This window comes from Aulostomus chinensis, chromosome 11 (genome assembly GCF_037954235.1).
Source record: "Aulostomus chinensis isolate RoL2024-O1b breed Wild chromosome 11, RoL_Achi_v1.0, whole genome shotgun sequence".
Classification (NCBI taxonomy): domain Eukaryota; kingdom Metazoa; phylum Chordata; class Actinopteri; order Syngnathiformes; family Aulostomidae; genus Aulostomus; species Aulostomus chinensis.
Window position 1 is genome coordinate 18,422,703 of NC_141330.1, and position 288,358 is coordinate 18,711,060.

The 288,358-nt window shown below is 43.2% G+C and overlaps 4 protein-coding genes, 2 long non-coding RNA genes and 1 pseudogene across 24 annotated transcripts in view; 3 read left to right on the forward strand and 4 right to left on the reverse strand.

The window, feature by feature from the left end:
• Nucleotides 1-15,259: 15,259 nt before the first annotated feature.
• LOC147253694 (uncharacterized) lies at nucleotides 15,260-16,758 on the reverse strand. Its single transcript, XR_015118441.1, has 4 exons — nucleotides 16,548-16,758; nucleotides 16,079-16,159; nucleotides 15,774-15,857; nucleotides 15,260-15,355 (listed from the first exon to the last, which is right to left on the reverse strand). It is a non-coding gene; the product is annotated as an uncharacterized LOC147253694 (long non-coding RNA).
• Nucleotides 16,759-24,102: 7,344 nt separating this feature from the next.
• LOC147253695 (uncharacterized) lies at nucleotides 24,103-24,883 on the reverse strand. The gene is made up of 3 exons (XR_015118428.1): nucleotides 24,769-24,883; nucleotides 24,587-24,664; nucleotides 24,103-24,124 (listed from the first exon to the last, which is right to left on the reverse strand). It is a non-coding gene; the product is annotated as an uncharacterized LOC147253695 (long non-coding RNA).
• Nucleotides 24,884-27,763: 2,880 nt separating this feature from the next.
• Nucleotides 27,764-28,222, reverse strand: LOC147253696 (hepcidin pseudogene; annotated as a pseudogene). The gene is made up of 3 exons (XR_015118572.1): nucleotides 28,136-28,222; nucleotides 27,954-28,031; nucleotides 27,764-27,850 (listed from the first exon to the last, which is right to left on the reverse strand). The product of XR_015118572.1 is annotated as a hepcidin pseudogene (transcript).
• A 22,100-nt stretch (nucleotides 28,223-50,322) lies between these two features.
• Nucleotides 50,323-179,491, forward strand: LOC147253697 (plectin-like). Of its 10 annotated transcripts, none has more exons than XM_086218941.1 (35): nucleotides 50,323-50,532; nucleotides 56,472-56,664; nucleotides 140,909-140,970; nucleotides 146,040-146,129; nucleotides 147,424-147,501; nucleotides 147,588-147,692; nucleotides 148,642-148,808; nucleotides 151,370-151,485; nucleotides 152,179-152,282; nucleotides 152,965-153,084; nucleotides 153,817-153,912; nucleotides 153,994-154,121; nucleotides 155,738-155,831; nucleotides 155,981-156,135; nucleotides 156,238-156,559; nucleotides 156,687-156,764; nucleotides 156,895-157,056; nucleotides 157,141-157,245; nucleotides 157,344-157,439; nucleotides 157,520-157,645; nucleotides 157,757-157,909; nucleotides 158,004-158,158; nucleotides 158,670-158,796; nucleotides 159,055-159,238; nucleotides 159,845-160,002; nucleotides 160,583-160,761; nucleotides 160,852-160,990; nucleotides 161,114-161,470; nucleotides 161,555-161,638; nucleotides 162,463-162,567; nucleotides 162,654-162,752; nucleotides 164,799-168,152; nucleotides 171,195-178,298; nucleotides 178,470-178,586; nucleotides 178,741-179,491. In XM_086218941.1, exons 2-33 carry the CDS (start codon nucleotides 56,475-56,477, stop codon nucleotides 177,339-177,341), a joined length of 13,635 nt encoding a protein of 4,544 aa, XP_086075067.1. In that variant the 5' UTR covers nucleotides 50,323-50,532; nucleotides 56,472-56,474; the 3' UTR covers nucleotides 177,342-178,298; nucleotides 178,470-178,586; nucleotides 178,741-179,491. The 10 variants fall into 10 exon arrangements, with proteins under 10 accessions (XP_086075067.1, XP_086075068.1, XP_086075071.1 ...); XM_086218942.1 differs by having other exon boundaries at nucleotides 147,588-147,680; XM_086218945.1 differs by lacking the exons at nucleotides 50,323-50,532; nucleotides 56,472-56,664 and adding an exon at nucleotides 68,669-68,900.
• Nucleotides 179,492-180,547: 1,056 nt separating this feature from the next.
• macf1b (microtubule actin crosslinking factor 1b) lies at nucleotides 180,548-220,377 on the forward strand. 5 transcript variants are annotated; one of them, XM_086218950.1, is made up of 41 exons: nucleotides 180,548-180,696; nucleotides 180,780-180,838; nucleotides 181,875-181,980; nucleotides 203,487-203,543; nucleotides 203,655-203,825; nucleotides 204,717-204,883; nucleotides 204,975-205,134; nucleotides 205,238-205,322; nucleotides 206,131-206,375; nucleotides 206,658-206,777; nucleotides 206,910-207,017; nucleotides 207,097-207,315; nucleotides 207,602-207,805; nucleotides 207,910-208,141; nucleotides 208,217-208,443; nucleotides 208,525-208,647; nucleotides 208,725-208,826; nucleotides 209,212-209,313; nucleotides 209,648-209,812; nucleotides 209,933-210,088; nucleotides 210,681-210,878; nucleotides 212,348-212,476; nucleotides 212,580-212,750; nucleotides 212,838-212,993; nucleotides 213,071-213,277; nucleotides 213,377-213,496; nucleotides 213,578-213,747; nucleotides 213,845-214,004; nucleotides 214,640-214,834; nucleotides 215,524-215,649; nucleotides 215,939-216,082; nucleotides 216,220-216,408; nucleotides 216,492-216,606; nucleotides 216,696-216,862; nucleotides 216,961-217,123; nucleotides 217,221-217,375; nucleotides 217,703-217,777; nucleotides 217,906-218,023; nucleotides 218,206-218,351; nucleotides 218,727-218,847; nucleotides 218,927-220,377. In XM_086218950.1, exons 1-41 carry the CDS (start codon nucleotides 180,583-180,585, stop codon nucleotides 218,950-218,952), a joined length of 5,973 nt encoding a protein of 1,990 aa, XP_086075076.1. In that variant the 5' UTR covers nucleotides 180,548-180,582; the 3' UTR covers nucleotides 218,953-220,377. The 5 variants fall into 5 exon arrangements, with proteins under 5 accessions (XP_086075076.1, XP_086075077.1, XP_086075075.1 ...); XM_086218951.1 differs by lacking the exon at nucleotides 203,487-203,543; XM_086218949.1 differs by lacking the exons at nucleotides 180,548-180,696; nucleotides 180,780-180,838; nucleotides 181,875-181,980 and adding exons at nucleotides 199,552-199,899; nucleotides 202,590-203,287.
• A 6,991-nt stretch (nucleotides 220,378-227,368) lies between these two features.
• Nucleotides 227,369-237,231, forward strand: slc52a3-2b (solute carrier family 52 member 3-2b). 3 transcript variants are annotated; one of them, XM_086218955.1, is made up of 5 exons: nucleotides 227,369-228,599; nucleotides 233,419-233,895; nucleotides 234,092-234,502; nucleotides 234,587-234,710; nucleotides 236,495-237,231. In XM_086218955.1, the coding sequence occupies exons 1-5, from the start codon at nucleotides 228,484-228,486 to the stop codon at nucleotides 236,705-236,707; spliced, it is 1,341 nt and encodes a 446-aa protein (XP_086075081.1). In that variant the 5' UTR covers nucleotides 227,369-228,483; the 3' UTR covers nucleotides 236,708-237,231. The 3 variants fall into 3 exon arrangements, with proteins under 3 accessions (XP_086075081.1, XP_086075079.1, XP_086075080.1); XM_086218953.1 differs by having other exon boundaries at nucleotides 233,419-234,502; XM_086218954.1 differs by lacking the exon at nucleotides 227,369-228,599 and adding an exon at nucleotides 230,848-231,123 and having other exon boundaries at nucleotides 233,419-234,502.
• A 10,178-nt stretch (nucleotides 237,232-247,409) lies between these two features.
• Nucleotides 247,410-288,358, reverse strand: part of LOC147253700 (nuclear factor of activated T-cells, cytoplasmic 1-like) — a 62,640-nt gene continuing 21,691 nt past the window's right edge. Inside the window, exons 5-11 of one of the 3 annotated variants that reach the window (XM_086217368.1) lie at nucleotides 288,228-288,358; nucleotides 286,905-287,045; nucleotides 277,427-277,482; nucleotides 275,461-275,593; nucleotides 267,574-267,936; nucleotides 267,271-267,474; nucleotides 247,410-249,174 (exon numbers count right to left, since the gene is read on the reverse strand). The exon at nucleotides 288,228-288,358 is cut by the window's right edge and continues 42 nt beyond it. In XM_086217368.1, the coding sequence (XP_086073494.1) occupies nucleotides 249,119-249,174; nucleotides 267,271-267,474; nucleotides 267,574-267,936; nucleotides 275,461-275,593; nucleotides 277,427-277,482; nucleotides 286,905-287,045; nucleotides 288,228-288,358 (1,084 nt within the window). In that variant the 3' untranslated portion in view covers nucleotides 247,410-249,118. Of the gene's footprint in view, nucleotides 249,175-267,270; nucleotides 267,937-275,460; nucleotides 275,594-277,426; nucleotides 277,483-286,904; nucleotides 287,046-288,227 lie in introns of all 3 variants that reach the window. The other 2 variants (XM_086217367.1, XM_086217369.1) reach the window with 2 other exon arrangements.

Consider the following 288,358-nt stretch of genomic DNA (forward strand, 5'->3'; position numbering starts at 1 on the left):
TCTCATATCCACAAAACTTTCAATAAATGTGTGAAATGGCAACAGTTCATGAAAAATAATCGTAAAAGTCACTGTGTGAAAAGTGGGATTTTAGTCCCTGTAAACGCCCGTGGATCCCACAAATTTACAGCATTTTACGACCTGCAAACATCGTATTCGCTGTGCCAGCAACTGTCTCAACAGTTGCAGTCAAGTTGGTACTCAGTCCAACTGATGAGAGTCCCTTTTAAAGCTTTAAATTTTATTGAAACACTCTTAACTTACACAAATACATAGCAGCTATGATGTCTCATCACAAAGGGAAAGAAACTTAACAAACCCCCATCTCTCTTCCAAAACCAGCACCTGCACCCCTACTGAGGATCCCTTTTTCCTGATCTGGGGACTGTTGATGACTTGTTCATGTTACCAAGCTCATGTGAGCTCTTTCCCTGAACATGTAAAGCTTAATAAGAGACTCCTATCAGTGGGAGTCAAGTTGGTACTCACTCTGGGGCGTGTGGCAGCTAAGTTCGCCTGAAGGCAGATAGAGGTGAGCACCAGGGCCACTGCAACTGCAACACTGAATGACTTCATCTTTGCTTGCTTCAAGGTTTGAATCCTTCAGAGGAAAGCAACCAGATCTCTCCTGATCTGATGATCCTGGCTGATGCTTTAGTGCACTCAGTGAGCTGCTATTTATGCTCACTATCAGGGTAGAAATCTTCAACTCATTTCCATTGAAAGCAAAGAGTGAAACAAGTTCCCCCACTCATGCCCCGGAGTGATTAAACCCATACATTTTGTGTTCCTGGCCTTTAAACTGCATGCTTCTGCTGCCTGTGGCATGTTTAAACTGTGTGAAGACACAATGTTATGCAAGTACTCTCAACATGTTCGAGGTAACACACAGAACAGATGGGCACAAATTGACATATGCAAATTGGGTTGAGAGAAAAGGGCAAGTTCATTCCAGTTAGGGTTCAGAACACAGGTAGTCAGTCCAGTGGTGCAGACAAAGGTATCAGAGGGTCGAGAGGCAAAGAGGCAAGGTCAAAAATATACAAGCAAGCAGGGTCACAAACGAGCAGACTATGCTATGAGAAATGCTGGACTGAGGACAGCGAAGCGCAGTGAACTGGCAACGAGACATTTCGCGGCCTGCAAACATTGTATTCGCTGTGCCAGCATCTGTCGGAAAGGAACTGCGAGAGCCCTTGGAGGTCTGATTTGCACATGAAAAGCGATGAAACCACAGCTGAACTGGCTTGGATTTCCTCACTCACTGTCAGAGGAAAGTGCTAATTTTTAAACATGTAAAAACACTTGTGATTGAGAGATCTGTCCCTGTTGGCTAACCTGTGTTCATGACAAATGTAAACTCCTCCCTTGCGAAAACAAAATATGTTATCATAATGTATGAATAATATTGGAAGATTTGCTCATTCATATACGAGTGACAGGTTATCCATCCATCCATCCATCATCATCTTCCGCTTATTCCTACACAATAAGGGTCGCAGGGGGGCTGGAGCCTATCCCAGCGTCAACGGGCGAGAGGCGGGGTTCACCCTGGACAGGTCGCCAGGTGACAGGCTATTATGTTGTATATTCATGGAATTCTTATCCTGAGGACTACCCTATTATTGCCACGAAGGAATTTATTGAGGAAAGGAACAATGAACAAGAACATGTTTAGGCAAAGAAAAAGGTTTATTGGCACAAACGCACACAACTATGTTCAAACAGCGAACAGGTCATTCACAGTAGTAGCAAACATGAGAAACTCTCTCGTAAAATGACAAGAAAGCCTACTCATAGCATACAGCAGTTTCTTCTCGTCGGTCTGCAGACTTGCTGAAAGAGTTCGATCGCGTCCATGCAAAGGAGTTGACAGTGAGACACTGTCCAGTCATTGTGAACCATGAAACAAAGCAACAAAAACACAAAAAACTGAGGAAAATACAGAGATAAAAACATGCTTATGTGTTCGTCTTGTGAGTACTTCCATATGAGTCGCGTCAACGACCTCCCGCGTGATTGGACGAGGGCTAGGGGCCTCGTTGGCCTCCTCCAATCACATGCGAGGTCATTGCTACACAGGAAGAACTTGTGAGACAGACTCTGCCGAATAGCATTACAGCATAAATGGTATCAGGATGTGGCCTGCCTTTTGTTTTACATATACATATTTTGCAGGAAACCTGAACTTCCACGACAATTTACAGTGCCACATACTGACAAAAATCCCACTTTCCATGCCCGGAGCTCTAGAACACACCCGTTTGATCAGGATGCCAGTACACAACTTCTATGCCACAGGTGGAATGAATATCTTTGGAAGGTGAAGAGCTCAAAACCACGGACTCTTACACATTCGTGAGACATTTTGTAAGAAAGGCAACTTTTGAGTGTGTGCTGCTATAGGCTTAGCCTGCAGGGGGATCGCTATGGTGCGCTGGGCTTCTCTCCTCTTCTCTGTCCTCCTGTATGAGAAATACAGACGTGAAGCGGCTCAAGCTACCACCCTTAGCATCAACTGCTCACGTCCCCGTCTTTCCATGCCTGTCTTCCCATTTCTCGCTCTGTCCCTCTTTCTTTTTGTATATTTGTCTTCCTCCATTATCTGTCTTTGTCTCTGCCCCACTCTCCTGCTTCCTTTCCCCACAACCGGTCAAAGAAGATGGCCGTTCCCATTGAGCCGTGACGTTCCTGTTAAAAGGAAGGTTTTTAACCACCGCCGTTGCAGGATGTGCTCGCTCATGGAGAATTGTTTGGTGTGAATGAATTGAAAGTGTCACATGCTTGACCTGCTCTGCTTGGAAAGTGGCATGAGATAACTTTTGTTGTGATTTGGCCCTAGAGAAATGACACTGACTTGACTTGAGATCTTTACACTCGCATGAAAAATGCAGATTAAAACTTGATCCAAGAGCTGTGTCCTGACATCTTTCACATTTACAGCAGCAGCCAGACTGGGTTTTGTTTGTGTCATTGACCTTTGGTTTGGTTGTTACAGAGGAAACTACAAGTGTGTTTCACTCATCAGCAGGTTCATTGTGGTTTGGACTTGAACACACAGACAGAAAAAACATCAAAATCTGCCTCTAACCCCACAATTTGGTGTTCAGCATCATATGTGAATAAAACAGTCACATCAGGGGCACAACATCAACATAAGAGGACATGGAAATGTTTTTGTTATTGTTATTTGTTTAATATTTTACACGCAATAAACACAAAGTGTTAAAATGCTTTTAAGACCAAAAAATGTATTTTTAAATCATGGTTTTGTTGCACAAATCCTGAGAATTGGTGAAGCACTTTGCAGGCCCCAGAGCGGCTTCATCAAATGGGTCGGTGAAGGAAATGCTGCCCCCCCTGTGTAAAAAACAACAGACATCAGCAATGTGTTCAGCTCCAACATCATAGAACCAGTAGCTCCAGATGATGGAGCCAAACAGGTGAGCCCTCATGAACTTTAGTGGGATTTCATTGTACTTTGGGGTCCATGGCAACGTCCCCTTTCTCTGTTATTAAAAATCACGATTTTTGATCCCAATCAATTTGTTCAGCCGTTGGAACCTCATTGTTGACCCCTCCTTCCTGATCCAGGGTCTATTGATGAATTGTTCATGTTAAAAAGCTCATCTCAACTCATTCATTCAACATTTACAGCTTCGCAAGGACGTCTCAGCAGTTGCAGTCAAGTTGGTACTCAGTCCAACTGATGAGAGTCCCTTTTAAAGCTTTATATTTTATTGAAACACTCTTAACTTACACAAATACATAGCAACTATGATGTCTCATCACAAAGGGAAAGAAACTCTTTGCACAAACCTCCATCTCTCTTCCCAAACCAGCACCAGCACCAGCAGCAGCAGCTTTACTGAAGAACCCTGCTTCCTGATCCGGGGTCTGTTGACGAATTGTTCATGTTAAAAAGTTCATCTCAACTCCTTCATTCAACATTTGCAGCTTCGCAAGGACGTCTCAACAGTTGCAGTCAAGTTGGTACTCAGTCCAACTGATGAGAGTCCCTTTTAAAGCTTTAAATTTTATTGAAACACTCTTAACTTACACAAATACAAAGCAACTATGATGTCTCATCACAAAGGGAAAGAAACTCTTTTCACAAACCTCCATCTCTCTTCCCAAACCAGCACCAGCACCAGCACCAGCACCTGCAGCCCTACTGAAGGACCCTGCTTCCTGATCCAGGGACTGCTGATGAATTGTTCATGTTAAAAAGCTCATCTCAACTCATTCATTCAACATTTGCCGCTTCGCAAGGACGTCTCAACAGTTGCAGTCAAGTTGGTACTCAGTCCAACTGATGAGAGTCACTTTTAAAGCTTTAAATTTTATTGAAACACTCTTAACTTACACAAATACATAGCAACTATGATGTCTCATCACAAAGGGAAAGAAACTTCACAAACCCCCATGTCTCTTCCAAAACCAGCACCAGCACCAGCAGCAGCACCAGCACCAGCACCAGCACCAGCACCAGCACCAAATCCAGCAACAGCACCTCCAGGCAAGAACCCTTCTTCCTGATCCGCGGACTGTTGATGAATTGTTCATGTTAAAAAGTTCATCTCAACTCATTCATTGAAATATTTACAGCTTCGTAAGGACGTCTCAACAGTTACAGTCAAGTTGGTACTCACTCCAACTGATGACACAAATACATAGCAACTATGATGTCTCATCACAAAGGGAAAGGAACTTCACAAACCCCCATGTCTCTTCCAAAACCAGCACCTGCACCCCAACTGAGGATCCCTTTTTCCTGATCTGGGGACTGTTGATGACTTGTTCATGTTACCAAGCTCATGTGAGCTCTTTCCCTGAACATGTAAAGCTTAATAAGAGACTCCTATCAGTGGGAGTCAAGTTGGTACTCACTCTGGGGCGTGCGGCAGCTAAGTTCTCCTGAAGGCAGATAGAGGTGAGCACCAGGGCCACTGCAACTGCAACACTGAATGACTTCATCTTTGCTTGCTTCAAAGTTTGAATCCTTCAGAGGAGAGCAACCAGATCTCTCCTGATCTGATGATCCTGGCTGATGCTTTAGTGCACTCAGTGAGCTGCCATTCATGCTCACTATAAGGGTAGAAATCTTCAACTCATTTCCATTGAAAGCAAAGAGTGAAACAAGTTCCCCCACCCATGCCCCGGAGTGATTAAACCCATACATTTTGTGTTCCTGGCCTTTAAACAGCATGCTTCTGCTGCCTGTGGCATGTTTAAACTGTGTGAAGACACAATGTTATGCAAGTACTCTCAACATGTTCGAGGTAACACACAGAACAGATGGGCACAAATTGACATATGCAAATTGGGTTGACAGGAAAGGGCAAGTTCATTCCAGTTAGGGTTCAGAACACAGGTAGTCAGTCCAGTGGTGCAGACAAAGGTATCAGAGGGTCGAGAGGCAAAGAGGCAAGGTCAAAAATATACAAGCAAGCAGGGTCACAAACGAGCAGACTATGCTATGAGAAATGCTGGACTGAGGACAGTGAAGCGCAGTGAACTGGCAAAGAGACAGATTTAGAGAGTGACAAGATAGAAACAGGTGGGGGGAACAGTCACGAAGCAGGTGCGATGAGACAGGGGAAGGGCGTGCTCGTCGATTCTTTTGCTGTTTCACGCCAACTCGGGAGGTGCCGTAGAGGTTGGCGGAAAGCCGATTCTTGCGTTAACTGCACTTTGGTCCGTAGGCGACACCCTGTGTTGACGTTTGGTGACTAAAATTATTTGATGACCGCACATACATCGGGCACGAAAAAGCCTTCCAGTGGGAGATGGCGGACCGTTCTGGGGTAAGTCAGTCGACCCTCAGCCGGCCATGGCCGCCTCTCCTGCAGGTACATTAAATTCCCTTACGGTGCGGTTGAACAGGTCAATATTAAAGCGCGATTTTCAGCAATAGCCTGATTCTCTAATGTCTAATTCTCTAATGACTGCACTCATGTAGCCATGAAAGCGCCGTCCCATTAGGAATACGCTTACGTTCATCGTAATTGTTTCCACTCCAGTGAATGTGCAGATCATTGATGCGCAGAGGCTGGAGGGATGGACGCTGATCCTGGCCGGGCAGCCGTCCTGGCAAGCGTGAATTTCATGTCCACAGTGTGAATGGGTAAGAAGCGATTACACGATTCATAGAACTAGATGAATTTATTTTGTCCACGAAACATTCCAGAACATTTATCAGGTGGTTCAGGGTCACTGATCCCCGTTATGTCCTCCTGCGACTGCAGGACTGCCTGTGTGAGGACTGGCTGGCCTGAATGCGGCTGGTCAGACGGGCTGGTGCGGGAGCCAGCAGGTGTGCTGCAGATCTGCAGCATGGCTGACGGATCAATCTCTGTTAAACATATTGGTTTATTTCAAGGCGGCATGGCGGTGCAGTGGGAAGCTCTGTCGCCTCACAGCAAGAAGGGTCAGAGTTCGACTCCCGGCTCGGGCAGGGGATCTTTCTGTGTGGAGTTTGCATGTTCTCCTGTGCCTATGTGGGTTCTCCCTGCGTACTCCGGCTTCTTCCCGCCATCCAAAGACTTGAAATTGGGGATTAGGCTGATTGATACTCTAAATTGATCGTAGGTGTGACTGTGAGTGTGAATTGTTGTTTGTCTCTCTATGTTGAATGGCTGATTCTGTGTATTTGTTGCCTGTGGCAAAGCATGTGGAAATGTTGCGTAAGAAATGGAGTTGCCACTTACCCTCCAGGCTCTCGGAGTCAGCGTGGGTGGCAGTGACAATCCCCCCCCCCCGCACACACACACACACACACACACACACAGAGGTGCTGCCCGTGACTGCTGCTCATATTCCTTCAGTTTCCCCTCTCCCTGACCCCCACCTGTCTGTCCCACACCCCTCCGGAGGGCAGCTGTACGCTGCTTGACCTCCACCTTGAGGTCCTGTTAGTGCCATTTTCTATCTTGTTATTTAAATTTAGATTGAAGCCAACTGATTATTGTAGTTGTTGCATTTAGTGATTGCGCAGTGTTGAATTTAGTCATACGTTTAGCTTACATTGTTTAAGTCAAGTCAAGTCAAGTCAAGTCAATTTTATTTCTCTAGCGCCAAATCACAACAAAAGTTATCTCATGCACACTTTACAGGTAGAGCAGGTCCAGTACCACACTCCTTCAATGAATTTACCCCCAACAATTCTCCATCAGCAAGCACATCCTGCAACAGCGGCGACGAAAACCTTCCTTTTAACAGGCAGGAACGTCGAGCAGACCCTGCTCTTAAAGGTCGAGAGGGTGTCTGCATCCCGGACCGAAACTGGGAGACAAGGGTGTGTGAAGGGTTCCAGCTGGATAATAGGGGACTATGAGCTCTGTCAGGTATGAAGGAGCCTGACTAGGAAGTTAGAATTGAAGACATGCATTAGAAATCCAGAGGAAATCTTTCAGAGCACCAGCAGTGGTGCAAGCTGATGACGTAGTGATGCTCGCGCAGGTTTAGTGAGGAAAACTGTGCTTTGTATCACTTTGATCGTTCAGTGAAGGAAAAGTGAACACTTTTCTAACGTCGCCATAAAACTTCCAACACACGTAGCGACTCGTTCTGTCCGTCATTAGAAGAGGTTCAGATGTATGAAGAAGATAAACAAAACTGGTGATTCGAAGGGAACCTAAGCCAATAATAGGTCCCACCACTTTTTTTCATCTCCGCAGAGGTGCGTTGCTCTGAACCCACCATGTTCACCCTCTTGCACACCTTATCCCACTCTCAACGTCCCCCCCCCCCCCACTGACACCACTGGCAGGCTGCCAAACAAAATCTGCCGTCTCTCTTCCACCTTCCCAACCAGCACTTCCAGCTTGCACTCCTTGTACCTCGTTTGCTGTGACATTGTTTTGCGAGTGCGGACAGCAGAGATCCTATTTAAAGAAATTTGCATATTTATAGGTGGGCGTAACGGGGGAAAGTCCGGTCACTCTTTATCGTCTGCGCTTGGGATGTATCAAGGAAACGTGCGTGGACTCCGGCGCTCTCACATATTATTACATCCGGATTTTTTTTTTGTAAGTACGCAACTTTTTAAGGCTTAAGTCATTCCCACCCATTTTTAGTCCAAATATTGTAGAATTGTTGGCTTACCCTGATTTCTATTTTTGACAAAATAACATGGGGTGTTGAAAAATAAAGTCTGACATGCGACATATACAAATGCTTGCCTGATGGATGGATGGATGGATGGGTTTTTTTTTTTTGGTGTGCCAATTCAAGTGTTTTTGTCTTGAGTTAATTTCATTGATAAAAATGTGCATTACATTGTCATTCAAAGCTCAAATTCATTCAGAAGTGGTCATAAAGAAAATTGAGGGAAGACTGAAAAACTCATTTGTTGTTGATTTTTTTCATCTTCTCCACTTTTTTAATGGCTGCAGGCATTGAAGCTTGCAGCCAAGAAAGAATGTAAACTGTTTGCACTGTATTTCATTAAATGTATTGAAGTAATGTCACTGCATGTGTGTGCGTGTGTGTGTGGGGGGGGGGTGTCGTGTCACGTCACAGTAGGTGCATCGTATATTTTCTATTCTTCTTTGCGTCCTATGCCAATCACACCAGTGACATTTATGAGACATTTTGTGAGAACTTTTGAATGAATGTAAGAGGTTTCAGATCTTAACACTGGCGTGAAAAATGTTGGTGAAAACTTGATCCAAAAGCTGTGTCCTGACATCTTTCACATTTACAGCAGCAGCCAGACTGGGTTTTGTTTGTGTCATTGTCCTTTGGTTTGGTTGTTACAGAGGAAACTACAGGTGTGTTTCACTCATCAGCAGGTTCATTGTGGTTTGGACTTGAACACACAGACAGAAAAAAACATCACAAATCTGCCTCTGAAACTCACATTATTAATGGATTATCAATCCATTGTGTTCCGCTTATTCCTGTTAAGGGTTGTGGGGGGGTGGAGCCTCTCCCAACGTCTACGGGCAAGAGGCGGGGTTCACCCTGGACAGGTCACCAGTCCATCACAGGGCCAACACATAGAGACAGACAACCATTCACACTCACAGTCACACCTACAGTCAAGTTAGAGTATCAATCAGCCTCGTCCTCTCTTGATGTCTTTGGACTGTGGGAGGAAGCTGGAGTACCAGAGAGAACCCACACAGGAACAGGGAGAACATGGAGACTCAACACAGAAAGATCCAGTGCTGGAGCTGGGACTTGAACACTGAACCTTCTTGCTGTGAGGCCACAGTGCTGACCACTGCACCACCGTGCAGCCTTATTAATGTACCATATTAAGTTAATTTATTGTTCATTTAACGCTTCAGTGTGGCCACCAACAGACAGACTTCACAGAGGCAGGTTGATGAGGGCACTGCTAAGATGGCAGTGATGGTTAACAGGAGAACTGGAGGAAAAGACAGGGGACGACTGGTCTTTGAGAGCTGCAGGTCATAGAGACAAAGAGGATTCAGGTCCCACCCTCACCCAGAGGAAACTTTGACTGAGCCTGTATTGATTTTCTGCTGTGTGTGAGGTAGCACACAACATGGAAAATGACTGAAAGCTGCTATGTGATGGGTTGAAACACCCACAAGACAAAGAAGCCAGGCTACGTTTTCATAAACAGCTGAACTGAAAAGAAAAGACATGAACAAGAGAATATTGGTGGATGCAGGTGTTAGAATGAGGCAGCAGACTGTTGTTGAGATCCACCAAGTGCTGAAAATGGAGAGCTTTTCCTTTGTGTGTGTGTGTGTCTGTGTGTGTGTGTGTGTGTGTGTTAGTGTGTTTGTGGCTAGCATTTTGTCAGTAAAGATCTATAAATGTAAACAATTTTGAATAAAACTAAAAATAAATTTATCCCACACTTTGGTGTTCAGCATCATTATGTGAATAAAACAGTCCCATTAGGGGCAGAACATCAACATGAGCAGACATGGAAATGCTTTTTTTTTTCATTTATTTTAACTACAATGAACCCAAAGTGTTAAAATGCTTGAATGGTTGTCTGTCTGTATGTGTTGGCCCTGCGATTGACCGGTGATGTGTTCAGGGTGAACCCCGCCTCACATCTGTAGCTGCTGGGACAGGCTCAGGCCCCCTCCGCGACCCTGAATAGGAATAAGCAGAAGAACATGGATGGATTGTTCTATTCTGCTTCCTGGGTTTAATCATTGTTGTTTACCATTTTCTGCCATCCTGAACCATTTCCTAACATTTGGTATTGAGATCAATTAGGTACATTTCCCCCTTCACCTACAGTTTGAAGCAATGCAGGCCAAAGAAAAAAACTCATCAGTGAATGTGTGGATTGAGAGTCTTTAGTGTTAAAATGTCCCACTATTAACTTAATAAACTAACTTAAACTAACTAAATACAGAGGAACTATGATGACTCATCACACAGGGAAAGAAACTCTTTTCACAAACCCTCCCAAATCTCCCAAGCAGCATCCACAATGCAGCAGCTGGAACCTCACTGAGCAACACTTCCTGCTGACCTGGGATCTGTTGATGAGTTGTTCATGTTAACAAGCTCATCTGAGCTGTTTCCCTAAACATTTATAGCTCAATAAGAGACTCTCATCAGTTGGAGTCAAGTTGGTACTCACTCCAGTGAGTGGGACAGCAGAGTTCTCCTGAAGGCAGATAGAGGTGAGCACCAGGGCCACTGCAACTGCAACACTGAATGACTTCATCTTTGCTTGCTTCAAGGTTTGAATCCTTCAGAGGAGAGCAACCAGATCTCTCCTGATGATCCTGGCTGATGCTTTAGTGCGCTCAGTGAGCTGGTATTCATGCTCACACAAGGGTAGAAATCTTAGAATAATTACAATTGAATCAAAGAATGAAACAAGTTCCCCCACCCATGCACCAGAGTGGTTTAACCCATTCTGTTTGTGTTCCTGGCCCAAACAGCATGCTAGTGTTGCCTGTGGTGTGATTAGACTGTGTGGAGACTCAATGTTCAGTAAACATCCTCAACAACAATATCATGGGAAAACTTTTAACATTTAAATCAGGTAAGAGATGAGATCAGGTAAGATGCACTCATTGTTTTCAGTCTTCAGACATTTTGTTAACAAACGGGTGAATTCAGCATTCGTGAGCCCTGCATACCAGCCTGCTGATTCATCAGCTGGATTCATTCACAGGTGAATCTTGGACTGGCCTACATCATGAACGACAAGAACAGAGTCGCCAAACACGTCGCTAGTGGTTTTTTAACAAAGACAAAGTCACTGGGAATCTGTAAAGTCTCTGGATCACTTCAGAAAAACGGAATGAAAAACTTGGAAAATGCTCTGTTGGGTGTTTATTCTTCAAGATGCTGACTCACTCATTATTGTTCAATCAAAAAAGGAGTCCACCTCAGACAGCTCATCCCAATCATCATAAAGCAGCTGAGCATCCGATGGGCGGGACAAAGCCCAGCATTTATCAAATGACTGTCTAGTTTCGCTGCAGTGGAACAACCCGCTCTAGGCTTCCCCATTAAAGTCAGTAGAAGCTTAGTGTCCAACTTTGTAAAGCGCTGTGGCGCTGCGGAGATGAATGAGAAGAAAGTTGCGCTGGTTACCTGTGATAAGAAGCTGATTCTGAACAAAAGATGAAGGCTTACGTCGGCGTATTTAGTCAATGAAATGAACACAGAGCAGTAAATATTTCACCACTTTATTTTTGGTGACATTTTAGGGGAAGCTGAGTTTCCCTTGCAGTCTGAGAGCAATCGCAACTTATACAGACAGAAGCGACAGACAGTGAACACTGGTGAATGATACTGTTGTTGATGTCACCACACGGGGAGCAACACAACAGTGCGAGGAGATCCTGAGGCTCCTTGTCCCGCTGTTCATTCGCCTCCATCACCTCATGTTGCAGCTTCATAAGTCATGGCCCCATGGTGCAAGGACGTGGACACTTCCTGGAAGCTGGACACATCCCAGTTGTTGCATGGCCTTCATCCTCACGAGAGGAAGAGGAACTGAGCATGAATTAAACTGATGATTCCTCAGTTCTCTTTCTCATATCCACAAAACTTTCAATAAATGTGTGAAATGGCAACAGTTCATGAAAAATAATCGTAAAAGTCACTGTGTGAAAAGTGGGATTTTAGTCCCTGTAAACGCCCGTGGATCCCACAAATTTACAGCATTTTACGACCTGCAAACATCGTATTCGCTGTGCCAGCAACTGTCTCAACAGTTGCAGTCAAGTTGGTACTCAGTCCAACTGATGAGAGTCCCTTTTAAAGCTTTAAATTTTATTGAAACACTCTTAACTTACACAAATACATAGCAGCTATGATGTCTCATCACAAAGAGAAAGAAACTTCACAAACCCCCATGTCTCTTCCAAAACCAGCACCTGCAGCCCTACTGAGGATCCCTTTTTCCTGATCTGGGGACTGTTGATGACTTGTTCATGTTACCAAGCTCATGTGAGCTCTTTCCCTGAACATGTAAAGCTTAATAAGAGACTCCTATCAGTGGGAGTCAAGTTGGTACTCACTCTGGGGCGTGTGGCAGCTAAGTTCGCCTGAAGGCAGATAGAGGTGAGCACCAGGGCCACTGCAACTGCAACACTGAATGACTTCATCTTTGCTTGCTTCAAGGTTTGAATCCTTCAGAGGAAAGCAACCAGATCTCTCCTGATCTGATGATCCTGGCTGATGCTTTAGTGCACTCAGTGAGCTGCTATTTATGCTCACTATAAGGGTAGAAATCTTCAACTCATTTCCATTGAAAGCAAAGAGTGAAACAAGTTCCCCCACCCATGCCCCGGAGTGATTAAACCCATACATTTTGTGTTCCTGGCCTTTAAACAGCATGCTTCTGCTGCCTGTGGCATGTTTAAACTGTGTGAAGACACAATGTTATGCAAGTACTCTCAACATGTTCGAGGTAACACACAGAACAGATGGGCACAAATTGACATATGCAAATTGGGTTGAGAGAAAAGGGCAAGTTCATTCCAGTTAGGGTTCAGAACACAGGTAGTCAGTCCAGTGGTGCAGACAAAGGTATCAGAGGGTCGAGAGGCAAAGAGGCAAGGTCAAAAATATACAAGCAAGCAGGGTCACAAACGAGCAGACTATGCTATGAGAAATGCTGGACTGAGGACAGCGAAGCGCAGTGAACTGGCAACGAGACATTTCGCGGCCTGCAAACATCGTATTCGCTGTGCCAGCATCTGTCGGAAAGGAACTGCGAGAGCCCTTGGAGGTCTGATTTGCACATGAAAAGCGATGAAACCACAGCTGAACTGGCTTGGATTTCCTCACTCACTGTCAGAGGAAAGTGCTAATTTTTAAACATGTAAAAACACTTGTGATTGAGAGATCTGTCCCTGTTGGCTAACCTGTGTTCATGACAAATGTAAACTCCTCCCTTGCGAAAACAAAATATGTTATCATAATGTATGAATAATATTGGAAGATTTGCTCATTCATATACGAGTGACAGGTTATCCATCCATCCATCCATCATCATCTTCCGCTTATTCCTACACATTAAGGGTCGCAGGGGGGCTGGAGCCTATCCCAGCGTCAACGGGCGAGAGGCGGGGTTCACCCTGGACAGGTCGCCAGGTGACAGGCTATTATGTTGTATATTCATGGAATTCTTATCCTGAGGACTACCCTATTATTGCCACGAAGGAATTTATTGAGGAAAGGAACAATGAACAAGAACATGTTTAGGCAAAGAAAAAGGTTTATTGGCACAAACGCACACAACTATGTTCAAACAGCGAACAGGTCATTCACAGTAGTAGCAAACATGAGAAACTCTCTCGTAAAATGACAAGAAAGCCTACTCATAGCATACAGCAGTTTCTTCTCGTCGGTCTGCAGACTTGCTGAAAGAGTTCGATCGCGTCCATGCAAAGGAGTTGACAGTGAGACACTGTCCAGTCATTGTGAACCATGAAACAAAGCAACAAAAACACAAAAAACTGAGGAAAATACAGAGATAAAAACATGCTTATGTGTTCGTCTTGTGAGTACTTCCATATGAGTCGCGTCAACGACCTCCCGCGTGATTGGACGAGGGCTAGGGGCCTCGTTGGCCTCCTCCAATCACATGCGAGGTCATTGCTACACAGGAAGAACTTGTGAGACAGACTCTGCCGAATAGCATTACAGCATAAATGGTATCAGGATGTGGCCTACCTTTTGTTTTACATATACATATTTTGCAGGAAACCTGAACTTCCACGACAATTTACAGTGCCACATACTGACAAAAATCCCACTTTCCATGCCCGGAGCTCTAGAACACACCCGTTTGATCAGGATGCCAGTACACAACTTCTATGCCACAGGTGGAATGAATATCTTTGGAAGGTGAAGAGCTCAAAACCACGGACTCTTACACATTCGTGAGACATTTTGTAAGAAAGGCAACTTTTGAGTGTGTGCTGCTATAGGCTTAGCCTGCAGGGGGATCGCTATGGTGCGCTGGGCTTCTCTCCTCTTCTCTGTCCTCCTGTATGAGAAATACAGACGTGAAGCGGCTCAAGCTACCACCCTTAGCATCAACTGCTCACGTCCCCGTCTTTCCATGCCTGTCTTCCCATTTCTCGCTCTGTCCCTCTTTCTTTTTGTATATTTGTCTTCCTCCATTATCTGTCTTTGTCTCTGCCCCACTCTCCTGCTTCCTTTCCCCACAACCGGTCAAAGAAGATGGCGGTTCCCATTGAGCCGTGACGTTCCTGTTAAAAGGAAGGTTTTTAACCACCGCCGTTGCAGGATGTGCTCGCTCATGGAGAATTGTTTGGTGTGAATGAATTGAAAGTGTCACATGCTTGACCTGCTCTGCTTGGAAAGTGGCATGAGATAACTTTTGTTGTGATTTGGCCCTAGAGAAATGACACTGACTTGACTTGAGATCTTTACACTCGCATGAAAAATGCAGATTAAAACTTGATCCAAGAGCTGTGTCCTGACATCTTTCACATTTACAGCAGCAGCCAGACTGGGTTTTGTTTGTGTCATTGACCTTTGGTTTGGTTGGTACAGAGGAAACTACAGGTGTGTTTCACTCATCAGCAGGTTCATTGTGGTTTGGACTTGAACACACAGACAGAAAAAACATCACAAATCTGCCTCTAACCCCACAATTTGGTGTTCAGCATCATATGTGAATAAAACAGTCACATCAGGGGCACAACATCAACATAAGAGGACATGGAAATGTTTTTGTTATTGTTATTTGTTTAATTTTTTACATGCAATAAACACAAAGTGTTAAAATGCTTTTAAGACCAAAAAAATGGATTTTTAAATCATGGTTTTGTTGCACAATTCCTGAGAATTGGTGAAGCACTTTGCAGGCCCCAGAGCGGCTTCATCAAATGGGTCAGTGATGGAAATGCTGCCCCCCCTGTGTAAAAAACAACAGACATCAGCAATGTGTTCAGCTCCAACATCATAGAACCAGTAGCTCCAGATGATGGAGCCAAACAGGTGAGCCCTCATGAACTTTAGTGGGATTTCATTGTACTTTGGGGTCCATGGCAACGTCCCCTTTCTCTGTTATTAAAAATCACGATTTTTGATCCCAATCAATTTGTTCAGCCGTTGGAACCTCATTGTTGACCCCTCCTTCCTGATCCAGGGTCTATTGATGAATTGTTCATGTTAAAAAGCTCATCTCAACTCATTCATTCAACATTTGCAGCTTCGGCAAGAGAGAGAGTCCCTTTTAAAGCTTTAAATTTGATTGAAACACTGTTAACTTACACAAATACAAAGCAACTATGATGTCTCATCACAAAGGGAAAGAAACTCTTTGCACAAACCTCCATCTCTCTTCCCAAACCAGCACCAGCACCAGCACCAGCACCAGCAGCCTTACTGAAGAACCCTGCTTCCTGATCCGGGGTCTGTTGACGAATTGTTCATGTTAAAAAGTTCATCTCAACTCATTCACTCAATATTTGCAGCTTCGCAAGGACGTCTCAGCAGTTGCAGTCAAGTTGGTACTCAGTCCAACTGATGAGAGTCCCTTTTAAAGCTTTACATTTTATTGAAACACTGTTAACTTACACAATACAAAGCAACTATGATGTCTCATCACAAAGGGAAAGAAACTCTTTGCACAAACCTCCATCTCTCTTCCCAAACCAGCAGCAGCAGCAGCAGCAGCAGAAGCCTTACTGAAGAACCCTGCTTCCTGATCCGTGGACTGTTGACGAATTGTTCATGTTAAAAAGTTCATCTCAACTCATTCATTCAACATTTGCAGCTTCGCAAGGACGTCTCAACAGTTGCAGTCAAGTTGGTACTCAGTCCAACTGATGAGAGTCCCTTTTAAAGCTTTATATTTTATTGAAACACTCTTAACTTACACAAATACAAAGCAGCTATGATGTCTCATCACAAAGGGAAAGAAACTTCACAAACCCCCATCTCTCTTCCCAAACCAGCACCAGCAGCCCTACTGAGGATCCCTTTTTCCTGATCTGGGGACTGTTGATGACTTGTTCATGTTACCAAGGTCATGTGAGCTCTTTCCCTGAACATGTAAAGCTTAATAAGAGACTCCTATCAGTGGGAGTCAAGTTGGTACTCACTCCGGGGCGTGCGGCAGCAGAGTTCTCCTGAAGGCAGATAGAGGTGAGCACCAGGGCCACTGCAACTGCAACACTGAATGACTTCATCTTTGCTTGCTTCAAGGTTTGAATCCTTCAGAGGAAAGCAACCAGATCTCTCCTGATCTGATGATCCTGGCTGATGCTTTAGTGCACTCAGTGAGCTGCTATTTATGCTCACTATCAGGGTAGAAATCTTCAACTCATTTCCATTGAAAGCAAAGAGTGAAACAAGTTCCCCCACCCATGCCCCGGAGTGATTAAACCCATACATTTTGTGTTCCTGGCCTTTAAACAGCATGCTTCTGCTGCCTGTGGCATGTTTAAACTGTGTGAAGACACAATGTTATGCAAGTACTCTCAACATGTTCGAGGTAACACACAGAACAGATGGGCACAAATTGACATATGCAAATTGGGTTGACAGGAAAGGGCAAGTTCATTCCAGTTAGGGTTCAGAACACAGGTAGTCAGTCCAGTGGTGCAGACAAAGGTATCAGAGGGTCGAGAGGCAAAGAGGCAAGGTCAAAAATATACAAGCAAGCAGGGTCACAAACGAGCAGACTATGCTATGAGAAATGCTGGACTGAGGACAGTGAAGCGCAGTGAACTGGCAAAGAGACAGATTTAGAGAGTGACAAGATAGAAACAGGTGGGGGGAACAGTCACGAAGCAGGTGCGATGAGACAGGGGAAGGGCGTGCTCGTCGATTCTTTTGCTGCTTCACGCCAACTCGGGAGGTGCCGTAGAGGTTGGCGGAAAGCCGATTCTTGCGTTAACTGCACTTTGGTCCGTAGGCGACACCCTGTGTTGACGTTTGGTGACTAAAATTATTTGATGACCGCACATACATCGGGCACGAAAAAGCCTTCCAGTGGGAGATGGCGGACCGTTCTGGGGTAAGTCAGTCGACCCTCAGCCGGCCATGGCCGCCTCTCCTGCAGGTACATTAAATTCCCTTACGGTGCGGTTGAACAGGTCAATATTAAAGCGCGATTTTCAGCAATAGCCTGATTCTCTAATGTCTAATTCTCTAATGACTGCACTCATGTAGCCATGAAAGCGCCGTCCCATTAGGAATACGCTTACGTTCATCGTAATTGTTTCCACTCCAGTGAATGTGCAGATCATTGATGCGCAGAGGCTGGAGGGATGGACGCTGATCCTGGCCGGGCAGCCGTCCTGGCAAGCGTGAATTTCATGTCCACAGTGTGAATGGGTAAGAAGCGATTACACGATTCATAGAACTAGATGAATTTATTTTGTCCACGAAACATTCCAGAACATTTATCAGGTGGTTCAGGGTCACTGATCCCCGTTATGTCCTCCTGCGACTGCAGGACTGCCTGTGTGAGGACTGGCTGGCCTGAATGCGGCTGGTCAGACGGGCTGGTGCGGGAGCCAGCAGGTGTGCTGCAGATATGCAGCATGGCTGACGGATCAATCTCTGTTAAACATATTGGTTTATTTCAAGGCGGCATGGCGGTGCAGTGGGAAGCACTGTCGCCTCACAGCAAGAAGGGTCAGAGTTCGAGTCCCGGCTCGGGCAGGGGATCTTTCTGTGTGGAGTTTGCATGTTCTCCTGTGCCTATGTGGGTTCTCCCTGCGTACTCCGGCTTCTTCCCGCCATCCAAAGACTTGTAATTGGGGATTAGGCTGATTGATACTCTAAATTGATTGTAGGTGTGACTGTGAGTGTGAATTGTTGTTTGTCTCTCTATGTTGAATGGCTGATTCTGTGTATTTGTTGCCTGTGGCAAAGCATGTGGAAATGTTGCGTAAGAAATGGAGTTGCCACTTACCCTCCAGGCTCTCGGAGTCAGCGTGGGTGGCAGTGACAATCCCCCCCCCCCCCCCGCACACACACACACACACACACACACACACACACACAGAGGTGCTGCCCGTGACTGCTGCTCATATTCCTTCAGTTTCCCCTCTCCCTGACCCCCACCTGTCTGTCCCACACCCCTCCGGAGGGCAGCTGTACGCTGCTTGACCTCCACCTTGAGGTCCTGTTAGTGCCATTTTCTATCTTGTTATTTAAATTTAGATTGAAGCCAACTGATTATTGTAGTTGTTGCATTTAGTGATTGCGCAGTGTTGAATTTAGTCATACGTTTAGCTTACATCGTTTAAGTCAAGTCAAGTCAAGTCAAGTCAAGTCAATTTTATTTCTCTAGCGCCAAATCACAACAAAAGTTATCTCATGCACACTTTACAGGTAGAGCAGGTCCAGTACCACACTCCTTCAATGAATTTACCCCCAACAATTCTCCATCAGCAAGCACATCCTGCAACAGCGGCGACGAAAACCTTCCTTTTAACAGGCAGGAACGTCGAGCAGACCCTGCTCTTAAAGGTCGAGAGGGTGTCTACATCCCGGACCGAAACTGGGAGACAGTTCCACAGGAGCGGAGCCTGATAGCTGAAGGCTCTGGCTCCCATTCTACTTTTAGAAACTCTTGGAACCACCAGTAACCCCGCATCCTGGGAGTGAAGGGTTCCAGCTGGATAATAGGGGACTATGAGCTCTGTCAGGTATGAAGGAGTCTGACTAGGAAGTTAGAATTGAAGACATGCATTAGAAATCGAGAGGAAATCTTTCAGAGCACCAGCAGTGGTGCAAGCTGATGACGTAGTGATGCTCGCGCAGGTTTAGTGAGGAAAACTGTGCTTTGTATCACTTTGATCGTTCAGTGAAGGAAAAGTGAACACTTTTCTAACGTCGCCATAAAACTTCCAACACACGTACCGACTCGTTCTGTCCGTCATTAGAAGAGGTTCAGATGTATGAAGAAGATAAACAAAACTGGTGATTCGAAGGGAACCTAAGCCAATAATAGGTCCCACCACTTTTTTTCATCTCCGCAGAGGTGCGTTGCTCTGAACCCACCATGTTCACCCTCTTGCACACCTTATCCCACTCTCAACGTGTCCCCCCCCCCCCCCCCCACTGACACCACTGGCAGGCTGCCAAACAAAATCTGCCGTCTCCTCTTCCACCTTCCCAACCAGCACTTCCAGCTTGCACTCCTTGTACCTCGTTTGCTGTGAAATTGTTTTGCGAGTGCGGACAGCAGAGATCCTATTTAAAGAAATTTGCATGTTTATAGGTGGGCGTAACGGGGGAAAGTCCGCTCACTCTTTATCGTCTGCGCTTGGGATGTATCAAGGAAACGTGCGTGGACTCCGGCGCTCTCACATATTATTACATCCGGATTTTTTTTTTTGTACGCATGCAACTTTTTAAGGCTTAAGCCATTACCACCCATTTTTAGTCCAAATATTGTAGAATTGTTGGCTTACCCTGATTTCTATTTATGACAAAATAACATGGGGTGTTGAAAAATAAAGTCTGACATGCGACATATACAAATGCTTGCCTGATGGATGGATGGATGGATGGGTTTTTTTTTTTTGGTGTGCCAATTCAAGTGTTTTTGTCTTGAGTTAATTTCATTGATAAAATTGTGCATTACATTGTCATTCAAAGCTCAAATTCATTCAGAAGTGGTAATGCAGAAAATTAAGGGAAGACTGAAAAACTCATTTGTTGTTGATTTTTTTCATCTTCTCCACTTTTTTTAATGGCTGCAGGCATTGAAGCTTGCTGCCAAGAAAGAATGTAAACTGTTTGCACTGTATTTCATTAAATGTATTTAAGTAATGTCACTGCGTGTGTGTGCGTGTGTGTGTGTGGGGGGTGTCGTTTCACGTCACAGTAGGTGCATCGTATATTTTCTATTCTTCTTTGCGTCCTGTGCCAATCACACCAGTGACATTTATGAGACATTTTGTGAGAACTTTTGAATGAATGTAAGAGGTTTCAGATCTTAACACTGGCGTGAAAAATGTTGGTGAAAACTTGATCCAAGAGCTGTGTCCTGACATCTTTCACATTTACAGCAGCAGCCAGACTGGGTTTTGTTTGTGTCATTGTCCTTTGGTTTGGTTGTTACAGAGGAAACTACAGGTGTGTTTCACTCATCAGCAGGTTCATTGTGGTTTGGACTTGAACACACAGACAGAAAAAAACATCACAAATCTGCCTCTGAAACTCTCATTATGAATGGATTATATTAAGTTAATTTATTGTTCATTTAACGCTTCAGTGTGGCCACCAACAGACAGACTTCACAGAGGCAGGTTGATGAGGGCACTGCTAAGATGGCAGTGATGGTTAACAGGAGAACTGGAGGAGAAGACAGGGGACGACTGGTCTTTGAGAGCTGCAGGTCATAGAGACAAAGAGGATTCAGGTCCCACCCTCACCCAGAGGAAACTTTGACTGAGCCTATATTGATTTTCTGCTGTGTGTGAGGTAGCACACAACATGGAAAATGACTGAAAGCTGCTATGTGATGGGTTGAAACACCCACAAGACAAAGAAGCCAGGCTACGTTTTCATAAACAGCTGAACTGAAAAGAAAAGACATGAACAAGAGAATATTGGTGGATGCAGGTGTTAGAATGAGGCAGCAGACTGTTGTTGAGATCCACCAAGTGCTGAAAATGGAGAGCTTTTCCTTTGTGTGTGTGTGTGTGTGTGTGTGTGTGTGTGTGTTAGTGTGTTTGTGGCTAGCATTTTGTCAGTAAAGATCTATAAATGTAAACAATTTTGAATAAAACTAAAAATAAATTTATCCCACACTTTGGTGTTCAGCATCATTATGTGAATAAAACAGTCCCATTAGGGGCAGAACATCAACATGAGCAGACATGGAAATGCTTTTTTTTTTCATTTATTTTAACTACAATGAACCCAAAGTGTTAAAATGCTTGAATGGTTGTCTGTCTGTATGTGTTGGCCCTGCGATTGACCGGTGATGTGTTCAGGGTGAACCCCGCCTCACATCTGTAGCTGCTGGGACAGGCTCAGGCCCCCTCCGCGACCCTGAATAGGAATAAGCAGAAGAACATGGATGGATTGTTCTATTCTGCTTCCTGGGTTTAATCATTGTTGTTTACCATTTTCTGCCATCCTGAACCATTTCCTAACATTTGGTATTGAGATCAATTAGGTACATTTCCCCCTTCACCTACAGTTTGAAGCAATGCAGGCCAAAGAAAAAAACTCATCAGTGAATGTGTGGATTGAGAGTCTTTAGTGTTAAAATGTCCCACTATTAACTTAATAAACTAACTTAAACTAACTAAATACAGAGGAACTATGATGACTCATCACACAGGGAAAGAAACTCTTTTCACAAACCCTCCCAAATCTCCCAAGCAGCATCCACAATGCAGCAGCTGGAACCTCACTGAGCAACACTTCCTGCTGACCTGGGATCTGTTGATGAGTTGTTCATGTTAACAAGCTCATCTGAGCTGTTTCCCTAAACATTTATAGCTCAATAAGAGACTCTCATCAGTTGGAGTCAAGTTGGTACTCACTCCAGTGAGTGGGACAGCAGAGTTCTCCTGAAGGCAGATAGAGGTGAGCACCAGGGCCACTGCAACTGCAACACTGAATGACTTCATCTTTGCTTGCTTCAAGGTTTGAATCCTTCAGACGAGAGCAACCAGATCTCTCCTGATGATCCTGGCTGATGCTTTAGTACACATTTTGTTAACAAACGGGTGAATTCGCCAATCATGAGCCCTGCATACCAGCCAGCTGCATTCATTCACAGGCGAGTCTTGGACTGGTTTCACTAAACCAGCAGACAGCAGACAGACCAGCAGCTTGCTGATGTCTGCGTTCAGCTCAGAGGGCCCACGGTGGCGGTGGAGTGATGACACAGACAGAAGCGACAGACAGTGAACACTGGTGAATGATACTGTTGTTGATGTCACCACACGGGGAGCAACACAACACCGTGAGGAGATCCTGAGGCTCCTTGTCCCGCTGTTCATCCGCCTCCATCACCTCATGTTGAAGCTTGATAAGTCATGGCCCCATGGTGCAAGGACGTGGACACTTCCTGGAAGCTGGACACATCCCAGTTGTTGCATGGCCTTCATCCTCACGAGAGGAAGAGGAACTGAGCATGAATTAAATCTGATGATTCCTCAGTTCTCCTTCTCATATACAAGAAACTTCAAATAAATGTTTGATATGGCAACAGTTCATATTTTATTATTCATAAAATGAATTGAAAAACTTTTAGAACACACCTGGTAGATCAGGATGCTAATATTCTACTTCTATGCCACAGGTGGATGGAATATCTTTGGAAGATGAAGAGCTCACAACCATCGACTCGGACACATTTGTGAGATTTTGTGGGAAAGACAACTTTTGAGTGAGTAGAAGAGGTTCAAGATCATTGCATTCACTTCAAAAGAAAACTTGATCCAAGAGCTGTGTCCTGACATCTTTCACATTTACAGCAGCAGCCAGACTGGGTTTTGTTTGTGTCATTGTCCTTTGGTTTGGTTGTTACAGAGGAAACTACAGGTGTGTTTCACTCATCAGCAGGTTCATTGTGGTTTGGACTTGAACACACAGACAGAAAAAAACATCACAAATCTGCCTCTGAAACTCTCATTATGAATGGATTATATTAAGTTAATTTATTGTTCATTTAACGCTTCAGTGTGGCCACCAACAGACAGACTTCACAGAGGCAGGTTGATGCAGGCACTGCTAAGATGGCAGTGATGGTTAACAGGAGAACTGGAGGAGAAGACAGGGGACGACTGGTCTTTGAGAGCTGCAGATCATCGAGACAAAGAGGATTCAGGTCCCACCCTCACCCAGAGGAAACTTTTGACTTCGACGATGTTGATGAATAAAACTCTGTTCTGAATATGGAAAGCTTTTCCTTTGTGTGTGTGTGTGTGTGTGTGTGTGTGTGTGTTTGTGTGTATGTGTGCATGTTTGTTTGTGGTTAGCATTTTGTCAGTATGGGCAGCACGGTGATGCAGTGGTCAGCACTGTCACCTCACAGCAAGAAGGTCCCAGGTTCGAGTACTAGGTCCAGCACGGGATCTTTCTGTGTTGAGTCTCCATGTTCTCCCTGTTCCTGTGTGGGTTCTCTCTGGTACTCCAGCTTCCTCCCACAGTCCAAAGACATCAAGAGAGGACGAGGCTGATTGATACTCTAAATTGACCATAGGTGTGACTGTGTGTGTGAATGGTTGTCTGTCTCTATGCGTTGGCCCTGTGATGGACTGGTGACCTGTCCAGGGTGAACCCCACCTCTCGCCCGTTGACGCTGGGAGAGGCTCCAGCCACACCCCGTGACCCATAACAGGAATAAGCGGAAGACAATGGATGGATGGATTTCGTCAGTAAAGATCTATTAATGTAAACTATTTTAAATAAATGTAAAAATGAATTTATCCCACAATTTGGTGTTCAGCATCATGTGTGAAGAAAACTGTCACATCAGGGGCAGAACATCAACATGAACAGACATGGAAATGCTTTTATTATTATTTTTTATTATTTTTAACATCCAGTGAACCCAAAGTGTTAAACTGCTTTTCAGACCAAAACATGGATCTTTAAATGATGGCTGTTTGTGCACAAATCCTGAGAATTGGCAAAACACTTCGCAGACCCCCGAGCCGCTTCATCAGTTGGGACGCTGATTGACAGGCTGCCCCCCCTGTGAGAACGACAACAGACATCAGCAATGTGTTCACCTCCAACATCATAAAACCTGTAGCTCCAGATGATGGAGCCTAACAGGTGAGCCCTCATGGACTTTAGTGGGATTTCATAAAATCACAGTTTTGGATCCCACCACCATTAAAGAATAACATCCTTAACTTCTTAAAAATGGTCCTATTCTGTTTCCTGGGTTGAATCATTGTTATTTACCATTTTCTTCCATCCTGAACCATTTCCTAACATTTGGTATTGAGATCAATTAGGTACATTTCCACTTTCACCCACAGTTTGAAGCAATGCAGGCCAAAGAAAAAAAAAAATCTAATTCGTGAATATGATCATTGAGAATCTTTAGTGTAAAAATGTCCCAGTTAACTTTATAAACTAACTTAAACTAACTAAATACAGAACAACCATGATGACTCATCACACAGGGAAAGAAACTCTTTTCACAAACCCTCCAATGACCCTTGAGCCACATCCACAATGCAGCAGGTGGAACCTCACTGATGATCACTTCCTGCTGACCTGGGATCTGTTGATGAATTGTTCATGTTAACAAGCTCATCTGAGGTGTTTCACTAAACAATTATAGCTCAATAAGAGACTCTCATCAGTTGGAGTCAAGTTGGTACTCACTCCAGTGAGTGGGACAGCAGAGTTCTCCTGAAGGCAGATAGAGGTGAGCACCAGGGCCACTGCAACTGCAACACTGAATGACTTCATCTTTGCTTGCTTCAAGGTTTGAATCCTTCAGAGGAGAGCAACCAGATCTCTCCTGATCTGATGATCCTGGCTGATGCTTTAGTGCACTCAGTGAGCTTCTATTTATGCTCACACAAGGGTAGAAATCTTAGAATAATTACAATTGAAAGCAAAGAAAGAAACAAGTTCCCCCACTCATGCACCAGAGTGGTTTAACCCATTCTGTTTGTGTTCCTGGCCCAAACAGCATGCTAGTGTTGCCTGTGGTGTGATTAGACTGTGTGGAGACTCAATGTTCAGTAAAAATCCTCAACAACAATATCACGGGGAAACTTTTAACATTTAAATCAGGAAACAGCTTTAGGCCTTCTTAGATGCACTCATAGTTTTCAGTCTTCAGACATTTTGTTAACAAACAGGTGAATTCAGGATCGTGATATTACTCAACAATTATGCAGCAAAAAAGTATTTTATAAGCAGTTGATAGACATATGGCTATTTAAGTAGAAAAAAAAACTTGATTTTTTTCTGTAAAACCAGAGTCATCTAATTCAGTATTTTTGCAAGAAAAAAAATCCTCAACTTCACTTGACTCAACTTGACAACTTCCCCCATCCACTGGACTCAGATGCAACATGGATGCTTCGGAAACCTGTTTCCTGGCACAATGTTGATGTGCTGTTTAAAGTCAAACGTCTGAACAACCACAAAACAGTGGCGTATCCAGGAGATTTTTAAGGGAAGGCCTGAGCCATTGTACTGAAATTTAATCTGAGCCAAATAAAGAAAGTCTAAGTCCAAGATGGGGCACAGAGCTGGGACGGCCATGCTGGGGGAACTTTTATGAAAGGCATATGATCAAAGTGTGGAAATATTGCATTGCTTTTCACCAACATCTGCACTCATAAACACAAATATACAAAAATGAAGTTCTCAGACTCCTGCAAGCATTCAATGAATTGTCTGTATTTGACGTCAGAATGTTTAACATTTGACAAAATTTCCTGTCCCGCTCCATTTCAATCCACTGCATAACAAGTCTGGGAACCTCCAGTTATTTTAATATGACATCAGTTTTTGTTTAGGAAAAGCCATTAGGCTGTTTTCTTATTGAGCATATTTATTGAATTTACAAAGTCAGACAATAGTAAATAGTAAATAAAAACATCATCAACGCAAGAAACCAAAAGTGAACCTAAAAACAAAAAAAACTGAATGACAAAACATCACGAAAAACACAAAATAATCATAAAAATGGCACTTATCAAAAGCAGTGATAAAGTTATTCTTATTCAAATCAATTTTTAAACTTGTAACTTTTATTAACGTTACATAGCACAGTCACAGCACAACCAATGACAGCATCCCCCCGTGCAACGCTAGGTGCTGCACTTGTAACATTACATAATGTTATTATCTGAACACACGCTGTAAAGCGTTTCAGAAACCTCCGCCATTGAATCATAAGACATGGAGTTTCATTCTTCCAGATCCACTCAGCAGCAGCGAAGAAACGCTAGATGCGGTGCAGGGTCTAGCTCGCTCAAGCTAGCTGCTATTAACATGCTGCAAGGAAGTTTTCAAACTCAGATAGAAATTTGGGACAAATTCAATCTCAGCTGATTTCGCCTCTCAGGTTGTTGTCACTTTCTGGTCACTGTGCATCTTCAACACAAACAACTTCTGCCTCTGAGGTGGGAGTTGAAGATCATTCTGACTGGTTCTTCTGCCAGGCATTCCCACCAAACCCTCACTCCTCGTTTAGGCCTGCCAGGTCTGAACGGCGTCTTCCCCTGCCACCACCAGATGGTGATCAGTTGACAGCTCAGCTCCTCTCTTCACCGAGTGTCCAGAACATGCGGTCGCAGGTCAGATGATACAACTATGAAACTGATCATAGTCCTACGATCTGGGATGTCCTCGTGCCACGTGCACCGGTGGGCATCCTCATGTTCAAACACGGTGTTAGTCATGGACAAACTGCAACTTGCACAGAAGTCCAACAAATACACACCACTCAGATTCAGGTCGGCCATTCCTCCCAATTCCGCCCTTCCAGGTCACACTATCATTGCCCACATCAGCATTGAAGTCCCCCAGCAGGACAATGGAGTCCTTGGGAAGGGCACCATCCAGTACCCTTCCCAAGGACTCCAAAAAGGGTGGCTACTCTGAGCTGGTGGTCAGTGCATAAGCGCAGACCACACTCAGGACTTGTTCCCCAACCCTAAGGCACAGGAAAGCAACACTTAAGTCCACCTGGGTAAACCCCAACGTACAGGCAGAGAGTCTGGGGGCTGTCAAAAAGCTCACCCCAGCCCTCCGCCTCTCGCCCGGAAAACTCCAGCAAAGGAATGCACAACTTACAGTAATGACCTCAAATGAGCTCAACAAAAGGGTTCGCTTGTAAAAACGCGAACGACCGTTCCTGTGAAAAGAAACTCCCGAAATACACTCAAACACACTAAACACATTAAAAAACATCAAACCTTAAAAGGTCAGGAAAACTAGTCAGGGGTGACCTACATGAAATTATACGAATGAAATTAGTTGATGAGAAGAAGAATAAAGACCACGTGTAAATGAGATTGCAATACATTACCTGACATCATCAAACTGGAGTGAGTACAGACCAGAACATCACGAGTGTGAAAATTACAAGTGAGCGAGTGCAGGAGTTTTTCCCTCCATTGCTTTTTTTCAGTCAGGATTCACAAGCACTGACTGTGAAGAGCACCCTTTAGAACACAAAATCAGAGAACCAATTTACTGGTCAAACACTTTGGTATTCATCATATTCAGTCACATCACCCAGCTCACCAGGTCTGATAACATCTTTTTATTTTTTTACATGTAATAAACACAACTTAAAGTGTTAAAATGCTTTCAGACAAAGAAGATAATTGACTCTATTAGGTTGCAGAAGTCCTCAGGATGTGCAGCAGAGTCCACAGGGTGCGGGGACGCAGCAGAAGCGACACCTGACGCCTCGCTTCTCTATGTTGTGATGCTGCATCTGTGTGACAGACGGCAGCCATGGGCGACGTGTTCACCTCCAGCGTTATCAAGCGCTCAGCTCTCGATGATGGAGCTAAACACTTTCAGGTAAGTAAACGAACCTTTGAGGATTCCTCAAACGCCTCCTCGTACCCGGCAGCTGGAACCTCACTGATCATCACTTCCTCCTGATCTGGGGTCTGTTGATGAGTTGTTCATGTTAACAAGCTCATCTGAGCTGTTTCCCTAAACATTTATAGCTCAATAAGAGACTCTCATCAGTTGGAGTCAAGTTGGTACTCACTCCAGTGAGTGGGACAGCAGAGTTCTCCTGAAGGCAGATAGAGGTGAGCACCAGGGCCACTGCAACTGCAACACTGAATGACTTCATCTTTGCTTGCTTCAAGGTTTGAATCCTTCAGAGGAGAGCAACCAGATCTCTCCTGATGATCCTGGCTGATGCTTTAGTGCACTCAGTGAGCTGGTATTTATGCTCACACAAGGGTAGAAATCTTAGAATAATTACAATTGAAAGCAAAGAATGGAACATGTTCCACCACCCATGCACCAGAGTGGTTTAACCATTCTGTTTGTGTTCCTGGCCCAAACAGCATGCTAGTGTTGCCTGTGGTGTGATTAGACTGTGTGGAGACTCAATGTTCAGTAAACATCCTCAACAACAATATCATGGGGAAACTTTTAACATTTAAATCAGGAAACAGCTTTAGGCCTTCTTAGATGCACTCATTGTTTTCAGTCTGACTAAACTATGACTTCTCCTGTACTAACTTTCTCCTTTGTGGTTCATTCTGTCAGGTAGCACACAACATAGAAAATGACTGAAAGCTGCTATGTGATGGGATGAAACACCTACAAGACAAAGAAGCCAGGCTACGTTTTCATAAACAGCTGAACTGAAAAGAAAAGACATGAACAAGAGAATATTGGTGGATGCACTGTCACAATTTGATCCATTTGGAATGTACCATGCGGGAAGTTAAAAGAGATGCACTCTTTCATGATTTATTCACCCTCATTTTTAAGTAGTTGTTCAGGTCGGGGCCTTGTGTGCACCAAAGTGTGTGAAAACAGAGTGAGACCACTGCAGTTTTCACATCAGTGTTGTCCTGCTGGTGTCTCACACTACACGAAGTAGAGCATTGCTGCATGTGGTTGGCTAAAGGTCGTGGTTTGATGGTACTTGGCATTCATGGCAACACATGAAGCGTGTGTGTGTGTGTGTGTGTATTTTTTTGTGGTTTGTATTTTGTCAGTTTTGATCTATAAATGTAGACAATTTTGAAAAAAACTAAAAATGAATTTATCCCACACTTTAGTGTTCAGCATCATGTGTGAATAAAACTGTCACATCAGGGACAGAACATCAACATGAACAGACATGGAAATGCTTTGTTTTTTTTAAATTATTTTTAACATCCAGTGAACCCAAAGTGTTAAACTGCTTTTCAGACCAAAACATGGATCTTTAAATGATGGCTGTTTGTGCACAAATCCTGAGAATTGGCAAAACACTTCGCAGACCCCAGAGCCGCTTCATCAGTTGGGACGCTGACTGACAGGCTGCCCCCCCTGTGAGAACGACAACAGACATCAGCAATGTGTTCACCTCCAACATCATAAAACCTGTAGCTCCAGATGATGGAGCCTAACAGGTGAGCCCTCATGGAATTTAGTGGGATTTCATAAAATCACAGTTTTGGATCCCACCACCATTAAAGAATAACATCCTTAACTTCTTAAAAATGGTCCTATTCTGTTTCCTGGGTTGAATCATTGTTATTTACCATTTTCTTCCATCCTGAACCATTTCCTAACATTTGGTATTGAGATCAATTAGGTACATTTCCACCTTCACCTACAGTTTGAAGCAATGCAGGCCAAAGAAAAAAAAATCTAATTCGTGAATGTGATCATTGAGAATCTTTAGTGTAAAAAAGGCCCAGTTAACTTTATAAACTAACTTAAACTAACTAAATACAGAACAACCATGATGACTCATCACACAGGGAAAGAAACTCTTTTCACAAACCCTCCCATGACCCTTGAGCCACATCCACAATGCAGCAGGTGGAACCTCACTGATCATCACTTCCTGCTGACCTGGGATCTGTTGATGAGTTGTTCATGTTAACAAGCTCATCTGAGCTGTTTCCCTAAACATTTATAGCTCAATAAGAGACTCTCATCAGTTGGAGTCAAGTTGGTACTCACTCCAGTGAGTGGGACAGCAGAGTTCTCCTGAAGGCAGATAGAGGTGAGCACCAGGGCCACTGCAACTGCAACACTGAATGACTTCATCTTTGCTTGCTTCAAGGTTTGAATCCTTCAGACGAGAGCAACCAGATCTCTCCTGATGATCCTGGCTGATGCTTTAGTGCACTCAGTGAGCTGGTATTCATGCTCACACAAGGGTAGAAATCCTAAAATAATTACAGTTGAATCAAAGAATGAAACAAGTTCCCCCACCCATGCACCAGAGTGGTTTAACCCATTCTGTTTGTGTTCCTGGCACACAGCCTGCTACCGTTGCCTGTGGTGTGATTAGACTGTGTGGAGACTCAATGTTCAGTAAACAGCCTCAACAACAATATCATGGGGAAACTTTTAACATTTAAATCAAGTAAAAGCTTTAGGCCTTCTTCGATGCACTCATAGTTTTCTGTCTGACTAAACTATGACTTCTCCTGTCCTGACCTTTTATTGTGTGGAGGTGCCTCCTTGTTAATTCTGTCAGGTAGCACAAAACATGAAAAATGACTGAAAGCTGCTATGTGATGGGATGTAACACCCACAAACCACAGAAGCCAGGCTACGTTTTCATAAACAGCTGAACTGAAAAGAAAAGACATGAACGAGAGAATATTGGTGGATGCAGGTGTTAGAATGAGGCAGCAGACTGTTGTTGACTTCATGTGTTTGGCTGAATGTCTTGGTTTGATATCATTTAACTTTTATGATGTCATCCCAACACGCTCCTATTCGGAAATGCTTTTATTTATTTTTTTATTATTTTTAACATGCAGTGAACCCAAAGTGTTTAAATGCTTTTCAGACCAAAACATGGATCTTTAAATGATGGCTGTTTGTGCACAAATCCTGAGAATTGGCAAAACACTTCGCAGACCCCCGAGCCGCTTCATCAGTTGGGACGCTGATTGACAGGCTGCCCCCCCTGTGAGAACGACAACAGACATCAGCAATGTGTTCACCTCCAACATCATAAAACCTGTAGCTCCAGATGATGGAGCCTAACAGGTGAGCCCCCATGGACTTTAGTGGAATTTCATAAAATCACAGTTTTAGATCCAAGCAGCCGGTGTCCCCAGCCAGCAGAGTCTACATACATCATATTCGTTTACATCCATCTGGGCTGCAGATCTTTGTTTTTTGACTAAAACTGGCAATGAATAAATAAGTTGGTCTGTGCTTTTTCAAACAAAAAAAATCCCCCGATGAAGAGGCTGTGACCTGTTGACTTCCATCTCAAAGAATCAGAATCAAGAATTGCGTAGAACAGGAATCGACGTTGAGAATCGGAATCGACTCAGAACTGGTCAAATCGAAACGATACCCAACCCTTATTTGTGATATATTCTTTAATATCTTGGTTCTCCTGGAAGACTTACCATCATTGAAGTTGCTTTTATGTAAAATAAGAAATAGAGTTCGCGGAAATTCAGCTTTGCTGAACATTTCACACTCATCTGTAAGATCCTGTACATCAGGGCTGCACAGAACAACTTCCAGTTATGGTGAAAGTTTGACAAAGAGAGTGGCTGTTTAGCAACCCAAAGGTTGCTGGTTCAATCCTGACTCCCCTCAACCATATCTAAGTTTCTTTGAGCAAGATAGTGAACCCCTAATTGTGATGGTCCTGCGACAAACTGGTGACCTGTCCAGGGTGAACCCTGCCTCCTGCCCAATGTCAGCTGGGATAGGCTCCAGCCCCCCCCCCCCCCCCCCCCCGCAACCCTTATTGGAAAAGCGATATAGAAAATGGATGGATGGAGCTAAAGTTATGATAAGCTTTCACAACACACTTAAGGGCACATATGAGTCATTGTAAAGTATGTATGACCAACTCATAAGCCATTGTGTACTTAATTAAAAAAATGAATGCAATGAGTGTGTCCCAAATGGCAAACTTCCACACTGCATACTTACAATTTTCAACTCGAGTATCCTAAGCATAATACGTACCCAATCAGGCAGTGCGCAAGTTTTGAGGGTGCAGTGCTGTCCCAAATGCATATACTCGCACTGCGCACTCACCGGAAATGACGACGTGATGTTGTACGCTGATTTGTGACTGCCTTGCCACATCAGTGTCAGCTCATTATTGCCACCGGTTGCCTGCGCTTGTTTGTCGATTTTTGAAGTAAAACAGCAAAATGAACTGTCACTGCGCATTGTTACACTACAATCGCCGGCGGCAACGCGATGTTCTCCTTCTACTAGCTGAAGAACGGTATGTATCGTTTATTTGTGTGGTCTCTTTAGCAAAACATTTTGGTGATAAGTCATTTTATTTATTTCGAACCTGTGTCAAAACAGAATTTCATAATTCATATTTAATTTTTCATTTAATAATTTAGAATATTTAATGTAAAGATGACTCTCTACAAGTCAAACTACTAAACAGTATCAATACGTATTTTATTTTATTGCAACAGTTGGACGACCTTCCCATTGTTACCCCTATTACATCAATATTGATGCCGGAAGGTCGTGGCTCTCCTCCCACTGGTTGTCTCCTTCCCTCGGCGGAGGACCTTCCCACCTTAGTGCTGGTTTCACCATTTTGGCAGAGTCAGCAGCCTTCAATAAGGTGTTTGGCAGCATTGATGGCTGCCATGTGCGGGTGAAGCCACCATCCCAGCATGCACCCTGTTACCTGAACAGAAAACTCCTTCATTCAGTTCAGTTGGCCACCTGTCAAGAGCCAGATGTGTGGTGGAGAGAGCTTTTGGAATTAAAAAAAATAGGAACCTTGAAGAAGATGGACCTTCCTCAAGGCACTGGAGGTCGATGTGACTTTTGTGCCGGAGGTCATCGCCTGCTGTGTAGTCCTCCACAACATTTGCCTCAGCAGTGGGGACTTGCTGGAGCCAGAGGCAGATGACGTGGGACAAGCAGCAGGGGACCTCCCAAAGCCAGGCACAGGATGGCTGTGCAGTGTGACACCAATGGTTAATTGGAAAATGTTAAGTAAATACTTATGTTTGAATGTAAATAGAATCTGTAAATACCCCAAAACAAATGTAATGTAAATAGTTCAGTGTATACGGCACAGAACTCACATTGTTGAATTTCTATCATTGTCTCATATTCAGATGTCCTTTTGTTATGTTCCCGTGCACCGTCGTTATGCGTTCAGTTTTCAATCTGCTTTAAAACTTCACTTACACTTGGTTTTTCATGTCTGGACATTTATTATGCAGAACAGAAAAATTATAAACTATTTACATATTAAACATTTAAAACTAAATACCTAAGATAAACTATTTACATAAAACTACTTTTTAAAAATACTTTGTAAAAGTGTTAAAAAACGTTCCTCCCTTGCAGCCATCTCCGTCCCCCCTCTCATCCCTCTCTCTCATCTCCCTCCACATCCTCTCCTCTCTTCCAGCCGCTTCCCTGTGTCTTCTTTCTTTCCTCTCAAGACCCTCTTTTCTCCTTTCCTCTCTCTCCATGTCCTCTTGCCTCATGTCTCCTCGCCTCCCTCTCTTTGCCTCAAACTCCAGCTGGGCCTCCTTTGCCCGCAGCTCCCTCAAAGCCTCCACAACATCCACCAGCCGCCTCTTCAGGGTGGAGGTTGTGGAGCTGTCCCCCCCTGGCCTGACCACAGAGGGGGTGAGACAACCGCCGCATCCTGGGACAATGAGGCAATGAGGACAGGCGGTGTGATGGACGGCCTGCCTCCGATTGCCTCATCCATCAACGGGTGCCACTTCCAGGATGCGGCAGTGGTCTCAACCCCCTGCGTGCTGACCCCAGTTGTTTGGCACTTGTCAGGTCCAGTGCTGGAAGGACAGATAATTGCAGAAACAATGAGAATTATGTAATAATGACTGTGTACCAAGAGTGCACAGCATGAAGAATCAACTTATTGCCACATTACATTGAACCAACCTTACATTTTGGTTTATGTTCTCCCAGGTTAGGTTTTTTTGTTTTTATAAAGGCTGGGGTCACTGCAATGAATGCCCTGGCAGAAAATTTTACAAAACATTTCATACAATTTGTAACAATAGTTTAATATTATGACTTGAGCATTCACTTACTCGTAACCATTTAGAGTGACATTGTTCTGAATCCGCCAGGCAACAAGGTCCCTGGTTTCCTCGTCTGTCCCGAGAAAGAGCAAAACATATAACGTTACAGAAGAGAAAAAAAAAAGTAAACACAAATAATGACATGATATGCTGCAGACAAACCTCTGTGGTGGGTACTGCCTCTATTCACAGGCTACCTAGCCTAGCTAGCCAATAATAGCCGCCGTATTTTGTGGGTATTTCCGATGAATGGAAGGCTTTGCTGATACTGATGCAGCAGACTGAGTCAACCAAGAAAGCACTGCAGTGCGCCGGCGCAGTTAAAATACACCTTTATGTTAAAATGTCTGAGTCGTTGCTTCTGGCCATATAGTACCTGAGCAGGCTCTGCTGGCTCACTGGTTATTTTAATTTGCCACAGGTAACGCTTAAGAACCTGGCAGCTATTAGCTCACTAGTATTAGCATTTGCGATAGCGATGACAGTAAATGACAAAAAAAAACAGAACAGGTTACACCACAAATATACTCAAAACAACAAGCACCGGCGGTTTCTTTGTTGGAAAGAATATTTGTAATAGACAACTTATTACTTAAATATGTACAAGGCTCACATGTCAGTCGACAGACTCCAGGTACTATTGCATACTCAGTTTTTGCATATGATTCATACTTTTTTCCAATTTGAGTTGCGTGCACTCAAAATTGTAAGAATGTAATGTAGAAGTGCCTAAAGTTTTTCTCCTGTAGCTCCATACTAATGTTCTTATCCCCTTGATTCTCTGGTTACTACTGGACATCTTCATATGAAGATGAAATACTGACTGGTAGATTAGCTACAGATGTTATGTTAAAGTGTTCTTGTTAAATCAAAGAGGATTAAGTGTCTCCCGTGCTGTAAACTAGATAAATGAAGTACTGCACTCAACATACAGACTACTGCTAGCAGACTAAAGAGTGTCATAGCTGCATGATTGTAATGTAAGTCTGTCATTGTCTCGATTTTTTTATTGTCAGGACATAAGACAGACTTAGATGTGAGAACAAATTCTGGACCACTCCTGGAAAACCAGCCAGCCCTCCATTTAAAGATGGACAATGACAGGCTCAGCCATTTTGTTTGTGAGTCGTAAACCCATCCGAATATGTTCCTCATTAACGAGATATCTCCGTTTAACATGTTCAACGAATCTCTCCAAAATGTGGCCAAAAGATGAACTGAAAGATTTTTGCGGTCGAAGCACAAGATCACGGTCAAAGCTCACATGTGTGAAATAGTCACATTCTAGCAATACCTCGCCGATGTTTGGGAAGGAATGTTTTTCAATTCGCATCCACTGGGCCTGAAGGATGAATTACCTCTGTCTTGTTCACCCATGTTGTGTTGTGTTACAACCTCATTTCTACCAGAACCACAACACAAACCATCTGTGTGTGTTGTTCTTTTAACACAGATTTCCAAGTTGATACCATGTGTATTACTCTTCATCCAACATTTTCTCCACCGCTGATACTTGTCCTCCACAATACCTCGTCTCCTGCCTGTGTACATGCTGGTATATAGTAAGTGCCACCCTAGTGAGACGTTTTGACACAGTTCTGGGAACGCTGCCAGAGCATGTGTAACACGGCAAGAAAATGTAACATAATTAGTCCAATAAATGTTTGCAATTGGTTGTATGGGAAACAAAGCGGGGCTTATTATGGCGTGCATGGGTTTTATTGTGAGAGCTTGTAAGGGGATGATGAGTCAAGGAGCATTGCTTTTCTGTGGCAATGAAACCACTTTACAGGAGTTCTTGCTCTGATGAAACCTGTGTTCTGCTACTGCGGATAAAAATCTTACGCTGCTCTTCTACTCTCTAATACGAGGCTGTAATAGGGGCCTGCTTCAAATCACTTTTCCGTGAAACCTGACAAAATATACAAGAGCGGATAGAAAAATAAATGCAGATACAGACGCGCTCGGTTTCATTTGTTTGTTTGAATGATCTGATATGTTCTGTGGGTGGCTATGACTTTCATAAAAGAAACACATCCACTTTTTTATTTAAATACACTGACTGTCCATCATTTTAAAAGCAAAATGAATACATCCCCTTCTTTGCTCTCTGTGTGCACTGTGGAGCGCCAAGCCCCCACACAGGACAGTTAGCTGCCACTTTGCTGGAATATTTTTTTTAATTTTATTATCAATAGGTTTTTTTTCACAGCAAATGTTAAACACAACTCTAGCGTTGTTGATGCAGGTAAAAAAAATGTAAAGGAAAATGAATATCTGATGACTTCTTAGACAATGTGCAACCACGGCCCACTGCTAGCGTCCGCTAAAGACAAGCTCACCAGCACCTAGCCGTCTGGCAGGGGTCTGGCGCTCTGTAATGTACAGAAACAGAACAGAGAAGGATATTTTTCTGCTCATCTGGCTTTAAATATGTTGGATAATAAGCGTTGTTTTATTCCTTTAAAGCTGTGCTGTGCTGTAGCACTCTTAACTGTTTATTTAGATAACATCTATGCCTAGAATTTTATTTTTGGAACCTCCAATTCATAAATGCTCATTCTGTCCTGACAGCCTGGCTTTTAATGGCCTCCGGTCAGAGCCCTGAAGGCTCCCGCGATAGATGTGGCCTTCCAGTGGGTGCAGAGAGGGGGTCAGGTATATTCACTGCCGGGTGTCGGCTGGCCTAAATTGCTGCCACATGAATAGCTTGTGCACTTGTGATTAGGAAAACACAGACACAGGGGAAGAAAAAAAAACAGATGAGTAGGAGCGCTAAGTAGAAGGGTAAACACTGGTATGTGAAGTTGGCTGACTGGGTGTTCAATATGGCGGCATTGAGACATTTGCGTTGCGGCCACTATGAGGTGAAGTTCCACAAAGCCTTTTGCGCTGGTCTGTAATTAGCCCACGACTGGGCCTCGTGTTCATTCATTAAGCGACAAGATAGACGGAGCAGCGTCTTTTTGTTTCGTTTTTTTTTTTTTTTTTTTCATTCTTGGGAGACGATCACAATTAAGGAGGCGATATAATTAGCTGTCTCATGTGGCGAGGTTGTTTTGAGGTGACAGAGCTGTCTGTTGTGGGTCTGCTCGGTCACAGCTTGTCACGCCTGTAAAAATGTTTGTGAAGTGAAAAAAAAAAAAAAAACCTAAAAAAAACGATGGTCTTGTGCCGAGAGAAAAAAAAAAAGAAGGTTGGTCGGTTTCACTCGGTGACAGCGGATATACGTCTACTTTCTACTACTCTTGTAAACAAGCTTCTCATATTACAACACGTGCAGGAAGGCCATCATTTGTGCAATATCCATCTTCGGTCTAGCTCTTGTAAATCTTACCTAGACTACAATGAGCGTGGAGGCTTAATTTGCCTGGAAAGTAAATGAATCCATATAACTTTCAAGACAGGCTTGTAAAGACCAACACTTGTATGGCTGTAATACATTACTGAAGACATTTGCAATGGAAAGGCTTAGTCTCACAGCCACCCAGGAGCATTTAGTAAGCAAAATGGCCTTTTCAACACCGCATCTTGTCCCCTTTTCAAATTCTCAACACCCACCACTTATTCCAAGCCAGCGGTCAAAATGAGGCACACTGGAAATCACTCCTGTTTTATCCATGTTGCTTTACACCCAGTTCTTATAACGTAACGTGGCAAGCATTACACGAAGAGGGACTAATGATATATTTTCTCAACTGGAACTTGGGAATTGCGCTGCGGACCCAAAACAGTGTCAAATCTCAGTAAATTAGTGTGCGCTGCTAAGTGAAAAGTGAGCAGTTTGCCAGGTCTGTGCTGGCTTGGGATGTATGGGGAACCCGCTATACCGCACAGTGGGGGGAGAGCCGCTGGAGATACTGAACCAATGGGGAAAGGAAGCCCACTGTCAGGGAGAGTCTCTGAAAACCCAGACTTCACCCCCTGACAGCTCGGAAATATCCATTTTAATAAGGGGGAAAAGTGGATTTGGCCAGACATCTTCGTTCCTCCCATGGAAACTCATCTGTCCTGGTGTGAGGCGACACCCTCAGTGACTTTTAACCAAAGGGTTGAGCATAGCAGACTGCTGCGGATCAAGAGGCCCCACAGAATGTATCCGCAATTTGGTCCTCTGGTTTCTTTGAAAATGAGTTCACGTTAAATATATGAGCTTCTTCACATTCCTGCACGTCGGTTTGTCCCTCATGATTGTGTTTTTAAAAGTTAGAAATGTGATGGATCACAGCGTAGTAGCAGGTGGTCTCAGCAAATCTCATCCTTCTTACCTTCTCATTGTCTTGGAAGTATCTCTGGATACAGCAAAGTATGGGCGGTGTATTTTTTTTAAAGAAAAGAATGACAGGAATTATGGGAAAAGGGGTTGGAGATAACACATGCAAAAGAGATTGTCAGATTTTGAAGCCAGGACTCATTGCCAAGACCACTAGGCCACCAGGATACCCTGTAATTCTGAATATGTGTGTGTGTTTTGCACACACATACACACACATACAAACACACCGTTTTGAGCCAAAGCCAATTGGACATGACAATCATACGGTACCTCACACACATTTGAGCCTGCTACAGCTGATCAATCAATACCCTCTGTAAACTCTTTCTCACTTCTTGCGTAACCGAGGCTTTTCCCCTCAAAAGGGTAAACAAAATGTTCAGATATGTAACCGCATGTGACCGGCAAAATCCCCTCAATTACATTTTCTTTTTCTTTTAATACTTGAAAAACCCTCATATACGCGTGTTCTCTGATAGTTGCTTACTCCGCCTCATCCAAAGATCCCCACAAATGCTCCTAACAGCTTGAACTCAACAGTAGTTATCTTAAATTTCAATGTTTCAAACTGCTACATTACCCTTTTTTTTATTATTTTGATTATAATGGGGTCTTATTTAAAACACATGTATGTAGTAATATTCAGCAGCTGCGCAGCGCTGCCTTTGGGGCATTCTTTGTTAAGCAAGCAGGAAGGGGAAAAAAAAAAGGGAAAAGGAAAAGAAAAACTTCCACATGCTAACATTTACTCAGTGATTTCTTTTAATTGCACCCTACTTTTTAATTTGCCCTGGACTAATGCTTTTAAAAGTGAGACTGGAGGTATTTTATTGAAGTCATGCCTAGTGCCGGACCAAATTTTCCTGATTACTGTGGCCTTGCAGCCTGGCTCCTTCCTACCTGACAACCTGTGTTACTCCCTTCCTTCTCTATGTCAAACATGCCACACAGCATTTGGACTTGGAAAGGCAATGAAATCGCACTAAATGGGTGAGCTTCCTCCAGGTCCCCCTCTTCAAAGGATGACGATAAATGAACATTCCTCGTGCTGGGTGAGCGGCTGAAAGAATTATGTTCAAAAGTGGAGTTGAACTGAAAATGCTGATGGCCTAATAGATACATGTTGCATGGGGGGGGGGGGGGGGATGTTGAACAGATCCTTATCCAAGCAGCCAGAGGGCGGGCGCAATATTTAGTTAAACACTTCCAGCCATAATAAAGCATCTGTCTGTCATAAGGCTGCTTATGTATTTCAAGCATCTTGATACCACAGAGACGCATTAAAACACACATCTGCTTTTTACACTTGATCCAAACAACTCAGAGTTTCAGAACAACGTGTGATTTTTTTTCTTTTTTTTTTTCCAATCCACTGATCAACGCTGTCCTGGACCAGATGAGGAAAACAACAGCAAACATTTTCCTCCTGATATTTACGATTATTACCCGACTGCTGCTCTGGCTGTATGTCTGACTCCATGCGTTACGGCAGCCCCAGCCAGAGTGTGAGAGAGGCCTGGCAGAGTCGTGATCAGCAGTAAAACAAGCCTGCTGGACTGCTTTGTCCTCTATTATGAGCCTTAATAAAGACACAACCACAGGAGAACGAATGACGTCATATATTCAAGGTTAATTTCAGGAAAAGTGATGAAAAATTGCTGTTAAGGATTGACCCTCTCGTGACCTCCCAGAGCCGCAATTCTACTTTTCTCTGTCTGTGCTGCTCCAGAGAACTCAATTTTAGGATCGCAATTTACCAAAGACACTATATCTTTTTACACCACTATAGCTGTGGTTTGTGTGTGTGTGTGTGTGTGTGTGTGTGTGTGTGTGTGTGTGTGTGTAGGTCTGAAACCAATAAATCCACTTAAACATAGGCTTTTACTCTTATTATTTAGATTTTGTAGTGTTCTTGTCAGTTTTTTCTTCATGTTCCATTCAACACCATCAGAGGTGGTCTACCAGATGCTTTTCTGGCCCGACAACGCCAAACTGAGAAATCTGCGGGCCGATGCCTCAGAAAATCCTTGATGAGAACAAGACCTTTTTAACACAGCATTCACAGCGATGGCACATAACATGATGAAGTTCAGAGGCGGCACCACAAACACACTGCCAGTGTATATCAATGCTTTTTCATGGTGCGAATATAAATTCCCTGCGTGGTACGGCAAAGCAGGTCCAAGGGCGGTGGTTAAATAAGAGAGAGAACTCTTCAGAGGGCAGGTTGGTACCAAGAAACTCTGGACTTTGTGGCTGGATGCAGGTGTTTGAGTCTGTTCAGTTTTATGACGCAGCGTTTCGCAACATTAACCTACTTGATGATGTTTTCCTAACCATAACCAAGAGCTTTTTTTTTTTTTTTTCCTTTTTTGTTCTAAAATCTAACTTTGCTGCTGGAGACTGGTGTTCAAGTCCAAGTCCTGGTCATTGCAAGTGTTTCTATGAGATCAGGTTGGAAAATTTTGTCGCGTTTCATACTTGTTTGAATAAAGGAGGGGACCGGGGAAGCAGGGATTTTGCTGTGACTTGGTTAAAGATTCATATTTTTTTATACACCCCTGCATCTTAATTTGACCTTTAGACAAACAAACTACAACAGAGCAAATGTTGGACCGATTCAACGCAACCTGAAAATGCTTATCACCTGTCTGAGCGTACGATCGGACGAGCTCAGATCCCTCTTGCGTGCTATGATCTACTACAGCTGCACACTACAAGGGCTGGGGACTCGCCGCCTCGGCCAAAACATGACTCAAGAAATCATTTTTCATAGGAGAAGTGGGGTTTGGGGGACTCAGTGTTTCCCAGTATTTATAAAGTTCTGGCCTCATTGCAATGACTCAATTTGAATGACAAGTAGAGGCTTTCCGCGCAGTAACAATGCTTTTCTCCGTGCACCCAAATAATCAAAAGCCTGTTGGTGCTGTATTTGTTGACTCATTTTGCCTGGTGAGTTGGGAAGACTCAGACAGGCTCGGCGTGGATGCTATTTTCTGATGAATCGGCTGCTCAGAATAAACACAAACACTTCATTAGAGGGGTAAATGGAAAAGTGAGTGTTTATGATCCCAATTACCACCTTTGCTTTAGTGCCTGCTTTAATCATAGCCATATCCTTCTGTCTAACTCAACACTACAAAGCCTCCTACAACACCACACACACACACACACACACACACACACACACACACACGCACACACGCAGATTCAAATAAAACTAGATGAAAGCAGTTAATTTGTTTCACTGCCATGGAATGTGAAAACAGCTTTTTTTGTTCAGCCTTTGATTCTGCAGATTAAAAAAAAAAATCAAACATGAGAAAAATGTATTCGTTTGCTCGAAATAGCCGTCATCATGTTTCATCGAAATAAATGCCGGCCTCGCATGCAAGATTTATCAAAAATAAATAAATAAATAACCCAAAGATTTTTAAAGGCTTTCCTTTATAGGCCTATTCTACATAGACAGGCTCACAAAGTCAAATAACCTGTGGCACAAAACCTTTCACCATGATGATCATCATTATAGTTAATCACCGTTCATTTCCAGTTTCACAAGAGCCCGCGAGATCAAACGCGAGGTATTTCGAGCGCTTTCCTACGGCACGGTCAGGAACAACAGTTGGGAGTAATTGAAACAATATGCAGCGTATCAACACTCGCAGTTACTGAACCATCACCATAGTTTGCAGATATTGTGATAATGGCGAGAGCTTGTTTTCTCTTCGTTGCAGCCACAGTAAGCGGCGGCGCTGCCGCTTGGTGCTGTCGCAAGATATATGACGCACTCGTATCGCCATCTTGTGGGCGCAAGGGGTAAACTCACTCACTCAGCAGCAGGGCGGCTGGGACTCACGCGGGATCCATCCGGTTGTGCTTCCCTGAAATAAATCAACGGAAAGTTTCAGTCAGATGGTGAGGATGCATCAGAAATGACATCTTAAGAAAAAAAAAAGAAGTCTCTCCCTTGCTTTTATAATTCATTCCCCGAGACATTCCTTCAGCTACGTCCCGTGTCTGATTTGTGGTCTTTGCTTCGGATGCGACGTTTCTTGGATTTTATACATCTTCGGGATTATTTGAAAAATTTGGCTTTTTTTTTTTCTTCATATTGTTCATGCCAGCGATGGGAGCTGAGCTGCTTTCTGGTGAGATGCGACAGTTCAAACGCACTGCGGTTCATTAAAGACATCCTGTTGGCTTTGAGTAAGAAAAAGATCCCGAGCAGCCCCGCTGTTGCTCCAATCTACCCTCTAAACCCACGCTGGCCAGACCACATCAGCGTCGGAGCTGGAAATCAGAAGATGAACGTGGTCAACCATATGCACAATACCATTTCCATTTTGTCATTTTTTTTGCCCCCACCTAGTGTTTAATCGATGGTACAGTACTAAGTGTTGTTCCAGGATGCCGGTAAGCTCTATAAATGGTGTTCTCTGATGTTTAATGTCACGTTTGTAGTGGCGGGGCTATCCCTCAAGTACAGATGAAGTAAACCCTAACTTTACTGTACTTCACACAATGCCGTATTTCTTTTTAATGAGACAGATTGTGTTTAAAGGGAATGTAATAAGAGGGAGCGACCACTGCCTGCATCTAATGGCATTCAGACAGAGGACACATGCCTCTCAAGCGTTAGAAGGGGAGCTTTGGTTGGATTAAGTCATGTTGTAATGAGCTGACAGAGTCACCACCTCAGATGACTCATACGCTGAGGTTGAAATCGTTCGATTGGCAGAGGGAACACGAAGAAAGACCAACAAACAGCAGTTTAGCAGTTTTGTCTGATGAGACAACAGTGGTCATAATTTTTGAGAAATTAATATAAATTCACAAATGTCCACATAAATGGATACGGTTATGCTTCTTGATTAGATTTGGTTGTCCTCAAATGTCCTGCAGGTGAGAATGTCCTTTCCTTTCAAGCTCCTCCAGAGACGTTGCTGACAACTATCGTCTATCTGCTACTAATGCCTGAACCATCATTGGGTGGACTCACACTCGGCCCAGTTCCCTTGTACCATTTAGGACTACTGTAAGTCCTCAGCCCCACTACCCTACTGGACTAACCTTGCTCCAGGCCTGCCCTGGAGCACAATTACATCAGCACTGAGCTGCACGCACTGAAACAAATTTTTTTAACACACATTGTTACACACACTGTACTGAAAGATAACAAGTCTGCCTCCCTGCAGCATAGCCATCACAATAGTTAGCATCGTGCTTAACGGGGTCTCCAGTCCTCCGTGGCGTTTTCAGATGGAACTGTTGGCATTCTAGATTAAGATCCCAGAACTGTGCTGCAGGTTTGCCCATTGGTTTAAGGCCAAGGCTTTGGTTTTAAGGCTGATGATCATGAGCGTCATACCCCTGGATCCTTGTTGTCTGTTGAGCTGCCAGAGTAAACCATGTCCACATTCACAGTGTCCATTCTTGTGCATATGCATCTGTACTGTGTTGATCCTCTTCCAACTGTGCCAGGGCCAAGAAATCAAGCGATTGTTCTCACTGGACTTTGGGGTATAAACTAGGCATCATTCAGTGACAGTCGGCCCTTGGATTGTTGAATTCGAAATGAAAAAAGTGTTTAAAATACCTTTATTTTAGAGAGCTTGACTCCGATGGGGGAATTTAGCCTACTGGTGTGCGTAAACCTCACATTTGAATGTGATCGACAGTCATATTAAACAAATGAAGTCATTATATTTAATATTTTTGGTTGCAATTACAATCTGGACTGGAACCAGCAAACATTATAAGTCACTTCTTCCCTGCTGATGCTCCACTGGGCCTGAAGCACAGCGCTTTCTGCTTGTTTTGGAGGTTTTCCTTGTCTTTTGTTCAGCAAGTGAAACACAGGCTGATTTGGACCATTCCAGCTTTGGCCTATAAAAGGTTATCTTGGATGGTTCATGCAGTGTTTAATATGGCTGTGAGTGTTCAGAGTCAGCGCTTCAACCTCATAGATATTGTTTCATTTTAAAGGCAATGACTTTGTCTGACGGAAGCCAAAATCCTGTAAGGATCTAAAAAGCATCCTAGAACACACTTTTGTCCATGACCTTTAGATTGTGGGAAATAAACTCTTTCCTCTTTTCATAGATTTTCCTCTCTGCATATTTTGCTTTGTTTTTTTCCTTCAAAAAAGCACTTGCTGTATAAATTACATTTTATAAAACTAGAATTACCGCCTTGTGGTTGTACGCCTCCGCCACCCAGTCAGGTTACATTCGTGTCTTTCCAGTCCGTAATACATGTAGGGAGGAGTTTGAGGGAATTTAATAAAAGGCAGTGTATGTCTTTTGTTACTGGGTTATGTGTTCCATTTAGCCCATTTCCAAGTGTCTCCTCACCCCCGTGTACGTCTGTGGTTGTTTGTGGGCGTGGCTAACTTGAGGTACACTGCTACCTTCTCTCACCTGATCAGCACATCAGCTCACCTCGTTTCTATCAACTCCAAATAACACCGAGCTCTCAGCTGCACATGACCTCAGTAGATTCCTGCCCACCTGCTCAATCTCAGGTGAGTCATGACCTCCCAGCCACCTGTCTGCCTCCCTGCTCATCATACGGATTCAGTCACTTCCTGCCCGCCGACAACAATCTTTTCAAGTACGTTCTATAACTCACCTTAAACCTGCGCTGACTGTTTTGGTGTGTAAATTTGGGTTCCAACCACAACCAAGGTTACAGTGAAGATGACCATCGATCTTTTTGATATAAAGCACAATTTCTATTCTGTTACTTTTTATTTTGATAATCTGCATAAATATTATTGAGTTTAACCACCATTCTCATCAGCCAATTCACCCATGAGTCTAAGTGAACATCTGTACCAAATTTGAGGCATTCCAGAGATTCAAGAGGACAGGATGGAGGATTGTACAGATGGACAGATGAAAACATCGTCCCTCTGGCCACAGTTTTCACTGCTGTAGAGATATAATACAAACCGCATCCTAAAGTCAAGTCTTACTGTAAAAAAGCCTCGATTGAAACATCAGAATTCACTTGATCAAAATTCTGTATAGGCACATTGTTGAAAACGTTTGATTATAAATAAGGAAGTTGTTTTTCCAGTACAAATGACGATAAGTTATTTAATTGTTGACTTCAATTCAATAATTATTTTTAAAAAAAAGCATTAAAAGTGTAAATGCTGTTTGAGAAAACCTTCGATTCACTATAGGCATGGGCTCAGTTAAACAACTTGAATGAGTTTGTGTTTGTGCACGTGTGTGTGTGTGTGTGTGTGTGTGTGTGTGTGTGTGTGTGTGTGTGTGTGTGTGTGTGTGTGTGTGTGTGGTGCAATACAGTAGCTGTGTACCCGGGGCTCTCATCCAAACAGCTGGTACCCATCTGTTTCTTCTTCTACTCATGCGGCCTGCGGCTCAGGGAGTGAGGTGCACTGGCATGCGGTGTCTGGGTCTGGACCAATAGTGGGGAGGTATGTGCTGCAAGAGTGTGTGTGTGAGTGTGTGTGTACGAATGTGGTTCATGGTGAAGGTCTGCTCCTGTGTGTATGTGTGGTTTTGCTCTCGCCTTGTGTCTATGTGTGTGTAGGCGTGTGTGCACTCGTGGACTTGCATGTTTCCAGTGCTGCATCCTGAACGCCTGTTTTGTGTGTGTTTTTGTGGGCGTGTTTGTTTGTGTGGGGGTGTTTGTTTGGAGGTGCATACATCCACTTTAATACTGTTGATACGTAGTCATATATCACAGGAAACATATCTCCAAGCACTGTCTGCTGCCCTCTTATTGTCTGCCCAAACTCTCTCCTTCTGCCGTCTGTTCCAGAAGTGACTCATTGCGGAGAAGTATTCAGTCTTTCCATTTATTGTTTATGTAAATCATATAGACTGAACATAACATTTGCCATAGTTTTCCAGATTTCCATCATTACTTTATGGCTTTATTGCCGTGATTGCTCTCCCAAAGTATGCGCCTTCCATCACACAATTTCATTAAAAAAAACGGGTCTAATGACGCTTTAAACAGAAAAAGGCCCACAGTGGCTGAGGTGGTATTTCCGTTTGGTAAGGAAGTAGATGCCTGGAGAATGTCTAGCGCTTCAGGGAGAAGATGGTCTCTACTGATGTGGTGTGGGATGTCTAGAACTTTGTTTCTCCCAAATTGTATAATTAGACTGCTCTCACAAAGAATATGTCGAGTAATCCATCACCTGCTTTGAAATCCAGCTCATTTATTTGAGGATATATTTAAATATATATATACTGTGTGTGTATATATATATATATATATATATATATATATATATATATATATACATCTATCTATCTATATATATATATATATCACCAGTTGAGGGCAGTGTTGCTCTTCTAATCCTTTCTATTGACTGCACAGTTGATGTTGTAGTTTTATGATGTGACATCTGAATATGCAACCCACACGGCTTGTTAAACTTCAAAATCTTCCACAGAACAACAAAACGTGGGTCAAGGTTGTCAGAAGTGGGGGGGGGGGGTTAAAGATACTGCGTGAAAGTGATGGAGTATCAGGTCAGATCATTCTACGCGGACTCGGCTAGTCTGGTCTGTCTGTAGTTCACACCTGTCTGGAAAATATTTATGTGTTATCTTTATTGTGTGACTGCAGGTCAGTGCGCTGGTACACGCCTCTCTCCTGGCCCAGCACTATTTGGAGGGAAAGGTTTGGTGCATGATGTATCTTTGTGTTAATCAGTCGTGAAGAGTGAATCCAGGACTGATTAATGCAGAAACACAAACAGTAAGAGGAGCCCATTAGACCTGTTTTATGTTGTTATTTGGCGAAAGGCTTACAGACAGAAGAAAGAGAGCAGACTGGGCTGAGAGCAACGTGAAGAGATCTGAAAGGGTAGCTAGGAGACCTCAAACTGTGGCGAGAGAAATGTTAATGGTTGACAGAGAGCCACTAAATCCTTACAGAGGCTCCTGTAAAATGCAAATATCTGTTTTTTGTCACGTAGCGCCTATTATGTATGATTTTACAACAACCAGAAAGAGTATGGTAAACATATAGAGATGTATACAAAATTCTGTCGTTAGTAAAATGGTGAGACAATTTCATGATGGTGAAATATAAGCCTAAGTATTTTTCTGCGGGCAGTGTGGTTCGAGGTAGGATGGGCATCCAGCAACCAAAGGGTTGCTGGTTCGATCCTCGTTTCCCCCAGTGACCGTGTCAAAGTATCCTTGAGCAAGATACTGACCCCTAATTGCTTGTGACAGACTGGCAATCCGTCCAGGAGTTAGGGTTGGTCATGTGGGAGCTGGGAAAGGCTCCAGCCAGCCCCCGCAACCCTTAATGGATGAGCGGTACAGAAAATGGATGGATGGATGGATTTTTCTATGGTTTAACTGGGGAGCAAACAGCACTGCAAAAACGTGTTAAATGAAGTTCTCTTTTATGTGATCAGCTGCATCTGAAAGGAACTCACCAATTTTATGGCAAACAGAAGAAGACCTCATTTATGTGCATGCATTAGGGAGCTAAGACCCAAAGAGACTAACTGGCTAGTTAGCTGAGCACAATGAATAGCAGTGGATGGGAAGTGTTGAAGAGTTGGCATACTTTATATACATATATATATATATATATATATATATATATATATATATATATATATATATATATATATATATATATATATATATATGAAAAGTAGATTTGTCAGGCTGTCGGCCATTTAGCAGTCATTTAGAGTAGAACTACAGCAGAGGGCTTTCGAGTGTCTGTGTCAAGGTCACGTTTGTGAAAGACAGAGACGTTGTTGCAGAACGTAAGCCTTACTCCAGCGACTCTGTCTGCACTAATAATCCCAGTATCATCATAATCTGTTCATGTCTAATTTCAAAGAATAATAACCTTCCATTGTCCTCATACTGTGATAACCCACATATCATCAAGTAGGACAATTCACTCATCTTTTGATTCTGGTAATTCCTCATCTTGCGTGGTACTCAAGGCCATGCCCTTCCCAGGTCTCTCAGTGTCTGGCTGATGTAGTGAGCTGTATAATCAAAGAGCGAATAGTGAGGCATTTGTCACTGACAAGATAATTGAGCTCAGCTAGGGAGGCAGAGGTGACCAGGCAGACCAAAAATGTTTTATAGAGGGTTGGGATCCTTGAAGAAATCCAGTCAGGCCAGGTTCAGTACAAACTCTGTTTCTGTAATGTCATGACTCGGCTCAGGAGCCATGACAAAAAAAGAAAAGGGAAGAGACACAGTAGTTTATAAAGAAATGGATAAGTTTACTTAACAAAAGCAAGGATAAATAAAAATACTCAATACAGGTATGAGGTGTGTCATCAGTGGTGTATGTATGTGACACGGTGTGGAGAGTGTTGTATGGTGTGAACATAAAATGCTAAGATGGCCAAAGCCAACCAAAACAAAAGGTGCCGGGCATGTGGAGGAAGAGAGAAAACGGCCTGACCAGCCAGCCTTGTATACCCCTGGGGCGTTGGACTAATTGCCCCCTCCTCCTGAGGCCTGCAGGGAAACAAACAGAACATCAGACATGGGGAAAAACAACATAAGCAGACCCAGTAAGGCAGGAGGCCGTCACAGTAAGCTGTCTATCTGATAAGTTAAGAGATGCAAAACAGATGTGAATGATTTTTCAAATTCTCTGTCTGTCTCCCTCTGTACATGTGCATCCATATTTCTCTCTAGATGTCGCCCGACCTTAAATGGAAGACTTGCCTGAGCGGAAATACTGCAGCAGGGTGTAATCGGCTGGGTGTATCTACTACAGGATAAACTGTTTGGCGGATGAGAGCTTTCTAACCGACATGTAACCGTATAGGATGGAACAGACATGTAGTATTACAGGACTGTGAGCTTTTTAGAACACAAATAATTCAAGAATCACATGATGTCTTGGAATAGATAAAATACATGCTTTTAGACATTGTTTGAAAGAGTCCCCCTGAACCGACAAACTCATAAAAAACAAAATAAATTTAAAGTCATTTGCATGCGTCTCTATGATGCAAATAATTTCACGTGTGCCACGATATCAGTATTTTGTCTTCTGTCTTCTGATCGTGTCCAGTCTCACAGCACTATAATGTCTACCATGACCAGAAAATTAAACAATATATCTGACAATGCAAAAACAAATGAAAATATCATAAAAATGGGAGAACAAAAGAATGATATATGCTTAAAAAGGCAGAAATAACAAAAATCAAATGACTAAATAAAAGGCCATGTTGACATTTTTACATTTATTCATTCATGCATTTGATCTATTTTCTTTACTATCCATTTCAAGATTTCCAAGTGTTATTACTAAATGTATTATATCGTTTTCACAATTTCATAATGTTATTAACGTATAACAAATTTCACAATATTTCTTTTTTTTATTATTTCTACATTGTTTATATTCTTTTTCTCTGCTTACAGAACAAATGTAGAAATACAGCAATACAGAAATAAAAGTATAAATGTAAACAAACAGGAAGAGCTTTTTATTATCAAAATAAATCTATTTTGAATGTAATTGTGCATATTTATGATGCATTTTAACCATCTACTATTCATGCATTCAATTATTTATTTATGCTTATGCCATTTCTTCTTGTTCTGCACAAAAAAACTGAACTTTCTGACCTCTGTAAAAGCACAGTTTATTGGAAAAGCTGTTGAATTAATCATTGTTGTACAGATCATTGTTGTTTTTATTTATTTTTTAATTTTTTAAAGGTTTTAATCAGGGATGCTTTGCTGGTGACATCAGGGACGCGTGCTGATCCGTACAGGTTCGTACACGTGTATTTCACACGCTCGCTAATACCCCGCGGTAGCGACCAGGCCGGGACAAGCAGGCAAACTAATCGAACAGTGAGTCATGCAGTAATGCACCGCAGCAGCAGCAGAACGTCGATCTGATCAGAGATGAGTCGCTCCTCGGAGGTTCCGCGGTGTGCCCTGTAATACTGAAGACGAGGTGCAGTATGTAACGGCTTCGGTGGTGGCACTTGACGAATGCATGAACGTGTCTCCGGAGCTTGCTGATGGATGACAAGTAGCGAGCGACAACCCCCGCACATGACTGCGGATTGTGCGCGGCGCGGCGGGTCGTCTCTCCAGCCTCGAGCCCTGCCTCCCGGTAAAGGAGTGGCTACTTCAATGTTACAGGCTTGTAACGACTGTGTTTATTTTAGCCGGCGATAACCTGCAGGACACACACATACAGAGACATTCATGGACATTTGACACACACACACACACACGCGCACGCACACACACACACACACCCAGCAGCGCAGCAGTAAGGTAAGCCATCACTGCAGGGCTTTGGTAAACACTTCTAGAGAAAGTAGTCTGGTGTTAATGTGCCATCCTGAGCTGTCTTCATTTTCCTGTGTTGTGGTAGCTTATGCATCGCTGCAGGTGCACCAGGGCAGCTGCAGATGTGGGATCCTGAGAGATTTAGTCTACTTTCACCACCAAACTCTCTGGTGAAGCCAGTTAGATATCAGTTGGATTGTCTTCTATTTACGCTCTTTAATGTCACCAACCTTTGAGACCAAATGATAATCACAGGCTTGTTGACGGCCTTGTACCAGCGTTATTCATGTCTTGTTTCAGTGTGGTCTATAATGCAGCGTTTCTGTCAGGCGAACCCCACAGACATGTCTTCTCAATGAAAAGCCTAAAGGGGATTATAATTTGAAGTTTGTGGATTAAATTCAGCTGTCACAACATAGTGTTTTAGCCATGAGCTGCCAGAACAGCTCGGTTGTGCATTGTCCTGGACTCTACAAGTCTCTAGAGCTGGACTGGAGGAGAGAACATCCTTCTCTGACGATGCCGTCTAACACATCAGTCCAGCATCTGCCATAGTTCTTCATTTAGGTGGCGATCTGCTGCTACATGTGGTTGTATTCATCCGTAGTAACCCTAAAATATTGAGGAGGGCAAGTGGACTCTTCTGCAACACCGCCAACGACTGCAAAGATGTCTTGTCTTGAGCCAGTTATTCATTTTAATTGATATTTTCATGCATGTGCGATTACGCCAGCTGTAGGATGGAACGGAGCGTGTGCTGGTTTAGATTATTGGTAAAGTGACAGTCAGAGGTTCGTGTCTCCATTTTGTCTCCTCAAGCAAAAGGCGATGACATTTTTACATCGGATTTTGGATCATCGCGGAAAAAAAAAGCTTTGTTATAATCCAATTTTCGAGATTTGCATGTTGTTGTTGTTTTTAGTTAAGATAATGAGCATCACTTTATAGAGTAGAATTCATTTATGATTACTTTTCATAAAAAGCAATTATGAGATGTAAAATTCTAACGCTCGGTCTATACCAGCATTCAGTTTAGCTGTAGCTCCTGATAGGACAGCCGGCTTGTCGGACACTTGTCCTAACACCAATGGCTGTTACTACTCGCCAGATGTTCCGCTGAAATTGAGCACAGTGTAATGAAGCAGCTTCTGTGAGGGGTAGGAACAACCCCTGTGTCACATCTGTTACTCCCCCCCAAAAAATCGATGGCATCTTTTCACAGTCCTCCAATCTAAAATAAACCAGTGCTGTCTGTGGAGCCCCACTCCTGATCCATCTCACACCTTAAGGCACCAAATACTAGCCAATCAGAGTCCAGGTAGGGCTACAGACCCCCTGGGGTCCTTTTCCTAGGTGGTCTGTAAAAACCTGAGATGCTCAAATGTAAATGCCTCACACCATCTTGTCTCACATCCATCTGAGCAGCAGCGGATGCAGGACAGCAGCTGAAAACTTCCAAAACCATCTTCCAAAACCTTCTAGTGCCGTGCCGTGACAGCCTGTGGTGCTGCTAGCCAAGCCAGTGGTGCTGCTAGCGCCATCTGTGGTACACAGTCGGAGTTTGACGGCGGGCGGGTAAAAATGACCTTTTGATGATTCTGGTGATACTGCCTCCCTCTGTTGTAGAGGTCAAGCGTTCTCCCAACAGACGCCACACAGGCACTCGCCTACTCGTAGAGAATACGGTGGAGGATGAGTCATCTGACCACATCTATGTAGACGAGCGTTCATGGGGTGCATTCATCTTCAGAATGAGGGCTTTATGTACTGCAGCGCTACTTTAATATCCGTCTGGACGAGTGGCGACAACTGTCCTCACTGATGATCCGATCACATCCTGCACTGACATTCTCAAGAAGACAAGCTCCTCTGTTCCTTCCATATCACGCTTCCGTGTGAGCACCTCACTCCTCAAATGTGCGCGTTCAGACCCGTATTGATCGACGTTAAATACAGATATTCACTGTATGGACTGAAACTGACAGAAGCTTCTGTCTTCAAACAGTGAGCCATCTTTTGGCCTCACTTAAATCTGTTTTTCGTTCTATCTCTCGCCAAAATTGAGACTTTTTTTTCCCCCGCAAACAGCTGGAACTTTATATGTTCATACATTCAGGCCCTACATGTGTGTCAGAGGCTGAAGTGTACCGTGCAGTACGCAGGTGAAAATGTCTGCTTTTTCAGTGTTTTACCTGTACTGTGTCATAGCAACGAGCGTGTGAAATGTGCCAGTTCTTATTGATCCGCTCCAGTGAAACTCCCAAAATGGAGCGTATGTTTCCTAACAGTGTTTGTCATTTGACGAAAGTCCTGCTTTTATATTTGCTGTGTTGGCATTTTGGGGTTTGGAGAGCAGAAATTCATGAATTCATGAGATTAGCGACACCTGTGTGTACCTACTGTTCTACATCATACATAATGGTACGTTCATACCAGAGAATCGGAGGAGTTCCACACTATTGCGTCATGATTTGAAGTCAAATGAGTTTCATTGACTCCAAGAGTGGAACAGTGTGACAGAAGTATGCCAATAGTAGGTAAGAGTCTTCTTTTTCTCACATCAGCTTCCTCCGTATCAGGTCTCCTCTGACGTTTACCTCCATATTCATGTCAGCGGTTATAACACCGAGCTAGCCTCTTGTACCTGAATGCAGCATTACAGGCTAACAGGAGTTTCAGATGTTTGGAGGAATGAAAGCATCACCATTCTCCTCCACTCAAGTCAGTTTACCATCAGAATGTTGGTTTGCTGCAAATTTAAGCAGCTGTCTCATTATAATCTTATAATGTAAAAAAAACACAAGTCTATCGATGATTTACTTCCCCGGGAGAATGACTTTGTCCAGGAGCTGTGGTATCTCGCGGTGATGCAGCTGATTTCTTCTCTGCTCTGTCACTATTTATACAAGCTACAGCTGCACGTTACTGGTGAATATTTAACCCTAAAAGCAAAGGTCAAAGACTGAACAAAATATCCCAGCAATATTCACACTAGCTGGTTTTTAAGGTGTATGTTCCCTTTTTAGAGCGATATTAAGTCTTGCCACCAGTAAGTGGGACAGCCTAGTACTTTTTAGTCACATATTCTTCTCTTTGAATATTAACCATAGTCACCCGACCCCCCATACCTCCCAGCTCGCCGATGAAACTTTAAAATGACATAGCGTACAAAATCCATCAAGGCACGTATGAGACGTTTAATATTTAGTAAAAAGCAGTAATTCAATATGGCAGCCAGAGGAAGTGAATTTTTGGGATCATTGTAAATGTAATGGGAGCTGCAGGGAAATATGTTTTCTCTTTAGAGCATTTACAGAGTTTACTGTCTACTTAATGCTCCCTCTGCTTTCAATGGTTCCTCTCCAGAAGTGCCACTGAAGGAGAGCAAAGTAAATGATGAAGGTGAAGTAACGTCTATTTACGGTAGCTTCTCCTTTCAGCATCTCCACGCGTGTCTGATGACACAGTATGTCATGAAGTGAAAGTATGGGGATCAAGAGGAATAACTGCACACTTATGCAAACTGAAGTCACCTTGCCGTACACCAGCGTAAATATGAACATCTTGGATTCTCATAATCAGATGTGCATTCAAACTTTTTAGTAAGCATTCGATCATTGACAATTTTTGTGAGTAAAGTCTGAATGCAAGATGCGAATCATCTGAATGGAAGAATGCACAGTGCAAAGTTAACATTAGTTAGTGTAATATTACCCAGAATTCATTTTTTTTTCCTGTTAATTGCCATTAATTTGTTTGGAAAGTTTTCAAGTCTTTTGCAAAAACAAAAAACTGAAATTGCCATGAAAATTTCCAAGAAAATCACTGGAAACCCTATTTGCAACATCGCACTTTATGAGGTTATACATATCACACTATATATATATTTTATATTTTCTATATATATATATATATATATATATACACAAAACGTTAATTTTTGGGGCATTTCTCCTAGGGATTAAAACTAACGGCGTCCCGTCGTCCCGGTGCCGTAATTAATTGTCATCGGGAGGATCAATATTCTCCCTCGGGACGAAAAGAATTTTGAAAAGCTAAATGGAAAAATTCAATTGGCTGGTGCGCCCGTGTGTGTGTGTTGTCCAGTGAGAAGCAGACTGCTTGCAGCCACTGTCTGCCTTCTGCTGCTAGACTGACACAACTGTCACCAAAGATCCTTTATTTGCTTTCTGCTGTCACTGTGTGGTGACTCAATGATGTTGCGTTGGCTGAAGCCTAAGGAGGGGCAGTCTGACCCAACCCGGACCCAACCACAGCACACAGCCCAGCCAGGCTCCTCCTGTGACCCAGTAGAGTGCGCTGGAGGTGATGGCGACTCATCTTATCCCACAGAGCCTGAGGTAAGCCGTACAGAATGGCCACTATTTGCGGCAACGATGCAATGCAATGCTAGTTTAGCACAAAGCTAGGAAGCATCAAAAGTGCAATTAAAGAATACACTGACGCAGATTGTGCTGCAGAAATGTTAAGTACAGTCAGACTTTCAACCTATTCTCTCAGGTGCTGTGGCAGCGGCTGATCCAGGGTGCCAGTTCCAGCACATGCAGGTGGTAGCAGAGATCAGCCTTGTCCTCCCCATGAGCAGCTCCTGCTGTGAGCGTGGTTTCTCCTGCATGAAACGGGTGAAGTGGGACTGGAGGTCTCGTCTGGCTAATGACACTCTGAACAGCCTCATTCAAATCTCAATGCATGGCCCTCCTCATGAGGAATACAGCTCAGTGAGAGCAGTCACCAAATGGTGGGGTAGTGGCAGAAGATCACGTAGACCACAGGACTGTGACTGAGGATGTTGTTAATATCTTGGCGCTAATGTAGACAAATACTACAATGTTCAAATGTCTGCTTTTCCCTATTTGTGTGGGCAAGGGTTAGTTAGTTTTATTATTATTTTTTTAATTTAATTGCATTTATTTGGTTTATTTTGTATGTGGTGGTCATTTTGTTCCACTGAGATGTACATGCACTGAGATCCCATTAGAGCTGATGTGGACCAGGCAGTGAAATGAGTCCTTGTTTGAGTTCATGTTTGAAGGGAAATAAACAAACATATGATTGTCTCAGCGTAATATATTGTGATTTTATTAAATTGTCAGCAAGTAACAAATCAAAATGTTGAAAAAAATGTTAAAAAAAATGGGGATGATCCGGGACGGTTCAAAATGTTTTTCGAGACGTTTTCGGGACGATGGTGAAAAAAGTTAGTTTTAACCCCTGATATCTCCCTAAACTTGGGTTCATGGTACTGTTAGCACATTCATTTTTTCAATATTTCAACATTTCCAAGTTACTCAATCGCCTTTACAGGTCCTGAAAATGAAGATGCTCCTGAAAAGCCATGATCACCACGCAGGTATTCATTAGGATGAGCCAATAAAAGTGCAGGATTTGAAGAACTGGGATCTATAGCACTTGAGAGAAGCGGGCTTCTGTGGTAAATGCAGTGGACATCAGGCGCAGCTTCACATCCTTATAGTGGATTGCTGGACTGGCGTTTTGTGTCTGATATGGCGTTGATTGTAACGACTCATAGGTGACACGGTTATACCACCCCTGTCCTAAGGACTGAGAGGCGTAAAGTAGTGCGGGAACCCTGCTGTGCCTCAGATCTTGGTGCATCTGCGGTTCTGGTCTTGTTTGGCTCCTGTGTTGTTCTACTCGATGTGTGTCTTTGATTATGACCATGATGTTGCTCACTCATGCCGGTGACCTCAACCCGTTCCTCCATCACTCCTGTAGGTGATGGCGGCGCGTAAAGACAGACGCAGGGATCGAACCCCGCTGGAGGAAAGCTATGGAGAGAGTGGCAGCGTCCCCACGCCAGGAGACACCCTACCCTGGAACCTGTCCAAACACCAGAGGGTCAAACGCTCCAAGTCCGCCTCAGGGGAGGTCCTGGATCCAGCAGAGAGGGCTGTAATTCGCATTGCAGGTAAGCGGAACATAAAAGCTGCAGTTCAACTTTGACGTGTGTACACACAAGAGCTGCAAAGACTCCACATTCACATGGAAAAATGCAAGTTTAGCATGTGATCGTTTTTTTATCTGGAAGCTATCCAAATCTAGGCTGTAGGTACAGTATCTATGGTGAGACCGCTGTTTATTTGACCCTTACATTAATCATAAATACTGCTCCACGCCCCAGGGCTGTAACCAGGCTTGGGTAACCACTACATCAAAAATGTAGACCTACCATGGATAAAATTCTCTGCAACTGTTGCCAAGTTGTATTCAGGGCGTGTTCACTGTGACAGAGTCGTTAGGTGTGGTGATACGAGAAGTGCAGCATAACTTGGCACAGCGTGGTGAGAGCTGTGAGACTTGGCATGTTGAAAGGAGAAAGCGGCTAAGAACAATGTGGGGAATTTAACAGGAAGAGGGGAACGTCATGGCTTTAAATTTGCATTGTGATCATACAAAATTGTGTGTGAGACTCGCTCTCGATTGTTGCACAGCCATGTTCCAGTGTAGTGTAGAGACGCCACAGAACTGTACATGTACCCCTACCTCTGAACTGAGAGACTTGTGAGCAGGTAGCAAGGTCCAAATCAAACCCAGTGCAGTGGACATCTTACAAGTCAGTCCTTGTGCTATATTTTGCACAAAGAAGCTCACTGGGGCATAATAATAATCACATGTTTGCTAAGATATGCAACACTTCTTGCTCTGCTTGTCCACATTTCTGCGCAAAATGGAAAATGAGGGCGGCACGGTGGTGCAGTGGTTAGCACTGTCGCCTCACAGCAAGAAGGCTCTGGGTTTGAGCCCGGTCTGCATGTACTCTCTGTACCTGCGTGGGTTCTCTCTGGTACTCTGGCTTCCTCCCACAGTCCAAAGACATCAAGAGGGGACGAGGCTGATTGATACTCTAAATTGACTGTAGGTGTGACTGTGAGTGTGAATGGTTGTCTGTCTCTATGTGTTGGCCCTGTGATGGACTGGTGACCTGTCCAGGGTGAACCCCGCCTCTCGCCCGAAGTTAGCTGGGATCGGGTCCAGCCCCCCCGACACTGCAGTTGCTCTGCTACACTGAGTGAGTGAATGAGCGAGCAGATCAGAGTGCTGGGCCTGAAGCTTCAGCAGCTGCTGGGAACAGTAGGATGTGGTTCAGACCCAATGTACATTTTAAGCTTCCTGGTGCTGCTTTAAACACCAAGTAACAAAGGAACAATTAACCTTGTAAGTAATACTGTATAAATAGAAAATATACTAAACACTGTTGTTTATATGTCCATGTTCAAGGATCCTTCCCTGCACACTGGCGGTATGTTTTATCAGCTGAACAGGATATACACTTATCCACGAACACAGAGGCAGTCGTTCTCCAGGCGTGAGGTCCGGTTCTCATTGCAGTGATCAACAGTATACTGGGATCCAAAGCACCTGTAGCTACGCTGGAAACACATTATTTATTTATGCTAAGAGTTAGCTGCACCTTTGCTCAGTGTGATTGCGTGGAGAGTAGTCTTAGATAAATTAACACCATACATGGTCAGAGAGGATGCGTTAAAAGAACTACATACGTACGCACAGTTTTATCTCCAGTTGCAATTTCCATCTTGCCACTGTCTTCCGCCCCAAATTCAAACTATTTCCAAAGTGATGACCTCTTGTTTTCTTAGCATTCCATCATCATAGAGCAAAACTGAGCCGCTCTCCTGTGGCTTGTTTTAATGACTTTCATTGCGCCAGTTATAGCTCAGTGAGTCCGAAACACTTCGCTGCTGCCAGGTCAAGAGGAAGTTTGGATAACTTTTGCACATCCAATAAACCTGCATCCACATCCTGTTCCGCTCTTCCTCTGTCCATCAGAAGGCCAGATCAGGCTGTGTCAGCACCTATGGGTGAGGCTTCAATCATGTTGTTGGCTCTGTTGAATCCACTTAGAACAGCTCAGGCCACAAAGTGTATCTGTTTGTGAACTCTTCTTGCAAATGAAAACCTGCTGACGGAGCACCAAATTGCTGTTTTTTTTGTTTGTTTTGTTTTTTTCCGAGAATTTTAGATTCCTCCATGAAGAGAATAAACCAACCCTAGTTTAGGAAATATTTGTAGAACCAGCTTTCATCAGTGGTGAAACAGAGCAGCAACCGTTAATAGAGTAGGTATCAGCAATTACATCTCTAATCACTTCATCGGTTTCACTTGTATGAAAATGTCAAAATGCTTTAACTCCAGTCTTTTTTCTGTTTGTTTTTCCTCTATAACAGTAGACTGAATATTCTTTGGACGACAGATGGACCGATATGGTTTTTCAGGGCCGATACAGATACCGATTATTAGTGGTCAAGGAGGCCGATAATCGATATTTGGAGCCGATATTCATTTGCAGTAAAAGTGAAAATAATAATGCGTCAAAATTTTGAGCAATACAAACTCAAACACTCATCTTTGTTTAAATGCCTTTGAGCATATGCTTATTAAACATTGTAGAAAAAATAGACATCTTTGTTTTCAAATTATAACAAAAAGTGCAGGAAGCTCCCCGGCTCAGCAGCATGTCTTATAAAGTCAAATGAAAACTTGAAGAAATAAACAGCTGTGTGGTTGAGCACGATGCATGCACAGCCTTCACTGCTGATTGGCTGTTACCCGTGCTGTGGCTCTGTTTAACCAATCAGATGGTGCTGTGGGTGGGGCAATCCTGGAGACGGAGTGGTGACTGCAGACAGAGAGGCGCGGCTGCATCAGAGCCACAATAACCCAGTTTGAAATTGATCTCTTATTGGCCATCGGATTTTTAAAATAGGCCGATGCCGATACGCCTCAAAATGCCGAATATCGGCGCCGATAATCGGTCTGTCCCTACTTTGGACAAAACTCAATATTTAAAAATCTCATCTTGGGCTTTGGGAACTATTGATTGTCATTTACGCCAATTTCTGACATTTTATAGACCAAACAACTGTTTAACAGATTAACTAATAATGAAAATATTTATAGGTTACTGACATTCTAACAGGGCTGCACGGTGGTGCAGTGGTCAGCACTGTGGCCTCACAGCAAGAAGGTTCTGGGTTCGAGTGCCGGCTCGGGCACGGGATCTGGGGTTTGCATGTTCTCCCTGTTCCTGTGTGGGTTCTCTCTGGTACTCCAGCTTCCTCCCACAGTCCAAAGACATCAAGAGGGGACGAGGCTGATTGATACTCTAAATTGACTGTAGGTGTGACTGTGAGTGTGAATGGTTGTTCATCTCTCTGTGTTGGTGAACCCCGCCTCTCGCCTGTAGATGCTGGGATAGGCTCCAGCCCCCCCGCGACCCTTACTAGTAAGGAGTAAGATGACGATGACATTCTAACATACACATTCATCAAAGAAGAGACAAGGCTGTATTTTTATGTACGTTTTCTTTTCAAAACTGACCGAACACAAAAATGACAGTTCACACCCAAAATATAAAAAGTTGTCTAAGTTTCTTTACATCTCCCACCATGATGTGATAATGCCCACTATGAAAAAACAATAAAAAACAAAAAATGGAACCAACAACAACAACAATAATAATCATCATCATCATCATCATCATCATAATTGATCAGAACAGTTACAATGAATCAACAAAAATAACCTGCCAAAACCCAGAATAACCAAGCACTGCCAGGTCGGGCCACAAATGGAGAAACATAATCGCAGCACTGCACATTAGCTGAGACTACCTGAGGCTGCTCTTTCCCAGTTAAACCAATGTGCAAAAATCCCGACTCTTTTATCTTAAATAATAAATTTGATCTAAAGGAATACAGCTTGAGGCTGTAGAATTTAGTAAGTAAGTACAGGATATACATTTGAACTCATTTTTTTTTAGGAAACGCTATTTTCAATGTGAGACGTTAAACGATTTGATGAAATCATAAAAGCATGTAGCATCTGTCATACGTGATGTGTGGGTCTGTGACGTGTAGGACGTCGTGTGTCCTGGAAGCATGACTATTCCCACCTTCTCTGAATTTAGTTTAAAGTTGCATTTGTCTTTTTTAATAAGCTTTTCAGGCAGCATCAACTCTTGAGGGGGTCGACCCTGAGATATTAGACTGAGCATGTTATTAAGACCTGCTGTTAATCGAGGGCTTTGATTAAAAAATCTTTGGATCTTGTTGCCTAGCAATGGCATTAGGGGAGTCGTGGATGAAGTGGAGAGACTCCTTTGGGCTTGAAATGTGACAGTGAGATGAAACCATGTGTAACGTGTCTTCAAACATTTGGTCCGTTGCTGCTGAATGCTGGATTGGTTTGTCATCACTCTGTTTATGAACATAACATCATATACCACACACACACCACACACACTCATTCACACACGAGTGAAAATACTCCCAACAATCAGATGTCACAGAACTGACGGACCATCCACCGAGGTCACTACAGGAGGACAGGAGGAGGTCGAAGGTCATGTAAGAATGTATAAAATCTTTTGCAAATACGTGAGACCGGTAGTCCAGTGCAGCACAACTCCCCTAGGCTCCTCATACCTCACTGACACTCTAGGCTGCCCCCTAGTGGTTGAATGGTTGTACTGGTTGACCTTGATTCGGACCATGATGCAGGTGAGGACAGCAGATTCAGCTGCTTTCTACGAGGTTTTGTTCCTTGTCCAACTCTGGCTTTTTGACTCCAACCCTGCCTTTATTTTATTCCCCTAATTTGAGTCAAACAACCTGTGTTGCCCCCTTGATGTTACTCATTGTCTACAATATGTGTTTATCTTAGTCAAATTATCTGACCCAGCAGGTGCGCACTGATAGGCGCCTCTGACGTGACCTGATGCTGTGGTTTGTGGAGGTAAACATTGGACAGAAAGAAAAATAATCATCCCCCTGTAGCTCATCGCATGAAGAACCTGAGAAATGTTGGTGTAAGAATACTGCCTCTCCAGATAAATCTCCTCCTAAATTACCCCCTATGAAGTTAGATTTTGATTTTTAAATTCTGATAATGCAACCGTTCGATCATTACGACTCGTGAGCGCGTTAGCATGGTACAGCGTGTAGCTTCAGTGTTTTCTCATCATTTAAGACCAAATGATAAAAAGAAGTCAACATGAGGTTACTCGCTCGACATGAATAAAGATGCCCCACCCGTACTCCAAACGAATGAATGTAAAAAAAAAAGCTTTAAAAGTCTGATTTTCCTGTATTAAGATATAGTCACATCGCTGACTTTGACTCGTTCGGTCAATAAATATCAATCAATCACTGTAGTAGTTTCCAGAAGCACAGCCTGATATATTGATTTCCTGTATGTAATATCAGTCAGAGCTAACTGCGAAGTAGCAGGGTCCGGTTCCAAGGTCAATGAGTCACATGGTATTGAATCGTTGTGTCCTCCTCACTGACTCTCAGTATCTGAGGATGCCTCTCCTAGAATACGCACCTTGTGAGTGGTTATGTGAGTCGTGATGTATCACAATATTTCATCTGTAATTGATAAGCACAGGTGTATTGATGATATTGATATGGGCGATGAGATGATACATGACAATGCAACATGCATAATTGACGTCCTCAGAAGAGACAAGGTATTTGTGTTGTTGATCTCAATATATTTTAGGTTTTATGTTTACATCATTATCAGTTATGAGATATGTTATCATATCACATCATCTTTCAGTTGTTAATTAGTGATGATTGTAACTTTTTTTTTTTTTTTTACAGTGATTGGAATTTGGGATTTTATTTGATAAATTATTTTGGCTTCCCCTCACTGGGCGTGTCTCTGTTTTGTTCTTGATGAGTTTCTCCTGACACCCCAGCAGATGTCTCCTCAATTATTCATGATGTGGAGTCTATGATCTGACACGCACACACAATCTTACAATTGTGTGTGTGCGTGTGTGTGTGTGTGTGTGTGAGAGAGTGTCTGTGTCTTGTGATGCTACTGGTAGAAACTGTGAAAAGTGTTAAATTACAGTCGTGACATTGACTGATGGCACAGGCACATCCCAAGATCTTTGCTTTGATGATGCAATAAAGCGGATTTTATAAATGAATAGAAGCTGATTTCATGGGTGTTGTAGCCCCATACAACGTCTTATCACCTCAGGATTTCTACATAATAACCAGGTTTGAACCAGATCAAGCTCAGCGCTGCCCTCCCTGCAGTCAGCAGTAACCTCTTTTCCCAGCAGGGGGCACATTAGCAGGCGAGGCACCACATATTCTTCTGTTCTTCAGAACCATGACCTTTCTGCCCTCCCCCAGTACACGGTCAACTGGCAGAACGAATGGTGAACCACGCTATCAAGCTGAAATTCTGGAAAATGAGCCATAACGGAAAGTGGGGTTTAATTTGAGAAAATTGAAGCAAATAAGAGTATCTTACAAGTGTGTTTCAGCCTGTTTCAGCATCCAGAAGAGGGAGCCAGGCCTGTTTCCTTGAGTCTGCTCTGGTCTATGGAGCTGTGTTACAGCAACATTACTGCACTCTGCTGGAACAATATACACTCCAAGCCTCCTGGCCTAGTAATGATGACACAGAAACAAAGCTAGTGTTTGGTGTGCCTGTCCTGGATGGATCTGGAGTTTTCAAAGCTTCAGCTGGGGGGTTTCCCCTAAGACAAAGCTTGGAATAAGACACCACCTTTACACCCTCCTTACAGCACTATATTAATAGTCTAGTTTCTGGATGCCTTTATGGAGCTCCCAGGCTTCATTCATGAAATATTCTCATGCACAAATTTGTTCATGAATACCTTAATCCATCAATGAGTGATATGCAGTCACAATAGACACATGATGGATCTCAGGAGGAAGGAGCTGCCAATGGCCATCAGTCCTTGCTTCCTGTCAGAAAAACTGGAGTGAAGGCTAAATAAGTCCCATCGTGTCTTAAGAACAAATTTGTGAATGAGACCCATTGTTTCACACATCCATCATGCCAGAGTACACCTAATACATGAAAATAGTCTGTGAGAAGTTTCTGACTCAAAGCACTTATTCCATTGGTTACAGTTTAGGCTGTTCTGCATGATGTCATTTGACAACTGATATTTTTCCACCTCCCTTCACTGAGCCTCCCTGACATTCTCCAGAATCTAGTAGATGATACTTCCTGTTTCAGTTAAGACCTGCCATTACTTATACCAAGGTAACAACTGTCACCCTTTTGTTCTGGGGTTTTTCATCTTCTGCAGCCAGACTATCAGTCTCGCCGTTGGCCAGTGTGTCTCTATTTCTATATTTGTGAGTGTGTGTGTGTTGACACAGTTTTGTCTTTTCCCTCGCGGTTGTCATCCATCAGCAGTGAGCTGTGCTTCAGAATAATCCTCTTGATGCTGGACTGTGAAAGATGTCCTTTGATTTGTGAGGCGGCATCTCGCTCTCAGAACAGAGTGGTGCGGAAAAAGATTTCTGTTAACAAATGGTGGCTGCACTTTTCCCGTCATTCTGCCCCTTTGGACTGTCACACACAAGGAAACCCGACAACAGACTCACTGCTTACCGCCTGCGTTGCCTCTTCTGCAACAGAGCGATGCCATAAATGGGTCGAGTGTAGCACAAGGTGCTTGTACTGTTAATTTCATTTAATATGACATCACCTCGCAATCTGTTAACACAGGTATGAGCAGGTAACTTGTTTCTAATCTCTAAAGTGCATTTGGGATGTAACTTAGTTGTTAAAATGTGTTGCTTTTCACAATATTTATTATTATTATTATTATTTAAAAATTTTTGACAATAGTGATATGCTGTTCTCTTGGAATATATTAACATTATTATATCTATAAATAGTAATACAATTAAATTCATAGTCTCTGGAAATCAAAAAATAATTGATGCGGGTTTTAAATTCAAAATTACGAATAAAATTGTGATGTTGAAAATGAAAAAATGAGAATTCTGAGGGGTGTGATGGATTCATTAGTGGTCATGCTGAAGTCTAACGGTGTATTCGATTATTACAAGGTCTGTGGTGTGGAATGGTGGCGGTTGGCTGACAAAATGACCATGAATCCAATCTTTTTTTTGTTTTGTTTTGCTAAAAAGAGCTATATGTATTATTTATTATGGGAGCTACTATGGTCACATTCATCCACCATTGATAGACAAAAAACATTTTTTTGCAATGAAATTTATTGATCTTGTATATTACAAAACAATAATGCTCAGAACTAAATTTAGGATACGCCCAGACTGTGTAAATCCTTTTTTTACAACTCCAGGGTGCAAAGAGGGTTCGTTAGATGCCAATTTAGATTTAAGAATGTGTAAAATACTTTTGTTTTTTTCTTGTTGTTCTTTCCCCCTACAAATATTCAATGAAAACTGAAACAGGAATGAACACATATGTGTGAAAAAGATTTTTTTCTCTTGTGAACCACTGAATCAAAGCCCATGTAACTTCCTGTATTCAGGTGGTTTACCTTCGTCACGAGAGTGTATCAATGTGCTGGAAGTCAGGTTTTACAATTATAATAAAAAAAAGAGCAGAATTGGCAGAAAGTTATATTGTTAAGAAGTTTGAAGAATTATTCTTTAAAACATGAATTTCTTCAGTTATTTTCGAGGGATTGTACGTGTGATGTTTTCCTCTTTAAATGTACTGTCATTTATGCGGTGGAGGGAAACTTGACGATAAACTGTTGACTGTGGGGTTATATGTAAACATTAGATCAGCAGTTCTTCATGAACTGTGTGTGATGACTGAATGAAGTACTACTTTGATGCTTGTATTTCTGAGCATGGTTGGCCTACAATACACTGGATCCACAGCGGTGCACGAGCGTGCACGTCGAAGAGTTCACTTACTTAAGAGTTGCCTTTACTCAGGCACTCTTAGATCTTCCAATATGGAAGGCTTGTGTTTTTATGTGTAAGCTAACTGATACTGTATGTGTCAGAGTCTTGAAGCCCTGCAAGCACCTGTTACATGTACAGTAGGAGATCTGGGAAACTCTTTGCTCCGTGCACACAAGCAGTCGCTGACATCATGAGCTGAGATCAACATCCAACGCTGTGGCTTGACTAAGTAAACAGATGTCATGAAGTCGGATTTGGTTCTAGAGTTATCTGAGAGTCCTGGAATCATCAAGCTGATAATTTAAAGTTATTCCCAATAGTCATTACTGTGTGTGTGTGTGTGTGTGTGTGTGTGTGTGTGTGTGTGTGTGTGTGTGTGTGTGAGAGAGAGAGAGAGAGAGAGAGAGGGAGAGAGTTTCCAGTGTAAGGGTGTTTATGGTGAACCAGGTGCTAAATTGTTTAGTTTGAAGCTTGTTCACTTCGTTCCCTGCAGTAAAATACTGATGGTGCAGTGATACTATAGCTGCTCAGTGCTACTGCAAGAGTTTGTATTTACTTCATATCTCTGTGCCTTTTCAAAGTGTCCTCTCTCCTTGTTTATAAATGAATGCTTCGAATGCTTCTGCCTTAATTTTTTGGTTGGTTCTCGTGTTCCCATCTTTGGAATAACGATAATAAAAACTGTGTCTGTAGTGAACCTTGCTGGTAAGTAAACACAGTGGACACACAATATGTGCTGAACTTTATCTCTTCCACTAAAGTTTCCTGTTAGATTGTAGCAGTAAACACACGCACACGCGCACACTTGCCTCGGCAGCAGCGGGGAGCAAGCAGCAGCAGCAGCAGCACCGGGTTCTGACTTATCGTGTTTCCTCTCAGGAAAGAGTCTGAGCTGATGTCAGGATGGCCTTGGCCAACAAATGTCTGATAGTCAGCTCGAGCTGCAGGGATTTTCCTTTTCCTAAAACAGACCTCCACTATTTTGCTATAATGTGACGCAAAGCCGTTTGCAGACATAGCAGATTGTTATTGATGAGGCCCGCTATCATAAAAAGCTCTGAACAAGATGCTGTCTTTATATACCAGCAAGCCAGGCAGAAACTTCAATAATTTCTGTGCTTGGTGACACAATCTTATTGCTGTTTTCCAACATCCGTTATAATTACTTTTCATTCAACAACCTGCATGTTATTAATCAAAGCACCTCATGTGAATTTGTCATGCAAAACGTATCAGACATGAAGTCTTGCCATGTATGGATGGCTGTTACCTTTTGTTTTTTCACCATAATTTATTTTGGTCTGAAGTGTCATCAGCTTGGATGGTCAGAGGAGCATCTGTTGAATATTCAGTGGGTGTCAAGGGCAGATCTGCACTGTCTTTGAAGGTAGTCATCCTTTTTATACCGACACTTTCTCACTGACTGGTAGAAACACAACAGCTGTCAGCCTGAGTGTGCTATTGCGGCACAATGAGGACGGACGTTTTCTGCGTTATGAGATTATGTCTTGTGGCTGCTTCCCTCATGAAATGTGATTAAATAAATGCTTCACAAAGACATTGAAAACAGGAGGAACAAGAGAGGACTCAGAGAGCAAATACTTCCCCCAATTGGGTTTCATGGTTTCAGAATATGCTGATCTGAACTTTGATCCAGATGACCCGAAAACAGTTAATCACTTGTTCCTTGTAATATTATCTCTCTTTCCACTGAATTGTTTCAAAATCTGTCTTTTATTTAGTGACATATCCCACAAACATAACATGGGCTGGTGATCATCGTACCACCTTGGTGGTTAAAAAAAAAGGATAATTGAGACAAAAGAACAAACAAAATATATCACAAACAAGTGAAAAGCCAGATTAATAACAGATGAAGATGGCAAATAAATACAAAAGAAAGCAAATTCTGAGAGAGATTTGAAAGAAGAAACTGCAAGCCTCCTCAACCTGGCTTTCTTCTTGATGCAGGTTGATAGTGAACCTAACAATGTGAAGAAATGTGGCCTGGACTTGTGAAGGCTTCCGAATTGTCTGAATTTAACTTAAGAATAAGAGACAATTTCATGCACGTGTAAATTTTGTTCCAACCCATGAAATTGGAATAAAAAAGAAAATATAAATCTGAGTTTCCTCAACATCAAAATAACCATTCTGGCATTTATGAAATGTTTGCCCTACAGGCATGTCAGTGCCGAATAATAAAGGACCAAAGGCGGAGCCTTGAGGCACTCCTTAGGAAAAACAGTGCAGGATTTACAGCCACCTCTAGTAATGCAGAAATACCAGAGACAAAGACCAAAACCAATCTCAAACCATGCCTGATGAGCATCTATTTAGGACAATAAATTAAAATTCCATGTTCATCTGTATCAAAAGCTGCAGTTCCTGCTTGTCAGTCTATGGACTGTACGGATCGTTTACCGTAATGACTTTTATTAGCTTCCTTTAGTGCCACAACAAGGTTGTTCTGATTGGCTCTCAACAGATTTTGATGCATTGCAGTAAGATCTTGTACAAATATTCATGTTCTTCTAGGACAAGCAATAACCACTTTGATGCTCTGCTAACTTCAACATATCAATTACATTTCACAACATTTTATTGGTGAAAATATTTGCATATTAGCATGTTAGGATGTTGATGTTTACGGTTATCTTTAAAGTGATACTTCATCCCGGAAGTTTTTTTTGCCTTTCAAAGAATTGGCAAAATAAATTTATTGGGTGAAGTATCACTTCAAAGCCCAAACTGGTTCTTAAAGAGTTGCTAACATAGCTGTAAATGCTTAATCTTACTGCTAAGCTTATACTGAAGAAAAGATGTTGTAACTAAACAACATGCCCTGAATAATTAATGCAGCATACACAACAGAATTGAATTTCTGTCATTCATCTGACTGTAGGAGAATCGTTCGTGTGCTTAAGTGGTCTTCTACTCGTGGCCCACAATCCATCACAGTCTAATTCAGTTGTGCTACCGGAGACTTGTGCTGTGGTTCTGCTGCTGTGCTCCTGCCTGGCAAGCTGCACACAGCCTGTGTGTCTTTAAGAGGAGGGGCCTGACATTTATATTAGTATTACTCTATGGAGGCAAGGAGGGGTGGGTGGAGGTGGGGGTGGTGTGTGTGTGGGGGGGTGGCGCTGGACTGTGGAATGAAATTGGGAGCTGTGGAGGGTTCACACACACAAACACACACAGCTGAGAGGGAGCAGACTGAGGACAGCACAGACTGCCTCACACATACATCCAAGCACACAGAGACTGGGAGGAAGAAGCTGACCTCAAGGGAAGAGGAACAGCCAGACAGGAGGAGAAGAAGTCGAGGGTGAGAGTGCCGGCATGGCCATGTACGAACCTGCCTACCTGCCTCCGAACGCAGAGGAGCAGGACTTCATCCAAGCTTATGAAAACGTCAGAGAAAAGTACAAAGGTGGGTGCCTGCATTCACATTGGGGTGATGACAGCTAATTTACGATCTCGTGATGATGGAAGAGGTGACTGTAGCAGGGGAGGGTCTTATTAATGTCTCTATTTATGGCACTGACTCTGAACAGGTGCAAACACACCTTTCCATGTTTGCAATTGCTGTGTGTTTGCATCCCTTGACTACTCAGTATCTCATCAGTTGACACACGTTCGCTGTCGCTCTGCCTCTGTGTGTGTGAGAGTCCACTGGATTTACAGAAGTGCTTTACTTTGATATGTGAGCGTCGCGACCGGCCCTGCTCTGCCTGACCTCTGACCTCGATGAAGGCTTTAGTTTAAGCCTGAGCGCTCTGCTGATTGTTATCAGTCAAAACACAAGACATTAACAGGTGCTGCTGGGCAACAGTGAAATTCATTAATACGCTACATGGAGTTTATGCTTTTCTTCTCAGATTTTCATCTCGTTTGATCCCTTTATCTCCTGAAGTGTGCTGCCCTGCGTGCTGCAGGTCGACTACCTCACATAGTTACTGTCTTTCCTGCCTTTTTTTGGAAATCTTCAGGGGCATGGATATGATTGAGAATAGACAAGGATGTGAAAGATGAAATTAAGTTTGTCAAGGCAGGTGAAGAACAATCTCCACCCATCATTTCATGTCCAAGGATGCAAGGGGTTTCCTCCAGTCGTTCTGTATTTGAAAGGGAACTTTCATTTGCATCCATGTTTCACAGTTTCCCATTTCCTCTCCCGATATGTTTCATCCCTTTCGTTCCAAACAGCAGATCAGGAAGAAGGGGAGCTCCTCTATAAATATTGACCCACTTTTCTTTTTTCTTTTTCTTTTTTTCTAGTTGTGAGAATCTGGCAGCTGTGCTTGTGTTGAATCACTGTCATTTTCCCCTCTCTTATCACAGTCGGTCTATTTGTGTAACAGTTCTAACATCTGTAAAGCACTGATTAAAGTAAAACCACTGCAAACAAACATAACTGCAGCCGAATGGGCAGGTTGACCTCCACAGTGTGAATCTCTAGATTGGATTTGGTGGGAAATTTTCAGGAGAGGGGAGGCAAAGAGGGTGATGTTATCCAGTGCTACCCGAGTTAGTGATGCTTGAGCGAGGAATTTGTTTTTCGGAGGGAATGGCTGATAGGATACTGAATTCCAGCATGTTGGATGAGGGCAGAGAGCATGCTGGATCGGGATAGGATAATTACGTATCAGTACAACAGACCGCATGGCTCTATCAACGAGTCAGTGTGTGATAGGTCTCTGTGTCTGCACCGGGAGGTAATGGGAAGCAGGAGCCCGTTCTCTGGCAGGTGTTTATGTTCCAGACGTTCCTCTTGTGTTCTTTCCTCAACAGTGTCTGTGCTCCCTTAAGGTCCCGCTCTCCTTATTAAGGCACAATGCTGACACAGCAAAGGAGAGCTCGTCAGAGTTTGTTTCTGCAATATCAGACAGAGATGCTCACAATTCCTTCTTTTTCTTTCTTTTTTTTTAATAGCTGAAGGACAGATGGTATGAAAATATGCCGCTGCAGTATCTCAGACAGATATTTAAGTTTATGAGTGTCAGGAAGGCGTGACGTTCATCTCATCAGATCGTTCCTTACGGTCACAGAAAGATTCCCGAGTCCTAAAGCCTGAGCTAAGTCTCAAGTCTTGAGGATGAGTCCAAGTCTCAGACTCTGTTGCATACAACACAACTTCAGACATGTACAGTAGTACCTTAGTAAGGTGCTGTTACGCCCATCACTGCTGTGTTTGACTCAGTCTACTTCATACTTGTCAAGGTTGTCTTGCATCTACATCCTGATGTACGATAACAGAAAGTATTTGGTGCATAAACATTCTCAAGGCACCAAGCAGTGGGACTACCTCTGTGTTGCTCAGGTACTCCTCTCCGCTCACGTTGTCCCAAATACCCGTCCTTGTCATACCCTTCACTCACAGTCCCAGTTTTATCTTCATTGAGGCCAAAATATGGAGGGACTCAAAGTGTTGCAAATATGTTTTATATGACTCATAAATGAAGAATGAAATCTATTATTTACGTTGATTTGTGCAATTTTCCAGATACATTTTTTCTGCCTTCTTTCACAAAGCCCCTTGTGCATGAAAATATACACTTTGTGGCACAGATTGTTGACTGTGTGTAGAAATGAGAGAGCCAGATCCTGTTACATTAGTGTGAAGGCTTTTGACTTCCAGACAGCTCCACAAATGCGTTCTGCATTTAAATTCTGGGACAAATTGAACACTTTGGCTTTAGGTGAATTCATGGGTAAAGAGGGAAAGATGTTTCTACAAATGGAAAGAGAAGCTTTTCCACCCAAGGGGGCTGGCATGGCGTCCTGGCGGCACATCCTTCGATGTCGCTGAAGGCAAACCTGCGCTCTTTATAGCAAATCTTATTTTTCATTTGTTGTGAAGACACGTTGTGAGTCTATCTTCTCCCTAATCACTCTTCTATGACTAGACCAAGACTCGTCCAGCACCTATAATTCAAAATGAACACTCTAGTCGTTGGTTCCAGAATGTTTGGTTGGCTTTGGCCTTTAATTTTTATTCATTTATCTATTTTTTTTACTTTTGGGGATGTTCGGGCATTGTCCTGTGTATCTTCAGTTTCTCTGCTGATCATCATTTGTAACCAAAGATGCCCTCTAGAGCCAGCACTCAGCTGATGTTTGGGAAGAAAGTGACTGGTCCTCTTAACTGCATATTTACTGTTTTCTATACTTACTTCAGATCAGTTTTACCGGCACCGAGGGTCCTTTTTTGATGCCTTGAAATTCTACCTTTAGTTGTGTTTGCTGTGCCTTCGTTAACCCTAACGAGCTTCATGTGATACCTGACAGAGTAAAAGTGCATGAAAAGGCTAAAAGTTCATTTCAGTTTGTCAATGGTACTATTTTCACATCTCCAGAATAAGTTGTAATGTTTTTTTTAAATCTGAAACACCAAATATAAACTATGGTACTTTAGTAGTACTTGTACTACTTGAAATAGGTTAGCTATGATGCTATTATTTAAACACGGTTAAATACAATTAGAGTCAGTCTTCTGACTCTAATGTTACTCACTGTTGTCTCATTGACGGTAAAAGCCTGGCCGTCTTCCCATTCTTTACTAATGCAATTGGTGCTAGCAGCTGATGCCGTTACAGGACTGCCTGGGTGGGGGGTTACCCTCTTCATGTTTGGTGGATTGCTGAGGGTGCACAGCCACGGGTGGCATCTATACTTTGCCGAAGCGCATGTCCTGCAAGGCCCTGTCCTATGCCCCGCAGGGCTTAAAATAACCCCCTCATAGCCAAGGACTTGCTCAGCCAGCCAATTAAACAGTTATTTTCAGAACGCTTGATTGTTTGCTGGGGTAATTTACATTCCAGTTACTTCATGGCGAAAAAAAAAAAACCCAGACATTTGTGAATTATTGATGTGCTACTTTGAGGGGCATCGAAGAAATGACAGACAAAAATAGAACAGACGTAATTGATGAAATGTTCTTACATTTAACCCAGCACAGACAAAGGGTGGAGCCACCCTCACGAGTGACAGTAGTGGCGAAGTGTTGTGTGGAGTACTTGTATGTATGTCTGCTCAAGAAACACACATCAGAAAGTAGAGATCAACTTTCAGTGGCCGACTGGGAAGCTGCCTTAAAGTTCTGTATCTGACGCCCATTATTTACACACAAAAAAACCCAAAAAACAACAACACACAAAACCAAAACTTTGATTGCCCTGATTTGTTAGTGTGCCGTGTTCAAAACTGGCAGTTGGCTGTGTGTCTATTTGAAGCTGTGGAGTTGGTTTTCCTATCAGCCATGAGTCACTGGCCAGATCTTGATCTTCATGCCTTCTAGGTTCCTATTTCCTGTACTTGTGCTATGAAAAAACTCATTTTATGATTAAAGAAGTTCTGTCGGCTTCCTTGGTAGTGACGGATACAAAAACGTAGCAATGGCCTTCTTTTCCATGAATTGCAGCGTGTTTTTGGCTGGCGGCCACAAAGGAGACGTGCTAATGTTGAGAACTGAGAGACAGTTGTCAAAATCAGAGTACATTTAAAGACATGTTTCACCATATTCATCTTCCTTTTATTAAGCTGGGCTGTCTGCAGTAGAAAGACACCATTTTTTTGTTCAATTACTGCCACGTGAGCAGAGATTACAGAAGAAGGGTCGTTGTACTCAATTTAGCCCCTAATGTTAGAAAACCTCTAATAGCTGCATGTGTGCTGGTTATGCCCGTCGAATTCTATGCCTGGTTGGTTCTCTGTTAATGTTGTGTGTGTGTGTGTGTGTGTGTGTGTGTGTGTGTGTGTGTGTGTGTGTGAGAGAGAGAGAGAGAGAGAGAGAGAGAGAGACCCCCATAACAGGATGCACCTTGTGAAGCAGACCTCTTTTAGAGTACCTGTCTGTCTTCGGACCGATTTAGTCACCGGTTTACGACTAAAACACCTTGAGGACGCGCACATCGCGTTCATTCAGTTTTTAAAGTTTTTAACCAGCAAGTGTGGCTGTTTGTTGTAGCCAGACGCACGTGTCACTGCTTGTATTGATTACGGTGATTATTGCCCGCAGCCATTGTCACCACACTCACGTGACTGCTCATGAAAGGACCTGGTCTGTTTCAGGCTTTAGCATCACAACAGGTGTGTAGTAAAGACTGAAGTCAAAGGAAGGTGTTGTAGCTGGTTGAAACATCAACTTGTCTGCTGATGTAATTTTTTATCTAAGCCCATCTCTTACTCAGACCCAACATTGTATTGTGGCTTCATTCCGTTGAGGTCCACGAAGAGAAGCGTGATCTCAGGTCCCTGTCCTCTGCTTGAAGAGAAAAGTGTTGTCTGCTTCGTCTGTGGTTATTTTGGCATCTTTTACTTTTTTTCTCTTCTTATATCTCGTAAACAAACTAGAGCCATCTTCTGCTCGTGGGTTTAATAAATATTTATAATACCCAACACTTGACCAGCATATTTTACTTCATTACTTCCTGCTTGTGTGGACTGTCCTGGATCCACCGGGTCTCTGCTACTACCATTTCAAAGTACAGAGTGAGGTGACAAGTCCACAGATATCAGTGCCAGGTTAGATGCTCATGGAAAATAGGCCATTGGTTAAAAAAGAAGGGAAAAAATTGTGTGTGTGTGTGTGTGTGTGTGTGTGTGTGCGCGTATCTATATCGCTACTGCATGACGTTTCAGGGCATTTCCCAAATGGGCCGTTTCTGCTGCCATACATGCAAACTGAAAAGGAAAATCTTCGTCATGGAACTGCATTTCTATCAAATACAGCAACAGAAATAAAGCCTCCCTCTCAGCTCATGCTGGGTGTGTCTCAGTGTGACGTGTGTGTATGTCAGGAGTGTTTAGCTTTGTCTGTTTAGTCATGCTGCTGCAATGAGAGGCATCAGATTCGTTCAGCCAAAAATGATAGTGGGTCGTCCCTTTTTTTTTTTTGTCATATTATTTATTATTATTTATTATTATTTATTTCTTTAATTTTTTTTTCTCCCGTGTGTCTGCATGTTAGTGGCTGGGATGGATCAACAGGGACACAGCTCAGGCCAAAGGTTACTCTAGGGCAGGGCTTGTTAAGCTCAACTCTGCCAGGATTCCTTTAGGGCCTTTTAAGGGAGCAAGAGGAGCTCCGGAGGGATGCTCCCCCGATCTGTCGCGCTTCCTGTCAAACACTCAAGGATTTTACAGAACAGAAGCTGCTGTACTTTTATGCCTGAATCTCAGGTGTTTTATGACTGTTTGTGTGTGTGTGTGTGTGCGCACGTGTGTGTGTGTGTGTGTCAGTGTATGCTTGTGTGAGAGGGGAAAAAATGATTAAGAAGAAAAGAGGAAGGAGGATGCATGTAAGACTGTGATTACGCAGTCCAAGGAACAAAACAAAGTAATGTGATGAATCAAAATCCGATTTGGTTTCACACTGATGAAGATTCCTGGCTCAAAGTTAAAGATGCGGCATGAGCATCAGTCAGTCTATGAGGGCGGTGTGGAGTGGAAGTCAACGGGCAATCAAAGGTAAATTCCAGTTTCATACACAGTCATTAGCACCAACATTGCAGTTGCCATGGTAATGACTGAAGTCTCAAAGAAGCACAGGTGGTTTATTATTACTTATTTTATTACATTGTGTGGGTTGTGCGAACAGACGTTGGATGATGATGACATCACACTGTTTGATGAAAAAAGGTTGATGATCAGAGAATCGACAAAGTCAAATGTAAGAGAAAGCAAAGGCGCAAGCAGTAATATTAAAGTTTACAGATGTCAACTTGAACTTGCTGACCTTGAACCGACCCAACTTGGCGTAGTTGTGAGGCCACAGTTCCTGTGCAGCAGAGGTTGGGAGGCATCCTTCCATCCATTCATTCATTCATCCTTAACTGCTTATCCTGTTTAGGGTCGCGGGGAGGCTGGAGTCCATCCCAGTTGTCATGGTACGAGAGGTGGGGCACATCCAGTACAGCCCATCAGGTCATTCGAGGGCTACCTTGTAGAGACGGACAACCCCTCACACTCTAAACTGACTCCAACTTGAGTGTTTTATGGTGAACCCTTGCAGACACAGGGAGAACATGAACGTTTGAGAACAAATATCAATACTTCCTCCTCCGTACTTTGATAAACAGGGTTGTTGCTTTGGTTTCAGTTCATTTCAGCAGGATTGCTTATTATCTTTTAGGTTTATTTTGCTCATCAAACTGATGGCAACCAAATTGATTGAATCATCACGACACCGACATACCCCAAGTGTATTTTTATATATAAATATATACATATATACTGTGTGTGTGTTTATGTATATATGTATATTTACATACATTTATATATACATATATAGGTGTACACATACATATGTGTTATGATTAAAATAATATAAAACAATATAATATCACATAATATACTGTAGTGTAATATAACCTTGGGTTTAGTTATTATTGCAAAGAAACTGCAAAGTGCTACTATTTTTATTTCCTCAAACATTGTTTGGTTTTGTGGAAACTAATCCAGATGTTGGTTGGGATTCTCACCGGCTGAATCCTTGAACCATGACATGTTCCAGGATGTCTGGGTAAATGAACATGCCAGCTTTTTGGAGAACTCTGCTTACTGTTCATCTTTTTTTTTTTAACAGACAAGCAAATATGCTCCAGTGCTCAGGTGTCCTGTAGGTTCCTGGAGCCCTGTAAACCTGCAGGATGAGAGAAGAGAAGAAATGAGATGTACAGTAGGAGGCGGAACCCCCAGATCCACAGATGTACACCATGAGATATTTCTTTTACATGTATCTCGCAGTTTTTCAAAACATGCGCAATGAAAATTGTACTCTTTGCTTAAATACTCAAGTGTGGGTTTTCACCTTTAAAAGTTAATGGAATACAGATGTAGACATTTAGCTATTATAACCCATTTAGACTCAGTCACCGCCTTTCAAAGTCATGCAGCTCCAGCCTGCTGAGTCAGCCAGATGTGTATCTGCTGTCTCACTCCTTCATGCTGCATAATCCTCGAGAATCTCCATGCCTGCGCTAATATGACATGTTTACTTTCATCCTGCAGGAGATCTGCTCGACAAGCAAAATGAGTGGCAGCTGTCATGTCACCATTCTTTAATATATCAAGAGTAAGGAGTTTATGAAGTAGCTTGCGTGGCCTTCAGCCTTCTCGTCTTACACAAACCAGGGGCAGTGTAATGCTAAAGGTTTCTCCCTGGATTTTACAAGGGCTCAAACATATGGTTTTGTGGCTTGAAAGAGAAGAAAAAGTGTGGAAAACAGATTTGTGTGGAAAATACTGAGGTTTTTAACACCTGGCTTGTGTCTGACACAAAGAGTCTCTGTGCCTTCGCTGCTTTGTACTGCGGGGCAGGGCTGCAGCGCTTTATTAAGGCCAGTATTAGTCTGGGACGTTAGCTTCAAGGCTCCAACGAGCTATGAAGAGAGTTAATGGGGAAAACAAAAACATCCTGATGCAACACACACAGATACACGCACACACACACACACACACACACACACACACACACATACATGGTCAATTTATAGTGGAGATTGTTTGGGAAATGAGGGGGAGGGAGGTTTCACAGTTTTAAGGGACCTCTTCTTGGAATGTTATACTCATGTGGAGTGTGTGTGTGTGTGTGTGTGTGTGTGTGTGTGTGTTTGCATGCATATGCGCGCATGAGTTTGATTTTTATGTGTCCGATTAAGAGCTGCAAAAATTAATTGACTCAGCAATTTGAGATGATTGAGAGACGATTGCAAGCTTTCAAACTGATCAACGAATCGTTTCTGTTTTTCAGTCAAAAATGTCAAAGATTTGTGGGTGCCACCCTCTTTAATTAAATTAATTGAAAATGGTCAGCTGTTTTTTTGTTTTTTTTGTCATTTATGACAGGAAATAAGAGTTTTGGCCTGTTTGGTGGACAAGGGAAGCAATTTGAAGTCACCATTTTAGGTTCTGGTAAATAAAATTTTTTAATATTTCTTGACATTCAGCAAACTAAATAATACTTCAGTTAATCCTGAAAATAATGGCAGATTAATTGGTGATGAAAATAATTGCTCATTACAGCCCTAATGATGCATGAGGGCCCAGAAAGTCAGTAGGCCTCACTAATGAAATGCTCCTATATACACGCACACCACGGGATGTTTTTAGCCCCCATTTTCATCTTCCAGGCAGGAAGCAATGCCTGATGGCTATTTGTAGCTCCGGACACCCATTTTGTACCTTTTGTAACTGGCAATCCCCCAGACTTAAATGTTACCCCGTTCGTTCTGGCTTTGCAAAATGTTGGATATTTTTTGCATCTACCACATTTAGGTGCTACTGACTTAACACAAATTCATTTATAGGCTTTGGTTTCTAAATTTAAGCAGGGAGATGTCTAGAACTCAGCCAGGTGTTATTTTTCACCGCACAATGACAGGTGTTGGGCTTCAACTCCTGAGGCTCACTGCCCTTGAGGAGCAGGAAAGGTGACGGCACGTTCGGCGCTCTACATGTTCTGTTTCCTCATATCGTGGATGTTGTGACGCCGCGACAGTTGAACCCGAGTGCTGCACAGTGAGGATGAACGTCTGTGAAGGCTGACATTGAAGTTGCTGTTTAACACGCAGTGATTGAAGTAGCGTCTTTTCCACGGAGGCTGGAATTAATAGACGCGTCTTTGTAGTAGCACTCTGTTGAGAGCAGACAAGAACTTTTTGATAGCCCGAGTAATGTTTTTCTCATTGAATGCCATCCAAATTCATTCGGGAGCCAAGTGGAAACATTTCTGCTTCACTGCCAATGAGACTTAAATAAGACTTAAAGGTTATTACATTCAGTGAGTAGCACTGGAAATTCCCTGGTGCACATGATCGGATGTGTGTTAATGTGTATTACTAGGTAGTGATGTGCGCTAGTGTGCATGCGCGAGTGTGTCAGTCTATTTCTTAGTCAGCCCTGTCGTTTCCTGTCTCTGAGAGGTGGTGGGTTTATTGCGGGTTAGTGGTATTCAGGGCAACTGGAGCCGGTGTGACAGTCACCACGAAGTCCAGAAATGTCACGGCAGGTCACCCTGCACAGCTGACACTGGGAGGGGGACGGGGGGCGGTGGGGGTTTGCCCCTTCTGCACACTCACATACAAACACACCGACATTCAACATTTACTTCCTCACAAGTCTTTCCACATGCATGCACACAGTCCAAACATACCAGAAGGAATCATTTACATTCTCCTCTGTTAGCAGATCACATAATCTCTCTTGACTCTGAGATACCAAAGATAGAGGCTTGTTAGCTTCCAATACCTTTCACAGTCATCCTCTCTTGTTTTGACAAAAGATTCAGTTTGTGAAAAACTGCCCTAAATGGCCTGGCTGACTCCACAGGTTACACAAACTTCTGTTACATAAAAAGCCTCGATGTTTTATAGATATAAAAAGAATAAAAAAAAAAAATCTTGGGAGATGCTTGAATGCTGCTAACCTAAACAGACCCTCCTGTGGCTTCATGGATCTCTGAAGGGTGTGGACTCTCCCTACGGTCACGGGTCAAACGGCAAACCCTGAAAAACAACGGACTGTTGTTTGTTTTCTTATCACAGAGATTAAATTGACACTAATTCTGTCCTTCCTGTGCGGTAGTTGCACTTTGACACTGTTGAGAAATAAAGAGGCTTCAACAGCAAGCACTGATCTGGTCAAGCTCTTCTTTGATATGGTTGACCGTTGGAATGAGGCCTATGTGGAATATTTTACCTTTCTCTCATGAAGTTGTTACGGCTGTTATCTCAAGACTCCACCTGATGTGTAGCAGAGCCGTGGAAGCTCACACGGCCAGGTGTGGAATGCCTCTGCGGCTCATCATTCATCTCTTACCTTTACATTTGCACCCGAAATTCACAGCTAGCCCTTATTACCCAATGACAGTGCAGCTACAGTGAATACTGTAGATGTAGTGCCGCTAAATATAAGATGTAGGTGTATAGAGGTTTCCAATAACACGCTTTTACAAAGGACTTGAGGGAATCATGTTGCTGTTTTACAAAACCTTTGGTTTGTATATTATTAGTACCACCTTCAGGCCTGTGCTGTTGTTGTCTTTAACCTTTTCTTTTACCATTTTCTGGTGTTGCCATGAATGTGATATGTTCTGTTTTGTGAAATGGGCACATGTGAAATTGTGTATGCTGCCATCTTGAGCAGGATTCCATGGACGGTAAGATCCTGTATCACTGGGATCTTCCAGGGTAAATAAAATCAAAAAGGTAACTTCTATTTATGCAAGTTTATCAGCATTTTTAGAGAATGTTTGGAGTATTTTTTCACAAGGAAGTGCTGTGAACCTGAATTTAATCCTGGCACAATCTCACCTGAGAGAAAGACGTCCCCAACGCGTTGACCGAAGCAGGATTTCATTTCATTTAATCTTACAGCAGGAGGCGGTAGACTGAAGGAGTCAGACTAGTTTAGAGGACGGAGAGATCTCTTAAAGAATCTAAATAAACCCCTTACTGTCTGTCATGTAGCACAAGACCCACAACCCGTTCTGGGAGCGGAGCACGGCAGCCAGTAGCCAGAGCGGCGCCGCCAGCAGAAACTCCCTGTCATGCTGCAGAGTGGAGACAGAAAAAGATGATGAGGCACTGTGAGAGTGGGGGAGAGGAAGCAGGCAGACAGAGCTGAAGTGAAACAGAAAATTAAGAGAATATAAACAGAAATTAAGAGGAAGAAAAAGAAGAACAGTCATAGTTTGATAACCCCAGTTAACCCTAACCCCTGGCTGTGTGATAAGCCCACCTGGGTTGCTTTCCTCACCAGTAGAATCTTGGTTACGTTTATATTTGTTTGTGTTTTTTTTGTTGCCATTTTCTTTGTGCAAACGAGATGAATATAAATACCCCCATTTGAAATGATTTCTGACTTTTTGGAGTGAGGCGTGCTCACATGCCCTTCACAAGCATTTAAATCAAATGAAGTATGACTGATTTTACCGGCAAAAATATGGATTCAAGAGGCTCACTGAAAATTAGCTAGTAATTAACCTAAAATTAGCCAAGAATTCATAAAAATGTTGCAAGAAAAATGACGTGGCGTGTCCAGAGCAGTTGGAACAAAAGGAGGTTGCTGTTGTTTCTTCCAAGTGAATTCTACGATATCAGTGCAGACAAAAATGCTCCGTACAAAGAAATACCGACAGGTTCCTTTGTATTGTTTTTAATCAGGAAAATGTAGCTTTTATTTTACAGAATTTCAACTGATTTAGAAAGATCTTAAATACAGATGGGTGCCTTTTGAACTTCCATCCGTCACAAAAAGCTTGTAGAACTCGCTCAGTTTAGCAAGATTCTTCATTTCACCGTTTTTCTTTTCAGTCATTTTGAAAAATATTCCCACATTTAGTGTTTTGACAATGGTGGTTGTGGAGAGATGGACAGCAGAGGAGCATTAGGGACACAGACTGTGACAACCAGGTCTTAAATACCCTCTGGGAGACTGGCCAGGGAGGAATTAACCCCTCCTACCAGGAGCCTGCAAGGCAACAGAGATAAACAAGGGGGGACACAGAGAGCCAGCCCTGCTGTCACCATGTAGAAACTGGACTCCCGGCATCTTGTTCATTCACATTTGCCTTTTTATTGCACAGTCTTGTTTGGTTGTTTTCTCACATTAAGTTTCTGTCTGTCATCACCCAAGTGTGATATTTTTCTTCTTCACACAACACCAAACTCTCCCGGTGTCATGCACCACCAGTGCGATCTGGCCGGAGTGGTGAGGATGCCCACAAGTATCACTTGTCCTTCCAGCTGTGGCGTTTGTGCACACATGCTGCCAGCTCCGCGTACTTCCCCTGAAGGCTCATGGGAAGCATTGCTTGGCAAAGATGGTGTTTCCACCCCCTCACCCCCACCCCTCCAGGGAGGAACACAGCAGGCTTGAGTCACCATCAAAGGAAGAGCGGTCCATATCTCACCACTGACAAGTTAGATACTTAAATGTATCAGTGCTCCTCAGATCTGACTGATTTGGATCAAATGTTCATAAACTTTTAATCATCGACAAAATCTCTCTTCACTTCTATTCCTGTACTTCTGTCGCTCGTTTTCCTGCCTGAGTTTACTTGAGCTTTAAAGAGAAAGCACAGCCCCTAGTGGATCATTGTCCTTATAACATTAGAGTAGACATGAAAACCCAGAAAGCAGAGTAATTGCCTTTTTAGGAGAAACACAAGGGATAAAAACAGGTAAGCTGACTTCTGAGCAGTCGAGCTGAAGAGATGACGTTTGATAGCAGATACCTCTGAAGTTAGTTAGTGAGGATTATCAGATCATCTTTTAATCAAAGCCTGGATGAGCCTCCACTCTCCCGGTAGCACAGACCAGAGTCTAATAAAGCTGAATGACAGCATCCCCCAGTCTCCGTCCAGCTCCAACCAAGTTAAATCCTGTGAGTCAGGGTGTGGGTGAGGGACCTTTGGGGCCATCTTGCTTTCTGCCCTTCACTTAAATTACGCCCTTTCTTCTAAGATACAGTATGTGAGTCGCTGCTGTAACCTATCCAGTCGTTCCATCTCTAAACGGGAGGCTCTTTAAAGGGGGCGACCTCACACAAGTTGAAAGCTCTCATGGGGCTTGATCTGAAGCCTCCAAAGGGGTGGAGTATGAGAGGAAACATGCGGGGGTCGATCACTCCCTTCCCTTTTCCCTCTGTCGTAACTCCCTAGAATTCCTCCGCAGGCTTTGTGTGCAGCATCATAGAAAAGAAAATCACCTCCCAGTGGAGGTTTTAACAGCTGCATGCTGTTTGCTTGTCTACATGGAACGTCTGTAAACCTTTTTGTCCATCTTTGTTTACACAGACAACGATGAAACCCAGCAGAGAGAAGGTCATATAATAAACTGTATGAGATTGTCTTAAGTAAACACCACAGAGCCGAAAGAAAAATATCCTCTTAGCTTGTTGAGAAAAATAATAAACTAAAGAAGCTGTGAATTCCCCGCCTTGTGAGCGTAATCTTCACAATAATCACTGATGACAAGAGTAGTGCTCTGGCTCCACAATACACACGGCTGCTGTCATCAGTCCACTGGCTTAACCATTTTTTCACGGACTAATACAGACACCCTGTCTCCTGGTTGGCAAACGGGTCTCCTGCTGACTGGTGTCCAGTCTCTAAGCCTGTACATTGGGCCGGAGATTTGAGTGGCTGGGTGACCTCAGACAGATGGAATGTTTTGTCTGGATGTCCGCAGCAGGGCTACCAGCCTGATGGAGAGAGAAGAGAGGGGCTAAACACTCGTAGGTGAAGTGTGTTATTAGAGTGTGAACAATGAACCCTTACAGAGAGAACGATGGAGAAAATCACTTTCTAAAGCCATTCGTTTGCCAATTTGCATCCTTGCACACACTCACTAGTGCTTTTGTTGCTGAGAGGGGAAGTATGCAAACGCTGGGTAGGTGGCGATGTTGCTGCTGTAGAAGTCATGGCTGTGTTCCTAAGTCGTAAACACAGAAGCCACAGCTCCGAGCCTGCTTTATTCATCTGTGGAAGAGGAGACTGCCACCAAAGTTGAAGAATTTATTAAAATTCTGTTAAATGTGGAAAATGTTGCCATCGGATCAAAAAGCCCTCATCACTTGAAATACACCTCCAGCTTGTAAGAATTTCCATTTTACTGGAGTTTTTGGTTGCTCTGAGGCCGGGAGTGAGCGGTAAGGAGCAACTCAAACATTGCTGACGTTTGGAGTCAGTGACATCATGGATCACTGATGCCCACACGTACAGACGAACTTAAATGAACAAATATTAAATAAATGTTGACACAGGCAATAACTAAACACTGTAACCAAACAGATGTGGAAAAATAGGTACGAAACAATTTCCATGTACACAGATGCATTTTTTTTAACTCTTTAATGATGTTTTTCATTTGAACACAAAAATATTTGAAGAAAAAAATGCATTGTCTCAGATTTCATCATGTGATGCCCTCTGCTCTTGACTTGTTATTGGTAACGTAACACAGCACCTGACGTTGTGTGCCTGCAGAATGCTAAATGGAAACGTACTAGGAGGAGCGCTAGTGCTGTTGTGCAGCAGCCACACCAACAGGGTTGCCTGCAGACATTATTTATTTATTCTTTTTATCGGCCATGTGTCTGCAGGCATCGAGTCTTGTCATTTATCCATCCATCCATCCATCCACCCATCCATCCATTGCCTTCCACTTAGCACTGTCGCCTCACAGCAAGAAGGTTCCGGGTTGGAGTCCTGGCTCCAGCACAGGATCTTTCTGTGTGGAGTCTCCATGTTCTCCTATTCCTGCGTGGGTTCTCTCTGGCAAGGCAAGGCAAGGCAATTTTATTTGTATAGCCCGTTTTCACAAACAGTTTGTCTCAAAGGGCTTCGCATGGCTTCACATCTCTGGTACTCCAGCTTCCTCCCACAGTCCAAAGACATCAAGAGGGGACGAGGCTGATTGATACTCTAAATTGACTGTAGGTGTGACTGTGAGTGTGAATGGTTGTCTGTCTCTATGTGTTGGTCCTGTGATGGACTGGAGACCTGTCCAGGGTGAATCCCGCCTCTCACCTGAAGGCTGCTGGGATAGGCTCCAGCCCCCCCGTGACCTCTAACAGGATAAGCGGAAGAAAATGGATGGATGAATGTATCAGGCTTACTTCCCGTGACCACCAGGTGGCACTATGGCTATATCTTAAATTTAAAAAAAAGAAAAGGTAAAATGGAAGCTTCTCTTTCCATCATTCGATGAAGCTGAGTAAATCAAATCATGAAAGAAAAAAAAAACAAAAAAAGCTAATTTCCAGTTGCCACCAAGTGGTGTTATAACCCATCCTGTCCATTTGCTTTATTTGGTAAATTATACAATGATACATTTTGTGTCATCCTGCACACGAGCACGTGCGTGCACGCACACACGCAAAACTTTGTAGCTAAAAAAGGCAAGGCAGTGAAATGTAGCTGGCAAATTCTTCAGTGATCAAGTCAGTGATGGATGGATACAGAGAGAGGCAGCAGCCTTCTGTTAGTAAGGAGCTGAGAGAAGATTCCTTAAACAGGCCCCAACAAATAAACTCTGCCAGTAAATTCTTGTGGAGAGTGGCAGGATCCTGCTATAAGTCTGGACTGGACTTGCAAACTGCACAGGAGCAATGGACGGCAGGTCATCCTGGGCTTGCATGACAATAGCTCTGCCCATCATTCTCCCAACCCCCTGCAATGGAACTCTTTAAATCTTGTCCCCATAACCTAACCTGTGTGTAACCTTCAGCTGTAGGCCTGTGATTATGATATACTGTATATTATTGCCTTTCCAGTACTGTCAAATGTGTCATGAGCTCAAAGATACATGAATCCTCTCCTACACTACTGTATGTGACTCTTGCAGAAATAGCCAGCAAGGTACTTTAGCTTGAAGCTAATGGCGATTTACAGCTAACGACAACAAAATGATCCCAAATTTTCTGTTTGAAAACTCTCAAGTGCATCATCCAGTGTTATCGACGATGTTTTTATTCAGCCGTGAGCTGAGTCATCCACAAACACCTTGATTTGAGCTGCAAACAAACTCCAGCACTGCCAGTTCGATGCTGTGTGGGATTCTGTTGTGTAACTCGACTAAGAACAATGTCTCAAGCACTCAGAGAAGGCTGCTACAAGCCCCTCCCAGGTTTGTGCACGCTTCGAAGCACGGGTGGATAAACACATGACTGAAATCTCCTTGACAGTGCTGACCAGTAAGTCTCCCATCTTGCCAAAAATGTGCCAGTCGTTTCCTCCTTTATTATGTTCAAGAGGCCATGGTGGAGCTGGATCAAATAATAGCTGAGCAACAAGGCGGCCTGCTGTCCAAGTGCAGACGGAGACCCACTGATTGTTTGCGGATGGACTGATCTTCCATTATTTGTTTTCCTGGACTTTAATTTGGCGCAATTTATGGCATTTCCTGTAGCGTTGACTGCAGGCTGTGTTACTGGGTACATGCAGGGCGGATGAGGCTCGATGAGAAGTTGATACAAATGCTTGCAATGTACTGTAAATCAGATCAGCAAAGGAAGTATTCCAGATATGCTTGACACGACAATGATAACATCAATAATAACTAATGTAGCCCACCACTGTTTGATCACAGCTAAAGTGCTAAAATGTTATTGTCGCTTTGAGCAGATTATTATTGTCTGATGTCTTCCAGAGTTCGTGGCTGGAGATGAAAGATGGCACATTTAAAAAAAAAAAAACACGCCGCCTTATTTGGTGTTTAGTGTTCCTGAACCATTGAGTGAGCCTTGGACACCCCTGGACATTTTCAGCATGCCTGCAAAGATTGTACAATAAGATGTCATGACTCCGCTTGGGGTTTGGATACAACAGGAAATAGCCACATAGTTTTTGTAGTGCTTTCATTCGGTCTTTATTAAAAAAGCATGTCTGTAATGTCTGCAGAGGTACTACGAAGTTGCTACTGGGTGACACTCAAAGATATATCCAGTTCACTTTTTGTCTACCAGTCAAGGTGAGTCACTTGCTCAGGTGATAATACAGGGAATGAAATGCTGGGGGGTCATTTAGACATGTCCTCACATGATGTGTTCAGACTTTGCTTCCATAGTCAGACCAAATCAGTTTCAGTTTCAGTCAATCCACTAGGCTTTTCTATGTATTTCAGTTATAAACATATATTAATTTTTTTAATCTGTTTATTTTTTGTCAGGCCAGAAAATCTCTTTTCAGAAAAACAAACACTCTATGATCCCCATCATGGGTGAACCTTCACTCAATCCTCATGCTGCCAAAGAGAGAAAATAACAAAACAATCAGCTTTAAATAATGATAAAGTATTTTTTTTATCAATGCCTTTATTATTATTTAACAGTTGTGGAGTACACAGGAAAGGAGGAGGAAGAGTGAGGGGGAGACAGACAGCACAGGAATTGAACCGACGACTGATGCAAAGGACTGACTGCCTCAGTTTCCTTACGACTACATATAAATACAGGACACATTGGCTCTACAAATTATGACTCAATAAATATTTACAATGACAAAATTGATTAGTTTTTCCTTTTATTGTAATAAGTTGTTTTTAACCAATACACGGGTTCTGGGCTTTTCAATTAATGCTGTGATAAAATTGTATTTTATGTACAGCACTGGAGCTAACATGCCAAAATGAGGTATTTTCTCAGCAAAAATAACAGTATCTGTGTCATGGTTTGCTAGCGGCTGGTAAATCTGTAATTAATACAAAGCTTGTTTGGTTTCAGAGAGATTTAGAGAGAATTGTCCAGGCGCGTGTTCTGTGTGAGAAGTAGGCTCATCCTGGGAATTCCTCCACAGATCCGGGTGTGTTCCTCTACATCAACACACACTCACACACAGTTACTGTATATGTGTTTTGGGTTCTTCTCTCTCTTCTGATCCCTGAGTTGAAATAAACTGTTCCAATGGAACATGGCGTGCAAACACACTTCCTATTGAATTGGATCCCCGACAGACACTTCTCCTGTCAACCTGAGTGAGACACCACTTTAAGGTGAAAGAGGAGGTGCAGGAAGGGGACGGGGGAGGAGTTTGCACCGTGACTGTAAATGAGTTTCTGTATGTATGTGTGTGTGTGTGTGTGTGCGCACATGGTGTAGCAAAACAGAAGGGAGTCCCACTCAGCAGACCTGCAGTGGCCAATAGAGTGACCAAGACTTCAGACATAGGAATCTTTTCAGGCGAGGCATCACTCTCATCATTCTTCCAGGGGACGACACACACACACTCTGACAATGGACAACTGCAGGTCCATCCAGAACGAGATCACTTCTCTGAAAGGTATTTCTTCGCTTTGATTCACAGTGATAAAGCAAGTTTGGGAAATAGACTTGACACAGCAGCAACAGGCAGGACAGCAAAGAATGAGGGGGACATTGTATCATTGTGTCTCCATAGGAAGACAAACAGGGAGGGGTGTACGACACCGGCATTGTTTGAGAGGCAGCGGAAGCCGGGTAGCGCCCTGCTCAGACACTTTTAACTCACTTTGCTCTCTCTATGACTTTTGACAACAAAGAGACACATTTTAGGCACGGAGGGATTAAACTGTAGACCGATCTCTTGATCGCTGTCTCCTACTGTAGATTGGGGCTGCCGACACAGAAAAGTAGACACAGGAAGGTATTTGAGTGATGAGCACTCAGACCACTTTTTTGACTTGCAAAGCCACCATGCAAACCTGGACAGCATCTAGTCTCACTAAAGATTAGTGGCTACATTTGTGCTGAAGAATGGAGCTTGGCAGTGTGTCTGTTTGTGTATGTGTTCATGGCAGCACCTTCCTTATCGCCTCAGCAAAAATGAACTCAAAATGTTCAGTTAGCATCATTTCGTGCTTTATTTTCTTTCCTTTTTTTTTTTGTCTTTGAGCTCGCCTGAGGGTGCTTGTTTTCAACACGTCACCTGTCAGGTTTAACCTCTCAGAACCACTTGTGTTCGCGTGCTCCTCGGACGTCCATCCAGTAATGGTGCGTGGCGTGTCTGAAACAGGAGAATGTAGAGGATTGCATCACTGCTGTCATCTGTGACAGGTCTTTTTCCTCTATAATAACAAGGTAGAGGAGAACGATGGCGAGTCAACAGATCGTAAACACGCCGTTGAGTATCAGGGGTGTGATTCTCTCTGTCTCACTGTGAAGATGTAAGAATATTCTTAAAAAAACAAAAAAACAAAAACAAAACCAACACAAAGGAACATTAGAAGAAGTTTCAAATAGACTTATTAGACGATCAAATGGGACTGGATGATATCATGATGCCATAGCCAGGACTGTCAAAGGAGGGGAGAGAGAGAGAGAGGGCGCCATATTCATTTTCTGTTGATAATGAAGCACCCACCAGCATGTTGTCTCTAAGGTTGATCAATCATCGTTTTGATATTGATTCACTTATTTCATAATCACACGACACCGCGGGGGATAAGCAGTGACATACCAGAGGTGATTGCTTCTGCTTCATCGGTGTGTCTCTGAATAAATGTGGATTACAGCTGTGTCACTGTATCACACTTGAGTTCGAAGTGTGTGCGAGTCTTCACACTGCCACACTAATAGGAAACAGTTGATTGGATCGCAGCAAAGTGCAGACGCCAGACAAAGAGTTCAGTAACTCAGAGCATCTTGTTGTTCGACGCTGGTTTGACTTTACACCGTTCTTCTGTTCTGAAATCAGTCCAGGACTCTTAGGCTGGAGGCACACGAGGGGATCATTTTTTTTAGATTTTGGGCTCGATTCCCCTCTCCTGACAATCATGGGAGTGGTTCATGATTTAAAGCTGATCTGAGCAGATGATCTGGGAGCGTGGGAGGTTTCAGAGTGTCCCAATCTCAAATTGATATTTACGACTTGAAATTATGCGGAACTCCACAGTAGCCGATGAGCAGGAGCTGACTGAAGCATCACAAAGTGGATGTTGCATACTTGTAGCGGTACTTTGCTCCGTTTGAGACCGATGATAAAACTTTATAATACTTAAAATATACCAGCTATGCTCATTATTTTGTCAGCCATGTCTTCTTCTCTTCACGCACAAAACGTTACTCATACAACTGGTTTATTGGAGCGCTGCTCAGAAATAGTTTCAGATGAATGCTTGAGAACTATGATCAAATTATGTGTCTGTGTGTGTGTGTTCTTGTGATTAAATGGTAGAAATCAGTTTGAATCTGCTGTTACCTCTGTGGGTTCCTACATGTTTTAAATCATTTAGCATTTCAAAATCCTCCAGTGTGCACCCACAAGGCATTCGTAGTAGAGAGTGACGACATCGCTGCTGCACTTGTTCATGTCCAGCCATCAGCAGTCATATCGTCGATTTTAAACTAGGGATGCAAAATAGTAAAAAAACAATAATAATAATAATAACAAATCATTCAGTGCAAACCCCTGTGATCAGTTTATATGTGAATCGAGTCTCTGGTTCTTCAAAGAAAAGAATTTACGTCAGGTTGTGTTTATCTGCTTTTTCTTCATTTCAGTGTGTCTGTGTTTTGCTGTCATTTCCCAGGAATCTTTCTTCCCCTGTAAAACACAAAAGACGCTGTGTAACTGAGACGTAACACAGCAGTGCAAACCGAACTGTGTGCTTGCCGAGCCGTTGTATCCCTATTATTAACAGAGTTGAGCAGAAATAGAAGGTTTGATTCTGGGAAGCTGCTGGGTGTTCAGCATATGTCTTTGATGGGGTTTCTACAGCGCTTTCTCTGCGATCAAATCAATTTCTGCCTTAGTCGCCCTTCCTAGGTGGAGACCTGTCGCCATAAACAAATCCCTGAAGCCTTTCGCTGTTTTACCTCATGACTTATAGTCACAGACAGCTATAGTGCATTAGCATGAGAGCTATAGCCTCATGCTGTAACCTAGCAACCCTTCGACAGCTAATCCCGTTTACAGCTGATGTATGTGGACGGGAGAGTGCGATCATCTCTGCTCTGTCGGGGGTTTGGTTGTTGATTACAGAGCTTCAGACGGGAGGTGATTGATTGAAATCCACAATAGCAAGCGAAAGTTTTGTCTGACATTATTCTACTAATGACTCACTCATGAATGTGGCCATGTCTAATTAGTTGTCAATGCATTTGCTGTTCAGCTCTGCTCCTCTCTCTCCAGAAAGGATTCTCAGCCTTTTTGAGTTGTAACCCCCCCCCCCCCCCCCCAATTAGTTGGTGACCCCAGCCCCTGCCAACTCCCGGCACTTTTAACCCAACAAACAGATCAGCAAATTCTCTCTTGGCTTCACGTGAATAACTGTACAATCAGAGTCAACATGTGTACTTCAGGCCTAAAGAAAAGTAAAGGAAAGAAAAAAAATTGGCGACCCCCAGAAATTAACTTGTGAACCCTGTGGGGGGCCCGACCCCCTGGTTTAGAACCACTGCTCTTAAGGAGAGTTTGCATGTTGCTCTCTTGTAGGTTTTCCTGTTTTCGCTTCTGCACCAACTCTCGCTAGTAACGGATGTGCGTGCCAGTCTTTGACTTCAGTTGACTACCAGCCATCGGTCCCTCTGATAGGCAGGATATGGTTCAGCCACTTTGAGCTAAACTGTGACATTCTGTCTTATAGACGGCGAAGTCAGGAACAAGAAGTCAGTATGTGCATAAAACATTTTGCCTGAGGAAATAACTTTTCCATATTAATATGCAAGAATGTTGTATTATTGTGCAGGATTTATATAATCTCAGTTTTTCTTTGCTTCCTGACTCCCATGAGGCTGAGCAATATAACGTCTACAGAACTGATATCAAGCCAGTACCGTGTACTGCTTCTTGAAATGAAAATCAGTATTGCAACATATTGTGATATTTTTTTTCAACAATCCACATTGCACTTGACTTTTCAATATGCTGTCGTAGCAAATAGGGCTGTGTGATATTACGGTAAATATTCTACATCATACACAAAACAATTTAAAAGTCTTTAGTTTAGATCATAATTGTCACAAATGAGCCGCAGAACTGCTTTACTGCAGTACTTTATATTGTTGATGAAACAGATGTTGACAGTGTGTTGCATCGTGTTACTGTGCATCCTCCTAATCTGAGTGAAAGGGAATTCCCTGACCAATTCTTTTCCAGGGAAATACTCTACCTCTGCCCGTCTTCCTTCCTCCTCTTCCCTGTTTCTGCTCCAAAGAATTTCTGACCTGACGGACGGGCCGAATTCCCACCGCTGAATTACACAGCACTGTTATATCAACTCTGTTTCCCTCTGTCCAACTTTTCTGTACTTCTGTTTCCTGACCAGGACAGCCAGCGAGGGTGGTGACTTTAACGTCTGCTGCCATGAAGGTTAATAGCAGCAGGGAGCAAAGGTGTGAGGACAAAAGCATCCCAGTGTGATGAGGAAGTGTTAGATATGTTGGTGGTTTCCAGCATTCCAGCATTCTTCTGCTCATCTGTTTCATCATACTGGAATTGCTCATGGGGGGGTCCAATCTGTTCTTCACAACCTGTGAAGAGAGATTTTTGGTAGGGGACATCATACACACAAGGTTTCCTCAGTGGTCTTTTATTCCCCCGTAATCACATGTTGCCGTGTCAGCATTTACAGGTGTGGGCGGAAACTTTGAAGTGTCTCTCTGTGCCGCGGTCATGGTGCATTCATGTGAGAGGACGGTGAGCATCGGCTGTAACAAAGTAGCCGCTCACATTATCACCAGTTTGCTGATTACAGAGAACAATGTTTGTGTTCAGGCCAGTGTTTTGCTGCCAGACATGAGGAGGCGCCACCACTCGGGCTAATGATGAATATGTGCTCATTTGACAACAGAGTGAGAAGTAGTACGTCTTGTGTGCGAGTCTGCCTTTGCACTGTGGTACTTTATAGCATACATGCTGTCCAGTACATGTGAGGGAGAGTCAGAGGGAGAGATGCCTGGACTCACCTGCCTATTAGTGTGAATAATGGTAAAGATGTCTGGTGGACTTTCTAACCCCACGGTGCTATTTTCCATCCTGTCATTCTTAACTCCTTCCATGTGTACGTGCCTCTTGTGGAGGTGGTGAAAGAGGTTAGCGGGGTCTGAGTTAGTGGTGGAGACATTTCAAAACATCTACATCCATACGATGGAAGAAGAACCGCTTTTAGGAACCATCTTGTCATTTTGTTCAGCTCCCAGATCACCGAAAATACTGCTGTAAATCGGTCAGTGCGTTTACACGGACTAACATGTCCCGATTATGAGCCACAGCTCAGGTGTGGTCGTATCCAGGATGTGGTGCTTACATGCATGCAGAAGTACCTGAATACTGAAATCCCTGCATACTTGACAAATAGGACTGCATCATTACTGCATCTTATTTGTGCAGGTGCTGAAATGTTTATATTTTTACAGCAAAAGCTGCAGTTTTTATATCAGATAAAATGAGACCACTGTGGTCATTTCAGGCTTAGCACTATCAAATGTCAACATGGTGTTGCAGATATGGGTTATTCACTTCATTTCCATTAACAGAGGGGAGCTACAGATATGAAACATGGCCTCACCCTTGACTGGTATCCGGCTGGCAACGCGTAAAACAAGGGAGCAACTGATGGGATAGGGTTGTCGTCATGGAGCAAAATAGTTTCTTTGTGGCTCCAGAAGTAACGCACTGTTGTTGCTGCCTTGCTGCACCTGCGCAGGCGCTTTTTCTAATGTAGAGATTATAGCTGTCATTGTACTGCACAGCCCCGCGTAAAACCAGAAACTGAAAGTTAAAACTGCAGTACGAATTTGCTTTCATTCAGCTACATGATGTTGTTTAGGTGCAGTGATAAGTGCAGGGTCTTTGGCTGTAGAGTATCTGTGGTTGTACTTAGTGTTAAGTGGATGCTAACATGCTAAATTAAGATAGGGAATGCAGTCAATGTTTAGCTGCTTAGCATCAGCAGGTGTAAACTGACAGTAGTAAGCTGACGTTTAAGCATCATGCCGAAGCGCAGCCTTGCAGCACTGCTGCGAGCATCCCTGAGGAGTTTCAGCTCTGCTTATAAATAAATTGCGTACGTTTTGGTGACACGGTGAGAGATACGGACAAATAATGTTACAGACCTTGAGTCAAATTATCCAAGCAACACTTTTAGATTTGTGATGGATATTTGCCAGGTCAATTAAACCTGTTCATGCAGGCCTTACATAGTCACCTGCTACATTTTGACACCTCCAGGGTGGAGACGCATAGACAAGATGAAATACAAATATCAGCAAAAAAATATACCAATCATACCTAACAAATTTAGAAATAAGAAATTACTTGCTATTAAGGCTTTGATGTGTGAGTTCTACTTTCAGGTTATAGTCCCGACACCCAAGGACTTAAGGTCTTGAAATGTCTTCAGTTCACATCAACTGAGCTTGACATCTGGACAGATGTTTATTCAGATGATCTCAATTTAAGGGCACTGTTGCCAAAGAAGAGACGGAAATTGATATGAAATGCAATGTAGTCAGGTTCCCATTCCATACCAGTCATGTCACTTGTGTCATAGCCTTATCACGTCTGTGGTCATAACAAGAACAAAGCAGGAAACATCTGATCATTTATTTTATAATCTCACAGAGTTCTCTTGAGAGAAAGGGATATTTAATTTCAAAGATTATAGTATTTCTGCGGGGTTTAAAAACTAACTGTTAATCAATGATTTTTTTTGCCGAAATAACCGTGATCGTGGGTTTAGTTTAGAAAACGCAATGTTGAGGACGAAGATTTGGCACACCTTGTCCGAAATTTTAATCTTTCTTTGCCACCGTCGGCAGAAAAAAATGAAAGCCAGTTGGAGCTCGGGATGATGGCATTTGCTGCATCTGACTCAGGACCTCTGGTTCTTCTGACATGCAAACCAGGGACTCAATCCCATAATCCCAGATGAAATCACACTACAAAGAGAGAAAACAAAGGCATGCGTCTTGGTCACCGAGTTGCAGTGTCATTCAATGTATTTTGTCTTTTTTCGGTAATTATTTAATAGCTGAAGAACTGCATTGTACGCTTGATGTGGTTGTTAAGAGTTTTTAAATCTGAGGGAATGTGGTGAGTCGCACACTTTATCTGTGCAGCTTTCTCTTAAACATGACTGTTGTGCTCTTTGGTTTCACTTTCACGATGATAATATCTGGAAAAATTGAACGGCAGAAGTGGATCCATGTTTCATGTCTCAGATCCTGCTGATTATAGTGAGAGCACAAAGACGGGAAGGAAACGTTGCATAAGAAGCTGCAATAATGGAGACTGTTGAAATGAGATAAGATATGAGACGTACCCTAAAATACTGTGCAGTCAGACTTCTTTGATTCATAAATACAAACAAATGCGTTAGTTCAGTATCACAGTCGCCTGGATCAAAAAGCGAAATAAACAAACTTGCCTTCAGTTTTAAAGGAACACACCGATTGTTTTGCATTTTTTTTCATCCTTCCTAGAGTCAAGTAAGAAGTTCGCTTCCCTTCTCTCCTCTGTGTGTGCATTAGGGAGCCGGGGCCCCTTTAAAGCCTAGCTGACTGCTAGGTAGCATAGCACAATGAATGGTTGTGAATGGGCAGGTTAACATACCTCTATCTTGCCCATACACCTGACAAAACCTACAGCTCCTCCCTATTCAGGTTCACAAAGGTAGCAGTTGCCCTTCTCATATATTATATATGAATAAAAAATGTAGAACTTCTTTATAACATGGTTTAACAAACATTCATGTTAATTTGCCCCTACAGTTGCGCTAAGCTAACTAGCAATTTGGAGGATGGAAAATGATGCTGTTGCCTAGAAGGTTGGAGTGCTCCTTTAAGTATAACATGATTACAGTAGCCACACACATTTAGTGTTATGAAACGAGGTGGTGGAAGGTAGACCCAATAGCAGACGGAGAATGGGAGGGTGCACAAAAGAGGTTTATTGAAGAGACAGGTGGCTTGAGACGGGGAGACTTGAGATGGGGAGGCTGGTGACTTGAGGCTGATGACTTCAGACCGGAGACGTGTGACTGGCGGCTTGAGACTTGAGACCGGAGACTTGAGACCAGAAACTGGCGACCAGAAACTGGAGACCAGAGACTTGAGACCGGAGACTTGAGACCAGAGACTTGAGACAGAAGACCAAAGACCGGAGACTGGGGACTTGAGACTCATGATAACACAACAGCACATTGTGAACTACTACATACAATAACATACAACAATGACCCAACCCCGAACAAGAGAAACACAGAGGTTAAATACAGGAGGGAAACAAGGCACAGGTGTGGTAATCAACCAGGTGAGACAGAAGGTAATCACAGGAGGGAGGACAGGAAGACCGGACAAGACTCCAAAATAAGACAGGAAATGACCAAACTAAAACCAGAGACACAAGACAGGGATCGTGACATTTAGTCTTTCGGTCAAAGACAACCACACATGAAAACGCAAAGGTATGCTAACAAGTCTACACGTACGGGGCATGGCTTATCAGAATAATTAAAGCTTGTATGAAAACACAATAAGCATTCAGGAGGAACGTTTTATGTTGTTTATTTTTTCCAGTTTGGGCACTGAATCAGGTTTTGAGTGTGACGTGTTTGAAGAAGTTATTACATCTAAATTTAAATTCCCATAGATGGGAAAAATGAGTCGAACTGGTGCTTGATTCTCTCTCAGTGGGCTGGGAGCAGAGACGGAGGACCGGAGAGCAGCTTCGTAACCAAGATGACAGTTGAGACAGGATGTGACTCACTCCAGTCCTCCAGGGCAGAGACTGGCTTGTCTTTCTTTCAATTATTTTATCAAAAGGACTGCAAAGTCAAGGAATGACGATCAACACAAACAAATGACTCACGCGTTTTGACTGCACACTGGTTTTCACATCAGAGAATGGAAAAATAAATGTATGAAAACAAATAATTTACCATTACAGCAGCTTCAAAGTCATTTTATCAGACATGCAGGAAATGGCCACATGGAGGCAGCAGACATTTTACCAGATTATTGAAGCTGATTAAACATAAATATTAGCATCCGACTCTGCAATGCTTGTATTTGAAGTTCAACTCTGGTCAGCTGGTGAATGTTTATCCAATGTTGACTATTTTTCTAACTTTTAGTTTAATTTGGGTTTCTGCAAATGCTTCTTCCCTTAATTGCATAACAGACTTGTCCAGAGACAAGAAGTTGGAATGTTTAGATATCATCCAAAAGTAACTGAGGGAGTCGAAGTAGCATCTGCTCTTGGAGGTCAGTTAGCGTCTCTGTGGTCTGTTTGAGATGGAGCTTGTTTTTGTTGGATGCAACAGTTCATCCAGCCTTTCCTCCTATTTTTCCTTGTACTCCTTGTACTATATATAGCATGTCATACTTACACAGAGTCACCCTGGACAGGTCACCAGTCCATCACAGGGCCAACACATAGAGACAAACAACCATTCACACTCACAGTCACACCTACAGTCAATTTAGAGTATCAATCAGCCTCGTCCCCTCTTGATGTCTTTGGACTGTGGGAGGAAGCTGGAGTACCAGAGAGAACCCACACAGGTACAGGAGAACTTACAGACTCCACACAGAAAGATCCTGTGCTGGAGCAGGGACTCAAACCTGGAACCTTCTTGCTGTGAGGCCACAGTGCTGACCACTGCACCACCGTGCCGCCCTGCACAGATTCGATGTATGATAAATTGATGTTGTCACCTCTGTTACCTGACACCTATCAGCCCCTCTGGCAGCCTCACATCTGGTTTCACACTCTGGCCCTTTATCCCTGAGGCAGTTTGTACACAATTCAGGACATTCCTGTGCCACGGTTATCCCTGATTCCATCCATCCATCCATCGTCATCTTCCGCTTATTCCTACATATTAAGGGTCGCGGGGGGGCTGGAGCCTATCCCAGCGTCAACGGGCGAGAGGCGGGGTTCACCCTGGACAGGTCGCCAGTCCATCGCAGGGCCAACATAGAGAGACTAACAACCATTCACACTCACATTCATACCTATGGTCAATTTAGAGTATCAATCAGCCTAGTCCCCAATTGCATGTTTTTGGACTGTGGGAGGAAGCCGGAGTACCCGGAGAGAACCCACGCAGACACGGGGAGAACATGGAGACTCACACAGAAAGATCCCGTGCCCGAGCCGGGACTCGAACCCGGAACCTTCTTGCTGTGAGGCCACAGTGCTAACCACTGCACCACCGTGCCGCCCTGCACAGATTCGATGTATGATAAATTGATGTTGTCACCTCTGTTACCTGACACCTATCAGCCCCTCTGGCAGCCTCACATCTGGTTTCACACTCTGGCCCTTTATCCCTGAGGCAGTTTGTACACAATTCAGGACATTCCTGTGCCACGGTTATCCCTGATTCCCTTCGAGGAAATGCATCATGGGTAGTTTCCCCTCTGTGTTGTTATGATATTTTTGGACATGGAAAGAGGGAAACACCTCCCAGTTGGGTTGACTCACAGCTGTGACTCGAGTCAGTGTCTCCCTCTTGAGAGTCGGTCATCGCAGAAATGAAAACCCATTAAAAACTCGTTCGGCTTTGGGACGAGGGAGCTGACAGTTTTAGGACTCATTCCTGCAGCTGATTGGAGAAACAACAATAAAGGAATCAAACAAATAATTAAAAAAACCCAAATATTTAATCAAGAATATTCAAAGAGGAAGAAGCGGGAAGTAGAGAAATAAAGATGTTACTGTTCAGTTGACTTTACCTGAATGAATACAATTCTTCACTTTCAAAAGTAGTTAGCGTATTTATTATATTTAGTATTTATATCAGTCTTCTGGTATATGAGACCTTCCTAACTAAGAACCCTAGCCTACTGAAGTTTCTACTGCTTATTTAATATAATACGGCCATTATTGTGGAGCTCTGAAAAGGTATCAGCTGAAATGATGCCAGACAAGTGACATAAGCTGGCATAAAACCTAATATGTTGAACCCTCAGTGTAGTTGTTGTGTACTTTTATTTCTTTTAAGATGCACAAAGAAATGTTAAAGAGCCCATGGCTTTTCCTGTGTGACGTATCTTGCTTTGAGTGCAGAATGGATCTACTCTTATTTTGGCAGGAGCATTAATGGGCTCCAAAGTGTAAAAGAGGACCTCGGGAATGAGGAAAGACTTCATTTTAGGACCACACATTCATGTACAACCACTGGAGTGATAGATTTTAACCAGAGAGTGAGCCATTGGTCATTTGAAATGAAGCATTCATGGTTGTCAGTGGTAACTCGGGCTTTATCCTCGGTGTCTGCTTGATATCTACAGACTGGGTTAATGTGTGCGGTGCTGTGCTGCTATTTAGGAATCATTGTTAATCATTAACCTTCTGCACAGGCAGCACTCAGTTTAACACCTGCTCTACAGTTCAGCTCACACAGCACAGAGTCTCTCAGCTATTAGTCATTCAGGGTATCACTCCTTTGGTGCAACAGGCTTCAACAGTAGAAGCCTTTATTAAGAGAGGTTGATGGCCTAAATGTGTGAATATTGTTAACCCAACCGACATGCAGACACTCAGTATACAACACAATAAACAAAGCCATATGGCATGTGGCGGTGGTCCAGTGCATTTAAATGCAGCAGCCGCCTTCCTCTGGAAACTGCTGTTGTGCCTTTGAACAGAAAAGACTCTTGTTTCCTCCTTTTTGTCACCCAGCCTTTGCACGTCTGCAGCACAAGGGAATTTTGACACGCTATATCACAGTGCTTCCCATACAAAGCTGCAGGAAAACCTTACACTCGTCCTCGAGAATATTCCAACACGTCTGTAATTTTTTGCGTGGATCATTTCAGCTTCTATGACTGAGATTGGGTTCTTACATCAGATGTAATGGGTACTTTTATTCATTCTTTGCTTTTCTTTGCCTTTGTTGCTGCTGTCAATATGCAGCTCTTTTTCAAACACTTGAACACTACACACACACGCACCCAGATACACACACACACACGCGCACACACAAACAGAGGTATTATTATGGAGGGCGGCTCTGACCTGTGAAGGAGGGTGGGTGAGAGACTCCCATTCTGTCGATCTACTCAGCGTGACGTGTTTGAGAGAGAAAGCGGAGAACATAGATAGTGAGCAAAAAGTCAGAGATCCAGCGTGACGCTGAGATCAAAAAGGAAAGTTGCAGGCTCTCTGGGGAACATTGTTGTAGCTGCTGCTCCTAAGTGCTTTGGACAAATGTTCTGCATGGAGTCCTTCTGCTCGAGCAAAGGTAAGGAGGCACTCTGTTGTGTATAATTGAAGAGAATTGCAGCTGAAAGGAGACACGTAGCAGAGCAGAGAGGTAAAGTGATACAGGTGGAGAGCAGACGGGGAGAGAATTTCTTGGCTGTGGGTGGGTCCGCACATGGGTGAGACTGGAACACCGCAGAAAACACTTAACAGGTGTTTGACGGTTTCTCTAGAGGCTGCGTTCCCATGCTGGGAGTTCAGGATCTCAGGGTGGGAAAACACAAACTTTCCCTGGGAACAATTCAAAGTTTAATGTAAATGAAATTGATTTCTTTCGAAACCCAAATCAGTTAATATGCGGTTGAGATTTTCCCTTATGTACTTTAAATTTTAAAGTATGTCAGTGATTGTAATCCAGTACACATATTAACATTCGTATGACATGTTAAGCAAAGTTATGCACAAGTTTTTGTGCACGATCCCAACGATGTGCAGCAACATCAGTGTTGGCTGTGCAAACCCCTGCAACAAGAACCTCACGCTAAATGTTGTACATCTCTCTAAAATCTGACATTTATGAGAGTAATTGTCAAATTCATGAGAAATACTGAAGTATAATAATAAATAACATAAGAAATGTTCATCATCCCACATTTAAGATGGACTGCAATGTCTTTTAGTACTGTAGTAATCGTGTCTTGAGCTCCCACTTTGGTAAAATGACATAGTTGATCACATACTGTATTAGTCAACAATATTAATTTAAGACCTATAGGTCATTATAATGTCATTTACGTTAGTTTTAAAACTGTGACGTGCAGAATTACAAATCCTGTCCTGCTTGGGTTCCAAGCACCTGTAGCACTGCTGCTGCAAGAGCATAAACAGACACGCCTCAGAATATACGCGGCCGCTGGTTCCACCAACAACAAGTCACTGATAACTGGCAAAGGGCAAAGGATAGCATTGCGGTTCCTTGATGAAAATCTACAGGTTTCGTCTAGGGGAATATCAGAGGTTGTTTTTTTTCCCTCATAAATCTCATTTTTCTCTCTGATTTTATCATTTCACAGAATATCCAACCTTTGTTTTTGTATATTTACCTTCTATTAACATCTTGCGCAGCTCCGTATTTGCACTTTTTTCCCCCAAACCTACAGTAACCCTTATTCACTGCCGTAGGAAAGATCCTGGTTGTGGTTAAAACCCAAAAGCTTGATTAAAAACATCAGTAAATGTCCTGACCTCTTGCTCCTGTCCCATGATGAACAAAACATAGCGCAATTCTTTTTGTATGAGCACAAGTGAGGAGGAACAGCCTGAATCATCATCTCCTCACTGTTTCTATTCTGGGTGTAAGAATAATGTGGTGTCTGTACTAAGGCCTGGCTTTGTAAACAAGTGCCTTCGACCTGTTCATGCAAAACTACTCCCCCAAACCAGCAGCAGGGGGCGTTCATGCTCGTGTACCACTCCTGACAAGACAGAAATGATACCAAATAATGTCAACTTGGCATAGAAATGCTCAGATAGAGCTCACATTCTTTCCATTGAAAGCCCATGTGTTTGTCTGTGTAATGTGTTACAGATTACACACACACACACACACACACACACACACACACACACACACACACACACACACACACACACACACACATCAATAAGCCCTCTCTAACACGAGACTGCCTCTTCCTCTGAATGGCGTTGGAAGTTCAGTGGTCCCGGTAAACTAAAGAAGGTGATGATGCCAATGTGCCGAGCTGGGACAGGGATCCTGCCTCCAAATGTCTTCACCATAATTTGTAGGCTGTTTGCTTTTCTTGCCTGTGCTTGCAGGGATGACAGGACAACATGCTCGAATACTGGTAATGATTGTTGTGTAGGAGAGCAACAAAGACTCCAGCTTTATTGTCCTCATACCAGTGAACAATAATATGTTCTTACAAGGATCCTGGTTTTGTCTGCTTGTATTATTGTCAAAAAGTGCTAACATTTCATGGGGATTAGGATTTAAAAGATAATCCAAGCCTCTGTGGAATCATTTTAGACATGATGCTGCAGTACTTAGACTTTTAAGTGTAGACTTAACCGCTTGTGAATGATTCATCACACACTTTTAATGTCCAGTCACAGAACCTTTCCATCTTATCTCATACGTCTGCTTTAAAAATGGATGAAACAGTTGGAGGTGTAACAGATGCTGAGTGTAGCTGTTGGCTCCTGCAGAGATTTACTGTTTTGTCATTAGCTGCTCCCTCATTTGCCAGTTTATGTTCCTGTCTCAGCAGCTCGGACTCTACATTAGCCTGCATGGCGGCTCTCTGCTGAGAGTGCCATTGCTGTGCTGCCGACTCTCACTCCAGAGCTGACAGAGGAGGGATTTTTCTCTCACTCAAAGGCCTTTTACTTTCAAACTGTGTGGGATTAGAGGGGGACAAGTCCTCACTGAGCTCCCATCAGGCTGCAACACGATTAACAGACCTCCCACACAGCGAGATGAAGAAGTGCACTGTACGTGGTGGGGTGAGGCGAGGTTTGCCTGTTTGCCAGTGACCAACGCTGCAGAAAGAGAGAGAGAGAGAGAGAGAGAGAGAGAGAGAGAGAAATTGGAGGAAGCTTGTCTGACATTCAGTTCATGATGATGTTGTTGTTGGCCATAGAATGATAAGACTCATCACCCCCTAGTGGGCCTGGAGTGAAGTGGCACCGACGCCTGGGCCACCAGACACCCAAAGGTCCTGCTCACTGTATAACTTGAAGTATTCCCCTCAGTGCTTCCCCTCTCTCGCTATTAGTGTGCTTATTAAAAGCACAAGTTGTTGTTTTTTTAAACAAGATTTTGTAGTTTCACTTGCGTCCCAGACCTTTAATCTGTCAGTTTTGTCTGATAGAGATCCCTCAGTCAGCCCTTGGAAGCACCCACACACTAAGAACCCTCCATCTGCTCATAAAGGCTGTTAAGAAAGTTCCTGTCATGTCGAAAGCTCCAGAAACAAAAAGATCCATTTGTCAAACTATTTTTCCACAGTCAAGAATGTGCTTTCATACCAAACACTCCTGTTTTGGGTAATAACACTAAATCAAGTACTGTGATCAGAAACACACTGAGATTCCAGTGCCGAGTATTTTTATCCTCACACTGAGGGGCCTCCAAACTTCTCAGGCCCTGTAAAGGTGTCAGAGACCCGCATCTATCCACAGAGGTGGTTAAATCATATCTACATTAACATTTGGTTTTGATTCAGGCACTTAATATCTTTAATCATTTCTTGGCCTGCTGTGTCCCGGCCCCAACTTTGTAAACGTCTCCTCTTTTCAAGTTTGATGTTTGGGTTGAGAAATTTCAAAATGTTCAGTCATTTTTCTTCTTCTATTTTCACTATTTTAGTATTTTTTTGGACTCTTAAGGAAACTTAATTCTACTTTTTTTTGGGGCGGGGGGGGCGGGGGGAGCCCTGACATCATGAATCCCGTGAGTGGTTTGGCGTTTTGCATTTTCACCGGAAATTGGATTTGTGAATCAAACTGTAGAGTCTTGAATCACTAATTTACTGTTAACTTCTGTGATACTGGCAAGTTTGAGTGGGTTTGGAACAAACTGCAGTGGATAGGAAGAAGACGGGATTTTAACTGCACTAATTAATTAACAGCGGATAAAATAAAACACAAACTAAAACACCTTAAAATACCAGAACTGCAAAAAAATACTTAGGATAATACACATATGCAGAACACATAAATATTTGATCATGAACAATCTATATATCCAAAAACAACCATCTCTATTTATTGGTGAAAATTCAGTTTGATAAAAATGAAAAAGCTCTCAATACAGCAAAATATGACTTGACCCCCCCCCCCCCCCCCCCCAAAAAAAATAGGATGGGTGCTGGATCAGAAGATACTTGGAAAGGCAGAACGAGATCTGCACACCAAATAGTTCCCATCAAAATAGTTTTATTTTTCTCACCGGTGTGATGCTTGGAGCAAACTGTCCCTGGTTACAAAATAAAATGCAGAAATCCTTTTTTATTAGAGCTTTTTACCGTGAGGATGTGTCTCTTCAGCCACGCTTTAAAATGCTCGCTGCCCACCTCCGGGCTAGAAGAAGAAGAAGAGGGATTTCCTGGTCCATCATGTCAACCTTCTGAACAACTAATCCTTTTACCCCTGACACAAAGCAACAATAACAACAACAAATCAAACCAGTAAACTCAGTATGCAGCAGCTGACTCTCCATCCAGGAAATTGAAGAGCAGGATGTGCCAGAGGATCTGGTCGCTGATTCAGGATGCTGTTCTCATTTCCTGTCGATCTGTGTTCAGTATTTATCCAATAAATTCATGAGATTCAAACATATCTCTTCTCATTAGAGCTGCGCCCATCAACTTTACTGCAACATGTGTATGACTAAATTACACATATACTACTGAGAGTAATGGTGAAGAATGGAAAGAGCCTTTTGTCAGTATCCATTTTATCCCTTTTTTTCCCAACTCCAAAACAATATTTCTTCTTCTCTGAGTCAGCGTGTCTTCATAAATAAAGCGGGAACAAAGTCATAGCGTTGCTTCTGAGGCTGCCAAGCTCTGAAGAGACAGCATAAACGTCTAAATGTGTCAGAATGTGAGATTATCGCCAGTCAGGCAAAACCCATAAATTCCTGCCGTGACAGTGAGCTGTTAAAACCATTTCATGACACCATGAATGAACGAAGTCTTGGTGACACTGGAGAAGCTCTAGCTGACGTTAGCGCGCTGCTATCTTAGATGCTCTTGAACTGTACTCGTATGTCTAACAGTAGCAGAGCGACGTGGGTGGTCAGCGTGGGGGAAGTGGGGCTGGGGGTCAGAGAGGAATGAATGCTTTAAAGCTCAAATGATTTCATCTGAAATAGTCTCTGAAGAGGCCTGGGGGGCCTTTCTTTCTTGAGCTTAACCGTCCTGTTTACTGTATTTGAATTGAAGTTCATTTCAGCATAAATGATTAAGGAAAGATGGAATTTAACAGGACATATTTAGATAATGAACATTTGATTATAGTAGTTTACAGGAAACTATTCTTTCTATTTCACTTTTTCGATCCCTGAGCTGATTTCTTTTGCATGGGTGGCTGGTGGTGGGGGTCTTTATTTTTAAATGTAAAGGGACATTGAATACCACAACAGAAACTGCTTCCAAATTAAATGCAGTAGGTTGTTGTTGAAGCTCTACGTCTAACTCCTGATTCTAAGGATGTCGGTAGGACCAGAAACTCTGGTAGTAATGTGCGTTTGTATTGTCAAGCCTGCTTCTGTCCCTTACGTCCAGCAGGTGGAGATGTTAACCAGTTAACCTTGTTTCCACATGAACTGCACCCATCTTTACATGTTACTGCTGGTATTCTTGTCATGTATTTTATTACATTTGTATTTGCCATAAATCCAATCATGCTAACAGTCTCCCTCTCTGTCTGTCTGTCTTTTCCCAGGTGAGTCCCTTGTCTTGTCTGGTTTGAAGATGGCCGAGAACATCTGAAGCCCTTAAAGTCAATAAGTACTCTGATAAAATTACTCTAACAGTTATCACGGGATTGCAGTTACACACCAAACACACGCACAGATTCATGTTTGATGTGTGTTTATTTGGCACGGCGGCGGGACTTTTTCTCCCGTGTTTTCCCGATGCACAGGGTCAATCACTTCAAATAAACGTTCGTGTTTATGTGCCTCTTTTGTGTTAATGACTGCTTCTAGTTGGGTGACACACACACACACACGAGCAGCTGCTTCAGAACAGGTTTGATCTCCATGCTCACGAGTTGTCATGACTCTGAAGGGGGCGGGTCAGTACTCACCTATCCAGTCAACATTTCTTTTTAAAGTACATCTGGAATGTTTTAGATCCAGCGTGATAAATGTGCGGAGGGGCCGTAACACCTGGGTGTAGCCAAGCCCCCAAACAGAGGAGGGTCACTATGGAAAAGATGACCTGCAGAAAAGCTCTCATTCATTGAAAGTCCTCAAAATGATGTTTTTAAGGACTCGTGTTGATGTGGATATTGGTGAATGCATGTTGGTAGTCTTTAATTAAATGTTGACAGTGCTCTCGCTTACATCACCCGAGTGTGACTTATTAATCTTGCAGAGATCCTGACACACCTTACTTTACGGCAATGATTGTTTACCTTTCTCCCCCAGGGACTCGTCACTCCTTTTTTGTGTTTTTCTTTCTCCGGCAGTGGCAGTTCACACCTCAGCCCATCACAGTAATGCAGAACAAGACAATAATGTAGGTGATCGATTGCGCTAAACTGTTTACACACTGATGGTGTAAGTTTACAAGAAGAAAAGGCTGCAAAAACCTGGTGGATTTTTCCGAGAGGGAGCAGAGGGAGTAACCTGATAGGCTGTCAGCTGTGTTGTGTCCCCGTGCGGGCCACACCCCCTCAAGGACAAACTGTTAGCATATTCTTTAAATGGCCTCTCTGTGCCTCATAAAGCTGAAGGTGTCATAGTGGAAACAGGATATGAACCCAAACCTGCCACACAGATAAGGAGCGAGTCAAGAGGAAAGCAAAATGCCGCCTCCTGTCCTTCAGCAGGCAGAGGGTCTATTGTGGACCTTTTACATCAGTAGTGTTTATTATTTTACAATGACTCTGGGTGGGGTGTATTATTCCCCAGCACGTCCTGGACTCTTGCCAGCCTCACAACAATGCTGTTGGAAAAAAAACTACTGTGTGGGCAGAAGTAATATAAACTTAAATAAAGAGAGTAATTAATTTTCTTATCTCACACCACCACCGGGTCGTTTTAGTTATCTTTATTTTCTGCACACATTCATACTAATGAGACATTCCTGAAGCCCGTGTAGTAATACAAGTAGTGCGATGGTGTGTGTTGTTTCTGTCGTTGGAGGTTGTCTGGATCTGGTTGGCTTCATACCTGTGTGTCATGCCACATGTGGGAGGAGCACTTTCTCCGCCCCGCAGGGCTGGAATGACAGGATTTCACGATGTGAAAACTTTGCCAAAAAATAAGAAAGAAAGACAGTAAGCAGAAGCCTGAGTTTAATTGTCCACTGAATCTTCCTCACATGACGATGAAGATACAGGAGCCCTCTGGTGGGTGTTTCAGTGTAGTAAAAGTCAGTTTATGAAAGTTACGGTGTTGCTAATGATTGTGAGTCATCGCTGTCTGTAACTGGACTCTAAGGCTGCAGGAGAACAGACCTTTTCTTTCCGCAGCCACAAAGTCACTGAGCAGTTTTACTGCAGCTCTTTCTTTTGTGAAAGGAGCTGCTCATGGAGTCCCTTTTTTCTCTCTGCTCCGGGGAAAGAAAGAATGCAACTGGTTCATTCCCTCCAGATGGAGGGGTTTTATGGGTTGGAGGACAATAAATCACCACTCTGTGTGTGTGTGTGTGTGTGTGTGTGTGTGTGTGTGTGTGTAACATGTTGTACGTGCACTCGCTGGAGGAGGCACCTGTATTGTGTTTATCTGATCCTCAGGATGCCTCTCTAAAAATAAAACTAGCTCTTCAGGTTACAATACGAATCCGCACATTGTGACAGTCAGTCAGGAGGAAGGCCAAAGTCAGGATCCTATGACAAGTTTGTTGTTTGATATCTGGTTCCCCATGGCAACAGCATTGCCCAGTTCCCCCTGACCTCAAACCCTGAATGGCACATGGTATTTCCCTAACCTGTGGGTGCTGTTGCTACAGCAACCACAGCCTGTTCTAACCACACCCAAATACTGACTCACCCTGAAAATATTCAAATGATTTTTTTTTCTTTAGTGTGTAGGGGTTTTTTTGTTTGTTGTTGTTTTTTTTCACACACCCCATCTGTGACTGTGTGGTGCAAACAGGCTGGTGGCTGTTGGCTGGCACTTCCTACAGCCATTTTATACTCCTCACAACCTGAGTGGAGCTCCATTTTGTGAGAGTCTGCTTCTACCTGCTTCAGACGACTGAGTATAAAGTTGTAAGAAAAGTTCTTGCTGAATTATTCCATCGTGCGTGGCGATTCTCATCTCAACTGTCTTTGTCGTTCCCTTCAGGCAACACAGCATAGTAGGAGAGTAAGCTGTTATCTGGGATCTCTTCTTGGAGATCTGCCCACATCAGATTATTTGCACAATGATAGGATGTTTTGCATGTAATTGTTGGGTTGATCCTCTCTGGCTCGCTAGGACTGGAGGTCTGGGTGATACAGCAGGAAAAGCTGTCACAATAGCATGTTTCATCTCAGTCAGTGTGTGGAATTATTGCTGAGGGTTAATCCATCCATCCATCCATCCATCCATCCATTGTCTTCCTCTTATTCCTGTTAAGGGTCGTGGGGGGGCTGGAGCCTATCCCAGCGGCTTTCTGGTGAGAGGTGGGTTTCACCCTGGACAGGTCACCGGTCCATTGCAGGACCAACACATAGAGACAGACAACCATTCACACTCACAGTCACACCTACAGTCAGTTTAGAGTATCAATCAGCCTCGTCGTGAGGGTTAATGATTTATTTTAATAAAGATCATGAGGGAAATAATAAAGCTAAACCAATTTCTCAGTCAGATTTTTTCAAATGCCATATTGCAGGGTTTATGGTGCTTTTACTATCAATAATCATCACTGATATCGATTTATTATACGATGAATATTTCACACGCATAATATACTCAACCTGTGATGGACTGGCGACCCGTCCAGGGGGAACCCTGCCTCTCGCCCGAAAGCCACGAGGATAGGCTCCAGCCCCCCCGCAACCCTTAAGAGGATAAGCTGTAGAAAATGGATGGATGGATGAATGGATGGATGAATACTTTTGATATTATACATTTAATTAACAAATCATTTTGATGACCTTAATATGAGACCTGTTGCATTTGAATGAGTATTTCACACAGGAAAGCCACCTTCATTTTTTTTGTGGAAACTTCATTCAAATTTTCCTCATTTAGGATATATGATGTTGAAAAGTTCTGACATTATTCTGCTTTTTCAATAATATTGCTTTCTGGACCACCAACAACAAGAGTTGTCACGACAGTCTTACGAACGATCACTCTGCCGCCTTGGTTGTGGGAGTGAACATCACACCCTCGATCGGTCGTCCCCTGTAGCACTTTGCATATTTGCTATATGCGCATTCATGGCGGTTATTTGTGTTCAACTTAATTAATACATAAAACTGCCGATGCTCTATTGCACCCGTTTCTCATCACTGCTGCTGACACACATGCTGTTTGACTGACCAGGCCTAATTGACTCGCCGCTATTTACTAATGACGGAGTTGTTGAGTGTATTTTTGCCGCTGGCTTTACCAGACTGGGTCTCTGTGTAGTTCCTTTTGTCCGCCTCTATCTTTTATTCTGTCCTTGTTTTTTTGGCTTCCATCTGAATCTCCGAGGCTATAATTTGTGAAATCTCTCAAACAAGGCAACCAGTGTCTCCAACAGCTGCTGTGGGTGCCAGTAGATGTATGGAACATGTCACCGTGTATCCGGGGCAGCAGAGAGGAGGTGTCCAGCCTGGCAAGACCTCAAATTTATAGTGTAGATGTTCATCTGCATTCAGAAGACAGAGATGAAAAGATTCCCTTGTTCTTTTCTCACACCCCCCCCTCCTCCCGACTCTGAATTTACCCCTCCACTCCCATTCCTTCTTTCTCTCAGCCCCATATTGTCAGCCATGGTGATCCGCTGGGTGGGCAGAGGGTCTCACATGGGTGACAAGAAGGAGTAGCACTGTGGTTGTCCCTCAGTGGGCCAGCAGAGAGAATATCGTTTCTGAGGCCTTTTGTATAACATGTCCCATCAGAGCACTGCAGACGGAGGCGATCCACTTGGAGATCGGTTCTGGCTCAGTCCAAGAAAAGGTAAGCGGCAACCCTGATCAGCTATGACACAAGACTGGAAACTGAGGATGGATGCTGCAAGTAGTGATTCTCTGCATTGGTCAGATGAAGGTTTATGTCATGAGGGGGTGTGGCCTGTACATCCGATTTCCTCTATTTGAAATACAGTTGTTGTTTTTTGAAAGAGTTCTTTTTTTAACCTGATGAATATCAGACAGACCAACATGTTGTAATAACAGCAATCAAGCAAGGCCGTGTGCAGGAGCGTACTTCGACTTTAATGGAACACAGGAGGTTAAATCGAGATGTAGGCTTGTCATGGATCCGTCTTGCACAACCTGCATACTGATTTTTTTTTTTTTTTCCTTGGCTGCTGGTTTTGCTGAGCCGGCATATACAGCGCTCACACGGGAAAGAGAATGGAAGCTGGTTTAAATTTTCTGTCCAGAGCTCACTGCTGGAACTTATTTGCAGCACAAAACATCTTTGTAGTTGCTGGCTTTTTGCAGAAAATATCAAGAAAAGCTCGTATACTCGACATCAAAAGAATACAGTTTGATCGTCGCAACATACGCTGGAAGAGGACAGTACTGCAGTAGTATTTGGCGTTTGCTGTGTTGAATACTTCACTGTCGTCTCCATCAATCATAAGGAATGTTACCCACGGATGATGCTGTTGGCAGCGTCACACGGGGCTAATATGTCACATTACTGTTGTACTACTTTCAGTTGGGACCAATCTGAGCTCCCGTCCAAGTCTCAGGCTGTTTGGGGCATAGGTCGGTGACATAAAGACCCTCCCTCCACCAAAGCTTGTTAAAGAGAGAGCCGGGGGGGGGGGGGGGCAGGAGAATGAAAGGGATCTTTTTGGGTGCTCCTGCATATTTTTGGTGAAGTGTGACTTCATGTCTTTTCCACTCTGGAAAAGGTAAAGTCAGTGTGATCGGTGACTCATGAATTAGAGAACACAAGCAGAGGCTGTCATTTTCAGCTCGAGCACCCATCAGTTTATAGATTTTCCATGGCATGCATGCATTGGCGAGACAAAAGCCAAAAAGCGGTATTTTCTCCCTCTGCTCACAAAGTAGGCTATTGTACTTGTGACGCCAGCGCAGTTTTATGTTGCTCAGCCGAAGCCAATTGCCCATTAAAAATGCTTGTTTTGAGTTTTTATAAGGTACACAGGATGACACACAAAGTTGATTTTTTTAAAGCAAAGGTTGTTTCTCAACAAGCTTTATAGAACTCCGGAGATATTTATGAGGCAAGAATAGTTGAGGGTAGCAACGCAACAAGAGCAGTTCCCACACATTCTTGATTCATTTCAGAACATCACTCGTTCTATTGTTCTTGCTCAACAGCTCTGAAAAATTCCCCCTTTAATTTTTTTAGTTTTTATTTCGGTTATCCAAGAAGAGATGCTTATTGATTTCTGGTGCAGAGTGGGGAATGCCAAAGACACCTCTCTCTCTCTCTCTCTCTCTCTCTCTCTCTCTCTCTCTCCCAGCTCCCGACACACAGAGCTCCTTTGTCTGCAGCCTCTCTACGATTTAACACACGTCTGTGGGTTTGTGGTTCGTGGTTGAGTATGTGTTTCTCCTCTGCTCACCTCAAGTCTTCTTTATTAAGCTTCAATCTATCTTCAGAGTTCCCTTCAAGTCACCGAGTGTTAAGCCTACCAGATCTTCCCAATTAGAGCCAGAGTGGTCGGGAACCAGGCAGTGCCAGAGGTCCATCCCTGCCACTTTGACCTTCTTGCATTTCAAAGGCGACTCTCTCTTCCCATCGGCGCTGTTGTTCACGCAGACAGATATCATTCAAAGGTGTCACAGAGGTTGTAGTAGGGGTGGGACCGATGTCATCAAAGTCAGGTTAGGTTTACTAGGCCCCAATCTTTCTGAGAGGTAGAAAATAATAATAAGAAAACAGACCTGCCAACCTGTGCGCATGTTGCATCGCAGACATGAATTTTGAGATCAACGTGCGTTGGGAAAACTCCCTGGTGATGCTGTTGGGTGTGTTCATGAATGCACCTGCAGTAATCAGCTCTGACAGCAAGAGGCAGCAGCGTCTAACCTGCCAGAAAGCAAAAGAAGAATTCGACCAATCACTGTGCTGGATTGATTCTCTCTGTCTTCATCCGGATACCAACTGAAACAAAATGTACTTGCTAAAGTAAAGGAAAAATTTGAAAAATCTGACTTGTGTTACCTTAAATTAAATTTGTGTTCACCTTGGGCCCTCGTTAGCGAAAATTTTTAAGTCCGAAGTTTAGGTTGACATTGTATGAGGTTTGCTATGACAAAAAGACGATTGCTATGCATATTAAAGAAAAACAATCCTTTCTTCAGATGGGAATTTAGCAACTACTGAAAATAAGAAAACCTAATTTAGGATGTAATGTACTAAATTCACAGTTTGAAACAGGAAAAAAAGGCTTGCACACGGCAGTGGCTCCCATCAGGTGATTTATCAGACCGTGTTGAAAACGGTTAATGTTTCAAAATACGCGTCGCTGTGCTTTAACCGACTGACGAAGAGAGTTCGTGTTACCAGTTTTCTCTGTGCTGCAATAAATCACCCAATAGGAGCCACTGCTGCGTGCAGGCTGTTTTTTTTCTGTTTTCATGTTCACTTTTTCAACTCAGCAACTGCCTGAATTTCAGTTTGTGGACGGGCGCGTCCCAGTCCTTTTTGGATAAATTCACGATTTGAATGTCAAAAATGGCAGCACCCTTGTTCGGATCGTCTGACAGTGATGGGGAACAACATTTATATTGAAACACGATGAGCGCAAGGCTTGACAAGATAAGTGCAGAGTAAAGAGTTTGCAGCTGTCGTTAGGGTTTATTAAGATAAGATACAAGAGCCGCGCTCAGAAGGTAGGACAAGTCGTTAGGAGGCCCTGCGCATTTAAACATGAAGTTACGTTGGCGAGTCCTGAAGTCTCTCACAAAATAATCAGGAGCTATGTCGTGGTCTCCGTTCTTTAAAATAACCAAATAATTTTGCATATTGTGCAGCTCATGCCTGACGGATGTAATTTCACAAGATTGCTTATCAGGAATGCGAGCAACAGGAAGTTGAATTCATCTCTCGCCTTCTTCAGTCTGTAAGACTGACTTGATGTTGATGCTCTTCACCAGCCGCGGTAGACTGGGCTTGATTTGGAAAGTTAAAAAACTGTGAATTAACTCAATGTTTTTTTTCATTTTTTCATTGTGATGCGTGAACACACGAGTTGATTTGATTTAGTTCTTAAATAAAATGGCAATCCTGAGGACATGTTCACACGTGTCACCAGACAGCTGTTACGATATTGTTAACACGTACATCCTCTCATTACAAGAGTATTTTTTCTTTCAGAAATACATTTTTTTTAAACTTTTGGGTTGTTTTCATCCTCATAGATTTCTTTTATTGAATTCATTGACGATACAGTGGTGAATAGAATGGAATGAAGTTGTGAAAGCGCGTGAAATAATCACGCTGCAGTGACCTGTGTTGTGTAGTGGTGTTAGTATTTTAGGTTGGCAGGTTTGATGTTGTACAGTAAATTGCAGTTAACATTTTGCGCTCACTTTATTTGATTTCCTGGCCTAGCTGAGTTCGGGCTTTTCCAAAATAGTAGCATAAATAACGATTCTTTAACCACAACTTAACAATATCAACGGTGTCATGACACTGTATTGTGAATTATTGTAGGAAGTTCTAGAGTTCTGTGAAGCCTTTCCAAAAGTATTGACTGGTTTAATCCATTGATGCTTTTGTTCTAAATACTTCAAATGTTATTTGCGTGAGAAAAAAATCATTGCACAACAAATGCGCAAAGAAATAAAAGCATTGAGCAATGAGTTCAAAACGCTATGACTGGGAGTCAATGAGTGAGACATGAATAAAATGTAAATCTGTACCAACGCGTGACGTATTTACACGTTCCTTTTTGAAAAAACATGTCCATAGTTGTCCTGCATGTGACATCAGTATGAGCTTCTGACACGTCCATGTTACATTGTTGTTTGACCAAAAGGGTTTGTGTAGCATCGTGATTGCCGCCTGACAACATCGATTTGTGACGGCTGTGAAAAAAATGCAGACATCACTTAAATCAGTTCCTCTGTTGACCACCGTGTGGGTCCTAGTTGCAGCGCCCTAGTTTTAACTCAGAAAAAGAAGATGGAGGCCGAACCATTGTTTTACTTATTCTGGAATTCCAAAATTAATTAATAATGTTGACTACTGGACCAAGTCACGCTCTGTAAATGACAATTATTTGATTCATACGGGTTCGACCACGCGGCGAGGAGATAAGTGGCCTCAGATGTGGATTTCTTCATTTTTCAGGAAGATGATCATTTCATTAAATGACAAGCCCTTTTCTCAGCAGCCATTTTGACCTGTGGCAACAGGCTAAACACATGTGTAATTAATTAAATTAATGATGGTCCTGTTTTGTCTGGTGTCACAGCCGCTTCGGTGAGTTAGCATGCACAATAGCAGCCCCACCCCCTCTCCAACCCCTCAAATGAGCCATGATTGAAGTTACTGATGTCGCCTGTGAGTGCAGGGAACGCTTGGCTGCTGTGAAAGGGCTTATTACACTTGACTACGCTATTACTGACTATACAGTCATTTCTGTTTTACGGGTAAAAGCTCCTCCTCTTAACTACAATCTCTAACTTTAGAGGGTTTCTTAGTCGGAGGTGTAACGTGCATCAGCTGTGTCGGGGGGCGGGGGGGGGGGGGGGGCACAGCTGTGCCTGACTGGAGGGTCAAACTCCTAACTATACCCTGTCAGGAGTTAAGCTCCCCTCATAAAAATAGGCTGAACATCCAGATAAAAAAGGAACTCTTTTGCTTTGCAGAATCATTTTATTGCACCTGGAAAAATTGCAAGTCGTCATTTGAAATAGAATGAAGGCCTTCCTCCTTATTTACCTTGTAAATTGAGTGTATTCTAATGTAGTTCAACGGGATCAGAGGAACGCGTCAGTGCTCTTTCTGGCTTAGAGAATGTGTAAAAGGTATTTATTCTGTGCCACATACATCTCACAAATGTAACTTTACATTGAATATTAATAGCCTGAAAGGCATTTATCACTCATCATGTTATATAAGGGTTACACGTGGCATTCATTAGGGAGACCCCATTATTGTACCATGTTTAGACATTTGACATAGCTGTGATTTCACACTGACTTCCTGTAACAGAAGCATGCTGAAGTGGGGTAAAAAAAGCCCTGCTGACCTTTACTTTCCCTGGAAGTTGCTTGCATCTCATATCAGAATAGAGGCCATGTGTGCAGCACCGGTAGACCTCCACAGCAGCACCCTTTTACAGTGGGCTGGTGGCCAGCCTCCATCAGCTGGTGCTGTCAAGTCTATTCTTGGACTTGTGGAAGTCTGAAACATAACAAATGGTTCACTTTTAACCAGGAAACTATTCTGACACCTAGAAATCTTCTCTGCTTCAGTCAATCAGAGACACTAAAAATGGGATAGCATGAGCTCTGTATCAATCGCAGTCCCCCTCTGAGAGACTTCTACTGCTCCTCTGTCAGCCTGCTGTATCAATGTGTTAATGGGTCATTTGGGGGGTCCAGTGATACCTGATATATCTTTTGAAGCAGGCGTATTCGATGTTTGGTGGCTGGGCTGGACCTGAAGCCAGAACGAGGGTCACTGATGGGAATTTGAGGTCCACTGAGCGCTTTGTGCATAAACAGTGCATGAAATTAGAATGATATGCAGGCTGCTGTGCTGTTAGCAATTATTACCACCACAAGGTGTTTTCAGCTTTTTCTTCCGTCTTTTAGCAGGATTATGGAGTGTTGCATAGTCCTAAAGAGAGCTCATTACAGGGGGAGGCTCTGCCCCCTGTGGGCGCTGCAGTTTGTTTTTATTTAGTTTGACTACATTCATACATGCTCCTTTTCTACATGCAGTAACTCTTCAAACTACAAACTAACCCACACTTTGGGCAAACCTGCAGCCACCTTTTACCTCCTACCACCTCCATTACTTCTGCTTCAGTGTCAGGCAAATAGCAGCATGTTGATGACAGAACGTTTGTTTCGTAACGTTGAAGTATGTACCTGAGGATTGCTTTGTTCCCTCAGAGCTTCTCGCAGTCTGCGAACTTAATCACTTGCTTGGCATGCACTGACAGAGACAATCAGATATCATTTTGAGACATATCTGTCATAGGTGGAGTACACATTGTACCCACAAGGTCTGGAGAGTAAATGCTGTGACTGCAGATGTATTTAAATGCTGTCATGCTGAAGGAATTGTTTTGTTGTGGCATTCATAAAGGAGAATTATCTCCTCTTGGTGTGGTTCACTGAAGGAAGCTTTCTTTTTATTTAACATTGTTGCAAAATTTTGCAACGCAAGGAAAAATGGAAATACAAGACAAGACAGAAAAAGCCGTCTGCAATTACAGGCAGACTTTTGAAAAGTGTCCCCCAGATGGTACCTCAGAAGTACAATATTGTTCTTCAAGAGGCCAGAACAGAGAAAAATGAACAAGCATTCATACTCTTTAGGTGCGCATGATTACTGTGTTGGTGTGTGTGCACATCCTTGTAAAAACAATGGATCATTTTTATTTTTCCTAATTGCAGCTGAAAGCTCGACAATGTGCTAACGATATATTTGAGATCGTGGTGTCATTGCTAAAGGTCTCCTGGTAAATGACAGTTTAGTCCAGCTGTCCAGGACCAGAGATTTATGACCCGCTGCTCCACTGCAGCCCTGAGAACAGATATGGGACCTTCTCGGAGCTGACTCACTCTGCCTGACTGTTGCCATGGAAAATATAATAAAAACAGTGTTCTTCCAGTGTTCAAATGTGTAATAGTGTGTGGTTCCAAAGTGCGGGGGGAATGCAACATGTCATTGCTGCCCACTATAATTTCGCAACTCGTGTTTCGGCACACTGTCTCTACTCTTCACTGTCTCTTTTTTTCTCAATGAAATGAGTGAAACATGTGCTCCACTGCTCTACCGGCTGACAGTCACTTTACCTCTGGTCTTAAGTGGACGCCGGCCAAGCAAAGACACTCTCACTGACACAGAGAGACGAACAGAAGACAGATGTAGGGACCGGAGAAGTCATCTAGGGATAGACATCTGATATCATGTGTCTGGGAGTGCTGGAAAGGTTAGCTATAATGCACAGCTCTTTATATAGTTGTGGGAGAGGGTATCTTGGTTCTCAGTTAAATTGCGGCATGAAGCACTAAAGTTAGCTGTTTGCAGAAACACACTTTTAGGCTGGCTTACTGCATCTTGCGTCACTTTAATAGACTGCAGTGGTGGCTTGGTGACCCTTCAAACAAACACTGATATGAATAGATGTGCACTTTGCATGGGTTCCTGTTACATTACTTTGACATGCATGATATTAGACTTCTCCATATGAGTTTGTCTTTGTCTCCTGACTATTAAGAAGAAAACAAAAGTAAAAGTTGAAGGTGAGCTAGCGTCTGGTTTTACACATTCAAAGATGGTGCGAAATGAGATCTGAAAAACCACACCTTGTGTCAAGTATAAGCCACCCGATCTGTAAGTGTGTAAAACTAGACACAGTATTCTTGATAACCTACATGACTGCAAAGCGAGTGTCTCCAGGGCAGGAGAGATGTATGCCAAACAGCCATCTTCTGTTTCGTATAACTTATATCTGTTTAGAAAAGCTCATTCATTGGGCTGGTGTGTGTGACACACACAAGGGTGTGTGTCAGCCAGTGTGTGTACATTACATAGGAGGCGTGCCCTCTCATCTGTGAGTGGGCGTCTCCGTAAAAGTCACAGAGCTACAGGACATGTGCTCTATCTCACACACTTCATAGGTGTGTTGCTTCATTCATTTGGCTTTACTCAGTTTTTGTTAATCTATTTCTGGCGGACGCATTTTTTTCCCCCACTTGCCTCCTACTTCCTGATGCTGTATTTACTTTGGTGAAAAGTTTTTTCCATGCCAGTTTTTTCAAAAGGAATAGAAAGAGAAGGTAGGAGGAGCTGTTCTAAGCAGTGTGCCTTACTCTCTTTCTCTCACACACTCTTGCACACGCGCTCCCTCGCTTCCATTCTGTCACTGCCATCCCAGCAGAAAGAGGACTCTTCATTTCCAGCCACGCTGAATGTGGAGGGGGCAGACTTTTGACGTTGTCTGACTCATACTTTACAGAGGAACAATCTTTTTCTTCACTTAAACAGAAGGACCAGCAAGAACACGAGGGGACAAAGTAAGAAGAGATATTACAAGGAGTTTTGTTCTGTCATTTTTTTTCTAATTGACTTGAAACACATGACAGCAAGTTTAACCACTGGATTCTTTCACACAACAAGACGTAAGGGTGTCTGATTGATCTTACTTTGATGTTGTGTAACTTTTTTTGAGTTTGAGAGATTATACTGACATAAAGCAAAATGGTTGCTGGAATGTTGATGCCCCTGCGGGACCTGCAGGCCATCTATGAGGTCCTGTTTCGAGATGGTGTCATGGTGGCCAAGAAGGATAAGAGACCTCAGACCAAGCATCCTGAGGTACAAGGTGTGAGCAACCTGCAAGTAATCCGTGCCATGGGATCACTTAAATCAAGGGGTCATGTGAAGGAGACGTTTGCCTGGAGGCATTTCTACTGGTACCTTACCAATGAGGGCATTGCTTACCTGCGTGACTACCTCCGCCTGCCCCCCGAGATTGTCCCTGCCTCCTTGCAGAGAGTTAGGAAGCCAGCTGCCACCCTGGCCATTGTCCATCGAGCTTCACGGGTCCAATCTGTTGATGGTCCAACATCATATGTTCCTAAACCAGGACGAAGAGGTGAAGTAGAGAGCCAAGACGCTCTCGCTGAGCGTCAAGGCTACCGTCATAGGATGATGGGTCCTGGAGAAAGAGAGAACTACTCTGATAGGACCCCCAGGTTCGGGGGGCGTCCACCTGCTGCAGAAAATGTCAGACCAAAAGCATCATGGGAAGTGGATGACCAGTTTCAATTTAAAAATGGAAACAGCTTCAGAAGTGAAGCAAGGATGATAGAGGAGAGCAGGATCTCTCGTCAGTGGCCTGATGCGAGCAGTGAGAAGGTAGTGATGACATCACAGGAGAGGAGAGGAGCTGAAGACCAAAAGGAGAAGGTGCCCCATTCTGTCCCTGCTCCAAAAGCAGCTTTAAAACAGGATGTGTCACAGACCGCTCTGACATCAGTGTCCTCAAAACCAGCCCCGCCTGTAACTATGGCTACCGTTGCTGAGGTGACAGGTGGTGCAACATCATCTACCCTGAAAACAAATAAAGGGAGGCCAAAGATTGTTGAGGTTTCCATGAAGGCTAGTGAAATATCCGTGAGCAATTCAGTCCTTTCAGTGCCTCCTGGTGCAGGAATCAAGGAAGAGGAGATGAAAAATGTGATTGGGGCTCCAATTAAATCTGCACAGCTCAAAGCATCAACTGAAAGAGAAACTGACAAAGTGAAGACCCAAGTTGCTACTACAAAGGCTCAAGAAACCATCACGGCAACCTGTGTCATAAAACCTGTCAATAAAGATGTTAAGGATGAGGTGTTTAGAGGAGCACAGGTTAACGAAGACCTGATTAAACCTGCAGTTGTGAAGAGCTCAGTTGAATCTAAATTAGATCATGAAAAAAACGCCAAAGTTACAATCATTCAAGAGAACACCGAACCCCAACCAGACAGTATCATGACCAAACCAGCGTGGTCCACTTACACAGCAGAGGTGACCTCCAAAGTAACTCAGGAACCCTTCGTTACCAAAGTCAACTCAGTGAATCTCTCAGCAAAATCTAAAGCTGAAGAAGAACCTCAGACAAAAGCTACAGTGACTGAAATATCAATGCACAAAGTTAAAACTACCATCAGTACAACCACTCTCTCAGCGCTTACTCCCAACACGGAGGTTGGAAAACCAGTCGAAGTGGAACCTGTAGTAGCAGAGATGAAGGAGAAATCTGATGCTAAGACACCACCTCATGTCAATAAAGATGAAAAAATAGCACCCGAAGAGGCTGGTAAACTCTCGCTTCAAAAAGATGCCTCTTCACCTGAGGTCTGTCCACCTGCTGTTTCCACTGAAGTGGTCACGGAGACTAAACAAGTGATTGAGCCAAGCTCTAAATCAAAACGAAAGAAAAAGAAATCTCCAGGTGAGAAAACCAAGAGTTCTGTTCCTGAGGGAACACCTGAAACAGAGGCAGAAGAGGAGAAAGCCTTAAAAGAGAAGACTCCTGAGGAGGAGGCAGTATCTACACTCCAACCTGCACCAGCAATTACCTCAGTAACAAAAATAAATATGGAGAGGGAGCTATCAAAGAATGTCCCTGATGGGAAGACAGTGGAGAAAGAAAAGGCATCCCTTCCATCAGCTCAGAGCGTAACAGTGCCCCCGGTGGATCTCCGGGAAGATGCACATGTTAAAGTTGAGGAAAGCAGCGATAGCACAATCACACAGGGACCCAACATGGAGATGCTGAAATCTGAAGAAATGACTCGAACTAAAGTGGAAACAGTGACGGTGGAGACAGTAACTACAGTGCAGATGGTACATGAGAGCCCCAAACATGAGGAGAAATCCCCTGCGCCACCACAGAAGCACACAATAGAGAGTAAATCCCTAGTGAGCACCAGCAACACTGCAGAGGGATCTTCAAAGGTGAAGAAGAAAGGCAAAAAGCAGGCTCAAGCATCAGTGTCAGCAGCCGTAAACATAACGCCCGTCACTTTGCCTGCAGCAGACGCATTACCATCGACTGACATTACATCTTTGCCCCAGGATACAGTGAAAGCCACCCCTGTCATGGCCTCTGAACTGCCTGAAATGAATGTTTCTCCTAAGATGACTCTTGAAAGAATGTGCAGTGAGGAAACCGGGCAGGCAGCAGCTGTGCTCTGTGAGGCCCCGGCAGACAAAGGGGAGGTGGAGCCAGCACCATTCTTTCCAGAAAAAATCAAGCGGGAGGTTCCGAAACCAAAAACATCCTCCACAGCGAGGGAAGCACCCGCAGCCGGAGAATTAGTGTCAGCAGCACCAGCGCTAACAGCAGAGGCAGCTGTAGCTCAGGCACAGGCCAGCCCCCTCGCCAAGCAAGAGGAGCCTCCCAGAGTTGCACAACATTTGGCCACTCAGGCAGCAGAGCGCAGCTCAGAGAAAAGGCTCTCTGTTCCCGAGGCCTTAAAGCAGGAGGAAGAGAAGAAGAAGAGGGACTTGGAGGAGGACACACCCTCTGCCACTGACACACCCGCAACAGCCCAGCCTCACCTGGGGGACACCTGTGAATCTGTAAGCCCTGAATTAGACGAGGCCAACATGAGGAAGAAAATTGTGGTGGTTGAAGAGATAGTTGAGGTGAAGCAGATTGTTAGTCCTCAGTCAGATGGGGGGCAATCACCTCCTCCACAACCTGTGCATCCGGAGACTGAGGAAGAGGAGCTGGACCTGGATGTTCTGGAGGCCATTGCCATTGAGAGGGCACTTTTGTCAGGGGCAGCAGGGGCAAAAGTACTTGGAGCCTCACCTGAGGCGGACTGGGACCACTCACTGGGGGAGCCAGAGGAGAAGACGTGGCCCAACTTTGTAGAAGGTTGGTTTGACAGCGTGACAGTTTACCTACTTCCTGCCCTGTCCTTTCCCTTTGCATGTGATGTAATTGCTCTTGCATTGCGGTTAGCACCTTTCTCTGAAGTAGGGGAGGTCTTAGGTAGGCTTTCTGATGACAGCTCTGTTGTCGCTCTGCCCACATGTACTGTAACTCACACTACTAAGAACAAACCATACTGTAATTGTCTGACTGTCTGGGCTGGTGTGATTATGGCTTGAAGCCTCTATTTTGTGATGTGGGTTAGAAAAATAGTTTCAGTAAGATAGTGAGTCCATTGAGATGCGGCCGTGATTTAATTATGGCTGCATTAAAATAGATCAAATGTCAGTATCACCCCATGCAGTGTGTACAAGAGACTGTCAGTTTTGACACATTTATGACAAGGATTCTACTTCCACACATAAAGACAGGTTGAAGTCACGGAGGAACTTTTTAGGTTTCATGCATTATTGAAGAGAATTATTTCCCCTGAACAAAACCCAAAAATCATATTATTTTTGGGTGGGGATTTCCACTCCTTTTGGTGATGAATTGCACACTGTTGAAGGGAAAACAGTAATGTCTGGAGACATCTCGTAGTACTTGCCAGATGAGATTAAGCAGACCTGCAGTTAGCCCAACAAGGTGGGGCTGTTTGTTGAGATTCAGCCTCGCCTGTTCCCTGCAGAGACAGTCGTACGTAAGTTAAAGCCAGCCGAAGGAGGTGTGGTGCTTTTGGGAGCATTTCTCATCTTTGCTCCAGTAAAACTGTGTTCTTGGCAGAGTTTCGTGTACTGTGGTTTTGGTCTCCTTTCAGCCTGTCTTGCGTGAGAGAAAAGCATGCTTACATACCATTTTATTATGGTATGCGTGGGATTTGGGAGTTATGCAAGGTGATAAGAGAGTTGTGAGTCTTTCACTGGATTAGAGGAATTCTAGAAAAAGTGCCATCAGATGTTGTTGTCGACTCTGCTTGAGTGAAACCTCACTTGATGCCAGATTTGTGTCTAGCAGCATTCAAAGGGGAAATAAGAAGTCATTTTGACTGTCACGTGAGCAATGAGGGTATAGAGTAAGGACCTCACATAGGCGTTGCCTGTTGTGGGTGTGAGCAGTGGACAAAAAGCTAGGAAGTTGGAATAGCTTGCTCACAGTTCTATGGGTGTGTTCATCTGGTTCCACACATGACAAAAATCTGGATCTAATTAGTAGCCGGAATTCTTGATTCAATTTGTGGTACTCATCATGAAAATAAGGCCCTTTTGCAGTTTGCTGAAAGCAATCAAATAGTCAAGTGGCTTCAAGCAGAGCTGAATCTATGTCAGGTTCTGATCCAACATCTCTAAAGACTCTGCGTGTGGTGTTGGGTGTGGGACGGTATCAGATGTGGACTGGTGCTGCACTGACATCTGCTGTTCATCTACTACCATTGTCATGTGTGCCACAGACCAAATGCCACTCACGAGTGACCGTTGTGCTCTGGTTCTCATTTCCTTCAGATTCAACCAGAGATGATTCCTGGGAGTGTTCTAGTTTTCAGAACACAGTTTGATGTATTCTTGGAATGTTTGCCTATCAGAAAGCTGTCAGTTACTGGCAGGGGTGGAAGGAGTACACAGCTCCTTCACTGAAGATGAGAGTGGAAGGGTTAAGTAGTACTCTGTGGAAAGTCTCCATTCAGAATTTTACTGGCGAAAAAACTAGCACCACATTAAGTTTTCTTTAGTATCAAAAGGTAAAAGTACACATTGTACATGGTGATTGTGTATTCTAGAGATGGGTGGGGCATTCAATAATAGAACAATGACCTCAAAAGATCATGTTAAAGTGGTGTGTGTGTGTCAGTTGTGCTGATCTAATTGTGGCCTCTTGAGTACTTAAGTACATCATTTAATCAAGCTATTTTCATTCATCATCAACAGCTCCATTAAAGTCACTGATAAATTATCAGATAAATGAAGTCAAATAAAATGTACAAAGTCCCCTAAAATGTAACCTTGACATTGCACTGAGGTAGAACTTGATCAGAAGTAGTTACTTTCCACCTGTGTTTACAAGTACTTTTTGTCCACTTTTCAATTCGCTATTACATTGCATCACAAATGTGGAAAGCAGGAAGAGGAAAAGTACTTGACAAAGTACCACAAAAATGTTGCTTTCAAAACAAGGGCCCCTTAATGTGGTAGAAATGTCAGGGACACAGTTTGTGATTGTGTGTGTGGCACTTAGTTTTGTGATATCTCTGAATGGAGGCTGCTGTACAAGTTGGAAAAAAAAAAAAAAAGCTGGGCTGCGTGCTCTCCAGAGATTCTTCAAGCTCGGCCCACGCATGGCACCAGGGACAATTAGAGTAAATCACATCCCAGACATGCCACCGAGGTCCCCGCCGTTTTCATCTCTGAAATCATGGCCCATGCATTTTTGTGTGATTGGGCAGATGAAGAGCTACAGTATTCTGCTGCAGCTCTGCAGTGCCTCTCATTATTGTAGCAAGCCATTTTGGTGCCGTGACTCACTCTCAAATCTGTTGGCCTGATTTAGGAACCTGACCTTTTTGAGTTGAAAAAAAGAAAAGAATGAGGGGCATAATGATCTATCAATAGCCCGTGTTGTGAGGTGACAGCTTAAACAGAATCTGCTGCTGAGCTGGCCTGTGCTGTCTTACTTAGCTTAGCGACTCTGCTCCTATACTGCTGACTCCACCTGTGAAATCACTTGTAATATTTTATTTGACTCATCCTGAGTGTCAGTACACACCGTCTCCCTCTACATTCTAATAAATGAGGGCGCCAGCTCGTCAGATTTTAACTACAAGTCGATGTTTACATAGTCTGAAAACGAGACGCCCGCGTCTCTAAATCTGAAATCTTTAATTTTTAGAGCTTTTTTTTAAACAATAATCACATATAAAACTGATTCATACTCATTTTGAGCTCTGTAGAATCCTTAATTGGCAGGAAGAAGAGAACCTAAAACAGAATCCTCTCGTATGTGCCAGCCCGGTGGTCCTCCAACTGGGGTGCTACTTTGAACTACTGCGTTGGCGACTACTGAGAGTTTGATATCAAGTTTAATGGCGGTCATCATGAAAGGAGATCGGACAGTGTTAGAGAGAGAGACAGACAGAGAGAAGTCCGTTCAAACACTATAACTCAACACAAGCCAAAACCCCGGAAACCCAGATTGATAACATGTGGAACAAATTGAGGGTTTGGTCAAAATACTTATGACTTTAGTCATTTCCCAGGATACACTGTGATTCCTATGACAGGGGCGGACTAACATGACTTCACTGATGGACTTCTATATTTGAGAGTCAGGGTTCCATGTGTTCATTACTCTGTAGGGTGCGATTATCCTCTCACCTCAGTGTTTTAACCTCCACTTCACATGCTATTTTCCCATGAGACACCTCGCCACCTGTTTAGACGACATAGGTGTAGATTGAGAGTTACCCTCTGCTCCGAATACCTTTCAGCTATGAGTCCCAACATGAATGATACGTGTGGGAGGCTCAGGCGCCTGTTAGAAGTTCGTAAAGGCACAAGTGGATGTTCATGGAAGAATGTACTGGGATCCTTCATAGATCCCCTACATGGTTTCCCAGTATTCCTTTCACTCAGGACATCCATCTATAGCGTCCATGTTTGATGAGAGATAATCCCAACTCTATCCTTCAGACTCTGAGTGGAACTGCTCTCAGCATTACAGAGAAATGACGCCACTTGTCAACGCTGCAGTTAACAATGCCGTATGCATTTATTAAAACCTGCTATATTTAGAGAATGTTGTGCATTGCTGTCATCCCAACAGCAATAGGGGATGATACTGAGAGCTCCAGGCATGTTAACTTCTCTCGCAATCTGCCCTTTGCCAAACTTTGAGTCAGACTATTTGATGGAGTAAATATTCAATCAGTGCTAGAGTTCAGTCGTCGTTATTTTTGTCCTCTTAATGCAACTATTGAGCCTATCCAGTTTACCACACGCCATTTACAGTTTCAGTATCAAGCGCTTAGGAAGATAAATGATGTCACCCCAGGCAATTTGTCGGAGAGTAAAGTCAGAATTCATCCAAAGCATTTCACTTCCCTATGGCAGCAGCGATCCACACGCCAAGTTTGATGTTGAACTGATGAACACTGGTTGAGTTTATCAAGTTAAAGCCAGACAGACAGATTCATTGCTTTATTAGAAAAAACAAGAAATGATGGTTGATGCGAGGAGCTGGATATAAACTGAAATTTCCACATCACTATAAATAACAGAAATTAGCAAAGATATGGAGCTGCAGAGTTGGTTTCAGTGACTGTGGGCACGAGGTTTGATATGTCAGCAACACCTCTTGCAGTAAAATCAACTCGTGTGTCAGCAGTGTTGTGAAATACTGGCTGTAACAAATATTATGAGGCCTTGGAGTGCCCATAGAGGCCACAAATAAAACATTTGTCGGCCAAGAGATTTAACTTGTTGTCTTGAGGACACAAGATAACTAGATGGAATGAATCTGTGGCCGTCATATTTAACCCGATAAATAACTAACTTGAGGGAACAAGTTATATCTCATAGCCCGATGATGAATATTTTTCTCTCTATGGCTGCGGTTCTCTAATTAATGAGTCATTTTGTAAGTCAGAGGATTCTCACGTGAGAAATGTTCTGATTGTTACTTAAAAAAATCTGCTATCATCTCCATCAAAAGGGGGGGGGGGGGTGTTGTTTGTCTGTGTGGGGGTGTCTCTAGGGGGCGAGTGTAGCCAAATGTCCCGCCAGAGTGCTTCCATCAGTTTCTAACTGTGACACGGTGTGATCATCTGGCTCTGCTGGGTATTTATAACCCTCATTCAGCTGCAAACCTTTGCGCTTCAACACCCACCCCTCTGAGCCCTCGCAGCCCCTCACCCCTGCCCCCTTCCCCAGACTTGGCGTGTTGTCCCACCTCCCCTGGCCACAGGAGTAGTAGGCTGACGGATCCAAGCAGCAGGCGCAGCCTGTCAAAATTCAACACAAGGAGAGAAACAAGGCACTTGTGAGCAAACAGGATCTTATCCTGTCCTAGTCATTCCCCTCTCCTTCTGCTTCTTCATCTTCTTCATCTTCACCCTCGTCTTCCTCCTCCCCTCTGTGCCATCCCTTAGATGAAGATCATACCTGGTAGGTCACCGGAGTTGGCTTGCTTTGGCGTGTCTGTGTCTATAACTGTGTTGGTGTTGGTCTGGCTGCCGGATGTTTTTGGCAAACACACAGCGTGAAGTGTTGTTGTGTTTGTACGCACACGCACACACGCACAGAAACGCACAAGCCTCATGTGCAAGGATCCACATTAACACCTGTTAGCTACTGATTTTGCCCCACCTGTCCTCAATGTGACTGAATCGCTTTGTATAATTTCTTTTATTTGATGGCATGTCAATGAAAGTGGGTTAGGACATTGGGACGATGCCCCTCCCCTCATGTTGCTGTTGTTACTGTTGTTGTTCACGGACGGATGGACGTCAACCAGCAGGGATAACTTTAAAGTAGGACTTTAGGAATTGGAACCTTTTTAGTTTGTCTTTTAGAAACACGTGTGTCTGTCAGGGCTATTTTAGAGAGCTGTAAAACCAAGACCACTCTGAGTGCAGTGGCTGCACAGCGAACTGTGCACTGGTGGGCTCTCATGGCCCTTTACATGTATGTAAAACAATGCAATCAAGTCACATGAGTGTATTTGATATATTCTCATACATCTCAGGGGTGTGTATCAGTCCCAAGATAGAGTGGAGCAAACAAGGTCAACACGCTGGAGTCATCTAAGGTTGTTAAGGCATATCATTGTTGCTTGGTTGGCTGTTTTCTTCAGAAGTGGCCACCAGCCAAGAATGCATCGTGGTGATGAGTCACGGCGAGCTACCAGACCAGATTAAGACACAATATTGTTCTTCCTCTGCTAATCTGCTGTAGCTGAATCAGAGACATGTAACGAACAAGTGGAACAGTTAAAGTTGAAGTTACTGCCCTTCAAGTCAGAGAGAGAACCTATTCAGTGTGACATCTAACCATGCAGAGCCTGAGTGGAGTCAGACAAGTGTTGCGGAGCAGCTGAACCATCAGGAGAACGAGACCAGGATTTCAGAGATAACTTCAGGGCGGGAACAGCAGGAATTCCTTCACAAGGCGTCCCCTTTTTTAAAATGTCCTCAACATGCCTAAGACCCCCCCATTAACGCCCCACCTGTTGCCACAGCCTAGGTTAGTCCCCTCACCCACTCTACCTTTTCTATTTGTCCCAAAAAATGGCTGCAAGACCCCTAGGACCCTCTCTCCCCGCCCTGGTGGTTTTTGCCCATGTAGTTACAGTGATTGTATTCTGGTGCTTGAGAAAACAGCAGAAGCAAGGTAAGAGAGCCGGACACTGATAGAAGTTTGTGAGGGTAAGCAGAGAGAGTCTAGGCAAAGTAGCCAGGAGTGTTCACCTCAAGACTTCCTCTCACTGCAAATGTATCAAGTCTCTCGTGTTTTGTTTCTTCTATTTGTTTTATGTCTATTTTCTCCCTTCAAGTCTGACTTGAGAAGGCACCATTAGCAGCTGCAGGAACAGCTTCTTGTGTCGTGTTTACACTGGGCATTAGTAACCTTGAAGCTTGGCGGCCCCGTTCTCCAGTAAAAGGCTTCCATAGGACCCTTTCACGCAGCCCAGCAATGCCATGTTGCCACTTTCTTTCTTGCAGCTGCAAAGGGATTAGCCTTCATCATGCCCAGACAGCCTGTGTGTGTGTGTGTGTGTGTGTGTGTGTGTGTGTGTGTGTGTGTGTGTGTGTGTGTGTGTAGGCTCCATTTTGGCTAATGTTGCAGAGGCCCTTGTGCCCCCCAGACTCAAAGTGTGAAATGAGTGAAGACACAAACCATCCAGGTTCCAGCCACCTGAATGCTCTTTTATAGGCTTTTGTTGTACAGAGGCAGCTGCTACAATACCTGAGTAACGAGGTGCCTCCCAAACCTGTCTAGTCATGTTTGCTTATGGATCAAAGGTCTGTGTGTGTGTGTGTGTGTGTGTGTGTGTGTGTGTGTGTTCCTGCTGGAGGGAGTTGTAGAGTGCTTATTTAGCACAATTAATCTCTGTCTGTTGTTGCTGCTGCTTTTGTAGCTCCACCTGCCAGGTTGGTGGCACTGCCAGTTCCCAAACCACAGCAGCCTGTTTCTGCTCGAGTGTGTGTGTGTGTGTGTGTGTGTGTGTGTGTGTCTGTGTGTGCTACCCCTGGAGAGAAATTACATCTGTGTGCACAACACACTCTATTAATGATTCAACTATACAATTAACTGGTTGATACTATCACTACCATCCAGAAGGTCTCTGTTTTATCAGAGATAGCTGTGTTTTTACAAGAGTTTACATGTGGTAAAATTTCCTTCATCAAACGCTAAATTCTTTGAGGATCAACATAAAACAGAAGTAGTAGTAATTGCTCACTTTTAAATTATGTAGAAAAAAGGGCTGAAAGGAGTGAATTGAGTAACTGTTTTTTTTCAGGTTTTCTTTACTATATTTATTAGATATTTTAAGGCTTTCTGTATTTGTGTTGTGGGTTTTTGTTTTTGTTTTACTTTACTTGATTGTCATCACATAGAACAAAGCAGATCTGGAAGCATGTAACCATGGTCTATGGAAAGTTTTATGGTCATTATTGTCTTCAAAACTTGAAAAATTAACATTTTTTTGTATTCTATATACTAGATAATAAATATATTAAAAAAAGAAGTAAAGATGGAAAATAAATCCCTTTGTTGGTGGAAACTTTACCAACCTTGATAGAATACTGTAGTTAACTGGTTAACAGGTGTGTTACTTCATCCTTACTAGACAAAATCACTATAACTTGCATGCAGTATGACCCTTTTCTCAAAAAATAAATAATATTCCATATGTTGTTTACCTTAAGCTGACATTCTAAATTTCCCCTTGTTTTATTATGTGAGACGTTCTGGAGTTCAATGCAGCTGCTGCTGATGGGGATCTGTCCTCTCCAAGCCAGGCTCGTCATGGGACCTTCTGGTCTTAACTGTCCCCCTTTTCACTGGCATCCGTTCTCCACGATGACAGCTCACCAGCTCGCCAGCTCCTCGGTTTCATTTGTCAGTTATTACAGCAGTCAGGGCAGACACGGGACCGCTGAGATTCGGTCTGCTTCTGAGCATTGCTCCCTCACCTCCGAGTAAGATTTAGCCCACTGTGTTTCTGCATGCAGAGGTGGGAACAAGGATATTAACATTCTTCTCCGGCCATGTTGGAAGTGGGTCATCGGAAAGGGCACGAGGAAGGGGGTGTGGTTGAGTTAGGTTGTGAATATTGTGTGTCACACACAAGGTGCATCAGTCGGCATTCTCTTGCTGAACTTTGTCCTTTCATCTGTGTCTGTTTCCTTGTCGTCAAGCTGCCAAAATCAGCAAGTCACCCACAGGGGCCTTACTGTTATATCCTGTTAGACCACTGGCAGGTCTGTGGCAGATTTTCTTGAACTCACTCCAGAGAACCCATCAAGACATTGATGTTTCAAAAGTCACACTGACTGAGACTTTTGCTTTGCATACATAAGAATTGCCATAGCTGGTGTTCTCAGGTGTCTACCTCAGCTAGAGTTGAGGAGTCATGTTTTAGCACCAGTCACATCCTGTTAGAGCTGAACGTCAGAGCCTGGCTGGGCTGTGTGGGCTGTGGTGGTTGAGTTCTGGCTCTGGCTTTGGCCTGGTTTGTGGAAAAGCCAGCATTTTTCCTGGAAACTCTCCTACTCTGGACCAATCACATTGTCTGACTGACTCACCTCCACCACAGAGGCTAATGCTAGTGAACCAGTGAGTCATAACAGACCCACCACCTTGGGGGGCTCATAGAAAGCTTTGAATGATTGTGGGAAGAGGGAACAAACCCCAATGAGAGAAAGAGCTTCACAGAGGACATAGGGTTCATTCATGTTGAGCTGATTTTATTTATGAACCACATTGTAACCATGGAAACACATCCGGTTCAGTGCCGACAGTTCATTTATACCCCCTGTGACTCCCCCATTAGGGATTTCTCATCACTCATCACTCTGCATATACAGTGACATCAGCCGTTTACTTATATATTTAAGTAACGTGCAGCGTGTCACTCCATGACTGCAGTCTCTGTATGCAGTTGTAGTAACTCATGTACTGCAAAAACATCTGGCCTGACTCATATAAACAACACGTGATATCAGTTACGTTCAAGTTATTTCTCATGAGCATTGAAACTTCCTGGCTGAGTCTTTAGCGGGCATTTTGATCAGCCAGTGTCACGAAAGCAACATCTAAGATGAAGAAGTAGTTATCTGAAGTAATACTTGCTTAGTGTGGAAGAGAGGAACAATAGAGGGTGGAAGATTGAGGCCAAAGACCTGCTAGTTAGTTGGCATTGCTGAATGTGTGGTTCTCTTGTCTCAAAGTCAGCGGAAATTCGAATGGGTTACAGTTTAACGCCTGAAATAAGATCACTGGTTTAAAGTAGCCGGATATATTTTAATGTTTTGTTGCACAACATCAAAAAACACCAGGAAATACCACTCATCATTTTCAGAGCGTTTTTATGTCTTAAAAACAGCAGTTCTGAAAGGAAACTTCGAACAACATCAAACTGAGAGCAGTTTGTCGTGGTGATGTTGAGGTCGTGTGTCTATGCGTAGCTTAATGTTAGCTTTGTGCTTCTTTATAACATTCGCATTTGTTCAGACTTGTAAGTCTATTAACTTTATTTCTATTTTTCATAAGCCAACTCAAAAGTTAGCATTTTTGATCAAAAACTAACAAGATCTTTACATTGGATTTTGGATTATGGTAGAAACTAGCATGTAGCATGTATAAGTATTTAAGACTTTGTTATTTTGTTTCTCAAGATAACCTTAACCACTGTGCGCCATTTTCATGATTTTTGAAGTGTAAATGTAGTCATTGGAAGTATAAAGCTAACATTACGCTATGAACGATTTACACGGACGGCACACGACCTCATCGTCACCACGGCTACCCCCGCCTTTGATTGCAATCAGGATGCCGGTTATTTCAGCTTGTTATCTCCAACCTCTGATCAAAAAGGGTCCCATGCATCTTAAGACACACAAAACCTTAAAGGTGTAGTATTTTGTTGTGTATTTAAACCACAGACCTTATTTCAAGAATTTAACCAAAAGCTTGTTCAAAAATCAATGATGGCGCCGGACCTTTAACCACGCTGACTTATTTCTGGGTTTTATGTCTCGTTCCTGTGCGCCTCTATATCTCGCTGTCTTGCCAGTTAAATACGATGTGAACGATGGCACAGACTTTAGTTCATGGTCACATATCTCTTGGAAATGAATGAATTCTTTATGGCCTTCTATGTGATTTCTATCAGGTTTTGTTATGATTTGAAAAGCTATGACTAGAGAGCGGACGATGCTGTACTGGTTTCTCCTTTTAAGAAGTTGTTGTCAGAATAACCGCTGCTCCTGTCAGAATGATTTGAAAATCTGAATAGATTCTTCCAGATTTTTTTTTTTTTTAAATTTGTGGAGTTAAATCTCAATCATTATTATATTCTTCATATTTAGCCACAAGTCAAATATCTGAACCGCAGCTCTGTCTTCTCTGATGATGGAGGGTATGATGCTGGTTAATGCAATCAAAATCCAGGTATCATCAGTGCAGTCTTCCAAAATCTGAAAAGTAAAATGTGACACGTATTGCAGAGGGATATTCTGTGTAAAAAGACACCACACAGGTCAAACAAAACTGATGCTCTCTGATTTATCGCGGTCAGCGTGGCATGTGTGAGGAGATCAGAGAGCTTCCTACAGGGTCTCGGGTCAGGGGTCACCGACCTGTAAGAAGAGAACTTGGCATAATAAGGTCACTTTCCCTTTCCAATATGACCCAGGAAGAGCTCAGCTGTGCCTGCTCATAAATCCCCCCATCTTGACAGTGACTTGCCGGGTCTGTGCCTCCTTGCTCAGGCGCACATTTAAACAAAACATTCCTCCTGTATGTTGTGATTCTAAGGAGTACCTGTGCAGCAGTGGTGAAGTAGATTGTAGTGCAATGTTAAGATTCCAGCTCAGAGAAAAGAAAAGTAACAAACAACTTATAAAAGAAGCATCAGGCTCATCTACGTCGCTCTGGGGCAGAGGTTTGACTCGCAGGCAAGAACCACAACAACCTGAGACCCTCCAACACCTCCCCCTTATACTGTAGGCAAATACCAAGTGTTGTATGATCAACATTTGATAATAACTCATATTGACTATGTCTCCAGCTTGATAGCTAATGTTTAATCCACAATGTGGCTGTAAAACCAATCGGATTGCCTCACTTGTTGCTCTGCGATTGACCCAAAGTACAAAGATCATCATAGCAGTTTAATACAGTGTTAAAGTAGCAAATGAGGGGGGCAGGGCAGACTATCCCGCTCTCATCTTTTAGAAAGAGCTCCCTGTTTCTTAGTGTCCTCTGACCACCACCTGCCCCGGTGCGTCTGACACCCAGAGGGCTGCTGTGTGGACTATAATGGATGCCATGTGGAGGAAGACTTACCTGCAAGTGAGGAGCTCCTATGGAGGAAGGAGCAGAGATCTGTACAGTAAAATGTGTTGTGTAGGTGAGTGGAGACATCTGATGATGAGTCGGCCGGTCAGAGAGGAGTTGGCGTGTCTGCTTTCAGCACAGGAGGAGAGTTAGACTTTTAGCTGTTTCAGTGTAAGGTTGTAGAGATGTGCAGTGTGTTCCTGTTGTATCTTTTCATGCATCATCTGAGCCCTACCTCCATATTTCTAACACGTAATGCTTTTGTTTCTAATTTAATCTTTTAATAGCAACATATTTGGGTTGTAACTCAGAGCAATACTATACTACTATTCAGAAACGAACTACCACTGCTGAAGTGACTGTTCTGGCGTGCATCGTAAAACGGTTGAAGAACATGTTTTTTTACCGTCAAGGGATGCACATTTGCCTACAGCTGCTGTGGCAATAAATGCCTCGATAAACTATCTCACCGTATACGTTACAACCATCCACCGGTCCGCCACTGCTCTGTTATATGATGTGACTTGTGGTAACATTTTAAGATGATAAAAAAAAAAAATGGTCCGGCTGTCAAATGAAGGATTTATAGATGCATGATTTGTATTCACCGTCGATGGGCTGGTGGAAAGATTGATGTGTTGTTGTAAATGAGTGACAACTACAGGAGGTGTTATCTTTGATATCAGCCTGTTGACAGTGAAAGAAGCAGGTTTTGTAACACGGGAAACCACAGTGAGCCATTTACATGAAGGGCTTTAACATCTTCTGTTTTGTGTGTAAAATTCTGCTGTTGAATTGCATTTGTGATGTGATGATGAGAGTTTTAATTTCTTTCACTTTTTTTAGAAATACGTTTGACTTGAGCAGTAGATTTAATTAAATATCCAGTGACAGTAAAAGAAACATAATACTGTAAATAGAATAAGATTGATATAAAAAAATAACATTGTAGATTATATCATATTTCTTCTTTACTTTAGTGAGCTGTATAGGTCTTATTGTGAGACCTGTTTTCAATCCCTTCGATGTGGGCGGGTGTGGTTGTCGTCTGGCGGCCTCTAGTGGCCAATATTGATCAGCGTTTTCCCTTTTCGCTTGAATGAAGTGGGGGCGTGATGGTGTTTTCGTTTCTATGGTAAATCTATCGGTTCCTGGTGCTTCCGCCAGCTCTGCAGCTAAAAATACAGCGATGACTAAGAACTACCAGACCACATGGTGCGGTGTGTTTATGGACGTTGCCATAGAAACACTCCTCAAGTTCCCTTTTTTCCACACATGGCGGCATATGGAAACACCAGATGGATTCAGAGAGGTCAGGGGAAACAGAGAAGCTGTAGAATATACGGGAGGATTAATGAGAGAGATTTAATGTAACAATCAGTCAAAAATGGTCCTGTAGAAAAAAAACAAAACCTGTAGCTTTTTGAGGTGTTTTTGGGTGCGTATTTTTCACCTTAATATAGTTCGATAAATGTAACCAAAAATCAGTCAGTTTCAACTTCTAATTCCATTTCCCGTCGTTCTGTTTGAGGTATTTTTCAGAAAGTGAATTTTTTCCCCAAAAAATTATATAAAAAAATGGAATCATATTAATCTATAAATGAAATATTAAATTGCCGTTTTCGGTCATCGTATGTGATTGTGTTTTGGTGCACACAGAGCATAATCAAGACTATTAAAAATTCAAAAGTGGAAGTGTGAGCATGACACATCAGTTTTTTGCTCGTATATAACAAAAAAAATCCACTGTACTATTAAGGTTTTGCTGATATCCATGTTTTTGTCTCACTTTAATGTAGAAATCGATAACAAAACAGCTTTGACACAATTTTATGCGTAGAATTCGAGTTGGTCCGAACCCTGCCGCACATTCCCTGCCCTGTCACATCCTCCATATTTCACTCGTCTCACCTGCAGAGGGAGACACATGCCTCTGTAAAGCCACCTCACCTCTCAGCTCTCCTCACCACCAAACCTCACCGGACTTCATACTAGACCGTACTATCGGCGACTCACACTCTGGGTAAAGCCCACAAGGCTTCGGAAGCTCAGCGGCGAGCTATTTTCAAACTCAGCTGCCGCTGCTAATCCGCAGCCTTGTAGCGTCTGAGTTAAATCGGGTTTGCAGCTCCATCTCTAGATGGAACAACTTCATTCTAAAAATGCAGTGACTGGACAGTTAGAAACCATCAGCTGGTCGCTTTGGTGCAGAAATCCTTTGTTTTCACTCTGCTTGTCAAACTTGGTTGAGTGAGCGTCACAGCTTGCATCATACTGCTTTTGATTTCCCAACCTCCAGAAGGTGGGACTCAACATGACCTGTTTTTTCTTTCTCAACTGGCTTTGTATGCAAACGCCCGCAGAAATCCGACCCGAGCAAGCAGCGTGATTCAGGTGGCGGCTCCCCTCCCTCTAGTTGTCCCTCCTCCTCCTCCTTTTTACTGACGAATAGGGATGATAATCCGAAGGCGTGTTTAGGTCACTACTGCTTTTATTGGCATTCCTTTCCTGTGGGGTGTGGTGGCCAAATATGGTCATAATAATTACAACTTTACCTGGATTGTGCAAGGGATATCCGAAGTTAAAGGAAGAAATAAAATATATATATTTGCAAAACAGAAAGCTCCCTGCAGCGTCTTCATCCTTCACAACGTTGCCATCCTCCCCCTCGCTAAACCATTCAGGATGCTCAAAAACCATAATGAGACATTCTTTGCATTCTTTTGTCCTCTAATTTGTTTGGGAATCGAGTCTTCCATTGTGCTTGAAAACAGGTTTTTCTAGACCATAAGTGGCAACAAGCTGAGTGTCCATGAGACATGGATATAAAAGGGGTAAATGGCTCAGGACCTGGTCGATGCAGCGGATGGGTTCTAATGGACTGGTTCTTATTGAGCGTCTACAGCAGTGGGCAACTTGGTGGCAGAAATGACGAAGTGGAATGGAAACATTTAGCCCATCACTGAAAAATCGAATGACCCTTATAATTGGTAAAACAAAAGAATGAATCAGACACTGGTCCAAGATCAGCCCTGGCAAGGATGACGGCGTCACCTTTCTTCATGGTAATAATACTGAGTGATTTACTAAATAACGGCATTTGCATCCAGCTGTTTTGAATGCTCATTTTCAAATTGCACTTAAAAAGTTGAGAGATCTTCCGTTGATGCGGTTGATGGGAACGCCTTTTGGTAAAAGAAAGCGTTCACATCACTTCATGAAATCAAGACAACTCACTTTGGCGAGAGTGTGAGCTTATCTGAGGGTGAGAAAAGAAAACAATGCAAAAAAAAAATACCGATGTCATTTGCATTTCTGCGTTTTCTATTGCCAATTTTCTGACAATTCAGTAAAAAAATTTTAGGTACAATTGGATGGAAGCCCAACCATCGGTGATGTGTCTTGTTAGCAATCTCTACTTTTATTATGCCAGTCACCTCATGACACTGCACTTTGATACGCCAACGTTTTGAGTGCATGAGTAACGCTAACATGTTGACGTTCACGGGTGCGAACGTTTGACAATGAGCTCATCACCCAGTGGAGTTGAGACCGATGGGAATGACACTGGTGTTTCTGGTGTTTAATCACAAACCTGGACAGAGAGAGAGTGCCAGATGAGCACTGAGAGGCACATGAAGGTCAGAACCGGATTCAAAAGTCACCCAGCTGCAGTTATGTGACAAAACCAGTGAAGCTCAGTCACTTTGTTGCATGCCACAGATGTGACCAGCGCTGACTGGGCAGTCAAATATTTCACTGAACCAAAATTACAGTGGAGCTCGCGCAAGCCAGTAGGATTCCTCCGCTGCAGGCGAAGAATGCGAACCGTAACGACATTAACATTTGCTCGCATCGGTCCGGATCATGACAGTCACTGGTCACATGACTAAGCAAAATGCAATTAGAAACCCATTGAAACTGAAAATGTTAATTCACTGGAATGGGGAAGAGCCAGTCAAGCTAACGACAGGGTGAACCAAGGACTAATGCTGGTGCCGTCCACTGTGTAAGAAGCTCTTTCAGGTTTACTGGTCAGAGAAGAAGCCCAGTGCCCCTTTCACTTCCATCACAAACAAACGATCCAACCAAACATGTCATTTGGAGAGAAAATGCTTTCTCCTCATATTTTCACCGGGCTCCCTCTGCTCGTATAAAAAGCCCATCTGGTTTTGATGAAGCCAGATGAGGGAGTAGTGTAATAAGCATGTTCAGTCTTTAATGACACGTCTCCTCTCTGGAGGAAAGATCTCATGACTTAGATGTTCCACAGTTTCTGTGTCCATTCTGGTTCCCATGTGGGTCCCCTGCTAGTGAGTCCCGTGAGGTTTAGAGCTCCAGCTCCAGTGGGTGTTGGTGTTTGTTCCACTGCCAAAGCATCCCAGCGCTCTGAGGTAGCATCTATTGTTGCTGCTGTGTATCAAATGACCTGCAAAACCGATTGTATTCTGCAGGGTGATAGTCTCTGCACTACCTATGCCAACTCAGCCTGTTAGCGGGATTACACAAAAACTAGCTGGCCAAATTTCATCAAACTAGTTGGTTAGTTAGTGTTGCACGGGCCAAGCAAGAACCCTTTTAGTTTGGGGGCGGATCTGTTCAACGCAGTGAAAAAGTGCGCTCTCTGGGGTGCCCTCTAGTTTATGTTTTGCAGTTTTTTTTGATTTATTAAAGCCAGGTATATGACAATCGTTACGACCTACATGGTATCAGATGAACATTTTACAATCGCTGTCTCTGATTTTTCTGCTTCAAATTCTTTTCACTCCCCTTTTCTTGGAATCTAATTGCCCAGTCACCTACCACTCCCTAATTCCTCAGCTTGCCCAGACATTCTGCGGAACTACACAGGTGTGTCTCCGAATTTGCGAACGTGGCTTGAAATGAGCCAACATCACGGACACACACACACTCACACACATTCACACACTTTCACTCTGACACACTCACACCAATACAAGCTCCTTCATGTCCATGCAAGCTGCATTTAATATCCTTCACCCTGGATGAAAAAGTGCTTTTAGATGCCTGATAAAGTGATGTCAGTCAGGGTGGAGAAATGGGATATATATCCACCTTGGGGCTACATAGGCAGGGTTGAGTGGTGTGAGGACACACCCTGCCCTCCAGTTTAGCTGTCAGCACATATAGGAGACATTTACGGAGGGACTTAATGGATAAGTTTGTCGTTTTGTTGCTAAATGCACTACATGTCCATTTGTGAAACTTTGATATAGAAGATATAAGACTAAAGATAAGAACCACCGTCTCACGTAGTTGTTTGGGAGCCTTAATTGAGTTGAGACCCATGATTTACTAGCTAGGAACTACATTCTTCATTACACTACATTTTTAGCAAGGTACTTCTCAATTTACTGACTTGTGCATCACTCAACTTATCGAATCAAATCAAAGGCTGAAGCGCGATGTTACCCTGCCTGTCTGTCTGCCGCCGAGGGGAAAATCCTCTGCTTTACAGGAAGCGATGCCTTTCGCATTCTCTTACTTGTCAGGATTTGAAAAAATAAATAAATAAATCAGGAAACGTGTCGTTAGGCAGGGGAACTATGGTGATTATAACCACTGCAAGTCAACCATCATCATGAGAGAGAGTTCCGATGAACAGGATGGTTCGATGATGCGACACCGACCTTTAACAACACAGACGGCAGCAAAAACATTCAGGTTGATGAGTTGAAAATTGTGCTCAGATTAGTGATGAAAACACACCCTCAGTTTTTGCCGGTGATGTTTAGGGTGTGGTCTAAGCATAGCAACCCTTCCCCAAACTATCTCACCCCCATCTCTTGTCATCACAGTGAGTAAGTGAGGAATGCTGGGAAAAGAAATGATTAACCACGAGATGTGTGTGTGCATGTGAGCCTGAGTCGATCCAAACTTGGTTGCCAGTTGACGGGTGTGTTTTACTTCCTGCAATAAATAATTGATCCTCAATCAATTCAGTCCAATATAACACATAAAGAATATCAGCGTTAACTTTTATGATTTTTTTTTTACACTCCTTTCTAACTCAGCATGAATGAGTGTATGTGTGTGTGTGTCTTTATGTGTGTGTGTTATCTTGCGCAAACAGAGCCATGAAGTGAGAGTACATGCTGGTTACCACACCTTCCCCGCCTCCTCCTCCTCTTCTTCTTCTTACTCCCAAAATACGGCACCCTGCAAGAGGAAGGGGTGTGTTCAGAGCCCTACCCACCATGTCCTCCACACAGATGACTACCACTAAATACACACTCGCACATCACACAGGGGACAGGCCCCGGACTTCATAGCCCACAGGCACCATTTACTATGAAAGGAATAGAGTGAGCGGGAGAAAAAGGAAAGGAAAAAGAAACCTAAGGAGGAAAAGAAGGGAGTGAGGAGGCAAGAGGGGAAAGAAATCATAGCTTTGGGAATTGCTAAGTGGACTGGTGCGGCGGACAACGATCGCTTACTGTGGGACGAATCGAGGGCCAGTTAGTGGAAAAGAAAAGTTCTTATCAAGGGGAAACGACCAAGGATACTTTGTCATTAGGATTATTATTATTGTGTGTGTGTGAAGCAGCAGTGACACACAGCAACCATGGCCTCTCCACAGCAGAGGTACAGGAACTTCTCCTCTGACAGCATGGGCAGAGACAGGATGCCCTCAGACGAAGGCTATTACCAGGGGATGTTGAAGGCTATGGACGGCAGGAAAGGTACCAGTATGGTGGCATTAAATGGAAAAATCCACAGCTTTAATCTTGAGATGTTTGTTCTGATTTGTGTAAGACGTTACAGTCATGGTCTTTCTCAGTTTTAAAAAAAAAACCAACTCCTCAGGTCTGTCTCTCCGCGAGAGGTATTTGTTGATTGGTAGCGTAAAATAGGAAATGGAAATGGTGGCATTTTAAGCTACCAGCACTTCACTTCTTATCCTCGGCTTTCACAGCTTCATAGGCAGCGGTGTTTTATTTCATTACAAAAACTGGAAACGTGAGCCATTTAAGACTGAACTGTCCCAGTTACTCCCCCTCTTTAATCATCAGCATCTCCCTCACTTGGTATTGGTCAACAGGACCCATTCATAGTTTTTTTTGCTGTTTGTGTGTGTGTTTGTGATGGATGAATCCCTACCGGCCAGCTCGCATTAATAACTCACATTTACTTACTTTGTTTTCCAATCACATTTTTTTTCTTGCCTCCTGACATTTTATCTACAGCGGTGATGAGCATATCAGCAACTGATGGGATTATTCTGTAATCAAACATGCAGTGACACTGTTCTCTAATAGCCCTGATGGCAGCTTTAAGGATTTACTGTTTGGGTCGTAAAGTCTTCCTGAAACCTGTTTCTGTCTGGTGACATTTAATACGTGGATGTTCGTTCACCCCTATCAACAAGCATACCCTTCAACTATAAAGACAAATGTCCTCAAAGAGCTGTCACGAGCTCCAGTTGGAGCAGGATTAGGTAACACAATGTGAGCAGCGACCTGCAGGTTAAAGAACAACTCCTATGGGAACATGTTAGCCTGCAGCAGCCTTTGGTACACATGTTGCTGTGTTTTTGTCACCACTCGTCATGCGTCAGCTCTGAGAGCGACGTGTTACCCTCCTGACCGGAAGCAGAGATACAGACATATCAGTTTAATCATTTCGATCTGATGCAACACCTGGGTTGTGTCTGTGTAAGAGCTGAGGCAACATCCATGTCTTTGTTATTGATTTTTAAAAGAAATGTTTGATGAATAATAGGGTGAATGCGTGTCATTTGACACGCCAAAGGTCTGAGCTTTTTTTTTTTTAATTTCATTCTTCTATCTGCCACAGAGGCTGAGAGGTTTCAGTGGATGAAGTTTGCCAGGTTTTAGTAAACGATTTATAAAAAACACTGTAGAATTTTCTAGTTTTTAGATCTAAATGGGTGAAAACTGTGGCTCAAGTTCAAGTCAATGACAAGTGAGCTCTGTATGTATATGGGGTTTCCATGGAAACCCAGTTCCACAACACATTTACGGAAGTTGTTGCAGACGCCCTCCTGAGAATACAACTGGGGCCTCTGGGCACCTATTTGAAGAGAAGGCCTGCCCTTTGTTTTACTGTGCATAGTTACATCACCTCCTTTAAACTGATAAGAGCCAATTTGATGTCCATGGGTCACTGCAGCGTGATGTGAATCGAACTAATAACCATGTGAGTCAACAAAGGCGGGTCCTGCCATAAAAGGATAAGAAGTAGCACAGGATGAAGGAATTCCCAATCCACCCTCCACCTCTGATTCCTTTTGGAGATGAAAACATTCGGACCCATTGATTCCGTCCCTAGCAAATACTGCCGTGACACACCTTGTGGTTTCTGTCTGTAGCCTGACCTCCAATGGAGACGGTGCAGGATTGGGGTGTATGCGGCTTTTGTTGTCTTAGTGGGTGTGTTCCTCGCCACTATCTTGTTGTTTCTTGTCGGGAAATTGCTCTAATAGTTATGCCGTGTCTTGTGGCGAGCATGCCGTGTGTGCTGAATGGCTTTCAGGAGCTGCATTAGGGTCATAGAGTGAGAGAAATGGAGCATCCCTGAGACAATGAATGTACTCTGATGTGCTGTGACTCAGATGCAGACGTGCAGAGTCATGTTTTTCCACCCAGTGATGACTTCACCCTCCTGAAGTCAAACAAAGCTGATTTGTTTAAACCACCTTCATGTAAAAAGAATTAATCTCTCCTCATTTCAGACAAGGAATTCCCCACTCTCGTGTCATTTACTTTGACAGAAAGGGCCTCTGACCTCTGACCTCTCTGAAGTTTGTCTCCATTTCTGTCTTCTGCAGATGAACGAGATCGTGTACAGAAAAAGACCTTCACAAAATGGGTGAACAAGCACTTGATAAAGGTAAGAGTCGGTGAAACTCAGTTTTCATTTACATGCAACCAAAGCGCGCTTGTGCAGAATGAATGAGACTTTTCTAAACAAATTTCACTTTCATTGAAAATTGCTCCTCCATAACAACCACAGTGGATATCAAAGAAGTCCCAGACTTGAATAATACTGCAGGTGTTTGCTCAGTGAATCATCATTCAACCACAGAATGATATGTGAAGCCTGTAATGCGTGTTGAAATTCAGAAGTGGAGAAGTCATTGATCTCCACCTTCAATAAGAGCTCGGATACGTCACTGAGCTCGATGTGCATTAGTGTTGGCAGTAATTCTGCGATCAAAACTTAAACAGCGTAGGAGAATGTCACTTCTGGTTCGTACTTAAGGTAGTTTATGTCTTTTTAAGGGAACACGCTAACATTTTCACAAACAACGCCTATTTGCCATCCTCCTCAGAGACAGAGAAGAAGATAGATACACTTCTGTCTCTCTCTCTCTCTCTCTCGCTCTCTCTCTCTCTCTCTCTCTCTCTCTCTCTCTCTGCGTCCAGTAGGGAGCTCGACTGGCTGTTTAGTTTACTGTATTTATTATTCTTATCTTTTGATTTAGTTGAATGCTAATTAGCGTACCACAATGAATTGTAGTGGAGGAGGTGTTGGCACACCTTCCATCTGACTTGATGAAGGTACTGGATCTTGGCTTGTCTGGAGGTAATCCTCCCCATCCAATCAAATTTTAGCAAAATATCCCACGAGCGATGCGTCAAATCACTGTTTTTCAGCCAGCAAAGTCTCTGATCCTAAGATGATAACATCTGGCAATTTTGAATTGTTTTATAATTGATACAATACGCAACCCTTGTTCTCTTAATTCAGGCAAAGACCTGTTAGGACTAAAGTGCATTTGACCTTTGACAGAGAGAAGGGCATCTATCTTCTTGTGTGGCTCAGGAGAGGACAATAGAAGAGCATATCTTCCAAAAGTTCCCCTCACAATGAAAAGATTCCTAGAGTTTAATAGTTTCTTGTGGCTTGTTTTGACTGACAGGCTGCCATTATCTAGATTATTCATCCCTCCCCTGTACACTGCAAGGACCACGACCCTCACTCATTAAAGCACACATAAAGATATTGTTTCTCCGTAATGGGGAGGCTTACCAGAAGGCTGATCTGTCATCAGCTCAGGAACTGTGTAAACCATCTCTCAGGAGCCCTCTACTCTCACCCACCGCCCGTCCTCCAACTGTAATACCCAATTTATCCCTTATGCATCGCTCATTCAGGGAGGTAAACAGGCCATGAAGGGTCCTCACTCTGAAGTTTCTCATTAGGAGTGAAAAATTAGCCGGTAACAAAATACTCCTCCTCCCAGTGCAGTAAAAATACTCCTACTTGTGCCACTTTTCCTCCAAAAAACTACCATGGGCAGGAATACATTTACAGCCTGGTGACATTAAGTGCTTCCACACTGTTTGTATATTCATTCCACACACATAGAGCCATTCATTTCTTTTAGTGGTGGAACAAGAGGGGGAAACATAAGCACAAAGAGAATTTTCCTTTCATCGAATGTGCACTCTGTTACCACCCTGCGCCATCCACGCTAGTTCCTTTTGCGTGTTCACTACTACATTTTAGAGTGAGTCATATACATCTGGACTCACTTTACTCTGTGAAAAGTCAGATTCTGGTGTCAACCCAAATCCTGCAGTAGTTGAAGCCAACAGTAGCACATGTGCTGTGCAGGTCTGAACGGCTGGTACTGGAAGACCGTTGATGCGTGCACAGTTGCATAAGTACTGTTATGGCAGTAGCTGTACCTTCACGCATTTTAAGAGTTATACAGGAAACCACATGTTAGCTATAAGAGGACGCAGACTTTCTAAATGGTGGAATGACCCTGTTACCCATCTAACAATTACCGTGAAGTTGTTACTGAAATGTCTTTTAATCTGTTCATTTGTGCTGCGAGGGCTTCCCGCCAGTGACCGGACATAACTCCTATGTGAGTTTCAACACCCCCTCTTGCAGTGGTTCTTTCAATGCATTTATCTTTAGCATTCATCTTCGAGGTCCCTTTGTTGAGCTGTGCCGGCACAGGAGCCGCGACTGGCTCGACTGGTGCCCCGGTTTGTTTGTATTTTTGGAAGCCAGTTATAATCAGGATCAGTGTGATTTGTGTACAGTTTATGTAGCTGCTGCAGAGGTCTGCGTCACCGAGTAAGTCAAAATGCAATAATATCCCTCAGGATAGTTAGCTTACGATAACGTTGGCGTCACGATGCAGAGATTCTGAGATGAATTCTCTACAATATAATAAACTATCGGTGTAATTGAGTGAAAACAGCAGAATCTGTTTAACAACAGCCGCTTTGATTACAAAACCTTGATATTTGGTGTGTGTGTATCATCATTATTATTTTGCGTGAGGAAGCAATGTATACAGTACCAATATTTTGCCTCAGCCCTGATATATTGCAACTACTCCCTCCCTGAAAGTGCTGACCAGGCCTGCTTCGTTGCATGATCCGAAATTCTATCACAGCGTTTTCAGCATGTGTGTTTACTGATAGCTCGCCAGCTCGGAGGTTCTGGTTGTTTCAAGTAGCGACGGAGGTTTTGACTGCAGCTACCCACAGAAAATGGAAGGGGCGGAGAATACCGACTAAAATAATTATCATCCGGCAGGGTTATAGCCGCAATATTATTCCAGTGAACTAGACTAGCCACCATTAAATCCAGGAGAAAAACTCTGATGAGGGACCATCTAACATGTCCTAATCCAAATTGGATGTATCATGAAAAGCTGCTGAAAAGACATTTGGGAGGGAAAGTGTTAACTCTGTGGTTGCATGTGTAAGAATGCTCTGCTAAGGTAACCTTGCAAGGCAGCTGGATCGCTGCAGAGGTTAAACTGACGTTAAACTGATTTAATGGTTTAATGGTGTGCGTGACAGGGGCAGACTACAGGCTTGCTGGGGTCACAAGGGCCCCTCCCCCCCATCACTAAATCTTTGTTTCACATTCTGTAAGATGAAGCAGCAGGAAAATTACAAATTCATCTGAGAGGTGCATGTGGCTCTACCCTTACATAAGGTGACTTGAACATGATGCAGAAGGCGCGGCATGTTAAGTACTTTGTTCCGAGACAAGAGATCATTGAGGAGCTCAGAGTTGTGGGATCAGGGTGAGGGGCTGTCAGCCATGTCTGCTAATGATTTTCTACCTGCAGTGTTGACAAAGTGTCTCTTTTCGGCTCTGAGAAGGTGATTTGTCTCTTAACACTAGAAGTGTAGTCGTGCACCCTGCAGCCCACAGCTAAAAACGGGGTGAGAACTACTTGCAAATCATACAATTCCTCACTTGAACAATGGAAATCAAAGTGTGTGAGGACCTTTTGTCAGCTGTGTGAATGCATGTCAATCTGAAAAACTAACCCAAGTGTCCTGGGGTGTGTCGCTGGTTTGTTAACTACCGCGGTGCACGCTTGAAGGTTTCTCCACGTGTAGACAGTGAACCCTGGTGGCCGCTGTGTTGCCCGCCTCCACAACACTTGAGGTCCTTTTGTATCGTCGTGAACATTCAGGCCGAAAAAGGGGTGGATATTCTTGCCAAAATAAATCCGCCACTGTTGTAACTTGCACTGGAAATTTTCTTTCATTCCATTCGAGGGTTGAGGCCTCATTTTTTTCCCACATGATCAAACACACCCCAAAACACACCCAGAGCTGCGTTTACAGAAATTTGTTGTGCCACGAAAGAGTGATTAGTTTAATTAGGATGTTCCATCTCTTCTAGCTAACATTCATCATCCAAATGAACATTCTAAATATCGTCCTTGCCATCGCTCATTTCATAACCATTACTTTCTCTTATCCTCTCCTTTCCCTTCCTTGTTTCCCTCCTTTCTTTTTCTGCTTTACTGATCCGTTCGTTTTAATTCCTCCATCTTATTTTCCTCTTCACCCAGCATTGGAGTGTACAGGTAGGTTCTGGCATGTTCCTGCAGGCCTCTAACTGAGTAAATAGAGTGAATATCAAGTTGCATGGTGATTGTTTCCCGTCTTTCTCTCTACATCTGCTGTTTTCTTGCACCGTCACAACACCCTCTCTAACCTTTATTATTTCCAGACCATCTGAATGCATCCAACCCTCACGTCTGTTACGAAAACAATCAACTTGGTTTGGACTGCAAGTGCAACCACAAGAACTATCATAAAATAGGCACTTTGTGTGTTTCTAACAGATTTTTTTGGACTCACCCCAGCCCCTTTTATAACTCACCGCGCTGGTTTTTATTCCTCGGCCCATCTATCACTTGTCAGGGATGACAGCTGCCACTTGGCTTTTGGAGGAGGACTCCGGCTTGGCTGCTCACGGCTACACATTCCTGACCTGTGCAGAATTGTACTGGCGGAGAGCGCTAAACTTATATAACACAGCTGGGTTACACTTGTACAACCCAATTCTGCCTGAAATAAAAATGTTATACTTTTGAGCACAAATTTTTGAAATGATGACTTTAAGTTTCAAGAGTCTTCAGAGTTCTGAATCATACTGAAGATCAGATGAACTCAAACACCACCCGACATGCTAAATCCTTCATTTTACCCGAGGGATTTTCTAGCCTTTAGCAGAGACTTTAGAGAACCATCCAGAATAAAAGTGGGAGGGGAGCCAACCCTGGATGTGGATCCTTCAGTGTTTTAGACTATTAAATTTGGGATCCTCTTCCCAATACTACAGACAGGGGTTTTAGCTTTGTCCACTTTTTGAGAACCTTGTAACAGAGGACCGTGAGTCCATCTGTTGCAGTAAATTGAACCTTTTAGAACCTTTGCCATGTTATTTTAGTAGCTAACAAGTAAACAGATCAAAAATAGGATTTCATAGGTATTGATATATCTATAAGCTCCATGTTGATTAAACATGAAAGGTTATACAATATTACAATAATAATGTATTAAAAAAAAGACCCCCCCCCCCCCCCAGCTTTGACTACACATGCTGCTTGTGTTTGATTTCTCACCAAAATGTTCTCATCTTGAATCCTCTCTCATGTTTGTTTGTCATGTTCCCGGCAGGCACAGCGTCATGTGACAGACCTGTATGAAGACCTTCGAGATGGACATAACCTGATCTCTTTGTTGGAGGTCCTCTCCGGCGAAACCCTGGTAAGCGATCCATGAATGTTTACCTCAGCCATCAGCCGGCCTCCATCTTCTAATCCTGACTCATGTCTACCTGGAATCCCTTCCCCGTGGCAACAAATCATCAGTTGCAGCCAAGTTGTCAGTCAGCAGACATCTTGTTTTCATTTCAGATCTTTCTTTTATTCTAATGGGACTTTTCTCACACCTCCACTCTTTTTTTTAACTACATCAGGCATTCATTTTGAAGCCAGCAGTAGGAGGTTGCGGTTTGCTTTGCTGCCGTAGTTCATCGCTCTCTCCACCGGCTCCTGCTGCGCTCATCTTTTAACACCTCTGTATCCGCGACACATGATCTCAATTTGTGCGTTTGTTGTATGAACTCCTATCTGATGCGTCAATCTCCTTCTCTGCTCCTCTTCCTCCTCTTCCTCCTCTCACTCCTCTCCCTTTAACCTTCCTCTGTGTGTGCTGACCTTTTCGGCCCCCTCTCTTTGCATTGCTCCTGCTGGGGCTAGCCGAGGGAGAGAGACGCGGTCAGGAGCGTTCGGTTGGTGAGTGGGTTTATAGTTGCCACTATTTCTTTTTGTGTTGTTTCCCCCATCGTTCACCCGCGCCGCTTCCCCCGTTGAGCCGGCCGTGCACGGTCTCGACTCCTCTATGATGTTTTATTGTGTTGCTTTTTACATCCCTGGTTTGTTTCATCAACATGCTTGCTTTAACCATTTAGCTGCTGGAAAAGTTTTCCGGGTGCTCTAGGACCCATTGATTCACTTCGCATAGCAGTAATGATGGATAACATATATGTTCTTTCTTTCAGATTTGCACTATGTTTTAAGATGTATATTTAAAAATAAACCCTAAACGAAGCTGCAGGCATCAAGGGTTAATCAGCTTGCTGTTAGATTACTTCAAAAATGATTTAAAAAGCAAGATACCGATGCAAATTTCTCACTTTAATTTGTGCTCTCAAGGGTGTATTATTTCTGTCACTTTATTTGTTTATTTTTTACTTTGGTTGCTTCTCTTTTCCTACCCTCCGCCCTCAAGAGGCTTACCCTTATGCCAGGCTGCCATTGTAGATAAGAATTAACTCTTAATGACTTCCCTGGTGAAATAAGAGGATAATCAAGAAATCATGACATTTTAGAACCAGGAATTACACGTACATGGATGAAGTCATAGTTGAAATAACCATCTCTCGTTTCCACATCTATTTTTTTTCTATGAAAATCCCTCCATCTGTTTTTCAGTTTCCCATTCGGTTCATTTCCTCCATTTTGGCTCTCCGGTTAAATATTCTCTCTTCCCTCCTCAGCCCAGAGAGAAAGGCCGTATGCGATTCCACAAGCTGCAGAATGTACAGATAGCACTGGATTTCCTCAAACACCGGCAGGTACGATACATCCAGTCCTGCTGGGAGGTTTCGCCATGCAACTATGATCCCTCGTGTTACTTTTTCACACTGTTTTGTGTTTCCAGGTCAAGCTGGTCAACATCAGAAATGACGACATCGCGGATGGGAACCCGAAGCTCACCCTTGGGTTAATATGGACTATCATCCTCCACTTCCAGGTCTCCTCCGCTGTCAGTGTTGTGTTCCGTTATTTTATCGCTCCCTACTTCTGTCTCTGGGGTCTGCACCTGTCAGCTGCTCCTTCCCATGGGACCAATCAACTCCTGGAGAAACTCTTTACTAATCTGAGTCTGTTCATAATCCCATCTACTAACACTGCAAAAGACATGAAACACTATGGAGGGTGTGTAAGTATGAGTCAGTCCTGACTCCCAGGGGGGAGGGAGTGACAGGCCAAGTGTACAACTTGTTGACATGCTACACTCCCAACCACATCCCATATGCCCAGGCCTTTCCCTGCTGCTCGCGGCTGTGGCTGCCAAAACCCCTTGGCATCAGAACAATAGGACGGGCTCCACCCTTTGATATCAAATTGTTCAGGTTCAAATAGCAAAAACCTGATGCTTCACACGAGAGTTTTGGAGAGAGTAGATTCTGTTTTTATTGAATAGAAGAAAAGAATACTGCTGGGTCGCTGGTGAGTCATAGAGGCTCGCCCTCAAAGGGGACGGTAACATTACCCTCCAGTTCTTGTTGGATCTGACGACACACAATAATCCAAAGTACTGGGGGAAATATTTTCACACTCTGAACTTTAAGAAATTATGAAACAACTCCATTTATATTTTGCATATTTAAAAGTTAGATTTAAGAGACAAGGACAATTTAGATAATCACAGTCATTCACACCCCAAATGAAACACTGTCTGGATGCCACACCCTCAGTTGCGTTTTTTCAGACTGAGGCAGACAGCGTCCTGTGAGCCAAGTCTTCCTGCAACAACACTTATTGATGAACACCTCCTTCATGATGCTAATTATGTCATTGAAGATTAACACAGGTTCCGCTGTCATCTTTGGGTTTCCACTAATACTGTATTACTCCTTTCCCTCACTTCATTTACTCGGATTCTCCATCTTTCCTGTCTCTTAACACGCTGTCCATCTTTACCCCCGCAGATCTCAGATATTCAAGTCAACGGCCAGTCAGAAGACATGACGGCCAAGGAGAAGCTGCTGCTCTGGTCCCAGAGGATGACGGACGGCTACCAAGGCATCCGCTGTGACAACTTCAGCACCAGCTGGAGGGACGGCAAGCTTTTCAACGCCGTCATACACAAACACTAGTGAGTGCTTTCAGTTTATTGATGAGAAAAGGCAGTGAAATACAGAGAGGGAAAAAAAAACTGCTGCGCGCAAACAGTCAAATAAAACGAGCAGAAAGCACAAACACAGCCACACCCTGCTGAAATAAGAGGGATCCAGATAAATCCTCTCAGTCCCAACCATGTCACAGAGGGAGAACAGAGGCAGGGCTCTGCTCATGGTTCTTTAAAGCAGAAGTAATGTTCAAGCTCGTCTCCACACATCACCATCCATTCATCTGACGTAACATGAGCTTCTCAGAAGCACTCACGAATTAAAGGCAACCTTTAGCTTTTAATAACTTCATATATTCTTAAATAATTTCGACATTTGGCTTTTATACGGCATTTAAACGGAGGTATTTTAATGGAAATGTAATTAAAACTTATCTTTTTGATTTCATCTGTTTAATTTGGTTTCTCTACCCATTAAAAGGCCATTTTTGGTTGAATTTTAATAACTAAACCTGGCAGGTCTTAATCAAAGCAGTATTAATGTCTCCTCATAAAAACTTCATGTAATTAAGAAGGCGACTGGCAGGCGTTGGCCATGACTAAGACAATGTCAGCTTTGGCTCTGGGTCGAGACTGTAATTCTTCTATTAAATATGATTAGAGGTGAGGTGGGGCTCCCCAGGGGGGCTCCAGACAGATCCATGGGAGGCTCTTTGAATAGAGGTGGTGGAATAAAATACATGTAGAACAGTTTAAATGTATGTGATTTAGTTAAAGATAGTTAAGATACAGCCTTTTTGTTGTTGTTGTTTTCCCTCTTTCTAAGAGTCCAAGACTGATAAAGGACCCAGGACTGTCTATGTGATCAAAAAGAAGAACAGTGATCCTGTATGGCTTCCAGAAACAAAACTATTCTAAGTTATTTGTCAAAGGGGGGGCCCACCACCCCAGACCCATGAAAAAGCCTTGGATTATTGAGTAGTTAGGAACCTAGAATTAAAATTAAGATTATACATCCTTGCTGTCAAAACAAAATTCCTCCAAGCCGTTGTCTTTTTAAAGAGAATTAGTGGTTGAAGCTGCTTTGTGTGTTCTCTTCCTGGGAGATGAGTGGGTTTCTCAGGAAGGTTTCCCAGCAGAAACTCATCTTCACTGTTAGAGAAGCTACATAAGATGAGAGAAAGTTCAATCCATGCAAGATGTTGTATTTTACAGCCATTATGGAGAGAAAGAAAGAGATGCCTGCAGGGGCATGTTTCCTCTAACCTGAGCTTGCAGTTTTTTCCTCCTTTTTTCTCATTTGGAGACACCTGAGGCTGGATTAGTTGCTGCCTTTCATAAGGTCAGGGGTGTGGTGTGTGGGGCGTTACTGCAGTACGACAGGGCTGCTGCTTGAAAACCTCATGCCGACACAACCCAGTGCAGTACAGTTATTCATTCTGATTGGTGTGTGAAGGTCCAGTTTGGATTTATAGAGCTGCTGCTGAGTTTAGGTGGAGAGCAGTGACTCTGCTGCACCACTAGGGGGCTGTTTTCTCATCACAACAGTGATGCATGACAATTTAGATGATGATGGAGACCTGAAACAGAGCAAATGATGGATTTACACACTATTATAATTCATCTGCAACTTGGACAGCATGAATCGATGCCACCATGATACCAGGAACTAAATGTTTTTACATGCTTGGACAAGGACCTGCTGGCTAAAAGGAGGATGCTCAGTCTGAGGAAGAAGAAGTCAAAGCTGAGGAAGAGGAGCCTCGGCTTTGGCGGGGTGTCAGGATCTGCCAGTAGTATAGAGGACCGTGTTGTTATGGTGTGTGAGGATATACCTTCAGAAGAAACCTCCTGTGATTCAGGTCGGGGTTCTCAGAGTTCAGGGGCCCACTCGTGCAGCGATGAACATGCACAGAGGTGTCGAAGCTTTGATGCGAGAGACGGGGAGCAAACGAGGCCAGCAAAGCAGTACTCTCTTCTGGAAATTCACCATGTGGGGCCTGTTTATGGACAAAGTGCAGGCTATTCCTCTCTTTGCATCAGAGAGCTGTAAGAACCTTCTGTTGCTTCGTGCACGCTGTTTGTTCGCTGTCATTATGGCTGCTGTAGCGATAGGAAGTGTGGAATGTATCATGGATGATGTTTTCATTCATCCCTCTCCCTTTGAAGATGTGAAATTTGTCTTTTCTGAGAGTCAAGTTGCGGCTAGCTGCAGACTTTAAACGTGGTACTAAATTAAATTGCAACTGAAGATGCTCTGACATTTGCCAGAGGACAAAAATGCAGGTGCTCTTCAGGGCTTATCGCAAAAATCAACAGGTGGGCTCCTCAACAGCATTTAGCCTCAGGCCAACACCAGAAACACAACACACACATATACAGTATGTGAGGGTTATTCTGCAGTGGTGATAATGTTTTGGCAGGTAGCCCTCCATATTTGTCATGTCAAGTGTGGTAGTTTAAAATACATTCATGTGTGGACAGAGCATCCTCTGATGGTACTCTCCTTTCCTATGAAGCATTAAAATGTGTTCAAAGACGTCGCTTTGCACTGCTGTTGATTAATCATCCACATCTGTATTCCCTAGTCCCAGACTTATCGACATGGGCAGAGTGTATCGTCAGACCAACCTGGAGAACCTGGAACAGGCCTTCAACGTGGCTGAGAGAGACCTGGGAGTGACTCGTCTGCTGGACCCTGAGGGTATGACTCTTCTGATTTATTATTTTCTGTCACTTGTGGTGGATTTGGCTCTGCTAAGAGTTATTGAGTTAATTGCGGACAGTAAAGTCCGAGTCAGTCCCTGAGTATGACCCTAATAAACAGTCAAGACCCACAAGTGGGTTGCAACGGATTTTGGTTGCGAAATAAATTTTATTTCTGGTCATTTTGAATTCAAATGTAATTTGGAGCCATGTGAGGGAGTTTAGTCTTCTACCAGATTCGGTAACCGGCCACAAGAAATGGATGGTTGGCTGAAAGAATAAAACCCAGACTACATCTGGTGTGATTTGGTTCGTCTCATTTGATTTTTAACATATGATATTTTTCAGTAACATGCAACACAGTCTTATCTTAACTTATCAAGATAATATAAAGGTATGTAGAACTTTTTTCAGTCAGGAATGACCATTTAGTTTAATGCTTAAAGATGTTTTTTTTGAAACTATGTGTTTGGTCACAATTGGTTGTGATTTTGAAAAAGTAGGTCCCCCTAAAAATAGTTTTTAAGAAACACTGATCGTGTGCTGGACTGGGATTAGTGTGGATAGACAGTTTGAACTTGTGGTTTCATCCGTATTTGTGCTCCAAATCTGTCCTTTTCTCTTCCAGTGTTGTGAGTGCTAACTGAAATGATGAACTGCAGTATAACACAGTTTCCCCCCGTCTTTACAGATGTCGATGTTCCACACCCGGACGAAAAATCCATCATCACTTACGTGTCGTCCTTGTATGATGTCATGCCTCGGGCTGAAGCCCATGACGGCCACAGAGCTAGTGTGAGTGAATGTATTCGTCAAGCGTGTTTGTTTAAAGGTTATGCTTAAATTTGCCTCAAAGTAACCTGTTTGCTGTGATTTGATCAGATTGACATTCAATCGAAATTCAACGGGCTTGTGACTGTGTAAAGCTCCTGTTTGTGAGCACAGCTTCAATTAAAGTCTTGTGAAACCAAGTCTTGGAGGAAATTAGCAACATGCGGTGTTTACACTGTCTCAGGGGAAAGACTCAAATGTGTATTGTGTGTGTATTATCCTACGTCCTCCGTTCAAGAAGTAACTAATGACGTGAATAGATTCAAATTTGATAAACGCACACATATCCAGGCTTGAAAGAGGAAGTAACAGGCAAACTTCGTCGTGAAACAAGTTGGTGTGAAAGTCAAACTGCTGAACAATTTTTGTCATGAAGCATGGGTACAAAAGAACTCCCTAATCTGAAATACAAAAACTTCGGTCTGTCTCACTCCCACCATTGTCTCCCACTTTCGTCCTCCATTGTTGCCCACTTCATCAACCCCCTTTCCAAACTCCTCCTCATTCACACGCACACAAGACCTGGATTGTTGGCACCTAATTGAGTTTATGTGTGTTGATCGAAAATGGAGACTGGGAGGAAGAAAAGCCCTCCTGTGTGCTGCTGTTTAACTCCCTGCTTTCTCTTTTGCTGCGTTGGCTGCAGGAGCTGGAGCTGCGCTGGCAGGAGTACTACGAGCTGGTGACTATCCTGCTCCAGTGGATCCGCCACCATGTCATGATCTTCGAGGAGAGGAAGTTCCCTGGCAGTTACGAGGAGATAGAGGTAAGACGGTGCTCCACGCTGACGGTGTACTGTCATCACGCTGCGAGCCGAGGATTTTTCTTTGCTGTGTGAACGTTCAGAGTCAAGAGGCAGCAAAGCACAATAATGAAATGTTGGATGTTTTCCTTAATACCTTTTTTTTTTCCTAATTGAGACAATAATGATGGAGCTCAAAATTATTTTGGCAGCTATCAGTAAACACTTGTCTGGACATATGAAGGAAACTGTATTCTCACACGTTTGTCCTGTAGGTAGGGCGGTGAAAACACAGCCAGAAGGCGGATACATTTAAAGTTAATCCTCAAGAGAACCACCATTGTGCCCCTCCCTGTCAGCACTAGAGAACCAAAATAATGACTTTGGTATTATTGTCAATTCACTTTGAGGTGTTTAGGTTGTGCTTCAACAGAGTTCAGTTGATTAGTGATCGAATAACATAGTTTCTCAGGTGATGTGACTCATAAATGGTTCAGCAGTCATGAAGCTACTGAAAAGAACCTGTGAGCCAATAATGCTCATGTACTCCTATTTAGGGATGTTCTTCTGACTGGATAATCCAGTTAGAGAACATTTACCTACAATAGCCCCACAATAATGGGACATTTAGACAAGTCAAGGTTTCAGTATTTGGACAAAAAAGGCTGATGGTGAATTTTCTAGACATTTCAACAACAAAAAAAGAAAACACACGTGTGGTATAATTGTTCTCTTTGTGCATATCTTTCTCTTTAGCTTCTTTGGCGCCAGTTCTTGAAGTTCAAGGAGACCGAGCTGCCAGTGAAAGAGTCTGACAAGAACCGCTCCAAACACATCTACCAGTCCTTTGAGGTGAGCTCACTCCAGTCCCTTCGTATTCCTCTCTGTTGAGTCCACTGAGTCTTATGCATTGTGCTCCTTTTGGGTCTGCAGAGTGCTGTGCAGGCAGGTCAGGTGAAGGTCCCACCCGGTTACCATCCGATCGATGTGGAGAAAGAATGGGGTCGACTCCATGTGGCCATTCTGGAGAGAGAGCGACTCTTAAGAATAGAGTTTGAAAGGTGAGCAGACGTGCAGATGGGAAATAAGTGCATTTTCACCAGGCCTGAGTATCGTTCAGACATTTTTGGAACCAGAAACTCTCCCCTACTGATGTCTTTGCTTCGCTACTCAATCCTGAACAATTTTCTATGCCAGGGAGAGGTTTATGTTTTCAGGGTTATTCATCCATAGTTCATAGGAACGCCGCAAGGGAATTTCTTTAAATTTGGCTCAAACTTTTACATTAAGCATCTTGCCATTTTTCCACTCAAAGCAGTTCCACAACGTAAAATAATAAAGCGGAACTTATTGACTGATCTGACATCTTTTTATACTCGCACTGATCAACTCAGGTGGTGCATAACGGAATGTAGGTTCCATACCAGAGACCCCACATTCACATTCACCAAAATTCAGTTCTGTTAACAAAGTTAGCAGCAAAATTGAACAAACAAGCACAATTCTGTCTATACTTATTATGTCAATACACATGGATATATTGTTAGAACTCCAACAGTATATCAAGTCAAAATTAGCCACAGTGTATGTTGGGAGCTTAAATTCCAATTTCATTATGGCACTTTGAAGGAGTAATATAGTAACAAATTTAATCCGATCAAAAAATGATACATAAAACACGCTATCCAAGTCAGCTTTAAAGGTGAGGTCAGACGTGCATGACTGTGGAGGACAAAGCCGTGCTGACTCCATTAGGAGCTAAAATTCCTCTGCCGTCATGGTTTTTGATTCTGCAGCAGTAATGCGATAATAAATGACATCAAGCAGAAAGCTGGAGTGGCATGAAGCCGTATCTAACATCTGCGGTCACTTTGGGGTTCAAAGTGTTCCTCCTCATCAGACATGCATTATTAACCACAACTGAAATAGACTGAAACATTGTACTTGTGAATGAAGAGTCCTGTTGCATCATGCTTGTAAAGAGAGATGTCATGAGGTTGTTGGGTCATATTCAAGTCTGATAGTTGTTTATGCTTCTGAGATGGAGAATGACGGACGTCTTTGTCTCCACTGCTATGCAGCACTAGCACTATTTTCCCCAGACACAAGGAGCAGAGGGTGGCACGGTGGTGCAGTGGTCAGCACTGTCGCCTCACAGCAAGAAGGTTCTGGGTTTGACCCCCGGCTCCAGCACAGGATCTTTCTGTGTGGAGTCTGCATGTTCTCCCTGTTCCTGTGTGGGTTCTCGCTGGTACTCCAGCTTCCTCCCACAGTCCAAAGACATCAAGAGAGGACGAGGCTGATTGATACTCTAAATTGACCGTAGGTGTGACTGTGAGTGTGAATGGTTGTCTGTCTCTATGTGTTGGATGGACTGGTGACCCGGAACCCTGCCTTTCGCCCAAAAGCTGCTGGGATAGGCTCCAGCCCCCCCACAACCCTGAACAGGATAAGCGGTAGAAAATTGGTGGATGGACAAAGAGCAGATCCAGCAGTCTCGTAGCTGAAATACCAGACTAGAGCCACCATGGCATTTGTGACTGAGCCTCATAAACTGGAGTATTTGCTGCTACGCTGGCGTTTGTAAGTGGTTCATTGTTAGCGTTAAACAGGGCTTCGATGTGTAGTCCTTCATGTTGCTGGTGTGATTGTATTGCTTTCATCATTTCCTCTTCAGACTTGAGAAGATTCAGAGGATCGTCAGTAAAGTCCAGATGGAGTCTGGGTTGTATGACGAGAAGCTCAACCACCTGGAGACGCTGTTGCAGACGGTGAGTGCTGCACCAGTCTGACAGGAAGATTATGCAAAGCTAAATGCGTGACTGTTAACCATGTGATCTTCATTATATTTTGACTAAGCTCGCAAGGTTTGTATTTCAAGACATTTTTCGTTTTGCCATTTGACTTTGTGTTGTTTTAGGACATGCGCCTGCTGAACGCAGGAAAACCAGCTCAGCACACAGCAGAAATCGACAGGGAGCTGAACAAGGCAGACAACGTGGTTCGCCTCCTCTTCAATGATGTCCAGATACTCAAGGATGGGCGCCACCCTCAGGCTGACCAGATGTACCGCAGGTGGGTGCCATGTGACATTTGAGCTCAACACATTTGATCACAGAGCATTTCTAAGACATCTCAACACCTTGCTATTTAAAAAAAAAAAAATGATATCCACAGGGTATACTGCCTCCACGAGCGCCTGGTCAACCTGCGCAGCGATTACAACCTCCGCCTGAAGTCTGTAGTGACCACCTCCCAGGTTTCCCTCACCCAGTCCTCTCAGAAGACGACCATGAAAGCGCGGCCTGAGTTGGATGACGTGACCCTGCGCTATATCCAAGATCTGCTGGCATGGGTGGAGGAGAACCAGCGGCGTCTTGATGAAGCAGAGTGGGGCTCTGATCTGCCCTCTGTGGAGTCTCAGCTGGGCAGCCATAGAGGGCTGCACCAGACTGTGGAGGACTTCCGGTCCAAGATAGAACGAGCCAAGGCTGATGAGGTATCATGACTTTCTCTAGCTTAGGGAGACTTTTAAATTCTCACTCTCGGATGAAGATTTTCTATGGTAGTGACACGCTGCTTTTAAATATATTCTAATGTATTTTTGCATGCTGGCTGTGTTGTAGAGCCAACTATCGCCTGTCAGCAAGAACACCTATAGAGAGTACCTGGGTAAACTGGACCTTCAGTATGGCAAACTACTGGTAAATATGCACAAAAAAATGCCACATTTAAAGAGTGCATTCATTCATTCATTCATTCATTCATTTACATTAAAGGCAATGAATCTTGTAGTTTTGTGTATCTAATTTGTTTTCATTCTTTTGCACTCAGACATCGTCCAAGTCCCGCTTAAGGAACTTGGAGTCACTCCATGCATTTGTGAGCTCTGCCACAAAGGAACTGATGTGGTTAAATGATAAAGAAGAAGAGGAGGTCAACTACGACTGGAGCGACAGGAACACCAACATGACGGCTAAGAAAGACAACTACTCGGTACATTTCAGCAGCATCTCAGTTTGCCTGTTAAAATGTTTTAGATGTTGGTTGCCAATAACTGATGAGACTGCGACCCTCCAGGGTCTCATGCGTGAGCTGGAGCTGAAGGAGAAGAAGGTCAATAATATCCAGGCTACCGGGGACAGACTCGTCAAGGATGGACATCCTGGCAAGAAGACAGTTGAGGTGAGCAATCGCAGTTCAAACCGAAGAAGCTCTCAAATGTTCCGACTGAGACCCGAGCTAAGCCGCTGCCCCCATGTCCTCCCACCCTCCCCCACCAGGCCTTCACAGCTGCCCTGCAGACCCAGTGGAGCTGGCTCCTCCAGCTGTGCTGCTGCATCGAGGCTCACCTAAAAGAAAACACAGCCTACTACCAGGTATGGAACGATGTTATTCCTGACCCTTTCCTGTCCGAGTCCGTCTTTAAGTCTCTCATTGTGACATCCTCGCCTCGCAGTTCTTTGCTGATGTAAAAGAAGCTCAGGACAAGATGAAGAAAATGCAAGAGAACATGAAAAAGAAATACAGCTGCGATCGCTCCACCACCGCCACACGCCTGGAGGACCTGCTGCAGGACACCGTGGTGAGTGATCAGAGCGTGCTCACTAACACGTTCATGGGATGTTTAATGCTGAGGAACAATTAATGGTGCCTAGAGTGGGAAGATTTGATTCTATATATTTGCCATCAACAGGACGAAAGGGAGCAGTTGAACGAATACAAGACTCTGGTGACCAGCCTGAATAAGAGAGCTCGCTCTATCATCCAGCTGAAACCACGCAACCCCACCACATCCATCAAAGGCAAACTCCCCATACAGGCTGTCTGTGACTTCAAGCAGCAAGAGGTGAGAGACATGCAGTTTGTGATTCCAGTGGTTGAAGCATCCAGTTTACAGCTGGTAAAGGGCACCCCGTTTATGCCTGTCAATCCTGTTGCAGATCACCGTCCATAAAGGAGACGAGTGTGCACTCCTCAACAACTCTCAGCCGTTCAAGTGGAAGGTCCTGAACCACTCTGGAAACGAGGCAGTGGTGCCCTCTGTCTGCTTTATTGTACCGCCGGTCAATAAGGAGGCCATGGACAGTGTGTCCAGGTGAGACACACATCGAGGATTCAACCATGTACCTGCTGAACCTTGCTGTCGGCGCACTTGAAGAGTTTCTGATGAACATAAGTTTGTTTCTCCCACCAAATCCAGTGCCTGACACTGAGGGCCTCATGACCTTCTAAAGTCATCCTCCTCAAAATCCAAACTTTGAGCAAATTAGACTTTTCATATGTATTAATTGTGTAAGTCTTTACTGCCAACAAGAAACACTTGATCATCCTTTTTTCATCAAAATCTAGCTAAAAATGTAACGCCCCCAAAAGATCCTGGGATGCAATAAAAAAAGAAAGGAAAAAAGTTTGAAATTTGGAAAAAAAAAAAATTGTAATTGCCTCAGTTTTACAAAGAGAAAGTATAAAAAAAAAAATTCCTGACTCTTTTGTTTTCGAATATCCTGTTGATGTGGCTGTAGGATTGGTATACTGATGCATCGCTGTGCTTGGATCCTTGTGTTTCATTCTCTCTAACGCTCTCGACCTCCCCGCCTGTCCTCCAGCCTGGATATGTCACATCAGCAGATGGTCATCATGTGGCAGAAGGTGCACATAGACATGAAGAGTCTTCTGTCGTGGCAGTACCTGATGAGAGACTTCACACAGATTCGCTCCTGGAACATCACCATGGTGCGTGTTCATACAACCTTTACTACCTACACTTCCTAGGAGTTCTGTGGAGTAGTAATTGTCATTTTCGTTAATAAACCCAGAAATAAGGAGGGGAAGGGGGTGTTTCTTAAGAATAGGTCAATGCAGGAGAAGTGGTTGGCGTCAAATTCAGTTACTGTAGGCTTATATGACTTCATACCAAAAATACCCTGTTAATCAAATTTTAGCAATGTAGGTTCCACTGAATACACCCCGCCTCCTCATCCCTCCCCACAGTTAAAGACCATGAAACCAGAGGAATATAGACTCATGATGAGGAACCTGGAGCTTCACTACCAGGACTTTATGCGTGACAGCCAGGACTCACAGCTCTTCGGCCCCGACGACCGCATGCAGATCGAGGACGACTACAACCAGTCCACCCAGCACTTTGACGGCCTTCTTCGCTCCATGGAGAAAGGTGAAACCCTTTCAAAAACGACAGAATAGCACTATGACTTCTAGATACATCACGGGAATGTAGCCTATAGCAACTTTACATTGTCAATTCACCTTTCAGGGCTAAAGGTTGTTAGGCCCAAAGGTGAGTGATGTGAAGCTAGTCAAAGCACATCAGCTCGCGTGTGACTTTAAGCTTTGGACAAAATATTTAGAAGTGTTTATAGTTCAAGTTCTGAGTGGCAGCATGCTGTTTTCCCTCCCGAGCTGCTTTTTGCAAGTCTGCACAAAGTAGATTCCATATTTTCCGGGTGACGAGTTTTTGCATTTTGCCCGTCAGCCATGTCAGCTACTGGTGTGATTGCTGAGGTAGACCATGTAGAGTATTAATGTACATGGGCTGTGTCTGTGCATCCTATTGTGCTGACGTATACATTAATGCCGACATAAAAGTTTCTTTATGACATATCTCAATTCCAAATCACACGTGACATATTGACATATGTATTTCTACATCCTTGGCCGCTGAGTTTTTAAACCCCCCCCCCCCCCCCTCACTGAACACTAAATACTGTAAACTTGTGTTCATTCTCATGTTTCTAAATCAAAGTCATTTTCCACATCGTAGGTCAACAGGACGAGACTCTGTGTAAGAACTACATCTCGGAGCTCAAGGATCTGCGTCTGCGTATCGAGGACTGCGAGGCCGGGACTGTGGCTCGCATACGCAAACCCATGGACAAGGAACCTCTGAGAGAGTGTGTTCAGAAGACAGCTGACCAGAAGGTACCGTAAAGTTCATTCAAAGGCTTTAACATGTGACACTTGGATGGACTGCTCCCAGTGGCTTGAGAAGAGCTCAGATTTGGTCAGAAATGATTCACGAAGTTGGTAGTGGGTGACTGTAAAGTTCAGTTGTGAAAGAGTGTTACCAAGGAGGGCAATTTGGATAATACCCTCAGAAAAGGAAACTGATGTAACTGGACTTCACATGGCCAGATCTTTGGTGACTACAGGTTTCAGGAAGTAAGCCTGGAGTAAGAACCTCATTTGCGTTGCATCACATTACACTGTGGTCTTCACATGATGTGCTCCAGTGCCACCTTCATACAACTGATATAACTGAAATTGTTTAAGATTGCCCATATTCATATTTTCATGAAGATGCAGAACTTGCAGGCCTGCTCACAGCTACTCTGATCCACACTGACCTCGGGACAGTCTTTGCAGGAAAAAAAACCTTGATCATCTTGTTGCTTATTGAGGTTTCTTTATCAGTTAAAAGCTTTTTTTTCTTTTTCTTTTTCTTTTTTTTTTCAGTTTTGACATATGCATGTGAACTTTTGCTGCCTCTCTGTTTTCGTAGAAAGTTCAAGTGGAGCTTGACAGCCTCAAGAAGGACCTTGACAAGGTTTCTGTAAAGACCCAAACCATCCTGAACTCCCAGCAGCTGTCTGCCTCTGCTCCGGTGCTGCGCTCAGAACTCGACCTCACTGTGCAAAAGATGGATCATGCCCACATGCTCTCCTCAGTGTATCTGGACAAGTGAGTTCCTATTCCCCTCAACCAGCCAGTCCAAAGGGAGAAGGGTCGGCTCTCATAACGGGACTGTGTTATGTTCCTCCTCCTCTCCAGGTTAAAGACTGTCGAAATGGTCATCCGGAACACACAGGGTGCCGAGGGTGTTCTCAAGCAGTATGAGGACTGTCTGCGTGAGGTTCATACTGTACCTAGTGACACAAAGGAGGTCGAGACCTATCGTACAAAGCTTAAGGTAAACAGTGACTCTGTAAATGAGCTCCTGAAGTGATGTCTAAATTACAAATGTACAAATACAGCAAGACTCAATTTTGAGTTCACTCATGATGCCTTGCCTCCTGTTCCATTGAACCGACAGAAAATGCGAGGGGAAGCTGAGGGTGAACAGCCAGTGTTTGATTCCCTGGAAGAAGAACTAAAGAAAGCTTCTGCTGTGAGCGACAAGATGAGTCGTGTTCACAGTGAACGTGACGCTGAGCTGGACCACTACCGCCAGCATCTGACTGGTCTCCAGGACCGCTGGAAGGCTGTATTCACCCAGATTGACCTCCGCCAGAGGGAGCTGGAGCAGCTCGGCCGCCAGCTGGGCTACTACCGTGAAAGTTATGACTGGCTGATCCGTTGGATTGCAGATGCCAAGCAGAGACAGGAGAAGATCCAGGCGGTGCCCATCACAGACAGCAAGACTCTGAAGGAGCAGCTGGCCCAGGAGAAGGTTGGTTCTGTGGCTCTCAGTATCTCCAGCGGCTTTAAAACTGTTCTGCTTGCACACTAACTTTAAATCTGTTTGTCTGAACAGAAATTGCTGGAGGAGATCGAGAAGAACAAAGATAAAGTTGACGAGTGTCAGAAATATGCTAAAGCATATATTGATACTATCAAGGTGAGGATCACTTAGCATTAGCTTGCATGATTGTGGACATGCTGTGATTGAGGCCAGTGTTTCTCTTGCACCGTGGTCACCCCAAGGGTGAGTCGTGTGCACCCTCTAATAAGCCATGACATGAGTTCAAACCTTTTTTAAACAATTCATTAGTAAAATAAATCTAAAAATTCGATGTAAATATGGATTCTGAATATGACATTTTAAAATGATAAATTAAAAATTCTATAAAATCCATCGTCAAACGACATCATCGAAGCGATTCCTCACCCAGTTTGTATTTCAAGTGATCAGACATACGTGTCTCGAGCTCCTGAAATCGTTTTCACAACAGCACCACTTCTTTGTGACTCCAGAATGCAGAGAGAGCCAGTCACGTATATTTAGATGGAAACTGTAGCAACAACAACTGACAACAGGGAACAGGAAGGGTGACAGTTCGTTTCGTTTAATCTTAAATCAAAGTGTTAATTGATTACTGGTGAATTATTCCAGACGACGCACTTGATAGATTGTAAACAGAGATTCTCAACAACAGTTTTGCTGTTAAAGCTAAATATATGTTGCTAGCGCTTTGCAAATTCTGGAGTCACAAAGAAGCAACGTAGGAGCTCAAGTCCCCAATTTGTGAATACTTGAAATGTAAAGTTTACATTTTGGGTGAACTAGAATTTTGATAACATTAGATTAGATGAGATGAGAAACATTTGAATGTTTTTTTTTAATTTGTTTTGTTACACGTATGCATAGAGATGGGCCTTGAAGTAGAAAATATTGAGAACCCCTGATTTATTGTTGTATAACTCTATAAATGTTTTAAACAGGACTATGAGCTCCAGTTGGTGGCCTACAAAGCTCAGGTGGAGCCTCTCACTTCTCCTTTGAAGAAAACCAAATTGGATTCTGCATCTGACAACATCATTCAGGAGGTGTGTTTCTTAAAATCCATATTTGGCACAGCCATATATATGATGTGGAAAACACTAACATATCTCTTTGTTACTCTCCACGTCAGTATGTAACACTGAGGACCCGCTACAGTGAGCTGATGACACTGACTAGTCAGTACATCAAGTTCATCACCGACACGCAGCGCCGCCTGGAGGACGAGGAGGTGCGTGGCTACTGGCTGAGGATTCCAAACAAACTAAATTCTAACATGATCCTAACCAACCACGTAATCAACCAACAAACGAATTTAACCACTGATCACCACCTCCTTGCACACACTTCTCCCTATGTGTGCACACGGAAACACACACACACACGCACACGCACAAACATATTCAAGGTGGTAACTTGTTTCTTTGCAGTGATAAAGCATGAAACATTGGCATGCCGTAGCTGATCTCTAGCTGACAGAGCGGCACATTTTGTGAGCCGTCAGCAGGGATCAAAGGTTAGGTTCTGTAAAACAGCTATAATAAAATCAAGTTTACATTTAATTAGAATTATAGCAAACAAATGCGAGGTCAAATGTATTAATGAATTCATCTTTAAATAGGTCAGTCCTTTGAGACCATGGCTGTAAATGTCTAAGCTGCTCCATCTTCATTCATCATGTGTATTGTTCCATTGTACAGTGAGGGGTTCTTTGTTTCGCTACGGGTAGTTTCCTTTTTCTTTTCCCACTGGTCACTTTATTTCCTGAGGTGGAAATTCAAATGAAGGCAAAGGTTCAGTCTTTTTATCAGAGTCTGCACAAGTCGAAGGGTCTACGTTCTTTTCTAACCCTAATGTTTTGTTTGTTTCTTTGCTTTTCTTAACTGCTTGCCAGTGCTTTGCCATGATGAATGCTTGAAGTTGTTTGAGCGTTACAGAGGTAAATTACTCAAGCGTTTTAGGTTCCTTGGTGGTGTCTATTCCCTCTGCCATCCTTACCAGTGTGTGCCTCTCAAGGGGCATTTTTGTTTTTCCATGGCACATTTATTTTTCTGCTTTCTTCACGCTAGCCTTGTACAGGAAACAGCTTCATTTGTCTGTTGTCCCTAAAGAGACCGTACATGATCATCATTTTGAGCCTATTTCACAAAGCATTCCTTAAAGTTCCCCTCCAGATATGTTTCTAGCAGTACCATTTAAAGAATACCGATTTGACCTAATCCAGTATAATTTAAAGTATTTGTTAAGACCAATCACTGATACAGTTATTGAAAATAAACATCTCTCATATTGATAATCTATACATAGATTTGCAAGTTGTACATTTTTGAGTAGAACTGCTTGACATAAAATGTCTCCTGAGCAGTGTGTTCCCAGCGTTTAAACGCAGTGGAGGCAGCAGGCGTCATTCTCACAAGTGTACAAGACCATGCTCGGTCCTGAACTAGTTATGATGTCACAAATCCTTGTATGTCTTCAAGTCAGATGTCATAACGGCCTCTTCAAGTCAAACTCTACACTCATAATTCTGAAGAGTGAAGGTCATACATCCTAACCCAAAAGGGACACATTGTGAGTGGAGGTGGACTTTAACCTTCAGTTGGTTTTGTGGTGGGATCGTCTGTTATCTTTGACTTTACCTTTCCTTTCCATTCCATTTTGTGGCAAACAGTGATTTAAAGAACCCCCATTGCATGGGATAAGATAAACTACTTTGATTTTCAGTGTAAGATGTGGATAACACTAATCTAAAAGATTTTACATGTATTTTAAACAAGAAACATGTCAGTGTTGAAGTAGATCTGTTTGGCAGATGAGTAAGAGACTTAGAATTTGCACGTAATGCAGAAACAGAGAGCAGTAGACCTACTCTGCATTCGTGTAGCAGCTACAGTTGCATGCCATATGATTTTGTTGCTGTGAAGTGATATTTTGATTGCATACATCAACTCATCCAACATCCTCAACGTCCATTCGATTTTCCTGCGTTGCCTTGTCATTAATGATTTGAATTGCATCGTGAATTTAACATCACTTGAATGTGCATCTAATTTGCATTGATCTTTGACTTGATCTTTAGCCAACTTTTAACATTAACATTTCGTGGGTAATACGATACATTTGGTTGCTCTTATTCCAGTGTGATTAGGCTGTGATTACCATGTAGTAATTACAATTTGAATCAACACTGTTTTGAGTGCGCTAATGTAAAGTGTTACCTTTAACGTGTCATGCTTAATTATAATCCTTTCTTTACCATTTGCTTCCACTAATGCAGAAAGCTGCAGAGAAACTCAAAGCTGAAGAGCAGAAAAAAATGGCCGAGATGCAGGCCGAGTTAGACAAACAGAAGCAGTTAGCTGAAGCTCATGCAAAGGCCATTGAAAAAGCTGAAAAAGAGGCTCAAGAACTGAAGCTCAGAATGCAGGAAGAAGTCAGCAAGAGAGAAATCGCCGCTGTCGATGCTGAAAAACAAAAACACAACATCCAACTGCAGCTGCATGAGCTCAAGAACCTTTCAGAGCAGCAAATCAAGGACAAAAGCCAACAGGTAGATGATGCTTGTCAAAGTCGGTTGAAGATTGAAGAAGAAATCCGTCTCATCAGGCTACAGCTTGAGACAACAGTGAAACAAAAGTCCACTGCAGAAGCTGAGCTTCAGCAACTTCGGGACAGAGCAGCTGAAGCTGAGAAAGTCAGGAAGGCAGCCCAGGAGGAAGCTGAGAAGCTCCGCAAACAAGTCAGTGAAGAGACACAGAAAAAGCGGATGGCAGAAGAGGAGCTCAAGCTCAAATCTGAGGCAGAAAAAGAAGCTGCTAGGCATAAGCAAAAAGCTCTGGATGACCTTCACAAACTCCAGTTGCAGGCAGAGGAGGCTGAACGGCAAGTGAAGCAAGCAGAGATTGAAAAGGAAAGACAAATCAAGGTTGCTCAACAGGCAGCCCAAAAGAGTGCTGCAGCTGAACTCCAGAGCAAACACTTGTCCTTTGCAGAAAAGACCTCCAAGTTGGAAGAATCCCTCAAACAAGAGCATGGCACAGTCCTTCAGCTGCAACAAGAGGCTGAACGTCTCAAGAAACAGCAGGAAGAAGCAGAGCTGGCTAGAGAGGATGCAGAAAAAGAGCTCGAGAAATGGAGGCAAAAAGCAAACGAGGCCCTCCTTCAGAGACTCCAGGCTGAGGAAGAAGCTCACAAAAAGAGCCTTGCTCAGGAAGAAGCTGAGAGACAAAAAGAGGAGGCAGATCGTGAGGCTAAAAAGAGAGCCAAAGCCGAAGACTCAGCTTTGAAGCAGAAAGAGATGGCTGAAAAAGAACTAGAGAGGCAAAGGAAGGTAGCGGAGAGCACCGCTCAGCAGAAACTCACCGCCGAACAAGAGCTGATTCGTCTCCGGGCTGATTTTGACAATGCAGAACAGCAGAGATCTCTCCTGGAAGATGAACTTTATCGCCTGAAGAATGAAGTGGTTGCAGCTGAACAACAAAGGAAACAGCTGGAGGATGAACTTGCCAAAGTGAGGAGCGAAATGGATGTACTCATTCAGCTGAGGACCAAGGCAGAAAAGGAGACAATGTCAAACACAGAGAAGAGTAAACAGCTTCTTGAGGCTGAAGCCGCCAAGATGAGGGATCTTGCTGAGGAAGCAAGCAAGCTAAGAACCATCGCGGAGGAGGCCAAGCACCAGAGGCAAGTAGCTGAGGAGGAGGCGGCTCGTCAGAGAGCAGAAGCTGAGAGGATTCTCAAAGAGAAGCTGACCGCCATCAGTGATGCGACACGACTAAAAACAGAGGCTGAAATCGCACTGAAAGAGAAGGAAGCAGAAAACGAGAGACTCCGCCGACAAGCTGAGGATGAGGCTTACCAGAGGAAAGCTCTTGAGGACCAAGCCAACCAACACAAGCAAGAGATCGAAGAAAAGATAGTGCTCCTGAAAAAATCCTCTGACGCCGAAATGGAAAGGCAAAAGGCAATAGTGGATGACACGCTCAAACAGAGGCGTGTCGTTGAAGAAGAAATCAGGATCCTCAAGCTGAATTTTGAGAAAGCTTCAACTGGAAAATTGGATCTAGAACTTGAGCTGAACAAGCTGAAAAACATTGCAGAGGAAACTCAACAAAGCAAACTCAGAGCAGAAGAGGAGGCAGAAAAAATGAGGAAGCTCGCCCTGGAGGAGGAGAATAGGAGAAGGGAGGCAGAGGAGAAGGTCAAGAAGATCGCCGCTGCAGAGGAGGAGGCAGCTAGACAACGCAAGGCAGCCCAGGAAGAGCTTGAGCGTCTGAAGAAGAAAGCAGAAGAAGCCAGAAAGCAGAAAGAAGAAGCTGACAAAGAGGCCGAGAGACAAATTGTAGTAGCCCAACAAGCAGCCCTGAAATGCAATGCAGCCGAGCAGCAAGCCCAGAATGTTCTCGCTCAACAGAAGGAAGACAGTCTCATGCAGAAGAAGCTCAAAGAAGAGTATGAAAAAGCCAAAAAGCTCGCCAAAGAGGCAGAGGCTGCTAAAGAGAAGGCCGAAAAGGAGGCAGCACTCCTTCGTCAACAAGCAGAAGAAGCAGAGCGTCAGAAATCAGCTGCTGAGTTAGAAGCTGCTAACCAAGCCAAAGCTCAAGAGGATGCTGAGCGGTTAAGGAAGGAAGCCGAATTTGAAGCCGCTAAACTTGCACAAGCCGAGGCTGCAGCACTCAAGCAGAAGCAACAAGCTGATGCTGATATGGCAAAGCATAAAAAACTGGCAGAGCAAACACTCAAGCAGAAGTTTCAGGTGGAGCAAGAACTCACCAAGGTTAAACTGAAGCTCGATGAAACGGATAAACAGAAATCCCTGCTGGATGACGAGCTGCAGCGTTTGAAGGATGAGGTCGACGACGCGGTCAAACAAAGGGCCCAGGTGGAAGAGGAGCTGTTTAAAGTCAAAGTCCAAATGGAAGAGCTGCTCAAGCTTAAACTCAGAATTGAGGAGGAGAATCAACGCCTCATCAAGAAAGATAAAGACAACACTCAGAAATTCCTTGCGGAAGAAGCTGAAAATATGAAAAAGCTCGCCGAGGATGCTGCACGACTCAGTGTGGAAGCCCAAGAAGCAGCACGCATGAGAATGATCGCAGAAGATGACCTTAATCAGCAACGAGCTCTTGCAGAGAAAATGCTCAAAGAGAAAATGCAAGCTATACAGGAGGCCTCTAAATTTAGAGCTGAGGCCGAGATGCTCCAGAGGCAGAAGGACTTGGCCCAGGAGCAGGCCCAGAAGCTGCTGGAGGATAAACAGCTAATGCAACAGCGTCTGGAAGAGGAAACGGAGGAATACCAGAGGTCCCTTGAAGCAGAGAGGAGGAGGCAGTTGGAGATCATCGCCGAAGCTGAAAAACTTAAACTTCAAGTCTCTCAGCTCAGCGAAGCCCAGGCCAAAGCTGAAGAAGAGGCGAAAAAGTTCAAGAAACAAGCTGATCAAATTGCTTCTCGTCTTCATGACACTGAAATTGCTACCAAAGAGAAAATGACAGTGGTGGAAAAATTGGAAGTTGAAAGGCTAAATACCAACAGAGAAGCCGATGATTTACGCAGTGCTATTGCAGACCTCGAGAAGGAGAAGGCTAGGCTGAAAAAGGAGGCGGAAGAACTTCAAAATAAGTCTAAAGAGGTATTGTGTCAAAAATGGCATAGCAAAGCAGCTTATGTCATTGTTAACTCTTTCTGACAACTAACGTAATTCTTTCTTAAATTTTCCTCTATCCCTTTCTTTTGATTGTACTAACCATGAAACCGAATAAGTACGAGTTTAATTTCTATTTTTTTACAGTGCACTGTGCTCATGCTGATCACATCCTGAATGCTGCCTCATATCCTGGAATGTTTTCTTGAAAGACATGCTTCATTTTTCATGTTTCACATTTAAACGCAGCAGCTCAGCTCCAAAATAATCGGAAATGACATTATTTGAAGTCTAATTGAATTAATAATATTTCCATCAGCTATTTTCAGTGAGAGTCAACAACTGCAGAGAGTATGCATTACCTACACCAACAGGAAGGCTTTTATAGGAATACTACACTGCATATATCACGGATTGTAGCCTTATCCTGGATGCTATTTTTTAAAAAAAGAAAAGAAATCATTTTAGCTCCTACTTGTAATAATATCTAGTTTTCTTGGTGATTCAGAGGAGAAAACGTGCGCATGACTTGATGAGATATCAACATTGGATCATACACTCATTTGGGGATATGTTGGTGGGTTTTTAGGAGTGTTAAAGTTTATCTGTTTCAATTTGTATCCTGTAAGGGTCCATTTCCTTCCAGATCTGAGGGCTGAATTATGCTGAATTTTTAAGATCTGCCTTTCTAAATGCTGTCTTTTTAGAGTGAAATGGTGCAAAATGGTAAACTGTATCAGGTCTCATATTCACAAAACAGCTTAAAGCTAAAAACTGCTCCTGCTGATTTCAGAGAAGCACTTAAAATGCTGTGCTAGTGCTGAAAAAAAGTTAGACATGATGAAGACGACTCCTAAAGGCCCACTTATGCTCAACATACGTACGAAAATGTACGCGTCCATGTCAAACAATGTTACTGTCACTGCTCATGTACATTAGTGTTAGCATGTATAGTAACCAATACGTCCACCAGGGGGCAGCCCGCAGTCAAAAGTTTATGACAACAACAAACTCAAAAACAAACATGGCAACTGTGGAGGAGGTTTTGATAATGTATATCTTGCATCAAAAACATACACGGTGACAATAATAAGACATAAACTCGCACAATCTTTCCTCAAAAAGTTCCAGCATTTCTTTTTCGTCTTTGTGTCTCACGAGAGCAACCTATCGGACAGTGACGGCAACACTGCCCCACGATTCACGGTGGTTCCACAAGCCTCATGGAAATGTGCAGAATTACGGACGAAATAAATGCGTAGTAGGGACAAAAGGCTCCATCCGTATCTGTAAGCATATTTAACGTTGAGCGTTCATGGGCCTTTAGTCACAAAGACCAACATGTATTCATACTTTTTTTTAAAAGGCATTGCCTTATTTTCAGTCCTTTTGATTTATTCCTGTTCCAAATATTCCTTTAATGATGTTCTACATTTTATCCAAAATAAGTGAAAGAACAAAAACCTGTTCTAGTATACTTTTTTTTTTCTTCCTTTTCCTTATTTGGAGGCCATATCATCACACTTCTTATCAGCCATGGTTAGAATAAAGATCAGCATGAAAGGCTGCTAATATGGATAGCCACTAAATGTTTTGTCAGATACTGCTGTGTAACTGGCTGCAACCAAAGAGGCTACTTGACTGGTCAAAATGGTTGCTTCCTTCATCAGTAACAGTTCATTTTAAAACCCTGTCTTGAATATAGTAGCGTGACACCTCTTTCTGCAGTACTTCCATGTTGATACTGACACCCCTCTCCTTTCAGCCAATCTACGTAAGGATATTACTAAGCTAAGCTTCTTCCTGAAACACGACATTGTCCGTAGCAACGGGCTCAACTCCGCCCCTTTCCCTCATCTTAGGATCTCACCCAGTGCCTCTATAAATGTTGTTCTCAGCAGCTTTGTGAATTCGGTCCTAAGAGGAAACTTAGCACAGCAGTTTAAGTGTCATATACAAAATGTTTTGTGAATATGAGTCCTGGTGTGTTTACATAAAGTAATTGAGTAAAACAAGCAAACAGACTGGAAATACTGATATTAGAAAACTATGATAAAATTCCCATGCAGCAAAATACATCGACTTCTTTTCCTGTGCAACGACACACAAAAGATATCCACTCTAGTGAAAGGAAACAGAATAGCATTGTGGCAACTGAACCTCCTTTAGAGAAGATTCCAAAAACCAAAGTCAGGTGTAGGTTGTCAGGTGTAAGGGGTAGATCATCATCATCAACGAGTCATTGTTGTGTTGTACTTACACCCAGCATTGCGATGTTTACAATGACCTTAGTAACATTTTTAAGCTCAAAACGGTCCCTCAGCCAACTTCTTCTCACTGTTATCATCTTACATTTAGATTTCTACGGCAGAGTGTTTGATTTCTGTGTCTTCTTCAAAGTCTTAAACTGCACCTCAGGCTGAGTGCTGCCACGTGAAATTCATCGCATTGCTTCAAGACGCATGCTATACAAGACAACCAGATCAAAATGAAAGTCAGATTGATCTGATTCCACACAACAAAATGCAAATCGACTCAACAAATAATGACTCTAAACAGTAAAATATCAATTAAATTATCAATTAACAATGCCCAGTCCTAATAGAAACACTTACTACAGTGCTTCAAAATCTTTTTTAAATATAACAGTTGGATAGGCTCTAATGGCATCACTGGTTTCTTATTCCAGTTAATTTGATAAATTTACCTTATATGTAATCAAAGCTATTTTCAATTTTGACATTGAAATTATTCAAGATGGGAATACATTTACACAATACACAGAAAAGACCTAGATGAGAGTTCCATGGTGTTAATACACATCCTTCCTATTAAATTATTTTAGACAGGAAAGTACAGAAAAGCACATACAGTATAAGTTCCCATAGGCATTATTCTGATCTCCATATGCATAAGCAGAGTGCATTGTAGAAACTGTCTCCATTACAAATGAAATCAGTGTAAGTTTTATGTGACGTATGTCTCACCTGTAAACTTGTTGTGACTATATTTTCTATTTTTTTCTGCCAGATGGCTGATGCACAGCAGAAACAAATCGAACATGAGAAGACAGTTCTCCAACAGACATTCCTTACAGAAAAAGAGATGCTTTTGAAGAAGGAGAAGCTCATTGAAGATGAGAAAAAGCGACTAGAGAGCCAGTTTGAAGAAGAAGTCAGAAAGGCCAAGGCTCTCCAAGATGAACAGGAACGCCAGAGACGGGAGATGGAAGAGGAGAAGAAGAAACTCAAGGCAAATATGGATGCTGCCCTTAATAAGCAGAAAGAGGCTGAGAAAGAGATGCTCAACAAGCAAAAAGAAATGCAGGAGCTGGAAAGGATGAGACTAGAGCAGGAAAAAATTCTTGCAGAGGAGAACCAGAAATTGCGTGACAAATTGCAGCAAATGGAGACAGAGAAAGATCGTATCCAAGTAACCACAGTTGAAACTACAAGGACTGTTTTCAATGGCCAAAATGCAACCGATGCACTAGACAGTATGGAGAAGAAACCAGATCCATTGTCTTTTGATGGTATTCGTGATAAGGTCCCTGCAAGAAGACTTCATGACATTGGCCTTTTGCCAAAGAAAGACTTTGATAAGCTGAAAAATGGCAAAACGACTGTGCAGGAACTTGGTGAGACAGAAAATCTGAAGAGAATTCTGAAGGGGAAGGACTGCATTGCTGGTGTTTTGACACCATCAAATCAAAAAATGTCCATCTATCAAGCATCCAAAGAGAAGAAGATTACACCGGGCACGGCCTTAATCCTTCTTGAAGCTCAGGCAGCCACTGGTAATATTCTCGATCCAGTTAAGAATGCCAAACTTTCTGTTAATGAGGCTGTCAAGGAAGGAGTAATTGGCCCTGAACTGCACAACAAAATGCTTTCAGCTGAGAGGGCTGTTATTGGCTACAAAGATCCATACACTGGCGGGAAGATCTCCGTCTTTGAAGCTATGAAGAAGGGTCTGATTGAACATGATCATGCTATCAGAGTCCTCGAGGCTCAGCTTGCCACAGGGGGCATCGTTGACCCCATCAACAGTCACCGTGTACCAAATGAAACAGCCTATAAACAGGGACAGTATGATGCAGAAATGAACAAAATTATGGAGAAATCTTCTGATGACACAAAGGGTTACTTTGACCCAAGCACTCAGGAACCTTTGACATACTCTGAACTGATGGGAAGATGTACCTCTGACCCCGACACTGGTCTGCTTCTCCTGCCAATCACAGATAAAGCTGCTCAGTGCTCAAGTATATACACGGAAGAGGAGACCAAGGATGTGTTCAGCAAGACAACTGTGTCTGTTCCATTTGGAAGATTCAAGGGAAAGACTGTAACCATTTGGGAAATCATCAATTCTGAGTACTTCACTGAGGACCAGAAGAAGGACCTTCTCCGTCAGTACAGGACAGGCAAAATAACCATTGAGAAAATCATCAAGATAGTGATTACTGTGGCAGAAGAGAAAGAGAAGAAGAATGAAATCACCTTTGATGGTCTGAGAGCACCTGTCCCTGCCACTGAGCTCCTGGAATCCAAAATCATTGATAAAGACCTCTACAACAAATTGCACAAGGGCAATAAGACAGTCAAAGAAGTATCTGAAATGGAGCCTGTCCACAAAGCCCTGAAGGGTACAGATTGCATTGCGGGTGTAGTTATTGACTCATCCAAGGAAACAATGTCCTTCTACAAAGCCATGAAGATGGACATGATGAGGCCTGGGCCTGCCTTGAATATGCTTGAAGCCCAAGCAGGAACAGGCTACATGGTCGACCCTGTCAACAATCAAAAATATACCGTGGATGAAGCTGTCAAAGCAGGTGTTGTTGGTCCTGAACTGCATGAAAAGCTCCTGTCTGCAGAGAGAGCTGTTACAGGTTACAGAGATCCTTATACTGGAAAGACAGTTTCACTCTTCCAAGCAATGAAAAAAGATCTCATACCTAAAGAACAAGGAGTCAGACTACTGGATGCCCAAATGACCACTGGTGGCATTATTGATCCAGTAAAGAGCCATCACATTCCTCATGACGTGGCCTGCAAGAGAAATTATTTCGATGATGAAATGAAACAGGCTCTGAGCAGCCCCACAGATAAAACTAAATGTTTCTTTGACCCCAACACAAAAGAAAATGTCACATACTCAGAGCTCTTCAAGAGATGTGTCACTGACAAGAAAACAGGCCTCAAGCTTCTGCCTCTCTCTGATGAAGCAATCAGTGCTAAGGAGGAGCCAGCATATACCGAAGCCCAGACTAAGGAAGCCATGACTCAGGCAACTGTGGAGCTTGATTCAGGGCCGTTTAAGGGCAGGAAGATGACAATTTGGGAGATTATCAATTCCGAATATCTCACTGAGGAGCAACGGCTTGACTTGCTCCGACAGTTCAGATCAGGAAAGGTCACAATTGAAAAGCTTATCAAGATCATTATCACAATTGTAGATGAGAAAGAGGCTAAGAAACGAGAGCAGTCCAGCTTCAAGGGACTCAGATCACCCGTCCCAGCGAGCTCTCTGTATGATTCCAAAATCATTGACAAGAAAACCTTTGATCTCCTTCAGAAAGGCAAAACAACACCTAAACAAGTCAGTGAGAATCCCAGTGTCAAGAAATATCTCCGTGGCTCTGATAGCATTGCCGGCATCTTCCTGGAGCCAACAAAAGAGAATATGAGTGTTTATCAGGCCATGAAGAAAAAGCTTCTCAGGCACAACACAGGCCTCTCACTTCTGGAGGCTCAAGCAGCCACTGGGTTCCTTGTAGATCCAGTGAAGAATGAGTGTCTGTCAGTAGATGAGGCAGTGAAATCAGGCCTTGTTGGACCCGAGCTCCATGAAAAACTCCTCTCTGCAGAGAAAGCTGTCACTGGCTACAAAGATCCATTCACAGGCAAGACTATTTCCTTATTTGAAGCCATGCACAAAGATCTAATCCTGAAAGAGCATGCCATGCCACTGTTAGAAGCACAGATGGTTACAGGAGGAATCATTGACCCTGTAAACAGTCATCGTATCCCAACTGATGTTGCATATCAGAAGAACATTTTCAACAAGGAAACTGCCAGCACCCTCTCTGAACCCACTGATGATAACAAGGTCTTCTCAGATCCAGAAACCGATGAGAATGTAACATACAAACAGCTTAAAGACAAGTGCAAAAAAGATCCGGAGACAGGCCTGAACATGCTCCCACTCTCCAAACCGCAGTCTCCAACTGTGGTTGAGAAGACGTACCTCTACACAGAGGAACAAACACAGAGCGACCTAAGTAACACCCAAATTGACATTCCCATTGAGGGTCTTGCAGACAAATCAATGAATCTCTGGGATATTATGAACTCAAATTTGCTTCCGGAACAGGAGAGGCAGAAGCTCATGGATGAATATCGCTCTGGTAACATTACTAAAGAGCGGATGATCATCATTATTATTGAGATCATGGAGCAGAGAGAGATCATCAGAAAGGAGGGTCCCCTTTCCTGTCAGACAATAAGAAGAAGGATAACTATTGAGGAGCTGTACAATGCCCGCATCATTGACTTGGAGACATACAACCTTCTTAAACAAGGCAAAAGAGATATTCGTGACATCATGGAGATGACCAGTGTGAAACAGTATCTATATGGTACGGGCTGTGTTGCTGGTGTCACAACTGACTCAAGCTCCAAGTTAACCATATACCAAGCAATGAAGAGAGGTTTTCTGAAACCTGAAGTAGCCCTTTGTCTCCTAGAAGCACAAGCAGCAACAGGATTCATTGTGGATCCACTGAAGAATGAAACGCTCACCGTTGATGAGGCTGTTCGCAAGGGGGTTGTTGGCCCCGAGATCCATGATAGGCTCCTTTCAGCTGAGAGGGCTGTCACAGGGTATAAAGATCCATACAGTGGCAAAATTATATCTCTTTTCCAGGCAATGAAAAAGGATCTTGTTCCAGAGGATTATGCGCTTAAAATGTTAGAGGCACAAACTGCCACTGGAGGTATTATTGATCCTGAATTCCAGTTCCACCTGCCAGGAGACATTGCCATGCAAAGGGGTTATATCAACAAAGAAACCAACGAGAAACTGACAGAGGATGTTAAAGGCTTCACTGACCCTGTCACTGATGAGGCTGTTTCATATGAGCAGCTGCTAAAGAGATGCAAGTTAGATGGTGGGCTGCGCCTTCTGTCCTTGGGAGACAAGAGGCTGATGTTCAAGGGTCTGAGGAAGCAAATAACAATGGAGGAGCTGCTCCGCTCACAAATTATTGACCAGCAGACAGTCACTGAACTCAACGAGGGTCTTGTTTCAGTGGAGGAGGTTAGCAATAGGTTATCAAGGTACCTTGAGGGCACAAGCTGTATTTCTGGTGTATTTCTGGAATCTTCAAAGGACCGTCTATCAATTTACCAGGCCATGAAGAAGAACATGATTCGGCCAGGCACTGCATTTGAACTTCTTGAAGCACAGGCCGCCACGGGTTATGTAATTGATCCAATCAAAAACCTCAAACTGACTGTTAATGATGCTGTGAAAATGGGAATTGTTGGGCCAGAATTCAAAGACAAGCTTCTCTCAGCTGAGCGTGCAGTGACAGGATATAGAGATCCATACTCAGGCAAGACAATCTCTCTCTTCCAGGCTATGAAAAAGGGGCTTATCCTGAAAGATCATGGCATACGTCTCCTGGAGGCTCAGATTGCAACTGGTGGAATCATTGACCCTGAGGAAAGTCACCGTCTGCCTGTTGAGGTGGCATACAAACGTGGCTTCTTTGATGAGGAAATGAATGAAATCCTGACAGATCCATCTGATGACACTAAAGGCTTCTTTGACCCCAACACTGAGGAGAACCTAACGTACCTCCAGCTCATGGAGAGGTGTATCACTGATCCTGACACTGGACTGGTCCTCCTGCTACTCAAAGATAAGAAGCGGGAAAGGAAGACCTCTTCCAAATCCTCTGTTCGCAAACGCAGAGTTGTCATTGTAGACCCAGAGACTGGCAAAGAAATGACTGTGTATGAGGCCTATAGGAAGGGGCTCATTGATCACCAAACCTACCTGGAGCTCGCTGAACAGGAATGTGAATGGGAAGAAATAACAATGACGTCCTCTGATGGCACTGTCAAATCTGTTATCATTGACAGGAGGTCAGGGAGACAGTATGATGTTGATGATGCTCTGTCACGTGGCCTCATTGACCAGAATTCTCTTGAAACATACCGAAGTGGAAACCTGTCCATCACAGAATTTGCTGACATGCTTTCTGGTAACATGGGAGGCTTCCGCTCTCGCTCGTCCTCCTTTGGATCCACCACTGGGTCCACCTACTCCTCTCCCATGAGCCCGATACCCTCCATTAAAGCACCTGCAGTAATATGGAATGACCCAGCAGAGGAAACTGGCCCCATAGCTGGAATATTGGATATAGACACTTTGGAGAAGGTGTCCATCACTGAGGCCATGCACAGAAACCTGGTAGACAACATCACAGGCCAAAGATTGTTGGAGGCCCAAGCCTGCAGTGGAGGAATAATTGACCCTTCAACTGGCGAGAAATTCTCTGTCACTGACGCTACAGAAAAAGGCCTTGTGGATAAAGTTATGGTTGACCGCCTCAATCTGGCTCAAAAAGCATTCAATGGTTTTGAAGACCCCAGAACTAAAGTTAAGATGTCTGCTTCCCAGGCTCTAAAGAAGGGCTGGCTGTATTACGAAGCTGGGCAGCGTTTCCTTGAAGTCCAGTATCTGACAGGTGGACTTATTGAGCCTGATGTGGAGGGAAGAGTCTCTCTAGATGAATCCATCAAGAAGGGTACAATCGATGCCCGTACAGCACAGAAACTGAGAGACGTCAACGCTTATTCTAAATATATAACGTGCCCAAAAACGAAACTGAAAATCTCCTTCAAAGATGCCATGGACAGAAGCATGGTTGAGGAAGGCACTGGTCTGAGACTTCTGGAGGCCTCTTCTCAGTCCAGCAAAGGCCTCTACAGTCCCTACAATGTCAGTGGCTCTGGATCAGCTTATGGCTCCCGGACAGGCTCAAGAACAGGTTCCCGATCAGGATCCAGGAGAGGCAGCTTTGATGCTGGATCCGGCTTCACCATGAACTTCTCATCCTCCTCCTACACATCTTCCTCATCTGGCTACAGCCGCAGATTTTGATTAACTAATTCTCGCAATAACAGCTTTGAATTGCTTATGTGACTTAGTACCAACAATACTAATGCACTTTACAGTTGCATTTCTAACAGGAAAATAGTTACAAAGAAATTATAATTTATTTATTCTGCTCTGCATGTGGTCACATAAAGCCTTGCCAGGCTGTTTTTTTTTTTTTTCATATATAAACAGATCTCTAAATTGTGCCTCATACATCGAGACATAAACAGGTGTTGCTAGATATATAACATTAGTTTTCTTTAGTACTGATTTATACATCAGTATACTGTTTTAAAGCAAAGCATGACATTTCTGCTGTTTTTTTAAGTGACTAGTTTTCATTTTACACATCTGTTAAAAAGTTGTATACTTATGGTTTCTGAAACTAATATATATTTTACGTAGGTCAGAAAACAATATTTTTCCAATATTCCTTATTTCCTTTGAAACTCAAGAAAATGTCTATTTTGTTATATTTTTTGGCAATACTACATGAGATGCTGAATGTCAAGATATTTCTAATTTTTTAATGGATTCTATATCTGTATCTAATACTTAGATACCTTCAAAATTTCTGATTGTTTATATTGAGTATGAAAAGACTTTTTTGGGGGGGTTATTTGTTGCCTGGGTGACTAAATAATAAACCCAGTTTCTTGCAGCATTGAACACACATGTGAGACATTACAAAAATAAGGCACTACAAGACAATGACACTGAAACTGATTGCCAGAATTAAAACTATGCAGACATTTCATATCTGTCTTTGTATTATTTTGCAAATATGCCCATTTATATTCAGTAAACTTGAATTCTTTTAGTTCATTTTTGTTTTACACACTCCAAAGTTTTGGATTCTTCATATTCACCTTCAAACAAGTGTTCCCAGCAAATCCCAAGATGATGTCAGACTTGATCCCGCTTATCCATGCAGACCTGCCTCTTCATAATTTGGTTCTTGTAAGTTGCGTTTTCACCACATTTGTTATGTTTGCCTTGTTCACTTCTTTACTTTTGTTCACATTAGTCTAGCTTTTTATTGCTTTATTCAGAGCATCAGAGTGACATCATTGGTAAATTATGTCTATTCAAAATTTCAATAATGTTTCTTATTGTCTGATTTTTTAACAGCAGCCTCAGCCCCTCACACTCCCATCTATGAACCCAGATTCTCAGTTGGCTGAAACCCATCATTCCTTCAGCCTGGATGGATTTGGGAGTCCCTGTCATACCTTCATACCCACACAGGTAAATAGTTCTTGAAAAATGTTGTCATTTTTATTTCATTTTCAAAAAAATGAATCTTAATTTTATTGAGTTTGCTTTTTCAGTCTCCATTCAATTTCTTTTTTTTTTTAAATCACTGCATGGTTTTGTTTAATTTGCTTTCTTTTGTTTCTAGATTTGCCTTTGAATATGTCCTTCCTTCCATTGCACTTCACATTCGAAGAAAGCTGAGGCTGAGTCCACCTGACACCATCTTGGGATGCCTTTCTAGGAACACTCATGACATCTTTCCATATATACTTTACTATAAATATTATTTTTATGTTGCCAACCCTTTTTGGTGAAGAACACTCCCACAGTAGTCGATAGCATGTCTTCATCTAGGTAGTCTTAAATTCTCTGAATATATTTTTCATGTCTATTGCTGTAAAGTTAGTCCAACCAAAGAGCTAACTAAGGAAAATTCAAGAATTGGCACATCTGATACCAGCATATTGCAAAAATGTATGTATTATATAAAACTGACTCATTTCAGTTAACATTTTGCTTTATGCTTTCTTTGCGAGCTGAAAACCAGCTGGAAGATTTTTGTTTATAATTTTTTTTTTCCCAGTATTTCTGTCATGCATCATTAAAGTGTGTACATCTTTTTATTTCATTTTCATTATGTTTTTGATATGTCATAAATTTGCCTTGCATGTTCTACTAACTACAAGGATATTTTGGGAAAACCAGTCATGTACAATAAAGACTGCATATTCAAAAAACTGCAGATGAAACTGCTGAGTGTGATTTTAGCAACAATTCACAAACTAACTGGCTGATGTTGCATATATACAAATTTTTCTTTGAATTATGTGGTGAGTGGACTGATGTATGTTCCAAAAATAACATGATGTTGTAAATAAATACACTCTGAACAGACACTCCTGTCATTTATGTATAAATATCATATATATATATATATATATATATATATATATATGTATGCGTCTTAAGTTTTTTTAAATTTTTGTAGACAATTTGCAATGCTGCCATGCATTTACATAAAAAATCATATCGTAGTAGACTGAGCAGCTTATGTGAAGCATGTCAAAAAGAGAAACAAAGGAACATGCTGAGTTTTCAGAAATACTGTTATTTGCCATTCTCCCCAAAGTAAGACAAGAAGATGGATACCCTTCTCTCCTCTGTGCTTCATTAGGGAGCAGAGACCCCCAGGGACCAGCTGACTGCTAGTTCGCTCAACATAATGAACAGTTATGGATGGGCTGTTTTGCATGGCCATAAAAATGACCAAATAGTCTCAGACACCGTTTTTGCCAACATAATGAAACTAGGGTTGTGCTTAACATTCATTGTGAAATCATTTAAAATTGCAAGAAAACAAAATTTAACATTTGCGACAGCTGAAAGAGTGGTTAATTCTGCTGTCATACCAACTTTGTAAGAGAGGATGAGGAGTATATCATGTGGCCAAACCAAGATCCTAAACCTGATTCATTTGAACAAGAATATGTAGGAGGAGGAACTGCATGTTTCAGAACCAAGAAGGAACTATGCTACCCTGCTCATCCATTACCACTCATTCTGCAAAGCTAACTAGTAATCATCTGGTCTCTGTGGGTCTCAACTCTAAATCTTTTTTCCAATCTCCCAATTGATTGTCTTTATCGATGAATAAAGCGTATTTAAATTATTAAACTGTCCCACTTAACCACGTGAGGTCAGTATTAAACCGGCCTTCACCCTTCCAGAAGGGGGCAGCAGTGAAACAAATGTAACAGCCACTGCTTTGTGTCTGCCTGATAGATGATTGATCATTGCTCGTCTGCATTTACCAATGTAGACAGCATTTCATCAGTTAAATATCTGTGTTTGTCTCCCTTTATATTAGAATTGTGTGAACAGTTTACTTCCAGCTCTTAAGTGTATAAAACATTTCACTGATTGGTTTTCTTGTGTATTTTGCACACACATATTTGACTCTGTATGCCAACATCAGCCCCTGGGTTCAATGGAGGAGGCTGCCAGCAAGAGCAACGGGGTACTAACCTCCCAGAATTCTTCACTCAGCTCCCTTGACTCAGATCCGACCCTCTCCCTCCCAGCTCTCCCTGCACCAGAGACAGTAAGAGCACAGAAAATTAAACTGAGCAGCAGTGAGAAATTGGTGCAGGGATTTGTTTGTTTATTTCTAAAATTCTCTTCCAGGACAAGGGAAGTGATTGGTTTGGATCACCGACACCTTCATCACATGATCAGAGATCTGGGTATGCTTCAAACATCTCATTTAGCTGAATTACTGTAAGTGCCGCAAGTACGAGAAAATAATGGAGTCCTTGACAAACGGGCAAACAATAAAATTTGTATAAATACAAACTATAAAGGGTGGCACTGTTGCCTCACAGCAAGAAGGTTCCGGGTTTGAGTCCTGCATGTTCTCCCTGTTCCGGCATGGGTTCTCTCTGGTACTCCAGCTTCCTCCCACAGTCCAAAGACATCAAGAGGGGACGAGGCTGATTGATACTCTAAATTGACCGTAGGTGTGACTGTGAGTGTGAATGGTTGTCTGTCTCTATGTGTTGATCCTGAGATGAACTGGTGACCTGTCCAGGGTGAACCCCGCCTCTCACCTGAAGGCTGCTGGGATAGGCTCCAGCCTCCCTGCAACCCTTAACAGGATAAGCAGTAGAAAATGGATGGATGGACAAAAAAAAGTTCCAGATAAATTTGTATCCAATGTCATGATATAGAGAAAGACGTCATAATCAAACCAAGTGGCCATCAACAGTCAGATCAGATCAAACAAACAGCTCGTGAGGACCGTTTGTCAATTATATCAAATTTTTAGACCGTTGCACCTCCATTTTCCAACAAAACAATAGCAGAGCTGTGATTTGTGAAGAGATTTGTGAAACACCTGATTGAAACATAGTGAAGCAAGAGGGTTAAAGTTCCAGCCCAGCAGACAGAGAAGAGCCTCACTAATGAGACATGTCAGTATTTAGTTTCCTATTTAAGAGCCTTGCAACTGTTAAAAAGAGTAATTATTATGAAGCAGATTAGTTCTTCCCACTGAAGCACAAGTGATGGTTTAATTTCCTAACATTCCCTCTGAAGTTTTCCACAAATTTGTAAAACTGTGGTGTCTCGCAGACATGACGAAAACTGTAATAACTGTAGAATGATACTCACAATGCAGTTCATTTAGGTTTGACTCTGAAACATATACTGACTGCTGTCATGACCGTGTGTGTGAGTACCTTGTGTATAGCCAACATAGCAAACTCTTTCTCTTTGTTTTAGGGTGGAGGACTTGAGCCAGTGGCAGTGTGAGTTCAGGGGTCAAATCAGAGCACTGAGAGAGTGGCTGAGGAGCATGGAGATGAGGCTCCCCCCCCTGGACCCCAGGGTCAGTGACTGTTCCTTTGCACTCTATGTCCCCTCACTCCATGTTCCTCACATGAATTTCAATGTATTTCAGCCATCACAGGCTGAAGCTACATTATTGTGACATTTCTCCATCTCATCGTGTATGTCAGCATGTCTACAGCACTTCTAAGCAGCTCAAAACAACATATTTGTGCGTTTTAGCTGGAGAGATTTTGAGGTTCGAGAGTTTCACTGGGACCAGGAGATGTTGGCCCAATCCCATTTCTTTATTTTCACCCCTACCGTTGAAACAAAGTTACAAGGGGGTAGGGGTTGAAATATTATCCTATGAAATGGGACAACCCTTCATAACTGGAGACGTCATCACTAGTTTTCAGTGACATCCGGCCAGGAAATATCAAAATGACATCTTCAGCTTCGGTGATTTCTCTTCCGATGGTTATCATTGTTTTTTTTTTTTTATCTTTATTTACAAAAAAACTTTAAATTTAAGGATGTCTTTCATCGCTTGTGAATCATTCCCCACCATCTTACTGGTTATTCGCAAGGCATTCTGGGAGATTTCTCGTAACATTTCTCGCTTTGGAGTGGGCCTCCGAAAAAAGGGAGGGAGGGCCATATAGCCCTGGCACTCCGCCCTTCCCCTCTGCCTCAACAAGAATCGGGACATTCCTACACCTATGCCTGAACGCACAAAACAGAGGGGTAGGGGCAAGTGGTAGGGTTAACGTTTGAACTGGGATTGGCCCAAATGCTTGGAGAAGGAAGTAGCTTTGTTCAGCAGGAAAAGGAGCGCTGCTACACTAGAAATGACTCGGGAATAGTTTGAGGAACACAACGAGTTCAAGGTGTGGATTTCTCCACATTTCCTAACTCTTAACCCAGATGAGCATCTGTGGGATGTGATGGAAAAGCAAATCTGATGAGTGGAAGATCACAGCTCCTCATTAACAGGAATTAAAGGAATTCCTGTGAATGTCTCGGTGCAGAAACCACAGCACACCTTCGACGGTCTTATGTCGTCTGTGCCTCATGGAGTCTAAGCTGTTTTGACAGCAAAAGGGGGACATACACAATATATGGCAGGTGGTCGTAACGTTATGTCTGATGGGTGTAAATTGACAAGAGTTCAACTTTGCTACTGCAGGCGACAAACATACTCCAGGGGCCGTCATAACCCTGGGAAACAATGCAACAACTTTAACACAGAGCAAATACCCTAAAGGATTAGTCACCCTGGCAACAAGTAATATTCTTCAAGGGGATTAGAAAGTGAGCAAACATCAAAGTATATTGCTGTCAAGGTTTCTTTTCTAAAAAAAGGCTTGGAGAAAGCTTTTACTGATGGAAACAATGTATCATTATAGATCCTGACCAATGCACTATGATTTGTTGGTCCAAGTACTTGGGTTATGAATCTCAAGTTGAATCCAACCCCACTTCATGCCATGAGTTAGACCTCAGGTCCTCTGAGAAAAATACGTGGATACACAGTGGAATTCTGAAACTTCTTCAGCACTTTTTGGATTGTATATGCATCTTCACCAAATCCTTTTTCTTAGAGTTAAATACAGGTGTTCTTCTTTTGCTTCTTCTCTACATGCAGCAGTCCTGCTTTTACACTGTCACATTACAGCTGACATGAACATACGAGTGAGTCTCACTGACACGCTGGTTTAAGTAAGAGTTTGTTAAAAGCCTACTTTACACTGGTGTGTCAGTGTAAGTCACACACTGCATAAGAACGTTTTGAGGAGTTACGAACGACATTATTTGGTTGTCGAAGGAGCAGTGAGCTGGGCTAGATGCTGGGGTGGAGGTGCTACAGTAGAACCCTATAATTTTAACTGTTACTAGCATCCAGGCAGTCACACGTGTGAGGGACCACAACACGCACAGGATTTTTGAGCAGTTCTTACTATGGGAAGAACTTGAGTAAGACGGATTCTGCAAGTTAACCTGAGGAACGTATCTGAAGTTCAAATATTACAATGAGCATGAAAAAAAAAAAAAACAACCAACGTTGAACTTCTAGTTAACCTGCTTTTGTAAGTGTGGATTAGATTTATTGATGCGCTGAACCCATTACAGGTAACAGAAAAGGAACCTGCTGTCAAGCTTGACAGTGAACTGGACCCAAGCGTAACAAAAGTATTTATTGAAAAGGCTACACATCACAGGGATTTCACAGTCCTTCGGAAGAAAAAACAAAGTAGCAACAAAAGGGTCTACAGGCCCACGTCCTGGACGAGCTCAAAGGAGAAACAAAAAGAAGTTCAACGCAAGACTGAAAACCAAGGATTCACGGGAAACACGGAGGAGCAGGGAACACGACATGGAGAATAACAATGAACCGGCGCGAGACAATGGGAAACGCAGAGGCTTAATACATGAGGAAATGAGACACAGATGATTCAATAATACATACGTGAGACACATGAGGTAATCATGGCAGGGAGCACACAGGAGGACAAGACCTGAACTTCATCATAAAACCAGAGCTAAATCCTAACATAAGAAGCACACGGGAAGACAAAACAGGAAGTCGTGTCAAACACCACGACACTTGTCAATCGCAGGGAATTTGATCCATGTAACATTCCTTATAATGATGGTGAGAACTGGCAGCTGCCACATCTGGAGGAGGTTCTGCTTCCTCTGCCCAGAGATTGACATCAAATGTTTGTATTTGCCTGAGTGACCCAATATTTGTGCATTTTTTATTGTTCGTGTTGCGTGTGTGTGTGTTTTCCATAATGTAGAATGTGTCACAGAGAGGTACAGATTATTTACTGTTCACTACTAATAGGAGTCTAAGACGGGCTGCCATGGTACAAGAGTTTTTTTTTGTTTTTTACAATACGGTAACTGTTGCTTTGTCTTCTTCCACTCCCAACTGCCCTACAGAACATGGACTACTGTTACAACAGTGTCATCAGTTTAAATATTTTGAAGTAATAACTTCTTCAAACTGTGTTCTATTTAGCACAAAGTGTTCTGCTGTTTTCACTTTGGTTTTGGTGTTTTTCACAGCAGGTCTGAGGGCATCTCCCTTGACTAAGACATTAAGGGCCATTAGTTGAATATTCATCAGCATGTCAGTAATTGCACATTTTAGGAAACATCACCAAGGCTCCAGACTACAATCAAATGGTCATTTATTTTGAGACAGCATGCCTAATCTTTAAAACCACCTGCAAATTTGCAGAACTTTGAATGAAGAATGACGATGGAAGGAATCTGTCGGTGCAGGCCCTCATGTGTGATGGGCGAGGATCCACTGTTGTCAGCAAAGTAGGTTGACAGGGAAGCACGAGTGCCAGTTGCTTTTCAAGCAGCACAGCCGAACTGTCTTGAGCATGTGCTCCTGTTAATGGTAGCAGGTTATGGCAGTAATATATCTAGAATGAGGGAGGCTAGTCGTTACAGTGTTAGAGGAAGAGTGGTCAGCAGTATCTTGGGAGTATTGGGTGAAGTTTTGAGTGAGATGTTCAAGACTCTTTGTGTTGGAGTGTTGAGGTCACGTCAGGTCCAGAAAGAGACAAAGTTACAAATGAAACCATGAACAAAGCAGAAACATAGATATCATCCACGCAGACTGTAGAGACAGCTGAGATGCTCAGGGTTCTTTAAACTTCATTTTTATTTAATAAATCATTTGTGTCACCAAGCAAATGAAGACATTGACCATTCAGATTCCGACCATGAAGGTGGTCACAGACACAGGTTTCAAATCAACCTTGCTTCTGTTCATCGTCCTGCATCCTCAATCAGTCTTGGAAGCTGTAATCTTTTGGTGCCTCTTTACTGTTGAAAACATTCTCTCTCAGTTGGAGTCTGGCTGATTTGTTTTTCCATCAAATGAACATTTTCCAACCCTGCCCTCCATTGTTCAACAGTTGGTGGCTTTACATTCCTCCATAACATTTTGAAGGTCTTCATAAAGATGTGGGTACGTCTCCCATCTTCTCAGTCTCTCATCTTCGGTCTGTGTTGTTACTTTATCTCCCCAAAACAAGAGAAGTCTCAGATATTCTCATTATATTTTGTTCCCTGCAACACAAATTACTTAGGGGCTGAAGTCCTGCCACGTTTTGCCCGTGTGGATCTTCGAAGAGTCATTTCTGCTTTATTTGGAAGACGCTTGGCTCCTGCAGCAGGTTTGATTTTGTGCATGGAGCACTGCATAGGCCCCTGAGCTGCTACAGCCACATCATTCACTGGTGGGGGACTCTCTTCTTCCGGGGTTGTACACACCTTCAGGGAATTTCTGTGTACAGTGTGTGCTCTGCCCCCTTTCTCTGGCTTCACCCTGTACATCAAACCAGTGTTTCCCACTTGCCTCAAAATCACGAATGGTTCAGAGTCCCAGCAAGTGCCTAGTGTGTCCTCTCCTTGGCTTTTGCGCACCCACACTCTGTCTCCCACTACCAAAGGGAGAGCACTAGCTCTTTGGTGTCTGTGTTCAGAGGCTGCATTATCTCTATTCTTGCAAGCCTCATTGAATTTCGACGTCATTTCCTCCAGCCTCTTCAGATCACGCCGATGCTGGATTTTCAGATCTGAAATGATCCTGCCAGCAACACATTTCCCTTCTTCAAATCTTTTCAGCTTTTGCTGGAGCTTCCTAATCTCTGCAGAGAGCTTCAGGTTCTCCTTCCTCAGATCAGCACTATCTCTGTCTTGTCCCAGTATCTTTCCCTGGAGACGTTCCATGACTGCACTCTGGACCAGAGCTTGTCTTTTGTACTCAGCCCTCTCAGCTGGAGTACAGAGGTGCAGCAGCATCATTCGGGCCTTCTCTAACTTTTCAGCCTCGGCTATGGCCATGTACTTAAGGATGGCTTCTGCCTCGGCCTCCACGGCTGGTGGGTATGTGAGTGACATGGTTGTTGGTTAGCTGTGCTGCACTCGGTTTGTCTCAGTGATAATTCCTCAACAAGGTTCTTCAACAGTTCTTCAAGGACCTTAATACTGATGCTGGTGCTCTTATATACTGCTCCCTGTCACAATGATGTCATTATGTTGCCTGTGATCTTGATATTCAGTGATGTTCCCTGTCAACTTGATGTTCCTGTGATGTTCCTCAAAGAAGATGTCGTTCCTACACACGATCTCCCCTCACTGGAGGATCCTATAGAATTTACAATGACAAATGATTGTCGTAGCTCCCACAGTGACACCACAGTCTCAGTGAGATCAAATTCAAAAAGTATTTTGGCGTTTCATTACATCTACTGTCAGATGGGGAGGGTCATGTTAATCAGAGGAGGAACTGGAGGTGGAGCAATGATCTGGACAACTTAGTAGAGTGAACTGACGATGTAACATTAATGAGAAAACAAGTGGGGGGAAATAAAACTCACACAGAAAATCAGTTTTATAGAAGACAAAAAATAAATAAATTGTAGTTTGCTGTAAAAATACAGATTTGTTGACATACTGAATTTGAAATCAAAATAAAGTGAACATTGAGGTTTCATGTCATGATTTCTTGCAAATGTATGGATTTGATAAAGCAGGGACATACATGCACAGTTATTTTGTGGGGCTGTTGTTATAAATGCACCCCCAACCCTGATAATTAGGCATCAGTCCCAACCTGTCTCATTTTACTACCCTCAAATTAATTTGAAACTTACGAATTGCTTTAGATTCTAAGGATTAATGACATAAAAAAAAAACATCATTACTCATATAGTTTCTTGAAACAAGTTTAAGCAGGACTCTGACTTTGTGTCTTGAGGTGAATGCTGTCATTTATCGTCTGATTATGACAGATGTGGTTCTGTATGGTGATCACACCGTTTCACCAGGGCTCGGTGGTCCTTCATCCAATTCCTTTAATCAGTAGCGGAAGCTTTGTTAAGCCCTCAACTTTTTTGAAACCAATAATGAAAAAAACACAATATTCAAACTTTAAACATAAAACTATTTAAAAAAAAAAAAAGATGACTATGAGCTGATTTTGTTTTTGTCCTGTAAAATACAACTGTGAAAGTGCATCTGGCAAATTTGAGTTATTGGGCCTTTAATATAAAGTGTCTGATCGTTATAAGTCAATAAATGAGTACCACAGAGAGTCTGAATTACAGTAATAAAAACTGTCCATCTGTCTATAGAATTTTCAGAGACAGGAATTTAATCTAAAATAAGTAACCTGAAAAAAGCAAGTTTCTACCTCTCAAGTTCCTGCCTAAAGGTACCTAATAGTTTGGGTTATTTGAATTGGCGTTTGTTTTTTGGCCTTATTTCAGCAGCTTCTTGTAGTTTATGCACCAACAACAGCTCAAATACAAAGTTATTTTTCATTTACTTTTGTTCCTCCAGATGGGCAGTTAGCCTACCCAGGCATCGATAGCTAGTACCCATGCACGTCCTTGTGATGAGGTCATTATGGTATGTGAAACCAGTAAATACTCTGTGACCACACATAAACTGAATTGTAATTAACAGTAAGTTTCTGTAAAATGTTTTGTGTCAAACTTTACGTGGTCACGTTGATTCCCATCGCACGCACCGCGTCATTCAAAGCTAAACCAGGTGAAACCAACGAAGCTACTGATGAATCAGATCGTGAATGAAGGCTAAACCAAAGGTTCAAATCCTCCCCAAATGTGACGACAAACAGGAACTATCAGGCAAAAAAGTACAAAGTGGGAAGATTAAATATCTCAACCAGCACCTTTGAAAGTTGGTGGAAGTTGGTGACAGGGAGCCAAGCAGGAGTCATAGTTGCTGTTCAAGCAGCACAGCCGGACCGTCCGAAACACCTGCTCCTGCTAATGCTAGCAACTAATATATCTAGAATGAGGGAGGCTAGTCGTTACAGTGTTAGAGGAAGAGTGGTCAGCAGTATCTTGGGAGTATTGGGTGAAGTTTTGAGTGAGATGTTCAAGACTCTTTGTGCTGGAGTGTTGAGGTCACGTCAGGTCCAGAAAGAGACAAAGTTACAAATGAAACCATGTACAAAGCAGAAACATAGATATCATCCACGCAGACTGTAGAGACAGCTGAGATGCTCAGGGTTCTTTAAACTTCATTTTTATTTAATAAATCATTTGTGTCACCAAGCAAATGAAGACATTGACCATTCAGATTCCGACCATGAAGGTGGTCACAGACACAGGTTTCAAATCAACCTTGCTTCTGTTCATCGTCCTGCATCCTCAATCAGTCTTGGAAGCTGTAATCTTTTGGTGCCTCTTTACTGTTGAAAACATTCTCTCTCAGTTGGAGTCTGGCTGATTTGTTTTTCCATCAAATGAACATTTTCCAACCCTGCCCTCCATTGTTCAACAATTGTTGGCTTTACATTCCTCCATAACATTTTAAAGGTCTTCATAAAGATGTGGGTACGTCTCCCATCTTCTCAGTCTCTCATCTTCGGTCTGTGTTGTTACTTTATCTCCCCAAAACAAGAGAAGTCTCAGATATTCTCATTATATTTTGTTCCCTGCAACACAAATTACTTAGGGGCTGAAGTCCTGCCACGTTTTGCCCGTGTGGATCTTCGAAGAGTCATTTCTGCTTTATTTGGAAGACGCTTGGCTCCTGCAGCAGGTTTGATTGTGTGAATGGAGCACTGCATAGGCCCCTGAGCCGCTACAGCCACATCATTCACTGGTGGGGGACTCTCTTCTTCCGGGGTTGTACACACCTTCAGGGAATTTCTGTGTACAGTGTGTGCTCTGCCCCCTTTCTCTGGCTTCACCCTGTACATCAAGCCAGTGTTTCCCACTTGCCTCAAAATCACGAATGGTTCAGAGTCCCAGCAAGTGCCTAGTGTGTCCTCTCCTTGGCTTTTGCGCACCCACACTCTGTCTCCCACTACTAAAGGGAGAGCACTAGCGCTTTGGTGTCTGTGTTCAGAGGCTGCATTATCTCTATTCTTGCAAGCCTCATTGAATTTCGACGTCATTTCCTCCAGCCTCTTCAGATCACGCCGATGCTGGATTTTCAGATCTGAAATGATCCTGCCAGCAACACATTTCCCTTCCTCAAATCCTTTCAGCTTTTGCTGGAGCTTCCTAATCTCTGCAGAGAGCTTCAGGTTCTCCTTCCTCAGATCAGCACTATCTGTGTCTTGTCCCAGTATCTTTCTCTGGAGACGTTCAATGACTGCACTCTGGACCAAAGCTTGTCTTTTGTACTCAGCCCTCTCAGCTGGAGTACAGAGGTGCAGCAGCATCATTCGGGCTTTCTCTAACTTTTCAGCGTCAGCTATGGCCAGGTCCTTAAGGATGGCTTCTGCCTTGGCCTTGAAGGTGGTTACAGAAGAAGAACATCTGATTGAGGAGGGTAAGGTGTTCCACAGCTTTGGGGCTGCTACAGTAAAGTCACGATCACCCTTTCCTCGTAGCCTACACCGGGAAACCGTCAGGAGCAGCTGATTTGAGGAGCATACCCATTTGCACTGGGTATCACGTGCTGCCTTCAATTCTATCACAAGGGCCTCATGGAACTCCTTCTGGCTGAGGGGAGTCAGTACAACTGCCTGGTCTTGTGCGGGGTTTTGTAATACCCGATCATAGCATCTGAGAGGTCCATTCCACGAATGTACTTATTGTAGTTGCTGACTACAGGTGGAGCAGGAATGGCCTGCTCCGACCATTGACCATTGGCTCCCCTCACCTGCCACTGCAATGCATGGTTGTCCTGTGCTGTGTGAATGGTGGACCATCAACCACGCCCCAGCACTGCAGTATTCACGAGGGCCATGACAGTTTCATAACTCAGTCCCCTGCCGACTGGAGCACTCTTGCCTTGATGTATGAAGAAATCCTGCAAATAGCCATTGGATGAGTCCACCAGCACAGCAGGTGGGCTTGTCCCTCATGTACAGACGGAGGGCTATATCGTCCTTAGTCTTTATCATCCTTTCATTCATGACGATGTTCTGCCGAGGATGATTTTGAGCTTCGCAGCTTTGCAGAGGCTTGACCTTGAAGAGCCGGTCATACTCTGCTGTGCCCCTCAGCCAGTCGTTGGCTTCATCGTTGTCAGGGGAGCTGAGGTGGAGGGTGAGGGACACTGCCATGAACTTTCATCATGACATCAGAGAGGGAGGGAAGGGCATGCAGTGGAGGTCAGCCCTCCAATAGTCCTTGATGGTCTCCACCAGCCCCATGTAACTTACTGGCAACAATTATCCAGTAGTTGTTGTATTTCAGATCACAGTCACATTACTGTAAAACCAACTACAGTAGTTTTTAACATACTGTAAAATAAACGATAGTATTGTACTGTTACAGTATGCTAAGAAGGGTAACAGTACAATTCTGCAATTTATTTTATACTGTTTTTTTTACAACATACTGTAAAATGAAGTACAGTATTATACCGCTATGGAAATGTTACTGAAATTTATTTTACAGTGCAGCTGTAAGCTAACGCAAACCGTTAGCATCAGACTGAAGGGGTTGTAATTTCTTCTTGCATTGTATTATCATCATTGGTGGAAGTCCTAGAAACATTACAAAAATATGATAATTCTTTCTGTGTTCATAACATAATGCCTTGGTGTTCAAAATGATGTTGTAGGAGCTCAGAGCTTTCACTAAAATTCCTGTTGTGACTGCCATATCTGTATGGTAGTGACGTTGGGGGAATATCAAGATTGATTGGCTGTTGTAACGCAGCTTCATGCAAATTCCCCTGATGAGTTTAGTGGTAAAACACAGATTTGTTGACATACTATATTTGGAATCAAAGTAAAGTGAACATTGAGGTTTCATTTCATGATTTTGACAAATGTATGGATTTGATAAAGCAGGGACATTCAAAAATATTTTGAGAGGATGTTGCTAGAAACTGAAATGAATGCACCCCCAACCCTGACATCAGGAACTCCTGACCTGTCTTATTTAACCAACCTCAAATTAATTTTAAACTCAAGAATTGCTTTAAATTCTAAGGATTAATGAAATAAAAGAAACAAATTATTACTTTTTTTTAACTGGTTTTAACAGCAGTGTGATTTTGGGTGTGGTGCTTAATTCTGCCATTCATCATTTGATCATAACAGATGTGTGTCTGTGGTGATGAGTCCGTTTCACCAGGGATCCATGGTGGTCCTTCATCTGATTTCTTAACCCTTTATCGGGCACTCATTGAAATGCTTGGAAATTATAATTCAATAAATGAGTACCACAGAATGTCTGAAATAAAACAGTAAAAAACATCCGTTTGTGAATAAAATTTCCAAAACCAATTTTATTGAAAACTCATAAAAAAAACGAGCAAAGCAAGTCTCTACCTTGCAAGTTCATACATAAAATGTGTCAGAAGCTTTACACATCACAAGTAGTGACATCTATTATTATCTAGTCTGATTCAGCAGAGCTTGAGAATCGTCATGCATGCAGCCTCCTGTGTTATCCAAAGCTGGTTATGCTCCGTTCACATAATAGCATAACGTAAGGCAGTGTGGCGCGACAGTGACGTGATGCATATGTGACCAGCCAGTACTTCATGTTGTTAAGAAGTTTATGCTGATATATTTATTCACAGAGCATCAGCCCCCTCACCCACAGTGCCCTCACAACAGCAACAAGTGACACCGCGATGGGGGTTGGGGGCTCGGCTCTGGGCCCCCGGCTTTAAACCAGATTATACAGTGTCTGCATAAAGGTGCCTAACACAAGTTTGGGGTATTTTTGAATTGCTCATTTATTTTAACCTAATCCAGCAATCATGTTCTAGTTGTATTTATGCTAGATTTTATTAAAGTAAGAAGTTATAATTTTTTCTATATGTTTTGTTCCTCCAGAGGGGCAGTTTAGACAGAGGGGGAACGGGCTTGTAACCGGGTAACAATAGCCCGTACCTGTGCATGTCCTTGTGTTTAGGTCATATGACATCATCACTGCTGCTGACCACATGCCAAGAATGAAGCCACGGAACTTTGTTTGAGTCACCTACTATCGTATCGTCAGCCTCTGAGAGGAGCGCGATATTGGTGAGAGTTACAGGGAAGCAAACAGAAGAGGAACCACATGAGTCAGTTTTAAGTTAATTGAGCACCATGAAAAAAAAAGGATTGTGGATGTTTTTCAAAGACAGCCATACTCAGACGGATACTAAGGTGGTCCTACTCCTCAGCTCCTGCAGGGAGACTTCTTTAGGCCACAGGGGGACGGAGGGGCTGGGGATCGGGCTCCATTGTGCGAGGCCTGGACGGCCAGGCTGGAGAAGTGCTTGGCACTGGAGGCCCTCTGCACACATGAGCGGGCACACTGAAAAGATTTTAGACTCCGATGGGATGAGGAGGCAAGGGGGCAGAAAAAAGCAAAGAAAAGAAAAACAGGATCTTTATGGTAAGGGCGCTCAGATCAGACTGCTGAGGCATTTATTGATCACAACTGTCGTGCGACTATTCATGAGCATTATTTATACGAGGACAAGTCGAAGCTGCTCGGGAAAGTGTTTGAACCCATGTGACCCTCAAGAAAATCATGTCCTCACAAGGAGCTAAGTTTAAAATACGATTTAAATGTTTGAAAGAATCCTCCTTTAGAAGACTGTCAGAGGTGTAACAGGCTGATCACGTTGTTGGAGCCCAAACACTTAAGGCAGTTAGTTGTGTGAAACATGGGGGTGTGCTTTTATCTCTACCGTGCCTTTATCACGCTGCATCCGACCACAGACCTTTGTCATGGTAATGCTGTTAGTCTGCAGCACTGCTGGTTTGAGTCTGGGCCTGAGGGACTCGTTAGTTAGCTGCATGAATGAGGACATCCCTGAGCCCCCCGTGTACAGACCCTTCTACAATGCTCAGGAGAGAGGCACACACACCTGCTCCTTAACACACGGCCTGAACAGACACATCTTAAGCTGTTTTTCCCACAAAATCACTGACTGGAGCTTGCAGTGCTTGCATGTGGGAATAAGGTGAATGTAAACAATGTGAATACAAAACACTAAATACATTAAAAATCAAGAACAAAGAGTCATTTTCCTAATGCTCCATGCTCCTAGCTTATACTGCTATATATTAATACATTTGCAACAAAAACCCCATTTGATTTATCCTGGCAAATCATACGCATATCATTAAGGTCTTTTTTTTTTTGAAGAATGATTATTTGTGTCTTCTGCTTTCCCCTGACGTGTCTCACATTTCTCCTGCTGCTGTAAGGGACTAATTTGGAAACTCCAAGGAACCCAAGGGCCCTATTTTATATCATATTTCTCTTGATTTTCTGTGTGTTTCTTTTGAGTTGCCCAATTAATGACACCTAATTATATTTTTCAAGGTTTGTGTTTGAGGAAAACATAACACAAAGTGTTGAAAATGTAAATCAACTGGTAAATCAAGAGTTTTGGCCTCAAATAAGTTAGAATTTCCTTGTTACATGAGAGGAGGAAATCCCACCTTGCTGCTAATATGCTGCCCCCTAGTGATGCGGAGTGTGAAAGAGGAATTGCTCGCTTTTTCAGATTGGCTACAGTTTTTACCCCATGACTTTCACATGTTTTTTGCATATGTAGCATTCTCTGTTCTCCATTTTTTCATAAAATCTATGGAGTGCCAACCTTCAATAGCTCTTACTGAAACTGACAAATTGCAAATTCACCTAACGAATCAAAAACTCAATTCCACCATCATGTTAATGTTCTTGTCTGCACCTCCTCCACTGATGAGGAGGTGCTGGATAATGGTGCTCTGTCTTAAAGGTCTCTGGTTTCCCTGAGCCTGCAGCAGATGCTGCATCCCAACTAAGCCTTGTACTCACAACTTACAAACAGGCCTGACGGGGCCCAGAGAGAGGGGTCACAGATCACCGCCTATTATCTAATCCTCTCTGTTTCTGACAGCCAGCAAATAACATCCTGACTTTCTGATGTTGTCATAGCCTTGAGAGAAGAGGGGGTTTGTTTTCAGTGCTATGAATCACCTACAACGCAAATAAATCATAAAATAAGCTTAAATCAAATTAAGTAAACTGAAAGTAAGGTTAAATCTTACTTCACGCCGATTTTTTTCCTCTTGTCCAGCGTGTCAAATTGATTTTCTTCCTGTGGCACTTAAAGTAATCTGTCCCAGAAGAGATGTTTCGATTCACACACTCCTCCAGGATTAATAGCAACATGCGGCCTCTTCTTTTATGGCCTGTGTCTTCTCTTGCTCAGAGGGAAATGTGGACTGTGTACCTCTTCTTGTGAACAGTTGAAAGAAAGATGGAGCTGATGTGGCTGAACTCTTACTATCTCCAAGCAGCTAAATCGTCCTCTCACCCACGGCTGTGATTTCCAGTATCCAAGCAGCCCAGCAGGGCCCAGAGAACCCACTGGGGAAACCCATCAGCCTTTCATCCACTATTCTTGGAAGCAAACTCTTTCGGTGATAAATGACAGTGAGCAAAATGACCCTTAGAAGGAACTCTCCTTTTTTTTCGTGGCTCTTGAAGAGGGCTAATTACCATCTTCTGTGGAGACGCCATTGAGCTCTTATTTAATTTGAAGGCAGCAGAGAGGTTGAGATAGTGGAGGAGGGGGAAAACAAGCCCACAAAATGTATCTTTTTGTCTTGGGTCCTCTGGCACATGGGAACTGTGATCCAATTTTGGCTCCCATTGGCTGTTTATTTGAAAATACATTAATTTGGGGGATGGATTCATTCCATCTCCCAACCTGAGTCCTGTTCATTATCACATCAGATTATCATGCTGAAGGGAGAAGGGGTGATTAAAGATCTCACCAGCTACCAAATTTGCCAGCACACAAACGTCCCGTACACAGTGTAAGAAAACAGAGACAACTTGTTTTTCCGGGGGGGGGGGGGGGGGGGGGTAAAAATTTTTGAATTTTATTCATTTTTTTAATTGCACTTATGTCTAATAGTAAAAAAAAATCTGAATATGTTTCTCAAATGTTCCGTCGTTTTTCTTTGAGTCTCGAATCAGTCGTCACATTTCTGATGTGTCGTGAATTTCACCCTTAATGCAGCACCTTTCAAATAGATGAAAAGTTCCTGTCTGCAAAATTTAAGGGTGCATCCAAAAATTAGCCCTCACACTTGCAAAATAAGAGTGTTTGGTGGTTCACTTGATTTGCTAGGAACCGCAATGGAGAATCGTGAAAGCCATTTCAGAATTTGACACACACAATAACAGACAGTACAGCGGCTCAAGACTTCCCTGCTGGCCACCAGTTTTGCCCTAATTGCATCAGCGAATTACTCAGACCCATGCAACGTGCCGCTTCTTCAACCACATCGGCTCTTGCCTTTTGAAGGACTGCCCATTTTCTCCATGTGCATCTACAGTGAAATGGAGAGGAGAGATTTTTGGCAAAATCATTTAATTACTACCGAGCGGGCTGGACGATGCTGAAAGCTGGGATCAGGTGTCATGGTTTTACAACAGTGTCTTCCTGGCAAAGTGGTTCCTCATCATTGCCAGTTCCTTTCAGTGGGAGAGAGAGATTTAGAGAGAGGGGTGGGGGCTTACTTGCTCATTAAACAGGTGAAGACATCGGCTTCCAAAGAAAAGGCTATCCAGGATTTTCTGCATCATTTACAGCTTAATTGTCCTTGCTGTCGAATACACGATTCTCTTTTTTTTGTTTGAAGCCGCAGCAGGAATGTGAGATAAGTACAGAATATCTTTAGTGCTGTAATTAAATACAGGCAGAGAACTCTCGCATCAGCTCTTGAGTACTCGGGGGTTAAATAACTTGACCCCACGGAGGTCATTCTATTCAATTCACTCTCCCTCTCTCTCTCACCGGCCACTGTGACAGGCATTTTCAGTCCCCCTTTTTCCCTCTGCTTTTGTATTTTTCATCTCTATTTGCATAAACGAAAGCTAGACGAGGGTGTAGGGTCAGAAATGGGTCCGAAAGGCAGAATCGGATAACTGTGAAAACCAGAGGAAGCTTCGAAGCAGATTTAATAGTCTATTTAGGCAGCATGGAATGAAGATAGGCATGGAGGGAGGTTTTGAATACTGTTGAGTGAAATATTAATTTACAGTAATGACACATATCTTTACACAGGAATATCGCCAGGATTACTCAAATCAGATTTCCAATATTTTCTCAAATGATGTATTGGGGCGATCCGACGGATTCATTCAAACCTTCCGCTGGAGCTTCATCACATTTGCCCACACACAAACTACGACTTGTATCTTTATGGAATGTTGTACGTGAGCTGTTTTTGAACACAGTGGGATAAAGTTGATTATGTATTGATTCAATACATAATCCAAGGTTCAAGTTGCCTCCACAAGTAATAGTAATGTAAGATTGTGTGTAAGGGTTGAGTCTCTCTCTCTCTCACACACACACACACACACACACACACACACACAAAAACACACATCCTGTATGGCTTGAGGAGCATAGGCGCTAACACGACCATAACCATTTTGCTGGGGAAGTTGTGTTCTTCTTAATGTACAAAACAAAACCGTGACTTAAGAAAACACAAAACACACTGAACGTTGGGCTACTTGAACCGCTGTACTCTAACTAGAACCTAACTTGACCATGAAGTGATAAAAGTTGAAACTTTTAATACACTGAAAGACACACTGTAGGCATTTCCTGCAGAATACGCTGGATGAAGCTACATCATAGTAAACCAGATACTCCAGGACTCTGAATGTTTCATGTTGAATAAACTACTTTTGTAAGTGACAGTTCCACTCACACGTATCACAGAAGACGCTTAGAGGAATGAGTGACTCTGATTGTATGATATTTTGTGAAATGAATAAAGTGCAGTGGTCAGCACTGTGGTCTCACAACAAGAAGGTTCCAGGTTCAAGTCCCAGCTCCAGCACAGGATCTTTCTGTGTGAGTCTCCATGTTCTCCCTGTTCCTGTGTGGGTTCTCTCTGGTACTCCAGCTTCCTCCCACAGTCCAAAGACATCAAGAGGGGACGAGGCTGATTGATACTCTAAATTGACCGTAGGTGTGACTGTGAGTGTGAATGGTTGTCTGTCTATATGTGTTGGCACTGTGATGGACTGGCGACCTGTCCAGGGTGAACCCCACCTCTCGCCCGTAGCTGCTGGGATAGGCTCCAGCCCCCCACGACCCTTAAGAGGAATAAGAGGAAGAAAATGGATGGATGGAATGATGGATTTAGCAATGTGTGGATAAAGGATAAAGGGACATGAACATTCCTCCCACTTAGAACTGTTTTCGTCTGATTAAATTTGCTGTGATTTTGCAAAGGAAACGAGACGTCTATGTTCAAAGATCCTTATGAACAAGATGCTGATTGAAAAAGACAGGCAGTCAGACGCTTTCTCTCAAATGACCTTGTGGGTTAGGTAGGCGTGTGTGTATGTGTGTGTATATTAATTGGCAAGACGGAGTGAGAAAATGTGTGGGTGTGTGCACTGTACAAGCATGCATGCACTTGGTGGATCTGTTGACTGGTTCATTGTTTGGCTGGCTGGAGAAATACAGAAGGGACGGGATGAAAAGGGTGAGATTTGGGGCGTAAACAGTGTTTGGAAGTCACCTGTACACACGCTCCCGTTGGGTTTTTGGTACAACTGCACAACAATGCCCATCAAGATTAGTCCATTTTGAGTCTTTTCTGATTTATGAATAGACGGCTTAAAAAATTTTGCACAGCATTCATATTTTGGGGTTAAAACACCAGGGAATGCGATGCAGTCTTGCTCTAATGATGTTTGCCGACACTAATCTTGGTTCACTGCAATTCCAAGATAAATATTGTGACTTTTTGAAATGGGGCATGATAGAGTTTCACCATAGGGGTCCTTCCTTTGCTTTCTCGGGCCAAAAGTGGAGAAAAGACTTGTGTTATCTCCTTTTTGCTGTCCATTTTGTGTTTCCTCTCAGGCTCTTTGTTTATGGGCCGGAGCTGCGATTGCTGGAAGTGAGTTGAAAAGTAATCGGAGATGTTTTACAGTAATTAGTCGTCTTTGTTGCTGCTTTGGAGACTGCTGCACCAACTCTGAATGGTGAAGGGGGTACTCTGAGGGGGTTGGGGTGGATGTATGGGTGGGTAGCAGGGTGGGTGTGGGTCTCTTCTTTTGTAGCCTGCACTTCTCTCCCTCACCACCAAGAGAGGGAGAAACAGAGAGAGAGCGAGGAATGGGCTAAGGCAGCTGTCACTTAACATGTGAATGTTTCGAGGGCGGCCCAGGGATCTTTAGAAAACTCTTTTTTTGCCCCCTATACCCACCCCATTTTTCAAGCAGGAACAGCATGGAGTTTTAGAGCTGCAGTCAGACCCAGAGGAGGGGCTTTGTTGGATGAGAAGGGGGTGAGAGTGAGAGAAAAATCCTGGGGAAGGTAAAGGGGGCACTTTGCCGCCTCACTGCCTGGTACAGGAGCAACCTGAGCAGCAGCAGCAGCAGCAGCAGCAGCAGCACTGGTGAGAACGCCACCGCCTTGTCGTTCAATGGAACTGGCAGAATCTGACCTCCATGTATAAGCTCCTCTTGGCAGGGAACTGTGGGAGTTCAACTGAGCCGTTGGAATACATTGTCTCCATCTGGGTGCACTATCCCATCGGCGGCGTTAACAAGGAAGGAATTCCTCTATCACAGCTCCCACAACAAAGAAGAAAGGGAGAGGAGCAGAGCTGGTGGGAGGAGAAGAGAAGTGAAGTGAGGGGAGGGGAGGGGAGGGGTGTGCTGTGAGGGGAGAGGAGGACATTGTTTGCCTGTGACTGTGGGCAACGGAAAAGCATGAGTTATCAGGGCATGTGTGATTGTGTTTAGAAAGTGTGTTTGTATGTGAGCATGTGTGAGTGAGTGGACATGATTGAGTGTGCGTTGGAGGGAGCGTACATGTGTATGAGTGTGTGAGGAGCCCTTATTTTGGGATGTTGGAGCCAGGAGGCCATTCAAAGGATGCTCAAACAAAGCTTTTTTTTTTTTTCTTTCTCTCCTATTTGAATGGTGATTGAGGACTGGCTGGATTCCTTTACTCATGCTGCTGCAGGGTAAGTGTCGTAAACTCAAACCGCCAAAACTGCCACTAATAGAGGACCGGCTCAGGGAGAGTTTGTTTTTGGACTTTGGTGGCGAGGAAATGAACCAGGGAGCCATGTGACAGGGAAGCAGTAGTGGATGAGGGATTCAGAATAAGTCAATAAAATACAAATGCAACAAAATAATTCCTGTGGAAACACACCTGGGTGAATGGATTATATGAATGTAAGTATGTGTTGTTGTTGTTGTTGTTTTTTGTTTTTTTCAATTTAGCTTGACTGACCAATCCTGATTTAATGAATTTAAGTTCCCATGAACCTTTTCAGTAGCTACACTTAGTTGTGCTGCCTGTGTGGAAGTCTTTCTCAGAGATGGGTGACCTTGTACTACATCCACCCTAACATATTACTGGTCTCATGGGTGAACATGCAGCTGCCGACCTTGATTAGGGACCACTAACATGATTGCTACTTCAAGACTCCACTGAAGCGCAGTAGTGAAAACTATAATGGGGCTCTACTGTTGTGATTTATGATTATTGTCTTGCTACTAATTACAAAGGCACCCATGAGGGCTTTCTGGAATCATGTAAATGGGGCCATCATTTCAAAACCTAAGATCTTATTTTTATATATTATTCAGCTGTTGCTCAAAACAAATACAGATTTTAAAATTCTGTATTAATTCTTCCATATCACAGAGAAGCGTCGAAACTGCGATTGTACTCAAATTCATTAGCGAATGGACACGGCTCAAGTACCATAAATCACTTCGAGAGCAAGGAAGGGACTGGATTGGATTAAGTCAGACTTCTAAACAGGTTAAGTGATGGGATGGTTGGGTCATCCACATTATGACCTCAAAGGATGAGTGATTCTCTGGCTGCCTGCTTCTCTCTCTAGTACTGTATGAAGCTACTACAGAGACAGGGGTGTGTATCAGACTTAGGCTCCAGGGGTTTTTGGATTTGCTTTGATTGCAGAATAATGTAGGTCATAACAAAATGTTTCCCCAAGCAGGGGCCAAAGATATAGCATATTAGAATTGCCTCAAACTGTATGTTTAACATTATCACCTGAACGGTTCGGTTAAGAGGACATAAAAATTCATGATTTTCTTTTTGAAAGCATTTTCTCGTTAATGCAGCATGTGCTTTCTAATAACTCCGCTTATTACCCTGAGTGCTGGGAGATTACTGTCTAATTTAGCAAATGACCACACATGCAGTGCGGTAACCAGACCCGGCACACCCTCGCCCCTGAATTGTTAACCCATGTGGACACAGCCACAGACACTCTCTGTGGCCTCCTCGGGAGACCGCTGGGCAGTGATCTGAGCTAACTGGGTAATCATCGATCCAGGGGCTGGGGGCTTTGTCTGGGTACCACTCTCTGATCTGAGTTTGTACTCCCCTGTGGATTCCTTGACTGCATCATCTGCTCTACAGACACATGCATGATGTAGGTAATTACCAGCCCTAATGCACATGGAGGCATCGTATCAAACTAGGTCATTTTAGTCTCATTTAGTTAAAAGCTCAGCCATCTTGCCTGCAATTGGTTTCACATTTGCGAGACACAAACAAGATTTGATTCAAATGACATGTGGATAATGGCGATTTCAAAACAGTTCTATTTAGCTAAACGCTGTCTTTGCATCCAACCTCTGGCAAGATAAGGATATTGTAATTTAAAGGAAGATATAAAATGTAAATATGTCTCTTTTTACTGCATATACAGGTCAGAATCTTGTTTAAACACCCAGTCTCCCAATTTTCCTTTTATTGACCCATATTGTGCCCCCCACGAATATTTAGTCAGCAGGCACGACCTCAGGTGAACTCTAGAAGCCTGAAAAGACCTGCCTGAGAGGGAGGATCCGGCTTCAGCAGGGAGCTCCTGGTGGGCTCACCTTGGCTTCCCTCAACCAAGATAATTACATTCACCTTTAAACCTTCTGTCAAAACAATGAAGGCACAGAGCTGAGGGGGAAGCAGACAGACTGAAACGTTCGCTCTCCACGCTTCTTATGACACTTGTTTTGACATTGGTCATACATGATGTTGATGAAACAACCGTTGGATTAAAAATGAGCCTTCAGAAAAAAAAACTGTTATCCTGTAAGTTCCATTTTCGAGAAGTGTTTGTTTTAGCTTTATTTAGTACTACATCCTGTAGTACCCTCTCCCCAGTCCCCTTGCAACTCTTTATTGTCACCCCAGAGAAATGAGGCGATGTCTGCAATTTTATGGCTGTCATATTTGATCAGATCCTTAATGGGTTTCCCAGGACTGGTCCGGGCCGAGTAAGAGATAGAGCTGGCTTGGTGCCATCAGTTCTTCATGCCAGGAGCAACAGTGGGATCCTGGACAAGCTTGTCACATTGATTTCTAAGCCCTGTATATTTCTGTTGGTGATGCGAGATGGAGGGGAGCATGTGGGTATGTGGTCTAAGGGAAGACAAAGGAACAGGGTATATCGAGGCCAACTATCTCTGATGGAGTTCCCCATGGTTAAGAAAAAGGACGATGTTGGCACAGAAATTTTGCGGATTAAGAATGTGAGAGACTGGTTTCATTTGAACTCAGAGCAGTTCTCTTATGAGCAGTTACAATAATTTGCAACTTTAAGAACTGCTCAATTGCTGATTTGCTGTTTACACACTGATAAAACTGCATGATAACCTATTTGTCTTATTTTAGGTAGCTGAAGGAGAATCTGCATGCATGGCCGAGGGCTCTTACTTCACTTATTACCTCACTAGCCTCTGGGCTGAAGGATTATGGGTAACCTCATAAGCCGGCCCAGCTGCCTGGGCCAGAAGTCCAAGCATGTCAGGTCAGATGAGAATTTCCTGAAGGAGTGTTACCAGCGGAGAAGAGAGTGGCAGCCTCAGGACCAACATGGGGAGCCAACAAACAAGGACAGGGAGGTGGAGAAAGACAAAGAGGCACAGGAGACTGATTCTAGGAGAGAGGACAGAGCTCATACACCCATTTCAGAAAAACCCCTCCGAAGCTCCCCTGCCTCCACTATCAGGAGCACCAGTACTTTGGATAATGCCTGGCACAGCACACCTTCTCCAATAAAAACCTCCCATAATGGGACGCTAACAAGGAGAGCGATGCCTCCGGAGTATGCCAGATCACCCCTGGCTCACCCTGACGTGAGCACTGCCGAAAGAAGGGCCAGCTTTCAGAAGAGAGACTCAAGAGAAGGTAGTCCCTGGTCCTGGAAGACTGTGGCATCACGTGAGGTGACGGAGGTCACAGAGGTCACAGAAACAATAGTGACAGAAATTGTGGAAGTAACAGAGTATCCAGCGGGAGAGAAGGGAGGGGAGCCCATTGTCACAAGAACAGTACGAGTCCTGAATGGGGTTGCAGAGGAACTTGCTGAGGTTGAGACAAACACAAAGTTTCACTCATTTCAAACCTCATCTGTCCTTCCATTCCATTACTTCCTTTTCTCACCTTAACTAACAATTTCTTTGTCTTTAAAAGCACTATTTGTTTATCTAAAACCAGTTGCGCATCTCAGGATCTAAAAGCTGCAATTGTTTCAACTGATGCAACATGAGGATGTTCTGTACTTTGCAGCTTCAAAGTGATGGACACTCAAGCTCAGATCAGGATTCCTGCTTGGATAAATGGAGGGTATCCTTAACTCTGTTATCCTTTTGTGTTACAACGATAAAACTGGTCATTCCTGTCTAAACTTTCTGGCTTATTTTATTGAATCCCACTTTCGATATGGTCTTTCTTAAGGGAACAAGATCTACTTTGGCGCTGCGGGATGTGTCAACAGATTCTGAAACATTTCTCCAAGGCCTGGAAGCGCTGCTCACATGGGTGTGTGAGATAGAGGAGCTCACAGCAAATCAGAAGCCACCATCTTCAGAGGTCAAAGTGGTGAAAGCGCAGCTTCAAGAGCAAAAGGTTTGTTTGTTATCGGCACTATCATGTCCCATTTCGAAAACATCTGTGAATGGAGGAGTGCACCTACAGAGCGATGCTGAGGCAAGGCAAGGCAAGGCAATTTTATTTGTATAGCCTGTTTTCACAAACAGTTTGTCTCAAAGGGCTTCACATGGCATCATAACAACATCCTCTGCCCTTAGACCCTCACATCGACTGAGGAAAAACTCCATAGAAAACCCTTTTAACAGGGAAAAATCTGAGAAACCTCAGGGTGAGCAACAGAGGAGGGATCCCTCACCCAGGACGGACAGACGTGCAGTAGATGTTGTTACAGACAAGAAAACAGTTTACAATACAAGGTCATCCATACTGAGGTCATGGATGACAGTCAACTGTTCCTTTTTTGAGATAAATTCTCTTTTATTCTTGGGGGAGTGGGTGTGGGTGGTGTTCAGAGCCACAATAAGCTTCAGTGTGTTTTTTTGTTTACTTTTCCTGAGGGTATAGAAAGTCTCTCACCTTTCAGCTGAGATCCCAGCCATTGTGAGCTTGTTGAATGAGCTTTAACCTACCTGGCTCTAAACAATGTAAGCTTGACACACGAGAAGGAGCTTCCTCCACACTGACACAAAATCCAAAAAGAAAGAAGAGAGCTTTGATAAATGTTAAATCCTACAGCAGGGAATGATTCTGCTCTGGAGTTATACCTTCACCTGTTCTATGGGAATGTTTAGAGCTTTGTGAAATGTCTATTAATGACGATGCAAAGATGTTAAAGCACATGCAAGCTTGCTCCATTTTAGAAGTCAGGATGCATTGACTCACTTTATCAGGGACCCTTTTTGAGATGAATCATTTTTTGTAAAAACCACTGTATGGTTTTAATTGAGCATGTTTTTTGTTTCATAGCTCTTGCAACGCCTCCTAACAGACCGAAGGCGCAGTATGGACACTATGATGCTGGAGGGTCCTCGGCTTGTGGAGGCCCACCCAGGAGAGGAGGGGGAGCAGGCAAAGGTCAAGCTGTCCACGCTCAAACAGAAGTGGGAGTCCTTGCAGCGGGAGGCAGAGCACAGGTCCTTAATTTCGACGACCAATGCCATACTACACTTAGTACATGAAACAAATTGCATCAACTGACCACTGAATATTTGTTGCTATTGTTAGGAGGGGAAATCTGGAGCTTATTCTACCCAGGGCCCAACTGTTCCAAGAAGGAGTAGACGGTCTGCAGCAGTGGCTCATGTCCGTGGAACAGACCCTGGCTGAATTACGTAATGCAGAAAGAGTGATGCTGCATCTCTCAGAGGCCACAGACAGGGCCAAGGTTGGAAATCTACCATGTATGGCTCCGTTGCATGTGTATAGTATGTGCATTGCGTATTGGAAGTAGAGAAATAAATTTGACATTTTTTTTAACTTTCTCTCAGGCTGTTGTTGAAGAGATACAAGTCAAAACCTCAGAGCTTGGAAAAATACAGAACGCAGGTCATGATCTAATGGAAGCCATCTCAGGTAATGAAACACATTTATAAATATCCACTAATGTGTATATTTTATTCATTAAGGTAAGACCATTTAGTTAAAACAGCGAAATCACCCAGTACCAATAGAAAGATAATAAAAAAATAAATAAATAAAATAAGCCTCAACAAATGGCTCAGTAGGTTTGGAAACCAGTTCTATTGTAACACTAGTAGTGGTTGGGACTCCCTACTGGTATTGTTTGTGGTTCTTAGTATTATTTAAGTTGTATAAAAGTGTCAGCGGGTTTATGCTTGAATACTCTTGGTCATTGTCTGCCATCTTTTGTGATACCGTTGTCATGTTTGGTCACTATAAATTGGTGAGGAAAGAATTATAATGCAGCCAGGAACTCTGCATTGACTCATGTTAAAAAACAAACAAACAAACTCTAAGCTAATGTCAACAACACATAAAAAACAAGTCTAATGTACTCTAAAAGCCTATCCAGTTAGCTACTTAATAACCCCAGGAAGTCACTAGGAAGCTTTCAATGGTTTACTTAAAGGTTTTATTGTTCATGAAAGGTACAGATTTGTCAGTGCTAGCTGCAGGTGTGCTGCTAAAGTTAGCCATCAATTTAGCATGAATAGGATCCTAATGACACCCCTGAGATTACGAAAGTACCCAACACCATTTGTCAAAACACCAGTCCAAATGTTACAAACATCTTGTGTGAATTCACTGATATTGAAAAACAGTGTTTGTCTCAAACACATTTTAAATACTATCAATTTCTATCTAAACAAATGCAGTGTCTTACCCAGTGATTTCTGATGTTGCTGTTGCACTGTTTCAGAGGAAGAGGCCCAGCAGGTACAGGAGAAGATGGATGTTCTGCGTATCCGTTGCTCAGTCTTGAGTCTGAGCAGTCTGGATGTGCTGCAGAGGCTGGAGCAGGCCCTCGAGGCCTCCAGTCGCTGCACCTCCAGCCAGGAGGACCTCCACCTGTGGCTGGGCCGCATTGAGAGGGAGCTCCTGGGGCTGGCAGGAGCGCAGACACACACTGGAGATGCAGTACTGTGTGCAGCTGAGAGACAAAGGGTAACAGTCCCATACAGTACTGACAGAGGTTTTCAGGTTGAATACACAGAAACACACAATCTGGCAAATGTAAAATCAGTGATGAAAGAGTGTATAAGTACATTTTTTTATGACCAGCCTTACAATAATAATAATCATCATAATACCTTTGAATATTTTAATAATGTATTGTATTCCACAAATATTGCTAAAATTTCAAATGCTATATAAGTGATTGGATGTTAGATTTCAGTTCACAGATGTTTAATAACTCATGCTATGCTGTGATACCTTATATTTTAGCTGGAGCAGGCGGTGGTGAAAGAGATGGCTTGGTTCAGAGATACAGCGCTAAGTCTTGAAAAGCTGAAAAGCATTCAACTGAATCCAGAGGTCATATCAGAACAACTTTACGAGCAAAAGGTCTGGACACTTTGCAATAAATATATATATATTCTCACTTTATATTCAAAAAAACATTGTGTTTGAACTGAATTTGAAATGTGACTTTTACGCAATGTTAATTTCTGGGTTTATATATGATCTCGTGGTTAGATCTTGGCTGTAGAGATCCTCCAACACAGGTTCAACATTGAGAAGATGGTGAAGATTGCTGAAATCTTGCTAACGTACAGCGATGAAGGAGAAACAGGCAATCTGCAGGCAGGTTCTTTCTTTGTTCCATTTTGCTGATAAACAAGTAGATCCTGTTCTGAATGTTCGCTCTCACCTCTCCGTGCAGACCCCAATCGAGGCCTTACAGGAACAATGCAACACCACCTCAGCCACTAATTCCCATGTGGTGCTGCAGCTTGAGCATGCTCAGTCTCTTCTACTCCAGTTCTCAGAGGGCTTTACCGAGGTTTCACCCTGGCTGGAGGAAACTCAAGCCCTTATTGGCCAGCTCTCCCTCAGCACCATTAGTTATGAAGCCTTTCGGGAACAACAGGACCTCTTACAGGTAGAAAAAACCTGTTCTTTCACATTAAAATGCCAGCTTTTCTCTTTTTGTTCACCATCCTTTTTTGTTCCGTTCAACAAAGCAGTCTTTTTATACATATTCCTTGGGGTGAAAGCTGTTCATGTTATCTACTTCCTGACTTGGTTAGCGTCAATCAGTGTACTACAAAGCCTTTTCTGTTTTCAGGTATGGTTCGTCACATTTGAGGACCCAGTTTAGAGATTAAACTCAAATCAGGTTCCTTCTGGTAAACCTCCACAAACATTTTTCTTTCTCTGATGTTAAGGGTCTGAGGGAGTCGATAGCAGAACACAGACCCTTGATAGCGCGCTTATGCTCCCTGGCAAAACGCTTGTCAGAGCTCAATCCCATTCAAGGTGATGAGTTTTGTCAGAAGGCTACAGAGGCGGAAGAGCAACATCGATCCATCAGAGACCGCGTCAGAGAGACTGCCAGTCTACTGGAAGAGTCCTTACCTCGATTCACACAGGTAGGAATAATGCCCAAAATGGTGTTTACTGTGGCTCTCTGTCAACATCAGGTTCAAGCTGCAGATGCACACAAGTATAGAAGTGAATCTTCTTACTCCTGTAGCTGAACGAGAGGATGATTCTCATCAGAGAGAGTCTGGACCGCCTCCGCAGTCGCATCCAGGCTCCCACCTCCCTTCAAGGTCTCACACCGAGGATCCAGGAGCAGCTGCAGGACAACAAGCACACCCTGGCTGAGCTGTCCAAGTTGGAACTAGGCCTTAGCAGTGTCAAGACTCAGGCGGACGAGCTGCTGGCTAACACGCAGGCAGCTGGGGATGGATCCATCGGCACAGGTGATTTACAATCAGTTACAAGAAGCTATGCTAGTAGCAGTTAACAGATTCTCAACAATATCGTTGTGATTCTAGCAATCCAGGAGCAGGTGTCCAGCCTGTCCCAGCTGTGGGATGAGACACATACTCAGGCCCAAGAGAGAGAAAGCTGGCTGCTCAAACTCTTGGATCTAGCCATGAAATTTTGGAGTGATGTCAGTGACGTCACAGCTGCTCTCAATGATGCTCAGCAAGCAGTCCTGGATCTCAACGCCAGTCGGACGGACTCTGAAACAATCCGGCAGAGTCTGGAAACCATGCAGGTTCGTCTGGAGGCTGAAACCCACATTGCTGCAAATATTTGCTGTGACACCTTTAACCTTTTTCATTCCTTCGCCTTCTAGACTCTCAGGGAGGACATTGACTGTTTACAGGGAGATCTGGACACTCTTGGCGTTTTGGGAATGGACCTGATGTCTGCGTGTGGGGACACAGACAAACCAGATGTCACAAAGAGCCTAGATGAAGTGAGCAAAGAAAACTGAAATAAACTCAAATGTTGTGCTGCCTGAATCAAATGATAACATCTTTTGTCTTATTGCAGCTCTACTGTACATGGAACAACTTGAGCAAACTGTGGAACGAATGTCACAAAAAGCTGGAGGAGTCCTTGCTGATGGCCTTACACTATCAAGACACTATGCAGGTGTGCTGGCACGTATTTGTGCATTCACTCACAAATGTTACGAGTTCATGTTTCAAATATGTTTCATATTTATACTTTTTTAAATTCTCTGGCAAACACACAACGGTTTAATGAGGTAACAGGGTTCCACAAGAGAAAACTAGACACAAAATTGAATGGGTTTGTCCTCGGCCCATGCTAGACCCTGCCATCGTTCCCTTGAAACTTGGCCTCACAGTTTTTGTGTAAACCTGCTAAAAGACAAACGGCTCCAATCACATGACCTCCAGCAGAGTTACACAAGTAGTTTGTGAGAGAATACTGTCCTCAGTGTAGCATTGACATGAACAAATCCTGCCTGAGTGAAGTGACTTTTATTTTTCGTCTTCTTTCCTTTCTCTAATAGGGCCTATTTGAGTGGTTGAAGTCCGCTGAATTGAGGTCTACGGAAGAGTTCATGGTTGGAACTGACCTGGAATCAGTTAAAGAGCAGCTACGGGATCTCAAGGTTTTACTCTGCCATGCATAATACTGCCACTGACATTTGACTTTGTGTCGTCATTTGAAACAAAGACAATCTACTTCGATAAATGTATTGTTTTTGTGTTATAAGATAGGCCAGTAACTCCAGTAATGAAGCGAATTGTATGGAACAAGGCATGTTTGCAGTTCTGTTTCATTTCATCTTATCTCGAGATAACAAGTTAATGTACCCGTTATCTAATTCATCTCATGAAAACAGCTTTTCTTGTCTCGACATAACAGAATGAACTAACATTTGATGGCCTTTCTCAGCTTCTGTGACACATCAGATATCTGTTCTTCATTTCCTTCTCTTTCAGGAGTTCAAGCGAGAACTTTATCAGAAGAAGATAGAGATAGAAAGCCAGAACCATCGCTTTGTGTGTCGTCTGTCTCCGGGATCAGAACGTCCATGCTCAGTCTCGCCGCTGTGTGACTTCAGACAGCGCTGGGACAACCTGGAGTCAGAGACAGTCAGCAGACAGGTGCGAATGTGGCGGCAGATACAATCGTGGAACATTAATGTCGAGGGAAGGATCTGTTCATTGATGCCCCCACTGATGCGATGTCACCTGACGGCTCTGTTGTGATTCCTCTGCTTGCAGCATCAGCTTGAGTGTGCTCTGCTGGGTCTGGGTCAGTTCCAAAACACACTGGATGAGCTGCAAACATGGCTCGCTCGGACTGCTGAACAACTGCAGAGAGGTCAGCCAATCAGCATTGACCTGCAGGCCTGTGAAATAGAGCTGGCCAAACACAAGGTGGGTTGTGGCAGAATAATAGAATCAGACAGTGATTAAACTGGAGTGGGCCGGGAGCTCCCTGTTGCTGCGAAATCCTTTTTAGTTAAAGCTCCTTTTTTGTGAGGAAAATGTTTTATGTTGTATTTTTTTTTTTTTTTTGACTGGAATATTATTCTAACTGTATGATGGAATTTATCTACACCAAATTTATTTGAGGAAATTAGCTTGACGCTCAAATGAGGGGTTAAACCCTTACCAAATGAAGCAGAGCCTTTGGACATACACTAATGTCTTGCTGGATGTCATTCATTCTCTTCAAGTTGATTATTAGACGATAGGAGATGAGTATAATGGATTCTTTTTTGAAGTAGAGAGGGTTGTGAATACGTGTTCTAAATTAAAGAGCCTGTTCAGACTCTGAGGGTATTAGAAAACAGTAAATCTTTAAACCATTGACTCTCTGCAGGACACTTAACCTTGAACTATTAGCGGGCTTCCATCTTCTGAAGGGGAATTATTTCTGTTGCGATGAACCTTAATGGTATAAATAGTACGCACTGTTGGAATTAAATGCCTTGAACAACCTTCCACTGCTTCTCTCCTCTCAAAGGTCTTGCGAAATGATGTCATGTCCCATGTTCGCACGATGGAATCCCTGAACCGGGCAGGCAGGGGGCTGCTGGAGGTTGGGTCCGGGGACAGCCCGCATGGTCTGCAATCTAGACTTGAGCAGCTCAATGAAAGCTGGGAGTTTGTCCGCTGTGAGACGGAACGTAGTCAACTGGAATTAGAGAACAGACTTAGTCAGGTACCTTTTTTCAAAACTCTTCTTCCATTTTTTTCTTAATTAATTCAAACTGAAGTGGAGAAAACTCCATCAAGACCTTAGACTGTTCACACACCTCTTGATATGTTTACACTGAGTCAGTTTCATGTCATTCGTAGCATCAACTCATTTCCCCGAGGCATTTATGAAAATAGCACTAAGGACTGTGATTAAGGTGTTGGTCCATGTCTGACATCCCAAAAGTGTTCCAGTCAGGTCAAGGGTTGGACTTCATAGCTCAGGCGTTTCAGGCAGTGACCAAAGAGCCAGGTGGTTTTGGAGTGGTTGGATGCTACTTTGAAATCCATGCTGAGCATACTCTCATGAGGTTCAGGGAGACTGGGGGGGTTACATCTAATGAGGAAGGGTATTTTGGATTCAGTCAAAATGAGCATGTCTTTGGATGTCAGGCTCAACCCCATCTTTTTGCTGGAAGGAACTCTATTGGTTGAAGATACTGGCTTTCCAGTAAAACAAGATCCAGCGCACATGTGGAGTTGCTGGTGTTAACTTATAAAGAACTAAAATAAAGGTTTGTGAGCACCAAAAGGCCTGATGTCACTGGTTTGATTCAGAAGATCAACTATTAATTTTGTTGCTTGTCACTGGGTCTCTCTACATGGTTTGGGGTCCTGTTCATTTTGAACTGTTTGCTATGAGTACCATTTGTTCTTAATGTGTATTTTAGCGGGAGCTTTTATAATGAGTCAACAAATGGATTAAACTGTGGTTTTCAAGATGGAAGGTGTTAGGATCTGAGAGAGTTTCACTTGTGGCTTAACAGCCTGCAGACAAAGGACCTTTAGTTATTTCTTTTATTTGAGGCAGTTTTCCTCTTTGTTTCCCCACCTGATTTTCATTTGCGTTCTGAGTTTGCATTTATCTGAATGTATTATTTGTTCAGCTGTGCTGTAGTTTCTGTTCCTATCTGCGTAATATGGCACCCCCTTGTGGCATTTGTAAAGATGACAGTGCAGTTGTGGGGACCTCTCCACTCTCGTAGAGTGAAAGCAAACTGATGGATTAAAAATGGACAATAACATTTTGGTGTTCACAACATGTTGTTTTAAATGCCTTTTGTCTGCGTTCCACTGTCTCTGTCTTTTTGTTGTTGTTTTCTTACTTTGCTCCTCCAAAGTTTGCCTGCACATGTGCCATTTGTGAAAAGTACTCAGAATTGTGCATGTTTCTCCTCACCCTGACGGAGGATCTAACGACAGAGGTTGTCGCATTATGTACAGATTGCAAGGCTCCTTCAGGCAAACATGGATGAACATGATTTAAAATCTATTAAATAATGGCCTCAAGAGTGGGATAATATTTTTGCAAAATAATCTAAATACAGCTAAAAAATGATGACTTACAGTAATAACTTTTTACCATGAAGTTTGACAGTGGTCCTAACTGGCGCCATCACCATAACACATTCATTCTATTCTTTTTTCCTGCAGGTGCAAGATGTAACAATGGAGATCCAGGATCTTCTGCAGTGGCTGGAGAACACAGACATCAGATTGTCCTCCTCTAAAACCATGTGGGGGATGCCAGACTCTGCTGCAGAGAGGCTAAGTGCACATTTGGTAAGACAGAGCAGAATTTTAATTTGTGCATTTCAAATAAGAAATGTAACTTTGATGGCAAGACCTCCTCTTGATCAGCTGGTTTTCCTCTGCCCCTCAACAGGAATTGTGCAATGAGATGGAGTCAAAGCTGCATGCATTCACAGATGTGAAGAACGCCATCCACAGGATGCTGGAGAGCAGCAATGTTCTGCGGGGATCCAGCACTGAGCATAGTCTGTCTATCCTGGAGCAGAGATGGGCCTCCGTCTACAGCAAAGTCCAGGAGCGAAAGGTGGTTTAACCCCTTAACGCCATCAAGTAATTCTCTGAGGTTGTCAAGAGTTCATAACTAAAGCAATATGTCATGACGTTCCTGTAGGCAAAGCTTATCAAAGGCTTGGGTCTGGCTAAGGAATTCCACAGTAACGTCCAGGAACTCCTCACCAAGATGGCCAAGTGTGAGGAGACAATCAGGCTCCTCCCTGCTCCCAGCTTCGCTATGGACACAGTTTGTACCCAGCTGCAGGATCACCGAGTAGGTCTTGTTCTATTGTGTTTATCTGCACACATTGGGTTTGTATTTTTGCATCATGAAAACCTCTATTTGCTCAGACACTGGTGACTGAGGTGAATGGTTATGGGGAGAAGAAGACCACAGTGGAGAACGCAGGCTGTCGACTTACAGAACTGAGCAGGAAAGAAGACTGTGATGTCATTCATAACCTAATCATGACCGTGCAGGATCGCTACAAAAAACTACAGCAGTTCACCTCAGAGAGAGGCCGCATGCTGGAGGAGGTGAAAAAGAATGTCAGACAGGTAGATGATTATATCTTCTCCAATCTCTGTGAATGATCCTCTCGTATTTGAACCCTGAGTGTGTGATTCACTCACTTGTCTTTACTTCTCCTATTTCAGTTTAATGAATCTTGGCGCCTCCTAGTGGACTGGATGACTGAGGTTGAACACACATTAGACACACATAAAGAGATTGCGCTCACCCACGAGGAGATTAAACAACAACTAACTGAACAGAAGGTGCAGTGGACACCACACGAAGTACAACTTGGTTTTGAGTGTGTGAACTTGTGTTTGCTGACCAATTCTTTTTGTAATCAGGAGTTCCAGAAACTGTTGAGATCCAAGAGACCCATGTATGAGGCCACGTTGAAGAGTGGTCGCAGCCTCCATGAAAGAGCAAAAACCAGTCATGACAGGCAACATTTGGAAAACCTCCTGGCTGAACTCAAAGACACATGGGACACCATCAGCGGCAAGTCTGTGGAGAGGTAGGGAGCTGTTAGCGGGGCAACGTTTACACTTTCATTTTAAAGAAAAGTTGCTGATTTGTTTTTATCCGTTTTTTTTTTCTTTTTCTTCTCGTAGGCAACATAAACTGGAGGAAGCGTTGTTGTTCTCAGGCAGATTCACGGATGCTCTTCAGGCACTGAATGACTGGCTGTATAGAGCAGAACCCCAGCTGGCTGAGGACGTTCCTGTCAGTGGAGACAAAGACATGGTCAACAATCTGACAGACAAACACAAGGTATGACATTGTGGGTCATCTCTTTGTGGGTTTTGCTGCACTTTTCTTCTCTGATGAATGACTTTTTACTTTGAATCACTTCACTTTACTTTAATTCGTGAAATGCTCTCGTGTGGAGAGTTTTGTCTTGGGTGTGGAACAGATGTCAAGAGCAAAGAGTTTGGAGATTAGATGACATAGAGGGATTTAAAAAAAAATTTGTGCCTAAGAAGACTTCACGAATGAGTCCCAACGTGTAACCAGCTCTGGATTTACTGTTTTAGAGGTTTAGGGTGAAAATGATGGTCTCATTTGCGTACAGTGATAATGCTACAGTTCCTGAAATGGCAAAAAAAAAAAAAACTGGGGCTGCACAATTAATCTGAATTTATTTGAAAAAAGAAAAATATGTAATTTTAGTTGGGAGCTAATTGTGCAGTAAAACATCATTTAAATTTTATATTGTGGTGCAGAGATGTCCTGCCTACAGCTCATATTCTACTGATTTAAGAACATCTGTTTGATACAGATACCTTTTCACATTTACGAATGGTAAATATCCTGTTTGTCTTGATTTGTCTGGGAATGTCTTCTCAGTGCTCTCCTCCGTATTAAGTTGCATTCAAGTTCCCAGCTTCTTTTACATTTCCTCTTAGGCATTCCAAAAGGAGTTGGGGAAGAGAGCCGGGTGCATTAGGACCCTGAAGCGCTCTGTGAGGGATCTGACCCGGAGCAGCACAGCTGATGCTCACTGGCTGCAGGAGCAGATGGATGAACTGGAGAGTCGCTGGGAAGCCGTGTGCAAGCTGTCAGTCAGTAAACAGGACAGACTGGAGGCTGCACTCCAGCAGGTAGAGCATTGTGGTCCTGAGAAAATGAGAAAAAAAGAACATGCACTTTATGAATTTAGATTCTGATATTTTTGGATTAAAAGTGTCTTCAAATGGTGCTGGCAGTCTTTCAATTTTAAGTCCATCCATTTTCTACATCTTATCCTGTTAAGAGTGGCGGGGGGGCTGGAGCCTATCCCAGCAGCCTTCAGGAGAGAGGCAGGGTTCACCCTGGAAAGGTCACCAGTCCATCACAGAGCCAACACATAGAGACAGACAACCATCCACACTCACAGTCACACCTACGGTCAATTTAGAGTATCAATCAGCCTCGTCCCCTCTTGATGTCTTTGGACTGTGGGAGGAAGCTGGAGTACCAGAGAGAACCCACACAGGAACAGGGAGAACATGGAGACTCAACACAGAAAGATCCTGTGCTGGAGTTGGGGCTTGAACCCAGAACTTTCTTGCTGTGAGGCGACAGTGCTGACCACTGCACCACCGTGCAGCCTCAACTTTAAGTCTCCTTTTTTAAAAACAGGATGTTAGTCTGGCTAATCAGCCTATCATGGTAAACAAGTGTCGTTGCGTGAAAAGATGACCAAACATGAAAAATCCAGGTCATAATCAGGACTGGATAACAGTCTGCTGTCTTGTTGCCAATAACAGCAGCTGACTCTGACTCCTGTCTGCTCCTTTGGTGTCATCAGGCTGAGAAGTTTGATGACCTTGTCCACTCTTTCATGGAGCGCCTCACTGAGGCTGAGAGGATACTGAAGTATGGAGTCGTACCAGAGGAGGAGGAAGGTCTAACTGCTTTCCGTAAACAACACGAGGTGAGTATGACTTGATGTTTTCTCATTCCTCGTAGGGAACGCCCAGAGGAGGGTCAGAGGTCAGGTCAGGGCTACAGAGCCACATCCTTGTGCTAAGTAGGATTCAGTATGTAGCTCAAGGCTAGTTAAAGAGAGTGAACACACACATATGAACCTATTCAACCTGTTGACCCGGAGGCCACATTGTTGTCTAACCATAAGTGAAGCCCATAAAGGATAAATAACATGTTGAGATTCCCAGCATTAATGATTCAAGAATGGACTAAATCATTTCCTTGCCTCTCCACAGGAGTCGATGGTGGCCTTGCAGGCTCAGGCAGTGGAGCTGGACAACATCCAGTCCCTGGGAGAAGAGATCTTGGCGTCCTGTCACCCCGATTCCATAATCACCCTCAAATCCTGGATGAGTGTCACCAAGACCCGCTATGAGGAAGTGAGTCCTTTTGTGAATGCAGAAGTACTAACAAGTATTATTGTCCATAGGGACTGAACATTTATTCGTGAGATGAAATTCTAACAATGGTTTGGTACATGAAAAAAAACAATACACCTCTGCCTTTTCTGAGTCAGGTTCTGACATGGGCCCAGCAGCAGGGCCTTAAGATCCAGACCAGCTTGGCAGCACTGGAGGCAGAGAGAGAGGAAGTCCAGAGGCTGTTGGACTGGATCTCTTCAGCCGAGGAAGCTCTCAACCTCAGAGACCAAGAACCACTGCCTGACACCACCGAGCAGAACCAAGAGCTCATTGTGCAGCACACGGTACGATTCCTGGACAGAACAGTCAGACTGGTTACCACGCCAGTGATCAATGACATGCTAACAGTGGTCAATCACATCTGCAGGTATTCATGGAGGAGCTGAATAAAAAGTTCCCAGAGGTTGAACAAGCTACCAAGTCATGCAAACACAAAAGTATTTCTAAACAGCAAGTTTCTCCCAGCAAACGACCTCTCACAAGTAAACCGTAACTACATCTATTAAAACATGCTCAAAAACACGACATCATCAATGATCTTACACCACCATGTTGCTAATTCTTCTTCCAGAGAGGAGGAGCACTCTGAAGCTGCAACCTGTTGTGGTGCTTCCCCTGGAGCACCTCGACCCCCAGACCCCTCAGCTCAGTCAGCTGGTCAGTCACTGGCAGAAACTTTGGCTTCTGGCTCTGGCAAGACAGAAACGACTGGAACAACACCAGCAAACCCTTAAAGAGGTCACTGCGCCTTTCAAATGTTATTCTGAAACAAGCTATGGCACCCTCGAGCTCCGATGACTCACACAGATGTTTTGATATTTTGTAATCCTGGACAGATGGAGGAATTCTCCAACTTTGACTTCAACGTTTGGCGAAAGCGCTACATTCAGTGGATCAGTCATTTAAAGTCTCGAATCTTGGACGTGTTCCGCAGCATCGACAGGGACCAGGATGGACGCATCAGCCAGAAGGAGTTCATCGACTTTGTCCTTGCTTCTAGTAAACACCCTAATGCTGAAACTCTGCACCATTTGAAATGAGGAGCTGATTATGCTCCACCTGAAATACGTCATTTTATGTCACTTATTGCCTGCAGAATTTCCCACCAACTCTCTGGAGATGAACGCGGTGGCGAACATCTTTGACTTGAACAGCGACGGCTTCATCGATTACTACGAATTTGTGAGCGCGCTTCACCCGAGCAGAGACCCCTACAGGAAGACCCTGGATGCAGATCAAATCAATGAGGAGGTCTGTGAGGAAGCTGTCTGGTTATTGTGTCAAATCAAGATAACTAAGCTTGTTTTCTGTGGTTAAATTATCTCACTAAAAAAGAAACGGCTTCTTTTTTTTATTTAAATACCCCCTGATATTTTCAAATTCTTCCTAAATAAATTATAGATTAAAAGAAAAGTTTTCCTGTGATAAATGAAATCCAAAAGAAACCTAAGCTGTTGTAGTAATGAATGTGTGGTCACAGGATAACACTAAAAAAGTCATTCCTGTCTATATCACAGTTCATGAATTTACTGTTGAATACCTGTGACATGGAGGGACTGTGGGTGCTTCCTTCCTCAGGTGAGTCGACAGGTATCACAGTGCAACTGTCCCAGGAGGTTTCAGGTGGAGCAAATCAGTGCCAACAGATACAGGGTGAGTCAGTATTCACGTCGGGGAAGTTAACTAGCTCCTGTATTTGCCACTGCAGTATAAATGATGGCTGTTTCTTCTCATAATGATATCTCATACAGGTTTGACTCTATAATTGAAATTTTCTGCAGTTTGGAGATTCCCAACAGTTGCGGATGGTTCGGATTTTGCGTAGCACCCTGATGGTCAGGGTGGGAGGAGGGTGGACCGCTCTGGATGAGTTCCTGGTGAAGAATGATCCCTGCAGAGGTGACTACACGGCTCCTAACGTCTAAGACCTATATTTTCTGTACTTAAAATTTTGGGAGTCATTATTCTGTGAAGAAGAGCCAAGTTTGGGAAGTGCTAACGTTTCCTGGCTGCTATGAGCTGCTACTGTACTTTCCAGCTGTTACAGTATTCTCTTTATTCCCTCGCTGCCTCACCAACAGTAAAAGGCCGTACCAACCTGAAGATCAAGGAGAAGTACTTGTCTCCTGCAGGAAGTACTTCAAAAGGTTTGACTGTCAGCAGGTCCAACTCCAGCCTCAGTCTCTACAGCAGTGCCTCGGCCCCCACCAGCCCCATGACGCGTAAGGTAAGCTAGTAACATCCTGTAACAATTGTTTTCTTCGTGAAGGACTGGAGCTTTAGAGGAGTTCAACTATACAGTACTGTATGTCAAGATGTACATCCTCCAGCTGAGGAATGTCTCACTTTGCTACTTTGATTTAAATTCTTACATTCTGTAATTCCTCTGACTGCAAGAATTCATCTCCGTAATAACTTTACTGCTCTAAAAGTGGAAGACTATTCAGTAGAAAAATGACACACTAAACATACTGAAACTTGTTTGTTGTTGTTGTTGTTGTTGTTGTTGTTGTTGAGGAAACGTGCAGAGGATGCATGTGGCGGCTCCAGCGTGTTTTAATCGACCGTGCAGAGTCATCATGTCTCTGGCTTGTCCCCGCAGGCGTTGCTCCGCAGGAGTTTCTCAGGTGACCGCTGCATTCGTCCCAGGAGCTCCATAGCTGCTCTGGGATCTGATCTACAGTTTGTCACAACAGGAGTGGACAATTCTCCCTCACCATCAGGTCAGTGAAGGGTTTCTAAAGTCAGTTCATCCGAGTGAAGTAACATCACACCGTGTTTGAATTCTCTTGCACCTTCTAGACGAAACTGAGAGATTTCCCACATGATCACACGATGCCTTGGAGCACCACGTGTACGCTGCTGCGCTGAACCCAAACACAGGCTCGGGGCCCCAAAACACACAGATAAAGAGCGTCAGTCATATGTGATGCTGAAGGAAAAGAAGAGCGAAGGTCATCAGAGGTGATGTGAGTGCTTAGAGAAATCTGTGTGAAGGTAATGTGGTTGCAACATCTGGTTGCACAGCGACTAGGAAGTAAGAAGTTCTGCATGGCTGTTTTCTTGCATGATAGCCGGAGCCTCGCTTCAATCTGTTTTTTTTTTTTTTTCTTCCAAGCTTTTTATTCTCTCCTGCTTTCAAAGACAAACTATTTCAGATATACTACAAAATACTCCTTACTTCCAGTAGACGGGAATACTCTGTCATGGGCTGTGAGCTACTTGATGTGATATGACGGATTTGGAGACACACATTTGAGTGTGCAGACAACTGAGCATCCCCCAAAAAACCCACATATACCAAAAGCATATTAGCATGTTAGGCTACAGTTTGATGTTATACGTGTGTGTGTGTGTGTGTGTGTGTGTGTGTGTGTGTGTGTGTGTTTATGTGTGTGTTGTTTTTTTTTTAAATGCTTTCCATGACGAGAATAACATTGTCGGCAGGGCCACACTGTTTCACCATGTTTGACACCATGTTGTGACGTATTTGTGTTTTTCTTATTGTCCTCCATTGTAAGGATGTTTTCAACACTGAAGATTGTGTCATGAACAATGCACTGATGTAATACAGGTCATTGTTGATTTGTAGAGATTATTTTCTCAGGATTGCTTTCGCCTTTTGGATGTACGTCTTTGTATGGAACGTTACTGTGAAGAGAAAGAATAGATGATTTTGTTTCATAACACTGTTGCTTAGAAAAAGTTATGCCTAGCACATTTTTTTTTTTTCTCCATTCAACGATGCACTTTCTGTGTCCTAATACTGTAGAGTAGCTTTGTCGGTGGGACTTTGGCAGTTGTCATAAGAAGGAATTTCGAAATGCAAATTTGTTTGCGTCTCATGAAGATCGAACAGTGCAGATCTTGAATTTACATTTGATTCAGCCTTTTATACCAAAAGCAGAATATGTTTGTTCCAATAATGTCACAATTATTTCCAGGACACTCAGAAACTCTCCCAACTCTCTTAGCTTTATTACTCTCCTTTCAAATGTTTTTAACATGTAAGACACCGCATCACTTTACTCTGAGGTATACTCATATTCCCGAAGGTACCAATGCATGATTCTACTTTGAAAAAAAACACAAGACGAGTACAGAAGCATACTGCAGTCACCTGAGGCAAAAAAAACTCTCTCTGATTTAAAGACCTAGTTATCTCGTTTTTTGTTTTTAAGTTTATCTGAATTGAGATTGTTTTTAATGGGAAAAGTCTGCTCTCCTGAAAAAAAAAAAAAAAAAAAGCTCAGTCAGTATCCAGTGAGAACTTCTGTTCTATTTAAGTATATTTGTTGTCAATTCAGAAAAAGAGCGGAATTTTGGAATTCGAGGGAAAAAATATGCTGTTTTTCTGATTTATGTTTTCATGAATTCATAACACACACCCTTATTAAAAAAAAAAAAATCTGCTTGGTCGGGTTCCTTTGCTTCTAGGTTGTTTATGCTTTGTTTTATTTTTTTTATGAAAATGAAATGTTGTAAATTTAGGGAAAAAAATGCCTTTTTAAAAAAAAAATGAAAACATATCTAATTAATTCAGAATCATTTGGAGAATGCAATAAACTTCTGTCAAAAAGAACCCGCGGGGATAGATTTCCCTTTGAGAGAAGCAAACGCTACTGCTGTGCTAACTGTGCCTGGCTTCTGATTGTTTTCCCTGTCAACCAGTTAAAACTTGAAACAACGTCCTGAACAGTGTAAAGTTCCTGTATTTGTACGTGTCGGTTTACAGTCGACCCAGCAGAGCTTGACGACACGAGCTTACCTACTTAATTGCTTTTGGTCTATGCAGTTATGAAAGGGATTTTTAAAATGTTTTTCAATGATAAAATACATTTTCCTGTTGGCCTCGATGTGTTAATATTTGGAGGAGGTTGACATTTTACTGTACTGTAAAACTATGGTAACCAGATGTCACCACTACTGCTATGCACCCTACTCTTTCTGTACTGTAAATGTTTCTATACCCAGCATATCCGGATGTCTGATGAAGAGGAACCCTCGGTAAATGTCACTCGTGATTTTATGTCCACTTGTACAAAAATAAATCTTTTGTAATGAAACTGAATTGTTTGCAGTGGTCGTGTTTGTTTCCTGTTTTCGTAAACTCATTAGGCAACATCATGAATTAATTGTACATGACTCGTCGAACCGGGCAGCACGGTGGTGCAGTGGTCAGCACTGTGGCCTCACAGGAGAAGGTTCCAGGTTCAAGCCCCGGCTCCATCACAGGATCTTTCTGTGTGGAGTCTCCATGTTCTCCCTGTTCCTGTGTGGGTTCTCTCTGGTACTCCAGCTTCCTCCCACAGTCCAAAGACATCAAGAGGGGATGAGGCTGATTGATACTCTAAATTGACCGTAGGTGTGACTGTGAGTGTCTGTCTCAATGTGTTGGCCCTGAGATGGACTGGCGACCTGTCCAGAGATAACCCCGCCTCTCGCCCGTTGACGCTGGGATAGGCTCCAGCCCCCCCCCCCCCCCCGCGACCCTTAATATGAGGAATAAGCGGAATAAAATGGATGGATGGGATGGACTCATCGAACCACCGCAACACAGTTTCAATTAGTTATTAGGGGAAAGTTCTGTAGGTGCAGAGCTGACAGTGTCATGTGATCAACTGACACTCTCTCCTGCGTGTTCAGCTCTGTTTATCGAAGGCTAAAAATATTCCGCTCTTTCTTGTTAAGCAATAAAAGCAAGACTCAGACCATTAAGGAGGTAATGGTATAAATGTCATGAATGATTAATGATCCTCATTCCTAACACGAGGGTCAGAGGTTATGACGGATCATTATTGTGGTTATTATCGATGAATGATGCCTTAGATACCCACACCTGGAATCAAGAGGGAAGGTTAAGCACCAGCCGTCTTCTTGGTTTGTCCTCAGATGTTTTTAACAACGTCTCACGGTGTCTTGTTATCTAAGATGTAACCTGACTGTTAACTCAACAGCCGGCCCTCCTCAACACTCACACCTCTGTGATTCAACAATGGTCGGTAAGTCACAAGCCCCTAACGCACTCCCAGGCCGACCTGCTCCGATTCCTGCAAAAACAAAGAACGATCACCATCCAAACCATCAAATGAGGCTCACAGATCACATAACTTCTCTTCTGAATGTCAGCGATGGAACTGGTGATTATGTTAATGATGTCTAACCATGGTGCATTCTTGTTTTGGAACAAGAAAATGTTTTTCTGAACACGCCCCAAATGCACAGTGCACACGTAGCGTTATCCACTAACCGTCTGGCGCCATAGATGGCTTAAATATGGCCATTCGTTCCTACGCATTGACAGACTGGGGGTCTCCAACCTGCGCAGTGCTCTTTAAATATCAGCACTGGCAGATGGTAGCGTGACATATTCACAGAGACGCTTGGAGGTCCATGCTAACATCATGCTAACATCAGCGTACAGCATTATCAAAATACTAACCTACGATTACAGCTAGGCTACTGCATGTCACTGTAAGGAGGTTTTCCCTACGCATCTGCCTTGAGTGTCCCAGAATGTTGAAGGATGTCGACCATGATTTACTACAGCAGCATGTCACATGAAACATGATAAAGTGATAGTTCATGTTACAAAATGAAAAGTTTATTTTTCAACAATATCATATTTGTCATGTTTGAACATGAAACGCAACTATGAGCTGCAACCCCATTTTTATTAACTCCAGACGTCCTCCATTCCGTGTGAACTACATTAGCGTCTTTATGCAGCACAGGGATCGTCTAGAAAGTGAACTAATGACAGTTAATTCGAAAAAACTATTCATCAACTTTTCTTTAATACTGTGTACACAGCAGTGCTGTCCAAATCGTATACAAACTACACAGTATTTTGAAAGTCAGTATCGGTTGTTCCAATTACTGGAGAGGAAATTGTGGACTTTCATGTAAAAATCCAGTCAGTACGACACTGCAGGGAATCAAACCGACGCCGTCCCAGTCCACCAGGAGCACCGATACCAGTGTCTGAAGCTGCTTGACTCGACATGGAAGGTAAAGCAAAACCTGCGGTAGCAAATATCTTCTTTCTTCTTCAGATCCTAATTTGGTGCTTACATTTAATCACCTGCTAAATTCACCTGTGCAATTTATGCACACTAATAAAAGAGAGATGCATTTTGAAGAAGCCCATTCCGTATTATCGACTTAATTATATCATTACTTTGGAAAAACATAGCAGATTTTTTTTTGATTGTCTCATAAATTCAGAGGCTGTTTTTCAGAATGAACGAGACAATTATCTTGTTAATTTGTTTGATTCGTTCTTTTCTCAAGTGAACACTTCCATAAAACGACAAAAAAAACTTCCTCCGAGCGTTTACCTTATTGGCACGTTACCGCCACCTTCAGCCCCAGAGTAAATCAAGGAAGAAAAAAACTAAAACAAAAAAAAAAAACGTAATATTGAACATGATACGTGTCCAAATAGCAACAAAAAGTCCACAGTGGACAATGGACATCCTCATGTTATCAGCAGGAAGTGGATCTGATGAACAGTGCTCACGCTATGCCAGGCATACACGCACACAGAGAGTCCTTGCTTTAACATAAGGATAAACATCAAAATTACTTTGTGGCAAACCAGACTCTTGTTGGTATCGTTGTTGATACACGGACCCGCATGCCCTATACGTCTGGTAGAGCAGCCAGAAACACGTGGCTATGACATGCAGAGGGAAAACCTTTTCCTTTTTTTGGATGAGGCTTTTATTTTGCAAAATAATGCATGACACTGGAGTAATACTTTGGCTGGTAATTGATCAGATATGTGGCTTTCAATATGTAAATGTAACTGCTTCCAGTCGCGGGAAGCTGGAAGCGGCTCACAACATGTTAGCATTCATTGCTGCTGAGTAGAATCCTGCAGATTTTTTTGCATTCTGTCGTGTTTCAAGTTAGCTGGTGGTGACTATCGGGGCGATTCTCCAAAGGGGGGGGGGGGGTAAAGTTAGCTAGCATACTCGGTACTCACTGGACAAGCCAGCAGCTTCGTGTTTGGTGAGCACGCGTGAGTGGCATCTACTGTAGAAAACAACATTCATACTTGTCTTAACAAAGAGGCCATCACTTTCCAGAAAGAAAGAAGCTTATTGTACTTTGATACCAATATTCTCCTTGACTCCAGGTCACTATTTATCAGAACAACTGTGTGTCTGTCTTTCATTTGAAGCGTTGTGTAGCAGAGCAAAGAAGCCTTCGTCCCGGCAGTCCGAGGTGACTTACAGAAAAAAAAAATTGCATTTCAATTAATGGTTGTATATGGAAGTTAAAACAGGCTGCATTTGTAATGATTTCATTTTTTAAATTTAAATTCAGTTTTGTGTTGAATTGGTGCGTAGCTCAGAGCATTCAAAAACATGGAAGCGAAGAAAGGATGTGTTTGTTATTACTTTTTAAATGCCTTTTATTTGTATATCCATTAATGACTGGAGAAACAACAGCCCAGGTGTAACAACTGTAGACTCACAATTGTCAAAAAAATTGAGGACTGTATTAAAGAGACAGCGAGAGCCGTTTTTAGGGCCTGAGCCTGAAAGAACTTCCCATTGTTCCATTTGTTTCTTTTTTCCGCCGCCACTTTAAACTTTGATTTGAACCTCCAAAACACACTCAAAAACTCACCAAATTTATAAAATGTAAAAATGAACCCCCCAAGTGCCAAAATGTGCTCCACAGCACCACCTACAGCTCTAAAAAAGCACTCTACAGCCCGTCCCGGCTCCTAGGAATGTTGCAGTAACATGGAACCAAAACTCAATTATTCGTCTCATCAAGACTTACAAATGATATGGAGACACTAAATCCAATAGGAAGTCCACAATATGGACACGAAAGGACAATTTTGTTCCTATTTGGACCCCAAACAAACGCTATCTCCCCCCAGGGCGTTTATGGTGTCACCTTCAAAATTGAATACATGACTCTTGACACTATGCTGAACAAAAAAGTTGGCTGACACATTTCACCTACAACGGAAACCAACGAGCAGCTCTCACCACTTTCGTACCGACATCGCTGGATTCAGGACAACTTCTCATTCGCCCCGGCGGACACGAGGAGGCGAAGGCTCGCATCTCTGCTGTGTGTCAAACTATTTTACTTAACATTTCACAGACCAGTACGGACCGACATGAGTTTATCCATGCAGGGTTTTCCTCCTGTCCACTAGTGGGCAGTGTAGTATCTATCAGCTCTGTTTTAACGTGAAGTCCAAGTGGGTGTCGGCCATTTTGGGGAATGTCTGTTCACATTTCATACCCGCTTGTCTGAGTTCAATCATTCAGTATGTGGTTACTTCACTCATGTTTGTAGACTTGTCCTACTATGTTCATGTAGAGTTAGGGATATTGACTTTATATTCGTTTAAACAGTAACCGTTTCTGTTGTTGTGCCTGCAGGGCTTCTCCATTGCTGTCATTAAAGCAAGCAAAGTGACATCAAGGAGTCTTTAGGGTTTGAGGGAGACTTACAGTCGCTGTTCGGGTTTTTCAAAAAACAAGGGAGGGCGTGGGTTCAAACTGGATTCTCAGAGACGACCTCCCCAACCTATACACTGTCATCTACACTGTCATCTACACTGTCATCTACAGGTTTCAGTCATCTGACTGGACGCCTTCAGTCTCCTGTCATGTCAGTGATGTCACTTGGCATGACTGTGTCATTGTGTCACATCAAATAAAAGAATCCAGACTCTTTATATATTGGTGAGTTTTGATCTTTCAACAATTGACAGTTCCAAGAGTTTAAGTATGGCTCAAGATCCTCAAATTAACCCTGAACAGAACGCTGGGACTCCAATGGATTTTATATTTGGAGCATTCAGAGATCTGGTGCATCTAAGCACGAGCTGTATTTTTCCAACGATTGATCCTGTCGAAAGTGATTCTGCTCCTCCATCTCTAACGCCAACAGAGCAGGAGGAACTGGCAGAGAATAGAGCTGCACTTGAGCACCTTCAGTCTCTGCGTGACAACACAGAGGCGGAAAACCAAAACTTGAGGGAGCAAGTTTCGACCCTGGAGCACGTGAATAAAAGTGTTATCCAGGAGATACAAAAGCTCACTGCTGTGGTGGCCAACCTCCAAAAAGCACAGGACACAAGCCAGAGTCAGATGGAAGATCTGACGGCAACTGTCCACAGTCTCCTGCGTGAGGGGAGGATGCTTCAGGACGAAAACAATGAGCTCAAAAATGAGCTGACCCACATTCAGTCTCTGAGGGAAAGCGAACAGGTGAAGATGAGACGCATTGAGGACGAGCTGAATCAGAAGAAAAGCAAACTGGAAGAACTGAATTTGTCGGGACAAGCGAGTCTTGGACAAGAGGTAAGTGCATCTCAGGCGTTACAGAACCTGTCTGTCACAGTGGCCAGCCTTGAATCTGTGAGGGAGGAGAACAACATTCAGATTTCAAACCTGACCACACGAGTCCACAGTCTTCAGAATGAGGTGAAGATGGTTTACAAAGAGAGGCGTGACCTCAAGCATCAGCTCAACTTCATCCAGGAAGAAATGGACAAAATGAAAGAAGAGCTGAGTGAAAAGAACAGGACTCTCAAACAGCTGAAATGCCAGAATGAGGAGAGAGAGGCAGAAAATGAGTGTTTGAGGAGACGAGTTTCAACAGCTCAGCCTGAATCGATGAAGGACAAGGACTCCACAAAAACTCAACAAGACGCTCCCATACATTTAGCCAAAGAAGAGCGAGTGGATGCTCCCGTGTGTCCTTCCACAGAGGAGCGACGGGATTCTGCCAAATGTCCTGCACCTGTAAAGCAGACTGGACCTGCTATGGGTCAAGGAAGGTCAAGGTCTGCTATGCTCAGCTTCATTTGTTTGATTTTTGTAATGTTTTATTTTCTATTTTTCATTGGTTTTATTTAACTTGTGGTGACCCCGATCACAACAGCAGTTGATCCCAGCCTGATTAGCAGTGTGCTTGGAACTTCAGAGCACTTCGACTCCTAGACTCTGGAACGCTCTGCTGTAGTTGTGCTTAACCCTTGGAGGCAGGGCAGGGAGAAACATGACACCCTGATGGCATTATGTGTGATTCCTGCAGCAACCTATCAATAAAACTGGATGGTGACCTGTTCATGTGACTCTTGTGTTGACGATTACTGGGTCTCCTCAATGCTCATTGATCATGAAATGAATCCAATGAATTTTCTTCCTCTTATCCTGTTATGTTAAGGGGTCGGGGGGGGGGGGGGCTTTCAGGCAAGCTGGGGGTTCGCCCTGGATGAGGGCCAGCACGCATAGGTGCCTCTTCGGACTGTGGGAGGAAGCTGGAGTACCTGGAGAGAACCCACAGCTACCGTTCCATCTGTTCAAATATAACTCAAACAGTTTGGATTTTATAAGCCCTCAAAGTCGGGGTGACACATTTCACCTACAGTGGAAGCCAATGGGGAGGCTGTCTCCTCAAAAACTACATAGTCTCAAACAGACGCTTCTCAAGTCTAAACTATAACTCCCACAACTTCACAAATCACATCACTGGATTCCTGACAAAAATACCTACTAAAATAAGATCGTCTTTTGACCAAAATCTGGGGATTTATGAGAATTTTTCATACGACAAACCCTCAGAAATTCCTCCTCTCCTCTCCAGTCAGGCACAAATGGAGGGGGTGCGGGGGAGGGGTTCTTCAGCTCTCAGCTCTGCACTCACACGTCAGTCAGACTGAGGCTTCCATTTCCAAAACTGAAACTCTCACCTCTTTCATACCTCCATTCAGGACAACTTCTGGGGCGAGAGGAGGCGAAGGCCCCTAACAACGCTGCTCGCTGCTTTAATTCCTACACTATTTCCTGTAAGATTTTTCTTCAGTTTTCGAAAAGGATCACATTTCACTGCAAGAAAAAAAATTCACAGTTGACAGGCATCTGTCTCGATTCCACAACAAGGAAATTTCACGTAATTCTACACTGAAAGCAATATGGTTTCATAAGAGATATAAAAAAAACAAAACACTCGAGCTGTTATTTTCTGGGAACGTGGAGACATCTTGTACAGACGTGGGTGCAGGGTCACTCAGCAGGGGTCATTTATTTGAGCTGGTATTTGTACTGAACAAAAGCCAGAGTGACCCGACCAAACACCCACTTGGAAAGTGCAGGACGCCGTCCAAAGTCATCTTCTGGTTGGATAAACTGCCCCCCCCTTTACCCCTTCACCCACATGGAGCCTAGTACCTCTACTCTCAGGTAGCAGAGCTGATCCTGTCTGTTCTCTTCCCTGAAGTACTTTATTTCACTCTGTCCTTGTTCCCTTCATTCCACCCACTCCTGCTGCCAAGGGCTTTGGTTCCCACCCCTGGTTCAACCCCTGGAAGTCACATGACCCTCGAGGTCCAGACTAGTAAAATCCCACAGCTCATGCATGCACACCACATTAGCTCCATCAGAGCAGAGGAACCCTCGGCGCTGTTTGAACCTTTCATTCCCACAGGCAGGTAGGTGGTATTCACTGCAGTTAAGAATGATTCATGGAAGTAATTTAAAATGTTGAGTGCATTTCAGCCAATGAACACACGCTGAGTAGTGTGATCTTGTGTTACATGAGCAAATTTGTCACATGGGAACGTGTCCAGTTTGGTTAGGGAAAGGAAAAAAAAAAAAAATTCAAACCACCATTGTAAGGTCTGGAGCGCTGCACTGTGGCGTGTCCTCATCTGACCCTCCAGTTGCTTTAATGTGTGTTGGAAGCACACTATGTAAAATGCACTTTCAATACATCAGATAATTCAAAAAGCCACAACTGAATACCAATGTGCAGTTTTTATACCACAACCTTTGAAATTAAAGTTAAATGTTGTTTTAAGTAGCTGCACAGAATTGCAGTGTCCCCACAAGTCGTAACGCTATCCTACATCTGTATCGTAAAGGAATATTTGACCCTAAATAACCCTCTGACACACAGCGCTGCAGTCTGGCCCTAAAACCTGCTTCAACGCTGAGTAACAGCCTTGACGAGAGCACTGCTCCGACTCTCTGGGCAACAGTTACACGAGAGCTTACGGAGGGGCGTCCTCATTTACATTGTCTGGATATTTCTTTTTTTTTTTTTTTTTTTTAAATACTGTGAGGAATGTTTTTGCTCAAATAAAAATGTTTCCCTGGTGATAAACGACAATCCAGCCACTACTTTTTGGAGATATTTCAGCAGAAGTGAATGTTGCCACCCAGCAGGTAACTGGTGATTGAGAGAGCTCCCACCTTGGCTTAAGTCCGGGTGGTGGGAAAGGCAGTGAAGGCTTTCTGATCCCAGACCTCTTCCTGAGCGACTGGGAGGCCATATTCAAGGCTGACTTATGGGGTAAGAGGCTCTGCAGGACTTTAAGAAAACATCTCCATCTCTTTCACCTGCCGGCCTCCCGCTGCTCGGATACTGTTGATAATAAGTGACCAACTGTGCAATCTCAGGACATTGGAATAATTTCAGGGGTGAAGGCTGGAAGACAGGCCAAGACTTCCTTTTCTGTTTGACATTCATTGTTTACTGTTCAATCATCAACTTCAGATATGAGAATGTGGTTGGGAATGTACCAAACGTATAAATGCAGAGAAACTATCAGTGTAAACCATCATTAAATGATTCAGCAATGTTTCCACCTCGGGGGTGGCACGGCTCAGAGGTAGAGCGATAAGCGGTACAGAAAACAGACGGATGGATGTTCCACCTTTCCTATTTTCCACACAGCAGGTTTTGCTGAATGCTCAAACGTGATTCGTCAACGACTTCGACTAAAAAGGGAAAATGAAAACTTCTGTTCCTAAAAACCCGTGCAGGTGTGAAACATTCTGGTGAGCATCGCTGCGCCCCCCCCCCCCAACTGTCTCAGTGCATTTTTCCTTCGATGGCGAGGTGTAACAGTGGTGAATGTCCTGACTTACTGCAAGCAGAAACGGTTCTGCGTTTTCCTTCCTGCTGATTCAAATCTGCAGACTTGTGCGCGATGAAGTTGAACATGACAAATCAGGTTTCTGCTGTGTATTAAAGTGTTGCTTCACCCAAAAAGAGTTAGTTTTTGTCTTTCAGGCACTCGGTTAGCATGCATTATCTCTTTGTGCATCCAGAAGTCAGACAACACAAGCCGTTTATTATTAGCATGATGCTAATGGAGATCAACTATAAACCACATCAAAACTGTTCAAAATGTTCATTTACACAACATCCAATACAGTACAAGTCCTTGCTATCCAGCCATTTACTCAGGACACATTAAAACACTTTGATTTGAGCTAAAAATAAATATAAAATATATAAAACACATAAAGCTACTATTTTTTTGTTTTTTTGTTTCCTGTGATAAAGATTTAATGCAGGAGGGAAAAAACTATCTTTGACTTCAAGACACCTAAACATGACTAGTACTACTACTACTACTACTACTACTACTACTACTGCTTTATTATTTCTATGTATCCTGTTAAATCCCAAAAAATTGTGACTGGTCCACCATTAGGAGTCAATGGAAATTCAGGAAGAGAACATGAGATGAAGCCATTAGCAACTTCACTTCTGGCACACTTGAGCCTGTGTGTTTAAAAGAGGGCAGACCACAAGGTCGTCTGCTGGTTGGGGGAGGGATGAGGGTGGGGAGGAGCTGCTTTTTGTCAGACCTCCTCCTTCACTCCCTCTCCTATGGCTGATCTCCCCCGCCCCCCGAGAGCACATGGCTGTGGGATTTTGAAACCAGCCTCCAATAGAAAGAGGATCAGTGTGTCATGGCGGTGAAGGACGTGTGCGCTTGCTCAGTCCCGCCTCTCTCACAGAGACACGGAAGCAGAATGTAATGCTGTGCGTGCGTGTGTGTGTGTGTGTGTGTGAGAAGAGGGGGAGGGAATACAGCATACACACCCACACACGCACGTACACACTCTTGCGACTGATGTAACTAAAAAAAATGTGATCACAATGGAGTGAAGGTTTCTGGAGAGGGGGAGAGAACAGACTCTCACTAAGGGCTGAACAAGGTAAGATGAGACATGTTGACAGTTAAGAGAAGAAGGAGATCTAGGGAAGTAGGAGTTATCAGATTAGAGATTATTAGACCTGCTACTTCCTGCTCTGGTCCATCTGCTCCATTTCTCATGTGCAGGGTGAAAGGGGACAACGATGACTGTACAGGTCTAGAGTTTAGATCAAGAACCAGGAGAGCAGGAAGTTGGATCCATGTGGACCTCACGTTACTGTCAGCATTTCTTCCTTGTTCTTATTCCACGACTTGTATTTGATACAAGATTGAGTTCATTTTAAACTGAGAAATTAAAAGAAAAAAATGTTCCATTAACCACTCGTGCTCAGTGTTTGGTCGCAGATGTTTGATGAGTTTTATTCCACAGCTTCGTGTGTTTGTTTAGGTCACAGCCACATGGTGGTCTTTATGGAGCAGTGTGTCAGTGTGTGAAAGGTCAGGTCTCCTTCGCCTGATGGAGCATGAGAGACGGATGGAAGGAGAGTTTAATAAGAGGGAAGGTAGCGCCTGGAAGGTCACACGCTGGTGTGCTCAATGACAGCTACGTGACATTTGATGATGTCACTTCCACTGTGTTTTAGCTGGTTTTAAAACGCCATTCAGTTGAAAAATGAAACTTAAAAGTCAGTTTGAGTCACTAATAATATCGTATCCCTCGCCTCAAAGCACTGTACTCATCATTAAGCCTGGAAATCGCCCCCGGCAACTCGTGATATTCTCTGATTATCTGAATCGGTGGTTATTGATATTGTGAGACAACACAATGTGTCACAACCTGTAAATGGAGGGGGAAAAAACAACCCCCCAAAAAGGCAAACACAGGAATTTAAGTATAGGAAGTCACTTTCAGAGAATTGACTTAGATGTGTTTAACAAAGTGCACCATTTTAGCTTTGTGCTTCTCTTACACCAACACACGCACACACACACACACACACACTGAAACCAATTAATTAAAACGGTAAGTCGAACAGTAACATCATGTGATAAAAGAGGAATTATTATTGAAGGACTGATGTTTTGGTTACATGATTATTGGCAATCGTTTGCAGCTGAGCCTGTTAGCAGAATAACTCCATCAATTAAGGATGGATGATTCTGACAGAATTTAGGTTGAGGAACACGATGACACTGACATGGTATCACCTTGGTACCTGTATGTTCTGGTCACTGTGAGCTCTAGTTTCTCAATTTAAATATATTCAATCTGTATGCTGGTGAATTTAACCATTAATAAAAGAATGAGGGATGCACCGATATGTAAATTTTGGCCGATACCGATATTAATATTGCTGTCATGGCCGATAACAGATATTTACCGATATTTTGTACTGAAGAACATGTAAACACTGTGAATAGGAAAGTTTCCAAAACTTGCAAATACATTGTTCTTTCAAGTTGCAGGTCCTCCATAACACACACAACGAACAGTATTAGTTTAAGGCTAAATCTATAATATCTCGATTAACACGACACTCCTGTGCTGCGGGTGCTGCGTCACTACACCATCACATGATCAATGCAGGTACACACACACACACACACACACAACCCTGCAGCCACACAGAGACAACACGGAAGTACATTTTGGTTGTTAACATTGGTGCAGTTTTACTCATCGGGCAGATACCGATATGTTAAAAAATGACTAACATCGGCCAATACCGATGTCACGGCCGATATATCGCGCATCCCTAAAAAGAGTCAAAATCCATCTTTTCTTATGAACAAAATGACCTCTTATACTAGTTTGAACCACTCTGTGTGTCGTTAGCAACACAAAAGCAGCATTGTTTGTATTTTATATTCATCAAACAAGTTGACAAATCCTACTAGGGGTTATTCATTTTTAACAATCTATCATTTTAAAATTTTACGTAAAAAAGGAACTCAGAGGGAATAAATTGTGAAAATAAATAAAAACACTTAAGAATGAATAAATGACCCCTTTATTAACCATTCAAGAGTCTGATACTTGATGGGCCTCGAGACCAGGTTCAGGAGAACCTCAAGTACGGATCACATTCTGGAGAATTTACTGGTCGCCGAAATAATTCATTCTGTGTAATTTTTCTTTTTAAATATGGGGCAGATGGTTGCCAAGGTAGGCAAAACTTCCTGTTTTAACTGCAACCTACAAGAACTTGATCCTTTATAACTTCCTAATTTTTTTGCCAAATAAATTCTGTGGACTTAAAAGTGACTCAGCATTTATTCTCCTGTTCTTAGACTGAGATAAGAATACTCAGTTTAACAGGAGAACGTTAAACCAACCTCTGTTTATGTATTTCAGATCGTGTACGTTTTCATTTCCTGGCGCACCTTGTTCAGACCTCCATCATGTCGCTGCTGACGCATGTGCTGGCATGCCTCTTTGGCATGGGCTCCTGGGTCGCCATCAACGGCATGTGGGTGGAGCTCCCTCTGATAGTACCGGAGATCCCAGAGGGCTGGTATCTACCATCCTACCTCACTGTCCTCATCCAGATGGCCAATATAGGTCCACTCTTCATCACCCTGATGCATCGCTTTCGTCCAGGCTTGCTGAACGAGCGGCCGGTAATCTACTGCATCGTGGCGTTGGGGGTCGTTGCAACATTCCTGCTGGCTTTCTTCTGGAATCACACAGTGACAATCGGGGGGTCCCTGCACAGTGTGCCCCTCCTGGTGTTGTGCTTCTTGCTCTCTGTGGTGGACTGCACATCCTCGGTGACATTCCTGCCTTTCATGATGCAGCTGCGTCCCCAGTACCTCACCACATACTTTGCAGGTGAGGGTCTCAGTGGTCTGGTGCCGGCGCTGGTGGCTCTGATTCAAGGTGTTGGTGTCGTCCACTGCCAGAACGCCACGTTGACTGATTCATTTAACAAAACAGCTGACAGTTCCACTATGGGTGACAGTGGGGAGCTACAGGCCATCTATCAGCCGGCTAAATTCTCCGCTCAGATCTTCTTCCTCTTCCTCAGTGCCATGATGGTCGTGTGTCTGCTCGCCTTCGTCCTTCTCAACCATCACCCATCTGTGGCCCGAGAGAAGAAGAACCACCTATATTTCAGTGGTGATCTGGCTCCAGGGGGTTCGGAGCAAGGCTTCTCTTTGCATGCCCAAAAACCAGAGCAGAAGCCAATGATCAGTCCCTTAGAGGCCGTTAGGTTCGAACCTCGCAGCTCTTTTGGGAGGGGGACATACAGCAACATGGAGGTGGTCTTCATCTTTGTTGTCCTGGCCTGGGTGAATGCTCTGACCAATGCTGTGCTGCCATCAGTCCAGTCCTATTCCTGTCTGCCTTATGGGAACCAAGCCTACCATCTAGCTGCCACCATGGCTGCTGTCGCTAACCCAGTGGCCTGCTTCATCGCCATGTTCATGCCAATCAGGTGAGAATCAGAACTGGAGCTTCTCTTTACTGATCGGCTGACTGTTTTTCAGCGGAAGTGAACATGTTTGGATTTTGTTTCCAGGTCTCTCATCTTCATGTGTCTCTTGACCGTGTTTGGAAGTGGTTTCGGAGCCTACATCATGGCCATGGCTGCTCTGAGTCCCTGCCCTTTGCTTGTCCACAGTACCTACGGAACCGCTGTTATTGTAAGACCTCTCACCTTCTGATTTGATTCACACTCAACAATACACATTCTCATAACTTTCACCTTCACTTTCCAGAGTTAAAAAAAAGGTTTCTTATTTGCACTAAAGGGTTCTGTCTCAAATTTTGTTCACAAATGTAATGACTCCTCCTTTTCCAAGACACCCCCCCACACACACACACACCTCGCAGGTGTGGCAGGACCGTCACAGCCGTCTCTTGGTCTTGTCTCAGTAACAGGATGCTCTAAACTGTGCACAGGTTTGAGGGAGCGCGCGCTTGGTGACTGCAGGAAAGTTTATTTCACTACCATTAAACCGTTTCCAACAATTTGGCAGGGCATCTAACCGCCCTCGTAGATCAAACAGCTGATGCAACAGTGAGCACAATCAAAGAGATCCTGCAACCGTCAGAAACCGAATCAGGGAACCTGATCTGAGAACGAGTCGTCCTGGCTGAGGGTTTGACCTGACTGCAGTTTGCCATCATAATCGTCTTGAGCGGGCAAATGATCACCATGGATGGCATCTAGCCCCTCTGGAGAGGTGTTGTCGTCATGGATGAAGCCCAGTTTACTCTGTACAGGGCAGGTGGCTGACTGCATGCTGACAGGTTGAGGGATTTTCTTGGCAGATTAAAAACAAAAGAGAGAAAGTCACCTTTTGTGCGCATATAAGAAGTTTTAGACCTTTTACTCGAGCTCGTGGGAAAAAAAAACAGAATTTCATAGCTCACGTTTTTTTCTCATCAGTAGAGTCATCAAGCACAAAAGAGAAATAAAATAAAAGTACTGCCCCATGATATTGAAGAGATTTCTCAGGAACTGGGTTGTGGTGTGGTTGACAGGCATTTCCACTGACGTATTTCACCATCACGCTTGTCGCTTCAAGTTTCTCTTTAGAGAGATATTGCAATAGTGTCCCACCCTCTGAGGCTGAGTGCAAAAGAACCAGAGAAAGAACACACGACTCTGTGGTATTAACCAGCTTAAAGAGAGATTTAGACTGTTGTCCCTTCACAGGAACTGGGGAACACCTCCTTCCTGTGCGATAATTCACTTGAACAGCCTCGTTCCTCGCTCTGGAGCCACCGTTTATGCTGTTGTAGAGCAGAAGTGTGCTTCTGTGGATTTCTGTGGTGTCACAACATTAGCATGTAATTGCGGTTATCACTCACTTTCATATATTTCACGTTTCCCGTGCTGCTTCACAATATTTTATACCCAAAGATATTGAATGCTTTCCCCTGCTGCCTGCTGATTGGATCCATACATTGATTTTGTTAATCTTATGAAAGCAGGACATTCACTTTTACCCTGCTAGATGAGGTCAAAGCAGGATTGTACTCTTAAGACAACACTCCCTTTAACTTTGTGTCTTTCTTGAATTGTTATTTTATACAAAAATAAAAACAAAATAATTAAATTATAAAAGCTAAAGCAGGTTTAGGATACCCATGTATCGTCTCACCTGGTTCACGGGAATTTAAATTTTCTTTTGTGGAATTTTTCAAAGATAATTAAATGTATTTATCAGGTGACACTGATACAAAAATACAACAGCACATCTTCACACAACAGCAGCAATTTAAATTTTTTTTTTAACGGATATTACAATGAATATAATGCACAAAGTAAGAAAAAAACTAAAAAGGACATCTGCAAAACAAGTGTGCAGTTGTCCAGAGAAAGAGCAGCTGCCACTGATGTCCTCTCTTATTTTTAGAACATGATGGTTTGTTAGTGATAAAATACCTCAATGATCTTGTAACTCTGTGTGTGCTGCAGGTGCTGGCCTGGATCCTGTTTGTACTGTCCTTGTCCTATGTGAAGGTCATAATCGGGGTGATACTGCGGGATGAGGGCCACAGCGCCCTCGTGTGGTGCGGGGCGGTAGTACAGCTGGGGTCCATGCTCGGTGCGGTGTCGATGTTCCCGTTAGTCAGCGTCTACAGACTTTTTAAATCAGGAGACGCCTGCAACACTAAGTGTCCGGTATAGTTGTTAAATAACTGCTGGATTAAGATGTAAATTGCACTTATGTCAGTAGCACTGAATTCCCTGCAGTCCTGAAAGTTACATGTGTATATTAGGTTTACACCAACTACTGCTGTTACTCCATGATGTATTTAAACATGCCTGCTCACAGTCAGGTCACTGATGTGGTGTGTATTTGACTCACTGATTGACGACATTCTACGTGCTTGCCTTCAGACAACACTAGACCGGATCCACGGAATGTTTTACTGCAGAGCACAATACAATTCCTTGTCTTTTTAGATGTCAAAGCCATTTGATTGAATGGTTTCCGTTAATGTGAAAGTATTAACATCGTCTTTGGTTTTGCTTTTTAAAATGACTTTTGGCTTTAGGATGTGCCTTAATATGTGTACTGCGTTTTTTTTTTTCCCTTTTTCCTTTTTTTTTTGCATATGTGATCTTTAAACATCATAACTTTGTCTGTAAATGTTACCGGAGTGGATAAACTTGACAATAATTCCAAAATAAACTTGCTGGAAATCTTCCATCCATCCGTTTCCTATACTACTTATCCATTAAGGGTGGCGGGGGTGCTGGAGCCTATCCCAGCTGACACTGGGTGAGAGGCGGGGTTCACCCTGGACAAGTCGCCAGCCGGCCATCACAGGGCCATCAGGAGCAAGTAGGGGTTCAGTATCTTGCTCAAGGATACTTGGACATGGTCACCGGGGGAAGAGAGGATTAAACCAGGGACCCTTTGGTTGCTCGATGGCCGCTCTACCTCCGAGCCATGCCGCCCTCTTGCTGGATTCTTCTCAAACATATTTCTAACATTAGAAGCAGTCATGCACCGTGTTCCTCTCATGTGTTGTGGTTTAAATCACTGAGCGATTAAAAGCGTGATGTGCAACTATACATCTACTGATAATCACAGTCATTAATAAAGAGAAAGCATCAGTAGAAAGGAAACAGATTGTCCAACCCTCCACTTCAACCCTTCACTCTTCACCCTTCCTACTTGGCTGTTTATGGCGTGCGATGAGTGTTGGCTTCTAATTTCCATGACAACAGAAGTCATCCGAACCCACATCAAACCAGATTGTGCTAACCCTGCACCTGACTGCTCCTCTCTAACGCTCAGGTGTTTTGCACATGAAAAATAATTGTGTTCTATAGGACTTGATTCCATCCTCGGCAGGGACCGTCGAATTAAGAATAATTCCAAAGTATGAGAATGAATTTGAAACAAAAGCTGGAGGGTTTGCAGGGGTTTACATCTTATAATCCGGCATTGATTGTCACAAATGAAGTGAACTCATCATTCAGTAGCCCTCTCCTAAAAGTCTCCCCTTATGAAGCATCAGCAACTGTTATTAATTGCACTTTTAAAACATCATTTACCATTTATGAGCAGTTGTAAATGTCAGAACTATTTTCTCATACATCAATGAGGGTGATAATGAAGCTGTGTTACTTTATTTTCAAGTGGCAAGAGACGTATCCAGCAGTGGTCGTACAGCCCAGCTTCCCCCTGACAAATACGGTAATGTGAACATGATGGACTTAATGGGAAAGTTAGTCTCTCTTGCGATGTATTGACTTCCTAAATATGTCCTCTTTAAATGTGAAGAGGGATATGGAAGAAGAAATTTAAACCTGGAATCCAATCGAACTGAAAACCCAACTTTTACTTCATTGTTGCAATTATATCTCGGTTCGTCTACATTCAAGCAGAAAATACACATGCAAGAGCCTTCTGACAGACATGTTCCTCATAACTAGTCATTATTTATTTTTCATTGGAGTAATCTAATCCAGCCTTGGTTGAATTAGAAATTCTTTTGAGCTTTTCAGCAGTCTTGATCGCCTATGTTTAAAATCACCACTAGATGTCGCTGTTTGATTTCAAGTGGAACAGTTGAACTGAAGCTGTTTGTATCAGTCAGGCTTCAAGATTCAGATGGTGCTCCAGGTTTGATGTGAGGAAGAAACGTCATGTATGATAAATGCAACTTTATCTGATTAAAGGGTCGCTGTTGAATAAAAATACTGAAGATAGATCCTGGCTGTCCTTTGAACTGTGGAAGTACTTAACATCGGCGGAGGAGTGGAGGTGTCGTGGTTGGTGATGGTGCCCAGGTCACCACAGTCATGTCTGCATCATATCCTCACACTAAATCAGAGAGAGCATGCCCCGGTATGCAGGGGTGGGGGGTGTGGGGGGGTGGGGGGGAGTTTATGTGTAAGTGTGTCTTTATGCTTCTTTTATTCCACAGAGACACATGGGAATGAGGAACTCCTGGCCAGTCAGCGTGTGATTCAGACCCCAGCGCTTCCTCCGTCAACAGCTGGGGTCACCGTCTCTGTGTGGCTCATACTTCACCTATTCTCCTTATCGCCACCTCCGGTGCCTCTGACTTATGGCGTGCTGAGTTTAAACGCCGCAGACTTGTTTGGAAGGGTTTTCGCAATAACTGATTGGAACTGAAGTGGTTTTAATAAGATAGTTTGAAAATGATAAAAGGTTATCTGTAGTGTGCCAAGACAACACACACACACACACACACACACACACACACACACACACACACACACACATACACACACACACACACACACATACAGGTGGATGATGTGCCCATTCGAGAGTGGGTGGCAGGACAAGTAGAGCCCTGTCCTCCATATCTGTGTGTTTGTCTTTCTCTCCTTCAGTCCAAATATTTTGACATCAAACTATCTCCTTTCCCCCAGGCTCCTTGTCTTCCTTGATTCATGCATATTGCAGACTTTGCGAGCATAATTTCAATTTAAAACACATGAGGGGAAATCCTAGCCTGTGCTGCTCTTTAATGGGCCGTCGTGGGATTGGAGTATGCAGGGAATGATTGAATTTTGTGAGAAGGCCAGGAACGATCCAGTCTCGCCTGCCGTTATGCAATCGACCATTCCCCCTCTCACAATGCAACGTCTGGTAAAACTTTGAGGGGAAGAAGGGGGAGGGGGGGGGGCTAAGAGCTGGAAACCTCAGCGTCTGGACCAAAAGAGAGAAAAAATATTTTTTCTTCGAAATGACTCAAGACGATATAAAAGTGAAACTAGGTTATATATATATATATATATATATATATATGTATATATATGTATATATATATATATATATGTATATATATGTATATATATATATATATATATATATATATATATATATATATATATATATATATATATATATATACACACACACACACATATATACATATAAAGAGACAAATGAGATGTGAGTGACCACATCAAAAGCTGAGATGTGTAATCGGAGCACTTTAATGGTTGTAAATGAGTCTTTTCCCACCGAGATGCCTGACATCCTATATTTCCTCCTGTAGAAACCTTCTCATATTGCTTTATTTATATGATTGTGTCATGTCTGTTTTCTGACTCCTTCCACCTGCTCAGCCCACACTGATGATATCAAGATGAAACTCTGCTTCCTCCCAAACTTTTTTTCACACCCACTACGTTGGATTACACCTCCGCCACACATCCGTTCAATGCAAGAGAGACTACCTTTCCCGTTAAGTCCATTATATTCACGTAGCCCAGGCCCTTTTTTCTTTTTTCTTCTTTGCAACAAGACATAAAGTAATCAAAAGTTGAAAGCAAACACTCAAGGAGGCACTTAGCAAAAAAGAAAAGCTTTTATGATAAAACATTCATATACAGTGCAGGAGACAGGTAATCTTTGAGCATGATAGGGTTGTCTTGTGGTCAGTTTCAATATAGTATGGCTTGGGGAGCCTTCTAGATGAACGCTGCTAATAACATCCCCGCCCACCCATCATCCACCGGACCATCTAGGCAGAGCAGCTAATACCTGAGTGTGTGTCTTCAGTGGTGTGAATTATGCCTAAAAGAGCTGTTGGAGGCTGCACTAAAGTAGCGTTCATTACCTTGACAGACTGATGACAGCTAAGCCTGGCTGAGGTACGCGCGCGAACACACACTCACTAGTCCTGCTCTAGTTTACAAATACTTGGTAGCAGAGAAAAAGAAATATGTGGGTGTGAAATTTTATGGAATGGTTCAACATTTTTGTCATGTGATACAATAGCAATCATAGCTGGCTAATATGTTGCCTATTTTCTTGCCGCTGTAACTTGTCAAGGGATTCTGGGTACCTGAGGAGCTGTGAGTCAGGTTTCCTTGTGTTTTTCAGACTGTCCTCCTCAGAAGAACCAGCTGGTCATGAGTACAAGTAGTCGACCTCTATTCATGTTCAAATGACTGATGTCATCGAGTGACTGTGGTAAATTATGACAGCACAAGAGTATGAAAGCAATAAAAAGTGATACAAATCAGGACAAGGAGATGGAGGCGACAGATGGGTAGGGAGAAAGGTTGCTCTAAAGCTTTCATATTTTCTAGGAGACTTGAAAAGCTTCCTTTACTTGGCTGTTTATCACATTTGGTGAGGTCAAGCCCAAATCCAAGTTAAGACCAAGTCAGGCTGAGACTGAAACAAGACCGAGACTATGGTAGGACGACCACAGACTTTCTTTTTCATGTGTAGAATATTTATGGATTGTGTTGCTCAGTTGAATGCAGTTTGCTGATGTCTTCCTCTGAGCTTCTTTTTGCAACAATTGAAGGTCATGTAAAGGGGGTGTTTCTTGCTGTGTTGAAAAAATAACCAGGCAAGTTCCATCCATCCATTGTCTCCCGCTTATTCCTTATAAGGGTTGTGGGGGGGCTGGAGCCTATCCCAGCGTCAACGGGCGAGAGGCAGGGTTCACCCTGGACAGGTCACCAGTCCATCACAGGACCAACACATAGAGACAGACAACCATTCACACTCACAGTCAATTTAGAGTCTCAATCAGCCTCGTCCTCTCTTGATGTCTTTGGACTGTGGGAGGAAGCTGGAGTACCAGAGAGAACCCACACAGGAACAGGGAGAACATGGAGACTCAACACAGAAAGATCCTGTGCTGGAGCCGGGACTCGAACCCGGAACCTTCTTGCTGTGAGGCGACAGCGCTGACCACTGCACCACCGTGCCGCCCAACCAGTCAAGTTATTGGTTGCATTCAAAGCAGGTTTTTATTAATTTAAAAAAAAAAATGTCCAATAAAATAATGCACAGACATTTTAGCAATTATACTTTTGACCTGTCTTGATATAAAATCTTGAGTCCGCCAGGTTCAAGACTGAGGGACAACGCAGACCAGTCTTGATTACTCCACCACCAGTCAGTGAACAGCTTCTGTCTGGAGGGGTTGCAGGACTTGTTGGGCTAAAGAGCCCGTTGTAACTGTCGTGCCGTCTCAAAACTTCAGTAAACAGACGGTTAGAAAAAGGTTGAGAATTGTTCTGCATTAACGTAAAACACACTTGGATTTTACACGTCCACTTTTGTACATATTCCTTAAGAATGACACATTTCTTCGCGTGTGTTTTAGAGTAGGGTAGCTGGAGGAAAGAGCCTGGCGAGAGCTTTAGTGGATTTAAGATCATAGCTTCAGTAATGTGCTTCTCATTTTTAAAAAAGATCAATATCAAAAAATTGACACATGGGATTTGTGGGTAGACAAATGTCATGAGCACCCCGCCCTCCATGATCTGAACACGTTCTGACCAATTTAGTGACTAAAGATGAGTAAGTAACACTCCTCTTATTGGGGAAGACAGTTGGCATGTGGGTTCAGCTTTAGGTCACAATGGGCATCCATTAGTGGCCTTATTTAGAGACTGATTCCTTTAAGAGGAGTGATTGGCCAGCAAAGACAAAGAATCATTACCTTTACCCGCCCCCTCCCTGCCAGCAGTCAATAATGAGGGATCATTAAAATGAATAGATGGACATTCCCCTTTTCTCCGGATCCTTATTGCAAAATCAGTGTCAGGGGAAATGAAGATTGAGCTTGGAGAAGGCGTCTAAAAGCCTCACAGTGATTGTCGTGAACTCATCTCCAGTACCAGCTTCCTTTATCTACTGTAAGAGTCTGCACCTGCCTGAACTCTAGACAAGCAACGGCTTTTACTGTAGCCCATTAGGAGCATCTCTAATGTGCGCTACAATGTACTTCAACATAAACATTCTGCATATGTACAGAAACATTTACAGCAAACAAGAGAAGGCTGATTGCTCGGGATGTTTGTATTTTTTTTCCACGTAGAAATACAGCTCTCTTCTACGGGGACATTAAATACAGTACACCGAGCTTAAGTGTTGCGATGGTATAAACAGACGCTTAAAGATAATTCATCCATCCATCCATCCATCCATCCATTTTCTGTACCGCTTCTACGTTAAGGGTCGCCGGGGGGTTGCAGCCTTTAAAGATAATTTGCACTTTTCAAATTTCTAAGGCTTGAACATCTGTCCTGCTACAAAATCTTTATAAAACCTTGCACAACATTTCACGCATCACAAAAGAAAGCGAGCGAATCAAGCTGAATGATTGCAGATGGAGAATAAAAAGACGCCACAAGATTTTCCAGGGCCCATCTGGAGAGTCTCTTAAAACGTCTTTTAAAAGGGTGATTTGTCTTTGAGTTCGCAACGACGTGACCATGTCAGGGTGTCGGCGGGTCATCTTCTGTCTCTGTCACATATGTCCCATGAAAAGGGGGTTGGCCTACACCTGCGGAGCCTGACAACACATATGCAAAACACATACACACACATGTTCTTCATCTTGGTTCTTTATCACCCAAACAGTAATTGATAAGACGGTGTGTTTATAGTCATCCGACATGTGTTTCTGAAGAAAAAAAAAAAAAGAATCTTAATAAGGCTCGAGGGAACAAAAAAAGAGCAAATGTTGAACTGGTCTATGGGGCAGAACTATCAAAGGTCCCTTGGTATGGTCAAGCCATTATCTCTTAAAGCATCTCTTAAAGCCACCCCCATGGTTCTCTCAACATGCCCTTCATAACAGAGGTATATCCAGGATTTACTGCCCACAGATGGCCGATGAGAGATGAGGGCAGGAGCTCCAGCACTGTGCCTATGCTCTCACTTTATAAAAGCTCAAATCAAGGGCTCCACGGGAATACAAGGGAGGAGGAAGCGGAGCAATAAAGACACAATAAATCCACACAGTGAAAACTTCTAAGTCGTGCCCGGTGTCAGGTGTGTTGAGTAGAAGAGGTGAGGGGCAAGGGTGGGGGTGGACCCTCGGGAGAGAATGGCACGTGCTGCTCTTGTCATGATCAGGGAGTGTTTTGTGCTCGTCTGTGCTGTCATTCATTCATTCATTCATTCATTCATTCATTCTTTCAGACGTTCTACCTGTAAATCAGCCTGTCAGCCGAGTTATTGGATGTCTTGGTCTGGAGAGCTGTCTTTAAAGTACAAATACATTCATAAGTACTCATACTTCACTGCAAGAAGAGGTTGATAATCTCATTTTAAGCAGTAGACTGCATACAACCAATGGATGTGGATGGACAAGTCAAGAATGTGAATACACATTGGGCTTTTTGTCTGGTAGGTTCTTCAGTCTTGAAGGGTGAAGAATGTCAATATAAGTTCTTCAACTGGTTCAGCTGAACTGGAGATTTTCAACCTCGCTGACCAACGCTGTCCTATTGATCAGGAAGTGGAAAAATGTTATCCAAATCCAGTCCTGGAAAAGACCCAGTTCTTTCTCTGGTCTCGGAGAGTTCGGCTCTGTGACGTGGGTTTGGTGCCGTCCACCTACCTGGAGAAGTGACGCTCGTGTGGAAGAGCTTTTTTTTCTGTCATGGCCAACTCAACTCCAGTAGATGTTAAACATCAAATTGTAAAGACTGTCTTATCTGTTACCACGGTAAACAATCACCGTGAGACGTGCTTGTTTCCGGAACTTGTTGAAACAGCCTGATGTTCATTTTGACTGCTGATTTTAGGTTTCGACATTTCAGTTAGTCACTGTTCACTGTTTGTTCCTGGTGAGGCTGAAAAGATTCCTCTGTCTTGTTTTCCTTGGTTCCCTGTTGTAGTCAGTTCCTGTTTGGTTCTGTTAATCTCGTCCCGCTTGTGCTCGTTTGCTTCAGCTTCTTGCCGTCTGTTCTGTTTTATTTACCTCTCTTGTTGTTCCGCTCTTATTCCACCTGTGATTCTCTCTAGTTAGACTTTAGGGTTACTTTGTAGTTATTGTTCTTGGACTCCTGTTTTACTCACTCAAAGCATCATTAGTTGTTCAGTTCCAATCCGCCTCAGTCCATCTTTGCGTTTGCCACCTTTCTCCTGTTTCCACCACAGCAGTTGTAACATTTCCACATGCACACAAGACATCTTGGAGGAAAGTGATTATTTAACCTTTTGAACACAAGATAATCACAGGATGATTAAACAGTTGAAGTACAAAGTGAGACCTGCTATCAGGAATTTGTTTGTAGGTTATGGGTTTTTAACAGAGTAAGAAAAACCCAACAAAAATAGGATGTTATATCAGCAGCTGACATCAGATAAGAAGAGCTACCATGATTATTAGTCTGTAAGTTTTGGGTTAGAATCAGAGAAAAATCATGAAAGAATGCTAAAAACCTGGTGCACCGAACAGCAGATACAGACTCATGATCATCTGTCTTTGGAATACAACAATACACGCACACGTATGATGATTTGTAGGTCTCTCTTCTTTCCAAAAAATCGTGAGCAGCAGCGCACCGCTGGCATCTCTTCTTTAAAACTCAAACACACACACCGCCTGTCCTCCTTTATCCATATGAGCTTCTTTGAAGGAATGTTTCTAAATTTTCATTTAGAAGTGAAATTTCTGCTGGCTTTCACATATTAAAGGATGCTGGTGGTGGTGGTGGTGGTGGAGGATCAGCGTTGAAAAATTAGCCCCTTACATCCTGCTGTAAAAGGTGAAATTACTTCACTCAAAGGTCCAAAATCTGCTAACCAGAATCACCACTTTTTATTATTTTTAAATGTATTTATGAATTAAATGAACATAATATATGTGATTTGGACAGATTTCAAGTGTTTCTCACAAGCAGGATGTGTTACGATCCAGGGATGTGTGACCTCAGTCTTCTTGCCCCATACACAGTTGCATTGTGGGTGCAAATTCTATTCGGATGTCTCAGAGGAACCTCTGTGAATGATGTGCAGTTGCCGTCTGTTGCTGTTCAAATTTGTGGTTAATGCTAAAGCGCCACAAACGGTAGCCTCCGAAACTGCCAGTGGGCCGCGCTCCTGGTTTAGCTATTGTTCACCTGATTAAGTGGAAGGTCTCTGTCATAAACCTGACCTGATTGTTGTTGCCAGCTACAAGTTAGCGGCTAAGCTAAGTAAGCAAGCAGATCCCTTACTGTGGTTCAGGACCAAGATAGGCCACAAAAATGTGTTGCGTGAAACTGGATCCAGTGTGAAATATCCCCTTTGCCACGTTGCCTAATTGGTTTCTTGTTGTCCAGGACTGTACAACCACTCAAAAAACCCACAAAGTCTTTTTATTTTTCCTCATTGATTTCTGAGCAAATTTTTCATACAAAAGTTGTTGCGACATAGCATAAAACGTCACATTTTTGTCAACTTTCAGAAGGCTTCTTAACCACAATTCTCTGTGAGTTTTCTTGACTTAATCCCTGTAAGAAAATGACTATATGACAACATAAATATAAGCAGCGGGGGTAGAAGTCTGTATCTTCAACGTCTAAGCAGAAAGTAGTGTTGAGCCCTTATTGTTAACAAATGTGTAAATTCATCTAAAAATGCAAGAGTGTAAAACCCTTGAATTCCACCTACTAACTGCTGTGCTGATAGATTTTCATGTCCTGAATATTCCATTGCTTCATTTCAGCTCCTTGGCTGCTGGTTCAGCAGTGGAAAGCGTGGCCTGGAGTCATCTCTCTGTGTCAGAAAGGTATACGGCACTGTCAAGAGCAAGGTAAGAAAAGTGTGCCAGGAAAAAAAGGGGTGTGGCTGCATCTGTAAATAGCGGGGCTATTTTGGGCTAACCACGGTTGTACAGGGGAACACCGCCTAGGCCTGTCTTCTGTCACTATGGGGATGGGAGCTTCATAAGTTTGATGGGTGGAAAAAGTCTGGAGGACTGGCAGGTGGTACACAGGAGCATGGCGCAGCTCCCATGGTGAGGAGCCGTTTCACCCATAAGTACCCACCACTAACAATACTCACCGGAAAACACACAGGCCTCTGCTTGCACCTGGAATATCAGCAACTTGCTGGATTTGATCTGTCTAGCATGTGATTGAATCAAAGCTGGAGGAGGCCAAACACCACCTGCTGACTGACTTAAGAAGTACCCACTCTGCTGACAGTTGCATTGGAAAATTTGCAGATGGAACTCCGTTGGTTTAGTACCTCATAAAATTTGGGAGCAATTAAAAAACACGCAGCGATACAATACCTAATAAGTCGAGTATTTCCTTTTGACAAAAATTAGGGTTAAATTATACCAAAAGTGAAACCTCTCTCTTGTTAGCGTCCAACTGTCTCTGTTTAAATTTTTATTAGGGATAAAGGAACAGGTTGGAACAATCTGAGGCGAACTATGATCGTGCAGTGCAAGGTTAAAGAAAAAAAAAAAACTTTTAAACTAAAGCGCAGCCATATGGGCCAAGCATGTAACAGAGAAAGAATGCCTTTTATTAGAATTACTGCACATAAAAAACAACAACAACAACAACAACAAAAAAACCCTCAACAACACGGAATACCCATGTGACACCAAAATAATTTGGGACGTATATTCTGTATGGTCACCATTATGCCATTTATTAATTCACTGTTGAGAACACATTAAATGCACTTAAAACACATTTCCTTTTTCATAAATATTTCATATTAAAAGAGAAATATGGTTCACCTTGTGCCTACACAGAAAAGCATTGCAATGATCTCAAAGCCAAGAAAGAGTAAGGCACAAAATAGAAACCTTGTTCATACAATTTAGTCATGCTATTATACTATAGTTCCAAAAACTGGATTAGGAAGCTACATTGAAAGCTATTGTCAGCTAAATAATCCCCAACATCAGGTCAGTGTGCATGCTCTGAATGACAGACAAACATGGAAGAAGGCTGCAGCTGTGTGAAGGAGTTGATGCAGGTGAGTTCAGGACGCCACGGCGGAAAGCGATCTGCAATATTTGGTCTGGAAGCAAGAAAACCTGCTCTGTTTCAATGGTAAAGTGCATCATTTTTTTTTTTTTTCTGTATGGGGAACCGCTCAAAGTTCAAGACAGACAGAAACAAAGGAAAGTTGGACAATAATTTCACCAAAGATAAAATCCTTTGGTTTTTTTGTACACAGATCAATTATTGCCAGCTGTTAGTAACAGTCCTGCCGATGCCTCAGTTGAATTACCCAGGCGAGGAGTAAAAACCGAGCCTCTGGTATACTTAGATTATCCCTGTGCCTATTTACACATAAAATCTGCAGTGCAAGAAGTAACAAACATCGCCCTGGGAGCGTTTAAATTCAGCAGGTAAACATACCATTGTTCAACTATCTTATAGCTGCAGGAGATGAAAACTCTAATATCTGCCTTTATAGCCTCTGCTAACAAGAAACGGTCATCCTGGGATATATCATTTCACTGATTGTCTGTGCATCGTTGTGTCATGGTCTGGGTAGCGGACTGGAAGACTGGGCGAGATGTTCAAAAAAAAGGCACTAAGGTGAAAATGCAGGGTATTAGAAATGCAAACTATATCGGGGGAGACACAGGGAGAGGTACATCGTAAACTGCGTAGTATAAGCATAAGGCATATTTTAAAATACATGTTTATACAAAATCATACATAACATTCAGTATAAATGAACAATGAGATAGTAAAGAACCGGGGAAAAAAATTACAATTCTAACCTATTCACATACTCCCTACGTATTTTCCAGCCTTTTTTCTGTTTCCCTGTAAAGAAATCACTGAAACCATACAAAAAACCTCATATATAAAACCTTCCTCTTATCAACTAACCGTTCGTGTGACTGCTGCTGTCAATATCGCTGCTGTAAGGCACCAGTTGGGTTGTTGCGGATTGACTGCACAAACAAATGAAAGAAAGTGATGTTGCATGACAGTTATTATCCCATTAGCTCGTCTGTGCATCAACTTACAGATCACACTCAACATGAAGATTGTCATTAGTCAACGATGGAAGAGTCATTCAGTCTCATTTGGTCCGCTAAGGAGCATCTGCTGTTAATTAAGGCAACTGTAGTCATATATGTTGCCCCTCATATCACTTCCCTTTGTTTTTTTTGTACATGTAACATTCACGTGTTTATTCTAATGGAGCTTGTCAGAGACTGTCAGTCTGCAGCGAGTCCTTGTGTGGGAGAGAAGTGGGAGATCCTGGTCAAACGTGAATTCTTCATCTGGATCTCATGTTTTGGTCCTCCTTTTGTTGTTGTTATTGTTGTTGTTGTTGATGATGATGCTGTGTGTGTTTGCTGCTGCAGAAGACGTCTATGCGTGAGTATGCACAGAAATGCTGGAGAGGTCGTTCCTGATGATCTCGTTTACTGTGGAAACAAAGAAGAAGGAGATCAATCTTCAAAACTTGCATACAAACGTGAAAACAGTTTAATCATAACACAGTGCGAGCTGGCCTGTTAGTTTAAGAGGTGATGATGCTGGGAGGCAGACACTCAAATGAGAGCTTCGTATCTCAGGGTAGAAATTTTTAAGCCGCTCCATGAGAATAGTGAAAGTCTCTAATGGAGCAAGAAAGCTAATAAGCATATCTGGCCATAAAGCGATGGATTAGTTGGTTATTTCAACAACCATTCATCCGACTGAAATCAGACTTGCAAATTATAGATACTGAATTTGAAGTTGTTTCGAGGAGGGTCACATTTTTGGCTGCAAAATGTTGTTTTTCTGTGCAGTCACGGTGTGATTGGATGGCTCTGTGCTAGACTTCGAATTCTTGCGGTCAAAGTAACAAGTCTGGACCCTCAGGCATGGCACTGAACTCATAACTCAAAATCTCAAACTGTTTCTAAATTCTGCCCTGCAACAGATGACATCCCATAAAATGATCAATTTCCTCTTCTTCTTAGCACAAAACACTTACAGATTCGACCCAGGACGGGTCACTGCTACGAGTTCAGTTTGCTCTGGCTCAGAGGCTGAAACACTCTGGATACCATGAGCTGGAATCCAAACATATCAATGACATTACCAGTCTTTTGAAACTCATATCGGCTCCATACACACATCTCTCTTTTTTTTTTTTAAAAGTCATCATCTAGTCTTTCCTGCCCGCGCCTTTCCCACAGTCGGGCAGACACAGATCAGTCCCCTGCTTTTATCAGCTTTGTGTTCTTTGGCAAAACAGAGGGAAGTGACTGTGAAGATGGCGAGGACCTCGAGCACCGCCGGCTCAACGCAAACAAGAAGCTCCTCAGTTATAAGGCTGGCTGTGATAAAATGGACCGATGGGGTGGTGGTGGTGGTGGTGGTGGGGGGGGGGGGGGTGTCACTGTTCACAGTGAGGAGCCAAGACAGGAAGTCCACCCACCTCCAGGCACTTTGTTATCACTAGATAATGTTTGGTGAATGGTGAGGCATCTGAAGGATTCAGACAAAAACATGCCGCGGGGATCTGAGTACAACTGTGGCATTATTTTGAAACATGTTTTCTACTCCCTCTTACTGATTGATTAAAATGTACTCAACGGGAAGCCTGTTGTCGAAAGAGAATCGAATTGACAGAAAAGCATGGAAATACTGCAGCATAGGGCACGTTTGCTATGGATGACAAATAAATAAACAGTGTGTCCAAGCACTTTTTTCGAAAAAAAAAAGAAGTTGGCCACACACCTACAATAGCCTCTGCCAGCTTTTTAAATGCGCTCAAACACCCTTGTATACACACACACACACACACACACACACACACACACACACACACACACACACACACACACACACACACACACACAAACATGTCGGTCGGGACGCCTCCCTACACAGGAGGAACTCCCATTGGAAAAACACAACCTGTGCCAACACTGCTGGCTGTTTTCAACTCTATTCGCCTCCAGGCTCAACAGGCATTTACACGCTGAGGTTATTTTTAGCTTTGCCATCACAGGACATAAAGGAAGTGCAAGCACATGTAACAATTAAGTAATCAAACTTTAATGTCGCTGCTCATCTCTGCAGCCCAGGCGAGAAAGCAGCTCCAGGTAATCTCGAGGAGGGGAAACCTTAGAGCTCGGCAGTTAAAAGCCGCAAATAACTTGTTTCTTTTTTTTTTCTCAGAGGAAAAGCAAAAACTTGCTTTCTTATTTTCAGTCACTGTGAAAAGAACTGTGACGTCCTCTCCGCCTAAGTGTGGCTGATATTTTGCAGCGCTTGATCAACTAATATTTTCCACTGGCATGCTTGTCATATTCTGTGGAAATGAGTGATAAAGAGAGAGCCCAGGTGAAACACTGGCCCTGTGTTTGTGTGGATCTCTGAAACAGGATGTGGCCAACTGTCACACCACAAGACAACGCCGCAGCGCTATTTATAGGCCTTATATGAGCTAGATAGTTGAAACCACTTCTGGGAAATTTTTCAAGTACATTTGATGAACTATGAACATCATAATTGTTTACAAATGTTATCTCACTTCTATTTTTTGATCAATGCGAAGGCATTAAAACCAAATAATGAAGGCGAGGTGTGTTTTAAGTCTTCTTAAGTCATGACAGCGCTTCATTTGTGTCTCACCTTCCATACGGTGACTAGATAACCACAAATATGCAGCATAAGGGAAGACAGTCAGAGTTGCGGGGGAACATTTTGTTCTGAGTGGAATTTGGCAACAAAAATTCATCCTCTTGCACAATAGGTACGGACAGGGATATAAAACACGATAATAATAATAATAACATGGGTAAAATGTTTAAAAAAATGGTCTCACAATGCAAAGTAACGTCTTTGTTGTCATTTAGGGGCATAAGTGAACTCCTTGTGGCCTGTCAGCTCACTCCACAGTTCTGAAAACATACATTTTCTTTTTTTTTTTTTCTACTTCGGATTAATAATGGAAAGCTGTAACTGAGAGGAGGATACCTGCTCATGAATAAACAAAAACAGTGGAAAAAAAGAACTCCAAATATTCCCCAGTAGCAAACCCTGTTAGTCTAACTCTACAGAGTGACATCCTTTATAGCTGCAGTGCGTTCAGTTAACCACAGGCCGACCTGCCAGAGCTTCTACTGACAGTAGAAGAGATCTATTTCAGGCAGGTGGGATGCGGAAATTCACCTCAATGGACAATTCAAGTCCTTTGTGAGAGCCTCGCAGAGCTCGCTTGGCAGTGGTAGACGGCTAAACTCGGTCCGCGTCAGGGGTTGTCTGGATCACTTCTTCAAAATAATTTGTCTGTGTGATGAAAAAGGATTTTCTCCTACCTACTGTGAGGGATGGAGCAATACTAAACCAGTAGATGCTGTGGGTTTAGTGCATAAAAACTGTACAAATTAAAAGAATATAACACACAAAGGTGTTCAATCTAGGATAAAAAAATACACTGAGCCTGTCCACTGCGTGGAACATAAACTGTTTTTTTTTGTTGTTTTTTTTGGCCTACATGGCTCCGTTTGTAGTTCTGGACATGTTTCTATGCAGTTTCTGTCATTTAGGGGGACTGCATCTTCGTGGGACTATGGGGGAAAAAACAAAAATAAAAAAATAGAGCGGCCAGATCTGTCGTGCGGGTCACACATGTGTCTTGTGCAACTAGCGCGGCTCGTGTGACTGCCCTGATGGGTTACAATAGAGGCGAGCTGCAATGGTTGTTACCATTTGCTGCTCACAGGAAGTCCAAAGAAAAGAAACAAGAGGCTTTAGGTGGGTGGGGGCATTCTGGTACAAGTCAAAACAAGATCAAACGTAGGAATATCCCTGAGTACAAGTTCTGTAAGTCTACCAGGTTATTAGCCACAGAAAGCTATTAGGGAAATGATCACTTTATCATCTACAGAGGTACAGAGCAACAGCAGAGGATGAGCTAGATTTCTGATACTGCTGTCTCTGAGTTTTGGGTGGCTGAGCGTCACATCCAATTTTTTTCATTTTCAAAAACTTAAATATGATCAGAAAAACATTCCCTCCTCTCAGTCTCGGTAGTGAAGTGTTAGCAGCTCTTTTTTTTTTACACCACATTTATCAGAAGGACCGTAACAAACGGCGTCTGTCAAGAGCCTTCTACAGTGTGCAGCGTTCTTCTGAAAAATACTCCATACATCAAGGACAAGTGGGTGACGACTTCTGCACGTTTTCCTGCATAGCGAGTGGGTTCCACTGGTGCAAAGACCCTTCACAGCCACGGCTACGGTTGGTGGACATGGAGGAGTCTGTAAAGGTGTGCAGCACTGGGGATGCCTCATGTACAGCCTGGCCAGTGTCCCCAAACCTTGACCGAGCCAACATGACCCATAAAAAATGAACCAGAGTGGACCTGAATGTGTCGTGAGACGCCATCGTCAAATATTTACTGAGAAGGACAGACAGTCGGTCAATAGATGATCAGTTCAGGGAGTTATCTCCTGCTTTCGTCTTCCTTTCCTCTAATCTGTCACCTACACTCAAGCACTATGACTTCATTTGACCGCTCTGAGTGTACGATTTCAGCACCAACCTGACCTGCGTCTGGGATTTAGTAGGCACTGTTAATCAAGCGCGTGGTGCTCTGGGGTTCGATAGCAGCCGGGCTTCCTCAGAGAACAGAGGATGCCCTGTGGTCTGGGGAGACACAGAGCCTCGAGCGCTGAGAGACGCTCTGAGGTTTGCGCTGCTGTAACTAGATCTTCAGCCAAATCAGGTCTGACTGGCAATGACCTGGTAGAGAGTGACTTCACCTTCTATCAGCTTCTCTGAACTGACTGCGCAAAACATGACCTTTGAACTGAAGGCTGTAACGGAGGCTTCCTGCCAGGGACTTCTGTTCTCACTTTTAGTCTCTAGATAACCAAGGAGCAGGGGGCACCTTCCTGAACTTCTCTCACTTTCACTCACATGAATAAACTGCAGCTGTGTCAGGGTCGAGGACCTTCATGCTGTGTTGAAGGGTGATGTTTCCTACACTTGTGTGTTACTCTTCTACTACCACATCAGGTTTGTGAGAAAGAGGAGCTAGCTTCCTTCTATTGTGGCGCTCAGACTCGCGGCAGCGTGTGAGGAAGTGCGGCTGAGTCATAGAAGCTCTGACACATAAACACAGATAAACACTGGCATCAAATCTGTGCAGTTAAACCTCAGCTGAAGTTCATGTGAAATTGATTTGTTGAGGAAGCCAAACTAAAGTTTAAACTTGCTAAAGAGACACAATTGAATTTCCTGGTACATATTACTTTTGTTTCCCCGCTATATCAAATCTTCTCTCGGCCTCAGCAGAAACACTTAATGGACAATTTGCTGCCTCCCACACAAGGCTCAAACGGCTGGATGGAGAGGCTCCAACAGCATCACTTGTCTTGGGTTGATAACCAGCAGTGTGAAAAATAGGGGGAGGTCAGGGGTCACACTTGAATGACAGCAAAGGAGAAATTAAGATGGAGTAGCTGAAAGAGAATAAGAGAAATGGACGCTGTTACAACGGTTATTCCCTCAGATAAACACAAATGGAAAGAGACAAAGTGTTCTGCTAAGGCTTCATCGTGATAAAGTGCTTCATAAATTCATCTGAGCCTTGCAGGTAGACAGCTTCTAATCCATCGCCGGGATCCCTTTGGGCCTAATGATGTGATGATATGTATAGACAGCCTTTTTCACCCCCACGGCTACTCTGACGTGTGAAGCTCTGGGCTTTCCCATGTGGAAACACTCAGTCTCCACCACTGACAGAGAGGATGGAGGAAAAATAGAAAAATGAGAGAAAAGGCTCCCGAGCAAGGGTTTGTTTTAAGACAGCGCCGAGAGCTCCAGCTAAAGTTTTTTTTAGGAGACTGTGCCATGGGCCGCAGTCAGACATCTCCTCACACTACTGAGTTGAACAACTAGGACAGTCATAGAGTCAAGAATCGTGAGAAATACGTGAAGCAAATGAGAGCGGAGAAGATAGAGAGACTGATTAGGGTTAGCCAACCTGCGCAAAACAGGAAATACTGTGTCTCTAAATCAGCTGCAAGATTGAAGATTTTGAATGTGATTCAGGCAAAGAGGCCAAGACCGCAGTGATATGATCCTGCCTTTGGAGAGAAACGAAGAAATAAAGTAAGGAGTGTAAACATGAAGTTCTATGATGTCACCGAGGAGATTTCTAATCAATGTGTCTGCTGTAGCTATTAGCTCAGGTTCAGGTTGTGCGGTTTTACCATCTATATCATTTTACAAAAGAAGCAGTCTATCATTTAATATCATTTTCTATTATTTCTTTATTTTATTTCCACAAATTTGAATCAATACTTCTTGAGAGCATTATTCAAAATATAATAAGAAGTATGCCCTTCCATTTGATGTCCAATTTTTCAGTTTTTTTCATTGAATTTGCATAAAAGGTCCTATATTACAATATGAATATTTGGTGATGTCACAAAGGCCTCACTAGAGTGGATTAGAGAACGGGAGCATATTCTCTGTGTGCTCTGATCTCTCCTCTGATCTCCACTCGTGTGGTGATGTACTGCACTTTTCATAAAAACATGCTTTATAGCTCTCTGTAGTCAGATGAATCAGGCCTGCTGCCACCCTTAATGACCTGACCCAGGAGAGTTTAGGTGTTTGAAATCACTTGAAAACAGCCAAAATAAGTAGAACTGCTGATCCAGACTCAGGAACAATCCAACAGCAGCATCCAAAATTAGACATCTAAAGACTCGTGCTCCACCTCTGGCTGCTTGTTTTGGCTGCAACGGTGAACAACCTTTTGTCTTTGATCGGATACGGTGCTGCGCCTCTCCCTCTGCGAGCCTGCCACCTCCTTCTCCTCCACCTCTTCGTGCTCTCATTTCCTCCAAGGCCCAGGAGGCCTCGGGTGTGATCGCTAGATGTCAGTCTCAGGGGAGGATGAGGGGGAGGTGTTGACATGGTTGGTGCTGCTCTCCAGTGCCCTCATCACTGACTTCTCAGAAATCCTTGCATAGTCAGTTATAGATAAATAAATAAAGTAATAAAAGTCACACGTCAACATGAGGAAATAGTGAATAAAGGATTTTTAAAACTTCCAGAATAAATGTAAATGTAAATGTTGCTCTTGTGACACGTGTCTACAGAATTTTTATGATTTATGTGAAAACTGGACTAAATGTTGCCGTTTCACCCCCTCGCTGAGAAGTTCATGTGATGATCACCATATCTACAAAAAAAAAAAAAGGTTTTGATGGCTTTCATAGTAAAGACAGGTAACCCTTCAGGGAAGAAGGGATTCACTTTTATAGGTGATCTGGAGCGTATTGCAGCTGCGGGCTACAAGTATTAGCAATTTTTCTGGCCATGGCAGATTAATTTCAAAGTCAGTCTGAAATGGCTGAAAGAAGAAAGTTTCGATCATCTTGATTCCAAATTTTTATGAAATTTGTGGCAGCCATTTATACGAGCTAGAGCGAGAAGTATTGAGCTTGTATCGAGTTCTGGATTTGTGAAGTCTTTTTAGCGGTGAGGAAGAAAGCATACGATAGACTTTGAGGTGAATGTTCGTATTCTATATCCACACTACCTCCTACTATGGGTGGAGGTATGTGTTCTCTGAGTGCTTTGTGTGTCATTCGTCAACAGAATGTGACAGTATTTGACTATATATCAGAAAGTGGGCCACTGATCCAGTTTGATTGCTCTGTCTTGCAAATTGCTTGTTTATGTGAAAAGGAGACACACCTCAGCGAAACCCAACAAACGCGAGGAGCTGGAGAGCTTCTGACACCGAATGCAAGCTATATGGATGAGAAAAGCTTAGCTACACACAAGTAGTGAAGCGTAACCGAGTAAAACAAACACGACGACCCGACTGAAAAATACACACATCTTTGTGATTGAGATATGAAAGGAGACCATTTCAAACTCTTTGTATGGCTCATTACCAATGGTTTTATGGTAAAATAACTCAGCCGTCTGATAAACTTGCTGTGATTGAGTCAGAATTAGAAACGTATGCTCCCGCAGCGGCTGATGCAGACAGTTGGAGATTTCACTGGCGTTCAAAATGGCACAAAGTGAAAAATATGAGCATACTGAAACAATCATACTTCAGTGGTTTGCAGTCGTCTGCATGAGAACTTGGCTGTGCACCTGCGATTTATAACTGCATTTGTGCATTTGCTTGTGCTTCTTTAAATCACCTGTTGCCAGTCCGCTGTAATATGGGATTTTGGAGTTGTTTTATTTTCTTTACACAAAGAGAAACACTGTTCATCAGGTCCAACAAGGGTTACTTCAGTGCAAGCTTTATTGTTAGCTATCCATCATAGATACATGGCTCTGAGAGGCTCCTTCCTGTTTTTAGTGTGCTTGTGTGCTTCTTAGCACACGGTGGCCTTTGGTTAACCTGTCTTATGCTCACACAGCTCCCTACCACTGAGATCGATCCTTCTTCTACTCGCATAGTCGCTTGTTAGTTGCTTTTGGAGGCAAACGGAGGATTAACAGAGCATCATGGGGATTCTTTGAGAACTTTCAGACTCTTCTGGTTTTGACCGAGCACTACAACAAACTGGATACTTGCCTCCTGCTCTGGCACTTAAACTGTCACTTCTCTCTTGCAGGTTGTTTTACAGCTTAGGGTAGTACCATGAAAGCATCTCAGTCAAATTCACAGAAAAGGCGCTGAGCAGCATACTGAGGGTAACTAACTCTTAAAAAGCTCCCACAGCTGCATCCCCGCTGAGCTCAGGTGATGTGATTCTGTGCTGAAGCTGGGCGTGATCTGATTAACACTCTGTGTGCTGCCCTAGCGACTTTAAATCCTCAATGGCTGTGAAGGGATTCAAATACAGAGAGGGAGAGGCTACCTCAGGGCACATGGTGGACTTATTCAAGTCTAGTCGGGAAGCAGGAGGGGAGTTTTCTTGGCAAATGTTCCAACTTATCTCCTCTCCAAAACCCATCCACCAAAATGTAATCCATCTGGATGCTGTATAGTTGTCAGGAAACCCAAGCTGAAGGTGAAGACAGGACGACTAGATATATGAGGTGAGACAGAGACATTTGCCATCACATATTTTCACCTGCTGTTTGCATACCTTAACTGAGACAAGGACCTGCTATTTCACTCTATGATGCAGTAAATCTGACAGTTTTAATTAAAACATATGTGACATTTTCATTCAAACAGTGATTAAGATTCAAGCTCTCCAATTCAAGCTCCCAGCAGACACACATGATTTACAACACAAGCAGGAAAGAGTGTCTTTTACTCTCCAAGTCCAAAAGAGAGTGAGTTGTCAATTTCAAGGTATAAAACAGGCAGCAGTGAGTTAAAAGCATAGCTGCCTTTCTTGAGCTAAAGAACTTCTAAAGCTTACACAGTGCAACTGCAGTCTTTTGTCATTTAATCTCTCCATTCCTCACGGTGTGTGAAAGGATTCCCCGATTTGTTAGAACGTTGTTTTGACTGGGTCTGATCTCAGCTGAGTACGATTGGGAGAGTCCAGGGACCTGTTGAGGTTTATGACTGCCGTGGGTCATATGTCAACAGTAGGACACTTACAGTTCAGTGGTTATGATCTTCCCCTCCCTTGAAATAAACCCACTCACCCACTGCTTGGTAAGTCTCTGCACTGCAAGACACCACCAGTGGGAGAGGGAGAAAATGTGATCTTTAACTTTGTCAGTGTTTATCTTTCTTTGACTTTTTCTGTTATGGCTTTTATGGTTTCAGCTGTGAAAGGAGCGCATAGAGTTGGTGTGTGTGTGTGTGTGTGTGTGTGTGTGTGTGTGTGTGTGTGTGTGTGTGTGTGTGCGTTTGTGAAGAACAGGGGCAGCAGGAGAAGCTGCCAGGGAAAATCACCAAGATTGCATGCTACTTTCTTCCACCTCAGTTTTTCCCCTCTTTCTCTTCGTCTGTCTGTCTGTGTCTCCCATCTTTCTATGGCTGACCTGCTTCCTCTCATGCTCGTTGAATATTCCTGGATGTGAGGACATGATGAAAATCTACTGACCCCAAAATCTCAAATCCCCTTAATATGCCATATCTCATGGCTTATGGCTGTCCCTCCAATTTATGCTCGTAAGCTATGAAAACAGATATGCCTTTAAAATAGACTAATACAGAACATTATGATGTGTATAAAATGTTTATTTTGGAAAAAGGGCTTGAACCAAAATGGTATGATTCTAATCATTTTGACAGATTCATTGTTTTGACAGTTACACTTAATGTTGATGTGCTTCTGTTTAGAGGGATTTCCTAATGGACCAGAACACTGAAACTCTACACGCGTATTTGGTTTACAGTATAGTGACACACTTACATATCAGAGAACTATATCATTTTTTAAATTTGATTTTACTTCATACTTTTTATCCTCATGCTCCCTCCTCCTCATCCTTGCTCTAGTTATCTCTTTACGACTATCTCTCCCACCCGCTTCCTTCTGAGTGCATCGAGGAGATGAAAAACCCTGCCAAGTGTTGCGAAACCTGAAGGCTTTCCCCATCTCCCACAGCTGGATCAGACTTCCCTGTTGACATCCATTGCTACAGGATACTTTTTCACTGAGCTAACAATTTTCAGATGGGGAGCTGTTATTAAGTGGTCTGGAATGGAGAACTGCTCCTGTTTACTGATGCCACAGGTATTTACATCTCTTAAATACCTACCAAAAACACTACCTCAGTGCTAGGGGCAAGACTTTCACTGTGGTTATGACTGTATTAGGTAGTGAATGGAAGATTCCATTGATGAACTATATTCATCTGCTTATGAGTGCTGAAGTGTCCTATGACAACCAATAGGTTTCAAGGGTGCTGTCCGGAAGATGATTCTGACCTTTGAACTCCATACACACACAAAAAAGATATATTTCCTTTTACTGGCTCAGTCTTTGGATGTGTAGAATGTGAAACAGAGTTTTTGCAGCAGGAAATATCTCCTGTTTAAAGCAATTTTATGGTTTTTGCAACTGTGTACCATTTGTGGTGTTTGCACCACAAAAGAACAGTGGTTTATTATAAATAGAAATCTAATATGTACAAAGATCACACGATGTCCTTTTAATAAAAACCAAACCAACTTAGTAAATTCATTTAACCATGACTAAATCTAGCGGTGTGGTGTCCCTCAGGGGTCTGTTCTAGGACCCACTCTTTTATCCCTGAACATGCCAACACTAAGGCGTACATGCACATGAGAGAGCAAGGTGTGACTCAAAGCTTTGCTGATGATACACACATATGTTTCCTCCTTCTTTGATGACTTGATAAGTCCAATAGACAAACTGGCTTTTTGGCTCAACCACATGAATATGCAGATGTTTCAAGATTTTCTGAAAGGGAGAATGCGGCAATCACTGATGCTAAAGAATGCAGAGTGATGTACTCATGTACAAGACCTGGCTAAAAACACAAGGAATCAACAACAGTCCTCACTTGAAGAACCAGAAGAGTGAGGAGAGGAACTGAGAGACAAACTCAATTAGTCGAGTGTTGGCTGCATTTGCTTTCTCACAATTACTTTACATATCATGTCCTCATGTGCTGGTAAATGGGGAGAATGAGTCTTGCACTATAATTTCTTGAATTCCCCCTCATCTTGTTTTTTTATGCAGGCCAATTTTATGTGAAGCTTCTTTAACTTGCAAACACAAGCACAACTTGTCAAACTCACAAGGCATCACTAGCTTCTTGAGCACAAACCGTAATACTTTGATATGACGATACATACCTGAATGCAAAATGTGTACAATTTGGCAGGTATGATCGGTAGACTTTAAATTACACCTTAAACTAAATTGTGGTAAACCAAACTTTTTTATTATCTTCATGGGATTATAATTTTACTGCATTTTACTTGAACTGAATGGAACACTGGACCATGTACAAAAATCTTTCACTTTGTGTTCACTCAGTGCAGAAAATGGAGTAAATTGACCTTTAAATGTAGAGAATATTACCATATATGATTCATTAATGCGTACGTCTGGCATGAGGTGGTAGCTCCATGATCACAGATATACACAGGGATATCCAAGCCACAGGCCCTGTCTGAGTCCTGACCCGCTGCGATCCGTGTGTCTCTGTGGCTTTTCAGCCCATGTTCCTAAACCTCAGAATGTGAGCCACATAAACGGAGCCTCTAAACGGCTGTGTCAGGAGAAACTATACGAGGTACATCATGCATGATAAACTGAAGGAATATAGCTTTAAACCCAAATGTATCTGGAGAAGTACGTGTGTACCTTGTGGCTTTATCTGCCTGCACTCTTCCGTCGAAGTTCATTGCACTTTTCCTTCAATTTCTTTATGAATCTGTGTTTGCTTGAGTGCGCACACATGTTCTTACAGTAGCAAATCTGCATTATAGAAATCTGACATTCGGGCAAAAATAAATACAAAAGCCATTCAAAGTCTGAATCAAACTCTTTCATCAACAGCAAGTGTGTGTGAGAGTTTAGGATCCCAGACCTCAAAGAAATCCAATTTGTTTAGATAATTTAGCTGCACTTTTTCAGCAGACACATTCTTTCTCAGTGACTGTGGATATTATGACGGAGCCACTGAAACCAGACCAGATCCTCTGGCTCTGCTGCCAGGCTTTGGGGTGCACACACAGGCATAAAAACCAGCACAAGAATTCTTACAGATGAATCTGCACTGATAGAGATTAATAAAATTCCCAATGGGCTGACGAAAAGCTCAAAATCTAAGTGCTAAATGTGACCCCATTGCCACTGTCATATGTGACCACTTATAGCTAATTATTTGCTACATTTACACACAATCTTGGGTAAAAGATTCTGTAATTGAGTGTTTTTTTTCAAAAATGTGTAAGAAAAAAGCTGATCACAAGCATGACTCCAAAAGGTCAAACATTCAGCCAGTGGGAAAGAGATAAAAGAGATTTAAGAAGAAACAGATCTGAAGGACATCCTCTCAACTGCAAAGACACCATGGCATTCTCTGGCTCCAATTCCTTTTTTGTCATAATTTATATAAGAAATTAAAACCATGTTTAAGCAAAGTCTTATCTTCTTCAAAAGAAAGACTTAACTAAAATTTGTGAGTACATGGGAAAGAAAGATTAAGGCCTTGCCTAAACCCTCTTCTTATCTTAAAAAACAAGAATGTATGAAAGAGGTGCACTCAAAATTGACACAAAAAGGGGATAAAAGTATTCGAATAAACACTATGATTTAATAAGGTTCATCCATCCATTTTCTTCTGCTTATTTCTATTAAGGGTCACGGGCTGGAGCCTATCCCAGCGGCTTTCAGGTGAGAGGCGGGGTTCACCCTGGACAGGTCACCAGTCCATCACAGGACCAACACGTAGAGACAGACAACCATTCACACTCACAGTCACACCTACGGTCAATTTAGAGTATCAATCAGCCTCGTCCCCTCTTGATGTCTTTGGACTGTGGGAGGAAGCTGGAGTACCAGAGAGAACCCACACAGGAACAGGGAGAACATGGAGACTCAACACAGAAAGATCCTGTGCTGGAGCCGGGACTCAAACCCTGAACCTTCTTGCTGTGAGGCGACAGTGCTCACCACTGCGCCACCGATTTAATAAGGTGTGCAAGGCAATTTATTGCCAATTGCAACACCAATTTACAACGTAAAAAAAGACTGTCTTAATTTTGATGTGTTGTCATCATGTCGCGATGCCCAGGGGAGGCACAAAACAGAGATTGTGTGTGCAAGAAGGTCCTTTGTGTGTGTTTTATTTATTTGGAATGTTGTCTGATGATATCAGATAACAGAATCCACTGCCTCTCTTTAGTCTGTGTTGCTGTGGTGCATCCTTGGAAATTGAATGCATGAACTTTTATTGTTTTTGTGTGACGCTGATCAGGTGCTTCCCCACAGAACTCGCCATTCCCATCTGCCCTGTTTTTGATTGAGACGTCATACAAATTTGAGCTGCTTCGTAAATCTGGCCCTTAATGATTAACTTTTACTACCCCTTTCCAATATACAATCAACTCCTTCACATGCAAGGTAAGGCCTGTAATATTTAATACTCACTTTGCACTATAAAAATAACGAGTTTTGACTGGAATTAAGCGACTCTAAAAGGCCAGTCCTAGAGAGCAGTCACATTCATTTTTCCTTTGACTATAAAACTTCTCTAGCCAGCCAAAACATTCACTTCTACTGTAGCTCACCATGAGAAAGGCTGTCAGGTAAACAGGATTCCTAATATAAGCAGGCAGCAATAACAACAATAGTCAAATATCCACATCCTCTTTGTAGTCATTAATAATGAAGCAGCCATCACCCTCCTTCTAGTACCTGTCAATATCACTATGTCTTGAAGGAGACTAGGTTCTTGGCATTGCACTTAACCACAAGACAGCCTCTTTCTCTCTGTGCTCTCTTGGCTGGAGCGTGACCTTTAACCAAAAGACTAAAGGGGGTAAAAGACAGGGTGACACTTGGCCTTGTGCTTCCATATCTTGCTGACTCTACAATCTAACAGAGATAAACAAGCACACAAATACATGCTGTATACACATAGAGGAGCAGCTATGGCTTTAGTGAGTCCCATTAGACACTTCAACCTCCACTTTAATGAACACCCTCCCCCAATATCCTCTCTCTTCTTAGCTCCCCCCTCCAATCCTAGAGCCAGCCTTGCGGCACACTCCAATGTTAGCGACTCAGCATGTTTTCAGCGTGGTGTGGACGCGCTCTCAATCATCATTAGGGGTTTTGCGGAGTCCTGGGGTCTGGGCAACTTGCCAGGATGTGTAAAAGTTTCCATGAGGAAAGCCTCGACTTGCCTTCAGAAGCATCAGTCATGGACGGAGATCCTCACCATGGTTAAAACGTCTTTTTTTTCAGCTTCCGGAGGGAAGTAAGACTACAACCTTTTGGCTTTCAGTTTGAGAAAACAAGCCTAGTAGAATTTCAAATACACAAACTTCGAATTGAAGAGGAAACAATCATGAGAAAAACTACCCCATAACAAGAGGTAATCAGAGCACATATGTTAACTGTCAGAAATTGACAGAGGCCACGCTGGACTCTGTGTTTTTCCTATTTTGTGGAATAAGGGCCCTCTGTGTCCCAGAGAGGCAGCTGGTAGAAATCTGGCCCTCTGATTAGCGCTAGTTCCTTTGCAGTGTGCTGCATTCAGCTGCATTTCATGATATCACCCATCACAGCGGCACCTAATGAGAGAGGACATTCGGCAGCAGCCTCACAGGACCTAGAGTCTAGCCGGGCCAGCAGGCTACTTTTGTTCACCCCATCACCCAAAACAAATACACACACACACGCACACACACACACACACACACACACACACACACACACACACACACACACACACACACACACACACACACACACACACACACACACACCAAAATACCTATAAACACCAGGAGGAATAGGGGTCCAAGTCAAAGGTTTGTAATGAAAAATGTGGGCTAGTTCTTCACAACATTGTCTGTGAAAAGAAACCCAAAGCTAAGAACAAAAGTGTAGTTGCGTGTGTGTATGTGTGTGTGTCCGCGGACAGATGTGTGTCTGTGTGTGTGGGTGTCTGTTTGAGGCAGAATGATGTCACCAGAAAGGGTCCTTCAGATGTGTGACAAAAACATGCAAACATGCCATCATCTATCATTTCTGTTCTTTTTGGGCTTAATTAGAGAGACTAACAAAGCAAACATAAATGCGGTCAACCTTGTTTTTCATAAATTCTAATGTTCGCAGTCATGTGCCTTGTTAAGTTTAGATGGAGGGCTGTGAGTGAGCATGAAATGTCTGGAATAACTTAAGCTTTATATGGGCTACAGCATGATTTGTCTAAGATAGAGAGTCAACAATGGTGCATTCTTCCTTCTAGTCCCTAAACCTTCCTGGCAAACTTGTTCGGTTGTTCCAGGTATGAGAGGCAGGTGAATGACATTCCAGTTGGATTCTTTTAATAAAGCCTAACTCCAAACACAAGACTAATCACCTGATTTTGAAATTACTAAACTTATATCATGGCAAAGTGAATTCTGCAGATTACTTTGGAGAATGTGTATGGCAGTCGAGGGAGTTTACAGCCCAGACTCTTGCCATACTGAGCTCCTTGTGGTACAGTAGCTCACCGCTGATAAGTTGAGTGATTTCTCAGGGGCTGCCTAAAATCTGGGCCTGGCCAAAGAGACACATTTCCTCTGCCTGATGAGAGCTGGAGGCCTCAGCATTTGAGCGTGGGAGGCACTTCACTCTTGGGGAAGATCAAGTGTGCTCCCACTGACTCCAAATCACTGGCCCCCGGTTGCAGGCAAGCAACACCACTCTACATGGCTGGCGTTAAATCACTGCTGCTGTGGTGAGGTCATCCGCTTGTCTTCCCTCTCTAATGGAGCGCTCAGCTCACTAGCACAGGTTGGGTAATATGTACGGACGGGGATCCGGACGCCCCGTGAGCTGCCTTCCGATCTTATTTATTTTAGCTTAGGGCTCATTTGAGGAGTTTGGGATAGGGTTGGGCCTGAGAGCAGCAGATGCCTTTGGAGTATGCTGTTACCACCACACACTTAGCAGGACTCCAGCAGCTCACCACAGATGCTCATGCAGATGACAGGTGATGCAAAAAGGCAGCACACTGAGGTTTTTCATGGGGCTGCTTTGCTGTCCTCGGTCAATCGAAAGGCATTCCTGTGCGTCCCTAATGCAGCTGTAATCACTGACTGGATACGTTAAACCACTGGGGGGGGATTTAGCCCACTGAAGTGGCAGAGGATGGACTGGTGGGGAAGAGGATAAAGGTAACATGATTTCACCTTTGTGTTGCAATGGATATTTGGACATGCTGTTGGTGTAAAAGGACCTCATGAGAGCTGTGTTAGAAATTCCAAAATAAAGCTACAGTTTCACTTTATTCAATTACTGCTGAACTGAGAGCTTCAGCCTGACATAAATATTGAAAATAGCGAGAAAGAGTTTTAAATGAATGTGTTAGCGTGGAACACTACATCATAAGGCTTGGCTATAGGCTTCCTCCTCATTACAGCATGAACGTTCATCTATGTTCAGGTTAACAGAGGACTACCGGAAGAAGTCACACTGGCCATGGCCTCCTTTGCTGCAAATGTTTGGCTGTAAAATGCCAGATATGATGTTTGAGAATCACACAGCTGCCATGAAATTACTTGTTCCAGTCAGAATTGGATGCGTTTGGGCTGATAACATTTGGAAAATGAAACCGCCACAACTTAAGTTATCCATCCACATTCAAATTAGCAAAGAGCTAAATGGATGTAGCCAGCACTGCCAACTGAGCATGTTCAGTATGTGTCCTCTTGGCAGCTGAAGAATGTTGCTTTACACACCAATGTCATCTAGTGTGACATCCAGAGAGATTTATCTGTTGGCGATGAACTTCATGATCATTGTGCAAGCTCATTTGGTCAGGTCTTGAATGTATATGAAAATATGATGCAACATTGCTCTAAATTTCCAATATTTTACAATTAACACAAAAAAAAAGCAGACACAAAAACAAATAAGAGCACAAGAGCATATCTGTTTATAGGGCTGATAACAGACACACTTGCCTTTTTACACTTTAATCTGTTTATGAGCTGAGGACTGATGGGACTCATCAGAGCTGACAGAGATGCTGACAACTACATTTCAACTCAATTACAGTTCCACTGCAAAATTCCCCTGGCCCCCTCGTGCCTCCCTCTCCCATAGCTGTTGAGTGTGCACACAGTTTACTGAACAAAAGGTACACAGGAAGAGTGATACTGCTGAGTTCTTCCCCCGCCTCCATTAGAATCCAGGGGGGATTCTAACATTTCAAACTGGCACGGTGCCACTGATGTGTTCTATGAATATATATCATAACAAGTGAAGCCTCTGCTATCACAGATAACAGGCTGGTGACCTCAGAGACACACTGTCACATGGACAGAGGGGGCAATAAACTTGACCATATGCTCCCTTGGGTGTGACTGATCTCATTGCCAAGGGGAGACCGGTGACCCCACAGTGTCCCCTGATGACGACAGCCACATGGTCTGGACTCCATGGGGAAAAGACGGGAAAACAAAGCCTCGGCTGCCAAGCTCCCAGCATCCCTCCAAAAAAAAAATGGTGGGGGGAAATGGTTTGGTTCAGGAAACCCCTACCCATTGTTTTGCTTCCTTCATTAGTCGTTGTGTCAACAGTTTGGTTTGCCACGCGTGTGCCACTGTTTTTGTTCTGCTGCACCCCGTCTGACCTCGCTGCTCTGATGTTTTGACAGATTGTTTCAAAATCCCATCAAGGCAATTTACTGTTTTAAACTAAAGCGACTACTCTGACAACATAGGCTGGGCTGCACATTACACCAAAAGAAAATAAATCTGCCTGGTCTAAAATTAACAAATCTGACGTATATTTGAGGCCAGAATTTCATCAGGAAATAGTGAGAAATCCAGCAGGGTGCGGCTATGTGTGGGGCGCTCCAGTGACGTAAAGGGTGCTAAAGTTAACGAAAGATACGACAATCACTCAGAGACAATGTGTCCTCACCGTCATCCAGGTACATCTGGTCCAGTTCCTGGGGCTCCTGTTTGACGGTGATGGGGATGGCAGGGGGGCTGGAATCCTCTCGGAGCAGGCTGGGTGGGCTCCCTCCAGCCTGGGCTGTGGTGGCAGCTGCTTGAGCCTGAGTGGGGCTGTAAGCCGGAACGAACGGACTCTCCACTGGCCCGCCAGGAGTGGAAGGATGGGAGACTGGAGAGGATGAGGGGCTGCTGTTGGCATAGATAGGGTGGAAGCCATGGGGTCCTGGGCTGTTGAGGTGGTTGGGGCTGCCCTGAGAATGGAGCATACCTATGGAGGAGCTGTGGTCTGGAGATGAAGGGTGGGTGAGGATTGGTCGGCCAGGTGTCTCCTGGAGGGTGGGTGCCATTGGACCCGGGGGCGCTGAATGGGTAGGACTGTTGGGGAGGCACTTGCTGTATGCCACAGGGGAGAGGTCATGTAGGGTGGGACTGGAGCTGGGGGAGGATGCCGGCATGGCAGCATGGTGAGGCGGGCAGGGAGGGTAGCTACCAACCAGGCAGGTATCAGGATCAGGGACAGGCATGATGGGAGTGAGCCTGGGTTGGCTGTAGTAGGGCTTTGGATGCATGGGCACTCCTGCAGTCCCCAAAGAATCATATTCATCACTGGGTTCTGTCTTTATTATTGGCACTGAAAGGGAGAAAAGTAGAAAGAGAGATGGAAATATTAAAAAAAAAAACATGCAGGGGATCCACGTGGCGCAATGAGTGGATGTTGGAGGCTGTTTTAGTAAGCCTCCAACACTTGAGGCAGTGATACCCTCAGTAATCCAAACAAACAACCACCAGTGGATGTGGGCCCAGTGCCTCTAACAGAGAAACCCTCACGCCTCCCACTCACAACCCCCCCTTTACCAACCCGAAAAAGCAAAAGAATAGGGGGAAAAGAAAAATGGATGAGTCATCAGAGTGGAAAACCACAGCTGGCTCTAATAATGAATCAGGCCTATTTTCTTTGGATTCTACTCCTGCTCTGATATCCAATAAAGCCGAGGACTGCTGCTGCTGTTACTGCTGCTGCTGCTCGAGAAGCCCCGGACCCCGAGGTTCCCTCCATACCCGAGGAGTAATTGTTTCTCCTCGGACCAAATGATAGGGGGAGCAAGTGAAAAAAGGGAGGTGATTTGATTTTGATTAAGCTGCCCGAGCTCTTTAAGAGGCCGTAGAGCTGTGCCTGTGGTTTCAGGAGCTTCGGGCCTCGGCTAATGCAGGAGAGTACAGTGACCCCACTTGATCATCCTGTCTCCTCCAACTTCCAGCGCAGCACAGACAGTCTGCTCTGTTTCCTGATTAGTTCTGACGGGCAGATTTGCTTTGCTTTCCCTTTCAAAAGTAGTTATTAAAAATAAGAAAAGCGATGTATTAATTGCAATTTCAATCTGGAACCTAAATGATTGAGGGACAGAGAGGGTCCACAGTCAAAAGCTCATTGGTGATTTGGTATAGGTGCACATGCATCAACTGTGCCAGCAAAAATCCAATAGAGTTGTATTAAGATACCCAGATGCACAGCAAAGCTTCTGAGCCACAATGAACAGGCTGTTTCTATTTCTACACATTGTTAAAACGTGTTAATGGGAGTGGTGAGCATTTGATGCCAGCTATTAAGAGTTTCTGGCGTAACATGCTCGGAGTGACATTTACTTGAAGGCGTGCAGATGTCAATATGAATAAGATGTCTGTGTAAACTGTGTTTTTGTGTTGTACACAATAGAACCTTTGAGTGATAGTAAAAGCAAAATAAAATGTGCGAAGCCCTGGTGTGTCATTTGAAACATAGGCTGTTTTTCAAAGTGTTATTATTTTTGTGGTAGTTGGATCTTAAAGACATTAATCGCGCCTTTAGCCTCTGGGGTCCTGAGCTGCAATGCTGTGATAACAAAGCAGGGAGCCCATTTACGTCAGCTCTGTCTGCTTTCACAGCCCAGGGAGCAGGCCTAGTGTCTGGGGGAGCATCGTAAGACAAGTCCCATGATGCACGGGCCCTCTCTCCAACGGCCTGGGGAATAACAAGAAGGTCACATGGTGCACTGCGCTGCCATCGTCCCTTGCCTCAGCAACTCTCTTCCCTCCCTTCTCCTTTTGGTGAGAATGGATGGCAAGTGCGTGTTGTCATGTGAGAATGTTGTAATAAAATGTGATCGTTTTCACATGTTAGCTTTACTTCAAGGACAGCGTTCTCATTTATTAACTTCATGATATTTTGTCGTATTAAATCTGTTTTACAGTGCTGTTATATAATGTGAGAACATTAAAAAAAACAGCCATTGAAAACAGATATTGCATGGGCGTGTAGTCTTTTTTTACCATTAGCTACCTGAGTGAAAACACAAGAGAAATGTAGCACTTATTTGTAATCAAGATATTGTGGTTGGTTGGAACAACACAACACACTCATCTTACAAGTCATTCTTCCAATGACTGTTATGTAACTGTGATGTTTGGGGAATCCAGTGAATACGAGTTATCTCAGTCAGGAGTACAGAGCCCTGGAACGGCCTCAGAGAGATGGAGAGAAAAGATCTATATCGTTTGAGAACACAAGATATGACATGTTCCCTCAAGTTAATCAATTCATAGACACACAATACAACAGGTTGAAAAATGTGAAATAAGTTACATGTCATGGCCTCCAAATAAGTCAATATGGGGGACAGGTTTGAAGTCTTGGACTAAAACCATCTTTTTTTTTTTTCTCTGTGCCCACTTTTCCAGTCTAGCCTTAGGAGAGAGGTGTAGTCTCAAGTTTGCTTTTTGATTATTCACTCTCAGCGACATAGCATGCAAACAATATTTCTCTTTTTACCTCGTGACTCTGAGTGAAACTGGCAAGATAGATAATCAAGTCACACTGCACATATTCTCCAAGATTCTCCCTCCTCTGCTACACATATAGATGTAAACAGGGGTCTCCCTCCTGCTTACTCCATCTGTGTGTCTCCTTTCCACTTTAAATGTGAGCTGCAGATACACCGAGCCAATCCCAACTTCAGATGGCTTCTATTTCCTCCCAACTGTCTGTGGGTTATGGCCCACAGACAGTTGATGCTCAGCACATGGTTTTCTCTCCATCGCTGGCAGTTTCCCTCTGTCTGCTCATATTAAACTGATCAGGCCTGATCCGGGTATTTTATTGAGCTCTTGTTTCCTTTAAAGGAAAGGCAATTGCAATTGGGACATACAGTGTGTGTGTGTGTGTGTGTGTGTGTGTGTGTGTGTGCACGCACGCGCGCATGTGTGTGTGCGTACGTACGTGCAAAGAGATTAAAAAAGTTCAGATTCTCTTCTCAAAGGCAAGGTGATATTCAGGAATCACCTTGTTGCAAAATTGCTGATGTCGTTCTTTTTCCGAGGCACGAAACAGCAGTGACATTTAAGATGGAGCAGGTGGCACTTCATTAACTTGCAGGTACCGAGTGCACTGCATCCCACTGTGTAGGCAATCTGTTGGCCCAGCACACTGAGAGCTTGATGTTACTGTAGGTGAGCGCTACAGCAAGCAACGCTGTAGACATGACAGTCAGTCAACAGTTCATCCTTTGACAATACTTTTCGGGAAAAAAACATGACTGTGCAAATATTTACAAAAAGAGGAACAATGTGTGTGGTTCATTAACTTTTCCTGCATGTGTCAGAGAACATGTTTCTGACTCTCCTTTCTCCAGCTTCGACCACAAACCAATACAGCGAGGGGAGTCGGCACCCGTTTGCGTTAAGAATAGAACTTGATATTACAAAGGAATCTCCAAATGGCCTGTAAAAATAAAGGGGTTCCGAGAAGTTCTTAGCTCGTGCTTCGGTCACTGCCAGTACTTTTTTGGCGTTTGTTGTTTAATGTGGTTGGTGAAACTGTTTCTTATTTGAAGAGCAACACGTCACGTCTCTACTCACGCAAGAATGATTGGAAGGGAGCTTGGAAAAGAGAGGCTCATTCCGGGAGTCAGACAAGGATATTTGTGCTGTACGTACATCTCAACATCACAGGCAAGCACTTAGCTTTGACAAGTGCTGCTGATGGTATAGCTCAACAGCAAATGTCTGCAAGATCCATTGGCTGAACCGAGCTTCACCTCCAGTCCAAAAACTCAGCAGCAAAGACTTGACTGCTGGCTTGACTCCTGTGCACTTTTAATATATCAAGTATTTAACAAAAAAAAAAAAAAGAAAAGAGAACCGTGTGTGAAATGTAATTGATAGATGAAATTCTGTAGAGACGAAGCACATGTTCTTTAGTTCAACAAGTCTCTGAGGTTTGTTTTAACTTCATCGTGCACAATTATGGAAACATTTCAACAGGCATCCCCCGAGCTTATCTTTGTCTGACTGCTAGTGAACGTGTGAGTTTCCACCATGGTCTGTGTCTGATAATAATACGTTATAATTTATGTCGAGGAAGGGCAAGGCCGAGAGTAGATAAAAATCAGTTTTGAAACAATACAGTCTGAAATAATACGCCTGGATTGAGTACGGGAGAAAATACAGTTTGGTTCATTTGCAGAGGGACAACAGGAGTTCCTCAAACTTCAAAGCTGCAGTAGGTGCCAACCACATTTTGAATTAAGAAAAACAAGGTGCTCACATGACCTGAATGGAAAATAAAGGTGGTTTTTAACCAGCATCTGTGTCCCACAGAGTGTTTGCTTCTTCCTTCCGCTGTTTCAAACACGTCTATTTTGAGAGCTTGGTTTGTCTTTTTATAGATGAACAGACACCAGAGTGTGAAAGAAATGCTCTCGCTAAACAGCGTCAGTGACCATGACTGCGCTTGAAGTGGGACAACAGACCGGAAGAGCCCTTTTTATGCGGTAAAGCAAGAAAGTGATGACAACAGCATGGGTGTATGGGTGTATGTGTGTATGTGTATGTGTGCGTGAATGTGTGTGTGGTGTGTGTGTGTGTGTGGGGGGAAGGGGGGGGGGGCGCGTCTTCCTCCCCAGGCCACCCTGAGTACCTGTTTGGAGGTTTAGTTGTTTCTGTCTCTGTTCTCACACACACACACTCACATACACACACACGCACACGCACATACACACAGAAAGCCTCAAAAGCAAACAGCTTTACACGGATTTCCTCATTCTTTGTTGCTGCATTGAAACCGTGAGTGTATTACAGTCATCAGAACACAGAGTGTGTGTTTACACTGATTATAAGCTTTACGCTATCTTTTTTTATGTGTACCTCAATGTAAATACACTACAAATCTAACGAGCATGAGCATGAAAAATCTCATACGAACATACAATTTTGAACTATTTATATTTCATTGAAACTTCATGTGAGTGTGAGAGTTGTTTCACATTTTATTGTGTTTTCAAATGAGTGGTTAATCTCAAAATAGAATTCAATGGCTTGTTATTCACGGGCTCTTTGGCTGTAACATAGTGAGTTAATTATGCTCCTTTGAGAAAACGTTGGCCCCTGCTTGTGTGGTCTATGCCGTACTTGTGGTTTACTTGGCAGTGAAAGAGAGAACACAACAAGTCATCTTTTAATTAGAGTCGTGTTTATGCTCAGGGAAATGACTTAGAGATGCATAGTGGAGGCCGATAAGCTGCTCCATCTCATTCTCTGTAGCAGTGGAGTATATAAAATGGATAAGCTATATATGGCCGCAGTTTGTCTGCCCCGCACTGGTCCAGTTACCCACAATGCACTGATTCATCAAGGCAATCAGGCATCTCCAAATAGGGACCTGCTCTACTTTCTGTCAGAGCCTTGTCCCAAATTCTGGATCACTTATCTTCTGTGGCCATAAATACATCTGCTGATAATCTAGATGTCACATCTTATTACGAGCTGCAGACGTATAATGCAATGCATGCTATCCCAGCAGCATTACACCCATTAGACCCTGATCAATGGAAATAAGATATCATTGTCTACGGCTTGCAAATGGAAGGTTGCTGGTTGGAATCCCTAAGCCTACTGGGAAAATGTGGGTGGGGGAATCTATAGTAGCTGGAGCATCACTAAGCCCTTCCTCAGCAGCTTTTGTTCAATTGCCAGACAAATCTTTTAGCGTCTCCATGGAAGGCGCTGGACCTCTGCAAAATGGCCGACCGCATAGGACTGTGGCTCAAGTTGCAACAGACCTACAGGGCGTCACGCATGAATTGCACATATGCATATACTCGTAACATTTCTGGTTTGGCCCAACTGTGAACAAGCCTGGACGAGCGCGAGCACGTTGGTTCAAATTAACGCACCAGTGTGTCGCACTGGAACTGGAAGGGTTATAGTTTGTTTACGGCTCGAATGAAAGTGTTTGTAGATTAATGAGTATATGGCAGGATAATGGAGATGTCGATCGGACGATTCACTGACAGTCTTTGGCTGTAGTTGCAGTTCGTCCTCAGCTGTCACAAGCTTCCAGCTAAATGTATGTAGCTGGCTCTTCCTGCATTCTTGGACTCAAGGATGCAGGAAGGAGAAATATATATTTATTTTTTGAGTAGTATTACTTGGTGGTATTGCTGTTAAGTTTGTGACTTTCATTGATATTTTGTACGACAGATCAAAATGTCAGCATGCCACCATTCGTAAGCCAACTTTCATTTTGTGCTGTGAAATGTTAATCATCTTGATCCTTGCTGCTCATCTTTCTAAAAGGCTCCACTGCACCTCTACACAAGGATTTTTAAGGCCATTGTGAGATAACCTGATGCACGTCAAAGCACCATCGCCAGCTCAGTCCTCCTTCCTCAAAACAACACTAATCTTTCAACCGGTGGTTATATATGTGAACGAGGGAATCACGATTCAAGAGTCTCGTGTGCTCGACAGCAGTTCAGTGGTTGTGCAGCTTGATCATGGTTCTGCTGCTTGCTTTCAAAAGTCTCCATAATAACTTTTCCACATTTCCAGAGCTTGTCTATGACTAATGAAATCACTTATCGTTAAACCTTCGGGCCCAGCAGGAGGTGTCTATAACCCCAAACTGACACAAACAGTGGTGGAGCACGCCATCGACATACTGAAAGGCTGCCGAGACACAGCAGGTGGCACGCTTTAATGCACACCTGAAAAAGTGTGCAAAACGTATGACCTGCTGTGTTCTGCATAATATCACGATGCAATATTGTAGCGTTGACTCATTTATTTATTTTTTATGTGTCAGATCACTTTTTTTAGATTGTGCAATAACCTAGGCCGACACCCAAGGCAGTAAAATTATATTGCAGGAATTTTCGTGGCATTTTCCTTTCCTTTTTTATTTATTTTCTTCTTTTGCTTGAGTTTAACATTACCTGTCAAATGGTTTGTTGGTTTGTGGTTTGGACACGTCTGCTTCTGTTGTACGTATTTATACGGGCTTTTCCTTTTGTTAGTTCCAATTTAAGTCAAACACAGGTGGGTGAGAGCAGATTTCCAAGTTAGTGAACATGGGATTTCTTAATTTCCTTTTACTGCAAGAACAGATATAAGAGAAAAATGAAAAAAACATCCATACATGAGTCTCACTGCCTCCCCAAGAGAATAAAAAGCATGCCTCGTCAGCTAGATACATAAATATTAATGTTCCTGAAACTGATACTGAAGCTGATGTCTCACCTGTGCCTGGTGTAAAAAGTCAATAGCTCACAATGTAGTTTGGAGGCTGAACAGATCTCTAAACTCCCACCAATACATTCTTTGAATTCCAATGTGAAAGCCATCTATAAACACTGCGCCAGGGGCACATGATAAACACACAGAGAGGTATTCCTGGGTTTTCAGGTTGCTACATGAATGACAGAGCAACGCACTGCAAGTGTGTGTGCACGTTTGTGTGCTTGTAGGTGTGTAGGTGAAGTGTGGCGGGGCATTGTGTGATGTGGGGTGTGAAAGCAAGGTCGTCAGGGGATTGACTTGTCTACATCAACACTGCTCAGAGGCTCTGTCAGTCAGCAGGTACACCTCATCGCTGGGGAACGTGGCCTTACTGAAGAATAAACACACCTCACATCTTCTGCTCTCACTCACAGGCTAACAGCCAGGACTAATGTCAAAAATACACGCCAAAAAATGGCCACAAATTTCATGCGGCATATTGACGGCAGCAGTAAAGTAGAGTTGATAGATGAGAAATATTTGACTTGATGGATGATGTGTGCAGTTTGTTAAAAGCGTGCATGCGACTGGTCATATAAATGTGAGTGATATTCATGAGGATTACCGTTAGGAGGCAGATAGGTAAAGCGCTGGTACTGGCTCCTCTTCCTCTTGCCATTGCAGACGTAGAAGTTAACCTGCACCGGGCTGGATATTCTCTGGTTCCGGTATGGCGGGATCTCCACCAGGAGTGTATTCTGCAAAACATGTCACCTCTGTGAGATAAGACAGCTGATGATACATCAGAACTATTTAGTTAATCAAAATTTGTGTCACTATCCAAGGGTAGAATTGCAGGAGGAATTCCCTCAGTATATTAATCAGCACTGGTTATTTTAAGCTGGCCAGCATTAGGGGTACTGTTTCCAAGAGGGTGGACTGGGACTGGGTTTAAACGAGGTTGTCTGGACTGTAGAGCCCATGAGGTTGGTCCAGTGCCCGTGTTTGTGTCAAAGGAAAACCCCTGGGCTTTAGCACTGTCCCTGTGCAGCACAGGAGGAAAGACATGGACGACTTTAGTAAGTCTGGGAGTATTTTTCTGCTTTTATTCTAGAAGGAAACATGGAGACAATGTAGGAAAATGGGGATCTAAATAGTCCAAAGTGATGCACCGTGACAGGGAGCAGGTGTCTCTTGGTGTTGTGGGTGGGGGAAGCTGGGTGGGACAGGGTGGAGGTGAGGGGTCTGCACACTCAGTCCACGTCTGCCTTCCAGATGAGGACAAAAAAAATCTGCAGGTGGCTGACTGAGTGTGTTAAGTGCGTGTGTGTGCACATGGCCTTCCGTCTCCATTCCATCCCGGTGAAAAGTTAGCACACTGTGAACAGCAATAAAAACAAATGCAGGCAGGCAGTCTGGAGCGCTTTAGGGCAGTCTGCTGGCAACTGACAAAAAAAATCCAGGGCTCTCTTGCCGTCTCTTCCTACTTGTTTGTTAGTTCTACAAATAAACACCATCTAGTACTTGTCTTTCATCAACCTCATATTCCCAAACCGCCGCCACTGGCCGAGCCCTACTCGCCCGCTAATTTTCCAGCATCTGGGACTCAAGCCACAGCACATCAGCCAGCTCTACAAGCCAATTAGACATCAGAGTCCATATTTACACTCCTGATGCAACCGAGTCATTTACCTGAGTGAATTAACAGCAGCAGCAAGGAGAAAAACACCCCCAAGATGCAGCATTTAAAAGCAGATGGTTTATTTTAGACCCTGTAAATTGCCTCCAATAGTTTACACAAAAAAAGGGGGAGTTGAGCGGAAACAATGAGATGCCTCCTGATGAAAAGCATCAAAAATTCAAACCATACTGTCATCATACAAAGGCAAACAGGTTTTTTCAGGTCCTGTACTTGACTTGCCTCACTCATCGCAGACCTAACAGACGTCACTGAAATGTTAATTGACTCCAGAGCATGAGCAGCGTTCTGTGACATGTGGAACAACATTCACCTTTCAGATTCTTGATGATTCCCTTTTGCTCCGTTTTATATTAACACAATCTGAATGTGTGACTGAGTGTCAGTTAAGTCAGAGAGCTGGTTTATTTTCCCATGATGGCTCTCGTGAAAACGAGCAGGTGACCCCCCCCCCCCTCCAAAAAAAACCAAAAACCAAAAATGGGGGCGTAATCCATTCTTGGCTGCATGATCACAACTCAAACGAGGTGTTTAAGCCCAATTCACCACACAGCAACACATCACAGTGAACTAAACGTCTGGCTATGCTAGGAGGGCTGTGGCGTGAGTCTCTATTAACATGTTTATGCTCTGTGTGTGTGTGTGTGTGTGTGCACGCGCACGCATTATAATATGACAGCTCGTGTTTATCTCATAAGGGTACAGAGATTTAGTGAAAATTCCATTCAGGATTGCATGTGCTAATCATCATTGTCTACGCTGCGACTTGTAATGCCTTAGCAAAGGTTACATCATTACAGGGGACAGATGAGGAGGAGACGAGAGGAAAGTGTTGGGGGAGGGTGAGAGAGTGAAGACAGCTGCGGAGACGTCTGGCGTGAGGTGCACTTACAGATTTGATGGAGTCCTTGTCAACTTTGGCTTCCGTCTCCCACAGATGATGACCATCTACATTGACAAATGGATAGAAGATGTTTTATTACACAATGTGGACAGTCAAGAGAGCATTATTATCTGCAGATGACAGTCGTTAGATCGGTGCAGAAGAAATGTGTGCTTTTGGGTTGACTTCTAGCTGTTCTACTGCAAACAGAATCAATCAGTTCGACAGTTACTTCATTAGCACCTGATCGGATTGATAAGTAGTCATTAAATCAAAAGAAAAGGGTCCTGTGTGGTTTCTACATCTCCAATTGGAGGATTTACAGCTTCTGTTATAAAGTTAAGTGTGTTGAAAGGTGGAAGTAAAGATGTTATTTTAAGCTCCGTGAGAGATCTATATCTTTGTTTAATCACCTGAATTTCACCGCTAAGTGTCTGCAGGCTGTTCTTATTCAATCCTCAAGCTAAAAGCTATGAAAAGTGATGCACTATTGTTTGTGTACAACCCACAATGTTCGGACATTTGCAGTTGTTTGTATTTATTTATTAAATTGGAAGCAAAACCATGATTCTGATCCTTCACCTAACGTTAACCACAATTTCAAAAGTATCTGAAATACTGCCTTTTTGGCTGAGAATAATAGCAATGCCTGAGATGTTGTTTGCAGTTGTCGCTGCAGGTTTTTGCACAGATGCACTGACGGCTGGAATCGCTGAAAAAAAGTTGTCCACATGCTTTTTTTTTTTTTTTTTTTTTAGTGAGATGTCTTACGATTCTTTTATGAAAAAATGTTGCTCGCTGTGATAGGCACTATTACTGTCCCAACAATAAATCATGAGATAATTTCTTCCCATTTCTCTTCGTCATTTGAATTCTTAAATCTTTTTCCCCCTGTAGGGAAAAAAATGTTCATTTGCTCCTTTTCGTCTCATCTCTGGCTCATTGTGGTAAGGAGGCTTCCCCCGCTGCCATGCAATAAAAGACCTGTGAACTACTGCAGCTGCTCGGAGCCTGCAGAACCCCAGCGCGCATTCTTTAGGTTTTCTCTGTGATTTCATGACACACCTTAGCGAACAGACGCTGTGAGCTCTGCAAGGGCAATCAGGGCTGACCACGGTGCCATTTCCCTCTCTCTCTCTCCCTCTCTAGCTCTCTTTTTCATAACCATTACTCACTGACAGGAATAAAAGTGACACAGAACAGCCTTTGTGTCAGCGGCGTACCATATGAGGTGGTAGGATGGCCACGGTGGCTATGTAGTAGCTGTGCAGCAATATACTCGCTGCTCAGGGACAGTCAGCCATCAGATAAGATAATCACAGACAGGTTCCAAATAACTGATAACATATTTCAGCAGCTCTGGAGGATGTAAAATTCTTATTTTCCTTTTTTCCAAGTATCATGTTTTTTACATTATGCAGCAAGTAAAAGATCCCAGTCACGATTGGTTTATTATTGGTGAGCTGTGGAGGTGGGGGCGGGTGGTCAGCTTTATTATTCAGAGAGTGAACATCAGTAGATATCTCCTTCCAAACTGGCCTTATTAAAACCAGAGGAAAGAGAAAAACAGACGGTGAAGAGATCAGATAAGAGTTTTCTATTTGAACAGTGGGAATTAAGACTTGCATATGGAGAAATGCACACAGCAGTGAGGAAGATGATGTGAATGACGGGAGGAGAAGAGGGGCTCTAGGACTGCCATGGGGCACGGACCAACGGATGAAAGCACATGTAAGTGGTGGAGGGTACGGTAGGGCAGTTAGAGTTAGCACAGACAGGGAGAAGGTCAGAGAAAGGAAAAGAGACAGACAGAGATGAGCGGTCCTCATGTTACGTCCAGCGGAACCAAGAGGGAGTCTCGACCGCCACCGCTCTGGGAGACACTCCAAGAGGGAAACCTTAGACTACGACGTCAACCCCAACCACCACTAGTAAACATGTTTTTCAAACTTTTCCTCCACTTTTCCTTTCTGTACCTGCCGCTTGATCATTCCTTCCCCATTTTATAAATCACAACCATTCAATAATTACTTTGTCAGACACAACAAATCTAAAACTGAGACTGAATTGGTACGGCGCCACATGTGGCATACCTTTGCGAGTCAGAGAGTGCTGTACGACTGATAACCACAGAACTTTCCATTCACCTCTTCTTCCCTGCAACATCTGCAAAATGCTTCTGTTCCCGACAACACCTCCTCCTTCATACAGCCTCCACCCACGCGTGATGTGCACACAGACGCACACGTGCGCGCGCACACACACTCACACAGATGGAGCCACACGAGCAGCCGCACTGTCCTCAGCTTATTTACTGGCCTTCAGCTTGACCCATAATAGGTGGAAGCACAGAATAATCACGGATATGAGTAGTGTCTGGGAAATTCTTGGTGATAATCCAGTCACAATTAAAACAAGAGAGGAAACATACAAACTGACAAATAGAGACACACACTTATTCTTGAGCTATTTGCTCTAAGGTGAATCTGTCTATTACCCCGCATGACTCATTGGTGCAACGGGAGATCCACGAAGACTCGCACCAGCACAGACAAGTGGGACAGCGCACTCATTCATCAAGCAGTGAGACCACATGTAGGGAGAGGCTTCTTGGACTCATCCAGTTATTGACAGTATGGAAGAAAACACAGTTCACAATGTTGCTTTCACACATTCAAATTCTCTCACTTCTCAGTGAGCCAGAGGCAGCCAGAGAACCAGGCAGCACTTATTAGTGTAAAATATGTCCCCTAGCTGATAGTCATCAAAAACTCATCTCAATTAAGCTTACTTTTTTCAAAGTCACGGATGGCTGAGAGGTGACAGCTTGTTCCTGAGAAAAACCTCACAGGTTATGTTTTTTTTCCTCGACAACTGTCCAAAGACTTTTTAACTTTTGTGATTTTGTGAGTTATTGATTGCGGAAGTTGCCTTGTAAAACAATCCAGTTCTGCATTTCGCAGCTTTGTGGCTTTTCCACTGATGACCGTTGTGAGGAGAATTTGTGGAAAATGTTTAATTTTGGGTTGCTGCTGCTACCTGGTCTAAAAATGCTTCAACAATGTACACGGATTTCCAGGGCAGTTACCTGGTTTTTCCAATAAAGGTCAAGGCCAAGAGACCAAAGGGGTTCCCCCCCATGACTGATCCCAAAGTAACAGCTGCTTCCTTCATGGAGGCACCTGACCTCTGCCAATCAGAGGACTGGTGAAATTGTTAGAAAAAAGGTGCATCTGCTTCAGATTCTGCCTTATATTACAACTTGGCCATAGATTTGTGATGGGTTTATAGTCATGAACTCATTATTAGTTATTCTTGGTGTACAAAAGGGAAAGTGTGAGCTGACTTGACCTGCAGCTGCAGTATGAAGCGGTTGGCGGCCAGTAGAGCTGTGTGGGATTGGCTCTGACAATGATCCAGAGCTTGAGGGTGATGGTTAGGGGATCATCTATGCTTTCACGTTTGTTTAACACTTGTGTGGTGGTGGATAGCATTCACAAGCGGACCGAGGCTGGTAGCTATCCACAGTGTGTTACACAGTTTGGCAAAAGCACAGTCTAGGGTGGGTCCCCGCCGAGACAGTAATCTACACTGCTGTAAAGACAGTGGCTCAATTGTGTGCTGTTTTTAAAGCTTGTCTGCCAAATAGAACACAAGGGTCCATGACTTGAGTTTCATCAAGATTTATCACTATTCTCATTACAAAGAAGGGACACTCCTTAAGACCTATCACAGAAAGAAACATTGTCTTCATCTACTTGCCATATACAGCATCCCTTATATGTACAGATGAGACATGCCTGAGACATCCATGCATCCAGCCCTCTTGGATCATTGACACCAAGTGGTGCACAAGCTTGATGTTGATTACACTTTGGCATAGTGGATGCTACATTGTCCAAACAAATCCCACAAGACAGGATGTGTATACGTTGGGTCACTTTTCCCTTGTGTAGTGAGCTTGTCTTGGAGTAATTCTTGAAGTATTTGGGTCAATTGAGGGACATGCCTGTTCGCTCTTTTCTAATACCAAGCAATATTTAGAAAATATCTTAATGTTGGCACATTAGTCCTTCGTAGTAATTAGAGAGGGTATTCATTATCCTGTAACGTATCACCTGAAGGTGGGGCAGTGGCTGACCTCGCGCTGCCATGGTGCCAATAAATTGTGCCAACATTATTAGGGTTATTCCTGCCAAACGGCAGTCTAGACATCCTGCTTGAAGTATAATACATCGACCAATTTGTCTGATGTTTGGACTTGCCCAAGGTACACAGACTCAGTCGAGTATAAATAGAGTTTGAATTGAATTAAACAGTGTAGTCCACTGTCTGTGAGGTTCCTCAAATTATAAAGGTATGAAAGACCAAATATTTCAGAGTGCTGCTGGGCAGATTCCATGTGACAAGACTAATAGCCTGAAGGTATTGTTGTGGACTATACTCTGCTAATGTTACAGTTTTTACTGTAGCTCAGGGTTCTCTTAGTCTTGGCTATGAGCTCCACCAGCCTGAAACAGAGGTGGAGAAGACCAGACTTCTCCCTGCTGCAGCCCAGGCTGTGTGGTGCTGCCGAACTCCGGGCAACCCGCCAATCCAACCAGATGTAAAAGCAATCCAGTTCACCAGGGAATTCCCTTGTCTCCCCTCTGAGTCAGAGTGTAGGCTTTCCCCTCTCTCTCTCTCTCTCTCTCTCTCTCTCTCTGTTTGTCTGTCTGTCTCTCTGTTCTACCTGCCTCTAGCACTCATTCCATCCACGGAAAGCGGGGCAAGCCAGAACACACACTGCACTAGGTGCGCCAGGTATGTCTTCCTACTGCAGTGCCAAAAGAGCGGTTGGACAAACCTTAACACTCACCCAACCTCACACACATACATAATAAAAATAACAGAAAGACTGAATCAAGGGTAACAAAGGAAAAGGATGGAAAGTTTCAAAAATGCCCACATTGCGTCTATGCAAATGGTACGACTCTCCACAGGAGAGAGGAAAAAGATAATGCCTTTTGGAAATAAATGTCGACAATAATTGTTTTGACACTGCAGCAGGAACAAAATTTGGAAATCTGGATGTTCTGAGGTCATAATCTGGCGACAGTCTGATTAACCTGCTCTCCCTGCTGTGTGGTCACACAGAAAGAAAGTTAGAATGGCAGTCAGATTAATAGATGGAATAAATGAATTTTATCTTAAAGAGTCAGACTTGAATACACTATTGTGTTCTGAGACCAGCAGAAAGCGATACTTCCCTTGGCTCATTCATTTGTGTTAACATCAGAGCAGAATATGTTCGCTTCTTTACTCTGATGTGTCAGTGCAAGAGGTCACAAACAGGGTTTCTAAGGAAGTCCTGTCTTTTTTCTTTTTCTGCCTTCCCTCATCCTCCTCTTCCCTGTTCTCTCTATTGAGTCTTTTGTCTTTTCCGTTTCACCCCCCTTCAGGGAATCCCTCACGGATGACTCACTGAAAACACTTCCTACTGAACAAGGCAAACAGGCCCGCGGGCTAATGGCAATAGTGGGCACAGACATACACAACAATAAACACACATGCACAGGTTGAGGAGTTTGCATCAGTTATCCTGTGGGTGACGAACTGGAGCAGTGGGGATGGATGCGGCATTTGAAAAGCAGAAGTAATTATTTTTCAAGGCACATTAAGGTCTCCCGCAGTGGCAACAGCGATGAGCTCTGCTCATTTGATACTAGAGGACTCTCAGGGGAGAACAGACACACAATCAAAACAACACAGACTGAAGAAGTGGAGGGAAAAATGGACAGAGGGAAAGTATGATTTCATATGCTTTCAGGCCTTCCCTTCCGTTTCTTTTGACACTATCAAAAGTACCCTTCACTGACCATCCACTGAAACTTGCTCTACATGTGTGTTCACACGAGAGATGATTATATTTGTAAAGAATAATCACTGTTAATTGTAGCCTGAATCATGATTTATCTTTGTATTTCAGTAAAGGTCTTCAATTTCTTGAATTTCTCACTTTTAAAGTCACGCCAATATTGTCAAGGACACTTAGAGCAGGTCTTGAACAATACATTTTAAAGTAATAGCATCGAAAGAAATGCAATATTTGTAGTACAAGAAATCACTGGGCAGCAGCAATGATGAAAAACTAAGTTTTAGCAGAAAAAGACATGAGGCGGACGCACGCTCTGTGTGGGCGGCCATCTGCCTCGACCAATTGGGACGACAGAGAGACAGCGGGAGGGAGAGAAACGGGAGACAGACGGGGACGGAGGCAGATAGACAAGCAAGACGTATCATGCAAACAAATGTCGAATTAAATGGAAACACTGAGCACCGCTGTGAAGCATCTGCCAAGGACCAGTGAGTGTGTTTGGTGTTTCACTTTTCATCACTTAATCAGAAACTGTTCATCTCTCAGATGTTAATGTCATTTATTATTTAAGAGTTCAGAGATAAATTGATATCTGCTAATCCAAAGCAGACAGTTCAAACGCCAGCGCCTGAGTTTGTTTGCGCTAAAAGCAGCCACCTCCTTTAGTGTATGAAAGCAAATGGAAACAGTTAATGACATACATGAATTTATGATTTCAGATGGCCTCATTTGTGCTAACAAGCTTTTGTGCTGTGTGTGATCCATCTCTGACTCAACTTGGACCATTTGAACTGTATATAATTATTCACATAAGTTGGAATGGGACACTCAAAAACCTTCTGTTGCTCCTCAGGATTTGTGGAATTTTTTGGAAGGTGTTTATTGGAGTCAATTTTGGAAAGTGAGCCGCCGTTTTGACCTTTGATGGCAGCAGCAGTAATGGCTGTCACCACTATGGCAAAAGCGGTGATTGGTGTTACGCTGTACAAAGAGCTCGGCTATACATGCGCATGTGTGTGTCCCACTGTGTGTGTAAGCACATGTCTGCCAGTAGTAATTATTGCGGTGCACTGCTCTGTATTTCATGGGTGTATTTAGTCATGAACTTTTCCAGAGGAAAATAAAACCAAAGTTATAGAATAAATCTGTAACACAACTATAATTTTACTATTTTTTCCCGTATTCCCCATCAGAGAAATTTTCAAGTCTGTGGACTTTCATGAAACAGCGGGACTGTCTGATGAAGATACCAAAAAGACAATATATTGCAGTATATTTGAGACATAAGTACTTTTCCACACTCAGCGTTGCTCATAGATAGTTGCCATTAATGAGTGGTGCGTGTGAGTGTGCATGTGTGTATGCATGTGCGTGTGTAGCCTGTGTTTGTATGTACTGGTGTAGGTCTATTGATAATGGGCTTCTTGACTTTGGAGACCTTGGAAGTGGTGGGTCATAAAAGTTTACGTAAAAGCAGACTAAGTAGTAGACAGACAGCCTCTCCTCTCTCTCAGTCTCGCTCTCACTCTCTCTTTTTCTGGACACCACAGAGGCAGAAATCAAACCACTGAAATGTCTATGGCAGGCACGAGAACGGGGATCCCACTAGCACTGAGCTCCACACTGGCTAATGTCTTTACCGGGTATTGAGGATAGAGGTAAGAAGAAAATGACGATGGAGTAGAGGGTTGGTAGTGAAAGGAGATGATGAGAGGAAACAGAGTATTTGAGGTAGCGAGAGAGGAAGAGAAAGAGAGGAGGGGGGTAAAAAGAAAGGAAATATCACCTACAGAGGGTCATGAGGCTCAAATAGCACTGGGGGCATGTTGTGTATGTATTGGCTTTCGTCTCCGGGGGATCCCCTCCATGACTAAGTAAAGCCAGGAGGAGGGAGACCCCATATTACCAAGTTCACCCACCTCCTCTCACCCCTGTCTATGTGTCACCCTTAACCTTCATGGAGCTTAACAGTACACATTCAGGGTGAGGTGAGGTAGGCTTGGAGGAGAGTAGGGGATTTAGCTTGTCTTATTTTAGAAAAGAACAGTTTTATGAATGTTTGGCACATAGAGTGAACATTTAAATGTGAGACGTGTTAAACAGTGATTTGTGAAGGGTTGAAGATTTCCTAGTGATTCATGCTGTTCAATGTCCCAATACTGGAGGCTGGGACCCCCATGGACATTGCAGCATTCTTTTTTAGGGCAACAACTGGTTGCACGAAAAAATATAAATAAACATAAATCATGTTTTTAATTTTAAAAAAAATCCTTCAACAGCCTATAATTGTGGCAGAATTTGTCTTAACATGACTGCTATTGAGAATGTGGAGGTAAAACATTTGCAAAAACTATGAAAACACTCCTAAAACTAATTAGACATTAAGACTATACTGTTTTAAGAGTTATCTTAGTAATGTGAGAATGTGTTTCTTTCAGTTATTGTAGTTTTAGGTCTAAGGTTTACACACACTGACTTTGACAGTGGAGATATCTTAAAAAGTGTGGAAGACTCCCCCTAGAACCAGACTTTGCCTTCTTACTCAGGGGGAGGGAAGACTCTTGAACTGATGTGCTATCAAGTACACAGTTCTATTTTTTCTATTTGTCATTTGATCTGTACGATCATTTAAGATGTCAGTTTTCCATTAACAGGCTCAACAGTCCCCCTGGAAGTTCCGGTGATCAAATATTATTGAGATGGTAGTTCTATTTCAAATAATTTAGTTTAGTTTTAATGTTGTTGTTTTTTTTTGTAAAAACAACAACAAAAAAAGTTTGACACAGATGTGAACTTTGCTTGATTTGGATTTCTGTTTTTTTGGACCTTTTTGTAGAAATAGAGCTGTGCAAGGGTCTACGTTTATGTGCAGCAGGGGATTTCTGACCAAAACCCACAACAGGAACTATGAAAATCTATCTATGATCAATGGATACTTCAGGGGTGAAACTGGGTTTTTTTCTGCTTCCCTCATCCTTCCATACTTGTCATATTCATCGTCAACATTAGCAGCGGCAATGCATTTTTTTTGAAGGTCACTGTTAAAGTCGGCAGCAGTGTGGCGTGTGCAGTCAAGAAAATAAAAGTTCACGTGTAAACTTGATCAATAGTGTTTTTAGTTTTCCTTCCTCTCATGCAGAAAGGAGAGGCATGGCTTAACAATCTGGAGAAAAATAAACACATTTTAACCATGAGTCAGTGACAGACAGGGTGAGTGTTCAGCAGAGTGAGTTGAGGAGGCAACAGGCAAAAGTGAGCGAGGGAGTTAAATGTCAAAAGCCAGGGCGTCGCAAAGAAGGATAGAGAATCAGAGAGAGAAAGAGAGCGAGAGAGAGAAAGAGAGAGAGAGAGAGACGTTGCACATGCCCTGAGTTGATTCATTCCTTAACTTGTGGCGAGCACCAGTGAACAGGCAATGGAAACTTCAGCAAATGTAAATACGCTTTGGTTAAAAATATAGTGGCTTAATGCACACCACATGTGGCTCACTGGCAAGGCCTGCTCTATTTTGACGGGAGGAGAGAATGAGGAAACGTGGTGCAGGGGGAGAGGGAGGGGGGGCACATTCGAAAGCGATATTAAGAGGGGAAATTGAGAGGCAGTAAACATGGTGTGGTGACTGCAGCCTACCCTGGGCCTTCTCCACAAACACCACCTTGGAGTCAGGGAGGAAGTTGAGACCACTCAGGAGCATCATTTTGCCTCCAGTGGCTGGGTAACTGTCCAAGCTCTGCTTCTCCACCAAAGGAAGCTCCTGAGCTGAGCGCTGGGCTATTAAGGGGAAACACACACATGCACACACACATTATTCAGGAGCGTGTATGAAAAAAAAAATCACAAAAGTTCAATCTCACATCCAGAAATCACCAACTCTTTCTTGAATGTAAAATTTGTAGGGGGCTAATTCTAGCCTGGGCAGGCTAGCGCTGCTGCATCTTGTAATGCCGCTTTGATCCTCAAGGGTTAGCGGTTCTCTGGACCAAAAGACGATGGGACCTTTTTCAGGCATGTAAATGAAGACCCATTCAAAAACACAATGACTTCAGATGAGGGAGGGAAACAGATATTCAACAATGCTACGGTTTTTGTTGTTTAAACACTCATTCCTGTTCCAGTCTGTTGATTGAGAGAGTGAAATAAGACACACTAGCTGGTTTGGATTGGCTGTATCTTCAAGGAAACAGTTATTAACAATATTATGATTTCAAGACCCCCTGCTGAAAGGTTTTCGCCAACAGTTGGTCCCTTAATATCGAAAATGGCATTTTTATGGATGGATCCTGAGTCAGCTGAGGCCAGCCTATTACATGTCAGTGTACACACTCAGTCATAGCTATTACATGGAGGGTAATGAGACGATGGAACAATGTAAAAAGATCATATTGTCACATTTCTTTATTAAAATAACAGTGCCTAGCTCCTTCACTCCAGAAATTTGTAAACCCTAATCATCAAGCATACATGCTGTTACCACCAGTCACTACAGGTGCCAACCAGGGTCTTTACACAACCTAAGTGGACCTCTATAATGATGGGCCAACTTTGGATCATAAACTACATTTCCAACTCGGTCTCACCATTTCACTTTAATTGGATTCCTTAGGTGCAAATAAACCATGTATATTCTAAATGAATGATAAAACAAAAACACAAGATTCTTTCAAAGCACTCATTCAACCATGCCAAAACTGAGGGCTTGCAAATGACCTTTGTGGGACCTGCGCTAATAAGGTAGCCTTACCAGAATAACTTGCGCCTTCAGTTATAAAATACCAATTGAGATAGATAACACATGTGCCTGGTATCATGTACAATGCATCCATTGCTTTAATCGTATAAAACTTGTGGTGTGTGGAGGCAGAGAGGTAATAAAAAAAAGTAGCTTTTACTTAAGAGAAAGGCTTGCCAGGGTGTGTGGATACATATTTCTTGGTGTGTTTGTATGGGACTTACAGCATTCAATAGGATTCGAGGCAGCCTGCAGAGACACCGTCCGGCCGTTGGGCTGGTTGATGTGCACCCGAAACACCAACCTCACACGTGTGTTTTTACGTCCGATGTCTGTCTCCCCTTTGCGAAGCTCA

Bases quoted from the DNA above. Each gene is read 5' to 3' on its own strand.
- LOC147253697 (XM_086218938.1), top strand. From the start codon at position 117,376: ATGGTTGCTGGAATGTTGATGCCCCTGCGGGACCTGCAGGCCATCTAT. The intron at 155,832-155,980 runs GTGAGTGCTGCA...GTGTTGTTTTAG, and splicing joins TGGAGACGCTGTTGCAGACG to GACATGCGCCTGCTGAACGC. The intron at 158,159-158,669 runs GTGAGACACACA...CCTGTCCTCCAG, and splicing joins GCCATGGACAGTGTGTCCAG to CCTGGATATGTCACATCAGC.
- macf1b (XM_086218948.1), top strand. From the start codon at position 202,670: ATGGGTAACCTCATAAGCCGGCCCAGCTGCCTGGGCCAGAAGTCCAAG. The intron at 216,607-216,695 runs GTAAACCGTAAC...TTCTTCTTCCAG, and splicing joins CAGCAAACGACCTCTCACAA to AGAGGAGGAGCACTCTGAAG. The intron at 217,376-217,702 runs GTCTGTGAGGAA...TTCCTTCCTCAG, and splicing joins CAGATCAAATCAATGAGGAG to GTGAGTCGACAGGTATCACA.
- slc52a3-2b (XM_086218953.1), top strand. From the start codon at position 228,527: ATGCACACCACATTAGCTCCATCAGAGCAGAGGAACCCTCGGCGCTGT. The intron at 234,503-234,586 runs GTGAGAATCAGA...TTTTGTTTCCAG, and splicing joins GCCATGTTCATGCCAATCAG to GTCTCTCATCTTCATGTGTC. The intron at 234,711-236,494 runs GTAAGACCTCTC...TGTGTGCTGCAG, and splicing joins CCTACGGAACCGCTGTTATT to GTGCTGGCCTGGATCCTGTT.